Consider the following 288,358-nt stretch of genomic DNA (forward strand, 5'->3'; position numbering starts at 1 on the left):
TCATTATAATTAAATCCCGGGCCCTCCCAACTACGTCCATGCAACTTCACCGCACGATAGCCCTCCAATCTCCCACCTCCAAATCCAACGGCACATATCCATATTGCGGAGTTTCATCATCCGAAAGTTAAAAGTCCAAAAGCATGCGAGATTCGAGGTTTTCACTGAGCACTATTTGGCTATGTGGCAGCACCAGGTTATATCGTGTGCTCGCAAAAAATACCACTCCCCACCCGAAAGCGATATGATATGGCACAAAACCTCCTCCCCGCGTAAAAGAAAAACTCCCCACTGTTCATTTACTAAATCTCACTCCAAAATCTAACCGTTATTGGTTAAAAGGCCAAAAAACCCCCTTTTTCTCTTTTCACTCATTTTCGCTGCAAACCTCTGTTAACCAATTTCGAAACTTTAAACCTCTGTGCAACCTTTTTAGCCACATTTTGCAACTAGAAGATGCTGTAGACACCAAATTGAAGCAACAATTAGACAATTGAAGCCTCAGAAACCTATGCTTCCATCACTGAACCCTGTTTGCACACCAAATCATCAATTTCTAGGTATTCTTGAAAGAACCAGAACGACCCTATAAATTTGAGCTAGGCACTATAATTATTAAAAGGTTAATTAATTAAATTAATTAAAAAACCTTACTAAATTGAAGAAAAAATTACTGTGCATCCAAACCCCTTTTCTACAGACTGTAATTACCCTCCCTACTTCTCCAGACCTTCTGACCTTACTCATAAAGCCACAGAAAGAGTAATTCAATTAAATAAACTAAATTATGTCTTCCCAAAGCTCTCTGGATGTAAGACCCCTGCAAACCCCTCACCTGGATATGGACCACCTCCCATTAGTCGACAAAGAATTTCAAATTAAAGATACTCCTCCCCTATCTACCTACTGAAACTCCACTGTCGGAGTAAAGATAAGTTCCTGAACTAGAATGATGACATTCACCTATGGGAGTCAAATTTTCCCGAGTACTTTTTCTCATAGGTACACCTATTCCTAGAAATCATCCACTTCTTTCAAGCTTGTTATGTGCCAACTCAAAGAGCCATATGCTCCCCTAACCAACAAGTTTTATTCACTATTACTAGGGAGTCAATAAATCAAATGTTGCAGATCCAACCAAGCCCAAATGAGACCCCCCATCCATTGAAGCTTTACTTGAACTCTATAGAAAGCTAGACCTTCCCACGAAAGCTCAAATATTTTAGACTTTCATCATAGAAGAGTCTCATACTCCTACAGATAGTCCTCCATATATTGTCCCCATTTTCTCTAAGAGAGGAAAAAAAATTATAAGCATGCTCTCTTGCATTCTAGGATACACCACTGATAAGCGAGCAGATGAGGTTATTCTTGCTTTCCTTTCTATCTTCTGCCCAGGCAAGCCTCCAATTACAATTTACAACTTTGCTCAGTTCTTGGCAGACAGAATCCAAGAATAGTTTACCAGATTGCTAAATGAGAGAGTATTCAAATACTCATTTGTATTCTTTCACATGTTCCTATATTTTCAATTAGAAAAATTTCCAGTTAGCATCCAAAAGTTAGACACTAAGGGCCATCCAAGATCTGTCATCTTTTGGACACCATTGATCCAAAGATATTCCACTATTTTTAGTTATAAAGAGTTCATTGATTCATTTGTTCATCTAGTTATAAACATGCTAACTAGTAGCTATCAGCCCAGGATCAATGACGAGATTAAGAGAGTTTTACAGTTGGCTAAGAACAGTAGAGTGGGAGACCGGTATCTATACCAGGACCACACAAAAGTCAGGATATATGGATGCCAACTCAATCCCTACAAGCTACCCAAATACCTCCCCATGCGAATATTTGCGTTAGAGTATTTCAGGCAGACCATAAACTCTAATGAGGTTAATTTTTTGTCATCTAGGAAAAAACCTTAGTTTAAGACCAAAACCCAATTGGGCCCTTTTATTTGTAATAATAGAGAAGCTAGACAAGAGGTAGAGAAAATCTTACAACAAATGAACTTCAAAAGCAGCTTCATGTGGTAGTATGACCCTAATGGAGTCATAAACAAACTAAGGCTCAAATTCAAGTTAAATCCTTTCATACATGAGCCCAGGCCAAACATTGAAAGATATGCCAACCAATAAGAATGGTTGGAGAATACTTTGATAGTTGTGGAGAATACTTTAATAGAGGTGGAAAAGCAGATTGATACTAGTTCTTTTCTGCATGTTCCATCCCTACAGGAACAGATAGGTATTACTCCCATTCTACAGACTCCAGCCAACGAGGAAAGAAATGTAAAAAGAGCTAGGGAAGAAGGTTCTAGCTCTAGGATGGACACTACAGATGACAGTTTTGAGATCAGTTAAAGGAAGAGGCCGAAGCTTAATCCTGTAACTGAGCAAGAAGAGACCATTGAGACAGTTGAATCACTTACTGACACAATGGTTGGAAGGAGTAAAGGTCCATCAGTTTTAGAGGAAACTCATCAGCATTCTACCTCAAACACTTAACTTATTAAGAAACAGCTTAGCATTGAAGTCTCTTCATCCAGCAAACTAGTGGATAAAGGGAAAGATATAAAAGAAAAGTACAAGGAAATCAAGTTGAGGAATGAGGCATTAAAGTCTGAAAATTATGCCTAGTACTTCAAACAAACACGTGCCAATCAAAATAGATTAATGTCAGCCTTTGACATTAAGAATGGTAAGATGAAAATGACCTTTATGCAGCCTACGGTCTAGCAGCCAAAGCATCATCAGACTACAGGAAAATATATTTTACAGTTTTTGCTAGGGATGTTCACCCTATTGACAAAATTGAGTTCCATAAACAGGCCGGTGAAATGATTTATTCTACCATGACTAACAAAGAAATGACTATGTAGAAACTTCATAGCTCATTGGATAACATCACAACATAGCTTAAGCTAGAAAAGGCATCCTCACAGGCCAAGGATAACAAAATCAAGTCACTAGAAGACTTGGTGATTGAGATCATATATAATCCAAGTGACATCAAGGCAACATAAAAACTAATAAAGAATAAAAATGAGGATATTGCTGCTTTGAAGAAGCAACTGAAGCTGCCTCATTCAAAACATCCATAGACCAAGGAGGTCATAGAGAAACAAACCCACCAGGAGGAAATGATGGATCTCATTCTTCAAATAAATGCTGAAGTGAAAGAAATGGGGAATTAATTGGATAGTTTAATCCAGCTGAAACAAGCCAACCTTGAGATAGCTATTGCCACTACTATCCCTACAATTACTACATCATTTCCTTCAACTTTGGCAGCTTCATTGGCCCCAACACCTCCACTAGCCACAACACTTCCAGCTGCAACAACAACTACATCAGTAACATGTTCAACAACAACATCAACTCAGCCAAGTGATGAGGCAAGTAAACTGATCACATCCACAGAGGACATGTCCATTCACACCACTGAAATAAATAGACTCAAAGAACAGATAAGGACTTTAGAGGACGAGAAGAAACTGGCCCAAATTATGCACAAAAATGAAGTACAGAAGTAAAACAGGTTGACTGAGAGGACGAAGAATTTGGAAAAAGAGTTAACATTGAAGGAGCCACTTGCCCAAGCTAAAGAACAACTATGGGCCAATACCAGTGGCTCTGTCAATGACATTTGGCCATCTATACAAGTGATATTTGAACAAAATGATTTAGTAAACGAGACTACTAAAGAAATTCATAGAGTTAAGGCAGAACTTGGAGACATGCTAGAAGAAGCCTCAAGAATAATCCAATTCCTTAACTCCAAGAAGAAATATGAATTGTGGGAGCTGGACATAGCTGACAGGACTGGCACTATATTAGAGGTGAAGAAAGTACTCACCAAGAGGAACTTAATGATGCAGCTTTAGGACAAATGTGAAACCATGGAGCTGGCTATAGGCAGTTTCATGGTTAAATTTGATGCTTTGAGGCAGAAAGGTCTGCCAAATCCATTGGTGATAAATGACAAGCTGATGCCACATGAAAACCATAACAGGAAAATCAGAGAAGTGGCAAGAGAACGGACCAATAGTTCATCTATGAAAGGGATGCCTACAGGAAAGGTTCTATAACAGACATTTTAGAACCTCTTTTACCTCCAACATGAGGTAAAACACCTTTTTGTAAACAACACCACCTTTGCAAAATACACAGAAGAAGATGAAGTCCACAGAAGAATGGTAAATATTAAATTAACAGATACAGAGACTTGGGAAAAATTAAATTATCTACTATAAAGATGCAAGGTAAATAGTAAATTAGAGCAGTGAAAGGAAAGCAACAGATCAACTAGTCAAAGAGTATCAGATGAAAAAGTATCAGCCAAAGGGAAAAGTAAAAAGATAGCCAGCATGGAAGAAAAACAGCAAATGAGAGAAGGCAACAAAAGATTTGACAACAGAGCCTAATAAACAGGGACAGCTTGCAGTACTTACATATCTGTCTCTATCTTCTTGCATGAAGATTTTTCTATTTCCTTGAATAGTTCCCAAAAGAGTTTGGGATATTTTGTAATATGTTTTGTATAAATACTTGATAATTCGAAGTGTAGGGTGTGGATTGCTTGAAATTTCTATAGTTGTATTGATCTAAAACCTAAGGGTTCAATGTATGATTTTTCAAGTCAGCAGACTGCACTAAGTAATAAAGACATTGCATTACAGGATTCATGTGTTGGGCCACTTCAGTGAAGTATTTTCTATTTGTCAAATTGTTATTTTCTTAAGTGTTTCGCAAACTTGCATGTTATCTAAATTGAATAAAATAACTGGAAATTTATTACAGAATTTGTTTAAGTACACTCTGTCTTGAACAATTAATCATTGTAATGTTTTCTTCTGATATCCAGAGTAGGGAATGCTTCATTGCTGCCTAGTTTCGATTTACCACTACCATTTCCATCATTATCCGGTTTGAGGAATCCCTAACTGCTCCTTGACCTCGAACGGAAACCACTTCACCATCCAGCGTAAAAGATCTGAATTTACTCAACTACCTTGCCCTGTAAACACTATCTTTAGAACTTCATTTAGTCCTGTTTTCTTAACATTTGACCCCATATCACAATGGTAATATACATCCCTCTATCCATCTAAGTCAGTGATTCCAGCATCAAACCAAAATCAAAACCCAATCAAAGCTTAAATAACTAGCCTAAAATCAATTAATTAAACAAATTTAAATCATAAAGAGAGAGCCCTCTCTGAGCATTAGGAAGGCTAGATCCTGATCTCAAAAGTAGGCTTGTGGTTACCTCTATGATTTCTTTCATAACAACTCTAGGGAAATTTTAGAGTGATAACATATTGATGACCATACTCGGGACCAGTCCTCAGTTTAATAAAACTTTAAGGAAATCTTAAATCTCATCTTTTTCATCTTAAGGTCATTTTAGAGTTGTTAAAAAAGTTTCATTAAACAATTAAAAAATTAAAATTCTGGCTTCCAAAAGAACACACTATACTAGGACACATCCAGATCCAAACCCTGCTACAATAGTTGATGATCTTGACAGAATTTTAAGAAAATAAGAAAATGTAGAAACTCAAGGAAGTAGTAGTTAGTTAATTAAAGCAAATTCACTCCCTAAGGAGATATAAAGTTTAGAGGATATTCAATTTGATCTATCATTTGAGGTTTCTTTGTTTAGAACTAAATCTGAAAATTCATTTCATGATATTGTAATAGACCCCAATTTTATTCAATTTATTGAATCAAAAATGTTTCCTATAAATCCTGATTTAGATCAAGATGTTTTAGATACTTTTGATAAAATAGAAGCTTTAACCTATACTTTGATAAGGCATATAGACAAAGCCTATCTTCAACAATCAGTTGAATTATCCGCCCTCACTGCTGCTACCACTAAAATTTCTACAGAGTCTTTTAAAATTGTAAATACACCTTCATTTACTACCACCTCACCTATAATATCCACCACAGTTCACTCCCAAAAACTATTCATACCTTAGCATCCTCCCCAACCAAACATCTCAAGTTCATCTAGTTCACCTACAACCATCTCAAGTTCTTCTCCAAGCACCACTACTTTACCTCCCAGTCTGTTAGTGTTGGTATCTTCATCCCTCCATCAGTGATCAAAATTCTCTTTTTGCATGCATTTTTAGGTGTCTCATCTGATCAGTTGCATTCCATTAGGATCATGGATCATCTGATGGTAGTGGCATATTATCACATTTCCCTCATGATCTTTACCTGCTGGCCTATTTTCACAAGTTCAGGTCATTTATAGTCATCTTTTGTCTGTACATTTGCAAAAGCCATTTTTAGGGTTTTAGGTCTCATTAGGTCTAGGGTTTGCAGCATTTTGTGGTATTCTTGTGGCCAGGTGATTTAGTATTGTTTTTCCTTCTGTGATTCAAGTTTACATGTGTTTATGTGTGCCATCATCTCTCTCTTTTTAGCTTAACTAAATGAATCAAGTATAAAGGTGGAATTCATTGATGTTGCAGTGCTCTACCTTAGGGTTTATTTGGTTTTATATGTTTTCAACAGTTTGAAGAGGATTCCTGATACTTTCATTCCCTCTCCAACTCTTCACCAGTATTAATACTTTCCATTTCACTTAATTCAAAGTACTAAAGCATTTGCCCACCCCGCCCCACAGAAACCTCTGCAAAACTAAGTCCATTCCCCAGACCCAAAATGGCCTTTCACTTTTGATCTAGCAATCAACCATAAAACTCAATCAACCTCCTCTGAGCATATACCTAGCCTAAAATTATTCTTTACATCGGTTATTTCAAGCCTCACTTTCTATATTTTCCTGAGATTGAAAAGCAGAGAGCCCTCTCCTAACCTGGTAGGGCTAGCTACCAGGTTAAGCGTGGTTTGATGTTACTATAGACCTGCCTTCCTTCAGCCTGAGGTAGATTTAGGCCAATAACACAATCAAACCAGAATCTCAACCATGGTAGACGGATATGCACCCTTCATCTTTCCAGCTCAACTACATGCCATGCCCTAAGACTACCAAAGTAAAATCTTTCTGTTTGATGCTACTAATCAGTATACTGCCCAACAACATGTGAATAAAATGGATAATTACTTTGAGTTACATGAGATTAATGAGTCTGATGTGAAAATGAGGTTATTTTCCCAAACATTAGTACGGGATGTTAAAAAATGGTTCAAAGGTTTACTTGCTAATCATATTGCTGATTTAGCTGCTTTCCATAGATTGTTTATTGATAGATGGGAAAGAAAGAAAAACCCTTTACAAATAATGTATGAATATGAAAACATTAGAAGAGATCCTAATGAATTTTTTCAGGACTATTGTACTAGGTTCAATAGTATCTATAATGCAATCCCTGCAAATATCAAACCTCCACTAGATTTAACACTAATCAAATTTCCTGATGGTTTTGACACTAATATGTCTTACCAATTGAGAGAAATAAACCCTGAAACATTGGAACGGACGCAAAGTAATGTTGTTAGTGTAGATGCCAATTTATTAGCTAAGAAAGCTAGGATGAGAAATGAGAATATAGTTACCATTAAAGAGGAACCATCCACTTCATATGGTAAGATAGATAGTTTAGCAAAAGGTGTATAAAGGTTAATGGACAGATTAGAAAATATGGAAAGAAAAACTCAGTGGGAAAATCAACAAGGACCCCCAATAAGAAACCCTAACTTTAGGAAAAATCCTAATACTGGAAAAACAAGAGATGTTATCCCTAATCAACAGGTTAGACCACCTTTCCAGGAAAATTATGCTGAAGGTTCACAAAACCATAAAGAAGAGGAGGACACCCAGATAAACCTATTAGGGATTAAAAATGAAGATGCTATTTTTCTTACTCAGGAAGAACATGAATTGTACATGTTACAAAAATTACAATTGGAATTTGGAGAGTCCTTTGACTACAAACAAGGCTATGAATCTACTATATATGAAGTTGACAAGCAGTATAGCCTTAGAAGCAAAAAGAATACTTAAATTCCCATTAAAAAATTAGTCCAAACCCAAACTAAAAAAAAAACAAAATCTCTTGTGACCAAAGTTCTACAAATTCTCCCTAGAGGAACTCAAGAGACTTCCAACCCAAAAATTGTAGATATAACTTCAGCTGAAACTCAAACTTCAACTGTTACTCAGACTATTCGGAATAAGATAATTCAAAACAAAACTGCTCATACACAAACTGAGTTGCCTAGTGTTGATAAGGAAGATAAAAGTACACAAACCACAATCGCTAAAGAAGATCTCATACAATTAGGCAAAACTCAATTATCATTCAACATTAAGACTGAGATAGCCAAATTGAAAATATCAATTCCTTTGATAGAGCTAGTGACAAATGAATCATACAAAGCACAAATCACTAAAACACTAAACATAGGTGAAGGCGAAGATGTTGTAAACCTTAATGATGATCAACCTGAGTTATTATTTGGTGCAGAAGTAAATGGAAAACATCAACAAGGGGGCATCCCTCCAATCTACATTAGCTTAAATGTTCATGATAAAATCTTACATAATGTTATGTTAGATTCAGGTGCATCCCATAACCTAATTCCTAAAGCAATCATGGAAATATTGAATTTAGATATCACCAGACCCTATAAGGACCTATTTTCCTTTGATTCTAGTCAAGTCAATTGCCTTGGCCTGATTAAAGATTTGTGTGTGACTCTAGTCTAGTGCCCAGTAAAGATTATTGTTATGGACATAACAGTTGTTGATATCCCACCCAAGTATGGAAGGCTATTATCTCGCTCATAGGGAGAAAAATTGCAGGGATCTCTACAGTTAGACATGTCATATTCCACCATCTCTATATTTGGTCAGCAAAGAAAGCTTTACATAGAAACATTGATGAAATACATGGTAAGTAGTTCAAAAAAACCATAGAGTTACCCTATATACTCCATGCATTCTCATATGGACTCATTTATCTTGTATAATTTAGACAATGGAAAAAATGAGATCACAGCTGTAGATGAAAAATACAAAGCACTTGATAGTGAAAACATATTTCATGAGTCTATATGGCATTTAGATTTTGATGGCTTCGTAAAAAGATTAGGAGTAGGTGCAGGAGTTTGGATTCATAACATGGAAAATAATCATTCTAAAGGTCATTCCTTTAGATTAAAATTTAAATGCACAAACAACATGGAAAAATATGAAGCTTTAACCTTAGGACTGTAAATTGTAAGAAAACTTGGAGCCAAGAGAGTTTATATCATGGGAGACTCAGAATTGATCATAAAACAAATTAAAAGATAATATTCTGTCAATAATCCCATACTTAGACAATACAGAGAGATTGTTCTAGATCTGATTAAGGAACTTCTTGAAACTGATTTTGCTGCTATTCCTAGGAAATAAAACATGCAAGCTCACAGTTTGGCCACTTTTGCTAGAACTTGTAAATTACCTTTTCATCCCAACCACCAATACAATGTTGAATTAAGACACAGACCTGTAATACCTGATAATAGGAAATATTGGCAATTTTTTTCACAAGATTCTCAAATCTATGATTTCATGAACGCTGAGGGAGAATTTCAAAATTGTAACATAGATACTAATTGTACAGTAGATAACATCATAAATAGTGAGATAGATATAAATGCTTTAGATGTAGATAAACCCACTAAATTCACTAAAGTAGAAGTGGATAACTTAGAAAAGGTAGAATTAGTAGAAATAATCAATGATGATTCTGTGACTTTAGACCTTAAAAATAACTTTCTGCCTAAAGGATTAGTCCCATTAGAAGATTTGTTTTATTCAAATTATATAGCCAGGAAACCAAAACTGGAGCCTTTAAGAGCAAACATAGAAGAATGTAACATAGGAACAGAAGAAAAACCCAAGCTTATCAAAATATCCATACCATTACCTCCAGATGAAAAGCTGAAATACATAAGTCTGTTCAAAGAGTTTCAAGATGTCTTTGCCTAGAGTTATGAAGAACTTAAGCTTATGATACCAGCATTATTCAACATCAGATACCCATCAAAGAAGATTAGAAACCATTTAAACAAAATCTTAGGAGAATTAATCCAGTTCTTATGCCATTAATTGAAAAAGAAGTAAAAAGGATGTATGATGCAAAAATCATAACACCAATTATATATTCAGACTGGGTCTCTAATTTAGTCACTACTAGAAATAAAACAAGAGAAATCAGATTCTATGTTGATGTCAAGAACTTGAACAAAGTATCACTAAAAGATAACTATCCCCTCCCTAAAATGGACCACATTCTCCAAAGGGTTGTAGGGTCATATAGAATTTAATTTCTTGATGGATTCTCTGGATACAACCAAATCTTAGTACAACTAGAGGATCAAGCAAAGACTACATTTACCACTCCCTAGGGTACTTTCATGTATTTAAAGATGCCTTTTGGATTAATGAATGTTGGAGCAACATTCCAAAGAGCAATGGACATAGCTTTTGCAAAAGAAATCCATCACTTTCTAGTGGTTTACCAAGATGACATCATAGTGTTTTCCAAATCCAATAATGAACATCTAGATCACATAAGAAGAGTTTTTATTAAATGTAGAAAATTTGGTATTTCCTTGAATCCCAAAAAGACACTCTTTGGGCTAGAAGAAGGTAAACTCTTGGGACACATAATATCAAAAGATAGAATTAGAATAGATCCAGCTAGAATAGAGGCAATCCTAAACATCACTCATCCTAGAAACATCAAAGAATTACAATCCTTCTTAGGTAAAATAAATTTTCTTAGAAGATTCATTTCTAACTTGACAGAATTAATTAGAGAATTAAATAACATGTTAAAGAAAGATTCAGTACTTAAGTGGACAGTAGAGGCTAAATGGTCCTTTGAGGCAATTAAAGAAGACTTTACTAAAACACCAGTCCTCATAAGTCCTCATTTCAAAAAATATTTTATAATTTTTTCTTTTGCTTCAGAACATATTATTGCAGTAGTCTTGTTGCAAAAGAATGATCAAGGCTATGAGCAGCATATTGCATTTTTCAGCAAATATTTGAGAGATGCTACACTAAAGTACAACATAATGGAAAAGCAAGCACTTGCTTTAGTGAAAGCTATTAAAGATTTCAAAGTGTACACCTTATACTCACACATCATTTCATATGTTCTAAATTAAGTAGTAAAGGACATTTTAACACAGAATGGGCCTGAAGGAAAGAGAGGCAAATGGATTGCAATCATTTTGGAATATGACATAAAGATAAAGCCTACAAAACTTATCAAAGGCGAAGGTTTAGCTAAACACATGGCTGAATCGAACTGTCAAGCCTTAGATATAAATTTCATTGGTGCCCTAGATGATCAGGAAGAGATGACAACTCCACAGACTAGTGAAGCTTTCATAGATTCACCTTGGTATGCAGATATCATATTTGTTTTACTAAACCTACAAGCTCCTCCTGGTTTATCTAGAACTAAGGGTAGATTTCTGACAATGAAATCAATGAAATATTGTATCATAGACAATGCTTTATTTTGGAAAGATAATGGTGGCATTTTATTGAATTGTTTATTAAATGATGAAGCTCACAAAGTTATGCAAGAATTTCATGCAAGAGATTGTGGATGACACCTATACTAGAAAACAACTGCTGATAAGATTTTAAGGGCAGGTTTTGACTGGCCCGCACTTTTTGTAGATGTCAAAAAATAAGTGACCTACTATCATGAGTGCCAAATATTTGAAGGCAAAAAGAAAACTCTTACCATTACCTCTCAAACCCATCTCCACAGAAATGCCTTTTCAACAATGGGGTTTGGACTTCATTGGGGAAATTCACCCATCCTTCTCAGCCCAGCATAAATGGATTTTGATAGCCACTGATTAATTTAGTAAATGGATAGAATCCATCCCTTCTAGATAAGCCACAGAATCTGCCATCATTTCATTCCTTGAGAACAACATCCTTTCTAGATTTGGATGCCCCCTAAAGCTCATTACTGATAATGCAGCTGCTTTCAAATCCAAGAAAATGGTAGACTTTTGTAACAGATATCACATTACCCTTGGCCATTCCATTGCCTATTACCCTCAAGGTAATGGACTTGCAAAATTCTAAAACAAAAGCCTTGTTAATATCATCAAGAAACTAGTGGAAGACAATAAGAAGACCTCGAACAAAAATTTGGTTAATGCCTTATGGGCAGACAAAATAACTACCAAAAAATCCATTGGTACATCTCCTTATCAGCTAGTATATGGAATGGATGCTATTTTTCCATCCTCTTTAGAAGTTCCAATGATGAAAATGATTCAATAGTTGCAAGTAGAACAAAATGATATCCAAAGGTGGATAATTTAGACAATACATTTGCAACAAACCAGAGAACAAGTATATGTCAAATCACAAGTGATCCAAGATAAAATCAAAAATATTTTTGATAAGAAAACCAAAGCTGATGATTTTTACATAGGTGACGAAGTACTCAAATGGGATTCTAGAAGAGAAGAAAAGGGTAAACATGGTAAATTTGAGTTCAAATGGCAAGGCCCTTATATCATTTATAGTTACAGAGGTAACAATGCATTTTTCTTGAGGCAGTTAGATGGAACAGATCTGCCAGGAGGACTAGTCAATGGTAGAATGTTGAAGCATTACCTATCCACAGATTAACATTAATTCATTTTTTTACTTTGCTCATTGTATATAACATTGCAAAATTTAGATTGGATTGGATGGTAATCTTTTGAGGTTGAAGCTCGAAGAGAAGGCCCTGAGCTTCGAAAGGTGTACCATCATATGTATGAATAAAGCAGATTACGAAGGACTAGTTACAAGGAAACCATAGTCAAAGTTTCAAATGCTACTGATCTTAAAGTTCTTGAAATTTCACCAGGAAATGCCATCCCCATGTGGAGCCATTGTTAGGGTGCTATAATAATAGGATTCATAATTTTGAATTGGCTATGGTTAGTCTAGTAATATTATACATACGTTTTCTTTCTGCAAAATGTTTTCCCATATTAAAATAAAAAAGTAAAGAGGGTAAGTCCTAAAAGAATAATCAAAGGACTAAAAGAAAGAAAAAGATAAAAAAAGGTATAAAATATGAACCCCACAAAAAGAGATAAGAACAAATCATGAAAGTGTGCAAATTTAAATGCCACTACTTTTACTTTATTTTGCAAAATAATATTGTGTGCAGCTTGTCAAAATTGCCACAAACGATGATGGTCAAATGGTTTAATCTTGATTCATTCATGCTTCAAATTTCATGTTGATAGATAGAGAATAAAGATCTAGCCAAACTGTGTAATCTTCGCAGATTAGTAATTAGGTAGAGAATAATAATGAGCTCATCAGTTTAATCTGAGCCATTGGAAGTTATAAGGTTAGAATTAGATAGTTTCTTTGTCAAAGAAAAAGAAATGAAGGGTCAGCAAGCTGAAATGCATCCAATGAATGAAGAGAAAATGCTAGCATAAATAAAGGGTAGGTAGAAGAAGTTTTGCAAGTGCACAAGGTTGCTAAGTCAAAAAGCACTTTCATCATGCTTAATCCTATGTTTCATGTGCAAGAAGAATTGTCAAAAGGAAAGAACATTCACTAAATCTTATTTACTAATTTCCCCTCATCTCACTAGACCCCCCTCATTACCCCTTCATTACATGTAAAAACCCTTTCCCTTCATTTTGACCTTCTTCCTCTTGGTTTCACACATTTCCCTAGACATTGCCCTTAAAAAGTCATTCCCCCTTCCCAAAACCCCTTTCCATAGTGTGAAACCCATTCCCCCCTTATTAATTTCCCTTTTCCATTAAAAACCCACTAAACCCCTTTATCCTAAGTTAATTCCTAAACTATACCCCTGCATTATGTAATTAAAGTCCCCCATGTTATAATTCCTGAGACCCTTTTAACTCACCTAACCTTGGTGTATAGTTAAAACCTCTGCCATATATCCCATGGTTGCCACCTTTTATTAACCCATTTCTTATATTAAAATCCCGTGATTACTTTTTAATTAATCACATTTCATTATAATTAAATCATGGGCCCCGCCAAGCACATCCCAACTCTTTTCATGCAACTTCACCACGTGATAGCCCTCCAATCTCCCACCTTTAGATCCAATGACGCATATCCATATTGCGTAGTTTCATCATCCAACAATTAACAATCCAAAAGCATGCAAGATTCATGGATTTGGCCGAGCACTATTTGGCCAAGTGGTGGCACCAGGTTATATCACGTGCTTGCAAAAAATATCGCTCCCCACCCAAAAGCAGTGTGAGATGGCACAAAACTGCCTCCCCACGTAAAAGAAAAACTGCCCACTGTTCATTCACTAAATATCGCGCCAAAATCTAATCATTATTGGTTAAAAGGCTGAAAAAACCCCTTTTTGCTCTTTTCACTCATTTTCATTGCAAACCTCTGTTAACCAATTCCGAAACTTTGAACCTCTATGAAACCTTTTTAGCCACTTTTTGCAACCAGAAGACGTTGCAGACACCAAATTGAAGCAGCAATCAAACAATTGAAGCCTCAGAGACCTCTACTACCACCTCTACCACTCACCTGGATATTGACCACCTCCCATTAGACGACAAAGAATTTCAAATTAAAGACACTGCTTTCTCTATCTACCTATTGAACCTCCACTGCTGGAGTAAAGATAAGTTCCTAAACCAGAATGATGACATTCACCTATGGGAGTCAAATTTTCCCAAGTACTTGTTCCCACAGGTACACCTATTCCCAGAAATCATCCACTTCTATCAATCTTGTTATGTCCCAAGTCAAAGAGCCATAGTCTCCCCTCACCAACAATTTTTATTCACTATTACTGTAGAGTTGATAAATCAAATGCTGTAGATCCAACCAAGCCCAAATGAGACCCCCCTTCCCATTGAAGCTTTACTTGAACTCTACACAAAGCTAGACCTTCCCAAGAAAGCTCAAATCTTTCAAACTTTCATCATAGAAGAGTCTCATACTCCTACAGATAGTCCTCCATATGCTACCACCATTTTCTTTGAGAGAGGTAGACAAATTATAACCATGCTCTCTTGAATTCTAGGATACACCACTGATGAGTATTTGGATGAGGTTATTCTTGCTTTCCTTTCTATCTTTTACCTAGGCAAGCCTCCAGTGACAGTTTACAACTTTGCTCAGTTCTTGGCATATAGAATCCATGAACAATTTATCAGATTACCAAATGAGAGAGTATTCAAATACTCATGTGTATTGTTTCACATGTTCCTATATGTTCAGTCAGACAAATTTCCATTCAGCATCCAAAAGTTAGACACTAAGGGCCATCCAAGATCTGTCATCTTTTGGACACCATTGATCCAAAGATATTCCCCTATTTTTAGTTATAAAGAGTTCATTGATTCATTTGTTCATCCAGTTATAAACATGCTAACCCATAGCTATCATCCCAGGATCAATGAGGAGATTAAGGGAGTTTTACAGTTGGCAAAGAACAATAGAGTGCGAGACTGGTATCTATACCAGGACCACACAGAAATTAGGATATATGGATGCCACCTCACTCCCTACAAGCTGCCCAAATACCTCCCCATGAGGATATTTGCATTAGAGTATTTCAGGCAGATCATAAACTCTGATGAGGTTAATTTTTTGTCATCTAGGAAGAAAACTTAGTTTAAGATCAAAAACCAATTGGGCCCTTTTATTTGTAATAATAGAGAAGCTTGACAAGAGGCAGAGAAAATTTTACAACAAATGAACTTCAAAAGCAGTGTCATGTGGAAGTATGACCCTAATGGAGTCATAAACAAACTAAGGCTCAAATTCAAGTTAAATCCTTTCATAAATGAGCCCAGGCTAGACATTGAAAGATATGCCAACCAGTCAGAATGGTTGGAGAATACTTTGATAAATGTGGAGAATACTTTAATAGATGTGTAAAAGCAAATTGATACTATTTCCTTTCTGTAGGTTCCAACCCTACCAGAATAGATGGGTATTGCTCCCATTCTATAGACTTTAGCCAACGAGGAAAGAAATGTAAAAGGAACCAAGGAAGAAGGTTCTAGATTTGGGATGGACACTACAAATGACAGGTTTGAGATCAATTACAGGAAGAGGCTAAGGCTTAATCTTGTAACTGAGCAAGAAGACACCATTGAGATAGTTGAAATCACTCATACTGACACAATGGTTGGATGGAGTAAAGGGCCAACAGTTTCAAAGGAAACTCATCAGCCTTCTACCTCAAACACTCAACTTATTGAAAAACATCTTAGCATTGAAGTCTCTTCATCCAACAAACCAGTGGATAAAGAGAAAGATATAAAAGAAAAGTACAAGGAAATCAAGTTGAGGAATGAAGCATTAAAGGATAAAATTTATGCCCAATACTTCAAACAAACACTTGCCAATAAAAATAGATTAATGTCAGCCTTTGACATTAAGACTGGAAAGATGCAAATTAACTTTATGCAGCCTACAGTCCAGCAACCTAGATCATCAACAGACTATGAAAACAGATTTTGAATTTTTGGCTAGGGATGTTCACCCTATTGACCAAATTGAGTTCCATAAACAGGCCGGTGAAATTATTTATTCCACCATGAAAAACAAAGCAATGACTGTGCAGAAACTTCAAAGCTCACTGGAGAACATCACAACACAACATAAGCTGGAAAAGGCATCCTCACAGGCCAAGGATAACATAATCAAGTCACTGGAAGACTTGGTGATTGAGATTGAATATAATCCAAGTGACATCAAGGTAGCAGAAAAACTAATAAAGAAGAAAAATGATGATATTGCTGCTTTGAAGAAGCAATTGAAGCTACCTCATTCAAAACATCCACAAACCAAGGAGGTCCTAGAGAGCCAAACCCAGTAGGAGGAAATGATGGATCTCATTCTTCAACTAAATTCTCAAATGAAAGAAATGAAGAATGAATTGGACAGTTTAATCCAGTTGAAACAAGCCAGCCTTGAGACAGCTACTGCCACTGCTATCCCTACAGTTACTACAGCAGTTCCTTCAACTTTGGCAACTTCATTGGCCCCAATAGCTCCACTAGCCACAACAATTCCAGCTGGAACAATAACTACATCAACAACAGGTTCAACAACAGTAGGAGCTCGGCCAATTGATGAGGCAAGTAAACTAGTCAAAGCCATGGAGGACATGTCCATTTAGACCACTGAAATAAATAGACTCAAACAATAGATAAGGAGTCTAGAGGATGAGAAGGAACTAGCCCAAATTATGCACAAAAATGAAGTACAAAAGTCAAACAGGTTGACTGAGAGGATGAAGAATTTGGAAAAAGAGTTAACATTGAAGGAGCCACTTGCCCAAGCTAAACAATATCTATGGGCCAATATCATTGACTCTGTCAATGATATTTGGCCATCTATACAAGTCATCTTTGAACAAAATGATTTAATCAAAGAGGCTATTGAAGCAATTTAGACAATTAAGGCCAAACTTGGAGACATGCCAGAAGAAGCCTCAAGAATAATCCAATTCCTTAACTCCAAGGAGCTGGACATAGCTGATAGGACTAGCACTATACTAGAGGTGAAGAAAGTAGTCACCAAGAGGAACTTAATGATGTAGCTTGAGGACAAATGCCAAACCATGGAGTTGGCTATAGGCAGGTTCATGGTTAAATTTGATGCTTTGAGGTAGAAATGTCTGCCAAATCCATTGGTGATAAATGGCAGGTTGATGCCACATGAAGACTATAACAGGAAAATCAGAGAAGTGGCAAGACTACAGGCCAATAGTTCATCTATGAAAGGGATGCCTACAGGAAAGGTTTTGTACTAGACATTTGAGAACCTATTTTACCTTAAGCATGAGGTAAAACACATTTTTGTAAACAAGCCCACCTTTGCAAAATACACAGAAGTAGATGAAGTCTACAGAAGAATGGTAAATATTAAATTACCAGATACAAAGACTTGGGAAAAATTAAAAGATCTACCGTAAAGATGCAAGGTAAATAGTAAATATAGAGAAGTGAAAGAAAAGCAACAGATCAGCTAGTCAAAGAGTATCAGATGAAAGAGTATCAGTCAAAGGGAAAAGTAAAATGACAGCTAGTGTAGAAGACAAACAATAAATGAGAAAAGGCAGCAAAAGATCTGATAGAAGAGCCTAATAAACAGGGACAACTTGCTGTAGTTACATATCTGTCTCTATCTTCTTGCATGAAGATTTTTTTGTTTCCTTGAATAATTCCCAAAACAATTTGGGATATTTTGTAATAAGTTTTGAATAAATACTTCATAATTAGAAGTGTAGGGTGTGGATTGCTTGACATTTCTATAGTTGTATTGATCTAAATCCTAAGGGTTCATTGTACCATTTTTCAAGTCAGCAGACTAGATTGAGTAATAAAGACATTGCATTATAGGATTCATGTGTTGGCACACTTCAATGAAGTATTTTCTCTTTTTCAAATTGTTATTTTCTTAAGTGTTTCGCAAACTTGCATGTTATCTAAATTGAATGAAATAAGTAGAAATTTATTACAAAATTTGTTTAAGTACACTCTGTCTTGAACAGTTAATCATTTTAGTGTTTTCTTCTGATATCGAGAGCAGGGAATCTTTCATTGCTCCCTAGTTTCAATTGACCCCTACCATTTCCCTCATTATCTGGTTTGAGGAACCCTTAACTGCTCCTTGACCCCAATTGAAAACCACTTCACCATCTAGCCTAAAAGATCTGAATTTACTTAGCTACCTTGCCTTGTAAACACTATCTTTAGAACTTGATTCAGTCCTGTTTTCTTGACATGTGAGCCCATAGCCCAATAGTAAAATACATCCCTCTATCCATCTAAGTCAGTGATTCTAGCACCAAATCAAAATCAAAACCCAATCAAAGCTTAAATAACTAGCCTAAAATCAATTAATTAAACAAAGTTAAATCATAAAGAGAGAGCCATCTCTGAGCATTAGGAAGGCTAGATCCTGATCTCAAAAGTAGGCTTGTGGTTACCTCTATTATTTCTTCCATAACAACTCTAGAGAAATTTTAGAGTGATAACAAGACCTATATAAGGCATACAACAATGTGGAATGGGATTTTCTCCACTTGATTCTACACAAAATAGGTCTCTCTACTAACGTGGTTGAATGGATCATGTCATGTGTTACCTTCGTAAGTTACATTGTTCACATCAATGACATTCTGATGTAGGATCATTCAGCTCAAGGAAGTTGGCATAGGGGGTCTTGTGTTTCAAGGAAGTTGGTTTCCTAAGTATTGAATTAATGTAATTACTAAGAGTTTTGAGTGATTTTAATGAGAGAAGCTAGAATAGGATTTAATTGAATATGGTGAGGCATAATTGTAAATATTCTCAAATGTAGGAGAATATGAGAGATTTAGGATAGTTGAGAGAACTGAGGGATTTGAGAATTGATTGTAAAATCTAGATTAGGAGTTAGTTCATGATTTTGTGGATTTGAGAGAATCCTTAGGGATGAGAAAGAGATTTTAGGATTTTGTTGAGAAGCTTATGGATCTAAACTAGGAATTGGTTTTAGAATCCCTTTTTGTATAAATGTAAGCCTAAAAGGCATAGACACGAGAGAGAGATAGAGAGAGAGAGAGAGTTAAATAATTAGATAGATAGAGGTGTTTGTAAGCCTACGGGTAGATGATGTAATAGAGGCCATTAATTAGAAGATCAGGCCAAGGAGAGACAGAGAGTCTCATTATGTAATTGTTTGTTGATATATATATGCACAGAGATTCAAATTCCAATTTGTATAAGTGTGTTATTGAATATTGAATGATGAATGAATGAATTAGCATATTCTATGTAACAGAGAGTTGCAGGCGAAGTTCGATGATTACACAAAGAAATACATGAAGAGGAGGATCATAATGGATCATTGAATCCATTAGAAAGATCAAAGCCAAAGCTCAGGAGGAAGTGTGCAGTGAAACGGCCAAGGGATTAGAACCTTGAAGAAATTTGGAACCATAGAAATGCTGAAGAAATAGTGTAAAATCATAAGAAAACAGAATAGCGTAGGAGTAAAGTGTCAATGCACAACAACTATTAGATCTCATAGATCAATGGCTAGGATTAAATTGCAAGAGTGGAAAAATCTGGATCGCATCGCAATCTTTCAAAGGGAGGAAGCGAAGTCGATTGTGACATGCGATGCATAGCTGGACCCGAAACCTTATCGAATGTAACCTAGAACCCCATCGGGTCCAAAATACATGTTGGATCAGAGTTTTAAAGTGGAAGAGTCAAGTGCAAGGATCAACCAATAGCCGATAACGATAGATCGGAGATCGGAGGAGGAGTAGCGTAGCGGAAGGTTTAATATGGAGGGGCAAACCCGATGATAAATATGAATTTGGGTGTGTAGATTTTGTGATCCTCTTATATGTTTTGGAGCGAGATTTCGTGTATTTCCTTTGTATTGTGTTAAAGGGGGGCCCAGGTCTTTTAAGGCTTAAACTTTATTTAAATGCTTTCGATAGTTGCATATTGGAGTCGGAGGGGTGATAAGAGCATATATGTGGTATGACCATGGTAAACTGTGATGAGTGATTGCGATAAAGGCAATTCTTGGGTAATGTGCAAAGGCTGAGGAAAGGCGGAAAAAGGTATGTTATGCATGTTTTTAGCGTATTCTCTTATAAGAGAATTATAATGGATTAAAGTGCTGATAGAAGGGTTTTAATGGTTTTCCAATTATAACCCAAAGTTATAAAGTAGGGTTTGGATATATGTGCGGCCATAGGAATTAATAAAGGTTTATGAGGATGTATTAAGTCCCAATAGAAAGGATTGGAAGGGCTAGACTATGTGGTTAATAAATAAATCATTCCACATGAATTCTAATTAAGGGGGCCTTAACCCATTGTTCAGTTATAATGAATCTTTGACTGGATGGTCATATAAATTCTTGGGCAGAAAATGGTTTATGCATAGGTCTATATGCATACTGTGGGTAAAGTAGGGATAACCTTGCATCATTTGGTATCAGAGCTGAACAAAGAAATTATGTGTGAAAGTTTCTTTGGAAGAATTTAGAACAGAGATATGTGGAAAGATGTGTATGCGGGCAAGGGAGACTAGATTCTAATCTGACAATTAAGTGACCAGAGTTAAGCTAGGAGATTGAAACATAAAGAATCCACAATGATGTTTTGAAGAATGGAGATTCACTCGAATGTGAAGAGTGGATGGAGACTGCTTGTGAAATCATGTAGGTATTATTTTATTTAACTCTGATTTGAGTTTTGTTGGATAAAGAGATAGATTGAAGATTGATAGCTATAGCTAATGAAGTATCTCAGCAAAAGAGGATCAAGTCTTCAGAAGTAGTAATGAAAGAAATTGGTAAGGATTTCTGAGTGGAAGAAAACTCAGCAAAGGAAAAATTGTTGCTGATAGTTAAGCTTTACTGAGATAAATCCAGAAGATTGGAAGAAAGAATCAAATTCTAAATCTAATTGAGAGTAGCTGAATATTGAGAATTTGTGCAATGGAAGCATAAAGATTTGCTGAAACAGATTTGAAGAAATGGTGAGATCTTGAAGGTAGGTGATGATATGCGAATTTGTCTAATGATTAGCAGATGTTGAATGAGTGAAGTTTTAGAGCAGGATTATAGTAGTTAAATTGTAATAGGGACTTTGTAAGTTCTTAAAGTAACAGAGTTTGAAGATACAGCTAAAGGCTAGTGAAAAGAACAATCCATTCAAAAGTGCAGGTGAATGGGAGGACAAGATCAGACAAAGATATTAAAGGTGAGGAGATATGTTCTTATTTTAATTTGAATGGAAAATTGGGGAGTTGTGGTTTTTATATTGATGCACAGGTAGCAACAGAGGAAGGTGAGAAGATTGCAGCAACCTAGAGCGAGGAGTGCTCAATTGGTTCCAAAGGAAAGAACCAGAGAAATGCCAACAGACTGAGCTCAGAAGAGAGAAGCTTAGTGAGGCATATGTAGCAAGGAGGAGACTTGTTACTGCAGAGGTATTGTTGTAGATCACAAAGGCAATTCCACAAAGGATGTGGGTAGAATTGCTAAGGAATGAAGGAAAAATGGTAAGACTTTCTAATTGAAAGAAGAAGTGATCAGAACCAAGTATTTCATGCTGATTGAAATACAAGAGGACAGTTTTGTTCCTGAGAGGTGCAAATGTGTTGAAGCCTAGAAGAAGCAGAGAAGAGTGCTCAAAGGAGGTTCCAGAGATAGAAAACCAATTTCTTTCCAAAAGACCGAGTACAGAGGAAAGCTTGGTGAGGTAGGAGGTAGCAGAGCAGACTCGCTGTTATAGAGGCTTTAATGCAGCACATAGTGAGTAAGTGAGGAACTCATAGAGATAAAGAGGATGATGACTAGTGATAGTCATAACAGAGGTTCTGAAAGAAACCACAGCGAAGGACAAAAGAAAAGAGATGCCAAGGAAAATGGCATATAGAGACAGTTAAGTAAAGAGGAATATGAGAGGGAGAATGCTGAGATAGCAGTTCATCTAAAGTATTAATGGAAATGTTGCAGAGAAATGAGATGGACCAAAAATATGGTTATGTCATGAGAAAGAAAGTGAAGTGACAGAGGCTACAAGGGAAGAGGGAACAACAGGTGAATTTTCAGATAATAAAAGAGCTAAGGGAACTTAAACAGATTATAGATGCCAAATTGAAGATAGATAAGCTTGAAGGAGCTGAGCTAGAGAAAAAGGGAGATGTTGAAGAAGATGTTGAAGTTTCGATATGTGAACTAGAATGTGGACCATTACTTTTTGAAAGTGATGAAGAGCCAGAGGAGTTGGATCATACGAATGATTCAAAGTAGCCAGAAGACTTGATGACTGAAGCATCAAGTGAGACCAGAAGGTCTTGTATTTTTAAAATTAATGATTTTTGTATGATTGCAGGTTTGGAAGAAGATAGGCAGTCTTTTAAAGTTGTCAAAAACATGAAAGAATACCTTCCAGAAGATGAAAGTTTTGAAGCAAAATATGACAAGGAGACTGGAAAAGAATTAGTTTGCTACAGTGGAGAAGTGTTCAAAGACATCGATTGAAACAGATGATGAGAAGGAGAGACTAGCTGACATTCTCAAGAGTTCTGTTAGAGTCGGTCTAGTTATCCCTCCATCAGAGATCAAAGCTCTTTTGCATTTCATGATTAGGTGTCCCATCAGTTTTGATCGGTTGCATTTCGTTAGGCATGCCATAACTCTGATGGAGTGGTTTGTGTCATTCATTCCCCTCGTGCTTGGCATTGCTGGTTCAGGCCTGTTTATTAAATAAGTCTTCAAAGGTCATTTACAATTATGTTTTAAATTTTGAGGTCTTAGGTCTAGGGTTGAGTCAATTTTGTCTTGAAAAGTCTTAGAAGACCAGCAGGCCAGAGGGATGTTTTTGATAGATCATCACTTCAATAATTTTCATCATTGTATAGATGAATTAGGACTTCTCTTCAAAACTCTGTTTTGAAGATAAGTTGCCATCTCATTTTTGTAAAAATTGTCAAAATTTTCAGTTCTTCAATCGTTCAAGTGCAGCCTTGGTCTCCTTTGCCAGAGCATATCAGAGCTATCCCTGCAAAAAATTATCAGAGAAAATCATTATTTCAACCAATTTTAAAGGGGAAACCAAAAAGGTCAAAGCCTATTAATTTTGAAAAAGTGTCAACAACCAAACATAAGAAAAGGGGTTTTTGGTTAAGCAAAAATCAACAAGGAGTCTATATGAAGATATTTCTCTTCATTTGCAACCCATTCCGCATTCCAAGAGCAAAGAGCATTGTTCTCAGGCGATTTTGTGAGTTTGTGAGCAAATTGGGTCGTTTCCAGGGCGCGCGACGCATCAGGTTGGGCGCGCGACGCATCAGTGGTGCGCGGCGCATCAGGCGACAAATTTCAGTGCTATCTTACACGCGTGAGGCGCATCAGGAGCGCGCGGCGCATTGGGTGAGGTGCGCGACGCATTGAAGTTTATGCCCAGACTTTGTCCAAAACACACTCAAACACCTCTTCTCACGCATCAAATCACAGGTAGGCTTTAATCCACGGCTCATTCTTGGTTTTGAAAGGTTTATGTAAAGAAATTATGCTATATTTGCCATGAAAAACCAAGTGTAAAAACCCTCCCTTTCCATTAGTTTGTTGCAAGGATTTAAATGCCAAGATTGCTGTAGGGTTTTCAAAAATAAATGTTGCCAAGGTTTTCCTATTTCCTTTGTTTCCCACCCCCTATATTCACCAATATTTTCCCCGATAATTCCTCATAAAACCCTACACTATCTTCCCTCAAATCCTAACCCCTCCCTTCTACTACGAACATATTTTCCCTACCCTACCTCATCCCAAACCCTAAAACTTCAAGATTTCCATGCCCCTTCCCTTCCCTAAATTCCTTGTTTTATTTCCATTTTCCCCATTTCCCTAATGTTTTCCCTTTCTTAACAATTCCCTTGTATATTTGTGTCCCCTTGGTCACAACATTTTGAGAAAAAGAAAAAAGTCTACAGTCAATTTTGCACACAGTTGTATATCAGCATATATATATTCGAGCTACCTTGTTTTTAAAGAACATGTCAGAGACCGAGTCAGCTTATGAGCAGGATTATGATAGTGATTCTACACCAGAGGTAAATATGCCAAGGAGGTATCACAAAGGTGGCAAAGGTGGTCAGCATGTCAGGGAGGAGCCTACTTCTTTGGCTCAATTGCAAGCTTGTCCACTTGCAATGGACTGTTTTCGGTATCAATCATGTTTTGAATACTGTGAGCGGATTTCACAAATCCAGCATCATCGGGAACTAGTCCGTTTATTTGTTCTGCATTTTTAGGATGGTAATGTAAACCTTGCCAGAGTGAATTTCACCTTGTCACCCGAGACTATTGTTCAGGCCACTGGGATACCAAATGTAGGGGAGGAATGGAGTAAATGCCAGCAGTTAGACAGATTCTACTATGAGCCATATATCAAGCCCGAGTATATAAGACACTTGACTGCAGTTTTTCCTTTCAGATTCCTAAGGGATGAGTATGCACCATTGATGAAACTCATCATTCAATATTTCAGTTGCGAGGGCAGATTCTCACGTCTCTATGCGTACCATGTCCGTTTGTTGATGCATTTTACAAGGGTACATATGATGAACATTCCATTTTTCATGTGTCGCAACATAGAGAGGATGGTGCCTTTAGTACAAAGGAAGAGCCCAGCACATCAGCATAAGAGCATCTATCATTATGCATTGATTAAAATTGTAGTGATGCATCAGTTGGCACAGCAGGGCATTACTTGGGAAGATTTCATCTCCTGTGATTACTTTGCGCCATTACAGCCACCTCTCGAGATAGTTCATGATGAGGGAGGACCTTCACACCAGCCAGACATTCCCGAGACTGAGCATATAAGTGCTCCTCCATATGTGACATACCAGCGAGGTCACAGGGCATTATTTGCATCTACACGACGAGTACTATCTCCACCCGGGGTGGAAGGGGTCTCATTGACTTCATCAGCACAGCGAGTGTTATCTCCACCTCGTGTGGAAGGGGCCTCGCTTTCGACAGCAGCACCGCAGGTACAGGATAAGGGCAAGAAGCCCAAGCATGAGGAGGGGCCTTCAGGTGAGCCATCCGGTTTTGTTACTATTCATGATGAGACAACTTCAGAATCAGAGAAGACCCAATATATCAGGTATCTAGAGCAGCGGAATAAATAGCTTGAGGACCAGCACATGATCATAGAGCTACAGAACATCCGTGAGAATCGCCAAGCTACCCAACATAGAGAAATTGAGTTCACCTCTCTAGAGCAACAGGTAAATGAGGATCGAGAGGCTAATCTCGAGAGGGTCAACATCTACTTGGAGGAACGGCTGAAAAGGGCCAATAGAGACCATGCATTATTGAAACACATAGTTATGCATTACAAGTTCCGGAACCTGGTTTGCAAGGCGTGAATTAGGAGTCTTAAGGCAAAATTGAGGAAAATGGTCAAGAAGCAGAAAAGACAAAAGGAGCTTGATCGTCTTCGGATTTTGGCCAAAGCCTCTTTGACTGAGCATAGTACTTGATTGGGGACCCCCGGCCCAAATTTCAACAAGTTTGGGGAAAATTTTGTCAATTTTGAAATTTTTGTGTAAAAAACAGGTTTTTTGGCTCAACGCGTAGTGCACCGCGCGCTACCCATAAGATTGGGAGGTCCAAATCACAAATGGTTTGCATTTTTGGATTTTTCATGATGAAATACACCTGCTCAGCTATTGCCAAGGCATTTCATCAAGGTTTGGGTCCCCAAAAGGTCAAAAAACATGCAAAAAATGACCTCACTGCCCCTTTTTGGACACACAGGAAGCAGCCTTGGGAGAATGCACTTTTGGAGGGGCAAATGGACATCAAATTGGAAAATTCCACTTGGGTTGGAAAGTAGACATCCAGGGCTTTCCAACAAGCCAACCTAAGCTCAATTTGGATGCCAGGAAGTGCCCCAAAAGCAGGTGGAAAGGCGTGCGGCGCATAGGGCTCAGGCACGCGGCACATCAGGGTTTTTGGCGTAATTTTCTTCTTTAGCTCAGGAAACGAAGCCAGTTTGACTAGTTTTGACTTGTGATGGGACTTTTCACCCTTCTTGATGTAATTAATGGAACTTTATGTTGACTTGACACTTATTTACCTATTTTAGATGATTCATTCATAAAATAGCAAAAATTTAATGAATGAATTGCTTTCCTAGCTTATAGAGGCAAGTTGTTTTGACTGCCTAGATTGTAGTGCTTTGTTTAGAATTGGTTGAAACAGCTCCTAGGATGATGAGCTCGACCCCTAGAGGCAAGGGAATGTGTTAGCTTTCCTATATTATGTATTTTCTTAGTCATTTTCAGGGTTGGACTCTTGGGAATAGCTTGATACACTATTGTACATATTTTACCTGCAATTTTGGCAAAGGATAGACCAGGGTTTTGCAGCACTATTTGGGATTCATGTGGCCTTATGTGTTGATGGTGTGTTTCTCTCAATACTTTTAAGTTGTGTATGTGTACCACTTTCCTTATTTACTCTTCTGCAATTAAATAAATGAAGTGTTAAGGTAGAATCCATAAATTTTCTATGCTTTGCCTTTAAGTTTGTTTAATTTTCCATGTTTTCTTCAGTTTAAGGAGAATCCTTGAGACTTCCTTGCTCTCCTTAGCTCCTCACCTGTCAGGTCTATTCATTCAATCACTTTAAAGGCATCAAAACAATCGCCTATCTTGCCCCAAGTAGACCTCTGCAAAAGCTGTGCCTCATCCCCGCACCCAAAATTGCCTTTCCCTTGAATTCAACAAAACTTCAAAAAATAAATTCCATAGTCCTTGTACTTCATACCTAGCCTAAAATTAGTCATCAATTCAGTCATCTCGAGCCTCTTTGATTACCTTTTTCCGAGATTGACCAGAGAGAGCCCTCTCCTGTCCTCGTAGGGCTAACTACGAGGCTGAGCTTGGTTTGATGTTGCCTCGAGTTTTGCCTTCCTCAGCCTGAGGCAAATTCGAACGCTAATGAGGAAATGAATGAGATTTAACCATTGGGACAGCTGAGAATCCCAAGTGAGTAAAGCTATCAAAGTCATTGTTACCAAAGGTGAAAGCAGACTATGTGAAATTGTTGTCTTTATGTTCTGATGTTTTTGCATGGGATTACTCAGATCTAAAAACATATGACACAAATATCATTCAGCATACTATTCCTATTAAGCCAAATCAGAAGCCTTTTCGTCAAAAGTTGAGAAGAATCAATTCGAAGTTGCTGCCATCAATTGAAAAAGAGGTAAATAGATTGTATAAGTCAGGAATCATTGAGTGACTATGTTAACGCTCGAATCTGCCTCAGGCTGAGGAAGGCAAAACTCGAGGCCATATCAAACCACGCTCAGCCTCGTAGCTAGCCCTACGAGGACAGGAGAGGGCTCTCTCCGGGTCTATCTCGACAGACAAGTTTTCAAAAGGGGCTGAGATAACTGATAAAGAATATTGATTTTAGGCTAGTAAAGAGATATGAAAAGGGGTTTTAATGAATGATTGGGTTTTCTAGGCTGCATGGGGCAAAGAACAGCTTGAATAGGGAAATGTAATAAAAAACACAGATTATCTCCTGAGGCAAGGTAGGCAAGAAATTTAATAATTAAATTGAGATAAACGGAATGGAAAGACTGCTGAGAAGTCGACAAGGGCATAGAAGATGGATCCTTGTCAAACAGAAGAAAACATTAAATATGAACATTTCCTCAAGACAGAGCAAATAAATTGAATTCTCCCTTTCTCACTTAAAAGTATTCAACAGAAATGGTTATGAAATGAAACAGTAAACATAACAAGGAACGTATGAGACAAAGAAGCAACATATGTCAAATGTCATACCACAGGAATCTTAGGAGTCAGAGCTGTATTTTTTTTTTATTCAATCCCTGTCAAAACTGTACAATGAAACTATGTTTTTCTCCATGCACCACTCTCAGAACTCTCTCCCCAAAGTACAAAGTATTGCTTAACTACAAATTACATGCTCAAGCTGTTACTAGCTTCTAGGAATAGAAAACTAACTTCTAGGAATTAAAACTAATTAAAATTCCAAAAAATAAACCAAATCTGGATCAGATTGCAAAATGTCTCGAGTTGTGAAGGTTGCTGGTCAAAACTCTTTTGAAATAGGAATCTTCAAAGCTGCCATTTGTCATAGACTGCCACCTGCTTTCGAATGCAAGGACGGTGGCTTTAATTCTGGAAATAATCCCCAACTGTCTGTCTAAATATTTGGAATTTTATTGCCGACCGTGTACTATCTCCCTGAAGATCTGCAATTTGATTTTCGGTTGCTGAATTTGTGCCTGGGAGTTGGATCTAAATCATGTAGCATTGCCCCAATTGCTCCAGCATGTCCTTCATGTCGTAAGAATATTGCCTTAATCAGGCCTTTGGACCCGGGTGTCTTATATACCCAGGCTTGATAACAGATTCTAAATTTCCAAATTTGAAGGGGATGGTAGCTCCTTGGAGATGCCAAGAATCGCAGATCTTTGTAAGAGCTAGACAGTGCCTTCATCCATTGGGTGATGGAGTCATTATTCCGACACAAAATCTTGAGAATTTGACTGAAAAACCAAAAACCGCTTTGACCAAACTAGACTCAAAACTAAAAGATTTAGACACTGACTTGACAAACTTAGACTAACTAACCTTCATTTTCAGAATTATAGCCTTCCCCTCGGGCCCCAGACTGAAGATGATATGTTAGTTTACATGTGCAATAGAATAAAAGTAAAATGATATGTACACTGATGATGAAATGAGCAGAAAATACTCAGAAGTAGTATCTCTTTAACAGCCTACCATTAATCGGCCCTTCAGGACATTCATCTCCATTCATTTCTTTGAGGAGGAAAGCGTTTTGGCCACGATATGCTGCAATCTTGTAAGGACCCTTCCATAAATTTTCAAATTTGCCATGCTTTCCCTTATCTTCATGTCGAGCATCCCATCTCAAAACTACTTCATCTAGCTGAAATGTGTCTGCCTTTGCTTTCTGGTCATAAATCATTTTGATGCGCTCCTGCAACTTGCAAGTGTTTTGAAATACCTCCTCCCGTGTCTACTGTAAATGAATCATCTGATTAATCCTTCTCTGCATAGGATCTTCCTCACTACCCACTTCTTGAAGCAATTTGACTACCGGGACAGCAAGCGAAGTTGGAAAAACCGTGTCTGTTCCGTACACCAACTCGAAAGGAGACATGCCAATAGACTTTTTCTGACTCACCCTATCAGCCCATAGTGCATTTATCAACTTCTTGTGCCAGCCCTTTTTACTGATTTCCAACAATTTCTTAATGATATTGACCAAAGATTTATTAGATGACTCTGCCAATCCATTTCCTTGAGGATGGTATGCAGTTGAATGTCCCAAGCTGATATTGTACTTATAACAAAACTCAACCATCCTTTTTGACTTAAATGCTGCTGCATTATCTGTGATTAACTTACTTGGGCATCCAAAACGTGACAAAATATTGGTTTCAAGAAAAGAGATAATTACCGCATCCGTGGCTTGTCGAGTAGGAATTGCTTCAATCCATTTTGTGAAGTAGTCTGTGGCTGTCAATATCCATCGATGCTGTCCTGATGATGCCGGATGAATTTCCCCGATGAAATCCAATCCCCACTGCTGAAAAGGTGCACTGACTTCAATTGGTTTGAGAGGCAAAGGCTGTAGTTTCTGCTTCCCTTCGAAAATTTGGCATTCATGACAATTCTTAACAGCCTTATATACATCTGAAAATAATGAAGGCCAATAATAACTTGCCCTTAGAATCTTGTTCGCTGTGGTTTTCCAAAACAGATGACCTCCACAGTCACCTCTATGAAAGTCTTCCACAACTCTTTTGGCTTCCTCCTCTACCAAACAATTCAATAACATTCCACCAGGATCTTTCCAATACAATGCAGAATTTTGCAGCTTTCAATTTCAATGTTCTACTTTTGTTTCTAGGCATTCCGGGAGGTGAAGACAAATGCTGAAGTACATATAAAATGTCAGCATACCAAGGAGAAGAAAGAAACATTTCAGATACCTGAACGGATGAATTCTCCTCATCTTCATCGGACATAACAGCAATCAAATTTATGTCTAGAACTTGCAAATTTGTTTCAGCCATTAACTTGGTGACTCCTTGACCTTTGATCAGCTGGGTTGGTTTAATCTCCACATCATACTCTAATAACGCAGCACTCCACTTACCCTGCCTGCCTTCTGGATCTGCCTGTACTAAAATATCTTTAACTGCTGCATTAGGAACATAAGCTAGAATATGGGAATGCAATATATACACACGGAAATCTTTCAAGGCCTTTACAAGCGCAAGCGCTTGCTTCTCAATGATGTTATATTTCAATGCTCCATCTCTTATAATCCGACTGAAAAAAGCAATGGGCTTTTCAACACCTTCCCTCTTCTGCATTAATACAGCTGCCAAAGTGTGCTCAGAAGCAAATGAGAACAAAATAAAATCCTGAGTGTAGTCTGGGCTGATCAAAATAGGAGCTGAAGAAAGAGCTAACTTCACGAAATTAAATGATTTCAACGCCTCTTCGGTCCACTTTACTTGACTGTCCTTTTTTAGCATGCTCGTGATTTCTCTAAGATGCTCTGCTAGATTTGGAATGAAGCAACGCAGAAAATTCAGTTTACCATTGAAGGACTGTATTTCTTTCTTGTTCCGGGGCTGTTCAATTTGCTGAATGGCTTCAACACGTGCAGGGTCAATACAGATGCCATCTTTAGATATGATGTGGCCAAGAAGTTTGCCCTCATCCATGGCAAAAAGACTCTTTTTCGGATTCAACGAAATGCCATATTTTCTGCACTTTTGGAAAGCAATTTTCAAATGATACAAATGTTCCTCATCAGAATTTGAAAACACGGTTAAGTCATCAAGATAAACAACTAAAAATACATCTTTCTCATTGGCGAAAGCCATGTCCATTGTGTGCTAAAAGGTGGCTCCTGCATTTTTCAAACCAAACGGCATCTTTGCATAATGAAATGTTCCCCATGGAGTGGTGAATGTTGTCTTGTCACGGTCATCTTCATGTAATAAAATCTGATTGTATCCTAAATAGCCGTTGAGTAGTGACATTCTTGATGCTCCAACTAATCGCTGCAATATATGGTCCATTTTGGGCAGCGGATAATTGTCTTTTAAGGACACCTTATTCAAATTTCTGAAGTCAATACATAAACGGATCTCACCTGTTTTCTTCCTTACTGGTACCAAGTTTGATATCCAATCTGAAAATTGGATAGGCACAATGATTCCTGACTTATACAATCTGTTTACCTCTTTTTCAATTGATGGCAGCAGCTTCGGATTGATTCTTCTCAACTTTTGACGAAAAGGCTTCTGATTTGGCTTAATAGGAATAGTATGCTGAATGATATTTGTGTCATATGTTTTTAGATCTGAGTAATCCCATGCAAAAACATCAGAACATAAAGACAACAATTTCACATAGTCTGCTTTCAACTTTGGTAACAATGACTTTGATAGCTTTACTCGCTTGGGATTCTCAGCTGTCCCAATGGTTAAATCTCATTCATGTCCTTAGCCTGAGGCAAATTCAAGTTGGATCATACGAATGATTCAAAGCAGCCAGAAGACTTGATGACTGAAGCATCAAGTGAGACCAGAAGGTCTTGTATTTTTATAATTAATGATTTTTGTATGATTGCAGGTTTGGAAGAAGATAGGCAGTCTTTTAAATTTGTCAAAAACATGAAAGAATACCTTCCAGAAGATGAAAGTTTTGAAGCAGAATATGACAAGGAGACTAGAAAAGAATTAGTTTTCTACAGTGGACGAGTGTTCAAAGACATCAATTGAAACAGATGATGAGAAGGAGAGACTAGCTGACATTCTCAAGAGTTCTTTGAGTTCGAATCAGGATACTGATATGTTGATAGAAGAAGAGAGATCATAACAACATACTGAAGTGTTTCCAAAGGAAGAAGAGGTACATAGGCCTTATATTTTTTATTATGATGATTGTCTTATAATTGAAGATTTTGTTGTAGAAACTGGAACATATTTGGCACAGGTGGACAACCAAATCAAGGAAGAAGAGGAAGAACATCTACTGAATGATGTTAATAAAGATTTAGTAGAGGAAGAAGGACCATATGATGATGGACCAATAACAAATGAAGAAATGGGAGATTGTGTAAAATTTCCAAAGTTCACTCCAAGTAAAATCATTGAGTTATATAGAGAATTAGACTTTCAAAGGAGGAAGTTAGAAGAGCAGAGGATAAATGTTTAGGATAAATTGTTGAAGAAGGATGACAAAGAAGTTGTCATAAATAATAATCAAGAAGAAGTTAACAAGTAAAGAAAACAGAAGAAGGAAATTGTTCTGAAAGCCAATATAGTAGCAGCTGAAAAGGTGCAAGATAACAGTAAAGAAGAGGGTAAGGATGAAAAGGAGGCAATCAAAATAAGTGAAGAACAAGAAAAAAGGAGAGTTCATCAATCAAGAGATGAAAACAATCAGCAAACTAAGGATATACTGGATAGAGAAATTGAATTGATAAGAAGGTTAATGATGAAAGTGTCTGAGAAGAAGACAATAGTAAGAAAAGAGAGGAGTAAGAACAAGAGGAAGACAACAACAGACTATGAAAGTAGGGCAAGTGGAGCATTGCAGCATAAGGTATGGAAACCTAGAGAGCAGCAATAGACAATAGTTGCAATAGAACAATGGACAAGAAAAGACAAGTTACAAAATAAAGTCTGGGACCTAGGAGGAATCAATTATCTAGACTTATGACCAGGAGGTCATAAATTTTCTTACTTGGGGAGTCTGATGTAGGAGCATTCAAATCAACATCATTATTGCATTCTAGTAGACATAGGGGGTCTTGTGTTTCAAGGAAGTTGGTTTCCTAAGTATTGAATTAATTTAATTACTAAAAGTTTTGAGTGATTTTAATGAGAGAAGCTAGAATAGGATTTAATTGAATATGGTGAGGCATAACTGTAAATATTATCGAATGTAGGAGAATATGAGAGATTTAGGATAGTTGAGAGAACTGAGGGATTTGAAAATTGATTGTAAACTCCAGATTAGGAGTTAGTTCATGATTTTGTGGATTTGAGAGAATCCTTAGGGATGAGAAAGAGATTTTAGGATTTTGTTGAGAAGCTTATGGATCTAAACCAGGAATTGGTTTTAGAATTCATTTTTGTATAAATGTAAGCCTAAAATGCATTGATAGGAGAGAGAACAGAGAGAGAAAGTTAAATAATTATATATATAGAGGTGTTTGTAAGCCTATGGGAAGATGATGTAATAGAGGCCATTAATTAGAAGATCAGGCCAAGGAGAGACAAAGAGTCTCATTATGTAATTGTTTGTTGATATATATATATATATATATATATATATATATATATATGCACAAAGATTCAAATTCCAATTTGTATAAGTGTGTTATCAAATATTGAATGATGAATGAATGAATTAGCATATTCTGTGTAACAGAGAGTTGCAGGCGAAGTTTGGTGATTACACAGAGAAATACATGAAGAGGAGGATCATAATGGATCGTTGAATCCATTAGAAAGATCAAAGCCAAAGCTCAAGAGGAAGTACGCAGTGAAACAACCAAGGGATCAGAACCTTGAAGAAACCCGAAACCACAGAAACGCTGAAGAAATAGTGTAAAATCATAAGCAAACATAATAGTGGAGGAGTAAAGTGTCAATGTACAGCAACCGTTAGATCTCATAGATCAACGGCTAGGATTAAATCACAAGAGTGGAAAAATCGGGATTGCATTGCAATATTTCAAAGGGAGGAAGCGAAGTGCAATTGTGACATGCAATGCATAGTCGGACTTGAAACCTTATTGAATGTAACCTAGAACCCCATCGGGTCTGAAATACATGTTAGATTAGAGTTTTAAAGTGGAAGAGTCAAGTGAAAGGATCAACTGATAGCCGATAATGATAGATCAGAGGAGGAGGAGGAGTAGCGTAGCGGAAGGTTTAATATAGAGGGGTGGACCTGACGATAAATATGAATGCGGGTGTATAGATTTTTAGATCCGATTATGTGTTTTGGAGTGGGATTTGATGTATTTCCTTTTTATTATGCTAAAGTGTTGTGCTCGGGTCCTTTAAGGCTTAAACGTTATTTAAACACTTCTAATAGTCGCATATCAGAGTCGGAGGGGTGATAAGAGCATATATGTGGTATGACCATGGTAAACTGCGATGAGAGATTGCGATAAAGGCAATTCTTGGGAAATGTGCAAAGGCTAATGAAAGGCAAAAAAAGGTATGTTATGCATGTTTTTACGTGTATTCTCTTATAGGAGAATTATAATGGATTAAAGCACCGATAGAAGGGTTTTAATGGTTTTCCAATTATAACCCAAAGTTATAAAGTGGGGTTTGGATATATGTGCGGCCATAGGAATTAATAAAGGTTTATGAGGATGTATTAAGTCCCGATAGAAAGGATTGGAAGGGCTAGACTATGTGGTTAATAAATAAATCATTCCACATGAATTCTAATTAAGGGGGCCTTAACCCATTGTTCAGTTATAATGAATCTTTGACCGGATGGTCATATAAATTCCTAGGTAGAAAATGGTTTATGCATAGGTCTATATGCATACTGTGGGTAAAGCAGGGATAACCCTGTGTTACATTCCTTTGAATTTTTTCTCGACAAAAATGGGTTTGCACCAGGGATGTTCCATTTCACCTCTTTTATTTTTGTTGGTCATTAATGGGTTGAGTCGACTCATAAATAGGGCGCAGGTGGATGATGTTTTTTTGGGATTAAAGATCTCTAGAAACATTGCAGTCTCATATCTACTATTGAAAGATGATGTCCTCCTTATTGGGCTGGTATCAATTGACAATGACGCAAACTCTTTCACATTATCTAGAAATTTGGTGATATGTCAAGGTTGATCATGAATAAAACAAAATCTCTGATTATCTTTTCCTCCATGGATCAATCACAAATTTTAAATATTGTTGAAATATTTGGAACCGATATAACTCCTTTGGATCATGGATTCAAATATCGTGGATTCTTCCTGAGGTAAAACATATATTTAGTCAAGGAATGGTTGTGGATTGTCAAGAAATTGAGGGCAGATTGACCTCTTAGTTGCACAGGTGGTTAACAAGTGACAACATGTTCATTCTCACTCAAGTAGTTCTAAAAAATACTATAGTTTATTGAATCCATTGATTTTCTTTGCCTCATATTATAATTAGGATAATTAGGTACACCATCATTTCAAACTTTATTTTGTCAAGATCAAGGGGAAATCAGAAATTTCATCTGGCTAGTTTGGATGAAATGTTATGAGAAAATTTTGATAGAGCAAGCTGATTACTTTTAACCTAGTAGATAAGAGAATGATCTACCCATATTTGTGTGTGATCATCAAAAATATCAAAGAGTTAAACCCTAATTCTTTGCTATGCAAACAAATACATTCCACACTTGCACATGATAATATGGATATGAGAAGCTGCAACCTGGTATGCTCGCAAATCGGTGAAGTCTCTTGTGTTTGATGTAGAGGAGGCACACTTACACTTGAAGATAGTGTTACACCTGTAATAAAATAAGACCTTACACATAAAACCACTGAATAAGCAAATAATGGCCTTTCTGCAGACAACCTATTAGCTTAAAACCAACATATGCAAGCATAAAAAATATTCAAAACATGGACATAGAAGAGGTCTATTAATCCAAAATGAAATTAAATAAAATGTATACCTTCTAGCAAAGGTGATCCTCTACTCAGGCTTGTAGTATGGTCTCCTCTCCCAATACAATAGAGCTCTCGTGTTATAGTGTGGATACTAGATCTAGCCCCCTTTCCTCTTGGTGAGATTATATAGGCTCATTCTATCCTTTGTGAGAATGTATCAAGACACTTAGGGGCTTGTGAAGTTAGGAAACTTCTACAATAATGGATCCCTAGCCAACTCATACACAAGTGGGTCAAGTTGACCTCCTTGGGAATGGAAAACTCTAGAAACATTTATCGTAATTATGAGCTTTTTTCTCAATCATGAAATAATTATTATCTCATAATTATAATATTTTGGCAAATTATTTAAGAAAAATTGTTGAATTATGTAATTTCACCCTTTTAACATGGGATAAATATCACATTAGTAAAAGAAAAGGTGAAAAGGGGATGCATTTTAGCCAAACAAATGGGGTAAGTTGATAGTGGGTTCCTCTCACTACAATGGAGAGGAAAATAGGATTATAACGTGAAATATTCCAATGGAAGGAATGGGGGGGATGGGGCTTGATGCATCTAGACAAATTCATATGGCCTTTATTAATCAAGAGGTTGTGGCATGCCATTTGTGGGAGAGGAATTTGGAAACAAATCATAGTGGATAAATATTTAAAAAATCAGAATCCCATATCATGGATTTGGGAGGGAGGCCTTTCTCCAAACAGTATTTCAATCATTTGGTCAGGATTCACAAAAATTAAGGTATGGTTCTTCGGCAATTTACAATGGTACATGTGTTGAGATTGGTCTAGATCCAATTTGTGGTTTTTTAGGAGTCCATACCTTGCCTGCTGAAATCGTAGGTTGGCTACATGATATGGGAATCAAACATATGTATCATATTTCAAATATTCTTTCTTCTCATTAGTATTGTAAACTTGCTTCGATCCTGGTTTTGGAGGGTAACTGGGTGACTATCTGGGAGGACTATATTAACAATCTATATTTGGGCAGTATTTAGATTCATGCAATTCCCATCTCCCTTCAATGGGATGGTTGATCCATTCATTCCAAGATTTTGGTCAAAGAAATATATAATTACATCTCGTTATGTCCAACTTTATCACAGTCAACATGTCTTTACAGGTCATTCTGGAAGTGGAACATGCCACTCAAATTTAATATCTTCTATTGGCTCGTTTTGAAGGAGAAAATTCTTTCTTGTGACAATCTTCGTAGAAGAGGATTCCACGAACCAGGTAGGTGTTGTCTTTGTGGGAATTCTAGAGATACTTATCACCTTTTCATCACATGCCCAATCTCTAGGGATATATGATATAAGGTCACTCTTCATTTCTCCATTTAATCAATTTTGGATTTTATCCTTCTATTGAATCATGCATCATCCAATGGCAGTCCAATTATAGATCTCTTAGAATAATCCTCTTTTTCATATTGTAGGCTATTTGGTGCTCTCACAACACTACTATATTTGAGGACTAGCCATCTGATATTGATTACTTGTTTTTCAATATTTGTTCACATTTCGCGGAGTATGATCAATCATCAGACAAACCTCGTTGTAGGGTGCATAAGCATATTTCTCATAATTTTTGTTTTACTGCAGGTTATTTTGATGGAGAAAAAATGCCTTGGGCAGTGGATGTGGGCGCACATTATCCTACGGGGAAACATACAATTATATTTAAATTGTTCTTATGGCCTGGGATCCAACTCATGGGCTAAGATCATTGCTCTGTGGGTTTTATTACACTCTGCCAAAAAGATTGGGATACTTGCTAGTTGTGATAGAATGGATTAATGAGCACTCCAATTTCACCCCTCTACAGCTTTGCAGTCAGATGTGTTGAGTCAAACAATTGAATTCTAGGTTCAAAGAGATTAGCTTCTCTCATATGTACAGGTCTCAAAATATTGTGGCAAATGAACTCTCCAAGCAGTTCCTACTTTGTATAGTTGGTATCATGCATTTTCGAGTAATGGTATGAGACACATTTCATAGCTCCAACACCTTTTCCATCTTCTAATTTCAATTGTTATGCCTGAAATTTCTTGTTCCTTCAAATTTATTGTAGACTTCCTATTTTGTCTTTCTTAACATTATACTATTTTCTCTTTAGTGAACTTTCCCCTAATATTCAGTCATATTATATGTTTTTGAGCAGCGGTGATATATATAGTGAACTAGCTACATATAGTTATTTTTATTCATTTTTAGATGTTATATTTTGGCAAATGTAATCAATTTTTGTTTAATAGAATATTGGTCATGTTTTTTCTTCTCTAGAAAAAGTAACCCATTGAAAATTTCCATGTAACTAGTTTGATTTTTAATATAATTTAACCAATTCCCATGAGGCATAAAAGGTATTTATTTGAATGTTTTCAAATTAACATATTTAATTTTTAATCACAAAAATAATATAAAGGATTCATTTATTATATTAATAAAATATTATCATTAATTATGTAGATGTGTTAATTTCAAAATAGGTCTTCCACAATCTTAATTTAATTATCTGTAATTATTAGGTGGATGGTAGAAATTTAACTTCCATGAAATATGTTGGAATATTTATAGTAGTATTCATAATCAAGGGTTAAGACTTATCTCCAAGATAATTATGTTCCTTTAATTAATTTATCTCATTTTTATTTTTTGTAAATTAAGGATTTTGTAATACTAGAAAAAACATAGATAAATATTTTTTCTAGATTACTCCCTTAGGATTTTTGTTCTCCTTGACACACATCGACTGATAAGACTTAAATTGGAAAGTCCACATTCAATCCCAAGTACAAAAGAACCCAGACATAGTTGTGCAACCAAGCCAAAGACAAAATCATTAGCATAGGACATCACATTGCTAGCAAATAAAATTATCAAAAAGGACCCACATATTTGCCATAGCTGACACCTTGCTAATAATAACACAAAGCACTTAGGTTGGCGATATAATGCTTAACCCACAAAACACTACATTTCTACCAAAATATAATTATGAAAATAGACCCATGTAAAATCTATAGTTGGTACAATAATAAATAAGTCACAGAAAAATACACCAAGACAAGCAAGAAAAACAAGCAAAAGTCAAGACCTTCAAAATATTAAACATTCACCCTGTTGTTGGGTGTGTTTTATATTCTTTCCATTACTAGTCACATGCGTGGGGGGGTGACAACCCCTCCTATTCATTGTGCCACGTACAAAGGGGGGTCAAAGAGGGGGTGTATCCCTCCCTGTCCAGGGGTTTTAGGCGGGCAGTAGCCCCCTTGTAGAGGGTCTGGCACCCCACGAATTTTTTTTGGATCCCCAATTAGGTGGGAGTACCTACCTATGGTTTTGTGCATGAGTTTAGCATATGGTTTTAGGCATGATGGTTTTCTTCCCATGGTATTTTGTAGATCCGGTTAAGGGAACTACGATTATGTTCTAATCCAGGGTTAATGGATTGGGGTTTATGAATGCTTCAATGTGTATATATATGTATTGTAACATTGAAAGGAATATAATGAAAAATCAATCTAGTAGTCCTAGTTTTGGGATCCGTGGGAAAATCTCTATGTATTTGTTTTGTGTTTCTAGCCATTGTATATTTTCTATTTTTTAAGAATTTGTTTGCGAGTAATTTATGCACAAGGTTAAAACCTACACTTGCTACTCGAGATGCATGTAGAAGCATAATCCACCAAACTTCTAAGCCACCTTTCTTGTTCATTGATCATTGTCAAATCAGGAGATTGTTGCAAGGACGCTCATACTAGAGCCGAAAGGGTCCATTAAATCACCACTATTTGATTCACAAACAATATGGCCTTCCACATGCACCTAATGGGAGTCAATCTTGTCTAGGAAGAAACATTGGTTTCTAAGCATCCTTTTGATGTCTTCTAACGAGGATAAGACATTATACTGCTCTGCTTGCTTATCTTTCAAGACCAGAACCAAGAGGTCTTCATCTACCAATGAAAATCCATATAATTCAAGTATTGATTCTTCTTACCTCTTGTGTGCCCAGGGTCAGGAATCCATGCTAATATATCCTCAATGATCTCAAAATCCAAATGAGACAGCCATTCAATCCCTACTTGAGTTTCAAGCTTTCAAATTTATTTCCTATTTTATGGTGGAACTGAATTGAAATAGGTGGAAACTGAGTCATGAGAGAAGAGTCTCATTGCTCTCTAATCTTGAGGAGCACTACCACCTCCCCACCCCCCGCCCACCACCCCATCTACATCACATTCTTTTCCTCGATGACATAGTTATAACTTCAGGGGTACACCTGGAAAAACTGCTATGAATTCCTCTCCATACAAATAAATAAGAAAATAAACGAGATCCACCAGTAACAATACCAAGATGCCACCCTAATATATCATCCCCAAAGCCTCAAAACATAAACCTAAAACTTGGCATAAACTCCATCATGAAAGGCAAAGGGCTCAGAAGCCTTTACAAAGGAATCAAACCTGACACCATTAAACATAGGAAGAGAAACAAATGTAGCCTGTAGCACCAATAGCCTATTTGATGCATCAAAACCCCTAAACAACACCCACTGAGGTCTTTCCAACATCACTATAAGCTTAACATAGTAATGCCCTAAATCCATGCAATAAGAGACTCCCTAGAATTTGACCAATTCTAGGCTTCAGACACAAATACAAATACTTTAAGACCTCAAACCTAGACACGACACTACAAATAAAAAAAATAACTAGAATAACCAAGTAATGAAAGAAAACAACCTGAGATTCCATGAAGGAAGGGGAAAATTGAAATCAACACTAACCCACTAGACTTCAAAGTTCCCAACAACAATACACAGACCAAAATGCCAAAGAATCTTCATCATTTCTTCCACCACCCTTGTAGGCCAATAATGCCTCACCTCTCTCTGCCACAATTCTTGACTTAAGTTTCAATGCCAAGCTCTTCACTAACACAGATAAAACAAAATACATGCAACATGAGGCTGAAGACCAAACCTTGCCTCCAGTCGAACCCTAAAGAACATATATTATACCCTCCATGCAACCTCAATAAATAGTAGATGCCAATTAGAACGTTTCATGTCGATGGAAAACTGCATCCTCATCTCTTAATTACCCATCACATCTTGTGGGGTAGTAGACACTGCCTCCAAAGCCCCTTGCTTCCACCTTGTTAACACCACTATCAAGGATCTCAAATTAATTAATTAAAAAAATGTCATATCAACATTTAACTAGGAATGAATCTCCATGATTAAGAATATTGTTACATATTTTTAAAAATATATACATCTTTAAGTAATATAAGCCTCTTCAATATCTCATCTCTTCTTTACCTGTTCTGTCTTGAAAGCCTTCTGGCAAAGGATCCTCACTTCACTATATCTACATATTGATTGGTCAGGACAAATATTGAAGAGGCTTGGCAAAGATGGTGGATAAAAGCCAACTCTCAGAAAACTAGATGCCTTCCACTGCTAATTTGCTGGGGAATTTGGCTTAACAGGAACAAATCCATTTTCAAGAATGCCAAAATAGATTGGGACTCCTCAAGTATTTCACTGTTGGCTTTATAAAATTCGCTCCCAAAGGACCAGGACATCCGACCCCCTTGGATCATTACCCAGGAATCCATAGACATAAACTCCCCCTGGGGTTATTTTGATGGCTCAGCAGAAGCTGAAGGCTATGGTGGAGGGGAGGTGCTGCCTATGGATAATATAGTGTCTCATAGAATCAATGTCGGCCTTCGTAGAGGCACCAAAAACTATGCTGAATTGAGCAGTCTAAAATACCTTCTCCTTTTTGTAAAAGAACAAAATTTCCAACAACTTCAGATACTCGGAGACTCACAACTCATAATTAACTGGACAAATGAAGTTAATCATTGTCACTTGCACACACTTAGAGATATTCTGACTGATATCCTTTCTCTAAAGTCCTAATTTGATTCATTTTCATGCTCACATATATACAAGGAAAGGAATGAGATCGCTGATCGTTTATCCAAAGAGGCAACAACGCTAAACAGAGGTCAATGGCAGATACAAGAATACAGGGGCGACAGTTTCTACAGTTACTATCATCGTCCTTTTATGGACATGATTAGTTCCTATCAGAATGATTGCTAGATCATTCAACAACTTTTCTTTTACTTTCTCCTTCTATGTATATAACTTACTAGCTTTCAGTATATTTTTGGACAAAACTCATAATCTTAGAAACTTACTAGACTTCCCAGAATTTTATTATCAGTAAGCATCATAATAGTTTTTTTAAAGTTTATAATAGCTCTAAATAGTACTCCCTTTTTTCTAACAACATTTCATATCTGTAGTATCATACAACATGTAATTTTCTTATCTTTTTAATGAAAATTACGCTCTTTCCAAGGAAAAAAATATTACTGTCTTTATAATTAATAATAATAATAATAATTTAAAATAAAGTTATAAATTTGTTAACTTTTATATATTTGTTAATTTAGGCAATGCAAGATGTATAATAAAATAAGTATTTTGATGCTTATCATGAATTGATACCTATCAGTGTTTAGCAATTATTTAATTTACTAAGATCAATGTGGTCTATCCAACTTCAAGAAAAGAGAGTCTAATTATTATTTTTCAAAGTCGTATTTCTGTGATAAAAAACAAGAAAAAAAAAAACGTTCCAAAATCACTATAATTAAATTAACTTAATAAAAACATCCCTTGTGTATTCAGATGCGGAAACAAGATAACACTCTTTTATATTAATTCAAAAATGGATTACAATTTGCTCAATCCTGAGATAGACTGTGTTTGAATTTACTAGACTTTTGCTACTCAACTAGGAGATAGCTTACTGGAGGCTACCTAGCAAGATCACAGACTCAGTCTTTAAACAATCAACACTTAACACTCATATAGACAGACTCTCTAAAGACCTGGCCACTTTAGGTTCTCACCTGTGCCAAACACATAGATGTGCAGGCTTCTCAGACCACCTAAGACTTTGAGATCTCTTTGTGATGCAAGCAAATCAGACCGAAGTCTGCAGCTGTAGAGCAAGAAAATTTCTCGAATCTTGAACACAACCAAAAAGATCAAGACCCAACTCTGAAATCCTTGAATGAGCCTTACCCATTTCTTATATAGGAAAAGGAGGGGACAATCATCTGACACTCGGACAGACAAGCTCAGTACTAAATATTCTATCATTCTATGAGATGTAGAACAAAGCACACCAAAATTTGGAGAAGTGCTCTGAGTCTTGTGATTGAAGAATCTTCATACTATATTTACATAGTGGAGATTACAGTGAATCCTCATAAAAGAATATAATTTACAAAGTGGATACTTTTTGAACAGTGAAGCCCATGAGAACACTGGTCACATTCAATCTGTGATTGGACATCATAATTACATTGTGGATACTTTATGGGAAAAGCCCACGAGAACCAATTATGTAATGGGAATACCAAGAGGGGTAATACCTGGAAAGCAGATTCTAGGATATATCATCCCATCCCATGCTTTAGTATAGATTCATTTGACAATCATGGGTTTATTGAGTACATATTGGTGTTTTATTTTAGTCAGGACTATCCATTCATCATGTCTAGCCATGAATTGTTGTAAAGTTGCATGGTCAAGATATTGAAATAAATCTCTGACCTTTTTACATGGTATACGGAAACATTCTAAAATATTTCTTTCTCGGCATTTGTCACACTACATTTGGAAGTAACTTTCATAGAAAACTGGATCAATTGTAGTTCTATTTACTCCATAATCTTTCCACTAGTATCTTAGTCGTTCTACTTGCTGATTTCTTTGCATGCTTCCTGTGGATCCAAATTTAAGCTTTGTGAAATGAATTTCATCTTTTCCATCAACATTTAAAATATCCCACCATAATTTCTTGTAACTTGAAAAATTATAAATGGTATCTGGAAAAATGAGATTTGGATAATTTTTTAGCCAGAGTGCAGCATTATTTCTCATGATTGGCCAATATGTATTTCTGGTTCTGTTGATTGAGAAAAATCGATGAAAGATTTTTCTTCTATCTCCTCCTTCTAACCATACCATTGCAGTGTCATGGAAGACACAATGTAATGCTTCTTCAGCTTGGTGGGCTGTGGCCATACTACTGTTGTACACCATATCATGTATCCACCAATTTCCTTTCAGAAATACTCTTCTTTCAGGAACAAGGTGTAGGATGTCAGTATGAGGCTGCAAGTCTGCATCTAAGATCTTGTTAGAAATAATACTGAGAGGGGGGGTGAATCAGTATTATCAAATTCTTTTCAATATGCCTTCAAGATTTATACTTTAATTAATTTGTATGTCAGTGTCATATAAAAATGAACAAGAAAAGAAAATCACACCAAAGAACACCAGATATAAGGTGGAAACCCAATGTGGGGAAACCACCTGCTGCAATATGTCTCTATCTTCTTTCAATTAGAAACTTCTTTTACAAGGATTTTGTACTAGTGCAGTCCTTTACCAATATGCAGGCTGCAACCTGCAGAGAGCTACAACTCTCTCTCGTTTTCCAGTCTCTCCTGGAAGGGAGCTACAACCCCCTTTGCTCTTCTACTTCTTTAAGGACCACATTTCATTAATTTTCAGATTCGATCCAAGAAGATCAAATAATCATCAAGTACATGCAAATCACCCAATCTCCTTATACAATCAACCAATGAATCACCCAACTTCTCAGAATGTTGTAAACAGAAAAGAAATACCAGAAATCTAAACCCAGAACTCTGCAGCAATAGATAAAAGACAGTCAACAAATGTTTCAAGACAGGTCCGCAACTTCACCGATATAAACCTGCAGATATCCGTAGTCTTTCTGTGCCTGAACTGCGCAGATCCACACAGTATCCTTCTGCTGCTCTACGTACCACCGCACTTTCTCCTTCTGCTGAACTGCGTACCTCAACTCAGATACGCACTGTACTCTCTGTCTGACTGCGTACCTCCGCACTGTTCCTTCTGTGCCTCTGCGTATCTCTGCACCTTGTTTTCTTCTGCGCTGCGTAACTCACACTGCGCCTTTTGTTGTGTTGTGTACCCCCGCACTGCGTCTTCTCTTGCACTGCGTACCCCCACAATTACGCAGTGGATCGCCTGTGAACCTCTGATTAGGGCCAAATTAACAGTCCTCCAATGTGCCACAGTTAGTTAGATCCACAGATCTGATCATGCGCCCGAGAGATCACGATTTATCAATAGATTTGCCTTAAATTTTCTCCTTGATTTAGATCTAGCTTTTAAAACCAATCACTCAAATATTCAGATCTTAAGATATTCAAATTTCACAAGTGTCTAGCTAAGTGCTCTCCTTCCCCTTTTTATAGTCAAACCCTTATCCACACCATGGGACAAAACCATCGAAAACCAATACAAGGGATCAAAACCGGGGTTCAATAAATTAGATCCTATACCACGGGCCAAAACCATAGGATCATGAATCGACGGGCTAAATACCAAGGGCCAAACATAAGAAACCCCACGTGAGCCCGATTCTCTGCATTGGAGTGAGTGAACTGGGGGACCACACCTTATGAACGGAGAACCTGCGGGTATGTCTGCACTTCCTGAACGGCGAACCTGCAGGTCTGCACCTTTTGAACGATGCACCAACGAACCTCTTATTTTCCATCATTTTGAGAGCTAGAACAGAATTTTGCCACCTGAGTGAGTTGCCATCAAGTAAAACACCTGCATCATAGAGACAAACCAGAATAGAATTTTTCCACTTGAGTGAGTTTCCATCAAGTACAACACCTGTATCATAGAGCCAAACCAGAATCATAATGCCAAGAATCTCCCCCTTTGGACTTGATGGCAACCTCAAGGTCCTCAGCATCATTCTCCCCCTTTGACATCAAGGGCAAAGGGTTATGCTCCCCCTGAGAAAATGCTCCCCTTGACTATAAACCAGATTTGAAAAAGGAAAGAAATTTCTTTAAGAAGGACCATAATCCACCATAATTGACCATGAAAGAGATAGAGACATATTGCAGCACTATTCAGATCAGCATCCATGATCTCCTTCTGTACTTCCTCCAAGATCTTATACCATAATGCCAACAATACATTATATGCTCCCCCTGAACCTGTGCCATTCGATCTTCGACCAATCCACAACCCAGCAAATGTACACGTATACCCCATATGAAACTTGCGTACAACCAACAATCTCTGAAACATATGAGATTCAACAAAAAGATGATGCATCAACAACCCCTAGCTTTTGCCTGAGGTATTCAAAGGTCTCCCTGGGCAATGGTTTGGTAAGTATATCAGCAACTTGTTCCTTAGAAGGAACATACTCCAACTTGACCTTTTGTTCAAGCACTTGTTCCCTGAGAAAGTGATACTTGATCGGTATATGCTTGGTCTTTGAATGCATGACTGGGTTCTTTGAAATGCTGATTACACTTGTATTATCACATAAGATGGAGAGAGGTGGAGTACAAGTGATTTGAAAATCTTGCAAGGTCTGCATCATACAAAGGAGTTGAGTGCAACAAGATGTAGTAGCCACATATTCTGCTTCAGTTGTAGATAAAGCAATCGAACTCTGTTTCTTGCTGAACCAAGATACTAATCTGGAACCCATAAAGAATGCACCACCACTTGTGCTCTTCCTGTCATCCACGCTTCCGGCCCAATCTGCATTTGTATAAGCATGAAGTGTGAGATCTGTATCTCTAGGATACCATAAGCCATAGTTTTGAGTTCCTTGAAGGTACTTGAAAATTCTCTTCACTGCCTGAAGATGAGTTTCCTTTGGATTTGCCTGAAATCTTCCAACTATTCCCACAGCATGCATGATGTCTGGTTGGGTACCTGTTAAATAAAGTAGACTTTCAATCATAGATCTGTAGGTTGGTTGATGCATTGCTATTGATTCATCATTTGCATTGAGGCTACGTCCTGTTACCATGGGGTTGCATACTGGTTTTGCATCTTCCATGCCATATTTCTTCAAAATCTGCTTGAGATACTTGGTTTGAGACAAAAAGATCCTGCCTTCATTTTGTTGGATTTGCAATCCAAGAAAATATGTCAGTTCTCCAAGCAAAGACATTTCAAATTCTTTTTGCATCACCAAGGCAAAGCTTTGACTCATAGCTTCTGCATTGCTGCCAAAGGTAATATCATCTACATACACAACAAGTATTAGTAATTTGTCATTTTCAATTTTTATGTAAAGATTGCTATCTGCTAATCCCTGTGAAAAACCTTGTTGATGAAGATATTTGTCTAAACAGTAGTACCAAGCCCTTGGAGCCTATTTAAGACCATAGAGAGCCTTCTTTAGTTTGCATACAAGATTTGGATCATTCCCAAGGATGAACCCATCTGGTTGCTCAATGTACACTTCTTCTTCTAAGTCCCCATTCAGAAAGGTTGATTTCACGTCCATTTGAAAAACTTTAAACTTCTGAAAGATTGAGAGAGCAAGGAACATTCGGATGGCCTCAAGTCTAGCAATGGGAGCAAAAGTTTCTTCGAAGTCTATTCCTTCTTGTTGAGCATACCATTTACACACAAGTTTGGCCTTGTTTCTAATTACTTCTCCATTTTCATTCAACTTATTTTTGAAGATCCATTTTGTCCCTATGACATTCTTATCTTTTGGTCTAGGAACCAACTACCAAGTGTTGTTCTTTTCGATCTGCTCAAGTTCTTCATCCATCGCCTTGACCCAGCATTCATCTTTGCATGCATCTCTTACTTTTTGTGGTTCAGTGGAGGAGAGAAATGCCAAATATCTTGAGGCTTCTGCAATTGTTCTTCTTGTTTGTACACTTGCTTCTTTCTGCCCCAAAATTTGAGATTCTGGATGATTCTTTTGAACGTACTTGGATGGAGTCTTCTCTTCTATCCTTATTTTCTCCTCAGGTGCCTCTTGAGGTTCTTCTTCATCATTTGTCTGATTTGGAGAGTAGTCTTCATCCTCTTCGATATTTTCATGATTTACTTGCCTAGGGATGTATCCTTTTTCATCAACCACTACATCAATGCTGTCAACAATTCTTCCAAGTCTTTTATTGTAACACTTATATGCTTTGTTGTGGGGAGAATAACCAAGGAGAATGCCTTCATCTACTCTAGGTTCAAGTTTTCCAAGCTGTTCATTAGTGTTCTTGATATAGCATTTTCTCCCAAAAATTTTGAAATGCTTTACCGAAGGAGTCTCACCATACCAGAGCTCATGAGGAGTTTGAGTGTTGTTCACTCGGACATTTGTTTTGTTGAGAATAAAACCCGCAGCAAATGCAACTTCACCCCAGAAGGTTGCGGGAGTCCCAGATTCATCAAGCATAGCACGAGCCATTTGTTGGACTGTTCTGTTCATCCTTTCCACCACTCCATTTTGCTGAGGAGTCCTAGCTGTAGAGAATTCCCTTCTTATTCCATGTTCCTCACAGAAATCAAAAACTAAATTTGAGGTAAACTCCCCACCTCTGTCGGATCTGAGGCACTTAATTTTGTGATCTGATTCGTTTTCAACCAAGGCTTTGAAAGATTTGAATTTTTCGAATGCTTCATCCTTGTGTTTCATAAGTCCCAACCAAACCATCCTGGAGAAGTCGTCAATGAATAATATAAAGTATTCTTCTCCTCGAGGTGACCTTGTCATAAATGGACCACATACATCTATATGGACTAGTTCAAGAGGCCTGCTGATTGATCCTTCCTTCTTAGGGAAGTTAGTTCTGGTTTGCTTACCAAACTGACATGATTTACATATGGTGTTGTCTGGAATTTTAATATCTGGAAGACCACGAACTGCCTGGTATTTGCATGCTTTCCTTATTTGTGAAAAGCTTATATGCCCCAACCTCCAGTGCCATAACCAATGTTCATCATCCTTGCTCAAATAGCATTGTTGTTGTTCTTCTTCAAATATGTATAGATTATTTGGAGTTCTTCTGCCTTTGATCACTGTTTTTCCTGTATCAAGATCACGAACGCTACATCCATTTGATCGAAATATTACCTCGGTTCCTTGATTGCACATCTGACTGACACTTAGTAGATTATGCTTCAAACCAACAACATACAAAACATTTCCAGCTTTGACCTTTTCTTTCAAATGAGCAGTGCCTTTTCCTTTTATGGCTGCAGGTGTATCATTTCCAAAAGAAACTTTCTTACCCTTTTCTAAAGTAGTATATGATTCAAGTTTTTCTTTATCACCTGTCATATGCTTCGAACATCCACTGTCGATGTACCATAGATTTTCCTGTCCTTCTACATAAAAAGCTATCCCACATCTTTCTGGTTGTGGTTCCTTTATTCTCCATGTTCTGGTGCTTGAGGCTTGTTCCTTTGTCTACCGAAACCTGCTCCTGCATTCAGAATCTTCATGACCGAATTTATTACAAATAGAACATTCAATTTCATTTTCAAGTGCCGAAAAGTTGTTATAGGTCCTTTTCGTAATCCCAGTCATAATTCTTTGTTTTTGAGCTTCTCTAGTCATGATTGTCTTATAAGCAACACATTGAGCTGCTTTGTGACCGAAGTTATGGCAAAAGAAACATTGGCCATTGAAGAAGCTTTTGCGATTATCAAATCTACCAGCCATATGATTGTAATTTCTATTCTCATCCATTCTTGAAGCAAATTGAGAAGTTTTTACCTGTGGCTGGTTGTAGCTTTTGTTCACCCTTAAGATGGATTACCCTTGGTTTACCTGGTAGTCTTTGTTTGTTCTTGATGTAATTCGTCCCTGCCTTACCTAGTGATCTCCATTGGGCTTTTGCTCATTCCTCCTTGCTGCATCAAGATAGCTCTTTGAGGTGGATGCTTGAGATATTTCTCCATTATAACCCAGACCTGTCTTGATTAGTGGAGAACGCTGTACATTGATAATCTCATCCAGAGTTTTAGATCCTTTAACAAACTTAAGATTAAGAACCTTTGTTTTCTCAATTTCTTTTCTAAGGTCAACAATTTCACATTCTAACTTCTCAAGAGATTTTTCCTTTTCATCAAGTTGGAATTGTAGAGTATCAATGGTCATATCTTTTTCTTCTAAACATATTTTGAGTCGAGAAATCTCTTCATAAAAACCATCTACATCTATAGCATCCATGTAATCATCATCTTCAAAGGCCATTAAAAGTTTATAATCATTACCTCGTTCATCTTCGTCACTATTTGATAGACCATCACTGTCTTCATGAGTGTAGTAAATTTTCTTAGTTGCAGTCTGTTTCTTGTTCCATCTAACAGGTTCCTTCCCTTTGTCGATCTTATCCTTGTGGGGACATTTGGCAGCATAGTGACCGACTCTTCCACAAGCAAAGCATTTGAAAGGTAACTTACCTTGGAAACGACCAGTACCCTGTTGAGGATTTCTGACAAAATTTGGTTCTTCTTCCTCCTCTGACACGTGTCCTGACTCATAGTACTCTCCTTTGCCTGAAGCCTTGAAGTCAGCTTCTCTCCTGTCTGATGGACCTCCTTTCCTCATTTCATAAGCAGTTAGAATTCCGTGCGGCTGTGACATTTTAAGGCTTTGTAGATTCTCCTTTTCTTCTATTGCAGAAACTTTAGATTCAAACCTAGGGGAAAAAGATCTTAGAACTTTTTCAACCACAACTGCCTCTTTTATTTCTTCACCCAAAATTTTCATACAATTAACAATCTCATCTACATGAAGAAAATAGTTAGCCACACTTTCATCATTATACATCCTGAGATTTTCATACTGAATTCTGAGGGTTTGAAGTTTTGCTCATTTTACCTGATCATCTCCTTCATAGCTCAGAACAATCTTGTCCCATATCTCTTTTGCGGATTTAAACTGCATTACCTTAACAAATTCTGATTGAGATAGGCATCCTAATAGAGTATTAACCACCTTTACATTTGTTTCATATTTCTTCTTCTCAGTCGGATCTGTAGGAGTTGCTGATGGAAAAGTATACCTTGTATCTATGATATCCCAGACTTCTGTACCAAGAGATCGAAGATAAGCAGTAACTCATACCTTCCAATAAACGAAGTTTGTACCATCAAAAATCGGTGGCTTGATTGATGCTTCCCTCTCGTAGTTGCTCATGATGAAATATCTTTCTTCAAGCGATCAAGCTTCTTCTGAAGAACCCACTCTGATACCAATTGTTGGAAATAATACTGAGAGGGGGGGTGAATCAGTATTATCAAATTCTTTTCAATATGCCTTCCAGATTTATACTTTAATTAATTTGTATGTCAGTGTCATATATAAATGAACAAGAACAAGAAAAGCACACCAAAGAAGACCAGATATAAGGTGGAAACCCATTGTGGGTGAAAACCACCTACTGCAATATGTCTCTATCTTCTTTCAATTAGAAACTTCTCTTACAAGGATTTTGTACTGGTGCAGTCCTTTACCAGTACGTAGGCTACAACCTGCAGAGAGATACAACTCTCTCTCGTTTTCCAGTCTCTCCTAGAAGTGAGATACAACCCCCTTTTCTCTTCTACGTCTTTAAGGACTGTGTTTCATTAATTTTCAGACTGGATCCAAGAAGATCAAATAATCATCAAGTACATGCAAATCACCCAATCTCCTTATACAATCAACCAATGAATCACCCAACTTCTCAGAATGTTGTAAACAGAAAAGAAATACCAGAAATCTAAACCCAGAACTCTGCAGCAATAGATAAAAGACAGTCAACAAATGTTTCAAGACAGGTCTGCAACTTCACCGATATAAACCTGCGGATACCTGCAGTCTTTCTGTGCCTGAACTGCGTAGATCCGCACCGTATCCTTTTGATGCTCTGCATACCACCGCACTTTCTCCTTCTGTTGAACTGCGTACCTCAACTCAGATACGCACTGTACTCTCTGTCTGACTGCGTACCTCCGCACTGTTCCTTCTGTGCCTCTGCGTATCTCCGCACCTTGTTTTCTTCTGCGCTGCGTACCTCGCATTGCGCCTTCTGTTGCGCTGCGTACCCCCACATTGCGTCTTCTCCTACACCGCGTACCCCCGCAATTACACAATGGATCACCTGCGAACCTCTGATTAGGGCCAAATTAACAGTCTTCCAATGTTCCACAGTCAGTCAGATCCACAGATCTGATCATGCACCTAAGAGATCACGATTTATCGATAGATTCGCCTTAAATTTTCTCCTTGATTTAGATCTAGCTTTTAAAACCAATCACCCAAATATTTAGATCTTAAGATATTCAAATTTCACAAGTGTCTAGCCAAGTGCTCTGCTTCCCCTTTTTATAGTCAAACCCTTATCCACACCATGGGACAAAACCATCGAAACCCAATACAAGGGATCCAAACCGGGGTTCAATAAATTAGATCCTATACCATGGACCAAAACCATAGGATCATGAATTGACGGGCTAAATACCAAGGGCCAAACATAATAAACCCCATGTGAGCGCGCTTCTTTGCATTGGAATGAGTGAACTGGGGGACCGCACCTTATGAATGGAGAACCTGCGGGTATGTCCGCACTTCCTGAATGGCGAACCTGCGGGTCCGTACCTTTTGAACGATGCACCAGCGAACCTCTTATTTTCCATCATTTTGAGAGTCAGAACAGAATTTTTCCACTTGAGTGAGTTGCCATCAAGTACAACACCTGTATCATAGAGCGAAACCAGAACAGAATTTTGCCACTTGAGTGAGTTGCCATCAAGTACAACACCTGTATCATAGAGCCAAACCAGAATCATAATGCCAATAGACCTTTGTATTTCTGAGCTACCATGTAGGTTTCCAATTATTTTTGTATTCATCCCAACTCTGATATTCATTGATTTTTCTCAATAATTCTTGTTGTTGAGCTGGGTCCCATTCTATCACAATGATCATTACATGTTCTTGATGTTGGTTCTGGATATGCTCTGTACTGAGAAAATATGGAAGATAATTTTCATCTCCTTTTATATGCTCAACTTCAACATCGAAGTTAGCAAAGAGAGCTTGCCATCTTGAAAATTTTTCTTCTCTTGGCTTTTTTATGTCTTTGGTTAAGACTTTTTTGAGAGTTGATGCATCTGTTTTGAGGAGAAATGGCTTGTTGACAAGATGTATTTCAAATCTATCTATATAGTTCCATGCTACCTTAACTTCTATTTCTATAGTAGAGTAGTTTCTTTCAATAGTATTCCATGTACCTGAAACAAATTGTACAATTTTCTCTTCATCATTCTTCTTTTGCTTCAGGATTCCTCCCCATCCGATGTCACTGGCGTCATATTCAACTATCTTGTATGCTTCATCATCAGAGATGTGCAAAATGGGAAGGGATTTAACCTTGTCCTTCATATTTTTAACTGCTTTGGTGTGTGCGCCAGTCCAAGGTTTTGGATTCTTCCTGAGATGCTAATTCAACAAACTTCCATCTTTAGCACAATCTTTATAGAAGTTTCTAAAATAGTTTAGGCATCCAATAAATCTTTGGAGTTGTGTCTTATCTGAAATAACATCTGGAAATTTGCTGGAAAATTCCAGAGCATGTTTTTACAGAGAGATGTGGCCATTAAAAACTGAATGGCCAAGAAACTACATTCAAGTTTGAAAGACTTTAATTTTATTTTTGCTGAGAACAAGACCATTTCTTTTAATTGTATTTACAAAAATCTGTATGTGTCGAAAATGGTCTTGGACATTCTTGGAAAAATTAAGAATATCATCAATATATACAATTATCCAATCAAAGAAAGGTTTAAAAATGGAATCCATCACCTTTTGAAATTTGGATGGTGCATGTTTGAGACCAAAAGGCATCACATTCCAGTCATAGTGCCCTGTTGGCACACTGAAGGTAGTCTTGAATTTATTTTCTTTTGAAATTGCAACTTGCCAAAACCTTGACTTCAAATAAATCTTGGAGAATACTTTAGCACCTACGATTCTTCTAATAAGATCTCCTTTATGAGGGATCGATAGGTATTGTCAGCTAAAACAGAGTTTAGAGGTTTGTAATTAATTACCAATCTTGGGATGTATCTGATCTGTTCAGCTCTTTTATTTACATAGAATCCATAGCAGTTCCGAGGGCTATTTGATTCTCTAATTAGCTTCTTCTCCAACAGTCTCTGTATTTCTTTCTCATAGATATCACAATACTACTTATTCATAGCTATGGCTTTGCTTTTACATGGCCTCCCTGTATATTCTGCTTTATATGGTAGTTCTACTGAATACTTCTTTTGATGCCAGAAACCATTTGGTTCTTCAGCACAACATTCTTCTTCAATCTACTTGTTGATTGCAGCAATCTTCTTCTAGTTGTCTAGATGTTTTAGCTGTTGTGAAACTTGAATAGTGGATTTTAGATCTTTAAGATCTAGAAATTTTAATTCATCTTTGTTCAACTCTTTCATGGATTGTACCATTGTTGAGACTTTGGGATTTGAGATGTAAGGCATCTCGATCCTTTTAGGAATGCCACTGGAAGTTGGAAGTGTAATGAAATATCTACCTTTGTTTTTCTTCAACCTGATTGACCCATGAGGCTCTACTGCTGCTAGAAAGATATTACCTAAAATGCAATCTACTGGGATGTCACCAACTGCAAATTTTAACTTTATACAATGATTATCAAAACAAATTGAAGCCTTGGGGACTTCATAGTTAAGTGTTTTGTTGCCCAAACCAATCACTTTTCTTTGTGCAGACATCCAATACTTAGCTGGTATTACTTTGGTGCTTAGGATATTGACATCTGCTCCTGAATCAATGACAGCAGTTAGACAAAACACTTCTCCTTGAATGCATATGTTTACCTGCACATGGTGTTGTTGATACTCTATTGCAAGTATCCTCATTTCTTTAAAACCTGCAGAAGGATCCTTTTTGCCTTCAAATATCTGAATATTTGATCCATGGAATTCTAGTGGATCATATTCTTCAAATGGATTTGTTGTAGCATTTTGTTTTCCCTTTTCTAACCTTTCAACTTAAATTTTTAATGTAGAAATTTCAGATTTAAGGTTATGAATTTCTTTACTTACCTCCCCCAAGGTAAGTGTACGAACCTTGTCTTGTTATTTTTTTCTTTGAAAGGATTTTGCATTGCGTTCAAATGAGGTGTCAATGAACAGGAGCTTCTTTGAAGCTCCTTTACTATGGTTGGAAGATTTAAGCTCGTCCATGAATGCTTCAGTAAGACAATTTTTCATCTCACCATCTTCCATTGCTCTTATTTGTGACAGGATTTTCATTTCATCCTCCTTTATTGCGGCCATTAATACTTTTTCTCTTTGCAGCTTGTCTTTTGGTTCATCATCAGAAGAGTCATAAAAAGAGTCAGAATCTGTGTTTAAAAAATTAAATTGACATTCTTCATAATCTGAACAATTATAGGCCTGAGCATGAAGATTTAATTCCTCATATTCTTCTTCTGATGTGTAGACAGAACTAGAACTAGAATTTTCAGCAGAAGAATAAAGTAGTTGTTGCTACTGAATCTGAGGATGATCTCTGAACACTACATTTGGACAGTGATCTATTTTATGTGTTCTAGACCCACATTTCATGCAAAACATTGGGGTCTCTATTTTTTCTATTTTTACAAGCTTTTTCTGTGATAGAGGTTGAGACTTTGTACCTCTATTTTTCTTGGACTCTTCTCCTACTGGACATCTATTTGCAATGTGTCTAGTTTTACCACAAAGCCAACATGTTAATTTGTTCCATTGTTCTTGCTTAGCACTATGCAAATGGATATCTGATGGCTTGTAGTAGTGAGTCTTAGGGACATACCTATAATATCCCTTTCTTTGTTGCTTCTTAGGCCTGGCAGTTAGGCCTTTTCTCCCATAGTGGTTGTTGGCTATATTCTTTATTTCTTTTTTAGCTCTTCCCTTGATAATCCATATTTACTGCAAATAGATTTACTGTTTAGGAGCTTGGACAGTTTCTCAAGAGATTTGTTAACTTTTGAGCTAGTGCATAGGCCAAGCAAAACTTTTGTTATATTAGAATAAATCTGTCCCCATGTATAAGACTCAAATGGCATTTGAAAAACTTCTTGCAGGTGAATGTAATCAAAAAACCTTGAAGGTAAGGCTGCTAGATATACCTTCTTCTAGAGAAGATTCTTTGAATCTTTTACCTCATATATGCGTTGCATCCAATCTCGATGGAAAACTTCAAACTAGGACATCTTATTGCATTTTAAGTTTATTAAGATGACTTCATGTTTATCAGCCATCTCTACTTCTCAGCCACACCAATGCTCTACAATCATGGAGGTCAATGATCCAATCATGTTATTATGAACATTCCCATCAATATTGTGTATAATATTTCCTCGCTCATCTTTGAGCAATTGTTCTTCCATCTTGGCTACTAAGTCTGGAGAAAACTTAGTTTCCCACCACCTTAATAGTGTTCCTGTGAAACATTGGATTATTGTTTTACAAGCTTCTATTTCATTTTTCCCTCTTAAGCACATGAGCTTATACTCAGTGAACATCATGTCCACAATCTGCTTTATTTGACCAACATTGAGGTTGTCAATGTTTCACTCTTTATGATAATCTGCAAAGAATGTGTGGGAATCTGGGATTTTGCCTTTGCCTCTTAGATCTAGAGCAGAGTATCTATTGTACTGGCTTTCTAAGGGCTCATATATTGGAAGTACTTCTGCTTCTTTTTCTTCTTCTTTGAATAGATATGACAAGGAAATAATTTCTTTCGAAGTAAAGGATTCATTTTTCTCTTTCAGTGTAGGTGCAACTTCTTTGGGAAAAAGATGGGGAAACCTGTCAACGGGTTTGACAAGATCTTGTATTTTTACACTTCTTTTGTACAAAAAGGAGGATGGAACTAGTTTATGTTCTTTTGATAAAGACATTTTATCAACTTTTCCTACCAGTTCATTTATTTTTGCTAAAGTGGAATCAATATGTTCTACAAATTTTTCTTCCACATTTTCTAGTTTTATCAGGGTCTAAACACATTTGTTCTAGCCACTATCTGAGATTTGACCCATAACAAATATATTGATTCATTGATAGGTGGGATAGTAGCTCCTCTATCTAATGACCTGTTTATTTCGATTGTTATCCTAATTTCTCTGTATATGTTTTCGATGAAACAATTGAAAGAATTCTTTAGTTACAAATCCAAACAATTGGGTTTGACATGGCCAAAAAGAGACACAATATTGCTATGCAAACTAGAGGTTGCTTCTGTCATACCAACACCCTCTATCCTGCACTGTTACATGCCCCCAGTAAATATTCAAAAGCAAGTGTAGTGGTGTTAACAGATTCCAGAAATCAAAAGATTGAACACTAAACTATAAGATGGGAAGATCTTACTTTCCCTGAACACTAGGTGGTATATAATCCCAAGCCTCCAGCTATAAAGAAAATTACTTCTGCTGATATTAGAGAAGAACCTTCTTCTGCTATTCTTTCTTTCCCTCAAAGATCAACTATTGATAGAAGAAGAATAAACTAGATATGCAGAAGTTCATCATTGTACAGAAACCCTGAGCTTGTAGATATAGCCTGCTCTAGCTCTAGTTCAAATTCTTGTAAACATGTTTCATTATTTGAGTTTGCACAAATAGTAAATTTTTCTTCACTTGAAGTAAAATGTCCAAAATGCCATTTCTCTGTAAATCTTAGCCATCTTGTTGAAATGGTCATGCATGAGAATCATCATCCTAGGATAGGAGAAGCTCCATCGTATACTTCTGTAAATCCTTTTCCAAATCCTAAGTGTTTAGATATTCCATTTCCCCATGAGTTTGAGCATATTCTAATGATGCATGAGATAACTTCTTTAGAAAATGAAGATCCAAGGTTAACAACAATCTATAGCACATTGAGGCCAACAAAGCCTAGATATGGTCTAGGATACTTAGAGCAAGCCAATGGCTTAATTCCAGATTCAAAGTCTATTTCTTTCTATGAAATAGAAGAGAAAGAATCATATGTTCATGATAATCCCCTTAGGGATATGTTTGCATCAGCATCTAGCCATGTTTTAAATTCTATTAAACTAGAATATGAAGAAATGCAGCCCTCTGCTAGATGGCAGCTACCTAGAATAAATGCATCTGAAGTTTACTCAGACCTATCTGCTTTTCATTTGAAAGCCGCAACTAGAATTTCTATTAAGGAATCTATAAGTCAAATCCAAGAAAATTTCGACTGTGTACAATCCATTCCTCTTTTAAATTCCAAACAACTCCAGACCTAGGAAAAAAGATTAAAAACTCAGTATCTTCATTTTGGATGCATACGCATTGGTATTCATGCTCTAATGCATCAGGGTCTAAACACATTTGTTCTAGCCACTTTCTGAGATTTGACCCATAACAAATATACGGATTCATTGATAGGTGGGATAGTAGCTCCTGTATCTAATGGCCCTATTTATTTCAATTGTTATCCTAATTTCTTTGTATATGTTTTCGATGAAACAATTGAAAGCATTCTTCAATTACAAATCTAGACAACTGGGTTTGACATGGCCAAAAAGAGACACAATATTGCTATTCAAATTAAAGGTTGCTTTTATCATACCAACACCCTCTATCCTGCAGTATTACATGCCCCCAGCAAAGATTCAAAAGCAAGTGTAGTGGTGTTAACAGATTCCAGAAATCAAAATATTGAACACCAAACTATAAGATGGGAAGATCTTACTTTCCCTGAACACTGGGTGGTATCTAATCCCAAGCCTCCAGCTATAAAGAAAATTACTTTTGCTGATATTAGAGAAGAACCTTCTTCTGCTATTCTTTCTTTCCCTCAAAGATCAACTATTGATAGAAGAAGAATAGACCAGATGTGCAGAAGTTCATCATTGTACAGAAACCCTGAGCTTGTAGATACAACCTGCTCTAGCTCCAGTTCAAATTCTTGTAAACATATTTCATTATTTGAGTTTTCACAAATAGTAAATTTTTCTTCACTTGAAGTAAAATGTCCAGAATGCCATTGCTCTGTAAATCTTAGCCATCTTGCTAAAATGGTCATGCATGAGAATCATCATCCTAGGATAGGAGAAGCTTCACCGTCTACTTCTATAAATCCTTGTCCAAATCCTAAGTGTTCAAATATTCTATTTCCCCATGAGTCTAAGCATATTCTAATTATGCATGAGATAACTTCTTTGGAAAATTAAGATCCAAGGTTAACAACAATATTTAGCACATTGAGGCCAGCAAAGCCTAGATATGGGCTAGGATACTTAGAGCAAGCCAATGGCTTAATTCTAGATTCAATATTTGGCAAAATACCAGATGACTGTAAGAAGCCTACAGTCATGGAAATGCAGAAATTCTTTACCTTAATGGATGGATGTCCAAAGCACAAGATTAGTGCTAAATGGATGAAGGTTATGCTCAATTGGGACATATTTACCCATCCAAGGGCTGAAGAATTTGGTCTAAGTCACTCTATTGAAGATAAGATCAGGCTGTCTCAATAATGGAAACAGCTCATGGAAGACACCACTACCTGGATTTAATTCTATTCATGGATGCAGAAGAAACAATCAGAAATAATCATGATAACTGATTCTGAAGCAACTACATCATCCAAACACTTCTGGTCAGCACTAAATGGTGACAAGGTTGAAACTCCAACCACATTCCCTCCTTACAAAGGAATAGTCCTAGGAGAAGGCCAGAATTCTGCTAAAGCCATTCCACTAGTATTAAAAGATGACAATGCTCTAGGCATTGATGGCAGAATACAAAAAGCCAGTGAACAGCTAAACTAGACTAACACAGCTATCACATGGCTAGAGATGAATGTAGCCAAATCTGCAGAAGTAAAAGAACAGTTCAATACTATTCAAGTTTTTATTAACGATATAAATAAATCTTTGAATGATGTATAGTATTCCACAACAGTGGTCAGAGGTTATGTCAGAGAATCTCTAATGAAACTAGAAAATGAGGAAGAAAAATTTGTAGAACATATTGATTCCACTTCAGGAAAAATAAATGAACTGGTAGGAAAAGTTGATAAAGTGTCTTTATCAAAAGAAGATAAACCAGTTCCATCCTTCTTTTTGTACAAAAGAAGTGTAAAAATACCAGATCCTGTGAAACCTGTTGACAGGTTTCCCCATCATTTTCCCAAAGAAGTTTCACCTACACAGAAAAAGAAAACTTAAGCCTCTACTTCGGAAGAACCTATTTCCTTGGCATCTCTATTCAAAGAAGAAAAAAAGGAAGCAAAAGTACTTCCAATATATGAGCCCTTAGAAAGCTAGTACAACAGATACTTTGCTCCAAATCTAAGAGCCAAAGGCAAACTCCCAGATTCCCACACATTCTTTGCAGATTCTCATAAAGAGTGGAACATTGACAACCTCAATGTTGGTCAAATCAGGCAAATGGTGTACATGATTTTCACTAAGTATAAGATCATGTGGTTAAGAGGGAAAAATGAAATAAAAGCTAGTAAAACAATAATCCAATGTTTCATAGGAACACCATTAAGGTGGTGGGAAACTGAGTGTTCTCCAGACTTAGTAGCCAAGATGGAAGAACAAATGCTCAAAGACGAGTAAGGAAATATTATACACAACACTGATGGGATTGGTCAGAATAACATGATTGGAACATTGACCTCCATGATTGTAGAGCATTGGTGTGGCTCCGAAGCAGAGATGGTTGATAAACATGAAGTCATCTTAATGAACTTGAAATGCAATAAGATGTCCCAGTTTGAAGATTTCCATCGATGTTGGATGCAACGCATATATGAGGTAAAAGATTCAAAGAATCTTCTCTAGAAGCAGGTATATCTAGTAGCCTTACCTTCAAGTTTTGTTGATTACATTCACCTACAAGAAGTTTTTCAAATGCCATTTGAGTCTTATACATGGGGATAGATTTATTCTAATATAACAAAAGCTTTGCTTGGCCTATGCACTAGCTCAAAAGTTAACAAATCTCTTGAGAAACTGTTTAAGCTCCCAGACAGTAAATCTATTTGCAATAAATATGGATTATCTATTGATGACCCATTGGTCAGAAGAAGAAAGATCAAGAGAAGAGCTAAAAAAGAAATAAAGAATACAACCAAGCACCACTACAGGAGAAAAGGCCTAACTTCCAGGCCTAAGAAGCAACAAAGAAAGGGATATTACAGGTATGTCCCTAAGACTCACTACTACAAGCCATCAGATATCCATTTGCATAGTGCTAAGCAAGAACAATGGAACAAATTAACATGCTGGCTTTGTGGTAAAACTGGACACACTGCAAATAGATGTCTAGTAGGAAAAGAGTTTAAGAAAAATAGAGGTACAAAGTCTCAACCTCTGTCATAGAAAAAGCCTATAAAAGCAGAAAAAATAGAGACCCCAATGTTTTGCATGAAATGTGGGTCTAGAATACATAAAACAGATCATTGTCCAAATGTAGTGATCAGAGATCATCCTCAGATTCAACAACAACAACTACTTTATTCTTTTGCTGAAAATTCTAGTTCCAGTTCTGTCTACACATCAGAAGAAGAATATGAGGAATTAAATCTTCATGCTCAGGCCTATAATTGTTCATATTTTGAAGAATGTCAATGTAATTTTTCAAACACATATTTTGACTCTTTTGATGACTCTTTTGATGATGAACCAGAAGACAAGCCACAAAAAGAAAAATTATTAATGGCCACGATAGAAAAGGATGAAATGAAAATCTTGTCACAAATAAGAGTAATGGAAGATGGTGAGATGAAAACTCATCTTGCTTAAGCATTCATGGACCAGCTTAAATCTTCCACCCATAGTAAAGGAGCTTCAAAGAAGCCCCTCTTCATTGACGCCTCATTTGAATGCAATGCAAAATCCTTTCAAAGGCAAAAACAACAAGACAAGGTTCGTGCACTTACCTTGGGGGAGGTAAGTAAAGAAATTCATAACCTTAAATCTGAAATTTCTGCATTAAAAATTCAGGTTGAAAGGTTAGAAAAGGGAAAACAAAATATTGCAACAAATCCATTTGAAGAATATGATCCACCAGAATTCCATGGATCAAATATTCAGATATTTGAAGGAAAAAAGGATCCTTCTGTGGGTTTTCAAGAAATGAGGATACTTGCAATAGAGTATCAACAACACCATGTGCAGGTAAACATATGCATCCAAGGAGAAATGTTTTGTCTAACTGTTGTCATTGATTTAGGAGAAGATGTCAATATCCTAAGCACCAAAGTAATAACAGCTAAGTATTGGATGTCTACACAAAGAAAAGTGATTGGTTTGGGCAACAAAACACTTAACTATGAAGTCCCCAAGGCTTCAATTTGTTTTGATAATCATTGTATAAAGTTAAAATTTGTAGTTGGTGACATCCCAGTAGATTTCACTTTAGGTAATATCTTTCTAGCAGCAGTAGAGCCTCATGGGTCAATCAGGTTGAAGAAAAACAGAGGCATATATTTCATTACACTTCCAACTTCCAGTGGCATTCCTAAAAGGATCGAGATGCCTTACATCTCAAATCCCAGACTCTCAACAATGGTACATGCCATGAAAGAGTTGGACAAAGCTGAATCAAAATTACTAGATCTTAAAGATCTAAAATCCACTATTCAAGTTTCACAATAGCTAAAACATCCAAACAACCAGAAGAAGATTGTTGCAATCAAAAAGCAGATTGAAGAAGAATGTTGTGCTGAAGAACAAAATTCTTTTTCGCATCGAAAACAGTATTCAGTAGAACTACCATATAAATCAAAGTATACAGGGAGGCCATGTAAAATCAAAGCCATACCTATGAATAAGGAGTATCGTGATCTCTGTGAGAAAGAAATACAGAGACTGTTGGAGAAGAAGCTAATCAGAGAATCAAATAGCCCTTGGAACTGCTATGGGTTCTATGCAAATAAAAGAGCCAAACAGATGAGAGGCATCCCAAGATTGGTAATTAATTACAAACCTCTAAACTCTATTTTAGTTGAAAATACCTATCTGATCCCTTATAAGTGAGATATCTTAGGTGCTAAAGTATTCTCCATGTTTGATTTGAAGTCAGGGTTTTGGCAAGTTGCAATTTCAGAAGAAGTTAAATTCAAGACTGCCTTTAGTGTGCCAGTAGGGCACTATGAGTGGAATGTGATGCCTTTTGGTCTTAAACATGCACCATCCAAATTTAAAAAGGTGATGGATTTCATTTTTAAACCTTTCTTTGATTGGTTAATTGTATATATTGATGATATTCTTATTTTTTCCAAGAATGTCCAAGACCATTTTCGACACATACAGATTTTTGTAAATACCATTAAAAGAAATGGTCTTGTTCTCAGCAAAAAGAAAATTGAAGTCTTTCAAACTTCAATTCAGTTTCTTGGCCATTCAGTTTTTAATGGCCAGATCTCTCTGCAAAAACATGCTTTGAAATTTTCCAGCAAATTTCCAGATGTTATTTCAGATAAGATGCAGCTCCAAAAATTCCTTGGATACCTAAACTATGTTAGCAACTTCTATAAATACTGTTCTAAATATAGAAGTTTGTTGAATCAATGTCTTAGGAAGAATCCAAAACCTTGGACTGACACACACACCAGAGCAGTTAAAAATATAAAGGTCAAGGTTAAATCCCCTCCCATTTTTGCACATCTTCAATGATGAAGAATATAAGATAGTTAAATCTAACGTCAGTGACATCGGATGGGGAGGAATCCTAAAGCAAAGGAAGAATGATGAAGAGCAAATTGTACAATTTGTTTCAGGTACATGGAATACTGTTGAAAGAAACTACTCTACTATAGAAAAAGAAGTTAAGGCAGTATGGAAATGTATAGATAAATTTGAAATACATCTTGTCAATAAGCCATTTCTCCTCAAAAAAGATGCATCAGCTCTAAGAAAAGTCTTAACCAAAGACATCAAAAATCCAAGAGATGAAAAATTTGCAAGATGGCAAGCTCTCTTTGCTAACTTCGACTTTGAAGTTGAGCATATAAAAGGAGATGAAAATTGTCTGCCAAATTTTCTTAGTAGATAACATATCCAAAACTAGCATCAAGAACATGTAATGATCATTGTGATAGAATGGGACCCAGCTTTGCAACAAGAAGTATTGAGAACAATCAATGAAGATCAAAGTTGGGATGAATACAAAAATAATTGGAAACCTACATGTCAGCTCAAAAATACAAAGGTCTTAGATGTAGACTTGCAACCTCATACTGACATCCTACACCTTGTTCCTGAAAGAAGAGTATTTCCGAAAGGAAATCGGTGGATACATGATATGGTGTACAACAACAGTATGGTCATAGCCCACTAGGCTGAAGAAGCATTATAGTATGCCTTCCATGACATTGCAATGGTATGGTCAGAAGGAGGAGACAAAAGAAAAATCTTTCATCGATTTTTCTCGATTAACAAAACCAAAAATACAAATTGGCCAATCATGAGAAATAATGCTGCACTCTGGCCAAAAAATGATCCAAATCTCATTTTTCCAAATACCATTTATAATTTTTCCAGTTACAAGAAATTATGGTGGGATATTTTAAATGTCGATGGAAAAGATGAAATTCATTTCACAAAGCTTAAATTTGGATCCACAGGAAGCATGCAAAGAAATCAGCAAGCAGAATGGCTAAGAGACTGGTGGAAAGATTATGGAGTAAATAGAACTGCAATTGATCCAGTTTTCTATGAAAGTTACTTCCAAATGCAGTGTGACAAATGCTGAGAAAGAAATATTGTAGAATGTTTCCATATACCATGTAAAAAGGTCAGAGATTTATTTCAATATCCTGACCATGCAACTTTACAAAAATTCATGGCTAGACATAATGAATGGCTAGTCATGACTAAAATAAAACACCAATTTCTACTCAATAAACCCATGATTGTCAGAAGAATCTATATCAAAGCATGGGATGGGATGATATATCCTAGAATCCACTTTCTAGGAATTACCCCTCTTGGTATTCCCATTACATAATTGGTTCTCATGGGCTTTTCCCATAAAGTATCCACAATGTAATTATGATGTCCAGTCACGAACTGAATGTGACCAGTGTTCTTGTGGGCTTCAGTGTTCAAAAAGTATTCGCTTCGTAAAATATATGCTTTTCTGAGGATTCACTGTAATCTCCACTGTGTCAATATAGTACGAAGATTCTTCAGTCACGAGACTCGGAGCACTTCTCCGACTTTTGGTGTGATTTGAGCCACATCTCATAGAATGATAGAATATTTAGTACTGAGCTTGTCTGTCCAAGTGTCGAATGATTTTTCCCTCCTTTTACTATATAAGAAAGGGGTAAGGCTCATTCAAGGATTTCGGAGTTGGGATTTGATCTTTTTGGTTGTGTTCAAGAGTTGAGAAATTTTCCTGCTCTACAACTGTAGACTTCGATCTGATCTACTTGCATTACGAATAGATCTCAAAGTCGTAGGTGATCTGAGAAGCCTGCACATCTGTGTGTTCGGCACAGGTGAGAACCTAAAGTGGCAAGATCTTTAGAGAGTTTGTCTATATGAGTGTTAAGTGTTGATTGTTTAAAGATTGAGTCTATGATCTCGCCAGGTGGCCTCCAGTAAGCTATCTCCTAGTTGAATAGCAAAAGTCTGGTAAATGTGAACATAGTCGATCTCAGGATTGAACATATTGTAATCCATTTCTGAATTAATATAAAAGAGTGTTATCTTGTTTCCGTGTTTGAGTACTTGTGCTTTATCAATGATCTGTTGAGGTAGTATCTACTTGAGTTACTCCATATTGAAGTTCACCAGAAGTTCGCCAGAGGTTCACCAACGCACAGAAGGGACACCAGACCGTGTAAGGCAAGGAAGCCATTGGAGAAGGTCGATAGAGCGAGAAATGTGCTAGTAGGTTCGTTTATGGGTTCATGTTTTTGCAGAGAGATCTGGCCATTAAAAACTAAATGGCCAAGAAACTAAATTGAAGTTTGAAAGACTTCAATTTTATTTTTGCTGAGAACAAGACCATTTATTTTAATGGTATTTACAAAAATATGTATGTGTCGTAGAATATCATCAAGATATACAATTAACTAATCAAAGAAAGGTATAAAATGGAATCCATCACCTTTTGAAATTTGGATGGTGCTTGTTTGAGACCAAAAGGCATCACATTCCACTCATAGTGCCCTGCTGGCACACTGAAAGAAGTGTTGAATTTATCTTCTTTTGAAATTGCAACTTGCCAAAACCCTGACTTCAAATCAAACTTGGAGAATACTTTAGCACCTGCGATTCTTCTGATAAGATCTCCTTTATGAGGGATCAGATAAGTATTGTCAGCTAAAACAGAGTTTAGAGGTTTGTAATTAATTACCAATCTTGGGATGCCTCTGATTTGTTCGGCTCTTTTATTTACATAGAACCCATAGCAGTTCCAAGGGCTATTTGATTCTTTGATTAGCTTCTTCTCCAACAACCTCTGTATTTCTTTCTCACAGAGATCATGATACTCCTTATTCATAGGTATGGCTTTGCTTTTACATGGCCGCCCTGTATATTCTGCTTTATATGGTAGTTCTACTGAATACTGCTTTCGATGCCAAAAAGCATTTGGTTCTTCAGCACAACATTCTTCTTCAATCTGCTTTTTGATTGCAACAATCTTCTTCTAGTTATCTGGATGTTTTAGCTATTGTGAAACTTGAATAATGGATTTTAGATCTTTAAGATCTAGCAATTTTGATTAAGCTTTGTCCAACTCTTTCATGTCTTGTACCATTGTTGAGACTTTGGGATTTGAGATGTAAGGCATCTCAATCCTTTTAGGAATGCCACTAGAAGTTGGAAGTGTAATGAAATATCCACCTCTGTTTTTCTTCAACCTGATTGACCGATGAGGCTCCACTGCTGCTAGAAAGATATTACCTAAAATGCAATCTACTGGGATGTCACCAACTAAAAATTTTAACTTTATACAATGATTATCAAAACAAATTGAAGCCTTGGGGACTTCATAGTTAAGTGTTTTGTTGCACAAACCAATCACTTTTCTTTGTGCAAACATCCAATACTTAGCTGGTATTACTTTGGTGCTTAGGATATTGACATTTTCTCTTGAATCAATGGCAGCAATTAGACAAAACATTTCTCCTTGGATGCATATGTTTACCTGCACATGGTGTTGTTGATACTCTATTGCAAGTATCCTCATTTCTTGAAAACCCACAGAAGGATCCTTTTTGCCTTCAAGTATCTAAATATTTGATCCATGGAATTCTAGTGGATCATATTCTTCAAATGGATTCACTGCAGTATTTTGTTTTCCCTTCTCTAACCTTTCAACCTGAATTTTTAATGCAAAAATTTCAGATTTAAGATTATGAATTTCTTTGCAAAGACAACATCGCGACCTCACTGCTTAAAAATTGAGTTGGAAACAACATCCTCTCCTCTCCAAAGTCAAAATAAACAAGTTCTGGTACTAAAAAATTATTAAAGTCATAAATCTAAAACCAATTTTTTTGGTGGGCCAACTCATGTCAAATAATTTCCTTAATCTAATACTAGACCTATTTTCGTCACATGCTAATTATCTAATCTAACTTCTTATTAAGAGAAACAATTATCTCCCTTTCAAAATGTTAATGTTCATAAACAGAAATGCTTTAGCATGTTTTTATTTATTTTATTATATCATTAGTTCAATTGAGGCTTCTGTGATCCATATCAAGTTTATGAGAGATTTTTCGGCGTAAATCACATGATATTTCATTTGTCGATGCGTTTCGAACCAACCATTGTGGTTCATTGTCAGGACAAGTTGAAGAATCAGATCTAGCTATGCATATTAAATAGTCAAAGCTGAATAACCAACGACTATATTTCTTTATGAGGTAATGGCTATATTGACTAACGGCTAAATTTGACCAGGAAAATGGCTAGTTGGACAGGATTAGGGGCATAACCTCTATTTAATTAAATAAATTCAATTGATTATTAAATTGATAGTTAGTTATATTCTTAGTAAAGGGACCATTTTATAAACTCATAATTATAAATAAATTAATTAATTTAAATTAATAGTTAGTTATAAAAGTTATTAATTATATAAATATTAGAGTAATATATAACTAGTTAGTTATATTCTTATTAAAATATAAGTTAAAGGGACTATCTTATAAACTTATATTTATAAATATATATTAAAATAAATTAATGATAAAATAAATTAATTTAAAATGAACAATTCGTTATTAAATATATAAATATTAGAGCAATTTAAGGGTTAGAACGAATATTTTAATGTTTAAAATTAATTAATCGTTTATTTATGGGTTAAGATTAGTATATTATCATAGATTAATTACAAGATTATTCTTCTTTTTAAAAATTATTAAAATTAATAGCATAACATGCTATTAAAATACCTCAAACTATCACACCTCAAAGAACTAAGGCCACAGGATATGAGAAACAAGGGGAAATCAAGCTAAACCTAGGGTGGGGAAGAAAAGAAGAAAATGACTAGGAAGAGATGGTTGGGACCTAGCAACTACTGATCTTCCAACCATCCTCTCTATTGAGATTGTTCGGCCTTCTTTCAATCTCAAGGGCTTCCCTAAATTTCTGGTGATGGAATTGCGAAACTCTAGCAATAACACTAGCCTCCTCGATACAGACATGATGATGGGTTTTCTCCACATGCTCTGCTAAAGCAGAAAACTTGGCTCTCCTATGCTTAAGGTCAGTTGTGTGCTCACTAATACTTTGATTAATGGAGCAACCAGTCTCACCAATATAAGGGGTCCCAGAACAAGGAATAATATATACCCCTTTCATGTCCTTAGGGTCGATAGGATCCCTCACTGATCTGAGGGACTTACGAATGGTGTTAAAGGGTGTAAAGGTCGAGGGGACATTATGATTCTTAAGAATCCTCATTATCCTATTAGTGGTCCCCTGAACAAATGGAAGATGGACACCTAGAATCTATTCCTTTGGTGTTCTTCTAGTTAACGAATTCTTGGCCACTTTGAGGAAAGCCTTCTGACTGATGTATTTACTGTAACCGTTCTTAACAAAGACATTAAGGAGATGGGATTTTTCCTCTTCGAAGCTCTTTTTATCAGAGATCCTTACGGCACGAGTATCAAGGGTGTTGAGAACTCCCAACTTCTAAGTCGGGAAATGGTGGGAATTAGCATGAAGATATTGCTCCGTATGAGTTTTCTTACGAAACACTCAGTGGGAGAGGGAACCATCACTATTCTTAGAGATAAGATTATCAAGGAAAGGGTGGAAACCATTGTCTTCTTGTTCCTTGGTGAACTTAATGGCTGAGCATTGACTATTGAGATGATCCGAATGGAAAATGGCATCAATCCATGGTACTCATCCACCCATATTATTCATCGACCCATGGAATTTACCCATGGTATTGTAAATGGCATCCGCCCGTGGTATTGTAAAATCCACCCATATTATTCATCGACTCATGGAATTTACCCATGGTATTGTAAATGGCATCCGCCCGTGGTATTGTAAAATCCATCCATGGTATTCATTCACCCATGGAATTGACCCGTGGTATTGTAACTGAAAAATACTATAAGTAACAAGTCACATTTTGTAAAAGGATAGATTGTCCACCACAATGTAGCCCTTACAGTTCAGAGGCATGTAGCTGCCACATCTATTCTCAGAGATAAGCTACCATCGTCCTAGCTGGTTTATTTTCATTACTATTTTAAATAAAAGTTTCTTTGTGGTTTTGTTTATTGGTTTTGTATTTGATTTGAATTAGTAGCTTTTCAAGTGTCGAAAGCAGCTTTCAATTCAAAATAGAAAAGTTTCGTCATTATCTTCCTTTCGTTTTTGAAGAGAAATTTGTTAGTACTGTCGCTTTGAAAAGATAATTCAGATTTGTACTTAGAATTCTTCTTGTCATTCACAAATTAAGAAAGCTGAAAACAAATACATGCATGTGCATTTTCATTTAGACTGCTTGTTGGTTTGATTTAGGACAGTGCATCTAGTGTGTGCTCTCAGCTCTATGTTGAAAGAATATCATCTCTCTTTCTTTAGTAGCTAGGATTTTCATTGCAAAAAGAAGATTAAACATTTGTTTATCATCTTAGATTGCATTTTAGGAATTGTATATCTACATCACGCGGTGAACCTGAAAGGAAAATTTCTTAGGAAAGATCAGCTGTAAAATAAATTTAATGGACCTAAAAACGCTTTGGAACCTAATGTACAACATCTAGAAGTCTAGGCTAGAGATGTATTCCGGCGTCGTAAAGCCTGGTAACTGTCACTTTCACTGTTGGTTGGGTGATTCCTCCTCTTTGAGATGACAAGTGCCAGTACAAACTTGTTCTCCCACGTACGGTCGAGTATATATTGGGAGACCACAATAGGCTATATCCTTTATCCATAGGAAGCCGTGTCTGCCGCCCTATCGATTGCAATGCACTGAACACAACATTCAGGAGGATTGACTGTTGTACTGTAAAAAGTATTATACAGTTTTCTGATTGGTTTGGTAATCCCTCTGTCTAGATTTCCAGAGTAGTCTCTTTCGTTCCTTTTCAGACTCCTTAAAAGGAAAAGGTCCATCTGAGCACTTGTCACTTCAGGCTCATTAAAAATCGAAGGCAACTAGATTCATCTTTTGTTTTTTCTCGACTCTTAAAAATTGAAAAAACAAGTTGTGTCAAAGCATCTAAAATTTATTTTAATCGAAATAATATCACCATTCCTGCATTGGTCCTAGGTTGAGAAAAATGGAGTCTACCAACCAAAGATTTCCCCTTGGAGGAAATCCTAGTCCTTTCTCCTCTTGGGGAGATGTTGATGCACCTCATATGGCCACATTGTTACTTCTAGGATTGATGATTGGCCTGCCAATATGGCTCTTCTCGACCTCTGTCGTTCAGAACACCGTGATTCCTGAACAATCGAGTCAGCAACTGGATGATACTAAAGTTACCCCCCAACCTTCTAATCCGTCCGATTCTCCCTCTCCTCCTTCCTCTTCACTTGATAAAGCTGGTAAAGCCAAAAATCAAGTAACTAAGAAGGAGAAGAAGGGGAAGGAGAAGAAAGAGAAGAAGAAGAAGGAGCCAAAGGCGAAAAGGGGTAACTGAGCATCGTCTAGTGAAAATCCACACACTGCACCATCCAAGCCTAAATCTCCATGTGTCATTTGCACAGGAGACCACTATCATCGAGATTGTCCTTGCATCCCTCGGATCTTAAGGTACTGGTCTCCTCGTTTGCACAATCTGGTGTCATCGACCTTTGAAGATCATGTTGAAAGTACACCATCAACTAGTGAAAGTGAAGCATTTGGACAGAAAAGGAAATGTAAATTTCCTTGTAAACTATGTGAAGGCGATCATGTTTTCCACCATTGTCCCTTCCTTGACGAAGCTAAAAGAGTTTTGGATAACCGTCTGGCTTCACCGCTACGGCTTCCTCCTGGATATAAGAAACTCTTGCTGAGTTCGTCACCAATTGAAAATCCGACTGACACGCCATTGTGGTCAGTAGAAGCATCTGTCATTGAAGATAAACCCACTGAATCCATACCAGATGAATGTCAAAAGGTTGAGGCAGTAGTCAACCCGGTCTTGTCTTCGGAAGGTCCATCTTCAGATGACACAATCACCGAAGAGAATGAGAACGACACTGTTCAAATTATTTTCGTAAACACAGACTCTTATGAACATGGGGGCAGTCTACCCGTTCCTTTACCACAGGAAGGAAGTTTGTCAGATTCATATCCAGCCGTCTATTCGGTCCCACCTCCAAGCAACGTAGTTGTTTCCTTCGATTGGAATCTACTAGGTAGACCTCGGGTATCGCCTAATGTACCATTCCAAATCATTGTACAAGCTTACAAAATGATCATGGTCGGTACCATCATAAATGAAGGGGCTTCTGTGATTATCCTTTCCTCAACTGCTTGGGAAGCACTTGGCTCGCCATCGCTTCTGCCTGAGATGAGAAATCTGACAAGCTTCGACAAAGGAACCAGTCGACTGTTAGGGATCCTTCCCAATGTGCCCATAACATTGAGGAGGAAAACTATTTACATTAACGTAATGGTAGTCCAAGGACCTCTAGATTATAATCTACTCCTTGGACGTGACTATATTTATAGCATGGGAGCCATTTTCTCCTCACTCTTTAGAGTAATGTGTTTTCCGCATGAAGGCCAAGTGGTCAAGCTCGTAGACCAGCTTTCGTTCCCTGGCTCACACATAGCTAATAGTCAAATGCCTTCCCTAAATGGTCTTTTCATGCAAGGAATGTCTCATCAATATCCAGTCCGTCCACCTGAAGAGCGCAAGTGATTCGGGAGGACATGACTAAAACCCAAGGGGCATGCACCCTGGTCTGCGTCGGCAGGAAAACCTTGGCTATAGGGTAGGTTTCCGTGGAGGATATATGACTAGTTTGACTCACCCGTCTATTTAGGAAAATGGGATTAGACTGGAATAATATTCCTTCGTCAAAGTTATGTGAGTGGAGGCGACTGCACCACTCACCTTTTTCTATTTCGGTAGACATTGCCAATGAAGTGTTTTGTCTGCAACGTGGATGGAGCAATCCTATGGTAACCTGGAAACTCTACTTCGCTATACCTGGGGGCATGCAAACCTTTTTGACTAAAAGTAAAGAGCGACCATTTATTTTCTTAGTTTGTAGTTTCTCAACCCTTTAAACTCATAGGATTGGTCGTTCCTAGCTTGCATAATGAAAGGATATAGAGCAAAGTTTCAAATGGTGCAAGCTCCCTAAAAATTGAACATATCGATAAGAAATCCTTATTATACGACTGGCACGAGTAGTTTTTATGCGAAGTTCAAGCTTGTTAAAAATTAAACCTTGGTAATGAGAAAATGTTTCCCCCAGAATTTAAGCTCATTAAAAAATGAACCAATTTCTGGTAAATAACCATTGTGAATGCATTATCATCAGCTTTTGAGCCTTGGTCATGTTCTTACCATCACCTCCACTCTGTTTTAGCCGATCATTCACCTCCATTTGATTGTTTACCCCTTTTGAGGAACAGCTGTGATGAGTGACCCCATTAGCCATCCTTGTGACACTGCCGTGATTGGAAAATTCCAAACCTTACCTGGAATCAGCTGCTACCTGGAATTACCGCTCGTTCCTCAAAAGACGAGTCTCCTTTAAGCTCTTTTCATCTGACTCGTAAAATATGAAAATATTGTCGAGCAATTGGCCTCTCCAGCTTGTTAAAGTGACCGGAAGTGCTATCCCTCCTCTAGATTTTAATCTTTTTGGACCTGAGGGATTATTACATATTAAGATCGAGCGCTTGTTTTGTTCGGCTTGTTAAAATTACCGAAAATTCATCCCTTTCGTATTCTTTTGTACTTTTTCAGACTTAAGGGATTATATGACGAAAAAGGATTATTGGAGTTTCCTTTACGTCCCTTTCAGACTCTCTAAAATTGAAAAGGAACGATTTATCTTTGTCGTTAAACTCGTTAAAAACCAAATAGTGACAAACTTGTCCATTCAGACAAGAACAAGTTTCACTGTCGCTAGGCTTGTTAAAACATAGCGACGGGTTTTCTCGAAGGGGAAATTATAGAACAAGCATATGTTATCCTCCTCAAGCTTGATAAAAATAAAGAGGTATTGGTCAGCAATGACTGGGGAAAATTTGGGAAGAAAACTTGAAGAAACTTTATTGGTAGCAAGTCGCTCTTGAACATGACACTTTCACTCTGCATCCGAGTCGGGTTGGGTTGTTCCATTCATTGGTCATATCACCATTGGTCCACTGCACGATCCATATTTGGGGTTAACACTACCAATCCATGTAAATGTCGCCAGTATGTTCAAGAGAAGTCGCTCAGAGAATTCACCTGTGTCTCATCCACTGCAATACATTCACGCTCCATTCTTTCATGACCGCCACTCTGAACCCTGTATCATCAGATCGTTTTCACCTCCAAAATCATTTACTCTATTTCATGTCATAGATGTGGGATTCATTAAGGCCCTACTAAGATGGGTCACTTCTTGTCGACATCAGCTCATTATCCAAGAAGTCGACTTAGGAACAACCCTTTCAGTACTTTGAAGCTTGCATGCCTCAATGGCAAGTTTCTCACTTCCGGCGACAGGTTTACATCAATGGCCTTCGATCGAAAGATTTTGCGTGGTGTTCGACATCAAGTCCCTTTTCACACCATGTGAATTGTACTGTAGTACCTTGAGGGTCATCATCATTATCGGTGATTCCTCTCGCGCCTGTTAACAACTTACATCATTGGCTGGTAATCAGGCGATGTCTTTCCATGTTCGACTCCAGAACATCTTTCACAGGGATCGACTTGTACTCCGAGTGAAGATTGAACGAGTTTGAAGACCCTCGATCTAGTTTCATCCATCCAGGCTGCGATATTTTTAGGAAAATAAAAACATCAAATGTACATTGTTTTTACACAGATGATCATCTAAACCAAAGGATGATGACTCTATCAGAATCATCAGTCTACCACACAGACGGTTGTTTGTCTTATGTACATGAAAATGAATTTATAAAGCTGAGCATGGGAATGCCCGCCTCAGCTAGATCATGAAAAATATTATGATGATAATGTATTGTATTGTATCTTATTATAGGTCACCTTCCAGCTCGAAAAAACTTCAAATCCTCATGATAAAGCATTTCACCCGACATCAAAAGATTAACGACCTCATGCTTTAGGGGGCAACTGCTATAGACATTTTTGGGCACTGCAACCCCAATAAAACATGTCCATAAACCAAGGGATCCTAAGTCCCTAAAAGTGTTGCTTCACACCCTAAAAGAACAAGGTCATCTGATTACATCATGTCCCAGAAGTTCTCCACAGAAAACTGCTCAGAACTGGTCAAAGCTGGACCATACATACTGCCCAATGCAAAGGGTGCGATGCATCTCACCTGCCCAGTGAAAAGGGTGTGATGCATACTGGAAAACCCTTCTGTAGGGTGTGATGGGCGAGAGTAGACAAATGGCAGAGACAGTTTACAAGGCAGATTGTCATGGAATCTTCCAGAAACTTCTCCTGTGACACTTGCCTCTCTGAATTCGCCCAGGGATGAGTAAGAGATCATCAATCTCCAAGTGGAATCAATAACTATCAGAGAGAGGACACTAATAAAAATCCCAGAAGCTGACTCACCCCCCTGTAATCATCTATATATGGATCCCTCATCCCAGAGATTGAGAGGCTGGAATTTTGTATCTTGTAAGGAAGTGTTGTTGGTTTCTTGGTGGAATATCATAGTGTTGGGTGATCTAAGCTTTTCATGAGGTGAAGAAGGGCTTTCATGCTGAGAGGATGACGCTGGATCAGAACAATTGGTTGTAATCCTCTTTGCTATTCTTGATATTAATAAAGTTATTCAAGTTTTCCTCCACAATCTTGTATGTTTGATGATATATGCATTTGTGTGGTCAATATATATCTGGTCTTATATTTTTTATGATTATAGATCTCTGTTCTTCGATAGTATTATGCTACTTTGATTCCACAGGTGCTCTTTGAAGCTGTGTAGATGAAGGAAAAGAGGCAGGGATCTGTCAGAAGAGAGAGGAACCAAGCAAGGAACTAAGCGCAAGACTGAGGTTGGTGTCCTTTGTTCCCCTCTTATCTACTTCTCATAAAGGAAAGCGAAAGTAGTTTTAGTTTGTTTGTTTCTAAGATAGCTAACAGTCTTAGTGGGACTAGAAGCTTCGAGTGGACACTAGATTTCCTGATAACACACAGGGGTTCATATTGGGGGATATATATTGAGGAGAAAATGACACAATATATTGATCATATAATAGGGGGTAAACAGTTTTAATATTGGTAAGTATAAAAATCGAAGCTCAAAGTTAATGTAAAAATATAAAAGGGTATAAACAATTATAATGAAAAAATGGAAACCTACAATACCTAGTGAAAGTAGGGTTTTTTTCAATTGGGAAGGTGTATTGGGTTTGTATTGGTAGGGGGTTAAATAATGTGATTTTTAGAGGTATTTTACAATATGTAGTCAAATTAAGGGTATTGCTTAATATGCCATGAAAGCACATGCTATGTCAGATGTTCATTGAGTGAAGCCCTCATGGTTTTATATTGTATGACATATGTGCTTACGACTTACATGATTCTCTAGGCTTAGGAGTTTTCTCTAGTAAATTACATTTTTATTAATTTATTTATAAATGTAACAATATTTTTTCCTATATTAATTTAATTCACTACAATTGTTCTAATCTTCATGGTCACAAACATGTCGACCTGTATACCATAATTTTGTATCTCTTGTAACAAAAGGGTATCATGGATGTAAATGTTGTGTAACTTCACTCAAGGATAGGTGGTTCGACCACCTACGAAACCTAGTGTATGATTTCTCCATGATATTCCTCCCAGAAAAACACCCTTACAGAAGAGAAACCTTTTCTTTCAATGGTAAACCAAAGAGAACCCAAAGGCCTGCAATAATGACACCAGTTAAATGGATTAGATCATATGAGAGAGAGAAGGAGAAGGATTTTGCATAAATGTTTGATTCAAATGGGGATACTATGTTTGATGATCCAAACATCTTAAAAATATATGTTCTGAAATTTCCTATTAGGATGAAAAGGAAAATTTTCTTTTATGAGCTCCCATATTGGGAGCATATTAATATTTCCCACCTATTAGATCTCACGCATATATTTAAAAATGTTTCATCTTCTTTATGGAGGCACATATCATAAAAATAAAGTGATACATTAGCTATTAGGAGAGATCGTATTTATTCAAAAAATAGAAAGAGACATTGGCCAAGATAAGAAACTAGAGAGGTTATTCCCTCTTGGTATTTCAAAGAAGGTGATGTCCCATGGATTTTAAAGAAAGATGATATTTCTTTGGCAAAGGAAGTTATAATGAATGTGAGGGTGACTTCTTTATATGGGTCTTCACTATGGAAGATTGTTTGTTGGGGTTGAAATCACATGACCATTTGAACCTTCTAAGAGTACGTATGTCAAAAATATGATTTTAATTTTTTTTAATTTTTATGTAATGGGATATTTTATAATTAATTTTTGTATAATGTACTATTTACTATCTAGTGTCATTATTTTCTAATCTTGTGTTGGTGTGTGAACCATGCCTCCCCCAAGACCTACAACCTACCATATGTAAATTATCTACATTTGTACGTTGGAACCCATAAAAGAAGATTCATATGGCTATAATTTCATGATGGCATTAAGAGATAGCTAATATTGTTTGTATGTTTGAGAAGGAACTACCGACAAGTTTCATGGAATTCTAGGTTCATCTTCTAATTCACTTAGTAGATGAGGTTGAATTAGTTGGGTTCATTTCTTGTCGTTAGATGTTCTTCTTAGACAAGTACATGAAGAAATTGAAAGGGTTTGTTTGACAAAGGGAAAAACCCGAGGGGTCTATAACAGAGGGGTATATATCAAATGAGTCTTTCTATTATGCCAGTGAGTACATAAAGCAGATTGAGAACACACTAGGTGTGATGATTTAGGACTATGAAAGGGATGAAGAAAAAAGAGAAAGGGAGCTTCTCGAAATGAATGGAAAGAGACGTGTGATAAAGAGTAAATGCAGGCTTACGATTTGTCAAATTATTACACACTAACTATCCACAGTAAACTTCATATTAATGCATATTTTAATCTCATATGTACTATATATATATATATATATATATATATATATATATATATATATATATATATATATATATATATATATATATATATATATATATATATATTGATTTGATTTCATCAATGAATTCAGAAATATAAGCCATCAATAAATTCATTCTTTACAATATGGAAGCAATGAAACCATGGGTCACATTGTATGAGTAGAAGAGGAGGAAATGGAACAATGGCATGCCCTAATAGTTGGGTTGTTGATCAAGTCAGAGAGAAATACGGTGCATCACGGTCGTTACCCATGTGCTGAAGAGGATGCGCTAAACATAGGGATTGAGTGTAGAAAATCAGTAATTATAATCTCATTCTATACAATTTTAACTTCATACTACACCTTTAAATTGTAACATCTATTATATTTTATATTTTTCATTATGTTTGGGTTATTAGACACATGCCACTAATTTTTTCACTTTTCTATAGGTGCATTTTCTCCCATCTATGTGGCATATGGACATCATTTTCACATAGATGATGTCGATGATGGATGCATGACACAAGACAATTGAGTGGAAGTCGAGTTTGACTAATCTATTCGTGCTAGCCACAATGATCCAAACCTAAAATAGGGGACATTGGGTTACATTGGAAAGACATAAGAGATCATTCAAGTGGACTTCTCTTCTTCCCAATGTGTTGTTTTTAGGTGCAAGTGATGGGACACCTTTGATCATAATAATGTAAAGGAAGATCACTATAATGGGCTGGTATCTATCAACTCTAGAAAGATGTGGCATGAAGCTAGGGAGCCTTATGTTTTCCCAAAACATTGCAACATAGTGTTTTTTTACCTAGATATGTTGGATAGGTATTGGTGGTTCGTATTAAGACACGATTGTAGATCAAAACATATTTTTTAGAACAACAATGTTATCATGCCAAGCGAGGAAGATAATCTGAGTGATGACAATGGATAGTGATATGTACATGTGTTATTACATCATTTATATTATTGTTGTATGTTTTTATTTTCTTGATTTATATAATTATATTACTTTTTAATTCATTTTGTTGGCATTTTATAATATAATTTGTAAGATTCACAAACATTTTTACACATTTTTTTGTAGTGGAAACAATTTTACAGTTAAAACTAAGTATTTCCAACTATGTACAATGTCTACGATGATAAGGATTCAAGGTCACAACCCTTATCAAATAGTAAAATGAGAACAAAATAGTGAATTTAGAAATAATATTGAAGATTTAGTCTTGATTTAGATATTTATTTGTTTATTAACCAGTTCACATATTTTTTCTTCTTGTTTAGGTCAAAATCAATATAAATCATCATGTAGTGATAACTCTATGAGGAATTTAACAATGAAATAAGTATTTATCAATATGAAAGATTAAATTCTTGACATGAGAGGTAAATTTATGTTTACTATACTTAAATTACAGTTCTTACAACATTATGTAAACTAAAAGGAGGTCCTATGCATGTATAAAATGTTGATTACATATTTTTATGGACCATAAGAGAAATAAATGGGCTTACATGGATGCATGAGATGTTTTAATATTTTCTTCATAGATAATGGAACAATTTTGACTTTTCTTTTCAATGGTAATTATAAATAAAGGTTGAATTAATAAATATTTTATGGCTAAGAATTAAATGATAAATAATTTGATGGTGATTAAGAGGCATTTTTTTTACTTTCAAATAAACTCGGTGATGCATTTTTCTTTCCTATTTAGATTATGTAAAATAAATGTCTACTTTTATGTATTTATAAGTAAATTATTTAAAGTAGACATGTCTTCATCATTGTGAACATGATGTCATATTACTTAGGAGAAATGTGAAAATGTGAATTTTAGTGACTATCTCGTGATAATTATGTGGAATTTTTTTTATTTTTTTTTTAAGTTGCTCATTAAGAAATAATCAAATAAATTATTTGTCAAAAGTTTAAATCTAATATAGTATCATTTTTACATTATTTAACTAATTTATTATTAAAAAAAGTTAAATTTAAACCAGTACAATAGCAAATAAATAATCAAAATAGCACCAAAATGTTATATCTTTATTACTAGAAAAAAGTTCACTTGCCTCTTTAATGGAGAACTTCCAATAAAGCAAATCCACAAGTACAAGTAATTTCACAAGCCTTATTTTACATTTCTTGATCCCCATCTTTAGAGAGAGAAATTTCTAATTTAAGTTGGTAAGAGTTGTTATAAATATTAAATTTAAATTGTTTGAAAATCTCATAACTTTAGTAATAAATTAAATTTTATAAAAGTGTAATTTTTTAAGTTATATTAAATTTTAATTAATTATAATAAATTCCGACTTAAGTTTTTTAAATTTAATAATAGTTTCAATTTTATAAACCAATATTGAATTGGTTAAATTATATTTTTGATTAATTTGTTATTATTAATATTTTCTATTAAAAATTGAATGAGTTACACATTTTCGTCTTATTAAGAACTAACTAAATTATTTTACCTTTAATTATTTATTTCTAGTGAGTATTGCAATATTTTACTAATTAAGTTATATTGAATATGAATGAATTATCTAAGCAATAGAAAAATATTTATTGTAATTTTACAGTCATAGTTTCAACCATTCTAAACTTTGTAATTTATATATCTTTGCATTTTTTTAAGTAAGTCGTTTTGCATGCAATTTCATATATAAAAGTTTGATATAAGTTTGCCAACACATAATCTATAATAAATGTTATTTAATAAAAATAAACATCATGATGATAATCATCTAACAAACATAAACATCACCTAAGATACACATTCGAAATCACTTGATGCAAGAGGCTGATGAAACTAAGGTGGTAGTCTTAAAATAGACTAATGGTTACTTTATAACCAATCAGATGAGTTCAAGTAGATTCTGTATGTGGCTTACTTTACACTGAGGGTCTCAGTTTTTCTCCTAAACACGTCGGTCCCACATTGACTTCCCTTTATAAACATACGCTTCACTCTACGCTGTTGATAACCTCTCTCCATATCTAATGGTCATCATTCAGCCCGATCAAAAAAATATCTGTTGATCCTACACCATTGATCAAAGTGCTTCTGATCCAACGGTTAATAGCGATATTGGATGAGCCACTTGCATGGGGATTACCTGCCCGATAAAGCGGTTTTCTCTCTCCACTCGAGTGCTACATGTCACTTGGTTAATGGAATCGGGTGACTACCTCGAATTACCACTTACCACTTTTCCTTCGCCCAATAACCACTTTCGCTGATAAAACCCACTTTTCCAATACAACCACATGTATTAAATCAAACTTAAATAAAATACTTAATAGATGTTTTAACACTTAATTCCAAGATTACCTCTTAACACTAAATGACCGTGATTTAATGAAAAACACATAAACACTAAGATTTACCATTAAAATGTGAAAATAGAGAAAATACTCGGTTACGTTTTAGAATGTGGATACACAGATGTAAACGAGAGTCTACACCAAGATTAACACATAGTTGCACACTAAATCAATTTATTCAATATAATAGTGGTTACAGAGTCTTGGCCCTCTCAGCTCAATTACAATAATTTACTTGACCTCTGTCTGAATCTCAAACCCCTATCTATCACTCAAACTCTTGCCTCTCACTCAATTCTCAATCATCTCAGCTAATCCCTTTCCATTACATTTTCTTCTCTTTTATGAGCCAAATCCTATTCTAACTGCACTAACAACTCGATCTCTATTTTAATCAAGCTAACAATCAAATCTCTATTTCTAAGCTTTATTACACACCTATGCTAACAACTTATCCCTTAGTCTAAAATAATACAATTTTCTAATTATTACAATAATGAGGTAAAGATCATTTTCGAAAGATCCAACCCTCTCTACCAAAATTAACTTTTGACCACTTAAGTCAATGAAATTCAACTCATTTAGCCACAACATGTCAACAAACCATCACATTGCTGGCTAAGTCCAGATGCTTCTACATCAGACTCCTGGGGAATAAAAGAGTCATCCCTCAGACTTTCAGGGTTTACTCCATACTTATGTAACTCTTCTGCTGTCAACCAACTAGGATCCTCCATTGGCTGTCCTTTCCATTTGATTAGATATTGAAAATAAACTTGTCCTATGGTTTTTTTGGATACTCTTTTCTCCAGAACAGCTTCCACCTCTTTATTAACTGTCTTTGGCGTTTGTTCTTCCCAGTTCAAAGTTTGAACTTCATCTTCTGTAGTTTCCTCATGTAGCTCTATCACTGTCTCTTTGTATGGATACAAATCTACAACATTGAAGATAGGTGATATTCCAATCCCTTCTGGCAATTCAATTTCATAAGCATTAGTTGAAAACTTTCTTACAATTCTACATGGTCCTATCTTTTTCATTTTTAGTTTATTGTAAGTCTTAGTAGGAAATATTTATTTTCTCAAATACACCATCACTAAATCTTCCACTTGGAATTCTCTCGCTCTTCTTTTTGTATCTACTCTATGTTTGTATTTTCCACTGCTTTCCTGCAATCTGCCTTTGACATCTTCTTGTAGTCTTTGCATCTGCTCTACAAACTCTTCAGCTTTTGCACTTCTTGTCTCTTGTTTACCCAAATTTCTAAGTTCATGCACACCTCTTGGATTCATCCCAAAAACAATCTGAAATGGACTCATTCCAGTACTTCGTTTTGGAGTGTCATTATAAGCAAACTTAGCCTGGGCTAGTGCTAAATCCCACTGCTTAGGATTTTGATACACTAAACTTTTCAATATGTTCCCCAAGCTTCTGTTTACCACTTTAGTCTGTCCATCTGTTTGAGGATGGTATGCTAAAGTAAAACTGAGGTTAGCCCCTAGTTTCTTCTAAAGAGTTCTCCAAAAATTGCCCTACAAACTTCGTATCTCTATCAAACACAATACTTACAGGCAATCCATGTAATCTTACAATTTCTGAAAAAATAGATTAGCAATATGTGTTGCATCACTAGTATTCTTACATGCAATGAAATGTGCCATATTAAAATATATATCTACCACAACATAATGGAATCATTCCCCCTTTCAGTTTTAGGTAACCCCAAAACGAATTCCATGCTAACTACATCCAATGGTTGGTCTGGTATTGGCAATGGCTAGTACAATCTTTTATTTTGGCTTCTCCCTTTAGCATGCTGACATATCCTGCACTTGTCAAAAAATGTCTTAACATTAGTCTGCATCTTTGGCCAATAGTAAAAAGCATTTACCTGAGCAAAGGTTTTTTCTTGTCCAAAGTGACCAGATAATTCTCCACTGTGTTTATCCTTTATTATGTTTTCCCTCATAGAACATTTGGAAATGCAAAACTTGTTTCCTTTAAACAATAAACCTCCTTGGATAAGATAATCTAACCACTGACTTCTGTTATGAACTATTGGATTTTGTATTGCTATATAAATATCTTTGAAATCTGCATCATCTTTATACATTTCAACCATTTCTTCAAAATTTCCTACAACACCAACTTTTAATTCTTGTACAATGAAATTTACCCTGCTTAAAGCATCAACAACTTTGTTCAACTTACCACTTCTGTGTTTTATCACAAAAGTAAAGCTCTGCAAAAAATCTGCCCACTTGGCTTGTTTCTGGTTCAATTTTGGCTGGTTGTTTATGAACTATAATGCATGATTGTTGGAATACAATATAAACTCCTTTGGTAACAAATAATGTATCCATTTTTTAAGGCTTTTAAAATAGCATAAAATTCTTTATCATAAGAAGAATACTTCTTCTTAGCTTCATTTAATTTCTCACTGAATTATGTTATTGGTCTTTGTTCCTGACTCAAAACGGCTCCAATTGCAACTCCACTAGCATCTGTTTCAACTTGATATACTTTTTCAAAATCAAGTAAAGCTAAATCTCTTTCCTCTGTGATTTTCCTCTTTAGCAACTTAAAATTCCTGTCTGTTGCTTCTGTCCACTTGAATGGTTGATTAGCCTCCTTGATTGTTTCAAGAATTGGTGCACAAATCTGACTAAAACCTCTAATAAATTTCCTATAAAAACTTGCAAGGTCATGAAAACTTCTTACCTCAAATATATTCCTTGGAATAGGCTAGTTCCAAATTGCTTGGACTTTCTCTGCATCCATTTTCAACCCTTCTTTAGAAAATACAAATCCAAAGTAAATTAATTCTTCTTTCATGAAACTACATTTCTTCAAATTTATCAGTAGTTGCTCTTTTCACAGAGTTCTTAAAACCAATTTAAGATGCCCTAGATGTTCTTATTTAATTCTACTAAAAACTAGAATATCATCAAGATAAACAATAACAAACTTTCCTGCATATTTCTTCAAGACTTCATTCATCAATCTCATGAATGTGCTAGGTGCATTAGTGAGTCCAAAAGGCATCACTAACCACTCATTCAACCCACTATTTGTTTTAAATGCAGCCTTCCATTCATCTCCTTCTCTAATTCTTATTTGATGATATCCACTCTTCAGATCTATTTTAGTAAAATACTTTGACCCACTCAAACAATCCATCAAATCATCCATGAGTGGTAAAGGAAATCTATACCTGATAGTGATCTTGTTTATGGCTCTGAAATCTATACACATATGCCATTCACATCCTTTCTTTGGGCTGAGTATTGTTGGTATAGCACATGGACTAAGACACTCTCTGATTAGTCCCTTATCCATCAGTTCTTGCACTTGTTTTCCAACTTCTGTATTCTCTTGAGGATTTAATCTGTATATTGCTTTGTTTGGCAAAATTGCTCCTGGTATTAGATCAATATGATGACTAATACTCCTAATTGGTGGAAATGCATTTGGAAACTCATCCACAATAATATCAACAAAATCGTTCAACAAAGTTTTGATTTCTTCAAGTAAATCATCTAATTTTGTGGAAGTCAAAATTACCTTAGGTCTCCCTTTGACAACAAAATGAATTTCTTCACCTTCTCCAACCTCTTGCAACAGCTCCTTTCCACTCATTAGCATAACATTGTTTCCAGGTGCTCCTTTGTCAGCTTCATCCTTCAATGGCAGCAGTGTATGTTTATTTCCATCCTTCTCCAGAGTATAAGTATATTTCCTCCCATCAAAAATATTTTTCCAATCAAACTGCCAAAGTCTTCCCAGCAATACATGGCATACATCCATTGGAATTATATCACACAATATCACATCTTTATAAGTACCAATTTGTATATCTACCTTGCATTGTTTTGTCACAATAATCTGATGTCCTTTCTACAACCATGACACTTTATAAGGAGTAGGGTGTACTATCTTCACTAATCCTAGCTTCTCCACCATCTCTATAGAAACAAGGTTATCAATGCTTCTACTGTCAATTATCACTTTACAACATTTACCTTTGGATTTGCATGTAGTTCTGAATAAACTCTTCCTCTAAGCTGGTTCTCCAGTCTCTTTCTCTACCTTAAGCAATGCCCTTTTCAACAACAGGGATTCTCCTACTTCAGGGGATTCTTCCTTGTCTGTAATTTTAGGTTTTTCTTCCTTTTCCTCAGCCACATTCACATTCCTATGACTTCTTGTCTTATTATGAGGATAGTCCCATGGTCCATGTCCCCATTCTCCACATGTGTAACACCGAATATCTCTTCCTCGACCTCTTCCTCTGGGTGCAAATCTTCCTCTATTAAAATCTCCCCTCTATGGTTGTCTACTACTTGAACCTTCTGCTCCACTATGATGTTACTGTAATGTTGGTTTGGTAGTTCCTTTACCTCTTACTAAAATTTTCTTTCTATTACTCTGATTTTGTTTTCTCAACATCTTCTCTTCTGCCTTCAAACCTGCTTGATAGGCATCTTCAATGGTCTTCAGACTCAACAAATCGATCTCATGCTATATGTCATATCTTAAGCAATTGATATATCTATCTACCTTCTCCATGTCATCCTCTGCATGTCTTGCTCTAATACTCAATCTATAAAACTCTTATGTATATTCTTTAACAAACATTCCTTTTTTCCTTAAATTCCGTAACCGTTTGAAAAGCTTTAACTGATAATATTTTGGCATAAATTTATCTTTTATTTTACTCACCATTTTGTCCCATTGCTTGATCTTCGACTTTCCTTTTCTTGTTCTGGATGTTTGTAGTTCATCCCACCAAATAACTGCATGACCCTTCAATTTGGTAACTGCAAATTTCACCTTCTTTTTGTCGTCTACCTCCTTCATATGCATGAATTTCCACCTTTGGTTTTCCACCTACTTTAGCCAACATCTTGATAACTTTGGTAGTTTCATTTTCCTCCTCTTCTTCTTCCTCAAAAGATTCTCCTGTAGTACTGTCAACTCCTTCATCAGGTGTTCTCCTCTGAGCAATCTCCATTGTGTCCATTGTTGTACGCAGAATCTAGATCTCTTCCAGCAGAATTGCATTTGCTTCAGGTCTTCCTTGACCTATGCCAGCTCCTCTCCTCGGTGGCATGTTTACTGCAGTCAAACTCAATCTCTATGCTCCAATACCAAAATGACGCAGGAGGCTGACGAAACTAAGGTGGTAGTCTTAAAATAGACTATTGGTTACTTTATAACCAATCAGATGAGTTCAAGCAGATTCTGTACGTGGCTTACTTTACATTGAGGGTCCCGCTTTTTCTCCTAAACATGTTGGTCACATGTTGACTTCCATTTTTAAATAGGCGCTTCACTCTATGTCATTGATCTCCTCTCTCTAGATCTAATGGTCATCATTCACCCCGATCAACAAAACAATCCGTTGATCCTCCACCATTGATCAAAGTGCTCCTGATCCAATGGTTAATAGTGATATCGGGTGAGCCACTTGCACGGGGATTACCTGCCTGATAAAGCAGTTTTCTCTCTCCACCCAAGTGCTATGTGTCGCTTGGTTAATGGAATCAGGTGACTACCCCGAATTACCACTTACTACTTTTCCTTCGCCCGATAACCACCTTTGCTGATAAAACTCATTTTCCAATACAACCACGTGCATTAAATCAAACTTAAATAAAGCGCTTAATATATATTTTTAACGCTTAATTCCAATATTACCTCTTAACACTAAATGACCGTGATTTAATGAAAAACACATAAACACTAAGATTTACCATTAAACTGTGAAAACAGAGAAAATACCCGGTTACGTTTCAGAATGAGGATACACAGAGGTAAATGAGAGTCTACACCAGGATTAACACACAGTTTCACACTAAATCAATTTATTCAATATAATAGCGGTTACAGAGTCTTGGCCCTCTTGGCTCAATTACAATGATTTATTTGACGTTTGCCTCAATCTCAAACCCCTATCTATCACTCAAAATCTCGCCTCACTTAATTCTCAATCATCTGAGCTAATCCCTTTCCATTACATTTTCTTCTCTTTTATGAGTCAAATCCTATTCTAATTACACTAACAACTCGATCACTATTTTAATCAATCTACCAATCAAATCGCTATTTTTAAGTTCTATTACACACTTATGCTAACAACTTATCCCTTAGTCTAAAATAATACAATTTTCTAATTATTATTTTTTTTTCGACAGTAACGGGTAATTTTATTTAGGGCGGCAAACAAGCTGCCGCGTGCTCTTACAATGCTGCGGAGTCAGAGACAGAGTTCTGAGGAAAGCTGATTGGGTTTGGATTTGTTCGCCCCTAATCCGGAAATTTACCAGTCCGCCCGATGTTCTGAATCCGAGATTTGAACTTCGTCGACTTTGACCTGAGTTCTCTCAATGCTGGCTGTTGGAAAAGGTGGAACATCGCACAGTGCCAGAGGACTTCCTTGGGTGGATCCTGATCTTGCTGTTCATAAGAGCATCGATGCTATTGATTGGCGGAGAAACCTGATTGTCCACGTTTGCTTTGGAGAGATTGCTTCTGCAGCGGGGAGCTCCATCGCAATTTTTGCGTCGCACAGAGGATGCTGCTTTTCGGAAATGAGAAGCTCTGGTTATGTTGATCACGGCCTTCAGGTTTGATAGTAAAGTGAAGATCAAAACTGGAACTGAGTTGCCCCCTTGGGGATCCTTTGTGGGCTCTTGAAAAGCAGGTACTCGACAGGAAACAGAGGCCATTGAAAGGAAGACTGAGATCAGGCCTGAGACCACCGTTTTACTTAGATTGAAGATACTTTGAGATGAGGTCCCGTAGAGCAGGGTAATGAGGAGAAAAGAGATAGCCCTTAGATTAAATAGGGTAGGAGATTCGGTCAGCAGATACATTAAGGAATGGAGCATGAATATTCAGTCGAGTTGACCACCAGGGATCTCCGAGTACAGAGGGAGCCTAGATTGGCCTCCGTATCAGCTTGAGAATTGAGATTTCTTAAAATATGAAAGAAGGAAATTTTATTGAACTTGGGCAGTAATAGCCGGATTTTTCTGATAATAGTGGCTAAATGAACCTGATGGGAGGTCTTAGGGTAGAGCAATGCCTGGATGATAAGTCTAGAATCTCCAAAGACAGAGAGAGAAAGGATATTTCTGTTAATCGCCAGGGTCAACCCCTGCCACAGTGCAAGAGCCTACAATAATGAGGTAAAGATAATTTTTGAGAGATCCAACCCTCTCTACCAAAACTGACTTTTAACCACTCAAGTCAATGAAATTCAACTCATTTAGCCACAACATGTGAACAAAACCATCACATTGCTGTCTAAGTCCAAATGCTCCTGCATCATCACTAGTATCATCTAATTATATACACCTCTAGCAAATATAAATGTCATTAGCTAGCACACAAATCTAATCATCTAATTGGGAACCATCATCATATATATATATATATATATATATATATATATATATATATATATATATATATATATATATATATTTCGACTAAAGTTTTTTAGATATAATAATAGTTTGAATTTTATAAACCAATATTGAATTGGTTAAATTATATTTTTGATTAATTTATTATTATTAATATTTTATATTAAAAATTGAATGAGTTACACATTTTCGTCTTATTAAAAACTAACTAAATTATTTTACATTTAATTATTTTTTCTTGTGAGCATTGCAATATTTTACTAATTAAGTTAGATTGAATATGAATGAACTATCTAAGCAATAGAAAAATATTTATTGTAATTTTACAATCATATTTTCAACGATACTAGGCTTTGTAAATTTATATATCTTTGCATTATTTAAAGTAAGTCATTTTTCATACAATTTCATATATAAAAGTTTGATATAAGTTTGTCAACACATAATCTATAATAAATGCTAATTAATAAAAATAAACATCATGATGATAACCATCTGACAAACATAAACATCATCTAAGATACACATTCGAATTCATTACTATCATTTAATTATATACACCTCTAGCACATATAAACGTCATTAGCTAGCACACAAATCTAATCATCTAATAGGGCATCATTATCATGATATATATATATATATATATATATATATATATATATATATATATATATATATATATATCTATATCTATATATATATATATATATATATATATATATATAGATAGATAGATAGATAGATAGATAGATAGATAGATAGATAGATAGATATATATATATATATATATATATATATATATATATATATATATATATATATATATATATATATAGATATACAACTTGAGATTTTTAAATTTAATAATAGTTTTAATTTTATAAACCAATATTGAATTGGTTAAATTATAATTTTTATTATCAATATTTTATATTAAAAATTGAATGAGTTACACATTTTCCTCTTATTAAGAACCAACTAAATTATTTACCTTTAATTATTTTTTTTCTTTTGAGTATTGCAATATTTTACTAATTAAGTTAGATTGAATATGAATGAACTATCTAAGAAATAGAAAAATGTTTATTGTAATTTTATAATCATAGTTTCAACCATACTAAACTTTGTAATTTATATATCTTCATATTTTTTTATAAAGTAAGTCGTTTTGCATGAAATTTCATATATAAAAGTTTGATATAAGTTCGTCAACACATAATCTATAATAAATTTTATTTAATAAAAATAAACATCATGATGATAACCATCTATCAAACATAAACATCATCTAAGATACACATTCGAATTCACTACTATCATCTAATTATATACACCTCTAGTGCATATAAATGCCATTCGCTAGCACACAAATCTAATAATCTAATAGGGCATTATCATCATGATATATATATATATATATATAAGTCAAATAACTGCAATCAAATATTTGATACTACAAACGTAGCAGTGCTAGCCTGATATGCAATAGAAGACGATGGATGGTCAACTCTACCTCAATGTCTGTCAAACTCTGAGGTGGAGGAGGACGTGGTTGGTCTGATATGGTAGGAGAAACATAAGGCACATCCTCTAGCTCCGGCATCTCATCATCTCATCATCAAGAGAATTGAGGAGGTGTACTACCAGATGAGTCACAAACATTCTAACGGCCATGATCTGATGGGGTAGTACTACCAAAAGCATCATGATCACCATCATCATGATCATGATCATGATCGCCACTCTTATTATCTTGATCATGACCACCACCCTCATCTGATGTATCTATCATTGCATGCCCTGTATCCCTCGTCTTTGCTAGTAGCCTATTGACTTTGATGATATGATGCATAAGAGACATCATATTGCGTGAAAAACCCCTGTAGAGATCCACAAACCTCAGATCACAAGGGCTTCACTTGGGGAGCAATACCATACCACGTGGGTTCATATTGGGGGATATTTATTGACGAGAAACTGACATAATATATTAGGGGTTATATAGGGGGTAGAGGGTTTTTATATTGGCAGGTATAAAAAATGGAGCCTGAAGTTAATGGAAAAATATATAGGGGTATAAAAAATGTTAATGAATAAATGGATACCTACAATATCTAGTGAAAGTAGGGATTTTCTAATTGCGAAGGTGTATTGGGTCTGTATTGGTAGGGGGTTAAATAATGTGATTTTTAGAGGTATTTTGCAATATGTAGTCAAATTAAGGGTATTGTTTAATATGCCATGAACGCACGTGATATGTCATAGGTTCATTGAGTGAAGCCCCCGTGCCTCATATCTATGCTGATATCTCAAGCCCTCACAGGGTAGACTCCCTCAACCAAAAATCTAGCCAATATTTTGTACTAGTCCATCCAAAATCATAGACCAGCCCTACGGGCCCAGACACCCACACTACCTTGAGGATATGCCTCATCCTCTTGGGCCTCTCTCATCTCGTCATCTCCTCCATTCAGTGGGTGAATAGGAATGTCCCCATTGAACATGTCGAAGTCTACAAAATATATAGTACACAAAAATAATTAGGCAATTTCATTAAACAATTTAGTAAAACAAGTTAAATAACATGATAGAATAATTTTTATTTTAATAAAATGAAACTAGATTAATTTAAAGAAAATACTAATATTACCTCTATCATCTGGAGGCTCAGTCGGCGTGAACAGGATGTTGGGACATTGTCACCAATCAATCACTATGTACATAAGTGTCAATGCAACAAAAACATGGTCATCTCACTAGTCAGTAGCGCTAGTGCTTCGGCGAAAATCTTGGCTAAATACTCCAAAAGTCCCATCTTGGGTATCATCAGCCCCCACATGTGCATCGAGACCTCAGTGATCAACCTAGGAGGGTGATGGTCAAATGTAGGCCTTGCCTCTAGAAACCTCTCAAAAAATAAACAAAAAATATTTGAAGTGAAAGGGAAGGTCACCCTCCCATGTTTCAATGCATGACATCTATCTAAAGCCATTCAAAACTACCTCAAAAAAAAGGCAGACCATCTGATAATATGTGGCACCGAAATAAAAGAATCAACATAATAGAAAAGAGAGAAACTAATGTGTTTCCCATCATTAATAAAGTGTGCAATTTTGGTTACTAATAACGAGAGGTACCTAACCTCCCGCGTAGCAAAAGAAGAAATCCATAGTTGTCCACCATAAACTTGAAAATATGCTAGACGAACTGTATGAGGCCCAACATATCTCTGAGTGTAGGTAAGCTAAATCTCAGTTGCAATCCCATGGGGGACATTAGTGGACTGGGGAAAATCCTCCCCTATCCTAGAGAGGTCAGTGATAAAGTATATATCCTACTTAGAGGGTCTATACGACGCCCCAAGACCAACACGGAAACCCTGCTTCTCGGCACTCCATCGTTGGATTAGATGCATCAATAAGATAGAGTGTGACTTTTAGGATGTATCCTCCTCATAGTACTTGAAGAGGCCTACATTCGTTAGGATCACTCAGGTCATTGGAGTAATAGGGCGAGGGTATAAATCCATCTCCCTCTCTCTAGCTTCCCATGGTTGGACCATATTGTATGGTTCTGTCATTTGCTCTTTCTCTTGTTGCTTCCTCTTCTTACATCTTTCATACATGATTAACATATAAAATAAGTTAACGTCATACATTAAATATATATAATTTTTATTAAATGAAAAATGTATTTATAAATATGGAAACATAACAATCTTTCACCAACTGCGGTGGGCTGTCAAACACAACTACACTGGCATCAATGTGCATATACGTATGACACATCGTTGTTGTTTCACAAATTTAAATTTTCATCGTGGCATGTCATACTTATGCACCAATGCACATGTGTATTATTTTCGCACCGGTATGGAACGTTCAGGTTATCGAATGCATTGAGTTATCGCTATATTTTTAAATATTAATTTTGTGGTGTGTTTGGTAAATATAAACACACCAAGCGTAACCTAAAAGTTATACGCAACGACATACAATTTATTGTTTTCCCGATGCTTTTTCATTTATGAAATGCACCGCAACAATTGTGGTGCGTTATGTTCATGCACCAAACTATGGTGCACCTTGTAAATTTACAGGGTGTACTATTATTGATGCAAGCCGAACATATCGGGCACACTATGTAGGGATTTTTTAATTTTTTTTCAAAAAAAATGAAAACTTTAAGCTAATTAACAATTCTAATCTCTTAAAAATTTAAATTAGAGAGAAACATAAACATTACCTGGACATTTTCTCATAGGGGAGGCACTGTTGACACGTAATGGAGAATAATTTTTTTTACCATGGTTTAAAAATATTGGAAAGTGGGTGATGGAGGAGCATTCAACCCAAGAGAAAATCATTGTATTTTAGTAGACATATGGGGGGTCATGGTTTTTAATGAAGTTGGATTCCTAAGTGTTGAATTAATGTAATATTTAGGCTTTTGAGTGAGTAGGATAGGAATTAATTAGATAATATGAGGAGGTTTGTAAATGCTCTCGAGTTAAGGAGAACATGAGTGGTTAATAATGACAATAGAGTTAGAAGTCAATTATAACTCTTAAGGTAGTTTCATGATTTGAGGAAGTAGAGAGGACATTTAGGAGTCAGTTAAGTAGATTAAGGGTTTGAACCAGAATTAGTTCAACAGAACCTTTTTGGTATAAATGTAAGCCTACGGGCAGAATGAGGGGAAGGAGGCCACTGATATCAAATCAGGCCAGTGAGAGACTGAGAGTCTCAATATGTAATCATTTTTTATACTTATATATATACAGAGGTTTATTTCCTAATTGTGTAAGTGTGTGAAATGATTATTTAATGAATGAATTACATGTAAGTTGTGAATTTGTAGGTTATATAATAGAGGTTACACGCAGAGTTCTATAGAACTACGCAGAGGAGAGAATGATTAAGAGGAAACATAATGTGTATTTGAATCCAATTGGAGAATTAGAGTGGAGCTCTAGAGATGTAGTGAAGTGAGAATTCACAGAGAAGTTAAGCTTAGAGAAATTTGAGCAGTGGAAGCAAAAGGTCGAAACCCTGTAGAAAACCCCAAACCCATAGGAAAAACACTGAGGAATGAATTAAAGTCAACGCAAAGGAATGAATGAAGAGGTGAGTCATCGATACATAGGAAACATTGGATCTTGAAGATCGATAGCATAGGTGACAAAGAATGAGAACAATCAATCTCATAGATCAATGGTCATCGCACGATGAAAGAGCACAAAATATAGTCAGTGAAAAGGCAGATTTATATACAGAAGTGGTATTTCAGGCGAGGTGTAAATGGTAAGTGGTATGGAAGGGTGAGCGCCCGATTCCACTCACCATTCGACACATAGCACAAAGGTGGTGAGGGGAAACCACTTTATCAGGCGGTTAATCCCCGTGCTCGTTGTCTACTCAAAACCAATATCAATCATCAGATATGATGGAGGAAGATTGATTGTGAAGGGTCGTTGTTCTGTTTTGTTGATCGGGTGAAAGTCCTACCGTCAGATCGAGTCTAGATCGACGGCCATAATTTTATCGTTGATCGGAGTTTGAATGGAGATCACAATGGAAAGGTGATGGATGAGTGCAGACCCAATATGGTTATAAGCACAGTTTTATATGATTTGAAATCCGAAAGGAAGGTTAATTGCATATCAAATGCAGAGGAGGTGTGTTAATGTGACTGTGGAGAGCCTGATTGTGATCAGCAATAAAGGGGAAACCTTGGAAACTATGCAAGGCTTTATAAAAAGGTGGAAAGGTAAGTTATGCATGTTTATATGTATTTCTATTTATAATAGAAATAAAGAGACGATAGGGGTTTTATGGGTTAAGTCCACATTAACTAAATTTTAAAGAGGGGTTTGTTATATATATGCGGCAACAATGTTATGAAGGCCTAATGCGTGGCTTATGGGTTTAAACTAAGGTCATTAAGGGTGGATAGAGTTTTGATAGAAAGAAATGAAAGACTGGCTATTGTAATGAATGGTTCTGTTGAGTTAATAAGGGGGCCTTAACCATTGATGGTTGAAGATTTTGACTCCTTAGAGAGTTAATTTCCTGGAACTGATGTGCTTATGCATTGTATACGCATACTATGGGTGTAAGCGGGGGTAACTCTGTGTCGTTTGTGGTATCAGAGCAGAATTGTAATCAGAGCGGGGAAAGATCTCCTATGAGAAGGATTTTGCACATAGAAGAAGGTAATGTGCATAAGTTAAGTGAATGAATGGTAGAGACTACAACAAAAGATTGTAAGAGGAACTTTTAAGGTTCCTGGGAGATTGTAGTAGTTCCAACAGAGGCTTGGAGTAGATAGGAACAGAGGATTCCTTGAAGAAAAGTCAAAGAAAGATTGCTTAGTACAAGTTCTGAAGGAAAGAGGACTTGGAGACCAAACAAAGGACAATCCATTCAAAGTGCAGAAGAATGGGAGAATAATATCATACATAGATATTGGAGGTAAGATAGTGTGTTCTATTTCAAATTTAAATTGAATATTGTGGTTGTAGATGAAACATATCAGCAAAAGACAGCAAGAGAAGCTGTGAGAGGAGAACTAGATGTGTTCTTGAAGGCAGAGTAAGGAAAACACTCTGAAGGAGAAGTGGTAGTGAATCTAAAGAATCCAACAAGGGGTTGGATAGAGAGGACAGTTGAAGTGTTCTCAAGAGAGAGTGAGAGATTACAGAAGCCTAGAAGGAGAAAAGATGTTGCTCAAGGGGAGGTTCCAGATAGAGGACCCGTGCTTACCAAAAGACTGAGTGAGGAGAGCTATGTGAGGTAAGGTTGCAGCAAGGAGGCGGCTGCGACCTTTGGGGAGCCCCCCCCTGGCAAGGGGTTTCAGGGGCAGCATCCCCGAAGCTAAGAATAGATGTACAATTGCCTTGTAAAAGTATAGTAATTTCTAGTCAATCTGGGTCGTTCATTAGGCAGAGATCTGACAATAGAAGTTATGTTTAATTTACGGTTTTTTGCCCTAGAAGGCAACCCCTCACTATATATGAGGGAATTGTATTGCATCTATGTAGATCTGTATTCTGAGTGAGAAAGAGAGAGGAGATGGAGAGCGAAGACGGTGTTACAGCAGATCTGCTGTAGTTTGTATCTCTTCAGTTTGCTGGATAATATAAAAGGAACGATTGTTTGTTTCTCTGTGGATGTAGCCCAAACTGGGTGAACCACGTATATCTATGTCTCTCTTGTTTTATGCATTTTTTGTGTTTATATTTCTGCAATATTTTATGTGTTCCATTGCTCCATAATGTATAATTTTCTAACAATTGGTATCAGAGTCAAAGGTCTATTTGGATGATAAACTCACAGGAAAGAAGGGTTCCTCATTCGAGTGGGAGAAATGGCGGAAGATGGTAAGTTTAGGGTCGAAAAATTTAACGGCCAAAACTTCTCACTGTGGAAGATGCAGATGGAAGATTATATGTATCAGAAAGATGTATACCTACCATTGGGTGGAAAAGAAAAGATGCCGACGAGTATGACAGATGAAGAATGGAACCTTCTTGATAGAAAGGCACTCAGAACAGTATGGTTGTGCCTCACAGCATCGGTCGCCTTCAACATTTTGAAGGAAACAAGAACAGAGGGTTTGATTAAGGTGTTGGTGAAACTATATGAAAAACCCTCGGCCTCAAACAAGGTATTTGTTATGAAACATTATTTAATATGAAGATGTCGGAAGGTGGATCTGATGCAAACCATTTAAAAGATTTTAATACTATTACAAGTCTGTTAAGTTCTATAGGGGTAAACTTTGATGATGAAGTTAGAGCTCTGTTATTCTTGTGCTCATTGCCAGAAAGTTGGAATGGTTTAGTAATGGCCATTAGTAACTCTATTTCTGGATCTAGTACTATAAAGTTTGATGATATTGTCGGTGCTATCCTTAGCGAGGAAATGCGATGGAAAAGCTCGAGTGAGACATCAGGTAATGCTTTGAGTGCAGAGTCTAGGGGAAGAAAAATGGAAAGAGGAAAGAGCTCAGGATATTACAGTAAATCAAGGAAAGGTAGATCCAAGTCTAGATCAAGGATAGTCTGCTGGAAATGCGAAAGGAAAGGACACCTAAAGAAGGACTATAGATCTCGGAAGGGGTTACAAGATGCTTTGATTCTTTCCTTCAAAACTATTACTAATTCCTGGGTGATAGATTCAGGGGCCTCATTCCATGCCACACCTGATAAGAAATATTTTTATGACTATGTTCAAGGAGATTTTAGACAAGTCCATTTGGGTGATGACAAACCCTGTAAAATTGTTGGAATGGGTAAGGTTCTTGTAAAACAGCAGAATGGAAACCAATGGCTACTAAAGGAGGTAAGGCATGTTCCAGATTTGAAGAAAAATCTGATTTCAATAGGGTAGTTAGGCAGTGAAGGTATAGCAAAAGGCGAAAAGGTTGGTACATTGTATTTATGCAATGGTATTTCTAACTCTGTTAATGCTTTAACTTCCAAAGGAGTAGATGAAGCGTTATGGCATCATAGGCTCGGACACATGAGTGAGAAGGCGATGAAGATCCTTCACTCAAGGAATTTGTTTCTGGGTTTGAAGAATGTTGATTTGGACTTCTCTAAGAATTGCATTTATGGAAAATAGAAGAGAGTCAGATTTCTCAGAGTTGGGAAAGAAAAGAAGAGCAGAAAATTAGAGCTTGTGCATACAAATGTATGGGGACCTACTCAAGTATCATCTCTTGGTGGCTCTCATTATTATGTTACATTTATTAATGATGCAACTAGAAAAACTTGGATTTATTGTATTAAGAATAAATATGATGTATTTGATACTTTCAAGAAATGGAAAGCTTTGGTTGAGATTGAGATAGGAAAGAAATTGAAGTGTCTCAGATCAAACAATGGAGGTGAATATTGCAGCAACGAGTTTGGTAGGTACTGTTCAGAGCATGGAATTCACAGAGAGAAGACAGTTCCAAGAAAACCACAAGAAAATGGTGTGTCAGAAAGGATGAACAGAACAATTATGGAGCGTGCAAGGTGTATGAGATTGCATGCAGGATTGCCTTTACAATTTTGGGCAGATGCTATAGATACTGTTGTTTATCTAATAAACAAAGGGCCTTCAAGTTCCTTGGATGGTGGTGTTCCAGAGGAAGAATGGACAGATAAAAAGGTAAACTACTCATTTTTAAATCCTTTTGGTTGTGAGGCCTTTGTCCATATTAATAAGGAAAATAGAACAAAGCTTGAGGCAAAATCAAAAAAATGTAACTTTTTTGGATACGGTGTTAATGATTTTGGTTATCGCTTATATGATTATGAAAATCACAAAATCATTAGGAGCATAGATGTAATATTCAATGGAAAGGTCTTGTATAAGAATTAGTTGTAGGAAAAAAAACAAGAAAAACAAAACAAGGAATACACAGTTCTTGATGAGATCATTGAAAAAGTAAAGGTGCCTAAAAATAATAATAATCAACAACCACAACAGCAACGACCACCACAATAGAAACAGGTACCCCAAACACCTGAAAGTGGTGTTAGAAGATCTACCAGGATAAGTAGACCCCCTGAACGATACTCTCCTTCATTATATTATTTATTGTCAACTGATTCTAGTGAACCCGAATGTTATGAAGAAGCAATGCAGGTTGAAAGTAGGAAGAAGTGGGACCTAGCCATGGAAGAAGAGATGGACTCCTTAACACATAGCCAGACTTGGGACTTAGTCAGGTTACCTGCAGGTAAAACTACATTGCAGAATAAATGGGTTTATAGGTTGAAGGAAGAAGATGGAGGAAAACAGGGGTACAAAGCTAGACTTGTGGTGAAGGGGTTTGCATAGAAGAAAGGTATTGATTTTGATGAAATATTTTCTCATATTGTTAAAATGACTTCAATCAGAACTATTCTAAGTCTAGTAGCAACTAAAGATTTGCATCTTGAGCAATTAGATGTAAAGACAACCTTTCCCCATGGGGATTTGGAGGAAGATATATATATGCAACAACCACAAGGATATGAGGTAAAAGGGAAGGAAAAACTAGTGTGCAGGTTGAAGAAGAGCTTGTATGGAGTAAAATAGGCTCCAATGCAGTGGTATATAAAATTTGACAAGTTTATGTTTGAAGAAGGTTATACTAGATGTCACTCTGATCATTATGTTTATCTGAAAAAGAAAAATGATGGTAGCTATATTATATTGTTATTGTATGTGGATGACATGCTTGTTGTAGGGTCTAACATGCAAGAAATAAATGTGCTCAAAAGAAAATTGGCAAATTCATTTGCAATGAAGGATTTGGGAGCTGCAAAACAAATCCTTGGTATGAGAATAACTAGAGACAAAAAAAATCACAAATTAACATTGTCTCAGAATGAGTACGTACAAATGGTAATGAAAGGATTTAATATGCACAATGCAAAACCAGTCAATGCACCTTTTGCTGCCATTTTAAACTTAGTAAGGAAATGTGCCCAAAGACTCAAGAAGACATGCATTATATGTCTAAAGTTCCATATGCATCAGCAGTTGGAAGCTTAATGTATGCAATGGTTTGCACAAGGCCTGATATTGCACATGCAGTGGGAGTTGTAAGCAGGTACATGAACAATCCAGTAAAGGAACACTGGATGGTAGTGAAATGGATTCTCAGATATTTGAAAGGTACCACAAATCAAGCATTATGCTTTGGTGGTTCAAACATTTCTCTATAAGGATATGTTGATGCAGATATGGCAGGTGATAGAGATAATAGGAGGAGCACTATAGGATATGTATTTACTGTAGGTGGAACAACTGTCAGTTGGGTTTCAAAAATCCAAAGTGTTGTTGCACTTTCAACAACAGAAGTAGAGTATGTTGCTGCTACAGAGGCTAGTAAACAAATGATTTGGTTACAAAGGTTAATCGGTGAATTGGTTAAGGAGCATGATATGGGCACATTATGTAGTGATAGCCAAAGTGCCATTCATCTTGCAAAGAACTCAGCATTTCATTCTAGGACTAAACACATATAGCTCAAGTACCATTTCATATGATCAGTGTTGGAAGATGGAGAGTTGAAGTTGGAAAAGATACACACTAGCCAAAATCCTGCAGATATGCTAACAAAAGTTGTAACCAGGAAGAAACTGAGAATATGCTCAATTTCAATTGGTCTTCAGGTATGATGAAGAAGATGAGAAACAGTTAGGTCCAAAGAGGAGTCATTGTCCAGCAAATCAAGCAGCAATGGAGTTGCTATAATCAATCTCCAAGTGGGATATTGTTGGGTGTGGAGCCTGATTATCTTCTATATTCAAAGGTATCGCCACATTGGACCCCAGTTCAAAATGGGGTGGCAATGCTGCCCATAAAATATTCGCCGCAGGGGGGTCTAGGGGGGTGGCTGCAACCTTTGGGGACCCCCCCTGGCAGGGGGTTTTGGGGGCAACACCCTCGAAGCTAAGAATAGATGTACAATTGCCTTGTAAAAGTATAGTAGTTTCTAGTCAATCTGGGTCGTTCATTAGAAGGAGATTTGACAGTAGAAGTTATGTTTAATTTAGGTTTTTTTTTCCCTAGAAGGAAACCCCTCACTATATATGATGGAATTGTGTTTCATCTATGTAGATATATATTCTAAGTGAGAAAGAGAGAGGAGATTGAAATCGAAGAGGGTGTTACAGCGGATCTGCTGTAGGTTGTATCTCTTTAGTTTGTTGGATAATATAAAAGGAAGGACTGTTTTTTTCTCTGTGGACGTATCCCAAACTCGGTGAACCACGTATATCTATGTCTCTCTTGTTTTATGCATTTTCTGTGTTTATATTTCTGCAATATTTTATGTGTTCCATTTCTCTGTAATATATAATTTTCTAACAAGAGTAGCAAGGAAATGGGATGACTAAAGAGTCGAGTAAGACCACTAGGTCTTATGATTTTAAAATTAATAATTTGTGGATAATTGCAGGTACATCACAGGAGGATGAACAAACTTTAGAGTTTGTCAGAGAGAAGGATCAGAATCTGAAATCTGTTGAGATCAAGACTAAGATGGCAAGATCTCAAAACCAGAAGGAGACAAAAGAGTCACCTAGGAGTAGGCAGTAGAATGTTAGAGCTGTCATAGAGGAGGAAGATGGAAGTCTTATTCCAATGAAGACTGAAGAAATGTTGTCCCAAAGAAATGATCCAATGAATGTCATTGGGGAAGGACAAAGATTGTTTGAAGATGATATGGGGGTTCTCTAGAACAAGAAGGTAAGGATGAAAGGGAGGCAGTAAGAATCAAACAATTTCAAAGAAGAGTTAACCAACAGTAAGCTAAGGAAGAAGAAGTTCACTACTATGAACAAAAGCAGGGAGGCATCATTGAAACAGATGATGTGGAGGAGAGGCTAATTGACAGTCTCATGAATTCTTTTGAGAATTCAAAACAACATATTGATGTGCTGATAGAGGTGAAAGAAACAGAGCAGCAAATTGAATTGTTTCCAAAGAAAAATAGGGCATAGAAGCCTTATGTTTCTGATTTTAACAATTGTTTTGTGAGTACAGGTTTAGTTGCAGATGTTGGAGGAAATTTGGCACAGGTGAGAAGCCAAATAAAAATGGAAGAAGAAGATTCTTTGGAAGTATTTAATCCATGGAACAGAAATGTTCAATTGCTGGAGAGAATGCCGGAAAGTTGTAATTCAATGCAGAAATTAGATGTTACAGAGGGAGATATCCTTAAATATATTTAGGAAGTTTGGCTGGAAGTAATTTCTACAGTGGTACCTAAAGGAGTAACTGCAACAATGTCTATGGCAGAAAAAGTTGGAACAAGAGAAAAAGTAGAAGAAAAATTAAACCAACAACTACAAAGTGAAAGTAACCAACAACAATTTGAAGAGTTAGTGGAAAACAACAACAACTTGAAGCAGAGAGAAAGAGGTAATAGTGAATGGTAGAATATGGACCAGCCCAAAGATATTCTAGAGATGGAGATTGAAGAGTTATGGAAGTTAACGATGAAGCAATCCATATGGAGGAAAATGATAGCAACAAGAAGGATGATCAATCAGAACTTGAACCTGATTGACAAGAAGGGGAAGTTGAAACAGAAAATAGCAGACATACAGTAACAACAAAGGTGCAGAGCTTTCAGACTGTTACACACTAAAGTTTGGGACCCTGGAGGTTTTCTAATAACATATGAAGACACATGATCAGGAGATCATGAATATTTTCTACTTTGGGAGTCTAATGCAGGAGCATTCAACCCAAGAGAAAATCATTGTATTTTAGTAGAAATATGGTGGTCATGTGTTTTAAGGAAGTTGGATTCCTAAGTGTTGAATTAATGTAATATTTAGGCTTTTGAGTGAGTATGATAGGAATTAATTAGATAATATGAGGAGGTTTGTAAATGCTCTCGAATTAAGGAGAACATGAGTGGTTAATAATGACAAGAGAGTTAGAAGTTAGTTATAACTCTTAATGTAGTTTCATGATTCGAGGAACTAGAGAGGACATTTAGGAGTCAGTTCAGTAGATCAAGGGTTTGAACCAGAATTAGTTCAACAGAACCTTTTTGGTATAAATGTAAGCCTACGGGCAGAGTGAGGGGAAGGAGGCCACCGATATCAGAGATCAGGCCTGTGAGAGACAAACAGTCTCAATATGTAATCATTTGTTTATACTTCTGTATATAGAGGTTTATTTCCTAACTGTGTAAGTGTGTGAAATGGGTATTTAATGAATTAATTACATGTAAGGTGTGAATTTGTAGGTTCTGTAACAGAGATTGTAGGCAGAGTTCTATAGAACTACACAAAGGAGAGAATGATTCAGAGGAATCATAACGCATCTTTGAATCCAATTGGAGAATCAAATTGGAGCTCTAGAGAGGTAGTGAAGTGATAATTCACAAAGAAGTTAAGCTCAGAGAAAGTTGAGCAGTGGAAGCGGAAGGTCAAAACCCTGAAGAAAACCCTGAACCCATAAGAAAAACACTAAGGCATGAATTAAAGAGGCGAGTCGTCAACACATAGGAATCATTGGATCTCGAAGATCAATGGGGTAGGTGACAAAGAACAAGAACCATCGATCTCATAGATCAACGGTCATCGCACGGTGAAAGAGCGTGGAAGATAGTCGGTGAAAATGTGGATTTATATATAGAAGTGGTATTTCAGGCAAGGTCTAAATGGTAAGTGGTATGGAAGGGTGAGCACCCGATTCCACTCACCATTCGACACGTAGCACAAAGGTGGTGAGGGGAAACCACTTTATCGGGCAGTTAATCCCTGTGCTTGTTGTCTACCCGAAACCAATATTAATCGTCAGATATGGTGGAGGAAGATCGACGGTGAAGGATCGCCATTCCGTGTTTTTGATCGGGTGAAAGTCCTACCATCGGATCGAGTCTAGGTCGGCGACCATAATTTGATCGCTGATCGGAGTTTGAATGGAGAGCACAATGGAAAGGCGATGGATGAGTGCGGACCTAATATGGTTATAAGCATAGTTTTGTATGATTTGAAATCCGAAAGGAAGGTTCATATCATATCGGATGCAGAGGAGGTGTGTTAATGTGACCACGGAGAGCCTGATTGTGATCAGCGATAAAGGGGAAACCTTGGAAACTATGCAAGGCTTTAAAAAAAGGTAGAAAGGTAAGTTATGCATGTTTATATGTATTTCTATTTATAACAGAAATAAAGTGCCGATAGGGGTTTTATGGGTTAAGTCCACATTAACCAAAGTTTAAAGAGGGGTTTGTTATATATATGCAACAACAATTTTATGAAGGCCTAATGTGCGGCTTATGGGTTTAAACTAAGGTTATTAGGGTGGATAGAGTTCTGATAGAAAGAAACGAAAGACTGGGATATTGTAATGAATGGTTCTGTTGAGTTAATAAGGGAGCCTTAACCATTGATGGTTGAAGATTTTGACTCCTTAGAGAGTTAATGTCCTAGAGTTGATGTGCTTATGCATTGTATATGCATACTGTGGGTGTAAGCAGGGGTAACCCTGCATCAGTGGGGCAGTGATCATAGTACAAAAGGGTTGTTAGAAAGAGAAGCACCAACGTCAAAGCACTTGCATGAGGAAAGAGCGGCACTGGCGCTTCAGATTTATCCAACACTATGATGGAAAAAATGAAATTTACGGCTGAGAGATTTTTTTTTTATTTAACCCTCCTTTGGTGCGTTACTATAACCTCATCAATGCAGAAGACATCCAAGAGCACTTTGTTTTTTTTTAATTAAAAAATATATAACGAGGCGTTGTAATATAGCTACCACATTGGTGCTCTATTTGACTATAGCACCACTCTATTTGAAAAAATTAAAACCTACCTAGTAGTGCTCTTTAGAAGATGCCCTGGGGAGTTTCAATACATTTATAGCACTAATGTGCCAATGGAAAATAACATCACATTTTTTACTATGTGAAGGGCACCGATGCTTTAGGTGTATATAGCACGAATTTTTTTTAAAATTTAACATTTTTTTGGTGCTATCAATGATTCAAGAACCAGTGCATTGTGTTATTTAGTGCACCATGTTTTTTATTTTATAAAAATAAATTTTTGACAGTGCACCATGATCGATGTGACACCAGTGCTTCTATGGATAGTAAAACAATGGTGTGTTTGTATATTGTAGATGCACCATTAGAAAAAGATTTGCTAAAACTTCCACCCGCCCACCTCTACTAGTGACCTCTGCTACAAATGGATTTTTAGGCTATTTTTATATGGGTTTCCACAAAATCCTCCACTAGAAGGGCGTTTCTCTGTAGTGCTCCCTTCAGAGAGGAAAAAGAGGCTCCAATATGGGATGGATATTTTCTTGGGACATATTGTTCATATGGAATCCCATGTCCCTAAAGCCTTCCATCATCTAGGAGAGGGTGGCCATGCAGCTCAGCACCTAAATAATGGCAATGGACAAGGGTGTGCATGGGATGTATTTTGTTAATTGATGAGTTTAGTCCATTTTGGGAATTGATGTGTGGTCTCATAGTTTTTTGTTATTTTTATTTGTATCCTTTTATTTGTATCTGATGGCCAACAAATATGGTCAGAGAGAGGCCCTAGCTCTTTTGGAAAATAACTCTTCTAGATGTAATCTCTTTATCTCTTTGTGAATTAATATATCGGTTGAATAAATAAATAAATATATATATATATATATATATATATATATATATAGAGAGAGAGAGAGAGAGAGAGAGAGAGTTAAAATATTTAATCAATAGGGAGGAGGATAATTAGAGTGATGGTGAGGTTTCCTAGGGTTTTGCATTGTTGCAGGATCGAGGGATGTGTTGCCATCAATATTTTTCGTTTAATCAACAGGGAGGAGGATAATTAGAGTGATGGTGAGGTTTCCTAGGGTTTTGCATTATTGCAGGATCAAGGGATGAGTTGCCATCAATATTTTTCGTTCCCTAGAATATTTGTTCATTGGGGTTTAGAACAGTATGCTCATGCCCATCTCTACACTAATCTAGGGTTAGGTAACACAAGGAAATTTGAATGGCGCATTGAGGCTTTCCCCATGTTGTGATGCACTAAAATTAGTGGGTGAAAATTTTGGATCTTGTTCTTGATAGTCTTCCTCTATTAGAGCTTCTTATATAATTGTTATGTATGCCCAAAATGATGGAAATCCAACCATATGCTCATTTTATCTAACATGGTCATGACAGGGGGGGTCTCTATTTCAAAAGCCTGAACACTATTTATTTTTATTGCCAGTTTTCACCAAAACACTACTTATTTATTTTTGTTACCCTATATGTAGACATTACAATAGGTTGGTTTATAAACATTTAGCGAATGCCAAAGTCTCCTCTTGGTTTTCAATGGACATCATTATGGGTGTGCCAAAGCTGATGATAGATGATTGTCCTGGCCACTATAGGGCTATTAACCCACATAAAATGGAAACATATATGTTTTGGATAATTCCTATTGTTCCTCTGTCTCTGGGGGAATTTTTTTCTTCCTAGGTTTTCATTAAACAAATTCATGGGAAAACATCTATATTTTGGATAAACACTACAAACACCATTCATGACCTAAAACAAAGTATCAAGAATAAGTTTTATATTCCTTTTGATCAGCAAAAACTCATATATGCGAGGATTTTACTCCAAAACTACACTTAGATAAATGGAAATGGTATCTATAGGAAACCACCCATTGTATTGAATCTAGAATTACACAGTCGACCTTTGGGATCATGACTTAAAATGGATCATTTTCATACAAGAATCTAGACAAGGGAAAGTCTTCCCTTGCTACCAGTCCACCACAAAAAATCACTGGACCTCAAGTCCAAAATAATATTGGCCCCTACATCATTGAACAAATGTAGAATGCTCCCGACATGGATGTAAATCTTTCAGAGGTAAATACTCTCTTTTCTCCTCTCAAACCAAAGGATGTCATTTTTATATTTAAAGGTTTTTTTTCCCAAGCCTGAGGCCCTACACCAATGGATATTAACCCTTTGGATGCCAAAATGTGACATTTACTTATTCTCCAAACAAAAATTATTGTACAATTTGACACATAAAAATAAATGGATAATGTGCTAATGCGAGCCTTTTCATTATGCCATGGTTCCTAGAATTTGATGCCACAACTATGGTAGTATCTACTATGTTGGTTTGGGTGAGAATTCCAAACCTTCCCTTCCATTATGGCAACCCAGGGTCATAGAGGACATCAGAAATACACTTGGGAAATTCAAGAAAATGGGTAATGAAAGGATTGGAAAAGGTACCTTTATATTCACCAAAAATTGTGTAGAGATTGGCCATAGTAAAGGCCTTGATGGCCATATACAATTGAAACATAAAAACTTTAGCTGGACCCAAGCTTTAGATTATGAGAATATGACATTTCGATGTCAAGAATGTTCTCAAACTGACCATTTTCAGAACTCATGTCCTTAGGCCAAAAATAACGAAGAAAAGAAGAAGAGTTAAATAACAAAAGGCTTGGAAGTATACATATCCTCATATATTATTTCATAAGGGGGAGGATAATATGTAAAACCAACCAGTACAATTAGAAGGTGATACGCAGATTCATCATGGATTTCATACAACTAGGGGTGCGGTGCCTCATGAGGATCCTTCTCCTAAACATAACATGGTAGATACCAAAACTCTCACGGTTCCTAAACAACGAAGTACTTAGACACACATGAAGGATGCTTTAGTGGGCACAAAACATGTTTATGTTTCTAAAAGCTTGGATTCAGACAAGGATCATCCTTCAAATATATCTGAGGTTTCCTTGGCTTTGGTTTTTGTTGGCACCAGTCTAGGGGTTTCGCAGTAGGTCCAATAAAAGAAAGGAAATAAGGGGAAGATCAATGCCACTACTTTATCTTCCCCAATGTTTTCACTTATTTGTTGTTTTATATTCTCTTCTTTGTATGTATTGTTATGGGACTTTTGGTCTTTATTTCATATGCTTTTGACTCATATAAGCCAGTCATGGATTTGGGTAGATCCAAGGAGAATGCACATGTATATTGTGTAATTACAAAATGTTTTTTCTATCTATTATTGAATGGAAGTATGGATTTATTTTTGTAGGACAAAAAAATAATTAATCATTGGAATATGGAGCCTTGTGGACCTTCTCCACCATGACTAGGTTTTCTTAACCAATTGTCACAATGATTCTCTACTTTGTTGAGATCTATTTTAGTGAATTGTGTGGCTATTTGAATTTTTTTAAGTCTATTCGGTCTTTCATCTCATTTAAAGTAATGTCCAAGCCCCTTTGGAATTCATCAGTACCTTCGTTCTCAGGCCACCATGACATCGTAGATTTGAGATCCTATTGAAGAAATATTGTCACCTTTAGCATGAAACGTCCCTGGGTCATGAAGTCATATTTTTAGCTGGTGGAGAATATTTTTCATGGATAGTCCTTAAGAGATTTCAATAGGATTTTTGTTTTCCTTATGGTTTAATACATATACAATAACTCCTCTAAACAATTTTGTAAATAATGCAAAATCAATCCCTTCTTTGGACCTAAGGTTCTCCACCTTAATAAAAAGGAATGTGAAAATCTTGAAGGAAAGAGAATTATTGGGAATGTTTAGTGGCATGTGGTGAATCTATGAAGCTCTTGAAGATTTGGTTTTTGAAATTTGGGAAAATCATGTACCTCAACACATTCTAAATTGTGGAAATGGGCACTATGCATTTCTTTTTGAACCAGGAAGATAGAGACCAGATAAATAAATTGAGTCCAAGTTATTTCATTAGGACCATAGGTCTATTTATCACTCATTGGTCTCTGGAATTTAATCCCATGATGGAAAATTTATCTATACCTATGTGGATTAGATTTCCTTTCACCCCTCTTATTTTTTAGGGTGAAGGAATATTTAAGGCTATAGGAGATAATCTAGGTAGATCTGTTTCCAATGATACATAAAATGGGAATATTTTTTGTCTGCTAGAATTTTTGTGGAAATGGATTTCTCAAAACAACTCCCAAAGACAATTCAACTAAATCTGGATCAATGGTCTCACCACCAGGCTTTAGAATATGAACGAATTCCTTTTAAATGAAATATGTATCATGATATGAACACTTTACGAAAAGTTGTTTGAATGCTTGAGTCTCTTGAAGCTCCCATAACCCATCGCCTCCATAAAATCAACGTGAAAATAAGCAAGGATTCACTCTAGTTAAAAGGAAACACAATAATCATGGAAATAAGAAGTAGAAACCATATAAGGTTGAATATTAGCAACAACTCCCTTTTAGAAATAGATTTTAAGTTATGAATGTTCCTAAGGAAGAAATAATAACTTCATAGGAAGAAGGTGAGAATCCTAATGTCGAAGTGAATATACCTAATAATCCTATTCCAAAGGCCCCCTCCCAATTCAATTGATGAAGAAGAATTAGATCAGGACCATCCAAGGAAAACTCTGGTGGTGGGAAAATTTTCTCCAATGGTCTTTCCTACATTAAAAGATAAAGAAGCTAGTAAGGTGGTTGAGAAGAAGTCCAACTCTTGTCCCCCTTGCTATTCATATGTGTCTAAAAAACAGTGATTCTCCCCACTAATAACAAGAAGTAAGAAATATCATAGTCAAAAGAAATTCTCTCCAAAATCCCATGGGCCAAGTAGTGGGGCATCTTCTAGCAATCTATTGACATGTTATGTTTTTTCATTTAATTGTGCAAGCACTTTGTTAAATTTACCCCTGCTCTCTTGAAGCAGGAGTAAAAATCAGAAGTCTTAGTTTTGGAACTTTTCCCTCAAGTTTCTCTTATTAGAAGGAGGATGGTCTCTTAGTTTTTTTCTAGCGAAAGGGGCTCATAAGAAGGATAACATATTGTAATTCATTTCCTGAGTAATTGCTACGAACGAGCGGAAATTTTAATATAAACTCTTCTCATTTTTGTGTAGAAAAACAATTTTAATATAGATTTTTTAATTAATATTAATTAATTAACATATTAAGGATGATTAACACTCATTGAGACCAGAATTGATTTATCAGATTTTAAGAAAGTTATTATTTTTATTTCTCTAAAATTTGTTTATGTACTCAAAGTATTAAGTGAAGTGTTTGAAGATCACCACATTTTTTATGGCTTAAAAGGTTAGGAAGCTCACCATTGTGACATATGTTTTGAAATTGTGATTCAATTTGGGTATACATAAGACACTCTAGAAATGAATTTTCATATTCAACCATCTTAATGTTACAAACATTATAGACCTTTTCATCCCAAGGTGTTTTGGGAATTCTCCAATTCTAACTTCACTATGAAACTCATGAAATTTTATTCCTAGGAATGTTGATTTTCTTCTGTATGCTAGTCAAAACAAAGTGATACTTTTAAACATCTAAATTAAGGTTGAAACCTTCCTTATATATCTTATTCATCTAATATCTTATAATTTGTTATTACACCATATATTATCTTTAAATTTAAATGTAATAATATTTTTAGTATTTTCTTCTTCTTTATTCTCCAATGATTTAGCGAAGACTTGGCATATTTATACCATCCCTACTTGGCACATAACTGACTTTGGCTAGAGTTTGAAGCAATTTTGGGAAGACTTTTTCCATACATGTTCTTTATATTGTTGTTGTACATTAAGTACTTAATCACAACCATGTTCTCAATGCCAAAAATGTTGGATTCAATGAGGAGGATATGATAACGTGTATTGTGATATAAATTATTTTGGATTTTCTCTACCTTTCTCCAGGATTCTCTAGTTATATTCGATCCCCAAACTTCACATCCATATAAAATAAAAAGTGTGATGAGACTCTTAAAGATGAGTTTAATTTCTTATCCCATAGCCAAAATTCCACTAATTTGCAATTATTTTCAAAGCCATAATAAACTTTTCACCCTCCATTTTTCCCTCTCTCAATGTTATCTAGTTCCAATTGAGCCTGTGATAAATATCAAATTCGAGATAATTGTATCAATACTCTTTCTCCAAAATTTTGTTGTCATGTTTTATAGCTGACCTTTTCGGATTAAATTATCATTATATTAATCTTTCATGTGTTTGTGGTCATGCTTGTACTAGATTCGAAGTCGTTTATGATTATAGTTGGTTATCACATTCATAAGGACTCCTTGACATAAGAACAATATTATTGACATAAAGAAGAAGGATGATGATCATACTAGCAAGAATTTGGCTGAAACAACATGCATTTTCTAACGAATTTTCTAAATTATTAATATGTATGTCAAAAAGGGTAAGGGGAAAACCTTGCTTGATTAAGATATTATAGTTAATTCCTTTCTAATAACCCTTAGTGTCGCTAAAATTGGTAATAAAATTATTGTAGAACCTTACCACAATATCTCTTAACTTGAAAGGGACTTTATCTCTTCTAACATATTTCAAAGGTTAGTCCTTAGCATTATGTCAAAAAATTTCAAAGTCAACAAAGAAAAAAAGAATATTGACTTTATTATTCTAACAATCCTCCACAATGATCCTAGGCATAACAAGGTGGTCCATGGTTAAATGATAACTACTAAATATGGCCTAGCCAACTCATTTTATATGGCTTTCTAGTCATATGCCAATTTTGTTTTCCAAAATACTTCCATATAATTATGCTAAAATGGAGATAATCATAATGTTATGGAAAATTTTGACCTAAATTTTTTTTCTTATAAAAGGTAGAAGTGGTAGGCATGGAATAACAAATTACTATATAAATATTCTTAGCATTAAAACACAAAATCTCCATCCATATGTTCATTTTTATGTAACAAGCTATGGGTCCAACCCCTCTACAAGAGGATTCTTTATTCCATACCAACTACAATATAAATCCTTCCATGTGAGGGACCTTAGGTACTTCATTCTCTCAAGTTTTAACCAAAAGAATAATATAATTTTCACTTAAGGTGCAACTTAATATAAACACTTTGTAGCCCACGGGGCTTTGGATTGACGGTGAATGGGTGCGCTGTTAAGGCACTCCTTGCGATAGGTCACCGGTTCAAATCCCCCGTGGGTACTTAGGTTAGTCTTAACTAGAAAAAAAAAAATATAAACACTTTGTATCATGGAAAGCCACATCTCTTTCAAGAGAGGAACCAAAGTGTCCCAAATTTCTATTTATTATTATTTTTAGTTTTTATCCTTAATAATATGTTTTCAATTTCTAATTATTGTCCATTTTTTCTCCATATTGGCTTCTCATTTGAACTTTCTTCTTTAATTTAGCTTGATATTCTAGAATGAGGCTGGTCTTCTAGATTGCGTTCTTCATTTATAAATATTCTCAAACATTTTAAGCTCAAATATTTTCTAAGTATGGGCCATATTTATGTTCATTGGAGCTTTCTTTAACATGAATCAACCTATATTTATGTTTGAACACTTTTTCTGGCATATTTTCTTCTATGAGAAATTTGTTTCAATTTGTGGTATAATTTTACATTCTTCCTTAAATATTCATAACATCTCTTCCTAACATCTCCTAATCTATATTCTCTTTTATATCAAAAGTATAAGATTAAGAACACTTTTTTACACTGATGGTATAACTCTATGAACTTATTGATTTCATTTTTGATGGATTTGATATCCAATATATGTTCTAAACTATCTATGGAATAATTTGTAGTCACCTTTTCTTTTGGTTTTCTTATCTTGTCCCTATTATTATGATTTTGTATGACATATTCTTGGATTTGTTGTGTCTTTTCTTTGCTTTATTTTTCTATGTCTTCCAATCAAACTATTCTTTTACACTTAGATCTCGTTAGTGCTATTTGTTTCAAAAGGCCATGTTTTGTATGGAGACTCAGGTTCGAGACTCCATAGTAGCTAGGAGACACCTAAAATCTAGCTATTTTTAGGGTTGTTGTGGCTTGGACTAGGTGCAATCATAGATAATTTTAAAAAATAAAATTCTATTTTTTACATCTAAATCTCTAGTTGTTATAAAAGTAAATTATAATATAATTTTTAAATGATTTTTTTATTTGATTAATTTTAGTATTTTATAATATATATAACACTAAATAGTACGTATTATTAGTAAAATCTATGGTTTATGAATAGAAATATTAAATTCTAAATTTAAAAATGTTAGTTTTCCTAGTTGTCCTCCAAGTAGACATTACATGGAACATCCTTATCATATGGACTAGATTGAATTTTTTTATACATGATAGTTGGGGCCTTGAAAGTGTAAATGTAGAAGAATACCTACATGATTAAACAAAATTTAGAACTCAAAACATAATTACATAATTTATAATCCTTAGACGACTTTGAGTTATACTAAGTTTTCCAAAGAAGGGATTGCAACATTTAAATTGAACAAAGAAACAAGCAAAGGAAAATCCAAATTCATAAAGTAGGTGGGGAATTGAATGACCAATATGGAAGTTGCATCCCATTTTTTACAAATACCGTCATTTTTTTCCTCCATGCACTAGATCAATTACTTATAGTCAATCAAGATCTCCATAGTGGAGGCCAATTACACACATTACTGGTTTGGATGGATCTAGAGAAAGATCACCTGATCTAACAAAGCTAGGGGATTGAAATCATCATAAACAAGAATGGTCCAAAATGGGATATTTAGAGAAGCCATGTCTACAATAGTTCTATTGGCGTAGTTTTCTTTTGCATTTCACTAGGTGCAACCAAAAAATCCACTTAATGTTAAGGGATAAAGTCCCCTAGGGCTTTGGGTCAGAACCCTAGCAGAGTAGGAGTAATCTACAGCAAGAATCAAGAAAATAACTCAAGGAAAATGTTTAAATGAGAAAACTATATGAGGATGTACATACACGGGGGTCCTTCGTTCGGGTAGTTCCAGCCAGGGTTCAAACCCTCTACAACTCCTCATGATCTTTGAACCTGCAAAACAACAAATTCAAAGATGCACAGTAGCGTGTAGATAAAGCATTATAGTGAAATCAACTTTATAACATATAAGTATATGGTTAGTTATACATTGAAATAGTCATTCATACATAAACCATAACAACAACATCAGATGCATGAACAAAGTTGATATCAGGAACAAGACAATGTTTCTTTTATTGCAGATAACTATAGTCAAAACATAGAAAGGGTTCACCTGAGTCTTCCTCTTCCGGCTCCAAGCGGAACCATCCTCCAGGTCCGTCTAGTCTTAGTCTTCAAAGGCTCCTTCCATAACTAACACAAGGATATCTCCCACAAGTGAAAGGATATCAAATCTCAAGGAAACAAGGGTTTCCTGAACTTGAGGAAGTGCTTGAAGCACAAGGATCTTCAGACTTGATCAGGGGATAATGTCAGTAGAGTAATTCTCTATTTTTTCTCCTCCAAAGGCCTTCCCATTGAAGTCTTTTTATACTTCTCCCAAAGTAGTTTTTTAGTTGGGAAACAGTTGGGAACAGTTGGGCCACGGGCACTAATAGGTAATCAACAGGTAAAACCTGTGATCTCCACCCATAATTAAGGAAATTTAATTTTTTTAAGTGTTTTAAGACATATATGTGGGTTGGGTATATACTAACCCGCATGTACATGCGTTTAATACAGGGCAAAGTCACGTACATGGAGTAAAACACTGTTTTTTTAATATTTGGACCAAGTCTGGAAGGAGGGGTTGCCCTAGGCCATAAACCAAGCATCACAAATACATATGGTGATATTTGGAGCCATAACAGATGTCCCCTAATATATGACGTTAGAAGGGGAACATGATGGCCGAAATGTATTAAATATATGGAAAGGAAACTTGTCAAAAACTGAGATGGACTTCGCCAAATTTCTTCTTGCCAAGCCAGTAAAAAACGATCAGAAAGAAACAACTGTCTGAGACGAGCATACCCATGCTCAAAGAAATTAAAGCATGTTTGCATTTCAAGTACAAGTGAATCCACTGTGTATACAAGTATAAGGAACTGAAAGTACATAATGGATCGTCTAACCACGATCGAACAAGTACATGTCTGAATATCACATATAAGAAGACGATCAATGAGGCTGAAAGATGGAGCCGATCATTGATGTCAAAAATTGATCCCAATAGTACCAAATGAATATGATGGAATAGGGTGTCGCTGTGAAGTACTGCAACATATAAGGTGGAATGGTATCAAATAGCAGCAACAGGAGCAACTGACAAGTGAACCAAAGAATGTTAATGCAACCCGAGGTCTTCACCAACCATCGTGGTACATTTCTACACAATGGGAAGAAATGATCTGAATTCGACCATGTGAGAAATCGTTTGATTACTGGTCATTGATGTATACCATTAACAAATGCGAGACTAATCACCGATAATGATAATGAGAGTCAAGGTACCCAGTAAAATCTAACAAGTGCGAATAGATGAGATGAAGTCAAACACCTGTAAGAATCTATCAACCATGAGACAATGATGGTTTCCTACTGTCAATAGCGAAGGATCTGCCACTGATGACTGCAAACCCCAAGGTACTGGCAAATGGACTCTAGACCTTTGCCCCAGAGCAATGAGTTGTAGTCCATAGGGAAAGATCCACTAGAAGGAAGGCATTAAGGCATCCTTCATCAATCTAGTGTGAGTGTAACCCATAGGCCAATAATGTGGAAGGAATTAGACGAAAAAAAATGTAGTAACTTGACCGAAGCATGTTTTCGGCGTACATAAGATGTAGCTAGCGCACGATAGAAACCCTCTGAACCAACCAATAATGAAGGCTGACACAAAGGCGATGAATCCACCAATAAGGTCAAATGGAAACCAAGGCACTACACGAATCCCAATGTGTGATAATGAAAGCTGATGCCGAACACGAGGGAAACCACTTAGTCAAAGAACCATGATACTAATCAATGTTGAGCACATGGTGACCTATCAATAATGAAAATAAGGCCAGGGTGCAGCTCTAGGCCTATCCTCAGAGCAAGATGTTGTCTTCGGTAAGGACAAGACCCGCCAGCAAGAAGTCAATGGAGACCTTCTCAAACTGGCATGAGTAAAGGACCAATATAACTGATGTGATGATAGACAAGACACTGAAAACTAGGGATGGCCAACTGAAAAATAGGTCAAGAGACACCGCAAAGAGGCCGACTCAGGCTTACTTCCCTTGAACAAAAGCATGACTCAATGATGACCACGTGGTAGCATATGATTACTCTGTATAAGTTCGTCATGCAGAAGGAATGAATGAACTCTCCATATGATTGGAAGGGATAACCAATTGGAGGAGAATTGACTCAGTAACAAGGTTAAGGCATACCTAAGTCAAGCTAAATCCCACCCAAATGGAGGAGATGCTTCATTTGAGTGCTTTGTTCAAGGGCGACACGACTGACTCTAGCTACCAACAATAAATGGAAATGTTATCCCATTCCTACTCTTTTTAGAATATGTAATTTTTTTGTATTTTTCTTTAAGCTGGAAAAAGAATAAAAGAATGTTATAGTACAGTGGAAAGAACGAGTGTCAGTGAAACATATGATCTAGTTCATGGAATGGGAACATTCCTATGCTCAATGCAGGGAGGTAAAGCTGGTCAGGGACGCTCAAAGGGATGTTCCTTCCACAGGTCTAAGGGTGTGTCAAGTTGCAAAAGCTAAGGGATTGAAAGTTTGATTTTGCAGATGTCATGGTCAAAAAATTGGCTTAAACACGAGTCCAAATGAAGCCGGCTCAAGGCCAGAAAGGTGCAAATGGTCAAAATGCAATGCAGTAGTACAACTCAACGCAAAGGAGCCTCTAGGGTATAAGACCAAAATGAAGCAAAGAAGCAAAGAGAAATGAGTCTTCAATGCCCAAGTCATGGAGGGACTAGAGAGGACTCCCGAGCCTACTCAATGAAGCAGCATGGGCAACCAATGTCATTGAGGTGCTAACTACGATGCCCATGAAAAGGATGGTTCTACCATTGTGTCATGATTTAAAAAGTCAGCGAGTGAAGATGGTTTACGAACCATAACATGATGGGATCAACCCTATGGCAAGTGTATTGACAAATGGAGGCTAGTATGCAAAATGCAATGGAAAAATGGCTTCCCTAACCTATATGCCAGTGAGTAAATGATACCTGCCATGATGGGTCAGCAGTCATGGAACCGACATGAAATTTCCAAAAAAGTGTCCAAAATGTCCTGAAAAACAACCTATCCTCGACAATCCAAGCTCCCAAGTTAAAAGATTCATGAGATGAAACAAAATCAAGTTTTGAAAAAATTTGACATTTTCAAAGCTTATAAAAAGATTTTTTGACTCACCATTGTTACCATTTGTGCTGAGAGAAAAAGCTATGGAGAAAAAGAAGCAATCTTGCCCCCCAAAGAATTTGACCATTCAAATTGGCTCAAAATCACTAGGTAACCCCCAAATCTAGCTTGCATCAATTTGTGAATGTTTTTACAAATTTTAATTGAGGTTTCACCGTTAGAAATTATGTTAAAAATCTCAACGCAGCATATACGTAGGTTGGTTATGAGAAACCCACATATATGTAGGCCCTACACATGACTGTGTATGAAATGGACCTGTGTATACACAGTTTGAAATTAAAACATAAAAATCTAATGGTTAAACTTGATTTTCTTTCAGGATGACAATCACCTAGAGGGAAAGGGAGCATGCTACTATTGATGATGAGGTTATGAATGATCAACAAGCCTTGGATGCATTGAGGGGATGCAGTTTATTAAAATTTTTCAAAATGCCAAATATGAAGGCAAACACTCACTTGCTTGAATTATTAATCTGCTATTGGAGTATCAAAGATGATGCGTTCATTATTGATCAAATGCTTTTAAGGATAGATATAGAAGATATTTACTTTATCATTGGACTCTCTCGGAGAGGAGAAGTGGTGCATTTGACTGGACGATCATGAGGTAGTCTTTCAATGGAAGACTACGTGCATATATACTGTCCGGGGCATTCGGAGAAGGTTGGAAGCCAAATTCCAATCAAACATGTAGAGAGTTTGTCCTTGAGGATCATATTGTTCACCATAGCCAGGGTAGATAGATCAACCTCATTGCACCAAGTGTCATGACTATCCATGAGCTTGGCCGTAGATTGTCTCATTATGGTGTTTGACTGGTGTACACCTCTTCTAGCCAATATGAAGAGTCATCTATCCTCCATTCAGAAAGGACAGACCAAGAACTTCATATATGGGACCATTTTGTGCTCCTTCTTCTTCGAGAAGGTTCCAGGGTTATGTCCCAGAGTATCAATTCCTATTAGTAGCCCCCAAGATCCTCGGATGGGTAGGTGGGCCGACCTGATGAAATGCCTTGGAGGCGGAGACGTACCGAGGATTGTTTTTGACGATGATTTCTTCTCCTGGTGGGAGCAGAAAATCATCGTTGTGGATGACTATTCCTATGCTGGTATTGATTTCACGGGAGATTCAGATTTGGTGCTACCACTAGATGCAACATGGGGAGAGATAGGTAACCATTTTTTAAAGTTTTGTCAATTTTTATGATTTTTTATGCTTTTCAAATATGAAAATGAACTTAAAGATATGTTTTATGGGATTAAATGACTTATATAATGATCATGTTCCAGATGTGCGTCCAGTACGAATAGACAGATTTCCATGGCATAGGCATTGTGGAAAAGGTGTCAAAGAGGCGGCTACGGAGACTAAGAGAGTCTTATACACAGTCCAGTGAAACTTGGTCAGATTGACTCACCGAGTACCAATGGAGGCCGTAGAAGATCTACCAGAGGATATGCAGCGCCACGTGGTAGGATTGCCATGTGACTGGGTTTGCCTTTTTCGGCGTGTGGCCAAAACAGTGGTCACCTACTTAGCCGCTCATCCTAAGCTGGGTCATTATATGTACTAGAAATGATTATGGGCATTTTAGTCCCGATTTTGTATATTATTTTTGAAACACTTTATGTACACATGGGCGAATATCTATATATATATATATATATATATATATATATATATATATATATATATATATATATATATATATATATATATATATATATATATATATATATATATATATATATATATATATATATATAGATATATTCCAGATTTTCGATGTTTGATTTTATCTTGATGGATGAATGATATGCCGATCTAAAGCTTGATTAGCGATAGAATCTAATAATGAATTATCAGATCGTGGAATGTGAAAATAAGTAATATAAACAAATGATCTTTGCAACACCCTCACTCTCAAATATTGGTGATATAAATAAGGATCCCGAACCCGATAAATGTTATTCAATTGTGACACTACCAGTTGTGAATCAAGATAGACTACCAATGAATCGATTCCATAAGAAATAGCTTCGGATAGTAAATTAATGACGGTAGTATACTTGGCCATATTATTTGATGCAGGACCAATACATACTCCCCTTGATACCATCAACTAAATAGTTGGATAATATATCACCCAAGATGCAGAAGCAAGGTTCCGAGTGTGCCGACTAGCACCATCAGTGAATTCGAACTATACCAATCCATCCATCAACACCTGTCAAACTAGATAAAAAAAGTGTCGATATCACAAAAATTCCTGATAAGATATGTACAAAAATACAAAATATGCAAAGAAGCCATTGCTCGGTCATAACCTAAGCAAAGTACTTCTTGAGGTAGAGCCCATTAGAGGGCTTCACCAGCTTGCTCCTAGAGATGTTTATAAGTACAGTCATTGAGCCAATCAATATATTACCTTCAGCAGAAAACTGTGTTGGAGCCAAAGGAACCATACAAACATCACTGGTAGGCAGATTGGAGGACCTAGACTCGACTTCATGCAAAGGCAGATAGAAAAATGAACGATGATGTAAATCTTCCAATGGTTGATCTATAGCCGTCATTGTTTCGAATATTGCTTCGTCAAATGGAAAAACTGTATCTAAGCAATCCAAAGTAGAAATGGCTTCAAGGGTCCAAGTAGGAGCCACATCGCCATCTAACTCCTTTTCCAAAGAAGGAGTGGGATGGTCGTCTGTAGATTTATCGATAGATTCATATCTAAGCTCTGCTGCAGACACATGAGATTCTATTCCACCCACCTTCCCTTCATCTGATGTGGTTACAAATGAAGGTAAGGTCCCAGGATCTGAAAAATAGTGAGTTCGAATAAACTCTTTCCGTAAGGGCTCCTTGGAGGATGAAATTGTATCTATTCTAGCTGTAGGAGGGGGAAGATCAAATACACCCATCAAGGAAGAGTACATCCCGACTCCTAGATTCTCGATAGGTTGATGAGGATTATCTACCAAGGGAATGGTAGAATCTGAAGCTGCTCGATGATCACCAGGAGAATAATCCAATTGACTTTAACAATTCTCCCCTCATGGGGAAAAAAAAGGACACGAAACAGAGTCAAAACTATGGCTTCCATTTCATAAATCCAATTCCACCCTAAAAGGAGATTGTAATCGAGATTGGCATCAACAACTTCTACTTCGATATTAACGACCTTTCCTCCAACACATATAGGAAAGGTCGGGATAATCCCGTGTGGCCTATGAGAATGACTGTCAAATGCTGTCAAGAGAGTGGGTGAAGGAACAGCCGAAGGCGATCCAATCACCTTCCAACATGACATAGAAATGAAACATGTGGAAGCTCCCTCATCTATAACTGTCTGAAAAATATTGGTTTTTTGGTAAGTATACTCTATCTGGAAAGCCATATGATGAGGAAGTCTCTTTTTGACATTATACATATCAAAAGTGAGAGCCAAAGAATTATTTGGATCCACTGCTCCCATTGTCGAAAGCAAAGCACTTCTTTGAGCAGGACACGACTAGAGTACCTCTAAAGCAGACATCGCGCAAGGAATTTGAGCCAGATCTTCTACAATGGAGTAGTTCTAGGCTGCCCTAGAATTCAGGTTAATAGTAGCATGCTTGGCAGAACCTTTCAGTATCCGAGGTATATAGTCAACAGAGGGTCGCTCAATATGAAGTGGGTCCATAGTTCTGGGAACAGATTTATCTTTGGATGTTTCTTCTTCACCATAATCCCATGACCGTGTGGCCACATTGACGTGAGAACCCATCATGAAAACATTTGAGGAATTGTCACCCTCCTGGTTTCCCCCTGCAGAGGTACCAGGGTTTGAATTCGTGCCAGCAAGCAATTGCTGCCCTTGGGGGAAAGGGTTAGTTAAGACAGCTTGGGAGCTAGAAGACCCTTGTTGCATTAACAAGCACTGAGCATCTTGAATTTTTGGGTAGAGATGAGTTAAATGGTCTCCACTGCATAGCTTGCATGGAAATTTAACTTTATTCTTAGACTCATTTCCACCCTCACCAGCACCATTGTCGGGATTTTTCGCATTACCCTTCCCATCCAGATTCTTCTTTTTACCTTGTCCCTTCCTCTTCCAATCAGAATTTTGATTTCCTTTTGGGGTTAGAAGCCTGAACGGTGTTTACAGAAGAAGGTTGAGAAGGTGGAGTAGTAGACGGTGCAACCTGATTGGAAGAAGCAGTTTGTATAGACAACTGCTGCAATTGGCTCAGAAGGTTCAATGCATTCGCATCAATTGATCCAACAATACCATCAGCATGCGGACTTGACTTTGGTTTGGCTATATCAACCATGGATCTAGGAGCATCAGGCAAGATTTTATGAAGAGTCCTAGACTGAGAATATATCAGGTCTAATTGTTGGGTGCAAAAGATAGCCTACTCTTCTGAATACACCCTGAACATAGAAACATCCTTGGACATCTTGGGTTGTAATGATTTTAAAAACCATTCGAGTAGGAATTTAGGTGGAATTTTGGCTTTGATGAGCCTCTTTCTCTATCTCCATTCCTGAATATGATCAAAAATGTGAGTAGCTGTGTCCTGATGAAAATTGGCCAGAAGTTCAGTTCTGGCTTCGTAACGGATAGGCAACTGAAAATGGTTTAAGAAAATGTTAGCCAAATCAGTGAAAGATGTAAAGGTGCCCCCTAGCAACTCTATATACCACTTAGCCACATTTCTAGTTAAGGTGCATTGAAATAGTCTCAACCTAATTGAATCATTGATGAGGGATTTCGATGATCACCATAAATGGAATGTGGTTACAAGGTCGCCTGGGTCTTCCCCACACTTCCCTTCGAATTTTGGGATATCCGATGGAAGTTTGGTTGGGATCGAAGGCCAATCCGGATTGTATCTGATTGGATCATTCGTTAACTTAGTCAAGTCTAGAAGATTGAGCTTGGCCAGAAAAGGAAGTCTCGGAGGACCTTGGGGATTCCACCCAGATTGGACGAGGTTCCTGAAATTCGAAAAAGAATGACCTAGATTTTGAAAGGCACCAAGTTCCCCAAAGTAACTGGTAGAACCTGCTAAACCAAAAGGTGACCCTTGTGGTCCAGCAAAACTCAGATTTTGACCAACTCTAGCCAAAACACCTCCGTAACCGGCAAAGTTTCCCCCTAACGAATTATTATACGGAGTGGATGACCCTTGGTGAGGGTTCCAAGCATTAGCTAAGGGTGGAAAACTTTGAAATGAATTGACCGAGGAGTACGACACATTCCCTTGTTGGCCGAAAAACAGATTCCCAATTCCGATCCCACTAACTGTAGGGTTAGTCCAACTCTGAAAAGGATTAGTACCTTGACCTGTGAAAGGAAAAGGCATAGACCCCACCATCGGATTGGAATGTGGTATATGACCACTTCCAAAAGGAAAACCCTGAAAAGATGTTGATCCACTCATCATGGACGTGGAGGTAGTTAATGGTACACTTAATGGAACTGAAGGAATACCTTGAGAGGGCATTCCAAAAGGGAAGAATCCAAAACTGGATGCATGCGCTTGGGAACTTCCACTCGTTGATGGAATGGAAGTAGACCCAAACAAGGATGTGCTGGTAGTAGATCCAAATAATGATGTAGAAGGGATGGAAATAGTTCCTCCCCCTTGTACTGATATAGGAGTCTGCATACTCATAGCACTCATGGTGGATGCCATGCTTCCAGTAGTGGTCATCGAAGGGATGTTTGTGTGTGGACCTGGGCTTGAAGGCTTGTGTGTCGAAGTTCCGACGTATAACAATACATCCAGATGATCAAAAGGGAGAGGAGAATTTGGAGCTGCAACCGACTCTGAGAGCTCTTCTACCTCAATATTATCTTCCGACTGGAAGAGTACCCGAGAAAGAACTGGTGTGTTCCTCTCTAGCTCTGTGGTAGTACCAGGTCTACCTTGTACACTGATGCCCCCAAGCGAAGGATCAATCTCTGATGCGCCAGCTGCCACTGGTTGAAAACCACTGGTAGAATCGCTCCTAGACCTTCTAGGAGAAGGCTCTGGACTCGCAGGTGAAAGCCCGTGAAGTCTACAGGACCATCTAAGTGATTGGTCAGCCACTTTGAATTATTTAATAAGATCTACTTAAAGACTCAAGAAATTTGAAAGCTAGGCTAACTAGGAGCACAGAACACACACTAAAAATGTCGCTAAAGAATTCAGCAGTTAAACAACTTTCAAGTATTTTTGCTCTGGACGATTAGGACCAAACACCAAAATACAAGAAAGTGAATAATAAGGGCCTTCCGAAAATAAACTGGGGTAATTACGCCCCAGGGCTACTAGCGAAGGTATCAGAGGAAGTTATGCTGACCTCCAAACAATAACCTCTGCTGATGCAAACCCCCAAGCTTCGCAAGGGTGCCCTCTAGAAGTACCGTTGAAAGTGATGCAATGTCGACCTCAGGTGCCACGAGATTCCCCTCCATAGCCACCTGTGTAGCTCCATAGGATAGGCAACTAAAGATACCAACTCATTTTAGAAGCCTAGCGGAACAGTCGTGAGGTAAGATCTGACAAGTAAGAGAGGGGGTATCTCTTGTCATTATCTTCAAAAACCCTCATGATTAAATCCCAGTCACAAAGCTTTCCCGGTCTCCCTAACACTATTGGATTTTCACTCTTTATTTAGACTTCTACGTTTGACAATTTAGAGTGACCTTGGAGATTTTACTTTCCTCTTGCCTAATCCAAGGCCCTAAATAACCTAAAACTTGTTGGTGTACTTATTGACAATATAAAAAGTTCTAGTTTATTTTATTAGCACTTGATTTTAAGTGGTTGTTCTTTTTAATTCAAAGGGACAATACAGAAGTGAAACTGATGGTGTTCGTTGACGCAAAAGAAATTAATGAAAAACTAACTTATATGCAATGCACTTGTTTTTTCTTCGATGAAAAGTAACTTCTACTTAGGTTCTAAGAAACTTCTATTAAAGAAATAAACCTTTTCCTTTTCTTTTCTTGTAAGAGACTTCACACTCACATAAACTAAAAAACTACTAATGCTCTAATGATGTGAAACTACCCTAATGCAAAGTGTACATGATGATGCAAAAATTATAGATTACTCTAAAAAGAAAATGAAAGTAATTTGTTTTATAATCCAACTTAAGTGTTTTGAAAGGAATAAGAATTTTGAACACAAAATCTTTCCCAAAACCAGAAGGACTAAACACAAAAATCCCAAATCACTCTCAAAAACCAAAAGAAACCAAACACAAATTTGGCAAAGAAAGAAAAAATAATGTTTTTGAAGGACTTTTATTTTTTCAAAAAAGCAATAAAAGAATCTTTTCAAAAGTACTCAAAATTCTACCAAAGACTCAATGACCAAAAGCAAATCACAAGGAAACTTTGCAAGTTGTCAATTCAACACGAATGAAAACTTAACAAAATAAATGTTTCAAGATGCACTAAACGATCCAAAAGTAGAAAAAAGAGTTTTACGACACTGATGAAGAAATCAGGAAAGGCACGCTTTCAAACTTGTCAACAAAATCTATTGAAAAGCAAGAAGAAGTGAATGGCCACAAACTTAATGGGAAGCAAAGCAAGCAAACCATAAAAATGAAGTTTGACATAAAGATTGCAAGCAATATTCTGTTCCAAAAAACTAGAACAATCAAGAGCCTCTACAAGAAGCCTTGTGTGTTCAAATAGAAATGATAACACTCATTGTAAAGCAAACTAGGACGAAAAACTCTTCAAAGCAGGAGAGAACTCAAAATAGTAGGCTCACTGAAAAACTAAAATCTGAAAACAGAAACTGACCACTCAGGAAGCACACAGGCCAAGAAACAAATCTTTCCAGATAAAAAGACTTGAAAAAATCATGCAAAACAAATATATACATGATGTGTCTCTACACAGGTGCGTGTACATATGTTTCAGTCAAAAGAAACCCGCATATACACAGTTTACTTTCAGAGAAACTAGCGTGTATATGCTTCTGTAACCCGACAAAGGTGTGTATATAAAGGTTTACAAGAAAAAACAAAATATGAGGCCAGATGACAAGGATCAGACTTGAAGTCTGAGTTCCTACAAAAGCAGATAGTACAATCACAGCAAGCAAACTGAAAGCTGAGTCCTGATTGGCACTAAATAACCCAAACTAGGAACAACAAGATTGTTGTCCCCAGCAGAGTCGCCAATTCTGTTAAGGGATAAAGTCCCCTAGGGCTTTGGGTCAAAACCTTAGTAGAGCAGGAGTAATCTGCAGCAAGAAACAAGCAAATAACTCAGGAAAAATTCTTAAACGAGCAAACTATGCGAGGATGTACATACCTAGGGGTCCTTCATTCGAGTAGTTCCAGCTAGGGTTCAAACCCTCTACAACTCCTCACGATCTTTGAACCTGCAAAACAACCAATTCAAAGATGCACAGTAGCATATAGATAAAGAATTATAGTGAAATCAACTTTATAACATATAAGTAGATGGTTAGTTATACATTGAAATAGTCATTCATACATAAACAATAACAACAACATCAGATGCATGAATAAAGTTAATATCAGGAACAAGACAATGTTTCCTTTATTGCAGATAACTATAATCAAGACATAGAAAGAGTTCACCAGAGTCTTCCTCTTCTGGCTCCAAGTAGAAACGTCCTCCAGGTCTGTCCAATCCCGGTCTTCAAAAGGCTCCTTCCATAACCAACACAAGGATATCTCCCACAAGTGAAAGGATATCAACTCTCAAGGAAACAATGGTTTCCTGAACTTGGGGAAGTGCTTGAAGCACAGGGATCTTCAGACTTGATCAGCGGATAATCTCAGCAGAGTAATTCTCTATTTTTTCTCCTCCAAAGGCCTTCCCATTGAAGTCTTTTTATACTTATCCCAAAGTAGTTTTTTAGTTGGGAACAGTTGGGCCACAGGCATTAATAGGTAATCAATAGGTAAAACTTGTGATCCTTGCCCATAATTAAGGAAGTTTAATTTTTTTAAGTGTTTTAAGACATATACATGGGTTGGGTATATACTGACCGGCATGTACACGCATTTAATACAGCGCAAAGTCATGTACAAGGAGTAAAACACTATTTTTTTTTAATATTTGGACCAATTCAGGAATGAGGGGTTGCCCTAGGCCATAAACCAAGCATCACAAATACATAAGGTGATATTTGGAGCTATAACACTTAAAACCAAACTAATATTGTGTTATTCCGAATCCACATAAAATTAAAAAGGATAGCACATGCCATTGAAATAATGGGCCCCATGTGAGGATACATGAGAATCATGGTACAAATTAACTCCCACCTCAAATGATTTAGTGCTACATATAGTTCCAAGCCTTCTACATAAGTGAGGTTAACAACCTAATTGATTTCATGATGAACCAAATTTATGTACTTATCATGAAGTGCATTATAGAGATTGAAAACATGATTCATCAAGCTTATACTTGTTTGTGATTAACAGAGTCAGATGTCATGGAGGAGGTAGTTAAGGGATAATGTGGAAATGGACTACTCGATTCACTCTCAGGGTTCTGATGACTCTACCTAATGAAAGGGTTTCAACTTGAGTGTAAGATTTGTAACACATGGTATGAATTAGTTTCCTATATGGAGGTAAACCCAAACACAATTAATTTTTATAGGGATTTTCAATTCTAAAGGAAGGTTCCCAAATTCAAGTGCCATATATTGTTGCTAGAGTTGCCAATAATAACCAATTTTCAAGTGATCATAGGTTTGACCAAATTAATTCCTTTTAGAAAGGTGTAAATATCCACTTAGTTGTTGAAGATTAGACCTAAACTTTAAAAATAATGTATTTCTTCCTTTTCTTCTAAGAAATAAATTACTTTTCTATAACCATCATCTTTGAATTTTTTTTTTAAATATATAATTTTATATAAAATAAAAACTACTAGATTATAATTGTTATTAAATTATAGCATAGTAAATTATCCATCCATTTTATTTATACACCTCATCGTTAAATATATACTATAATAGTAATGTGTTAATATCCATTTTGAAGAAGGTGCATATATGGAGCACAAAGTTCGATGAAGGCTGGACAAGAGCTTGCCAATGTGATGGGATGGTCACATGGTGATGTTGGGAGAGATTTTAAATGTTTTGTAGATATTTGCATTAGGATGTGAGTTTTATTTTTAGAATAATTTGGAGGAAATATTTCCTAATGTAAATGTAATTTTCAGTTTCCCTTATTTTGTGAGAATGGGAAACAAACCATCGCCTGTGACTCTTGGTTACCCATGTTAGCTTTCTTTATAAAGAAATGAGTCTTTGAGAAGAAGTGTGTGTGCAATAGAGAAGAGGTGCAGTAGAAGAAGAGAGGAGGAACTCTAGAACTAGGGGAAGAGGTAGAGGATGAGAGGCCTGAGTTGCACATGCCCACATTGTAGATATGGCCAATTTAATGTATGTTTAATTTGATTAATGAGAAAATGTGTTTATGTGCCTCTGTGTTTGTATTTTCCTCTATATATCTATTATTAATGAGGTTGTTTGTTTTCACTTATTAATAATTTGTGTATGGTGTGAAATGTGGTAGATGTATGCCTTAGGGACAAGATCGATCCCCTGTTCAAGTGTAGTTGGGGTTGAATATATTTTCCTATGCATATGAAGTTGTAACTTCATATTGTTATGTAGTTGTGGCTTATGTGTTTAGAAGATACGATGTTGGTTTGAATATTGGGGTGTGTTTTTCACTGCTGGTATATTGTGTTGTCAGATAGGTGCTATAAATGCATTTTGTTGTTGGTATACAATATTTGAGACCCTACAATCTGATGAACAAAAATTGATGTTAAGAGCTTATGACTTAATTGTTGTGTGCTTTAGTTGTGCACCTTAGGATTTTGTTATAGTTGTTTCCAAACTTGAGATGGAGTGTTTGTTGTGCGATTGTGTGTAAGTTGATTTTTGTTAAGGAAAAATAGAGTACCTACATTAATACCTCATTGACTGGTTCAATTGGTGAAATGTATGGTGAGGTTTCCCATTTTCCTTTGTGAGATTCTTATATAAAGTCCGTAGAAGAATTATGTGAATAGTGGCTATGTTATGATCTAGCGAGTAGAAAACATGGCTACCAGTAGACAAACCTCAAGCAATTATATAGTAAGCATATAAAGATACGATAACAGAGTAATGGAGAGATAGCCAAGTCAAACACAAATATATTCTTATTATGTATCAAAGAAAGTCATTAAATTTCTATCCATACACATATATATAGAATAGAAGAACAGTTACACAGGTCTACCTGTCTGATTTATTATGTTTCTTAAGATACCATTAGTTAATCTTACATTACAGTGTAGACTATCAACTTGACTGGAGCTAGTTGGCAGGGTCGACTAGCCTTTTTTCTATCTGACTAGTCAATCAAGTCGAATGGCTACTCCAGCATCTCCCTCACCCTCAAAGACTTCTTTGTCTTGAAGAAGAGGAGATTTGGGATGAGAAAAATTACAAAAGAAAAAATGACTTTTTATATATTTAGAAGACAGTTTAAAAAAAAATAGTTCAATAAAGAAAAAGCATGGTAAGATAATTATTGGATTTGTTCCCTATGCCTTTGTTGTTGTGGTAGTGTTCTCTAAAGTTGGTTGAGATGACTAGTTGATTACTAGGTTGAATTCCTCTTCATGATAATGTTGTTATGAAATAGTAGCAACCATTGAAACACTAGATTCATAAAAATGATGGGTAGGTCATTGGGGATATGGTGAAGCGGAACGAGCTCGTGGTAGTGGAATTCAAACTAGGAAAGTAGTCGGATAAAGAACTGAAGAAAGCTTCTGCAAGCTCTCATCAAGTATTGACAATTCTTTGACTGTGACTTTTGCCTTCACACTAGAATCTAGAAGATCAGTAAGATGTTTCAAATTTTCCTCTACAGACGATTCATCTGCAATCTATTGACTGAAAGGTTTGGTTCCTTCAATGCTCACAACTTGTTGAAGGATCTATCGTAGGAATTCACATGCATTTGGTTCTTCTTGTTGAAACTTATTTCCATCACAAAACCATTTATGATATTGATGTAGGATCTGGGAGTGGGTTTCCCTTTATTGTTCTACTTGAGTATGAATGGTCTATTGGACTCTAATATCTGAGGAATGCTTAGATGATAAATCTCTAGTGAGTATCTCCTAAGCTCTTATCTTTGAATCAATAAAGGCTATATAGGTGGGCCACTTGTTTAGTATCATAGTAATGGCAACTCCTCTATTCAGTGTGCCTTCTAAAGTTTGTTTTTCTACTAAAAACTCATCATGAGCTTTTTCTAGATCTTGTGTGAAGCTAGGATTTGTAACCACTGTAGTTTGTTTCTGCAACTCAAACACTTGTCCTTGAAGCTTGACACTCTCGCCGATGAGCTAGTGTTCCATTTGATGAAAAACAACTAGATGATCTTCAATCTTGGCTAGTGTTGGTATGTTCACTTTTTCTACTGCCTAGCTCTGACAAGCCAGCCAATTCTCCCTTTCTCGTTCCTGTAGGAATTGAATATTTTTGGTATCCTTCTTCCTCTTCTGCAACTTCTTTTTGGAATCTTTTACATTTTGATTAATGGCTTGGAAAAGCTACTTGTCACTAGAGAGTTTCATGTTGGAATATTTTGTAGTGATACCAATGGGATTATTTTTGTCTTTAGTTGTTAGAGTGGATGTTGAAGATGGTTCTTTTATTGTTTGAACAATCTGGACATATTTAGTACCTGGGTTGTCTACAACTATTCTCTTAACAACAGAAACTTCATTTGTTTCTTCTTCCTGGTGATTAGTTTTAGTTCCAGTAGATTGTTGATTGTAATTTATGATGATGTCATTAGATTGGGTCCTCTCGGATGAGTTATCTTTGGAGTTAATCTTTGAATTATTATGGATATTGATTGATTCAATATTGACTAATTATATTCCACTAGGTGTGCTCTTACTCGTTTTGTTCCGATTAGTGTCCCACGACTTATTTCGACTGCTCTTTATCCATATGCTCCTTTGCTGACTATTATTTGTCCGACTACTCTTTATTCGAGTTTTCTCTATTGGATCGTTCTTCTTCTAAGTGCTCAATCCCAGACTGTTGATGGTTTAACTGGTTGTTTTCTTTTAGGACTTAGGTTAGAGAGTAGATGGGAGAATCAACTGTTAAGTCAATCCCTACGATTGTAGTAGACCATCATGTTTGACTTTGTTATTGGTCTATAGTATCATTAATTTGGTGCATTTGTGAAGAAGAACCATTATCATGCTTATTTTTTTTATGTACCTCATCCATTTTTTGCTAGATGCATTCAAGAGTATGCTTTTGGCATTCTCTAAGCTATCACAGATTTATGTTTTCATAAATGGATCCCTAGGCTTATGATGCTTATTTGCTGACACCTCTTCAGGCTGCAATTGCTTGAAAACTTCTTCTAACTGTTGCTACTACTCTGGGTTGTTCAATTTGATGGATTTAAGAAATTTTGTCCACTAGGATGACTTGGACTTTCAGTTGGTGGATTCTCTATGAGTAGACTTGTGGGAAGACTTAGGCATGGGTGTGGAAAGAACAATTTTGAAGGGTTGTAGGTATAGGGTGGCTTGGAATTCTTCTTGGACTTCACCATTGCGTAAAGAAGTGATAATTTCATGAGAATGTTCAAAGGATGTGGTTGGAATAATTTAGATGGTGTTCGATTGACGATGTAATTCATCAAATATTTGGCCGATAGTAGGCTGATAGAAAAACTCCTAGGGATTAATCTGGGTGAATTGTTGTACCAGTCTTTGGTGTAATTGAAATAGAGTTGAATATGAGAATAGGGAGGAAGGGATCAACGAAATTGTTGGGGCACTCTCCACTTATTAGAAATATTTGCAATGTTAAATAACCAGTTCCTAAAAAATTCAAAGGGTCCTAGGGACTAGGGTTTCCTTGACCAATTGATGGGAAATATTTTAAAATTATTCATCAATGATATGTATTTCCTAGTGAAGTTTGCTTCCTTAGCTAATTGTTTTTCCTTCATGGAAATCCATATTAATAGAGAGGGAAAATGAATAACCTTACCTTATATCTAAAAACCATGGTAGTTGGATTTGATGAGATCAACTACATGGTCAACCCAATTGTATTGAATTCCAGATTTTAAAATTTCACCAATACCTGTAAGCACGGAAAGCTTGACATTTGAGGCTCGACCTACCGATGTAAGAAACATAGAAAAAATTTTGCGTACCCATCTAGCCAATGAGTCTTGGAATTGGCCAATGAAAAAACCATGGGAATTCTTTCCTTGAGCACCTATGGCAATCTTCATAAGCCAATAATTTACATCAATAGTGGTCGGCACCTTGGTTCTTTTGTAATGAATCTCGATTATGAAATGGATGGTAGTGCCAAAAATAAAATGTGGCTGGTCTAGCCAAATCTTACCATAGTGGTACCTATTGATGAGTTACTTAGTTGCTTCCTCTTCCATCCCTAAATATTTGAAAATAGAGGGGTGCTAAGAATGTCATGAATTCTGACTTTCTCTAAGTGGTCTATGCAATAATTCCACTAGTTTCGCGTTTTGGCCCACTTGAGGTAGGCTTCAAAGTGCTTCTCCCATGTAGGATTGTAAACTTTTGCATGCCTGATATTGTGCATGTGTATCTCTAGCTTCATTTTACCAAAAATATGAAAACAAGATTTAGTCCTGGGCTCTACTATAATTTCTTATTCATTTGTTTTGTTTATCCTCTTTGCCATGGAGAAGTCATCTAGAACTTCTTCTGTGTGGAGGAAACCTAAGAGCTATGAGTAAAAAATAATGGGACTGGGGATATTTGAAATGTCCTCAAGGTCACAAGCGATATCATTGGGAAGTTCAAGCAATCTTTTTAACAAACCTAACCACTCCTTGATTTTTATAGATGTGGAATTAAATATGCCATCATTGTCAATTGATTGTTTTCCTTTAGAATGTCTCTTCAGCTTTTGATGGATTTTCTGATTGTAAAATCGATTGTGCATGTCATCGGTTTGCAACCTTTCATGTGGAGTGGGTAATAAATGAGGATTAACTTGAAATGAATTTTGGTAATTAACTGATGGCGGTGGAATGTGTGAAGTGTACGATGTGTTAGGAGAAGGTGGTAATACTTTATTTCTCTGGCTTCCAGGACCCTCTTTTTGTTTTTTATGCAAAGCTCTATTAGGGTCACATGCAAGATAATTTTGTGCGGCTGGAATTTCCAAACTGCTTCCCGATAAATATACATCATTTTCTTTTGGCTCCACCACTCTATGAAATCATACTCTAGGTGAAGGTTCTATCAAATGTTGTTTTATAAGGAAACTTCTCCCTCAATTTTTTGTTCCTTGATCATCTTTGTGTTGTCATTGCTCAGAGCCCTGTTTTTCTCTGAGAAGGTTGTGTAAGTCAAATCTCTTCTCCATAACGATACTCTTTCTTGTCACCAAATGTATTCCTGAAAATTGTTTTTATTGATGTGCTGACTATTATGTCAGTTATTTTTATAACTACTTTTTGATTATTTTATTAATTTTAATTTTAAATAGAAAAAGAGAAAAGTTCATAATATATTAATAAATTTTCTTTTTATTTATTATTTTTATTATTAAGAAATTAATATTTTACATGTTAGTCAGTTAGATTTTCTATTAAAATACTTACAACTAACCTATAGTAATTATTGTTATGGAATGTATTTTTTTAAACAGGCACCATTAACAAGAGACTTGAAAAGGTGACCCTGTAATGTCTTTAGTTGGACTGCTCCTGATGGTTAGATATCTTCAATAACAAATGGACCAAGCCATGTGACTTCAAGTTTCTTTGGTTTGCCTTTGATTCAACCATCATACAGTAAGACTAAGTTTTTGGCTTGAAAATGTTTATCTTGAATATTTTGATCATGCCATGATTTTTTTTTTATTTGTTAAATTTTTTATGATATAATGCAAAAATTCGATCTTCCTCTAATTGATGTAGTTGTGTGATGTGTTGTTCTTGTAACTTTGTGTTATACTTTAGTATAGTCGACACAACTTGTGCATTTGTTGAGAAATGAAATGACACAACTGCTTCTAGTCCATAGAAAAACTTAAATGGTGTTGATCTCGTCGACTATTTGTATGTTATATGATATGCCCATAATATTGCAATAATTTTTTCATCCCAATCATTTTTTTCTATGTTACAAACTTTCAAATGTACTTTATGAAAAGTTTTATTGAACGATTCGACTACACTTTTCTTGAGGGTGATATGTTGTAGTCTTTATGTGTTCCTAATCATAAAATTCCTTTTTAATGCTTCAATTGTGCCATTAACAATATGTGTGCCCCTATCACTGACAAGGTCCAAGCGGTAGCCAAAATGTGTCACTTTTCGTATATGAATATAGTAGCTAATTATTTAGTAAATGATGCTATAGCTTCTACATTTTCCCATTTTCTTACATACTTGATTGTAGTTATGATGTAGTTTGCACCTGTCCTTTTAGCTCTTTTAGGAAACAGGCCACTGAAGTCGATAGCCCATATTTCAAATGGTAATTATTGAACTATGGAATGTAGCAAAATTTGATTGATTGGTAGAGGCCAACCGGTTCTTTGACATATATCACATCTTTGCACCCATTGTCAACAATCATAGAACACTATCGACCACTAGAGACCAACTTGCATTATTTTCTGAGAATTCATGTATCCTTGATAATGGCCTCTATATCCCCCTTTGTGGGCTTCATCAATATTCACTTCTCTTTCATGTTCCAGGACACATATTCGAAGTAATTCATCAATTCCTAGTTTATATAGTTGGCCATTTATCAATGTATATGGTGTTGATTTGATTGCTGATATCTTTTTCTTTTTTCTTGATAGTCCTTCTGGTTCTTTTCCTTTATGTAAAAATTCTTCTATTTCGACAAGTTCAACTAACACTGCTTCAATTCGAAATAAATATGTGTCTTGTAGATCATAATTAATTTCCATCGACTTATTTTATGATTCGAGTTAGGATAGATGATTAGGATCAACATTTCTTTTACTAGGTTAGATGAAAACTTCAAATTCAAACTCCTGAAATGAAAGTAGCCATCCACAAATTCTTCCCTAATGAATTAGTTTATTTACAAGGTATTTTAATGCTTGATGGTCTATGTAAAATATGAAGGGGTTTGCTAAAAGGTAGTGCTGAAATTTATGCAAGGTGAATATCATTGCTAAAGCTTCATGCTATGTCATTGAGTAGTTTTGTTCTATTTTATTGACCTTCCAAATGGCATAAGAATCTGGATGGTCTATTAATTCATCACCGGGTTGAGCTAAGACTGCTTTGACTACAACATTGGATGCATTGACATGAACATGAAACTATTTGGACTAGTCTAGAAATTTAAGGATTGGTGCCTCAACCAATTTATTTTTTAATAGTTGGAATGACTCATCACATTTTTCATACCAGGTAAAAGGAACATATTTCTTTAAAATTTCGTTGATTGGAAATTTTATGTTGGAGTAATGCCTGATAAATATTATATAATATCTTGTATGTCCTAAGAATATTTTAATTTTCTTTTGATTTACTGGAGGTTTTAGATCTAAAATTACCTTGATTTTTTCCATATCGACTTTAATTCTGTCCTTTGAAACAACATGGCCCAACAATATTCCAATTGGTGTTGCAAATATACATTTTTAAATATTCATATATAGTCATATCTATTTGCATCTTTCCATCATTAGTCTTAGCCATTAAATATGATCTTTTAATAATGTGTATATTGTCTAGTCGTCAAAGTATACAACCATGGTTTTATAGATATACTCCTGAAATGCTTTAACAACAATTCTTGAAAATACTGCAAGTTCATTTTTTAATCCAAATGGCATCATTCTGATTGCGAAAGAACCAAACTCAATAATTAAATTCATTTTTTATCGATCCTATTTCTCTATGGGTACTTGGTTGTATCCTGAGAACCCATCTGTAAAAGAGTGACATTCGTGTCCTGCAACATCACTGATAATATCATTGGTGAAAGGGGTCAGGAATAGATAAGTAGCTATTAATTTATTCAATCCCCAGTGGTCAACACAAATGTGTAGCCTCATCATATCATGCTTCTTTGATTGAATGAACATAGGACTCGCCCATTCTAATGTTTCTATGGGGTATATAATACCAACGGCAATCATCCATTCTATTTCTTTCTATACCATGGGTTTGCATTTATGCGCTAACGTGTATGGTCGCTTCTTTAATGGTTTAGCTCCAAGAATGTGTTGGCATTATGATGCATGTGTTGTACTTGATGGAAACCCTCTCATAGAAGAATATCTCACTTATGTATAACTGGGTGAATCTTCAGAAGAGATATCAGATGTGACTGATGAAGGACAGCAGCAAGGAATTGATGATCAGACTATAAGAAGAAGAGAAAGTTCATACACGCAGGTTCGTTAAGCCCAAGTCGCGTGTACACGCAGGTTGGATTCATTAAAAGCGCGTGTATGTGGAAAACTCATTTTGGTCCATGGCGGTTAGTCCTTGGAAGTTGTGCCTATGGTTTTGGACCTTGGTGTCTCGACGGACGTGTTGATCCCTAGTTTTAAAGTTGATGGTATTGGATTTCTATGGTTGTGGCCCTTGGTATTGAACAAGGCCTAAGGCTATATAAGGAGAAGGAAATCATTAGGCAAAGAGCATCTGAAATGTCTTGAATATCTGATGAAGCATTAGATCCAGTATACAGGGTTATGGGTTGATGATGCATTGCTTGATCTGAGCTAAGGAGAGATCTCACCGGTTGATGGAGAACTAGATCTAAGGAGAGATCGGGATCAAATGGTTGAAATGAACTATCTTTATGATGCTTATTCTAGATCTACATACTGACGCATGTATTGTTCTATAAGTACTATGAGTATGATTGATGTCTGGTACAGCTGCAAGTTATGAGAAATTATTTTTAGATCTGTACGCGGGTTGGCTTTGATAAAAGCGCGTATACACGCGGGTCTGATTCATCGAAGTAGCGTATACATTGTAAATCTTAATATTTGAAGTTGCAGATGGATCTGATGGTTATTACAGAGTTCTGTGTCTACTCTGTGATCTGGTGACTGTTGTTAACAGGGTTTCAGTGATTCAGGGTTTGATGATTGTTTTGAGCTTCAATGATAGTTATGGGTCCAGTATGAAAATTGGATGAAAAGTGGCCTTACAGATTATGTGTTGTGCTTCAGTGTATCCAGTCTGAAAATTGATGAAACGTGGTACCTGGAGGTGAGAAGATTGTAGGCAAGCACCTACGTACTAGTATCTAAGCTAGTACAAAAGCTAAAGGAGATCTTTGGAGCATTGTAGCAGGTAGCAGCCTGCGTACTAGTAAATGGATCAGCTAGTACAAGAGCAAAGGGGGTTGTAGCTCCCGTACTGGTATAAGACTGCACCAGTACAAATATTGTAAAAGGATTTTCTTATTAAGAAGAAGATTGAGATGACTTGCAGCAGGTGGTTTTCACCCACATTGGGTTTCCACCTTATATCTTTGTGTTCATGTGTGTGGCTCTTGTGTGATGTTCTGTTATGTTATTCTGCACCTGTTTACTGTTAATATGCTTAATAATGATCTGATGCATTTACTGAAGATTAAGCTAACTGAATTATAAGATCTCTGGATATACGCGAGTTTCATTAGACATAGTAGCGTGTACACGCGGGTTCACTTAATTGAAGTAGCGTATATGTTTCTGAGTATGAAATTGAAAAGTTTGATTGATCTGATAATACTGATTCACCCCCCCTCTCAGTATTATTTCCAACAATTGGTATCAGAGCAGGTCCTTTGGTAGAAGCTTGATCGCTTGAAGGAGATCCGTGGAACAATGGGAAAGAAGCTTAAGAAGAAAGCTCATAAGAAGAAGAAGACATCTCAGAAGGACTATGACAGTGGGAGAGTCGATTGGGGATTAGGTATAAGAAGCTCTTCAGATTCAGAATCAGATTCAGAATCATTATCAGGTATGAATGTGTTATCCTCTGATATTCCTGCTATATTTCCTTGTGAAAGTGATGGAAGTGATAGTGAAACTACTGAAAATGCTTTTATGGGTGAGCAAGAAAAGTGTCAAATAGAGGCAGTGTTTAGAAGGCTTGCAGACAAAGTTAAAGATCAACAAGATCTATTGAACAAAAGGGAATGTGCTTTCAAAGAAGAAGTTACCAAACTAAAGGCCCAAATAGAAGAAGGAAACAAGGTAAGAAAGCTACTCAAGGACAAGGAAGACCAATGTCAAAAATTGCAGCATGAAGTGGCATCATTAAGAAAAGAAGTCAACGAAAGAAGCACAACCATCAAGAAACTCAAAGATAGATCCAGCTACTATGAAAATCTTGAAGCTACAATCCTCTCACTAAAAGGAGATCTTGAAGAATCAAAGAAGCAGAATATAGATCTACTCCAAGCTATTGCAAAACAAGAAAACGAAGTCACCAGCTTAAAATCTCAACTGGAATGTGCCTTCCGAGTTCATCAAATGCAGCAGGATCTGTATGAAGAACAAGAAAAAGAAATTCTCAAACTAAGGGAACAAATGGAAGAAGGAAGGAAAGCTGAAGAAGTTTTGAAAAAGAAATCTCTTGAAAAGGAAGAACAGCTTCAGGTTGAGGTAAATATCTTGAAAGGTAAACTAGAAGAAAAGGATAAGCTTTTACGATTTCAAGATAGCTCTAAAGTATTGGATGATATTCTTAGTAATCAAAGGTCCCCTGCTATAAAGACTGGTCTTGGTTTCCATGAATCTGTTGAAGGTGAATCTAGTTCACAAGGTGAGGCAAGAAACTCTAAAAGGAAATCTAAAGTGATCAACGAAGAAGTGAAAGATCAATCTCATCATCAACCAAGGAAAGAGATTCCTCAAAGAAAATCCTTTACTCCTCCTATGAATAATGTTGAATGTTATGTATGTCATAATCTTGGACATATTGCAGCTAGATGTAGAAGAAGAAGAGTTCAAGACTATTATGCGGACAGGTCATCTCAATCAAGGTACTTTAATGGATATTGCTTTGCTTGCAATATGTATGGTCACAAAGCTGCTGATTGCTACAGAAGGAACATGAAACATGTTAGATGTTATGCATGTAACAAGCTTGGACATATAGAAAAGGAATGCAGGAACAAAGGATGGACATCACACCAAAAGGAGAAAACCTCATCACACTTGAAGATATGGAGGAAGAAGGAAGTACAGTCAGCACAATGTACTGAGACACAGCACAGCACAGACATATCAGACTCAGGGGGAGCTGAAAGTGTAAACCTTCAGTGTCCTGAATCTCATACGCAAGTTCCTTAAATGGAAGTCGCGTATATGTCAGTCTGAGGAAAAGCAGTGGGGACAGGCTCAGAAAAGGGATCTGATATGATTCAGTCCATTATTTGCTCTATTGGTTAATAGTTACAATCGGCTGAGGATGTGTGAAAAATGTTTTGATACTTGTAAGATGTCTAGAAGTGTTTTGATCCTAACTTGATGATGATGATGATGATGATGTCTTGATGCTTACTGCTGATATATGCATGATCAAATCTAACAGATGGCACAGGTTGAGGGGGAGCATATGCCTTTAGTAATTCATTGTTGGCATTATGGCTTATAATTCTTGGTGATGATTCTTATATGGCTAAATGATATATCTTGCTATGATGTGGTTGTGAGTTGTCTATGATAAAATCTCATATGATTCTTGAGGTTACATAGTTGATGATCAGATCAGGTTTATGGTTGATTCTTTGATGATGCATATATGGTGCTTACATGGTGATCTTCATAAGAACAAGGAGAAGTACAAAGCTTGAATATACATCTTCACTTGATGATGGGTCACTCATATACTGCTGTTGTCATATGCATAAAAATCATACAGTTATGATGCAGGCACTCTTGTGGATAAGGATTGTTGCTGTTGATGATATCAAGAAGTTTTGTCAAATGAGCTTGAGCTCAAGATACATAGTGCTGACACATGGATGACTACTCAAAGTTGCTTTATTGGAGACATGGTGATGAGTTCTTATCTATATGATGATAGGTTGATACTTACATATGATGATTGATGCAGATGTTCCCAAGAAATGATACTTGGAGCTTGTAGATCTTGACGTTGATGTAATGGCTATGGTGGTTTCACATGTAATGTGAATGATTTCATGATGATGTTTAAAAGGAGGAGTTGACATCTATGTTCAGACATACCTTGCTGCAGGACATTTACAGGATGTTGATATGGAAATTTGTGTACGCGTGCTGTTTAAAGGATATTCGCATACGCGGTTTTACAAGAGGATAGTCGCGTATATGGTATACGCGTGTTGCGTAAGGGATATCCGTGTATATACGCTTGTTTATGTGTATACAGACGCGTATATGTAGATTTGAAGGAAATCAGCAGGGATAGATGTTGGTTGCAGAAAGTCTGATATAGGTCTGACAGAGATCATCTGGCACAGGTTCAGGGGGAGCAGATAATCTTCCAATGATGCATTGTTGGCATTATCTTTTGGTTCTAGTTCACATTTGGTGTTGATTTCAGGAGGAACAAAGGCGAAAGGAGAAAAGAAGGATCTCTTGGTTGCTGATCTGAATGGTGATTATCAGATGCTGCTAGTGACTTTCATAAGTCTTGGTCTAGTTATTTCGTCTCTATGTCATATATCTCTCTTGTGATATCTCTTTCATGGTGTCAAGGTCATGTAACGGCCTATTTTGGTTTCCCCACTATGCCTGGGATGATTGATGCAATGTGTTTGGTTGTCAGATGTAAATTTTTGATGTATCCCCACTTGGTTGGGTGGATGAGTCATTTTCTTGTTTATCCTCACTTAGTTGAGAGATGGATGTATGTATGAGTCCTAAGTGATAGGAAGGTCTTTTATGATGTATAGAGTCATGTTCTTCTTGAAGAACATCTTTTGTAGACCTTGCTTACAGTCAGGGAGAGCATGATCAGCACACTTCAGCAAGAACAGAGATTCAGCATGTACTCAGAGGGAGCATTGACAGATTGGTACACCTTGGCATATACAAAGGGGGAGATTATTCAGAGATTTCAGCAGGTACTCAGGGGGAGTATGGACAGTGGAATGATTCAGCAAAGAAAGAGAATATCTTGGTCCACCCTTTGCCCTTGATGTCAAAGGGGGAGAGTGATTTGGTGTTGTTGCCATAAAGTCCAAAGGGGGAGATTGTTGGCATTATGATGCATGTGTTGTACTTGATGGCAACCCTCTCATAGAAGAATATCTCACTTATGTATAACTGGGTGAATCTTCAGAAGAGATATCAGATGTGACTAATGAAGGACAGCAGCAAGGAATTGATGATCAAACTATAAGAAGAAGAGAAAGTTCATACACGCAGGTTCGTTAAGCCCAAGTCGCGTGTACACGCAGGTTGGATTCATTAAAAGCGCGTGTATGTGGAAAACTCATTTTGGTCCATGGCGGTTAGTCCTTGGAAGTTGTGCCTATGGTTTTGGACCTTGGTGTCTCGACGGACATGTTGATCCCTAGTTTTAAAGTTGATGGTATTGGATTTCTATGGTTGTGGCCCTTGGTATTGAACAAGGCCTAAGGCTATATAAGGAGAAGGAAATCATTAGGCAAAGAGCATCTGAAATGTCTTGAATATCTGATGAAGCATTAGATCCAGTATACAGGGTTATGGGTTGATGATGCATTGCTTGATCTGAGCTAAGGAGAGATCTCACCGGTTGATGGAGAACTAGATCTAAGGAGAGATCGGGATCAAATGGTTGAAATGAACTATCTTTATGATGCTTATTCTAGATCTACATACTGACGCATGTATTGTTCTATAAGTACTATGAGTATGATTGATGTCTGGTACAGCTGCAAGTTATGAGAAATTATTTTTAGATCTGTACGCGGGTTGGCTTTGATAAAAGCGCGTATACACGCGGGTCTGATTCATCGAAGTAGCGTATACATTGTAAATCTTAATATTTGAAGTTGCAGATGGATCTGATGGTTATTACAAAGTTCTGTGTCTACTCTGTGATCTGGTGACTGTTGTTAACAGGGTTTCAGTGATTCAGGGTTTGATGATTGTTTTGAGCTTCAATGATAGTTATGGGTCCAGTATGAAAATTGGATGAAAAGTGGCCTTACAGATTATGTGTTGTGCTTCAGTGTATCCAGTCTGAAAATTGATGAAACGTGGTACCTGGAGGTGAGAAGATTGTAGGCAAGCACCTACGTACTAGTATCTAAGCTAGTACAAAAGCTAAAGGAGATCTTTGGAGCATTGTAGCAGGTAGCAGCCTGCGTACTAGTAAATGGATCAGCTAGTACAAGAGCAAAGGGGGTTGTAGCTCCCGTACTGGTATAAGACTGCACCAGTACAAATATTGTAAAAGGATTTTCTTATTAAGAAGAAGATTGAGATGACTTGCAGCAGGTGGTTTTCACCCACATTGGGTTTCCACCTTATATCTTTGTGTTCATGTGTGTGGCTCTTGTGTGATGTTCTGTTCTGTTATTCTGCACCTGTTTACTGTTAATATGCTTAATAATGATCTGATGCATTTACTAAAGATTAAGCTAACTGAATTATAAGATCTCTGGATATACGCGAGTTTCATTAGACACAGTAGCGTGTACACGCGGGTTCACTTAATTGAAGTAGCGTATATGTTTCTGAGTATGAAATTGAAAAGTTTGATTGATCTGATAATACTGATTCACCCCCCCTCTCAGTATTATTTCCAACAGAATGAGGTTGATCTTAATTTCTCCCATTTCCTTGACTAACCCTTTTAATTATTTGTAGTATCAATAAGATACATCTTGATACTCGTTAAGTAAATTGAAAAATTCTCTGATTTGTTTCTCCAACCAATAATCGTCAAGTCAAGCAATTTTCAGTCGATCGTCATTTGATATGTTTACTTCACGTATTTTGATTTCTGCATCCATCCAGATGGGTTCTTTTGATTCATCAAGTGGATGTTCCTCAAATTTTACTTCTTGGCATGTTGGAAGAAAGTGTAACTTATTTTATTTTTCAATATCTTGTTTAGCAACTTTGTATACTAATTGAATTTTATTGTGATTTTCAAGATGATTCTTATTTAAGAGAAAACTTTGACCCTCAATGGGAATTTATTCCATTTATAAGTGACTAGAAATTTTTTGATTTCAAGTGTAGATTATATAGTTACAAGTTACAAAATCATTAAGTAAATTTTGATGATCATTTGGTTTCTCTTTGATGAATTCTTTAATTTTTTGAACTGCGTCTTTCAAATTTTCTTCCTTTAGTTTGAATTCAAAGTATTTAATGAAGTTTTATTTTAGTTCTTTCCATTGAAGTGATTGGCCCCTTGCTTCCTCTAACTTATACCATTTATTTGGTAAATCATATAAGGTATTTGGGAACATATGCGGCCAAACATGTTCATCTTTATAGCCAATTCTTCACCATTTTGATTTGCAATTTTTGATATGTTCAACAGGATCTTGACCAGCACTAAAAGTGGGTATATTTTCCTACACAGATAAATTTTCCCTCTAAACCATTCAATAAAATAGGTTCTCATGGTTTTCCATGTCCGAATTTAGGATGAATGGGTGTCCCACCATCTCGCTGCCTAACTGATAAAAGTTTGAACTAAACTTTGCATTCACCCTTGTTAACCAATACTTTTTGTTACTTTCTCTATGTGATTGACAGGGGAGGCTGTTGGGTCCCTATAATACTAGTGATTACCCCATTACTATTGTAGTTATACCCCTTATTTATATTGTTGTGCCCCTATTACCCCCATATTGTTATTTCTGTGCCCCATAGAATCCCTCTATTGTTATTTTTGTGGCTTTATATTATTATTGTTAGGTCGGCTGGATTATATTGTGACTCCTTAGACTCCTATATATAGAAAGGAGGTTTTGTCATTTGTATCATCCAAGAATTGTTCATTTATGTAATGTAAAGGAGGTTGCCCCCTCGAAGAGGCTGAATTCTAAGGCGTTGATCTCTCTTTTCTATCTTTTCTTGAGCTGGTTTCATAACATTTGGTATCAGAGCTTTGGATTCTAGGGTTTCGCTGCTCCAAACAGGTCATCGTGGAATTTTCTCTATAATTATTTTTCTGTGACGTTTCAAAAGTCACAAAAAAAACCCATTTGAAAAGAAATCACACTGAACCTTGGGTCCGAATTTCAGACCTTTTCGCGTGATATTTGCGGAGATATGATCTGAGGAAGTTGGTCTTTTTGCAGACTCCTGAATTACATTCAAAACAGGTGACCTAGGGAAAATCCTTATAACTTTCTCTCTGAAGATCGGATTGAAATTTCGTAAGAAGGTACAGAAAGAGGACGGACTTTAGTTTCTTTTGTGTGTGTTTCAGATTCAAAGGTTGAAACAGTGACTCGTGGCATGTCGTACAAATTCGCTCTACTGAACCAGTCTAAAAACAGGTCACTGTGGGAGATTTCACATAACTCTTCCTTGGAGAATCCAATTTGGCTCAGACTTGTGGCATTGGAAAGAGGACGCAGAAGGCTACTACAGGTAGCAATTTCAGAATTGGATGATCTGAAATTACAGAGATACATCAGATTCAATATCAGGCTTCTATAAAGTGAAAAAAGGTGTGTAGTTTTTTTTTTTAATTTTTGTGTAAGCTTGGTTTAACGGAATTCAAAGGGCATAGTAAAGCATTATTATTGGTAACTGATGCCCCGAGGAAAGAAAATGCAAACACCTAGTAAGGAACCTGAAAGCTCTAGCATGACTCATGAAGAAGAGGAAGAAATGCTACATGATATATCAAAATTACAAGAACAAGTGCAACAAATGTTGCGCTCACAAAAGCTAACAGAAGCTAAGATAAGTGGCATGGAATCTAAGATAAATGGCATGGAATCTAAGATAGATGGCGTGGAAGCTAATATGAATGGCATGGAAGCTAAGATGGACAATTTGAAGATAGATTTGAACACAAATTTGAAGACAGGCATGGCAGATTTGAAGACAGATTTGACTAATTTTCTACAAGAAATACTTACTAATGGTGAAAAGGTAGTAAAGGAAACTCATGATGAGAACAAAAGAAATGTTAATCATGATTCCATAGACGCTAATGTTGGATCGAAGAATCACCACATTCCAAAAATCGATATGAGGAAGTTTGATGGCAAGGATCCCGCCACATGGATATTACAGATGGAGCAATTCTTCGATCTCAATAATGTGCAAAACACACAAAAGGTACGTATGGCAACTTTATATTTGGAACCAAATCAGTTTGTATGGTATCAATGGCTTTGTTCTCGTAAACAATTTATCACTTGGGCAATTTTTACGAAAGAATTGATAGCACATTATGAGGATACAAAAAGCAACACTTTTTTTAGCCAATTGATAAGTCTCAAACAAAAGGGTTCAATAATGGAGCACATTGAGGAGTTCCAAAAATTGAACATAAGGGTAAAAGATATTCCAGAGGAGCATAGGATTGATGTGTTCATAGGGTCTTTAAAGGATAATATCCAACATGATGTGCGCCTTTGGGAACCTGATTCATTAGAGAAGGCATTCAGGTTAGCAAGAAAAATGGAAAGCAAAATTATGGCAACTAGGAAGCATACCATTCACAACTATAAAGACGGAAGTGTTGTTGCCATAGTCTTCCACAACCTACAAGGTTGACACCACAACAATTGGAAGAAAAAAGAGCAAAAGGGCTTTGTTACAATTGTGATAGCAAATACACAAAAGGTCATAAGTGTGCTGAGAAGAAATTATTCTACATAGATTGTGAAGAGGAAGAAGAAAAGGAGCAAGAAAGGTCAAAAGAAGAGGATATATTCCAGGAACAAAGCCTAGATGAAGAACAAATAAATCCGACCATATCTTGTAATGCATTGGCGGGAATTACCACTCCTCAAACCATCAAGATAGAAGGACAAATCAAGAAGAAAAAGGTAATAGTGTTGATTGATTCAGGAAGCACCCACAATTTTATTCATTGTAGGGTAGCAAAAGAATTGAATTGCTTCCTATATCCAGCACCAGAGTGTCAAGTGATGATTGCAAATGGAGGAACAATAAATTGTTCTGGAAAGTGCCATAATATCAAGCTATCCATGGGAGAATATGTATTGACTAGCCCAATGCTTTCCATTCCAATGGGAGGTGCTGATGTTGTACTAGGAGTCCAATGGCTACAATCCTTGGGTACAATAGCTTTTAATTTTCAAGAACTTTTCATGAAATTTTCTGTGGAAGGAAAGGAAGTTGAATTAAGGGGTATTGCAGGGAAACCAGGAAAGATAATCAGCTCTAATGGCATGACAAAGCTTCTAAAAAAGGAGCAAAGAGGTGTAATTGCACAATTATGTTCGCTAGATGTTTCCACATTGGAATCATCTATTTCTCCAGATCTCCAAAAAGTCCTGGACAATCATTCCAAGGTATTTGAGACTCCCAAAGGTCTCCCACCTATGCGTGATCATGATCATGCTATTCATCTGATTCCAGGAAGTGTTCCTCCAAACATCAGGCCGTACAGATATCCCTATGTCCAAAAAAGTGAAATTGAACGTATGGTTGCAGAAATGCTAGAGGCTGGTATAATTCAACCGAGTCAAAGTTCTTTCTCAGCTCCAGTAGTATTGGTGCACAAGAAGGATGGATCATGGCGCATGTGTCCAGATTATAGGGAGCTCAACAAGCTCACTATTAAAGATAAGTTCCCCATTCCTGTCATTGATGAATTACTGGATGAATTGCATGGATCAATTTACTTCACCAAGTTGGATCTTCGTTCGGGATATCATCAAATCAGAATGAAGATTGAAGACATTCCGAAAACGGCATTTAGAACTCATGAGGGTCATTATGAATTTTTGGTCATGCCTTTTGGCCTTACCAATGCACCTTCAACATTTCAAGGTTTGATGAATTCAATTTTCAAACCATTCCTTAGAAAATTTGTGTTAGTATTTTTTGATGATATACTAATCTACAGCAAGTCTTGGAAGGATCATGTTGAACATGTTGACAAGGTGCTACAACTATTGGAGGAGAAACAATTATATGCAAAAAGATCCAAATGTTTCTTTGGAGTCCAGGAGGTGGAATATTTGGGTCATATTGTATCTCATGAAGGAGTTAAGGTAGACCCTAGCAAAATTAAAGCCATTAAGGAATGGAAAATCCCCACATCCATAAAGCATCTGCGAGGATTTCTTGGGTTGACAGGGTATTATCGCAAGTTTGTTAAGAATTATGGGAGAATAGCAGCACCTCTAACAACATTATTGAAGAAAGATTCATTTTCATGGACTCCGGAAGCAACAAAGGCCTTTGAACATCTTAAAGAGGCAATGTGCCAAGCACCGGTCTTAGCTACACCGGACTTCACAAAAACCTTTATTGTGGAATGTGATGCTTCAGGAAATGGAATTGGTGTTGTTCTAATGCAAGATGAAAGACCCATTGCTTTTGAAAGTCGTCCAATCAAGGGAAAGTTTTTAAGCAAAGCTATTTATGAGAAGGAAATGTTGGCAATACTCCATGCACTTAAGAAATGGCGACCCTACCTAATGGGAAGACACTTCAAGGTAAAAACGGATCATGATAGCCTTAAATACTTTTTAGAACAAAGATTATCCTCTGAAGAGCAACAAAAGTGGGTCACAAAGATGTTGGGTTATGACTTTGAAATCATCTACAAAAAAGGGAAGCAAAATGTGGTGGCAGATGCACTCTCAAGAAAGGATGAGGATGTGGAAGCATTGTTGTGTGCCATTTCTATTATCCAACCAGATTGGATAAACGAAGCAAAGGAGGAATGGAAGAATGACGAAGAAGTGTGGGCACTTATTCGAAAGCTACAACAAGATTCCAGTACTTCTGATACATTTAGCTGGAAAAATGATTCGTTATGGTACAAAGATCGCTTATACCTCTGTAAGAATTCCCAGCTAAAACAAAAGATTCTTATGGAATTGCACACTTCTCCCTTAGGAGGGCACTCAGGATTTTTAAAAACTTACCACAGGGTTAAGAAGGAATTTTTTTGGGATGGCCTTAAATCAGATATTCAAAAGTTTGTGGCGGAATGTTTGGTTTGCCAACAAAATAAAGTTGAAACAATTAAGACACCGGGTCTATTACAACCTTTATCCATTCCAAGCCAACGTTGGGAGGAGGTTTCAATGGATTTTATCACAGGTTTACCCAAGTCTGAGGGAAAGAGTGTCATCATGGTGGTAGTTGACAGACTTACCAAGTATGCACACTTTTGTGCATTATCACATCCATTTAAAGCCAGTACAGTTTCTACTGCATTTATGGAAACATTTCAAAAGCTACATGGAAACCCAAAGATTATTGTAAGTGACAGAGATCCCATTTTCACTGGAAATTTTTGGACAGAATTATTTTCTTGTCTTGGTACTCAGTTAGCTCATAGCTCATCTTATCATCCTCAATCTGATGGGCAAACTGAGATAGTAAACAAATGTTTGGAAGGATATCTTCGTTGCTTTGTATCTGATAAACAGACACAATGGGTCAAATGGTTGCCTCTGGCTGAATGGTGGTATAACACTTCCTTCCATACAGCAACAAAAATGACCCCATTTATGGCACTTTATGGGTATCAACCACCATCCATCACATCATATTTAAGAGAAAATTCTAAGGTTCAGGCAGTGGAACATCACATCGAACATCAACAACAAGTCCTCCAACTCTTAAAGGATAACCTCGTGTTGGCACAAAATAGAATGAAACAACAGGCAGATCAACATCGCAGTGAAAGAAGTTTTGATGTAGGTGATTGGGTATTCCTACGGCTACAACCATATAAGCAAATGTCCCTAAAGCAAGCTAAGAAGGATAATAAATTATCACCAAAGTATTATGGTCCGTACAAGGTGTTGGAAAAGATTGGTACTATGGCATACAAATTGGAGCTTCCTGCAGCTTCTCGATTGCACCCAGTTTTCCATGTTTCATGTTTAAAGAAGGTTATAGGCGACAAGCTCCCAGTTCAAACAATATTGCCAGAACTTGACGAGGAAGGAAAAATTATATTGGAACCAGAAGCAGTCACAGAAACAAGAACTCGACAGCTACGAAATCGATCAATTTCAGAGTATCTTATCAAGTGGAAGAACTTATCCGCTGAAGATTCCACATGGGAGGATGAGAATTTTATGCAGAAGTATCCAGAACTGCTCAAGCGTTGAGGACAAAATTTTTTGAAGGAGAGGGGCATGTTGGGTCCCTATAATACTAGTGATTACCCCATTACTATTGTAGTTATACCCCTTATTTATATTGTTGTGCCCCTATTACCCCCATATTGTTATTTCTGTGCCCCATAGAATCCCTCTATTGTTATTTTTGTGGCTTTATATTATTATTGTTAGGTCGGCTGGATTATATTGTGACTCCTTAGACTCCTATATATAGAAAGGAGGTTTTGTCATTTGTATCATCCAAGAATTGTTCATTTATTAATGTAAAGGAGGTTGCCCCCTCGAAGAGGCTGAATTCTAAGGCGTTGATCTCTCTTTTCTATCTTTTCTTGAGCTGGTTTCATAACAGAGGCTCTTTCTTTAAAATGGAGATTTTTACTAGAGTCATTCATTAGATCTGTCAAGAGTAAAGAGGGCATCTCTTTATAATTTTTTTCTCGTATAATTGGCATTACCTTAATATAATAGCACATACAGAGCTTTGATGTCGAGATGGCCTGGGTTGTCCAACACTCTTTTGATTTTGATTCAAAGTTTTCGATGTAACATTCGTTTAGGTCGACATCTAAATTATATTCTATTGATAGAGGTGATCCAATTAGAATTTCACTAGAAGCATTTGGTTCAACATTATCACATTCATCATGTAAGACTTGGTAGAGTTTTCTTATTTCAACTTCTTCATATGAGGGTTCTACACACAGTTTAACTTCTTGTGGATCTAAGGAAATGATGATATTTTAAGCGTTTCCTATTAATTTGATTCTATCTTTTTCTAATGATATGGTCTCTTTCATTCTTTATCCCCAAGGTCGACTGACTATTGCTGGATACGCATGAATTTCATCGACTAGGTCGCTGACTTCGAAATCGACTGTCATCAAAATGCCCATTATAGATGTCTGAAATTGTCATAATGTACCAATTGGTTCGATAAATATTTTTTCATCTAGCTTAAGGTAGTTAGATGTCCTGTGAAAGTTTGGTTGTCCCATATTAAGCCAGGTTTTCTTGGGAGAATATTTACCTACTATCTGAAATCAACACATTATTTGACCATAAGCCCATGTATTTTCAGATCCACCTGTGGGTCATGATCTTCTATCTGATTCTCTTGCAATAGTTTTCTAACATTCCTCCCTCTTTCTCAATTTCTATTAGATTTTTTCAACATATTTAACATGTTGACAAGACAAGAGACATAGTATTCCTCTTTTAGAAGTTCAATGAATTCTTCTAAGAGTAGATCATTAGACAGACATTAACCTTCATTTTCTTTCATAAAAAAAACAACAATTTTTTCTATTGAATCATTGTGATCCTACTTGTCAAGATATTTCATCATATCTTTTATTGGACGAATTACTTGATGGTCTTGGTTGGTCGTATTCTTCCCTGCGCCAGATTTCATGACTATATGAAGATTTTTAGTATTTAGAATCTCATGCTTTGAAACAATTTGTAGTAAATTGAAAGAGATTTTGTTGTATTTTTTAATGATTTTAGGACAATCTTCTAATGAGTGGTCACCCATACCACACATATTATAGAAACATAAGTCGGTCTTATCTTTTAGGGGGAATTTAGCCAAAATATGTCCCTCTTTCCAATAGGTATAATAATAAAATATTCCTCGCCTCATCCACGACCACAACCTCTACCATTATGACCACCTTAGCATCCTCCATAACCTTCATGACCTCATCCTCTTCCATTGTATGGTTATGATTCTAGTATTTCATTAGTATCTTGAGTATGATAAACAATGTGGTAGTTAGGTTTAGTTTTCCCATTCAGTGGACATTCCTAAGTGGAATGTACATTGTCTTCACAGATTGCACACCACTTTGGTTTGGAATTCTGTAAATTATAATGACATTCTTTAGTAGTATGACTAGAAGCAGTTTGAAAAATATCACAGTATAATTTAGTTTGTATTCTTCTAACATCTTGATCAAAATATTGTATAAACTTACAGGTGTCTTTTGTGTGACCTTCCATATGAAAATTGGTACACCATAGGTGATTCTTCTAAATTGATAGTTGCATTAAATAATTTTGTAATTGAACTATAGTTTATTTTCAATCTTATTGTTCGTTGGTCCGATAATGGATTGACCTTTGTCATCTTATTCAATTCGTTGAGCTACTTTAAGGTCTTCCTCAGATGTTTTAACTTCATGCAATCGTATCAGTTTACATATTTTCTGTAGCAGGCCCATTGCATACTATTGTAATAGAAGATTCTCATAGATAGTATACAAGATCTAACTTAGTAAGTCTTTGAATCATTAATCATAATCTCAAAGAGATTCATTTGGCCTCTGCTTGATTTACTTTTGTTTTGTGTTACTAAGTGTTTAACATCTTGTGCCTTGAATAATGTGAGGAAGCTAGACTTGATCTCATCTTTTGTTTTATTTTGTTTTTCAGTTAGGTTCATGAACCATGTTAGAGTGTGTTTCCGTATAGATACAACAAACTGGTCTATTTTCTTATCTTCATCGTTGATGTTATTCATAGTCCAAAATTTTCACAGCTAAACCAATGTATTTTCGGGTCTTCATCCCCCTCATAGATGGGTATATGATTGAGGCCCATGTTGAACGTATAGGGTATCATTAGACGAAATGATCATTTTGATGAGTTTCTTCATCATCAATTGTGTCTTCTTCTTCACTATCAATGATATTTTGGTATACTCTATCATCAGTCTAATAAGCCCTATCTATATATTCTATGTACTGAATTACTTGTGGTTGTGACTCTTGGTCGACCGATTCCAAACTTTTGGTTTCTTCAATGGATACGAGCTGCAAAAAGGGGGTATGATTATGATATTATTCATTTGGAGAAGTATTTGTTCTAATCCATTGTTATTATTTGATTTCTCTTGGTTAAAAGTTTCATTTTCTTGAAGGTTTCTTGGTTGTTTTTTGGTCTGCTAGACTGCAGGTATTTCAGAATAATTTTGTGACGCAAGAAATTCTCAAACATTGGGACTTGACATAGATCTAATTGGAGTGTTTCTTACTAATTGAACAGAGTTGTAAACTTCCATATATTCTACTTGTTCTCTCATATTTATCAATATACCTTCGTTCTCTATTGGTGCAGGCAGTGCTATGCCTCTCAAAACATCTAAGGGGTCTTGTGCATCTTCACTCTTAGGCTCCCAATTCTTCATTCCTTTCATCTGGTATTCTTGTTATCTAATTTTCTCTCATCTTTGTTGTCTCTTATCCCTTTCTATTTTTTGTATGTAAGTCAATTGTTGGTATTGTCATTCACTACTTGCTCTATTATTTTATTATTGTTGTTTCCTAGCAGACTACTTCCTTCCTTCCATATTTATCAATTATACGTATTTCTCCACTTCATATTTTGTTTTCATTATCTTTATTTACTTCTCACAATTTGTTACCCCCCCCATGCCGACCTGACTAGTGTTAGTTTGCAAGGGAGTACCTATTAGCCATACTTATTTGCTTAAAAAGTAATCCTACGCTTCTTTCGTATATTTGCAGCGATTATCAAGAAATTTCCACCAATTTTCTTGTTCCTTCCTCTAGTCAATATTGGCCGACAACCCTAATGGTGGTCATTACTCAAAGATATATCCCACACCTTTGTTAAGAATAAACTTGTGTAATAGGGTTGGAATTGTGCAGAAAAAATTGTTGTGTAAATCATTGTAAAATCTAGTTTTTATATGTTTGATAGAATTCTAGTCTCCTATGGCTTGTTCTTTGCAGTAGTCTTCTAGAATTGACTCAAGACACTCATGTAGGTTCGTTTCAGCACCATTTTATAATTTCAACAATATTCGTGCATCTGTTGCATTTTCATGGTTTTCATGGTCAATGTTGTCGAGAAATGTTTTGATTTCTACTGGAGCACCTTCTATAAAGCACTCATGTGATTCTGTAAAGAAATTACTTCTTTCTTCTATAATAGAGAAATGATTTCTTTATGCATAGTTCTTGAAATAATTATTAATCTTTGCTTCCCACCATAATTGTATCTCGTCTAAGGTTATCATTTATGCTTGCACCATATATGACTTGAGATCTGACTACTTGTAATGGAACAAATTTTGTAATATAGCAAATAAAGAACATCATTACTGTTAGGGCATGGATCTACCTCAGGCTAAAAGAAGGTAGGTGTAGGGTAACATCAAACCACGCTTAACCTAGTAGCTAGCCCTACCAGGTTGGGAGAGGGCTCTTTCCTTGTTAATCTCAATTAGGATATTGGCAATTAGGGCTTGAGATGACTGAATCAAATATGGATTTTAGGCTAGATATAGTAGCTCAGGGTTTTTGGTTTGATTTTTAGTTTTTGGGTCGAAACAGCAAGAGAAAGGATGATTTGGATTATGGCATCAATGTCAGTTTCTGTCGGCAAACCCGGGCAAATTAAGTGCCATGTTCAACCAAGTAAAGATTGAAAATGTGAGAAGTATAAGGGAGAAAGCCCATTTCCCTGCAAGAATCAAACAAAGGATAGATCTGCAGCAGAAACTTTAGATGAAAGAGAATAACGAAGTTGCTCAACAGAGCATCTAACAACGAATGAATTCTGCTAAAACTACCATTACAACTAACAACGAAATTATCATGAAAGGAGCATCATTATGGATAAATTCCCAACATATCACTTAGATAATGCTGAAACAAATGAGAAAAACATAATGTGTAAATGAATTACAGGAGAAAAAACATACTGAACATTTAAGCACTGTGATGAATCCCATGCCTAAAGGGCAAAAACTACTTTATTATGATATTCAATAAAACTTTACACAGTCCAAATGCTTCTTTTTTGCCAAAATCAAACCTCTACACTATGAAATTCATAAAATATATACATTTTCTCATCCTTGTATTAAGGGAATTGAGCTCAACCATCTTCTTCAAAATAGAATCAGTTACATTAAACTTGGATCGAATTTATGAAAATAGGTGTTGAAGATGAACTCGTATCTCCTAAACCATAGCACCTATTACAAAACTAAAAGAGGTTTTTGTAGATATGCTCATGTTGGAGAAAAAACTCTCTCAAATTTTGGAAATTTGTTTCCAGTTGCTCGGAATCTGTGCCACAAAATCATCTCTAAAACAGAAAATTATTAAAAATTTAAATCTGTGAAAATGAGCTGTAAAGATCTAGTCACATATCCAAATTCACAACCCTTTTGAATAAACTGAAAGAGGTTTTTGTTATATGACTCACTATTAACAAAACCCTCCTTGGTGTTTTCAAAATTACTTTCCATCTGTTGTAAAATGGAACCACACTAAAATGACTAAAACAGTAAAATAAATGAAAATTTTTCTTTGTTTTAATGCAGGCTCCAAATATCACTGCATATCTCCCACATAGTAGCACCTGTGCATAAACTGAAGGAGGTTTTTGTTATTTGGTATGTGATAGAAAAAATAATCTTTCACTTTTGTAAAATTCCTATCCAAACTGATTTCATAGTAAACTTGTCCCTGTGTGTAGCAACTGGCCTCAAAACATGCATAACCAAGAATCAATCATTCATTTTGATCATATCTTCTAATCCGGGAGCTGGTTATGGGAGTGTGATATACCGTTGGAAATATTTTTTCGAGCTTCTTCTGATGGAAATACTTGTGACATGTTTTGTGTTGAATATCATGTGCAAAACATCTAACCAAACCAAACCTAGTAAGAGCTCATGTTGATCCCTAGTGATAGGTTGCGAAGACTGGAACTAACATCGGCCTTATTGGGGATGGCAGCTCCTTGGAGGTGTCAAGAACACCATAGACCAAGTGCTTCATCCATTGGGTAATATGGTCAAACAGCTGCAAACCCAAAACAACTTATACCAATCCATAAAACATACACACACTACTGCAACCTGTACATAAATAAATACCGAAAACTAAAATGTTGCCTCAGGCAGCTTATTTATGTACAAATCTAACCTACTTTGCTGCAAAATTGATAGATCAAGTAATGCTATAATGCCGGATCAACCAATCAAGTAATTGTGATAAGGATGCTACTTGGAAGTGCTCGAACCAAGACACAATTGGAAATGTTGACAACCATCCATGCACAAACTGAATTTGGCTGTGTGAAAGACAATCTAACTTATCATTCAAACTGAAAAATACTCCATATATGTGACAACAGGATCAAAGAAACTAGACTCTGTTTGCTGCCATCACTCCTCAACACAGACCTCCAACTGCAAACTGTCAATGCAAGCATCCACGGGCAGCTCTATTGTTTCTTGTTTTGAAGGAGGGAGAGTTTCCAAGAACTTTTTAGGGTCTTGGAATTCAAGTGACTTAATTTGAACATCCAAAAGTTCAATTTCATTTTCCAATATTTCAACAACTAAGCCAAGAAAACAATATTTATTCTCAGGTGTGAGTCAGCTAGATTTCAAGCTAAGAAGCAATGATGTTAAAAAACTCTGATCAATCTGAAATTTTGCTAACTCATCCCTTAAAATCAATAACATTTCACTAGATAACGGATTTGACACATACCCTATCATCGGTGATTACCATCAATGTTCTGAAAACTGGATTCTTTGGTAGTGAAGTCAAAGCTTAGGATCTTGAACATTGGAGTGATGAGGTAGATGATTTCAACCTTCATATGTGTTTGATTGTTGTCCACCATCAATAATCAGATTTGTAACTTGAATGATCTTTCCTAGAGAAGATCTGTCACCTCTTCCCCAGTATGGTCGCCACTATGTTAGAGCCTAAATCTACCTCAGGCTAAAAGAATGCAGGTCTAGGGTAATAGTAAACCACGCTTAACCTGGTAGCTAGCCCTACCAGGTCGTGAGAGGGCTCTCTCCTTGTCAATCTCAATTAGGATATTGGCAATTAGGGCTTGAGATGACTGAATCAAATATGGATTTTAGGCTAGGTATAGTAGCTCAAGGTTTCTAGTTTGATTTTTAGTTTTAGGGTCGAAACAACAAGAGAAAGGATGATTTGGATTATGGCATCAATGTCAGTTTCTGCTGGCAAACCTGGGGCAAATTAAGTGCCATGTTTAGCCACGTGAAGATTGTAAATGTGAGAAGTATAAGGGAGAAGCCCACTACCCTACAGGAATTAAACAAAGGATGGATTTGCAGCAGCAACTTTAGATGAAAGAGAATAACGAGGTTGCTCAACAAAGCATCTAACAATGGATGAATTCTGCTAAAACTACCATTACAACTAACAGAAAAATTATCATGAAAGGAGCATCATTATGGATGAATTCCTAACCTATCACTTAGATAATGCTGAAACAAAGGAGAAAAACATAATTTGTAAATGAATTACAGGAAAAAAACATACTGAACATTTAAGCACCGTGATGAATCCCAGGCCTAAAGGGAAAAAACGGCTTTATTATGATATTCAATAAAACTTTACACAATCCAAATGCTTCTTTGCTGCCAAAATAAAACCTCTAAACTATGAAATTCATAAAATATATACATTTTCTCGTCCCTATATTAATGGAATTGAGCTCAACCATCTTCTTCAAAATAGAATCAGTTACATTAAACTTGGACCGAATTTCTGAAAATAGGTGTTGAAGATGAACTCGTATCGCCTAAACCATTGAAACTATTACAAAAATGAAAGACATTTTTGTAGATAGGGTCATGTTGGAGAAAAACCTCTCTCAAATTTTGGAAATTTGTTTCCAGTTTCTCAGAATTTGTGCCACAAAATCATCTCTAAAACAAAAAATCATTAAAAATTTAAATTTGTGAAAATGAGCTATAAAGATCTAGTCACATATCCAAATTCACGATACCTATGAATAAACTAAAAGAGGTTTTTGTTGTATGGCTCATGATTAACAGAAACCTCCTTGGGTTTTTCAAAATTACTTTCCATATTTTGTAAAATGGCACCGAACTAAAATGGCTAAAAAAGTAAAATAAATGAAAAATTTGCTTTGTTTTAATGGAGGCTCCAAATATCATTGCATATCTCCCACATAGTAGCACCTGTGCATAAACTGAAGGAGTTTTTTGTTATTTGGTATGTGATAGACAAAAGCCTCTTTTACTTTTGTAAAATTCCTATCCAAACTAATTTTATAGTAAACTTGTCCCTGTGTGCAGCAACTGACCTCAAAACATGCATAACCAAGAATCAATCATTCATTTTGATCATATCTTCTAATCCTGAAGCTGGTTACGGGAGTGTGATATACCATTGGAAATATTTTCCCGAGCTTCTTCTAATGGAAACACTTGTGACATGTTTTTTGTTGAATATCATGTGCAAAACATCTAACGAAATGAAACCTAGTAAGAGCTCATGTTGATCCCTGGTGATAGGCTGCAAAGACTAGAACTAGCAGTTACCAATAGACAGACTTCAAGAAATTATACAGTAAGAATATAAAGATATGAGAACACAGTAATGGAGAGATATCCAAGTCGAACACAAATATATTCTTATTGTGTATCAAAGATAGTCAGTACATTGCTATACAAAGACATATCTATAAACTAGCAGAACAGTTACACAGGTCTAACTATTCAATTGATTATGTTGCGTAAATTGCCATTAGTTAATCTTACATTACAATGCAAACTACTGACTTGACTGGGGCTAGTCGGCAGGGACAACTAGCCCTTTTTCTATCTGAATAGTCCATCAAGTTGAATGACTCCTCCAATAGGTTGTGTGTTTTTGTTGGTAATCAATGTGTTGTTACAACATAAAACCAGAGAACCCTATTTTGAATGCAGTCAAGACCATTTCATATTTTTTATGTCTATTTAGTTTGAGTGAGAGTGTAATATTGGCAAAGAAGGTGTGTGAATTTGTGTGGAATGTTGGGAGATAGGTTAAGACCATTTAGGAGTGATTAGGAACCAACTCGAGTCATTTCACCTCCCCGAAAGTTGGAAATACACTTTTCTAGAAGCGCTATGAAAATATTTTGCAGCGCATACACAACTTTTATAGCACTGCAAAAATATTTCGCAACGCGTACAACCAACATTTTCCAGGACCGTTAGTTTGGGATTTTGAATCCGGATTGGCCTAACCATTATATATTTTGTTCGATGGAAACCCTTGTGATTTGGATGAGGTGAGAAAAAGGATTGGAAGGCATGAGAGAGATCTCTCATAACATTTGTGAAGTAAATCTCCATTCTCTATTGTGACTTCATACTTAGAATTAATTTCTGAATTTCCAGATTGAGTTTAAAAACATAGTTGTCGGTGTTTGTGTGGAGTATCCTGGATTATGGGCTGTCAGGGTAACCTGACCTGTCCACATCAAGTGGTATCAGAGCTCAATTTCTTTCTTTGGATAACATCATAACATTAAAATGACATGTTCACTCTTTGGTGATGAGCATGTACACTCTTTAGTGGTTGGAATTAAAGTTTAGATGTTGATTGTGTATGAAGGCCTTTTGAATGGGTTTTTGTGAAACTATTTGAATGGAATTGTGAGAAAAAAATTCTTTGAAATTTTTTTTAAATTGATAGGTGAGAGGATACTTTGATGCATTTTGAGGTAAGGTTATGCAATTTATTAGGAGAAGACTTGGACATAATAGAACAAAGTGGTTTTTCAAAAGGAAATGGACTTTTAACCATTTTTATGTGGAAAGTGGAAATAGCTCTAGAAGAAAAATGAAGAGGTTGGAAAAATATCCATGTGATGGATATGGCATAGAGGTCAAGGAAGATTTGTGTACAAATGGAAATATCCAGGTCTGAAGACAGCTTCAAAGTGAAAAGAGGTTGAAAAGAAAAATAACCTCACATGTGTAAGTGAGTTGATTGCAAGGAAGTGAAGAGTTGATATGCTCTTGGTTGGAGAGGAATTGGTTCAGCGAGTAGATCCCAGAAAGATTGTGGAATATGAGAAATTGTGATAGATCTTATAAATATTGAATATGATGTTTATGCTAATTTGGGTCATTAAAATAATTTTGTTTGTAGGACTGAATTGGTAGAAGTGACCATAGCAAGTAAGTTATGTTAGAGGAGGAGCAAGAAAATCACTTGGATGAATAAATGGTGACAAAACTCAATAGAAAAACTAGGAAGAGTGAGAGGTTGAAGATGCAACAGTTCTCAAGAAGAAGTTCTACTGCAAAGAACCTAGAGAAGAGAAGATACAAAGAGGATGACTTGGTATGGGTGACAAGTCACAAACTTGTTACAACAAGGGATTGTTGCAACTCACTAGTAGACAAGGAGAATTCAGAAAGAGGAATAGATGAAGATGATTGTTATTAGTCATAGCATGGGTTGAGAGGAAAGTCATATGTGGAAGAAGAAAAGTACAAAAGAAGTTGGACTCGAAGGAAGGAGTGATGAAGGATTTGGGGAGGAGATGGTTGGGTTGAGGATAGACTCAATCATGTGAAATAGTTGCTACAAGAGAGTCAAGATGACTAGATTTATGTGTAGGAAGAATGGTGCTAAACAGGAAGGTCCACAACAACAAAGGGATAAAAGTAGTAAGAATATTTTTGCAATAGTATTTATGTGGTCAAGTGAATCTTGAACAAGGAGGTAAAGGTATTTTTGTTTTCCAGCTAATTGTGGATTGATTTTTTATTACAACTAGCAATGATGAATATTTCTAGTTGAGGATAATGGCAAGGAACTTTGTAGTAGAAAGCGAGAATTAAAACAAAGTTCTCTGATGAAGAAGGTAAGTAAATTGCATGCAGAAGAAAAAAGAGAAGAGAGTTCTTAGATGAAGATTCTAGAGGAAGGATTCAGCGTAAATATCGGGAGAAGACTAGGCTTGGAAGAGCTTAGTACAGTGTTTACAAATAATTTGATGGATTCAACTTGTTCCAGTGTCTTATGTTCAATTTATAGTGAGTAGGGAGAAGAGCATAGAAGAAGGATATTTTTTACTATTGAAAGTCATATTAAAGGTTCAAAGAGAAGCCATAGTAGATCAAGTGAACCCAAACTTAATTGAGAAGTAGCTGAAATCAAATTACAACTACAGATCATGAGAGGACTGTCACAGAAAGATGAGGAAGACCAAGGATACAGATGAATTCTTCGGAATAAATTAAAAGAAAAATGAAATTTTTTATAAGTGAGGCTGAGATAGAGATTAAATGTTTGGTTGGAGGAAATTTCAAAGGAGTTGAGTTGCATCCATGGAAGAACAAACTAGGGGTGATGAACACATGTGATGAAGCAGATGAAGATTTGATAAGAAACCTAAAAACAATAAATTTCAGCCAAAGATTGAGTTAGATGATGAAATTGACAAAAGGAAGCAGGAAGGTATAGTTGGTTGGATGAAGAGACAACCTATGATGTACTAGAAATCTAGCAAAATTCAGAAACAAGTAAAAGTTTAGAGTTCGTAGCAGAAGTGGTAGAAGAAGGTACACGTTGATTAAGGATCTAGTAAGAGATCTGTTTCAATGTGAAGGTGATAGTAGAGAAAATTTAGGATATTTCCAGCAAACTACAGCAAGGAGTGTTCACAAGGTTCCAGAGAAGAGAACCAAGAAGATGCCAAAATCCCAAACTCAGGAGAAAGTTTGGTGATGTATCATGTAGCAAGGTGGAGGCATTTTACTTCAAATGCATGTTATAACTCACGAGAAGACCATATGCATATAAATATAAGGTCATACATTTATGTACCTTGGGAGTCTAATGTAGGTACATAAATGGAGCACAAAGTTTAATGAAGACTGGACCAAATATTTCTAATGTGATGGGATGGTCACATGGTAATGTTGGGAGAGATTTTAAATGTTTTGTAGATATTTGGATTAGGATTTGAGTTTTGTTTTTAGAATAATTTGTATGAAATATTTCATAATGTAAATGTAATTTTTAGTTTCCCTTATTTTGTGAGAAGGGGAAACAAACCATCACTTGTGACCCTTGGTTACCCATGTTATATTTATTTATAAAGAAATGAGTGTTTGAGAAGAATTGTGTGTGTAAAATAGAATAGGGGTAGTAGAAGAAGAGAGGAGAAGCTCCAACACTAGGAGAAGAGGCAAAGGATGAGAGGCCTGGGCTACACATGCCCACATTGTAGATATGGCCTGTTTAATGTATCTTGAATTTGATTAATGAGAAAATGTGTTTGTGTGTCGAGTTTGTGTTTGTATTTTCCTCTGTCTCCCTATTATTAACGAGGATGTTTGTCTACACTTACTAAGAATTTGAGTATGTTGTGAAATGTGATAGTTATACGCCTTAGGGACAAGATTGATTCATTGTTCAAGTGTAGTTGGGGCTGAATATATTTTCTTGTGCGTATGAAGTTGTAAATTCATATTGTTATGCAATTATGACTGATGTATTTATAAGATACGATGTTGGCATGAATATTCATGTGTGTTTTTCACTGTTAGTATATCACACTGTCAAATAGGTGTTGTAAATGCATTGTGTTGTTGATATACAGTCTTTGAGACCCTGCAATCTGATGAATTGATTGATGTTAAGATTTGATGACTTAACTATTGCTTTCTTTTTAGTCAAGCGCCTTGGGATTTCATTGTAGTTGTTTCCAAAACCATGATAGAGTGGTTGTTGTGTGACTGTGTGTAAGTTGAGTGTTGTTAGAGAAAAATAGAGTACTTGTGTTAATACCTCTTTGACTAGTTCGATTGGTGAAGTGTATGGTGAGGTTTCCCATTTCCTTTGTGGGATTCTTATAGTAAATTTCATAGAAGAATTGTGTGAATAGTGGTTGTGTGTTTATGTTGGTAATCAATGTGTTTTTACAAAAGAAAACTAGAGAACCCTGTTTTGAATGCAGTCAATAACATTTCTTATTTGTTTTCTTCTGGTTAGTTTGAGTGAGAGTGTAATCCAGGCAAAGAAAGGCATGTGAAGTCATGTGGAATGTTGAGAGACAAGTTAAGACCATGTAGAAGTTATTAGGAACCAATACCCCACATTGTTTCATCTCCTCAGAAGTCAGAAAGACACTTTTATGGAAGCGTATGAAAATATTTTGAAACACCTACAAATTTTTTACTATGCTTTGGATATTTTTGCAGTGCCTACAACCAATGTTTTCCAAGATTACTAGTTTGGGATTTTGAAGCTTGATTGACCTACCCATTGAATATTTCCTTGGATGGAATCCCTTGTGGGATGGATGAGGTGAGAAAAAGGATTTGAAGGCATGAGAGAAATTTGTCATATCGTTTGTGAAGGAAACTCCCATTCTCTATTGTGACTGCATACTTAGAATTAATTTCTAAATTTCTAGATTGAGTTTATAAGAAAAGTTGTGCATGTTTGTGTGGAGTATCCTGAGTTATCGACAACCAGGATAACCCCACCTATCCACATCACATTTGATTTTTACACATCATATTTTAATACAATATACTTATACTATGTTATATAATTATTTTATTTAACCTCTATCCTATTTAGATTTGAAAAATATATTACATACAACCATACATAAAATCTCAACATAAGATTCACTTAAATACACTCTCATACTCTGATAGCTATGTAAATAAAATCTCATTAAAATAATATTTATAATTATACATTTTATATCTCATTTCATTTCGAATCACTTGCACTCGATAAATTTAAGTTGTTTCTTTCAAACGGAATGTTACTCTCTATTATTATTATTATTATTAATTATTATTATTGAATATCATATTGAATATTAATAATAATAAAATAAGAATAGATTAATTTAAGAATTTCATTTTATAACATTTGTAATTTTTAATTTTTAAATACATGTAATTTTTTTAAGTTTAATATTTTGTATTAATTTAAATAAGGATAACATAGATCAAAAATTTTCTCTTACTAGTCTACTCAAAGGGAATTAGACCAATAAAATTTCTAATACCTTATCTACTTAAAGAATCTTGTATATAGAAACTTATAAAAACATGTTGGCTGTTCCCTACTTTGACATACATTTATATCAGAAGACAAAAAATACTACTAGTGCTACAATAAAAAAAACTAGTGAGTCATAATAACTATTGGCAGAATCTCCAACATCCATCTGGCTGGTCACTACCCTTATCCTAGGAGAAGGAGATGTTTGTTGATCTGCTAGCTAGAATGGTCACTTTTCCATCAATATTATCAATTTTTCTGTTCAACTCTACCAATCTAATAGAATTCTCCTATTGATCCTCATGTATCTCGATATGCCACCTGCAATATTCAAATGACATTTATCCTTGTGCCAGTTTTGTGTCATGATTTATGAAGTGACCCATATGCAATCCCCTAAGTCTAGTAAGAGTTGCAACCCATTTTGTGTGAACTTTCATCAAACACACACTCCTCTTGAAGTGAAATAAGCACTTTCAAATTAATTAATTAACTTAACTACCTAAATTATTTATAATAAACTTCCTCATTCAAACTAGAAAATAATATGTTATTAAAAGTGGGATTGTTTGTGTCCCCTTTCCCCCACACAATTGTTTTGTTTGACTCTTCTGGCCTATTGGGCAAACTTGTCGCACTATGGGATCCTAGATGGGCTGGACAACCTATAAATTTTTTGCAGGAATATTTTTGTCTGGGCACTTACGTGGGTACTCTCCCTGTATTCATCTTCTTAATTTATATTCCCCTTGTAGATATAGGCTATTATTTTGGGATCGTTTGGATGCCTATGGGCTATTAAGAATTTCCTCCCTTATAATCACAGGTGACTTAAACACAACTTTATCAAAGGAAGAGTATTGGGGGGTGGGGATTGATGCAAAATGGACCCCTTGTCTAGGTGACTTGCTGAAATTGTTGTTAACAATCATTTGGTGGATATATTTCCTACTCGCCTTTTTCCTACATGGAACAATGACAGGTCGAGAGAAGAAAACATTGGTAAAATACTGGACCACTACCTTGCTCATGAAAATATTATGGAAGCCCTGGGACATATTTTTTCCTAGGTGGTTAGGTATTAAATATCATACTGCATACTAATTCTTCTACAATGGAAACAGGAGGAGATTTGTCAGGGGATCCCATTTAATTTAAATCATGCTTGGTTGGAGGATGCAGATTTTAATTATCTGGTTAATTATATCTAGAGTTTTCTTCAATGAGAGCCTAAAATTACAACAATTTCTTTGATTTCTAAGAAACTACAAACCTTGAAGAGTCAGGTTCGGATTTGGGAACACTATGAAAACTATCATCTGAAAAGGGAATTACAAGATATTATTGAGGAAATTGAAAGACTAGGCATGGCTCTTGAAAATACTAGCCGCACTCCATCAGACTTAATACTACTTAAATAACTAGAGGAAAAGAAGCGAAATATTTTAAAGATACAGGAGAGAACATGGAACCTTAAGAGCAGGGCTAATTGGTTAAAGGAAGGTGACCAAAACACTCACTTCTTTCATCAATATGCAAACCATGAGAGGAATTTGAATGTGATTTGGGACCTTAAGTTTGAATGTGGAGAGACTGTATAATCCACAGCTAAGATTTAGAAGGAGGTGGTAAAATATTTTGAGAATTTTCTCTCTTCCCAGAATGTTTTTAAAATAGAAGAATTGTTGTGGGGATTTAGGAGTACCCCATCATGTTCACAGAAGCTAATAATTAAGCCATATATTTCTTAGTTTCTTTGGAGGAAATTCAAATGGTCTTGAAATCCTTCTCGAAGAATAAATGCCTAGGACTAGATGGGGGGGTCAATGCAAAATGGACCCCTTGGCTAGGTGACTTGTTGAAATTTTTGTTAACAATCATTTGGTGGATATATTTCCTACTCGCCTTTTTCCTACATGGAACAATGACAGGCCGAGAGAAGAAAACATTGGTAAAATACTGGACCACTACCTTGTTCATGAAAATATTATGGAAGCCCTGGGACATATTTGTTCCTGGGTGGTTAGGTATTAAATATCATACTGCATACTAATTCTTCTACAATTGAAACATGAGGAGATTCGTCAGGGGGTCCCATTTAATTTCAATCATTCTTGGTTGGAGGATGCAGATTTTAATTATCTGGTTAATTCTATTTGGAGTTTTCTTCAATGAGAGCCTGAAATTACAACAATTTCTTTGATTTCTAAGAAACTACAAACCTTGAAGAGTCAGGTTCAGATTTGGGAACACTATGAAAACTATCATCTGAAAAGGGAATTACAAGAGATTAATGAGGAAATTGAAAGACTAGGCATGGCTCTTGAAAATACCATCTGCACTTCATCAGACTTAATACTACTTAAATTACTAGATGAAAAGAAGCGAAATATTTTAAAGATACAGGAGACAACATGGCACCTTAAGAGCAAGGCTATTTGGTTAAAGGAAGGTGACCAAAACACACACTTCTTTCATCAATATGCGAACCATGAGAGGAATTTGAATGTGATTTGGGACCTTAAGTTTGAATGTGGAGAGACTGTATTATCCACAGCTAAGATTTATAAGGAGGTGGTAAAATATTTTGAGAATTTTCTCTCTGCCCAAAATGTTGTTAAAATAGAAGAATTGTTGTGGGGATTTAGGAGTACCCCATCATGTTCACAAAAGCTAATAATTAAGCCATATATTTCTCGGTTTCTTTGGAGGAAATTCAAATGGTCTTGAAATCCTTCTCGAAGGATAAATGCCTAGAACTAGACAATTATTGTGGAGTTGTTTATTCATTTCTTTGACTTGATGAGCCAAAATATTTTGTACATGTGAAGGAATCTCGCATATCTAGCCATATCGATGGTTCCATGTACTTTGCATTTATTTCTTTTATCTCTAAATCCTACCATCCCTCTTCCTTTCTAGACTTCAGACCCATCTCACTATGTAACATCTCCTATAAATTGATCTCTGAAGTGATTGTCAGGTGCATCAAGGCTAAACTCTTGGAAGATATCACCCATGGACATTTTTTTTCTTGTCAAATAGGTTGATTCATGATGCCATTGCCACTCCTTGGAATTTTTTACATTCCATTCACACCAAAAGGATGGAAGTGATGATATTGAAATTAGATCTACAAAACACTTATGATTATGTTGAATGGACTTTTCTTCGCCTCATTATTACTAAGGTGGGTTTTTTCATTCGCATAGTAGATTGGATCATGGTCTCCATCTCCTTGACAATCTTTTTGTCTTAATATATGTCTTTCCATCGAATTTATTCCAAGCTAGTTGAGGATTAAGATAAGGTTGCTCTCTTTCACCTCTACTCTTCATTATTGTCATGAATGGCATAAGCCTAAATTTCATGAAGTCTAGAAGTCTCAGCTCATTCAGAGGTATTAATATGGCAAACAATGAGGATGTTTCTCATCTATTCTTTGTAAATGATGCACTCACCTTTGGGCATGTTTTAAGAGCCCAATGGAATACATTTCATTCTATTATAAATAGGTTTGGGGATGCTTCGGGTCAAATTTCTAATGGTAGCAAATCATTTCTTTTGTATTAAAATGGGGAGGATTGGGAGATAGAATACATTTATAATTTATTTTGGTTTGTGATAAATAAGATGGAGGACATTCTGAATTATTTGGGATATCATCTAAAAAGGAACAATTACAAGATCAGAGATTGGTCATGGCTCTTGGACAATTTTTAAAATAGGATAGACAGATGGACTCACAGGTGGCTCACTTTGGGAGGAAGATATACACTGATCTAATCGTTCCTACAATAATTATCAGTGTATTAATCTCATTTATTTTTCCTTTCGATGACTATTATAAATAATATTTGATCCATTGCTGCATGCTTCCTATGGTCTAGTACTAGAGGGAGAAATAAATACCACTTAGTATGATGGGAAACAATTTCTAGACCAAAGGAATTTAGAGGTTGGGTATTATTGAATATGAAGGGTTTTGGATGGGAACTCCTTATTAAATCTCTTTGGAGAGCACAATTTAGTAGTAGGATTTGCCAGGATGTCATTAAATATTACTACCTGAGGAAGTTGGCTTTCGAAGATTGGTTCAGAAGAGGTAGTATGGGAATTAAAAATGGATCCCTCATATGGAAAAGTTTTCACAAGATAAAAGGGTGGTTTTTTCAACTTCTCAAATGGTCCTTTGGGTTCAAATCTAGGTTTTAATTGGCATCTACCAAATCGTTGGTGTAAGACCATCAATTGAACTTTTAGATGAATATATAAATGCGCTTCACTCTAGGGAACTCATATTTCTCAATAAGATTATCAAGAGGTGGGACAGTAAATACATGATTTAGAAGGAAGTTGTTGACATTGGACTGTGTAGACGATGATGGACCCACCAACATGTTAGGGGATCTCCCCAGTAAGAAGTCCCAACTAGATGTCAGACCATTTGGAGTAGGAGTCCCAGTTGTGAATAGTACAATAGAGCCTTGACTGTGGTAGCACGCAAAGGTAAGTATGATAACTTTGTTGGAAGAAAGTGTGTGACCTTGCAGCGAGTCAACTGAGATGCATGGGGGTTCTAACACATAGAGGGGAAAAGGAAGTGTGTCCCTTAGAAACATATAATAGTACACAGCCTGAAAGGAACACACGAGAAGAGTGACATCACAGGCTGGAAGCAGAATAGTCCATTTTCCATAGTGACAAGTTAATACAACAAGACATATTCAACAAGATTCATACAATTGCATACAAAATAGTTCATACACAAATGCATAAGTTAAATAACATACACTACTAAAGTAACTAGAATAGTCAAACTACAATAACAACATGTGCATGAAAATGTGTTGGCTCAGTTATATTATTGAGTGAAAGTTCAATCCATACATACACCATTGACAACCACTAGCCCCAATAGTGGAGGCTTATAATCAACACCACCTACTCCTCCAAAGAGATGTAATCACTCTACGCTGTAGAGAATCCAAGGCTCATCACAATACTCTCCAGGCATTTTCTAAGCAATTCCTGGCCAAAATCCTCTACTATGAGTTATGAGGTTCTATATATAGAAAAGGGTGGGGTGACCCTTGACATTCCCCTTTGACTCGTGGACGACCCTCATGACTCTTCACATTACATAGTGACTGTTCACATACCACTAGTGAAACTTGGAATTTAACTTACAACATATTTACAATAATATAATGTCCACATATAGCCATGTGGGACAAAATAGGCTTGAGTCAGCCTAACAAGAAAAAAAACATCACTCAAGGTCTTAGGGAAATAAAAACTCAGTAACCTCCTCGTGGTGGTCTTTGGTGATGAAATGATACCAAGCTTGGTACTACGCTATCGTGTCCTCATACTATTTGGTGATGTATTTATTGAAGCGGACTCTCACCTCCATGGCTTTCAGGAATATGGTTCTAAAACCTCTTTCCATCTTATCTTGAAACATGTGCAACACTGTCCTGAGTGTTACTAGACCATCGATGTACGTCTCCATGTTCTCTACACTCAACTGCAATTCATTATTGGTGGCTTCATGCATCAACTACTTTATTTACTTTTTGACCTCCATCATGACTTGGTTCTTCCTCATGGCTTGAGTGAGGGTTCTAATGGAAGCGATCTTGTGTGTCCTCACTATGACATCTAAACTCTTATACAGCCGCGCATCAAAAGCCTCAATGTTGGTGATGAGCGGAGGGCACTGCTCATATTTCTTGATCAACATCTAAATATGTGCTTTGTCTAGCTCTGCCTGCATCTTCATCGTCTTGTGCAAATAAAGAGGGGCCCCCTTGTACCTCAATGTCCATTTAAGTACATGTGCAATGACAACGTGTATGTCTTTGAGAGTTTGGGTTGTCTTCAAACATTGCTACTGAAAATTGTATAGAAGGACAATTGCTTTATGCACAGTGACAAATATTATATACAATGTCTGCATGGTGGTCACCAAATTTGATATATCCACAAGAATTTCTTTCTTCACTTCTTCCATAATGGATCATGTATACTGCTCTGTTCTTTGCCTGGCTTCTTGCAAGTCCTTCACCATCTGATCATTCTCTGCTATTAAGAACTTGACTGTCGAACTCGTGGCTTTTTCATAAGCCTTAGAAGGTTCAGCCATTGAAGTTGGATGTCTTCTAACATCTGATGCAATCACCCTTTATTCTATGTGTGTGGGTGATGTGTGATCATCTGGTAGCTTCTTTCTATGTGCCTGTAAAATTCCATGTTGTGACTTGACGAATTATAGATTATACACATCCATCTCTGGATCATCATCAATGGGAACAACCTTTCCTTGCTTGCTCAGGACCGGTTGTGATTCTAGAGGTGGTGAAGATTGTAATGTGACCTTGGATACTCTCGACATGAGATCGGTGTCTTGGTCCTATGGATCATGTTCTGTCTCCATGTCAGTTGCCTCAACCATCTGCTCAACCTACTGAGAAAATTCTCAAACCTACACTTGCTCACCCTCTTCTTCATTTTTTGGCTACTCTGCTGTCTCAACCTGTATAGGCACAATTTTCTTTGTCAGTGTGCCTTGCCTTTCATCATGTTCTTGTTTCTACTTTTCTTCCCTTTCTCTCCTCCTGAGATCTTTCTCTACTTTCATCTTCTCTTCCGATTCCTACAACTTCCTCTCTGCATCTTCCAACCTTTTCTTATCTCATCTCCTCCATTTCACTCTCCTTTCACGTTGTTGCTTGTTCGTCTCTATCTCCAAAGCTACCTTCTCAACAAGAGTATCTTCTTTGAACTTGTAGTTTTTCTCAAGCTCTGCGCTCTTGAAAATAATCCTTTTGCCTTTGTCTTGTGTCTGTTTGCTGCTCACTGTTGTTGATGTTGTTGTTGCTTCTTATTGTGCTGCTACCTGTAGTGCTGCTTTTCATTCTACAGCCATGCTGATAGGTTCATTAAGCCTAGAGGAGTTGTAGAAATACCTCTAGGGATCTTCCTCTGGTCAATGACATGCCCCATGGATCCATGGGTAATACACCTTCGCACATTGGTTCTTTCATATGCATTGGGGATCATTGAGATTGAAACTATTTGTGTCGAACACAATATTTTTCAATTCCTCTGCCTCGGCATTCATATCCTTCAAGATATGGATCTCATACAACCAAATCCATAAAGGAAGAGTAGGTCATGGTGCCTTCTTCCTCCTATGTAGTCCTGCTGATAACCCTGTGGAGATGTGGTTTGCAAGCTCTTGCATGACTAGCTTGTCCGTGGCAAACATCGGTAGCTCATAACGAGCATTCTCCATGCAAAACATCCTAATGAAGGTGCCACTGAGTGAGGCATACCAATCTAAAATGTTAAGCAATGCCTGGATTCTTCTTGGGACATGCAAGGTGGATCCTATTCGAATATCATCCATTACAACGGGGTGATGAAGTGGTCACACAACCTCTTCAAGACTCCTCAGTAGCTGCACTGAAAGAGAAGCTTGCAATCGATATTCACAACATCCTCTGATGGTGTCCATGTCCAACCCATGTGAGTGAATTGTTGTTGGGCACATATTTCATCAAGCAGGTACGCAGACATAAAGAATCTTTCTTTCTCATCCTTAGGTTGACTCTAGGCATTAGACACATTCACTTTACACTATAGAGCCAACATGTCAAACTAGTTGAATGACCTTCCTTCATTTTCCAACTGCTCCAACATAACCACCCAACTCTACGGAATGTCTCCATGCTCTCTTGACCATACAAGTGGCATGCAAAGATAACCAAGAGTTGGCAAGCCTTCCTGAGTGACTTCATCTTGTAGACCTGGTTGGGTGTCACCCTAAAACTCAATGACTCTTTTACCCAATGCTACATCATGTCTCTAGTGTTCACATTTTTGTTGGGAGAGTAGAACAGTGCATCAATGTAGTTCACTGGTTGCAGAAAGTGACACATCTAATGGTAGTTTTTCATGCTAAATGTGGAAAGTTGTGTTCCACTACTACTGCTCAGTGTCATCATCACGAGATTGGTATATAACACAATCCAGAGAATGATATCAGTGCATGAGAAGGCAAGGTACCTGCATGCAACCGAGTACAAGCCTGACTTGTGAATGTTGACAGAGACCTGTCGATCTTCCAAAGATTCCTTGAAGCTACCTACAAATATGTCCTTTATTTCTTACCATGTAATCTTCATGTCCTTCTCTATGAATAACTACATGTTTGCAGAATATCAGCAAGTTCATTGGCACCTATTCAACTACATCTCCAGTGTTTCTATCTAGAGTATCCTTTGATCAAACTCTCTTGGAAACAATGCTACATGTACTGTTGAGAATATTCTCAATAACTCATGTACCTTGAGATAGAGCAGACACTCACGGAAAGAAAATGTAAGCTTAAAAATGAAAAACACTTCAAGGATTGATCATACAAAAAACTGGGCAATTGTTGGGCAAGATTGAGGAGTTGTGACTCTCAGAGGTGAGGGACTATCAGCTATATTTGCCCATTGTGTAGTCCCAACTTCCAGTGAGAGGTACTAATGACTAGAACTACGTAGAGTGTAGTCTAGTGTGGCTTGTTGTGGACTGGAACTAGCTCGATGCTGCCTGCAACTGCACATTTCGCAACCCCAGTGGGAAAGACTAGGGACTATCTCTTGAAACTGCATAGTGAATAACTAGAGCCAGACACTAGTAGCCTTTGCACAGTTCCTAGAGCCAAGGCAGACCCTTGAATTCCATAAATGTGCATTGCATGCTAGGAGGAGCTATATTTGAGCCAAGGTAGCCCAGATCTTCCCAAGGGAAACTTGAAAATGAGTAGATATTAATGCATGAGTGAAGGATGGTGTAGATCTGAGTGAATGGTCATGCATGCAATCAAAGAAAGTGCAGAAATTAGTCACATGGATGAACAATGAAAACGGTGGGGAGAGTCATCGCAACGACGATTGTTAGTGCAAAAACATGGTTATGCATGCAATACTTAAGAAAAGAAATGCAAAACTTGAAACAACACTTCTACAAGTTACTACAAACTAAAACACTAGCAGTCATTCAATAAAACATGCAAAATATCACTCACACAACCCAAGGAAACAAAAGTGATAGAAAAAGTAGGAAAAGACTTGAAAAGCAAAACTTACCCAGAAAAGTTGTGTCGATCATGCTAAAGTTTCCTAGATGCCTCGGGAACGCTAGATATCCAAGATCGAATGTGAAAATGAGTGCCGATAGCATACATTAAATAGATTTCATTGATTTAGGGTTTATGAAGCAAAGGCCAAAAATCTAGGAAAATGAAACAAGTGGCAAAAATTTCTAAAATTAGCTCAAGTGTAACTCTTAATGCTAAAAACAGATCCCTATTTTCTAGGGATGTTTTTTCCTTTTTTACTTTTCCAGGAAAGGTTGCCATGCATGCATGGAGAAATTGTGCAATTCTAGGGAGAACAAGGCAACTTACCCACACATGCATTGAATAACAGCTGAGGGAATGCTTCTGCAAAATTCTAGGGTTGATTGGCTCTGACTGCCTTTCATGCTTTGTGCAATTTCCCAGGTCAAGAAAATTTGTCAGCTAGGTCTGTGTATTTTTTGAGCCAAATCTTACTGATGGGCTAATCTATGCAATTCTTGAGAGTAAGGCTCACTACTAGGCTTCTCTACACAATTCTTAAGAGTAAGGTTGGTTGTCCTCTAGGACTACGTTGTTTTCCAAGGCAATGCAAGAACCAGATGCAACTAAGTCATAGGGGGTTAGCTTCTGGTTAGATAGCAAAGCAATTAAGTGACACGAGATGTAAAGCGAAAGATAAATTCTAATGAAAGCATAAGTACCTAAGCAGCGCAAGGCAAGCTCCTAACATTTAAGGAGGGAGGATCCAAAATGAGACGAAGGAAAAATTTTGAAGGGTGGTTGTAGTCGCTACAACATTGGCAACACACTGGTAGAACTCCATCTCTCTGTATGGACCTTGTCTCATGTAAAGTGAGTCTAATTGCTCTAGAAGTATTGTTCGATTCTTTGATCGTCATGGCTTCCTCACTAGCTTGAGTTAAAGATATAGTCCTTCCCATTCTCTTGATCAGTCAACGCACATACCAAGCCAAGTCAACTAAGTTGTTTCAATTGGGGATGAGGGGTATATTTATGAAAAATTAATATATATTGTCAGAGTATTAGTTACATCTTTGGTGTTGCTCTATTGCCAACAGCCCTGGACGGTACCCCAGTGGAGTCACTTCAGGAGCACAATCATCGCTTCACTACCAGCGAGCCTAAACAGTATCCTAATAGAGTTGATTGCTTCACCTCTTTTCATAGGAAGCCTTTCTCTTCTTTTACCTTACTTTATTTTTTCATTTTCATTTTTTAGAGAACTGTGCATAGGCACTTATTTATTTCATGAGATAAAAGAGGGATAATGACATATTGAGAGCAGAAGAGGTTGTCCCTTCAGAGAAGTATGTTATATATACATCTAACATACTTGTTAAGGTTTTCCCCCTCACCTTACTCTACTTGAGTGAGTTGACAAGGATTAACCAAATATAGAAAAACTGATTGAGAGTAGGCGATACTAGTTAAAAGTGCAAGCGTTGTCTTTTCACCAAGACTCACTCTGAACATAATGTATTTTCCATTAGTGTATCATCGCTTGAAGAATGCAATCTCTTCATGTTGGCATTATGATGTATGTGTTGTACTTGATGGCAACCCACTTGTAGTAGAACAACTCACTTGTATATGGTAACTAGATGAATCCACAGAAGAGATATCAGATGTGACAGAATGCATGATAGTAGTGTTTACAGATGTGATGAAATGCAGGGCAACTTCAAGGAATCAGTTCAGAAGGAAACTCACTCAGATGAAAGATCATAGTATAGCAGGGAAACAACCAAGAATTACAGATCAATTTTCACAGAATGAAGAAAGAGAGGTATACGCAGGTTCACCATTGACCAAGCTACGTATAAATGTAGGTTCACTATATACAAGTCGCTTATACGTACACATGCACTTTCACAGAAGTAAAAGCACGTATACCTTGGAAAACTAAATTTTTGGTTTGAAGTATTTGGTCCATGGTATTGGTGCAAGGTATCTGGTCCGAGGTATTGACCCTGGGTATTTGGTCCAAGGTATTGGTCCTAAGTGGTTTTGGTCCATGGCATTGAGAAAGGCCTAAAACTATAAAAGGAGGAGAAGATCATTAGGCCAAGGTGTGAAAGTATCGAATATTTGATGAAGTGTGAGATCTAGTATGCAAGTTATTGGCTTATGGTGTTGTGCTTGATCTGAACCAAGGATGAACCTTAGCGTTTGACGAAGGATAATATCTAATGATGTATCAGGATCTTAAGGCTTGAAGTGAATTATCTTTATGTGGTTTGATCATGTATCTAAATAACTGGTGCATGTTGTAATCTGTAAATATGATGATCTAGGTATAAATAAAGTTTGGAATTGTTGTAATGTTTAAATCATCATTTACAGATCTATACGTAGGTTCACATTAGAAAATAAGTGTATACACACTAGTTCTGCATATCAAAGCAGCATATACATCATAAATTTGATTTGTAGATCTGTACATTGGTTCAATTTGAGGAAAGCGCATATGCATGCAGGTTCGACACATGGAAGTAGCTTATATGTTATAAACTATGTTTTAGTTACTTCTATTTGTTGTTGTAGTGTTCTGGGTTATGCCTTAGGTTCTGGTTATTATATTCTAGTGACAGCATTCTGAATGATCAAATTGATGGGTTGTGAAAGTGATTGATCGACTCGGTTATGTTTGGTTCAAAAGTAGATTGGTTGATGCAGAGATATTTGATGACTGAATGATTTTGTTGATGGATCCAGTCTGAAAAGTTATGAAACATGGTCCCTGGAAGAAAACAAAAGGTTGTAGCCTTCTATAGGCTGGTACCTACGTACTAGTAAACATATCAGCTAGTAAAAAATCTAGGGGGTTGTAGCTCCCTTCTAGTAGAAGCTGGAGAATGAGAGAAGGTTGTAGCCTTTTGCAGGTAGAAGCCTGCGTACTGGTATAAGACTGCACCAGTGCAAAAATTGTAAACATAGTTTTCTTATTATTAAAGAAAGACAGAGACAATAGCAGCAGGTGGTTTTCACCCACATTGGGTTTCCATCTTATATCGTGGTGTTCATGTGTGTTGCGTATGTGTGATTCTTTATTCTGTTTTCACTGCACTGTATAATGAATTCCTGATATACTGGTTAAAGTTCAATGCATGACAATTTGGGTAAATCAAAAGATATTTGCATGTATGCTGGTTACATTAAGTACAGTTGTGTATACACGCTAGTTCCCTAAGCTAAAGTAGCGTATACAAATCAGCTTTGAAAATTAAATTATTGATCTGATAATACTAATTCACCCCCCTCCTTCTCAGTATTATTTCCAACAATTGGTATCAGAACAGGTCCTTCAGAATAATTTTGATTGCTTGAAGGAAGATCCATCATCATGAGTAATCAAGAAAGCGAGGAATCCATCAGACCGCCAATCTTTGATGGAAGAAACTTTGTTTATTGGAAGGTAAGAACCACAACCTATCTTCAATCTCTTGGAACAGATGTCTAGGAAATCGTGGAAGGAGGATATACATTTCCATCAGCAATTCCTACAAATACGGCACGTAAAAAGTAATATGAAAACAATGCCAAGGCTGTCAATACATTATTGGGAAGTCTGTCACAATTATAGTTTGTCAAAGTTATGCAGCTCAAATCAGCCAAAGAAATATGGGACAAAATCGTTCCAAGCTACGAAGGAGACTCTCAGGTAAAACATGCTAAACTGCAATCTCTTAGAATTCAATATGAAACTCTCAAGATGCACAATGATGAAAGTATATCTAGTTACTTCTTACGTATAGATGAGGTTGTTAATTGCATGAAGAATCTGGGTGAAGAGATAAAGGAAGTTACCTTAGTTGAAATTTTTTTAAGATCCTTATCTGCTAAATTTGAATCAAAAGTATCTGCCATAGAAGAAAAGCAGGATCTACAGACTATTACTATGACACAGCTTAATGGAATCTTAACTGCCTTTGAGATGAGAAAAGGAGGTCCATCATATATGAGAGAAGCTGCATTCAAAGCTTCAGCGAAAGGGAAAGAAGAACTCAATGAATCAGTACATATTTCAGAAGAAGAGGAAGTAAACTTTGTCAAGAAGCCTCAACGGGGTTCTGGAAGATTCAGAGGTAAACTACCTTTCAAATGTTTTTCCTGTGGTAGAGTCAGTCATTATGCTACCAAAGGTCCTCATAAAGATAAATATGATAAAGGGAATGAATCTCCAAAATGGAATAGAAAACAAAGTGTAAGTAAAAAGAGCTATTATACTCATGAAGATAGTGATAGTTTATCAAATAGTGATGAAGATGAAAATAGTAAAGACTATAGACTTCTGATGGCTTACGAAGATGATAATTTTTTGGATGCTTTAGATGAAGATGAAATTTACGAAGAAATCTCTAAACTCAAAATTTGTTTAGAAGAAAATAATATGATTATAGATACCTTGACATACCAACTTGCTGAAAGAGAAAAACACAATGAAAAACTAGAATGTGAAATTGTGGGTCTAAGAAAGGATCTTGAGAAAATAAAAGCTCTCAATCTTAGATTTACTAAAGGATCAAAAACCTTAAATGAAATTATCAAAGTGCAGCATTCTCCTCTGATAATGATAGGTCTTGGATATATTGAAGAAGCATCTCAATCACAGAAGCTTTCAACCTCCACTAAAAGTTATCTTGATGCAACAAAGAGCAGTCAACAGTTTGATAATTGTCAGAAAAGGCATAAAGCAGATCACTAGGTAAATCAGGTTCAATTTACTTCAAGGATGAATAGAAACCACAACAAACCTTAGGTAAATCGTACTCAGTTTGCTTCAAATATGAATATTAATTGAAACTACAATTACCAGGCCAGTAGATTCGATAATCGCAGGAACATCTTTAATGGGCTGTTAGAAATTTATATATTACGGAGCAATGGAACACATAAAATATTGCAGAAAAATATAAACACAGAGAATGCATAAAACAAGAGAGACACAGATATACGTGGTTCACCCAGTTTGGGCTACGTCCACATCGAACAGCCAGTCCTTCGTTTCTATTATCCAGCAAAATGAAGAGACACAACCTACAGCAAATCCGTTGTAATATCCTCTGTCAGCAAAGGCATAAAGCAGATCACTAGGTAAATTAGGCTCAATTTACTTCAAGGATGAATAGAAACCACAACAAACCTTAGGTAAATCATACTCAGTTTGCTTCAAATATGAATATCAATCGAAACTACAATCACCAGGCCAGTCGATTCGATAATCGCAGGAACATCTTTAATGGGTTGTCAGAAATTTATATATTACGGAGCAATGGAACACATAAAATATTGCAGAAAAATATAAACACAGAGAACGCATAAAACAAGAGAGACATAGATATACGTGGTTCACCCATTTTGGGCTACGTCCACACCGAACAGACAGTCCTTCCTTTCTATTATCCAGGAAAATGAAGAGACACAACCTACAGCAAATCCGTTGTAATACCCTCTGTTTTCTCTCACAGTCTCACCTCTCAGTTTCTCGCTCACAGAATACACATATATATCTTAGCCTCCAATACAATGCCCTCATACAAAGAGAGGGGTTGCCTTCTAGGGCAAAAAACCCTAAACTAAACATAAGTTCTACCGTCAGATCATCTGCCTAATGAACGACCTAGATTGACTAGAAATTACTATACTTTTACAAGGCAATTTTACATTTGTTTTTAGCTTCAGGGGCGCTGCCCCCGAGCCCCCGCCGGGGGACCGCTGGCCCCCGGACCCCCCAGCCAAGGGGGATCGGCCCCCCTGGACCCCCGCGGGGGGGACAAGTCCCCGCCGCACCCCCCCGCCCGCGTGGAGGGGTGTACAAACTTCCTGGGGTATATATCCGGCTGAAACAAAAGACCTCTGAACAATCATGCTCCACACACAACAATCTCCCACTTGGAGAATGATTGTAGAAACTCCACCGCTGCTTCATTTTCTAGACAATGACTCCTCTTTGGACCTGGTTGTTTCTCATCTTCATTGTCATCCTTGAAGACCAATTGAAACTGAGCATATTCTCAGTTTCTCCTAGGTTACAACTTTTGTTAGCATATCTGCAGGATTCTGGCTAGTGTGTATCTTTTCCAGCTTCAACTCTCCATCTTCCAACACTGATCGTATGAAATGGTACTTGAGTTGTATGTGTTTAGTCCTAGAATGAAATGCTGAGTTCTTTGCAAGATGAATGGAACTTTGGCTATCACTGTATAACGTGCCCATATCATGCTCCTTACCCAATTCACCCATAAATATTTGTAACCAAATCATTTCTTTACTAGCCTCTGTAGCAGCAACATACTCTGCTTCTGTTGTTGAAAGTGCAACAACACTTTGGATTTTTGAAACCCAACTGACAGCTGTTCCTCCAACAGTAAATACATATTTTGTAGTGCTCCTCCTGTTATCTCTGTCACCTGCCATATCTGCATCAACATATCCTTGTAAGAGGATGTTTGAACCACCAAAGCATAATGCTTGATTTGTGGTACCTTTCAAATATCTGAGAATCCATTTCACTACCATCCAATGTTCCTTTCCTGGATTGTTCATGTACCTGCTTACAACTCCCACTGCATGTGCAATATCAGGCCTTGTGTAGACCATTTCATACATTAAGCTTCCAACTGCTGATGCATATGGAACTTTAGACATATAATCCATGTCTTCTTGGGTCTTTGGGCACATTTCCTTGCTAAGTTTGAAATGGATAGCAAAAGGTGTACTAACTGGTTTTGCATTGTGCATGTTAAATCTTTTCAACACCTTTTGTATGTACTCATTATGAGACAATGTTAATTTACGATTTTCCTGTCTCTAGTTATTCTCATACCAAGGATTTGTTTTGCACCTCCCAAATCCTTCATTGCAAATTAATTTTCCAATTTTCTTTTGAGCATATTTATTTCCTGCATGTTATATCCTATAACAAGCATGTCATCTACATACAATAACAATATAATATCGCTGCCATCATTTTGCTTTTTCAAATAAACATAATGATCAGAGTGACATCTAGTATAACCTTGTTGAGACATAAACTTGTCAAATTTTAGATACCATTGCCTTGGAGCCTGTTTTAAGCCATACAAGCTCTTCTTCAACCTGCACACTAGTTTCTCCTTCCCTTTCACCTCATATCCTTGTGGCTGTTGCATATGTATCTCTTCCTCCAAATCCCCATGGAGAAAGGCTGTCTTTACATCTAACTGCTCAAGATGCAAATCTTCAACTGCTACAAGACTTAAAATAGTTCTGACTGAAGTCATTTTAACAATAGGAGAAAATATTTCATCAAAATCAATACCTTTCTTCTGTGCAAACCCCTTCACCACAAGTCTAGATTTATACCTCTGTTTTCCTCCATCTTCTTCCTTCAGCCTCTAAACGCATTTATTCTTCAATGTAGTTTTTCCTACAAGAAACCTAACTAAATCCCAAGTCTGGTTAGGCCTTAAGGAATCCATCTCTTCTTTCATGGCTACCTCCCACTTCTTCCTGCTTTCAACCTGCATTGCTTCTTCATAACATTCGGGTTCACCAGAATCAGTCAACAATAAATAATATAATGAAGGAGAGTATCGTTCAGGGGATCTACTTATCCTGGTAGATCTTCTAACACCACTTTCAGGTGTTTGGAGTGCCTGTTGTTGTTGTGGTTGTTGATTATTATTATTTTCAGGCACCTTTACTTTTTCAGTGATTTCATCAAGAACTGTGTATTCCTTGTTTTCCTTTTCCTGTTTCTTTTCCTGCAACTAATTCTTATACAAGACCTTTTCATTGAATATTACATCTCTGCTCCTAATGATTTTGTGATTTTCGTAATCATATAAGCGATAACCAAAATCATTAACACCATATCCAATAAAGGTACATTTCTTTGACTTTGCCTCAAGCTTTGTTCTATTTTCTTTATCAATATGGACAAAGGCCTCACAACCAAAAGGCTTTAAAATAGAGTAGTTTACCTTTTTACCTGTCCATGCTTCCTCTGGAACACCACCATCCAAGGAAATTGAAGGCCCTCTATTTATTAGATAAACAACAGTATCTACAGCATCTGCCCAAAACTGTAAAGGTAATCCTGCATGCAATCTCATGCGCCTTGCACGCTCCATGATTGTTCTGTTCATCCTTTCTGACACACCATTTTCTTGTGGTGTTCTTGGAACTGTCTTCTCTCTGTGAATTCCATGCTCTGAACAGTACCTATCAAACTCTTTGCTGCAATATTCACCTCCATTGTCTGATCTAAGACACTTCAATTTCTTTCCTGTCTCAATCTCAATCAAAGCTTTCCATTTCTTGAAAGTATCAAATACATAAGATTTATTCTTAATACAATAAATCCAAGTTTTTCTAGTTGCATCATCAATAAAAGTAACATAATAACGAGAGCCACCGAGAGATGATACCTGAGCAGTTCCCCATACATCTGTATGCACAAGCTCTAATTTTTCATTCTTCTTTTCTTTCCCAACTCTGAGAAATCTGACTCTCTTCTGGTTTCCATAAATGCAATTCTCACAGAAGTCCAAATCAACATTCTTCAAACCTGGCAACAAATTCCTTGAGTGAAGAATCTTCATCCCCTTTTCACTCATGTGACCAAGCCTATGATGCCAAAATGCTGCATCTTCTCCTTTGGAAGTTAAAGAATTAATAGAGTTAGAAATACCATTGCATAAATACAATGTACCAACCTTTTCGCCTTTTTCTATTACCAGGGCTCCTTTGGTGACCTTCCAAGCTTTATCTTTGAAAGTTGTTATACAACCTTCACCGCCTAACTGCCCTGTTGAAATCAGATTTTTCTTTAGATCTGGAACATGCCTTACCTCCTTTAATAGCCATTGGTTTCCATTCTGCTGTTTTACAAGAACCTTACCCATTCCAACGATTTTACAGGGTTTATCATCACCCAGACGAACTTGTCCAAAATAGTCATGAAAGTATTTCTTATCAGGTGTGGCATGGAATGAAGCCCCTGAATCTACCACCCAGGAATCAGTAATATTTTCGAAAGAAAGAATCAAAGCATCTTGTAACACCTCACCTGTCACATTTGCTTCATGATTGTTTTCTTGCTGTGCATCTCCTTCTTTTCCCTTTCATGATCTACAGTCTTTGTTTAGGTGTCCTTTCTTTCCACATTTCCAGCACACTATCCCAGATCTGGACTTGGATCAGCCTTTCCTTGATTTACTGTGATATCCTGAGCTCTTTCCTCTTTCCATTTTTCTTCCTCTAAACTCTGCACTCAAAGAATTTCCCGATGTCTCACCAGAGCTTTTCCGTCGCATTTCCTCGCTAAGGATAGCACCGACAACATCATCAAACTTTAAGGTACTAGATCCAGAAACGGAGTTACTAATGGCCATTACCAAACCATTCCAACTTTCTGGTAATGAGCAAAAGAATAACAGAGCTCTAACTTCATCATCAAAGTTTACCCCTACAGAACTTAACTAACTTTTAACTGTATTAAAATCATTTAAATGGTTTGCAACAGATCCACCTTCTAACATCTTCATATTAAATAACTGTTTCATAAGAAATACCTTGTTTGAGGCCGAGGGTTTTTCATATAGTTTTGACAGCATCTGAATCAAACCCTCTGTCGTGGTTTCCTTCGAAATGTTGAAGGTGACTGATGCAACGAGGCACAACCGTATTGTTCCGAGTGCCTTTCTATCGAGAAGGTTCCATTCTTCATCTGTCATACCCATCGACATCTTTGTTTTTCCGCCCAATGGTAGGTACAGATCTTTCTGATACAGATAATCTTCCATCTGCATCTTCCACAGTGAGAAGTTTTGGCAGTTAAATTTCTCGACCCTAAACTTACCATCTTCCGCCATTGCTCCCACTCGAACCAGGAACCCTTCTTTCCTGCGAGTTTATCAGCCAAATAGACCTTCGGCTCTGATACCAGTTGTTAGAAATTTATATATTACGGAGGAATGGAACACATAAAATATTGCAGAAAAATATAAACACAGAGAACGCATAAAACAAGAGAGACACAGACATACGTGGTTCGCACAGTTTGGGCTATGTCCACACCGAACAGCCAGTCCTTGCTTTCTATTATCCAACAAAATGAAGAGACACAACCTACAACAAATCTGTTGTAATATCCTCTGTTTTCTCTCACAGTCTCACCTCTTAGTTTCTTGCTCACAGAATACACATCTATATCTCAGCCTCCAATACAATGCCCTCATACAAAGACAGGGGTTGACTTCTAGGGCAAAAAACCCTAAACTAAACATAAGTTCTACCGTCAGATCATCTGCCTAATGAACGGCCCAGATTGACTAGAAATTACTATACTTTTACAAGGCAATTTTACATTTGTTTTTAGCTTCAGGGGCGCTGCCCCCGAGCCCTCGCCGGCGGACCGCTAGCCCGTGGACCCCCCAGCCGGGTGGGGATCTGCCCCCGTGGACCCCCGCAGGGGGGACGAGTCCCCCCCCACACCCCCCCCTGCGTGGAGGGGTGTACAAACTTCTTGGGGTATACATCTGGCTGAAACAAAGACCTATGAACAATCATGCTCCACACACAACAATCTCCCACTTGGAGAATGATTGTAGAAACTCCACCGCTACTTCATTTGCTGGACAATGACTCCTCTTTGGACCTGGTTGTTTCTCATCTTCATCGTCATCCTTGAAGACCAATTGAAACTGAGCATATTCTCAGTTTCTCCCTGGTTACAACTTTTGTTAGCATATCTGTAGGATTCTGGCTAGTGTGTATCTTTTCCAGCTTCAACTCTCCATCTTCCAACACTGATCGTATGAAATGGTACCTGAGCTGTATGTGTTTAGTCCTAGAATGAAATGTTGAGTTCTTTGCAAGATGAATGGCACTTTGGCTATCACTGTATAACGTGCCCATATCATGCTCCTTACCCAATTCACCCATAAACCTTTGTAACCAAATCATTTCTTTACTAGCCTCTGTAGCAACAACATACTCTGCTTCTGTTGTTGAAAGTGCAACAACACTTTGGATTTTTGAAACTCAACTGACAGTTGTTCCTCCAATAGTAAATACATATCCTGTAGTGCTCCTCATGTTATCTCTGTCACCTGCCATATCTGCATCAACATATCCTTGTAGGAGGATGTTTGAACCACCAAAGCATAATGCTTGATTTGTGGTACCTTTCAAATATCTGAGAATCCATTTCACTGCCATCCAATGTTCCTTTCCTGGATTGTTCATGTACCTGCTTACAACTCCCACTGCATGTGCAATATCAGGCCTTGTGCAGACCATTGCATACATTAAGCTTCCAACTGCTGATGCATATGGAACTTTAGACATATAATCCATGTCTTCTTGGGTCTTTGGTCACATTTCCTTGCTAAGTTTGAAATGGCTAGCAAAAGGTGTACTAATTGGTTTTGCATTGTGCATGTTAAATCTTTTCAAAACCTTTTGTATGTACTCATTCTGAGACAATGTTAATTTACGATTTTTCGTGTCTCTAGTTATTCTCATACCAAGGATTTGTTTTGCAGCTCCCAAATCCTTCATTGCAAATGAATTTGCCAATTTTCCTTTGAGCACATTTATTTCCTGCATGTTAGATCCTGCAACAAGCATGTCATCTACATACAATAAAAATATAATATAGCTGCCAACATTTTGCTTTTTCAAATAAACACAATGATCAGAGTGACATCTAGTATAACCTTGTTCAGACATAAACTTGTAAAATTTTAGATACCACTACCTTGGAGCCTATTTTAAGCCATACAAGCTCTTCTTCAACCTACACACTAGTTTCTCCTTCCCTTTCACCTCATATCCTTGTGGCTGCTGCATATATATCTCTTCCTCCAAATCCCCATGGAGAAAGGTTGTCTTTACATCTAACTACTCAAGATGCAAATCTTCAGCTGCTACAAGAATTAAAATAGTTATGATTGAAGTCATTTTAACAACAGGAGAAAATATTTCATCAAAATCAATACCTTTCTTCTGTGCAAACCCCTTCACCACAACTCTAGCTTTATACCTCTGTTTTCCTCCATCTTCTTCCTTCAGCCTGTAAACCCATTTATTCTTCAATGTAGTTTTTCCTACAGGCAACCTGACTAAATCCCAAGTCTGGTTATGCATTAAGGAGTCCATCTCTTCTTCCATGGCTACCTCCCACTTCTTCTTGCTTCCAACCTGCATTGCTTCTTCATAACATTCGAGTTCATCGGAATCAGTAAACAATAAATAATATAATGAAGGAGAGTATCGTTCAGGGGTCTACTTATCCTGGTAGATCTTCTAACACCACTTTCAGGTGTTTGGAGTGCCTGTTGTTGTTGTGGTGGTTGCTGTTGTTGTGGTTGTTGATTATTATTATTTTCAGGCACCTTTACTTTTTCAGTGATTTCATCAAGAACTGCATATTCCTTGTTTTCCTTTTCCTGTTTCTTTTCCTGCAACTGATTCTTATACAAGACCTTTTCATTGAATATTACATCTCTGCTCCTAATGATTTTGTGATTTTCATAATCATATAAGCGATAACCAAAATCATTAACACCATATCCAATAAAGGTACATTTCTTTGACTTTGCCTCAAGCTTTGTTCTATTTTCTTTATCAATATGGACAAAGGCCTCACAACCAAAAGGCTTTAAAATATAGTAATTTACCTTTTTACCGGTCCATGCTTCCTCTGGAACACCACCATCCAAGGAACTTGAAGGCCCTCTGTTTATTAGATAAACAGTAGTATCTACAGCATCTGCCCAAAACTGTAAAGGTAATCCTACATGCAATCTCATGCACCTTGCACGCTCCATGATGGTCCTGTTCATCCTTTCTGACACACCATTTTCTTGTGGTGTTCTTGTAACTGTCTTCTCTCTGTGAATTCCATGCTCTGAACAATACCTATCAAACTCTTTGCTGCAATATTCACCTCCATTGTTTGATCTAAGACACTTCAATTTCTTTCCTGTCTCAATCTCAACCAAAGCTTTCCATTTCTTGAAAGTATCAAATACATCAGATTTATTCTTAATACAATAAATCCAAGTTTTTCTAGTTGCATCATCAATAAAAGTAACATAATAACGAGAGCCACCGAGAGATGATACCTGAGCAGGTCCCCATACATCTGTATGCACAAGCTCTAATTTTTCATTCTTCTTTTCTTTCCCAACTCTGAGAAATCTGACTCTCTTCTGTTTTCCATAAATGAAATTCTCACAGAAGTCCAAATCAACATTCTTCAAACCTGGCAACAAATTCCTTCAGTGAAGAATCTTCATCCCCTTTTCACTCATGTGTCCGAGCCTATGATGCCATAATGCTGCATCTGCTCCTTTGGAAGTTAAAGAATTAACAGAGTTAGAAATACCATTGCATAAAGACAATGTACCAACCTTTTCGCCTTTTGCTATTACCAGGGCTCCTTTGGTGACCTTCCAAGCTTTATCTGTGAAAGTTGTCACACAACCTTCACCGCCTAACTGCCTTATTGAAATCATATTTTTCTTTAGATCTGGAACATGCCTTACCTCCTTTAATAGCCATTGGTTTCCATTCTGCTGTTTTACAAGAACCTTACCCATTCCAACGATTTTATAGGGTTTATCATCACCTAGACGAACTTGTCCAAAATCTCCTTGAACATAGTCATGAAATTATTTCTTATCAGGTGTGGCATGGAATGAAGCCCTTGAATCTACCACCCAGGAATCAGTAATATTTTCGAAAGAAAGAATCAAAGCATCTTGTAACACCTCACCTGTCACATTGGCTTCATGATTGTTTTCTTGCTGTGCATCTCCTTATTTTCCCTTTCGTGATCTACAGTATTTCTTTAGGTGTCCTTTCTTTCCACATTTCCAGCACACTATCCCTGATCTGGACTTGGATCAGCCTTTCCTTGATTTACTGCGATATCCTGAGCTCTTTCCTCTTTCCATTTTTCTTCCTCTAGACTCTGCACTCAAAGCATTTCCCGATGCCTCACTGGAGCTTTTCCGTCGCATTTCCTCGCTAAGGATATCACCGACAACATCATCAAACTTTAAGGTACTAGATACAGAAACAGAGTTACTAATGGCCATTACCAAACCATTCCAACTTTCTGGTAATGAGCACAAGAATAACAGAGCTCTAACTTCATCATCAAAGTTTACCCCTATAGAACTTAACTGACTTGTAATTGTATTAAAATCATTTAAATGGTCTACAACAGATCCACCTTCCAACATCTTCATATTAAATAACCGTTTCATAAGAAATACCTTGTTTGAGGCTGAGGGTTTTTCATATAGTTTCGACAGCGTCTGAATCAAACCCTCTGTCGTGGTTTCCTTCAAAATGTTGAAGGTGACTGATGCAGCGAGGCACAACCGTATTGTTCCGAGTGCCTTTCTATCGAGAAGGTTCCATTCTTCATCTGTCATACCCGTCGGCATCTTTGTTTTTCCGCCCAATGGTAGGTACAGATCTTTTTGATACAGATAATCTTCCATCTGCATCTTCCACAGCGAGATGTTTTGGCCGTTAAATTTCTCGACCCTAAACTTACCATCTTTCGCCATTGCTCCCACTCGAACCAAGAACCCTTCTTTCTTGCAAGTTTATCAGCCAAATAGACCTTCGGCTCTGATACCAGTTGTTAGAAATTTATATATTATGGAGTAATGGAACACATAAAATATTGCAGAAAAATATAAACACAGAGAATGCATAAAACAAGAGAGACACAGATATACGTGGTTCACCCAGTTTGGGCTACGTCCACACCAAATAGCCAGTCCTTCCTTTCTATTATCCAGTAAAATGAAGAGACACAACCTACAGCAAATCTGCTGTAATATCCTCTGTTTTCTCTCACAGTCTCACCTCTCAGTTTCTCACTCACAGAATACACATCTATATCTCAGCCTCCAATACAATGCCCTCATACAAAGAGATGGGTGTTGTGGAGGTAAATCCCCTCTGCGGACAGAGGCGATCCCTACTAGCCCAGACCGGGTCTAGCAACAATCAAACAATGCTATCACGCAAGTTCCTAATTGCAAATTAAAGGTGGATGATGAGAACCTACTTGGATTCCAGCGCTAATATTCATAGAAGAGACGTCGCTCTCGTTCCTTTGCTTCAGCCGGTCACGATCCCCACGATCTCCGTGATTGGACACCTGCACATGCAAAGAACAACACAAAAATCCAAGAGATGCAATTATATATCAGTCAGAAAAGATATAACTCAACATCAATCATTACAAAAAACAATGAGAGTGGAACCGTAATGATAGTCATCTATTATTGATAAACAACAAAGAAGAATACAACCATAGTTCTGACGTCAAATCCTCCTTTGGCTGAGTGATCAGCTACACAAGTCTTGCAAAGCTTGTTGGGATGGGAAACAAGCCTCTCTCTCCTTGGTGACAAGAATATCCTTACTCAGATTTGGCCTTATGGATGCAAAGAAGGCTCTTGCAACTTCAATCTCTTGAACTCCTGGAATTCTCACTATCACTAGCACTAGCACTATGCTGGAACTAGCTTGCTCAAGGCAAAAGAACAAGCTTTTATAGATAGAGGGGAAGGAGATAGGATCAACCACAATTTCCATGGGATTGGCTTTATCACTTAGAAGCTTCCATGAAAGGTGGCAAACCACTTCCCTTCTATGGAGATTCGAAACCAAACCATCCTATCTCAACATGGATTTAGTTGGTGAATGGGTTAAGGAGAACCTTCGGAAGTTCGTTCGTTAAAAACTTTACCCAACTGGGTTGGCCCGAGTGCGAATCTGAGACAGAGCACCAACTCGCGCGCCCTCTTTAGAGGATTTCCCCCATTGGCGCGGGAAGTACACTGTGGACCCGCGCTAATGCAAAAAGGGTTGTTTTTATGGGTATACTGCAGGAGATGTCTTCAGGGCATATGAAGCTCACACTTAGAGGAATATAATGCAAGTGATTTCAGGTCATGCCACTTCTCACAGGTCCCGGAATGAGTCCTCCAGAGTGCGGGAGAGGGGTAACAGGGACAGTGACAAACGATGACAAATTACTGTGTAACAGATGCCCCCTAAAGCATGAGGTCCGAGAGAGAGAGAGGGGTGAAATGCTTTTACAAGAACATGTGTAACTGAAAACACTGCCGCCGGAGAACCTACGTAAAGAAGTACAACTGATATCTCAAGTACATGATATATGTGGTATGGGCGCAGCCATCCATAACAGAGCACACAAGAAGCTAGATCCAAGGTATGGGCGCAGCCATCCAGTGAGGATCGATAAAGAGACTCAGGCATGGTCGCAGCCATCCAGTGAGGATCGATAAAGAGACTCAGTCATGGTCGCAGCCATCCAGTGAATGAATCATGTAATGATCATAATAAGCCACAAATCGCAGCCTGGATTCCAACAAACAAAATCCAGGGTCTTGCACTCCATCTCGACCCAAACAAGTTCAGGCATGCGAATACATGAGTTGGAGTTGAACATGCATGAACATCGTCTGATTACCAGCCAAGAGTGAAAATTGTTAACAGACGCAAGACGTACACCAATAATGACAATGGCCCTCAAGGTACTATAGGTACAATCTACGGTGTGTGAATGAGTGAGCTGGCATCGAACACCCGTAGAGTCATTTGATCGGAGGACAATGATGAAAACCTCTCGTCGAACATGAAGAACCTGCCATTGAGGCATGCAGGCTCCATGGCACTGGAAGGGAGTCTCTAGATCAGCTTCCTGGATAATGAGCTGAAGTCGACAGGAAGTGACCTTGATCAAAGGTGGGCCATAGTGTTTCCCACATCATTGACACGAGACAGAGGAAGAATGTTGTGGTGAATTAGAATTATGTGAGGTATCAGAGGGAGGTTGTAATTCTGCAGAGGTCAACTTCTCTTGAACATATCAGCGGCACGACAGTGGACTTGGTAGTATTTGACATTAAATGATCAAGGGTCATGGTGACAAGGCAATGAGCAGATGAGAGGTCAAATAGGATAACCCAAACCCACGGAGGCTAGTGTAAAACAAGATGAGAGGTTCCCACCCAAACATGAATGTAGACAAGTGCCATGTTCAAGAGTGACATACTGCCGACATGACAATAATTATGGTTCCATTTTCCCCACCATTTCTGGCGAGTACCCCAGTTATTTTTAACAAGCTTGATGGGGATAGCATATGCTTGTGAGGCGTCATTCCGATGGGATCCGATGTCATCAGGTTTTAACGAGCCTGACAAAGGAAGAACTCGGCGTCTTTTCATGTTTAGAGAGTTTGAAAAGACAGCAGAAAAGTGAACTCCAGGGGGGTCCTTTTTCGTAAATTTGTGTCTCTCGAGCCCGAAAAAGTATAAAATAATGCTCGAAAGAACCGCCCGACCATTACGATCAAGGAGTACTTTTCATATGTAGTGACATCGACATGAAAAAGTAAAAAAGCAATCGATATCATGTCATTTCGTAACCGTTAATGAGCCTGAAACAACAAGGGTCCGACGATCTTTTCATTTTTACACGGTCGGAAAAGAGTTTAAAGACGACCGCCTCTTATTTATGTTTAACGCGTCAAGAGGAAAAAATCGGCAATCTTTTCATCTTTAAACGATCAGAAAAGAGCTGAAAGCAGAGCTCCATTTTTATTCTATTTAACGAGTCAAAAAGGGAAAATACTCGGCAATCTTTTCATATTTTACGAGTCAGAAAAGAGCTTAAAGGTGACTCATCCTAGAGGAACAAGTGGTATAAACGGTAGCAACTGGTTCCGGCAATGGTGGAACTACTCAAAACATGTAATGGTCAAGAGGCTGGCTAATAAAACCACTCATCGCTGCGGTTCCTCAGGAAAGGAAAAACAACCAAGTGAAAGCATATGATCTGCCAAAGAGATGGCGGCGATGGAATGAAAACAACCAAGGCTCAACTAGCAGAATTTAGCGGATAAAAATGGCAATCACAAGATGTAAATCGGGTATGGGTTAATTTTTACACAAGCTTGAACCATGGAGAACTTTGCTTGGATTCGGTTTCATGTTTACACAAGCTTGAAACGAAAAACTATGCTTGTTATGAGTTCGCATGCCCCCAGCATAATGATGCAAAACGAGGTACATATGTTACACAGTAATTTGTCACCGTTTGTCATCTTCCCTGTTACCCCTCTCGCGCACGCTGGAGGACTCATTCCGGGACCTGTGAGAGGTGGCATGACCTGAAATCACTTGCATTATATTCCTCTAAGTGTGAGCTTCATATGCCCTGAAGACATCTCCTGCAGTATACCCATAAAAACATCCCTTTTTGCATTAGCGCGGGTCCGCAGTGTACTTCCCATGCCAATGGGGGAAATCCTCTAAAGAGGGCGCGCCAGTTGGCGCTCTATCTCAGAGTCGCACTTGCGCCAACCCAGTTGAGTAAAGTTTTTAACGAACGAACTTCCGAAGGTTCTCCTTAACCCATTCACCAACTAAATCCATGTTGAGATAGGATGGTTTGGCTTCGAATCTCCATAGAAGGGAAGTGGTTTGCCACCTTTCATGGAAGCTTCTAAGTGATAAAGCCAATCCCATGGAAATTGTGGTTGATCCTATCTCCTTCTCCTCTATCTATAAAAGCTTGTTCTTTTGCCTTGAGCAGCTAGTTCCAGCATAGTGCTAGTGCTAGTGATAGTGAGAATTCCAGGAGTTCAAGAGATTGAAGTTGCAAGAGCCTTCTTTGCATCCATAAGGCCAAATCTAAGTAAGGAGATCCTTGTCACCAAGGAGAGAGAGGCTTATTTCCCATCCCAACAAGCTTTGCAAGACTTGTGTAGCTGATCACCCAGCCAATGGAGGATTTGACGTCAAAACTATGGTTGTATTCTTCTTTGTTGTTTATCAATAATAGATGACTATCATTACGGTTCCACTCTCATTGTCTTTTGTAATGATTGATGTTGAGTTATATCTTTTCTGACTGATATATAATTGCATCTATTGGATTTTACGGTTGTATTTGTGTTGTTCTTTGCATGTGCAGGTGTCCAATCACGGAGATCGTGGGGATCGTGACCGGCTGAAGCAAAGGAACAAGAGCGATGTCTCTTCTACGAATATTAGCGCTGGAATCCAAGTAGGTTCTCATCATCCACCTTTAATTTGCAATTAGGAACTTGCGTGATAGCATTGTTTGATTGTTGCTAGACCTGGTCTGGGCTAGTAGGGATCGCCTTTGTCCGTAGAGGGGATTTACCTCCACAACAAGGGGTTGCCTTCTAGGGCAAAAAACCCTAAACTAAACATAAGTTCTACCGTCAGATCATCTGCCTAATGAACAACCTAGATTGACTAGAAATTACTATACTTTTACAAGGCAATTTTACATTTGTTTTTAGCTTCATGGGCGCTGCCCCTGAGCTCCCGCCGGGGGACCGCTGGCCCCCGGACCCCCCAGCCAGGGGGGATCGGCCCCCCTAGACCCCCGCGGGGGGGACAAGTCCCCCCTGCACCCCCCCGCATGGAGGGGTGTACAAACTTCCTGGGGTATACATCCGGCTGAAACAAAGACCTCTGAACAATCATGCTCCACACACAACAATCTCCCACTTGGAGAATGATTGTAGAAACTCCACCACTGCATCATTTGCCGGACAATGACTCCTCTTTGGACCTGGCTGTTTCTCATCTTCATCGTCATCCTTGAAGACCAATTGAAACTGAGCATATTCTCAATTTCTCCCTGGTTACAACTTTTGTTAGCATATCTGCAGGATTCTGGCTAGTGTGTATCTTTTCCAGCTTCAACTCTCCATCTTCCAACACTGATCATATGAAATGGTACTTGAGCTGTATGTGTTTAGTCCTAGAATGAAATGCTGAGTTCTTTGCAAGATGAATGGCACTTTGGCTATCACTGTATAACGTGCCCATATCATGCTCCTTACCTAATTCACCCATAAACCTTTGTAACCAAATCATTTCTTTACTAGCCTCTGTAGCAGCAACATACTCTGCTTCTGTTGTTGAAAGTGCAACAACACTTTGGATTTTTGAAACCCAACTGACAGTTGTTCCTCGAACAGTAAATACATATCCTGTAGTCCTCCTATTATCTCTGTCACCTGCCATATCTGCATCAACATATCCTTGTAGGAGGATGTTTGAACCACCAAAGCATAATGCTTGATTTGTGGTACCTTTCAAATATCTGAGAATCCATTTCACTTCCATCCAATGTTCCTTTCCTGGATTGTTCATGTACCTGCTTACAACTCCCACTGCATGTGCAATATCAGGCCTTGTGCAGACCATTACATACATTAAGCTTCCAACGTCTTCTTGGGTCTTTGGGCACATTTCCTTGCTAAGTTTGAAATGGCTAGCAAAAGGTGTACTAACTGGTTTTGCATTGTGCATGTTAAATCTTTTCAACACCTTTTGTATGTACTCATTCTAAGACAATGTTAATTTACGATTTTTCCTCTCTCTAGTTATTCTCATACCAAGGATTTGTTTTGCAGCTCCCAAATCCTTCACTGCAAATGAATTTGCCAATTTTCTTTCCAACACATTTATTTCCTGCATGTTAGATCCTGCAACAAGCATGTCATCTACATACAATAACAATATAATATAGCTCCCATCATTTTTCTTTTTCAAATAAACACAATGATCAGAGTGACATCTAGTATAACCTTGTACAGAAATAAACTTGTCAAATTTTAGATACCACTGCCTTGGAGCCTGTTTTAAGCCATACAAGCTCTTCTTCAACCTGCACACTAGTTTCTCCTTCCCTTTCACCTCATATCCTTGTGGCTGCTGCATATATATCTCTTCCTCCAAATCCCCATGGAGAAAGGTTGTCTTTACATCTAACTGCTCAAGATGAAAATCTTCAGCTACTACAAGACTTAAAATAGTTCTGATTGAAGTCATTTTAACAACAGGAGAAAATATTTCATCAAAATCAATACCTTTCTTCTGTGCAAACCCCTTCACCACAAGTCTAGCTTTATACCTCTGTTTTCCTACATCTTCTTCCTTCAGCCTATAAACCCATTTATTCTTCAATTTAGTTTTTCCTACAGGCAACCTGACTAAATCCCAAGTTTGGTTATGCATTAAGGAGTCCATCTCTTCTTCCATGGCTACGTCCCACTTCTTCCTGCTTTCAACCTGCATTGCTTCTTCATAACATTCGGGTTCACCGGAATCAGTCAACAATAAATAATATAATGAAGGAGAGTATCGTTCAGGGGGTCTACTTATCCTGGTAGATCTTCTAACACCACTTTCAAGTGTTTGGAGTGCCTGTTGTTGTTGTGGCTGTCGATTATTATTATTTTCAGGCACCTTTACTTTTTCAGTGATTTCATCAAGAACTACGTATTCTTTGTTTTCATTTTCCTGTTTCTTTTCCTGCAACTGATTCTTATACAAGACCTTTTCATTGAATATTACATCTCTGCTCCTAATGATTTTGTGATTTTCGTAATCATATAAGCGATAACCAAAATCATTAACACCATATCCAATAAAGGTACATTTCTTTGACTTTGCCTCAAGCTTTGTTCTATTTTCTTTATCAATATGGACAAAGGCCTCACAACCAAAAGGCTTTAAAATAGAGTAGTTTACCTTTTTACCTGTCCATGCTTCCTCTGGAACAACACCATCCAAGGAACTTGAAGGCACTTTGTTTATTAGATAAACAACAGTATCTACAACATCTGCCCAAAACTGTAAAGGCAATCCTGCATGCAATCTCATGCACCTTGCACACTCCATGATTGTTCTGTTCATCCTTTCTGACACACCATTTTCTTGTGGTGTTCTTGTAACTGTCTTCTCTCTGTGAATTCCATGCTCTGAACAATACCTATCAAACTCTTTGCTGCAATATTCACCTCCATTGTTTGATCTAAGACACTTCAATTTCTTTCCTGTCTCAATCTCAACCAAAGCTTTCCATTTCTTGAAAGTATCAAATACATCAGATTTATTCTTAATACAATAAATCCAAGTTTTTCTAGTTGCATCATCAATAAAAGTAACATAATAACGAGAGCCACCGAGAGATGATACCTGAGCAGGTCCCCATACATCTGTATGCACAAGCTCTAATTTTTCATTCTTCTTTTCTTTCCCAACTCTGAGAAATCTAACTCTCTTCTGTTTTCCATAAATGCAATTCTCACAGAAGTCCAAATCAACATTCTTCAAACCTGGCAACAAATTCCTTGAGTGAAGAATCTTCATCCCCTTTTCACTCATGTGTCTGAGCCTATGATGCCATAATGCTGCATCTACTCCTTTGGAAGTTAAAGCATTAACAGAGTTAGAAATACCATTGCATAAATACAATGTACCAACCTTTTCGCCTTTTGCTATTACCAAGGCTCCTTCGGTGACCTTCCAAGATTTATCTGTGAAAGTTGTCACACAAACTTCACCGCCTAACTGCCCTATTGAAATCAGATTTTTCTTTAGATCTGGAACATGCCTTACCTCCTTTAATAGCCATTGGTTTCCATTCTACTATTTTACAACAACGTTACCCATTCCAACGATTTTACAGGGTTTATCATCACCCAAATGAACTTGTCCAAAATCTCCTTGAACATAGTCATGAAAGTATTTCTTATCAGGTGTGGCATGGAGTGAATCCCCTGAATCTACCACCCAGGAATCAGTAATATTTTCGAAAGAAAGAATCAAAGCATCTTGTAACACCTCACCTGCCACATTTGCTTCATGATTGTTTTCCTGCTGTGCATCTCCTTCTTTTCCCTTTCGAGATCTACAGTCTTTCTTTAGGTGTCCTTTCTTTCCACATTTCCAGCACACTATCCCTGATCTGGACTTGGATCTGCCTTTCCTTGATTTATTGTGATATCCTGAGCTCTTTCCTCTTTCCATTTTTCTTCCTCTAGACTCTGCGCTCAAAGCATTTCCCGATGCCTCACCGGAGCTTTTCCGTCGCATTTCCTCGCTAAGGATAGCACTGACAACATCATCAAAATTTAAGGTACTAGATCCAGAAACGGAGTTACTAATGGCCATTACTAAACCATTCCAACTTTCTGGTAATGAGCACAAGAATAACAGAGCTCTAACTTTATCATCAAAGTTTACCCCTACAGAACTTAACTGACTTGTAACTGTATTAAAATCATTTAAATGGTCTACAACAGATCCACCTTCCGACATCTTCATATTAAATAACTTTTTCATAAGAAATACCTTGTTTGAGGCCGAGGGTTTTTCATATAGTTTCGACAGTGTCTGAATCAAACCCTCTGTCGTGGTTTCCTTCGAAATGTTGAAGGCGATTGATGCAGTGAGGCACAACCGTATTGTTCCGAGTGCCTTTCTATCGAGAAGGTTCCATTCTTCATCTATCATAGCCGTCGGCAACTTTGTTTTTCCGCCCAATGGTAGGTACAGATCTTTCTGATACAGATAATCTTCCATCTGCATCTTCCACAGCGAGATGTTTTGGCCGTTAAATTTCTCGACCCTAAACTTACCATCTTCCGCCATTGCTCCCACTCGAACCAAGAACCCTTCTTTCCTGCGAGTTTATCAGCCAGATAGACCTTCGGCTCTAATACCAGTTGTTAGAAATTTATATATTACGGAGCAATGGAACACATAAAATATTGCAGAAAAATATAAACATAGAGAACGCATAAAACAAGAGAGACACAGATATACTTGTTTCACCCAGTTTGGGCTACGTCCACACCGAACAGCTAGTCCTTCCTTTCTATTATCCAGCAAAATGAAGAGACACAACCTACAGAAAATCCGCTGTAATATCCTCTGTTTTCTCTCACAGTCTCACCTCTTAGTTTCTCGCTCACAGAATACACATCTATATCTCATTCTCCAATACAATGCCCTCATACAAAGAGAGGGGTTGCCTTCTAGGGCAAAAAACCCTAAACTAAACATAAGTTCTACCGTCAGATCATCTACCTAATGAACGGCCCAGATTGACTAGAAATTACTATACTTTTACAAGGCAATTTTACATTTGTTTTTAGCTTCAGGGGCGCTGCCCCCGAGCCCCCACCGGGGGACTGCTAGCCCCCAGACCCCCCAGCCAGGGGGGATTGGCCCCCTTGGACCCCTGCGGGGGGGACAAGTCCCCCCGTACCCCCCCCTACGTGGAGGGGTGTACAAACTTCCTGGGGTATACATCCGGCTGAAACAAAGACCTCTGAACAATCATGCTCCACACACAACATGGGCAATGTTTCTCATGTCATAATTTTGGACACAAAGCTACTCAATGTGTTTCTTACAAAACCATCATGACTAGAGAAGTATGAAATCAAAGGAATGCGACAACGGTCAAGAAAAGTTCCTATAATAACTTTTCTCTTCTTGAAAATGAAATAGAATGCTCAATCTGTAACAACTTTGGCCATGAAGAATCTAAATGCAAGAGTAAATTTCGGCAAATATCTCAAAAGGAGCAAACTCCATTAAATCCCAAAATATGGAGAAAGAAAGATTTGCAAACATAAAGATGTGGTATAACCTTGTATGCAGAAGGACTAGAAAACAAGTGGTACATCGACAGTGGATGCTCAAAACACATGACAGGTGACAAAGAAAAGCTAATATCATATAATGCCTTAGAAAAGGAAAAGAGTGTCCCATATGGAAACAACACTCCTGCTATCATAAAAGGTAAAGGCTCTGTTTTCTTGAAATAAAAAGTTAAAGCTGGGAATGTTATGTATGTTGATGGCTTAAAGCATAACCTATTGAGTGTGAGTCAAACGTGTGATCAAGGAAATGAAGTAGTGTTTCGATCAAATGGATGTGTTGTTCGTGAGCTTGATACACGAGAAACCATGATCAAAGGTACAAGAACTCCAAACAACCTATACATACTCAAGGGATGACAACAACAGTGTTATCTAAGAAAAAATGATGAAAACTGGCTATGGCATAGAAGATTGGGACATCTAAGCTTTTCTCAAATAAGAAAAGCATGCAGATTCCAGGCTATTCATGATCTTCCAAATATCAACATTCCTGGAAATACTATATGAAAATCATGTCAATTCGGTAAGCAAACTAGATCTCACTTCATCGAAAAGGAAGGGTCAGCTAGTAAGCCTCTTGAACTTGTTCATACTGATTTATGTGGACCATCAAGGAAAAAGTCACCTCGTGGAGAAGAATATTTTATATTGTTCATTGATTATTTTTCCAGAATGTGTTGGAAAGGTCTTCTAAAGCATAAAGATGAAGCATTTGAAAAGTTCAAAGCCTTCAAAGATTTGGTTGAAAATGAATCAGACTGCAAAATTAAATGCCTCAGATCTGATCGAGGAGGGGAATTTACCTTGGTTGAATTCTTTGACTTTTGTGAACAACATGGAATAAAAAGGCAGTTCTCCACCACAAGGACTCCTCAGCAAAATAGAGTGGTAGAAAAGATGAACCAAACTATTCAACAAATGGCTCGTGCTATGCTAGATGAATTTGGAACTCCTACAACCTTCTCGGGTGAAGCTGCATTCGCCGTTGTCACTACTCTCAACCAAGAAAATGTTTGGGTAAACAACATTCAAACTCTACATGAACTTTGGTATGGTAAGACTCCTACTATAAAATACTTCAAAGGTTTTGGAAGCAAATGTTACATCAAAAGGACTAATGAAAAACTTGGTAGGTTTGAACCCAGAGCATGTGAAGGTATTATTCTTGGCTACTCTTCCTGAAGTAAAGGATATAAATGTTATAATAAAAGACTTGGGAAAATTATTGAAAGTATTGATGTTGTGGTTGATGAAGCATGCAAAAATCCAAAACAGATAAAAACCAAAGATTATGAAAATGAAGAAGACGAGGGTCATTTTCCCACGTCAAATCACACTGATTCTAAAGAAGAAACCAATGAAGCACCAGAAGGAGCGATAACGATAGAAGAAAAGACTTCGTCCAGGTATGTTTAGAAAAATCATCCAGAAACTCAAATTTTAGGGGAAAAAGGGGCAGGTGTGCAAACAAGAAGAACCATTGCCAAAGCATCAAGCTATCTAGCATTACTATCTTCCACTGAACCTCAAAATGTAAATGAAGCATGCAGAGATGAATGTTGGGTCAAGGCCATTAATGAAGAACTTAAGTAAATTGAAAAGAATGATACTTGGGAATTAGTTCCTAGACCTCATGATAAGAATATCATAGGAACCAAATGGATATTAAAAAATGAGCTGAACGAAAATGGAGAAGTTATTAGAAGAAAGGCCAGACTTTTTTGTAAAGGATATGCTCAACAAGAAGGTATAGATTTTGAAGAAACTTTTGCACCTGTTGCTAGACTTGGAGCCATAAGAATGTTTCTTGCTCTTTCTAGTGTTCAGAAATTCAAAGTATACCAAATAGATGTAGAATTTGCCTTTCTTAATGGAGACTTAGAAGAAGAAGTCTATATTGAACAACTAGAAGGATTCATTCTTGGAAATGATGAAAAACTTGTATGCAAACTCAAAAAAGCTCTATATGGTCTAAAACAGGCTCCAAGGGCATGGTATTACCGTCTTGACAAATATCTCCACCAATAATGTTTTTCAAAGGGGTCCGCAAATAGCAATCTACATACAAATATGGACACTAATAAATTGCTAATAATTGTTGTGTATGTTGATGATATCATTTTTGGTAGCAATGAAGAATCCATGAGTTAGAATTTTGCTTCAGTAATGTAGCAAGAATTTGAAATTTCCTTGCTTGGTGAGCTTACCTATTTTCTTGGTCTACAAGTTCAACAAAATAAAGATGGTATTTTTCTCTCACAAACCAAATATCCCAAACAGATCTTGAAAAAGTACGACATGGAATATTCTAAACTAGTATGTACCCCAATGGTAACAGGATGCAATCTTAGCTCAAATGATGAATCAACAGCAATACACAACCAACGTACAGATCCATGATTAGCAGTGTGCTTTATCTGACAGGTACCCAACCGAACATGAGCATGCAGTGGGAATAGTTGGAAGATTCCAAGCAAATCCAAAGGAATCACACCTTCAGGCAGTCAAAAGGATTTTGAAATATCTTCAAGGAACACAGAACTTTGCTTTATGGTATCCTAGAGATACAGATCTTACACTTCATGCATTTACAGATGCAGATTGGGTAGGAAGTGTTGATGATAGAAAAAGCACTAGTGGTGGTGCATTCTATATGGGTTCCAGGTTAGTGTCTTGGTTCAGCAAGAAACAAAGTTCAATTGCATTATCTATAGCTGAAGCAGAATATGTGGTTGTTGCATCTTGCTGCAAACAACTACTTTGGATGATGCAAACCTTGCAAGACATTCAGATCACATGTACTCCACCCATCTCCATTCTATGTGATAATACAAGTGCAATCAATATTTCAAAGAATCCAGTCATGGACTACAAGACCAAGCACATACCCATCAAATATCATTTTCTACGTGAACAAGTGCTTGAACAAAAGGTCAAATTGGAGTATGTTCCCTCCAAAGAATAGGTTGTTGATATATTCACTAAACCACTACCCAGAGAGACATTTGAATAGCTCAGGAAAAAGTTGGGAGTAGTTGCTACATCATCCTACTGTTAAAACCTATTTTCTTTAGAGAAAGGTGGTTATACATGAGTTTCATAAAGTCTAGTCACATACATACATGGGTTTTTTTGGGCACAGCCACATATATGTTGGTTTAAAGAAAGGTAGTGGGCTAGACTAAAAAAAATGGTCTGCTATGGTTCTGTCAATTATCTGCTATTTCATGATGGTTTCAATCTGTTGATAACATGTGTAAATATATTGGTCCTCATAAAGTTGTTGACAACTTGATGTATGTCTGATTGATGATGATGCTTTGATATCTCTCACTAACATATGAAATGATCAGATCTAACAGTGAACAGATGGAACAGGTTCAGCGAGAGAACATGGTTGATGATATTTTGGGAACTAAAGATGGACATATACAGGTTTCTGGTCTGGATGCTGTTGACAGATACTACTGCTGGTGCAGATCATATGATAGTTGCTGATGACTATCATGGTCTTGTTTAAGATATTTGGTCTCTGTTATATATGTCATGTATATCATTTTGTAATGGTCATGAAAAGACCTAATTTTTAACCCCACTACGCATGGGATGCATGATGTAATGTTTTTTTGTTTTTGACATGTATAAACAATTGATATATCCCCACTTGGTTGGCTAGATGAGTCAAATTTGGTATATCCCCACTTGGTTGGGAGATGGATGTATGTATGAGTAATTGGTGATAGGAAGGACGTTTGTGATGTATGTATAGAGTCATGTTCTTCTTTTAGAACATCATTTTGCAGACTTTTCTTATGCTCAGGGGGAGCATGGACTCGATTATGGAAGCTCAATCAGCACACTTCAGCATATCGGAGAATTTAGCATGCACTCAAGGGGAGCATGTGCCTTTGCCCTTGATGTCAAAGGGGGAGAGTGATTTGGTGTGGTTATTGCATCAAATCCAAAGGGGAAGATTGTTGGAATTATGATGTATGTGTTGTACTTGATGGCAAACCACTTGTAGCAAAACAACTCACTTGTATATGGTAACTAGATGAATCTATAGAAGAGATATCAGATGTGATAGAATGCATGATAGTAGTGTTTACAGATGTGATGAAATGCAGGGCAACTTCAAGGAATCAGTTTAGAAGGCAACTCACTCAGATGAAATATCACAGTATAGCAGGTAAACAACAAAGAATTACAAATCAGTATCCATAGAATGAAGAAATAGAGGTATACGCAGGTTCACCTTTGACCAAGCTAGGTATACACGCAGGTTCACTATATACAAGTCACGTATACATATACACGCACTTTCACAGAAGTAAAAGTGTGTATACCTTGGAAAACTAAATTTTTGGTCCGAAGTATTTTGTCCATGGTATTGGTCCAAGGTATCTGGTCCGAGGTATTGACCCTAGGTATTTGGTCCAAGGTATTGGTCTTAAGTGGTTATGGTCCATGGTATTGAGAAAGGCCTAAAACTATAAAAGGAGGAGAAGATGATTAGGCCAAGGTGTACAAGTATCGAATATCTGATGAAGTGTGAGATTTAATATGTAGGTTATTGGCTTATGGTGTTGTGCTTGATCTGAACCAAGGATGAACCTTAGCATTTGATGAAGGATAAGATCTAATGATGTATCGGGATCTTAAGGCTTGAAGTGAATTATCTTTATGTGGTTTGATCATGTATCTGAATAAATGACGCATGTTGTAGTCTGTAAATATGATGATCTGGGTATAACTAAAGTCTGGAATTGTTGTAATGTTTAAATCATCATTTATAGATCTGCATGCAGGTTCACTTTAGAAAAGAAGCGTATACACACTAGTTCTGCATATCAAAGCAATGTATACATCATAAATTTCATTTGCAGATCTGTACGCTGGTTCGATTTGAGGAAAGCACGTATGCACGCAGGTTTAACACATGGAAGTAGTGTATACCTTATAAAATATGTTTTAGCTACTTCTATTTGCTATTGCAGTGTTCTGGGTTCTGCCTTGGGTTCTGTTTACTATATTCTGGTGACAGCATTCTAAATGATCAGATTGATGGGTTCTTAAAGTGATTGATCGATTCGATTGTGGTTGGTTCAAAAGGAGATTGGTTGATGCATATATATTTGATGATTGCATGATGTTGTTGATGGATCCAGTTGAAAATTTATGAAACATGATCCCTAGAGGAAAAGAGAAGGTTGTAGCCTTCTGTAGGCCGACACCTACATACTAGTAAACATATTAGCTAGTACAAGAACTAGGGGGTTGTAGCTCCCTTCTAGTAGAAGCTGGAGAATGAGAGAAGGTTGTAGCCTTCTGTAGGTAGAATCCTGCGTACTAGTATAAGACTGCATTAGTACAAAAATTGTAAACAGAATTTTCTTATTATTAAAAGAAGACAAAGATGACAGCAGCAAGTCATTTTCACCCACATTGGGTTTCCACCTTATATCTTGGTGTTCATGTGTGTTTCTTATGTGTGATGCTTTATTCTGTTTTTACTGCACTGTATAATGAATTCTTGATATACTGGTTAAAGTTTAATGCATGATAATTTGGGTAAATCAAAAGATCTCTACATATACATTGGTTACATTAAGTACAGTTGTGTATACATGCTAGTTCACTAAGCTGAAGTAGCGTATACAAATCAGTTTTGAAAATTAAATTATTGATCTGATAATACTGATTCACCCCCCCCCCCCCCCCTCTTAGTATTTTTTCCTACAATACTATGCATAGGCACTTATTTATTTCATGAGGCAGAAGAGGGATCACATCATATTGAGAGTAGAAGAGGTTGTCCCTTCAGAGATGTTATATATACCTCTAACATAATTGTTAAGGTTTTCCCCCTCACCTTACTCTACTTGAGTGAGTTGACAAGGATTAACCAAATATAGAAAAACTGATTGAGAGTAGGCGGTACTAGTTAAAAGTGCAAGCATTGTGTTTTCACCAAGACTCACTCTGAAGAGAATGCATTTTCCATTAGTGTATCATTGCCTGAAGAACGCAATATCTTCATAAAGAGAGGGGATAATAGATAACCAAATGTTAATTGTTGCACAAGTCTTCTTGTACTTCACCCTGTTTGTCTCAAGAGCCAAACACAGTTTCATGTGAAACTAAACCTACGGGTGCAAAACAAGAAAATAAACAAGAAAGAAAAAGGAAAAGTAAAAAGAAAACAAAGCAAGTAAGAAAAGAAAACATGAAAGCAAAGAAAACACTACTCCTACTCCTAAGCTAAACAATGCATGGGCCTACTCATGTGAAGTGATATTTCCAATGTAGCCACCTGCGAATTGGTTCGCCCATGTTGGTGAAGGAATGGTCGACAAGAAAGATATTTAGGTAAACCAACATGCAAGAAAGATAAAAAAAATGAAAACCAAAACACTTGAAGTTTGGATGCATCCATAGAAAAGAAAAAAGTGAAAGAACATGACAGACACTGCCGATGTACCATGGTGTGGCAGCGCACTATCAGCAGACAATAAGCATGTACAAACTTTTGACCTTGACATACGAGAAAACATGCATATAGAAGAAAACTTGCATTTTGCAACATGACTTGCTACGTATGAATCCTCCAATGCGTGATTGATAGGATTGTGAGATTTTGGTGGAGGATGTAAGATGTGTAGATCTGGTTGATTTTCAATGTGTGCAAGAGAGTAATGAGGAGCCTGGGGTGTTTCAAGATATTTCTGATTTGGAGCAGAACTGACCTCAAGACAGTGAGAACTTGACATAACCATTAGCTCAGGCTGAAGTGCCTTGACAGCTTGAGGGGTTTCTACTTCGTCAGCAAGTAGATCATCAAATATTGGTGGTTTGGAAAGATCAAAAACAAGTGAATCAGAATCGTGATTGAATGGAGTAAAGAGATCACTACAACCATGATCAGAAATTTGAGATGTACATTGAAATCCTCACGATATGACGAATCATACAGAGGGGTTGATGAGAAACATAAATTTTCACCCTTTGAATTTTCAGAAATGAAAGATGACAGATTGAGTGGATTCAGAAATAAATATTTTTCCTCACTACAATCCAATGACGGATTGACATACTGTGCGTCCTATGAATGATTGGAAATAGAAACATCTGGGAATGAATTTTTAGAAGACAAATAAGAAACGGCAGGATCACAAAAGATCTCAAGATAGAGTGGACGAGGTGTGGATAGAAGGAGGTGATCCTACAACGTAGGTTCTTCTTCAGATTCCCACACATACTCATAAAAGATGACAACACAGGTTGGCTACTCAACACCAACTCTATCAACAACTTGATCCTCGTGAAAATCACATGCGAAGTCTAGAATGGACGAACACAAGACACCAAAATATAGAGGATCAATAGAATGATAGGATGGAGGTTGTGAAACCGAGTCCACATTACAACCAACAAGCTCGTAGTCCACATCTACATAGAAATCTAGAGCATGTAGGGTGGGAGGAGGTGATGATTCAATAGATAGGTTCACAGCTTCTCCTAGCTCATCATGTAGAGCTTGAGTTGTTTGATGAGGAGTATATGGCAAGTCACCTGTGACAACAACCTTGTCCATTTTAGATTTGGTAGCTCTAACACCAAAGTATGTTGGGAGGGGTTTGAATGATTCTAACACGTCAGGATTTTCAAATATGTGAAAAAGATACTGAAATCGTTCCGTGAGAAATTTCTAATCAATTTCATCTTCAGGGATTTGAAAAGAAATTTTCAAGAAGCACACCCAAAATTACGCAAGGGATTCATTAGGCACTTTCCATAATTTTATTTCTTAGTGCTTTACGATCATAATGATAGAAATAACTAAATAACTCATTGAGCATGTGATCATAAGAGTGAATGGATGTTGCGGGAAATGTGCAACACCACTGGTCAACATTCCCATCAAGCGTGTAAGTGAACAACCCACAAGAAATGTCATCTGAGGGGATTTCATTCCTGTGACAAAAGCCTGCGAAGGGAACTCCGTGCCTTAGCATGGTTGCTTTGCCTTCACCATCATACTTAAATTGTGACAAGTCATCAATGACGTCCTCCAACACTTCGAAGTCATGTGCATGAGAAAAACATGCCAGAGTTGAGATTATAATGTAAGTCGTGAATGATGTGAAAAGATTCAAAACAAACTTGGAGGACTCATCTTGTCATCTGGCCCTCCTTCTAGTGCTAGAAATGTTGACGATACTGGACCCGCCAACATGTCAGGGAATATCCCCGGTAAGAAGTCCCAACTATACCTTAGACCCTTTGGAGTAGGAGTCCCAGTGGTGGGTAGTACAATAGCGCCTTGACTACGGTAGCGCACAGAGCTAAATATGATAACTTTTTTAGAAGCAAGTGCATGACGTTGCTGCGAGTTAAGTGAGATGCATGGGGGTTCTAACACACAGAGGGGAAAAGGAAGTGTGTCCCTTAGAATCCTCTAATAGTACACAACTTGAAAGGAACACACGAGTGGAATGACATCGGATGGTGGAAGCAGAATAGTCCACAATCCACAGTGACAGGTTAATACAACAACACATCTTCAACAAGATTCATACAATTGCATACAAAATAGTTCATACACAAATGCGTAATTTAAATAACATACATTGCTAAACTAACCAAAATAGTCAAATTACAATAACAACATATGTATGAAAACGTTTTGGCTCAGTTATATTATTAAGTAAAAGTTCTATCCATACATACACCATTGACAACCACTATCCGTAATAGTGGAACATTACAGTCAACACCACCTGCACCTCCAAAGAGATGTACTCGCTCTACACTATGGAGAAGCCAAGGCTCGTCACAATACTATCCAAGCCTTTTCTAAGCAATGCTTAGACAAAATATTGGCTCCCAATAGCCTCTACTATGAGCTATGAGGTTCTATAGATAGCAAAGGGTGGGGTGACCCTTGACATTCCCCTTTGACTCTTGGACTACCCTCATGACTCTTCACATTACATAGTGACTATTCACATTCCAATAGTGACACTTGGAATTTCACTTACAACATATTTACAATAATGCAATTTCCACATATACCCATGTGGGAAAAAATAGGCTTGTGTCAGTCTCACAAGACAAACAACATCACTCGGGGTCTTGGGGAAAGACCAACACGGTAACCTCCTCTTGGTGGTCCTTGGTCACGAATTGATACCAAGCTTGGTAATTCACTATCATATCCCCATACTGTTTGGTGATGTCTTTATCGAAGTGGACTCTCACCTCCATGGCTTATGGGTATATGGTTCTGAAATGTCTGTCCATCTCATCCTGAATCCCGCGTAGCACTATCCTAAGTGTGGTTGGGCCACTGATGTGATTATGCATGTTCTTTGTGCTCATCTGCAAGTCATCACTGGTGGCTTCATGCATCAACTTTCCTATGTACCCATCAACCGCCAGCATGACTTAGGTCTTCCTCATGGCTTGAGTGAGGGTTCTAATGCAAGGAATCACGTGTGTCCTCACTATGGCATCCAGACTCCTATACAACAGTGCATAGGAAGCCTCAATGTTGGTGATGAGCATAGGGAGATGCTCATAATTCTAGATCAATAGCTAAATCCGTGCTATGTCTAGCTATGCCTGTGGATTCATCATCTTGTGCAAGTGAAGCGGTCCACCCTTGTACCTCATTATCCATTAAACATGTACATGTGCAATGGCAGCATGGATGTCTTTGAGAGTTTGGGTTGTCTTCTTTCACTTTTGTTGAAAACCATATAGATGGACAACCACTTTGTGCACAATGACAAATATTCTATACAATGTCCACATGGTGGTCTCCAAAGTTGATATCTCTGCAAGTATTGATTTCTTCATTTTATCCATAGTGGATTTGGCGGACTGCTTTGTTCTCTGTCTAGCCTCTTGCAAGTCCTTCACCATCCAATAATTCTCTGCTATCGAGAACTTGATTGTTGAACTCGTGGCTTTTCCATAAGCCTTAGAAGCTTCAACCATGACAGTTGGACGTCTTCTAACATTTGATACAATAACCCTTTCTTCTATGTGCACAGGTGATGTGTGATCATCCAGGAGACACTTTCTATGTGCCTGTACAATCATGTGCTGCGACTTGTCGAATAAAAGATTGTACACATCCATATCTGGATCATCAGCAAGGAGAACAACCTCTCCTTACTCGCTCAGGGCCAGTTTTGATTCTGGAGGTGGTGGAGATTGTAGTGCGACGTTAAATACTCTTGGAATGAGACTAGTCTTGGTCTTGTGGCTCCTGTTCCATCTCCATGTCTATTTCCTCAACCATCTGCTCAACTTGTTGATAAAATTCCCAAACCTGCACCTACTCACCCTCTTCTTCATCTGTTGGCTACTCTATTGTCTCAACCTGTATAGGTGCAGTTTTCCCTATCAGTGCACCTTGCCTTTCCTCCTGTGCTTGTTACTACTTTTCTTCCCTTTCTATGCTCCTCAGCCCTTTCTCTGCTTTCATCTATTGTACAACTTCCTCTCTGCATCTTCTAACCTTTTATTATCTCTCTTCCTCCGTTTGACTCTCCTTTCACGTTGTCGCCTCTTCACCTCTATCTCCAAAGCTACCTTCTAAAAAAGAGTATCTTCTTTGAACTTGTATCTTTTCTCAGCCTCTGCGTTCATGGAAACCTTCCTCTTTCCTTTTTCTTGCGCTAGTTTGTTGCTCACTACTGTTATTGTTGTTGCTTCATATGGTACTACTTCCTGTAGTGCTGCTTTCAATTCTACAACCATGTTGACCGGTTCATTAATCCTAGAGGAGTTGTAGCAATACCTCCAAGGATCTTCCTCTGGCCAATGACATGCCCCGTGGATCCATTGGTAGTACACCTTCACACATTGGTTCTTGCATATGCAGTGGGGATCATATTGATTGAAACTCTTTGTGTCAAAACCAAACTTCTTCAAGTCCTCAACCTCAGCATCTACATCCTTCAAGGTATAGATCTCATACAACCCAATGTACAAAGGAAGAGTAGGCCATGGTGCCTTGTTCCTCCTATGCAGTCCTTCTGATAACCCTGTGGAGATGTGGTATGAAACCTCTTGCATGACCAGCTTGTCTATGGAAAACCTCGGTAGCTCATGCAGAGCCTTCTCTGCACAAAATATCCCGATGAAGGTGCCACTAGGTGATTCATACCAATCTGCAATGTTAAGCAATGTATGCATTGCTACTTGGGAAATGAAAGGTGGATCATGTCCGAATATCATCCTGTACAATGGTGTGATGAAGTGGTCAGACAACCTCACCGTAACTCCACGGTAGCTAAACTCCAAGAGCAACTTGCAATAGATATTCACAACATCATTGATGGTGTCCATTTCCAACCCATGTTAGTGAATTGTTGTTGGGCACATATTGCATCAAGCAGGTGCATGGACATAAAGGATCTTGTTTTCTCATCCTTAGGCGGACTTTGGGCATTAGACACATGCAATTTTAGTTGAAGAGCCAACATGTCAGACCAATTGAATTGCCTTCCTTCATTTGCCAACTACTCCAACATAACCACCCAACTATGCGGGAAGGTCTCTGTGCTCTCTTGACCATACAAGCGGCATGCAAAGATGACCAAGAATTGGTAAGCCTTCATGAGTGAATTCATCTTGTAGACCTAGTTGGGTGTCTCTCTGAACTTCAATGGATCCTTTGCCCAATGCTTCATCATGTCTCTAGTGTTTACATTGTTGTTGGGAATGTGGAATAGTGCATCCATGTAGTTCACCGACTATGACAAGTGATACATCTGATGGTATTTTTCCATCCTAAAGGTGGCAATCTATGTTCCACTAGTACTACTCAGTGTCATCTCCTTGGGATTGGTATGTGAGACAATCCAGTGAATGATATCTATGCACGAGAATATGGGGTACCTACATGCAACCATGTACAAGCCTGACTTGTGAATGTTGACATAGACATGTTGATTTTCCAACTCTTCCTTGAATCTACCTACAAATATGTCCTTTATTTCTTGCCATGTAATCCTCATGTCCTTCTCTACGAACACTTGCGTCTCTACATTGATGGGAAAGTTCATTGGCACCTCTTCAACTACATCTCTAGTGTTGCTCTCTAGAGTATCCTTTGATCCAACTCTCTTGGAAACCATGTTGCCTATAGTGTTGAGAATCTTCTCAACAATTGATGTAGCTAGAGACAGAGCGGACACTCATGACAAGAAAATGCTAGCTTAAAAACAAAAAGCACTTCAAGGATTGATCATGCATCAAACTGGGCAACTGCTCAGCAAGATTGCAGAGTTGTGACTCTCAGAGGTGAGGGGTTGTTAGCTCGATCTGTGCATTGCGTAGTCCCAACTACGAGTGAGAGGTATTAATGACTGGAATTGTGTAGATTGTAGTCGAGTGTGGTTTGTTTTGGACTGGAACTGCGCAATGCGTAGTTCACTTTGGTTTGATGTTAGTCGAGACTCCGCAATGTGTAGTTCACTTTGGCTGGATGTTAGCTGGAACTGCGCATTGTGCAATCCTAGTGGGTACGACTGGGGACTGTCTCTTAGAATTGCACAGAGTATAACTGGAGCTAGTCACTAGAAGACTCTGCACAATTCTTGGAGCCAAGGTAAAGCCTTGAGTTCCAGAAATGCACAGTGCATGTTAGGAGGAGCTAGATATGAGCCAAGGCAGCCTATATCTACCCAAGGGAAACTTGAAAATGAGTAGATCCAAATGCATGAGTGAAGGACGGTGTAGATTTGAGTGAATGGTCATGCATGCAATCAAAGCAAGTGCAGAAATCAATCACACAGACCAACAACGAAGCTGGTGAGGAGAGTTGTCGCAACAATCACTATTAGTGAAAAAACAAGGTTGTGCATGCGACGCTTAAGAAAGACAATGAAAAACTTGAAACAACACTTCTACAAGTTAAAAAAACTAAAACACCATTGATCATTCAATAAAACATGAAAAGCAATATTCACACAAGCCAAGGAAACAAAAGCAACAGAAAAAGCAGCAAAAGATTTGAAAAGCAAAACTTACCCGGAAAAGTTGTGGCAATCGTGTCAAAGGTTCGAAGATGCCTCTTGAATGTGAGAGCTCCAAGATTGAATGTGAAAATGAGCTCTCTCAGTATCCATTAAATAGATTTTATCGTATTAGGGTTTATGAGGTGAAGGCCAAAAATATAGGAAAGAGCTACATGTGGCGGCAGTTTCTAAAATTAGCTCAAGTGTAACTCCTACTGCTAAAAATAGATCCCTATTTTTTAGGGATGTTTTTTTGTTTTCTTTCTTTTTTCGGGAAAGGCTACCATGCATGCATGGAGAAATTGCACAATTCTGGGGAGAACCGGGCAACTTACCAACAGATGCATTGGAAAACAATTGAGGGAATGCTTCTGCGCAATTCCTTGACTGAGTGGCTATGATTTCCTCTCATGCTCTATGCAATTTCCCAGCTGAAGACAAGCTATCAGCTGGGTCTATGCATTTATGGAGCCGAAGCTCACTGCTGGGTTGATCTGTGTAATTCTTGAGAGCAAGGCTCATTAGTGGGTTGCTCTACGCAATTCCTAAGAGCATGGTTGGCTCATCTCTAGGACTACGCAGTTTTACAAGGCAGTGCAAGAACTGGATGCAACCAAGTCATGGGGGGTCAGCTTATGGTTAGACAACAAAGCAAGTAAGCGACACAAGTTGTAAAGTGAAAGATAAATTCAAATGAAAGCACAAGTACCTAAGTAGTAAAAGACAAGCTGCTAAGATTCAGGGAGGGAGGATCCAAAACAAAGCAAAGGCAAAATTTTGGAGGGTGGTTATAGCCACTACAATAGACTGATTGCTTCGCAAGCATTTTTTTGGCAAGATTATATGATGCAACTATGACAAGCAGGTTTATACAAGAACGAGAGGGAAGATGAACTCGCATGGTTTGGTAAAATACAATGTGACTGGGTTGTGGTAGAGGAGGTCTAGAGGTATATTATCTTTTCCTATTTTTCATTATCTAACATTTTGCTGGTTTACAAATGCCTGGAAAGAGCTAGTTCCTATAAAGACTATCCTCTTCATATGGTCGATATGGAACAATAAGATTATGATGTGGGCTAATCTGAACAAAAGAGGCCACGAGGGTCGTCATTGGCGTCCTCTCTATATAAGTTTGTAGAATATGTCCTTCACCTATTTCTTGAGTGTTTGTTATCTTTGCAGGTTTGGAGCTATGTCCTTTGGATGTTAAAAGTCCCATTTAGAAGCTTCAACACAATGGAACAGTGCCTCAATTGGTGGATCTCGAGAAAGGGACCAAATAAGAGCATTCCCTTTTATATATTATGGGAGCTTAGAATCATTGGGTTTTTAATGATACTCAAGTCAATATCGCTCACATATGCTCCAAGGTTCTGGCATGGGTTGATGCATAGGTGGATAAGGCCCAGATGGACCAAAGGACTAGGTTGCAGGTACCTCATACCTAAATACTTTTTCGAGCTAACATGTTTGATGGGGTTGCACAACTGGAAAGTGTGGTTGCGGAGCTTGGATTAGGTTTTCTCTTAGTTCCTATTACAAACTTTTATGGAAGGGTGGCAATGGAACCAACACTATAGGTGAAGTTTTGGCTCCCATTCACGAGAATAAAACAAATGCAACATATCCATATATATGATGACTCAAAGTTGCTCATTGATGGCATCCAGGTATTTTCTAATTTTGCACCATCTCACCTCAAATTCTGGGTGGATTGTATATTGATGCTTAAATGGGAATTTCAGACTATATCATTTCAGCATGTATATCAAGAGGTGAACATGGTAGCTGATGGCCTATTTAAACAAGGACTCCATGCTCCTATAGGTTTCATACACTTTAGCTTAGTGAGGATGGCTTGGTGAGGGAAGAAGGTACTATACTCCTTAAGAGAGTATATTAATTATGCCTGTTCTCTTTATTGTCATTTTTTGCCTAATATATTTTGAAGTATAATGTCATTATATACTATTTGGGAAGATGATATAGTTAATTTTTGCTTTTATTATGAAACATATACTGATTTCTATATTTTCCAAGTTCTTTGGAAAAAAACACCAACCAACCAATACCGATGGAGTCCGAAGCTCGAGAACGAAGAAGGGGCATCTGAACCCATTCCCTAAATCAACTGAGTTGACTACACTCCCTTAACCATTTCCATGAAAGTTAAACGATGTCATGCCAACTGAAAGGGATAAGTATGGTAAAACTACACTCATTGAGATCTGCGACTTTGAAAACCGCAGCCGAGCACTAAGCGAGTCTGCCACTAAGCCGACAGAATATGGATCATGTTCTTTTCAAGTCTTCGTATTATAATATGGATTCTGCTTTTTTCGGGTCTTCATATTATAACAGTATTAGGTCAACAGCAACGCTGCTAGGGCACGGTGTCCAACAGTGAAAACCTATTATTCTACAGCTCGTCGGGATATTATTCAAAATCGGCAGAAATTTGAATGCGTTAATGGAGTCCCATACATTCTCAAAGTTGAAATGAATCCCAAGAAACTCAGACTGTCATGTATCACGACTGCCTGAGGATAATTAACATTTTGTCTCTGTCCGAATTCCAAATTTGAGGTTTCTGAACCGTGATTTGTCGTTAGGGTTAGGGTTAGGGTTGCATTTTTAACGATCTGGAAAAGCTGTTAAGTTGCATTTTTGGCATGGGAGAAACTGCATTTTCCAGATTCCAGCCAAAAACATGAAAATATCCCACACGAGGAAACATAATGTTATATGTAGTCGTGTGCTGGATTTGATACATAACAGTATATTATTAAATATTCTAAAACGGTTTATAAAATATATATGGTTGGATATGAAGCACTTCAGATTTAACAATATACCATATTTATCACTCTGTAATCTCCAAACCAGTTAACAACAGAAGGTACCATATTTATTACTCTGTAATCTCCGAACCAGCTAACAATAAAAGCCAAAAGTTGGAAGACTTTTGTACCACGCAAAGTTTGTTTCTAGGGTTGGATCTGTAAACAACTGTGTTTGAGATATCTAAATTAACAAACTCTGTGCAGGCTAGTCTATTGGTACGGTCTATCAAAGGAGATTCAGGAAGCAGAGTTTAAAATGCGTTTTAATATTCTTGAGAGTTTAAAATACATTTTTATATTTTTAAAAAATATAAATAACACTTAAAAAGTACAGGTTGATCAATTATAAGGCATTGCCCAATATTCCTTGATTTCAATAAGATTTTATCTTAATCTTTGTGCACATAATACAAATAAAACAAAAATTAAACCATACTATAAATGAAATTTTATCCTATTCTAGTGTACATGTTTGACCATTATACTAGGTTAAACAATGTAAGATAAAATAAAATATAATTCTTTGATTTCTATTTTATTTAAAATTTTTGTATGGAGGAGAATGGAATGTCAAAAGGTTGAATTTTTGGGGTGTAATTTTGTTATAATCTGTTATTAAATGTTCATGTCTTACTTGTTTATACGTAATATGTAATATGGTATTTATCTTATTCTTATTTTTATTTGAAAATGGTTTTAGTTTTTATCTATTTATTTTAGTTTGGGTTAAAGAGTATTTAAATTAATCTCATTTTTATTTATATTTATATTTGAAATTGATTTATATTTATTTATTTTTAGATAAAAAATAATATATAATTTTTTTATTATTAAATTTATTGTTTTTTTTTCATGTTTTAATGGTTAGGTGATGAATTTAATCTTTTATCTTTATAAGCTATATTTTTGTTAAAATAATATTGTTTTGACTGATTAATAATTAGATTGATTTTATATTAATGGAGTTTTATTTTTTCACTAAAATCTTGTCAATTTTTTTATTATAATAATTTATCAAGTTTTAAACAAGTAATAACTTTTTAATGGGAATCACAATTGGCATAATTATTCTTTTGGAAATGAAAACACAACAACCTCATTTTTACCAACATCATAGAGTACCAGGTTCATAATTGAACTCTTAGTTCTTTCTATAAGCACATGATTTGAACTTTTAGCATTGAAGGCTTTGACCATAGAACACAACAGTACAAAACTATTATATTTATTAGAGGAGCTTCCTAAAATTCAACTTCACATCTCACTTTGTTTGCATTATTTTACACAAAATATAGAAATTCCATACATTATGGTAAACATTTTTATAAGTTTGTGTTGCAATTATAATTAGAATCAAAGTCAAGGCAATTTTATTACCTTGACAGAGGAACTAATTCCAATTTGCATCAATGAATATCATGATTGTATCTCAATGTCAAATAACTTTGTTTTTTAAATATTAACTGGGGAAATTAAAAAATGGTTGCAAAAATTTAGGAGGTCAAGGTATTATTGTAAAATATCTTTGTGCTTTGTTAATCACACAACATTATTTACATAAATAATTATGCATATGCCTCTTCCCTATACTTCTACATCTAATTTTCTAACTCAATTATAAATAGTTTAAACAATATTAATAAGACAAAATATTATTTTTAACACCATTCTCTTTGCTAATTTTGTTTTTTAATTTTTTAAATCATTTATAAATACTATTCATTTTACAAAACTTTTTCATATAAACATTTTTTAATTTAATTCATTAATTTTATTAATTTATTTTCAAAATTTTATATAAAAAATATATTAATAAAAAAATTAACCATATCTACCCACAAAAATAATCAATATTACCATTCCTTTATGCTTAAATAAAACTGGGTAGAAACCACTTAAGAAGAAGTTCTAATATCTCTAAAATGGTTATCAAATAACTTGAAAATTAATAAAATATGGTTCTATTGTTCTTCCATATGGTTTATATTATCAGTTACATAAAAAGATATCACTTTGCTGATTCATTCAACTTTTGATTAAAAGTATCTCTCGGGAACACACATACAAATCTAAATCTAATTTGTTTATGCCATTTTAACTTTATCGACACTTTCTATAGCATTTCAACTATTAAAAATCATATTTCCACCTGGAAAATGAATAAATACTTAAATTCATTTCCAAGAAACCCATGTTAAAATTCTTTCCATTAATTCTCTTACTATTATATGTTCATCCATTTTAATTGATAGCAAATAAGTAAATAGATAAGACTATGATGAACCGATACAGCTATCACAAAAGTAAATACAAAGCGAGAGGAATTCAAACCAAAGCATATGAAAACACACCACCAAAACCAGACATTGTCCTACTATCGTATCGAGTATCGAGTATCGACTATTTATTAATTTATTTATGCATGTTTAGTTCATGAATGGGGCGGGTTAATATTATATCATTTAAGCGTGGTTGCTGCATGCTTCACGCATATATCCTTGGAAATGAGCGAAGAGCACAAGTAATATCATGGTCAAAGCATCGAGCATCCCTTAATGTATATGGAATTAAGAATATATGAAGCTGTGATAGGTCAAAATTTTCCATGACCCTTTTTCATGGTTAAAGTTATTAATATTTGTGGATAAGGTTATTTAGTTGAAATTTTTAAAATAGGAGGGTTTATTTTAATTTTTCATAAATATAAGTTTTTGAGTATAAATTTGGTAATAAAGTAAGGTTTTTTTAGGTTTTAAACATGGAATTTTATTATATTTATTTTTGAAAGTGGGGATAAAAGTATCTTCTCTAATTATACAATTATTGTGATTAGCTACATTTTAGTCAATTTGTATGGACTTATTTTGAGTAAGAAGATTAGCCTAGGGCTAAAAAACCATGATTAAAGAGTTAAAGGCCAAGTTGTGTTTAAGAGATAGCATTTAAGTGTGGATTACCTAGTTATTCTTAGGATCATGGAAAGGAAGTGTCACAATAATAAACACTAATTTCTTATGTTGTTTATTTCACTTTAGAAAAGCTTTTAACATCGTTCCTAGGGCAAACTTGTGGAAGAGGCTAGAAGATATAATGGTTCCTCTCAAGATGAGGGTAATTGTGACAAGGTTGTATGAGAATGTTATGCCAAGTTTAGGACCATTGAGGGTTGGTCACTAGAAATTAACTACAATATCAAATTCAAGAAAGGTTGTCACTTGTCTCATACTCCTTTTGGCATATACATTGATAAGTTAGAAGAATTTTTGGAAGGTGAGGATTGTTTTAGCTCCATGCCCACTAGTATAGTCACAACTCTTCCCTTTTAAGTTGAGAATATTGTTATGCTAGAAAGGAATGATTATGATCTTGGCAATCAACTAAGATTCCTCCAAGAGTTTTGTTCCAATATAGGTATGATTATTACTACTTACAAAACAAAAGTCATAATAATCAAATCTAGAAATATCACATAAGATACTTTCATATATGACAACAAAAGCTTGGAGGAAGTTCCTTCATCCAAATATCTTGGAATCTATATTCATCACAACCTCATCTAGAATTATAGCATTGACAAAAGGATAAATGGAGAATGAAAAACTTATTGTGGCATGAATATAATTGTAAGGTGGATCTTTGGATTTGGGATAAAAAGAAACTCCTCTTTGAAACTCTCATCACTCATACTATTTTATATGGAAGTGAGGTTTGGGGTTGCAATATCTCACGATAATCATGAAGGAAGATAGAATAGATCCAAAAATAGTTTATAACCTACAATCTCAAAATTAAAGGAAATGCATCCTATCCTACCCTCCTGATTAAGTATTTTCCCTATTGAAAGCATGACCATGACTAGGTAGTTTAAGTATATGAAGAAATTAAACAACAAAGAAGACGAGATGTTTCCTAAAATTGCTGCTAACTCTAACCAAAACCACCATATTTGGCTCAAGTGTAGATGGGATAAGAATGTTAATATTGACTAGACCATTTGGGGATAAAGGAGGAGACCATTTTGAAAAATAAGGATAGTACTAAAAATATTATCACATCAAATTTAAGGAGAAACTAAGAAAAAAATTAAAGAATTATAAGGAAAAAGAAAACTAAGATATTATAAGTAGCTGATTAACCCAAATCTCAAAACTAAAAAATATCTCTCTATCTTGACTAGTGCAAAGAAGAAAATAAACATTGCTAAAATAAGAAAAGCTTCTCATGACCTTCATAGTGAAATTAGGCATTTGTCAATTCCCAAAGAACTAAAGGATGAAAAAATTTATAACCTTTGTGAAACTAAGAGGGTTGAAGATTACAAATATTTTCTCTTAGAATGTCCCATATATATATATATATATATATATATATATATATATAATTTGATGATCCAAAATAGGCTCAAAAATGAAATTTCTCAGAATCTCCCGAAACTAGTGTCAAATCATAGTGTTCGTCATCCTAATTCCAATGACACTTGAATCACCTCAATCTAATGTCGTATGAAGAAGTTATGGCATTCTAAAGTTTTTGACTAAGCAAAAAAATTGTAGATTAATTGACTAGGTTGCTGACTGAGCAGTCCATACTGCTGACATCATGGTGATATCAGCATGCCAACTGGGCATATGGAGGGCCAATCAGACCCTACCATGTGTTTCTCCATACACGGATGAGTTGGAACTATTTCATTGGGTTGTTAATTTGAGGTGGTCCAATAGAAGGCCACCACGTGGCCCAACCAAAGGCCACCATGTGGCGCCTCGTTATTGGTTAAAAAGTTTGTATAGAGCCCAAAGGCCTAAGCGGGGTTCGACCGCATGACCTTCCATGTACAAACTCATTCCTCCACCAACATGCCATACATTTGGTTCTTAACCCATAAGGGTGTTGTATCTATTTAAGGTTGATTTGTTTATGCATTGGGGAGAGGGGACAGGCATTAGCCCTGGCCCCTGGTCATCTCACATTGCACGAGACCCTGGTGGAGGAGCAACATCATAGGGGCGATGACCAGCCCTAGCCCCTGGCCACCGGCTCTCATGACCATGCACAAGAATAGTAGGCGCTACCAGAGTGGGGGTAGGGATTTAGCCCCAACCTTACTGCTATGGACGCCATGTGACCTAGCATGGAGCCAAGTATGACAAGGGTGACAATTAAGGCATGACCCTCAGTCAAAATGACTCAATGTAATTAACGACCAAAAGTTGGGAGTTATGCTCGAGGACATAGGAAGTTAACCCTGACCCTCAGCCACGTCGCTTCCACGTGACTGTAGCACAATGGAAATGGAGCTAGTGTGGGCGAGGGAAGATGGCTAGCCCCAACCCTTAGCCTCATGCATGCCATGTGGTGCTATTATTGCACATACAGGTTATTGGGAATTTTAATGAGGTGACAAATTACACCTTTTGAGGGTGAAATTGTCACTTTCCGAACTGTGAAAAGGGTGAAAATGTCACACAGTTAGCAGGTTTGGCCAATTGTAAGATAGATAGCAGAGATTGGCTTGGAGAAGCATAACTTACTTAATTTTCAACCTTTTTGAGCTCAAGAAGAGCCTAGATGGGGGTTTTTGAGTGTCCTAGATTCAATGGAAACCTTAGTTGTTTTATTTGAGTAACTCGTGATATAATTTTTGTAGGATTGAGTTTTTTAGTGCTAAAGACAATCAGGGCTTATGAAACAGTTTTGGAGGCATTTTGAGCATGTAAATTACCTTGTAGGGTTTTTCCAGCCTTCTTATTTCATCTGAAGTATTTGTGACTTATGTAGTGCAGCCCTTTTTAGTATTTTCTCATTATGTTTTCATGAGATAAGCTCTTTTCAATACTTCAATGTGGAGTTGTTGTACATTTTTATGCTTGGCTTTTAGGTGGAGTACAAGGAACTGATGTGTGATTCCTTCTTATGTTGACCTTTTTATGACTTGTTGTCGGGAGTCATATTTTTGGAGTGAGAATTCTTTGTAGGAGAATGTTTCCTTTGAGGGGAAACAAGCCACTCATTTGTCAAAAACTTGTATGTACTCATTTTCCATGGAAATCAATAGAGCGGTCTAGATGTTGGAGCAGGTCCAGAGACATAGCCCAAGAGGGGTGAAATCTGTCATGAAATGTTGTTTTCTTCTCATAATGTTTTTTCTTTTTGAGTTTCATGTGAATTTATTACCTTTTAAAAGTTCAAGTGAAAACTAACTCACCACCTTTAAGATATTATAAAACTTGTTACCATTTAAAGACCCATTTTTTTTACTTGCAAAGCGTCAGAGGATGGTCAGTTTTTGTGAGGAGAAGTTCTCCTCAGCTTTTCAAATCAGTTGGTATCAGAGCAGATTCTGACAAAATTGTAGGTATGGGCAAGAAGTTGAAGCGTGAAAGACTCCAAGAGTTAGAGGAGATTAATTTGTCTCTTCAAATGGAGAATGTTGAGCTGAGGAGATTGCTTGAAGTTGTTGAGGAGGAGAAGAGGCAAATGTACCTTTAGTTGCAACATGTACTGGAGGAATAGGTTGGTGAGAGTTCCATTCCAGAAGTAGCAAAGAATCCCTCCAAGATGAAGCCAATTTGTGGGCATGGTCCAAACATAGGATATGGACCCTATGTTGAGAATGATGCTTGTGAGTTTTGTCAACATCTAAAAGATTCTCCTTATGTGCCTGTTGGTAAAAGTGGGTGGTTTCAGTCATCATCTACTTCGTCATTAGCATCTGGAACAAAAAAGTTGGGTGAAAAATCAGAGGAGGTAATTAGCATCTCTATTTCTACTCCTTCAGCTAATGTTGATAACACATCTTTTGCAGCCTTTGAAAAGCATACTAAAGGTATTGGTATAAATGTTTTAACTCAGATGGGTTATGAAGGAAGAGGCCTTGGAATCACTTGCCAAGGTATCACTAATCCTATCGAGGTGAAGGAGGGACCACGATGTGAAGGATTGGGATATGGTCATGGATAATTTGGAGAATGATATAAATTTATTGAGGCAAAGAAATCATCAAGTGATGATGTGTCACACCATGATAGTAGTGATATTGGAAATTTGTCTCGCAAGAGAGATGAATGTTTCAAAGTACATGCAAAGTTTAATCTTCATTGTCAAATTCACATCCCAAAGGACAGGTGGTGGGCTCCAGTATTGTAGCAATAATGCTACAACTCCTGGGACTCCCTTATTTAATCTTATCAACCCGGTAGTTCGTAACAAACTTGGAAGCGACGGTGCTGTATGCACAAGTACTAGCTCTTGCCGCAGCTGTCACTTGGTCAGCTGGCACAAGTCCGCTAGGAGCTTAAGCCAGCTTCTATGAGCTCTAGAAGAAGCTTTTTAATTGATGGATGAAAGCTAACTCGAAGGAACCTAATCTAATTGCAAAAAGGAAACTGAAAGTCAAAAAGAAACGCAAACCCTAGCAAACCCTAATTCTACCAGCTAGTCCTACTGACGCAAAGGAGAGCATTCAAACTACTAAAAGAGATGCCATTACTTTTATGAAGGTAAAATACATGTGTCTAGACTACCTCTATCTGAAGAAAATGTCTTTTTGTATTTTTGATTAAGTTGTTGGGATTATCATGCACGTGCTTTTAACTATTTTTTACTGTGCAGAGGTGGATCAAGGAGGAAAAAGGATTGGAAAAGGTTAGGAAGGTTCAGAGGGGGTCTAAGGAGTCCCTAACACCCTTCCAGAGAGTTTCACAAAGTTTGTATATCAAGAAACCTCATTTTTGAGCTTCTATAGGAAGTCTGCAGGGGTTCTACACGATGTTTCAGAATTTCTACAGGATGTTCAGAAATTCCTACAGGATGTCCTACGATTGGATTTTGGGTGATGGATGAGTGGAAGAGGATGCATGGATAGATAGGGAGGTAGGATAGGGGTTTGTAATGACTTAGTGACAAAGAGATGAAGTGATGAGAGAGTGTGGAAAGCTAGCATGTCTTAAAGAGGGCAGAGGAAATGGAAGGCCAAGAAGGTAGGGTGACGTGGGCAAAAGAGTAGTTGTGAGACGAGGGATCTAATTTGGAGATGAGCAGTTGGCCTGGATGAAGCTTAGATGTACGAGAGAGTGATAGAGATGCACCGCACAGTGTAAACTTAACCAAATCATCCACGTCCTGCACATAATCAAAATATTAACTAATCTATCCTAACTGTTAATGAAACCAATGAACAACAACGTTATTTCTAAAGAGAACCATGTACAGTACTGAAGCAAAGAAACATTCCAAGAGGTCTGAATGCATGAATAACTCTTACAAATGAAAACATTGCACCAAAGATTGCATGAGTAAGCAAACTAGTGTTTTTGTTGGGTAGCATTGTCTGCAATTCCAGCCCCTAGAAAGAGGTGAAAATGAGAGTGTAGGCAACCCTTTTCTGGAACTCTTATCAATTCTTATCTCATTACTCTATTCTAGACATCTGAAACAACTCTATCTTTCAACAATGACCTACTCAACCACACAACGAAATCTAACTCAACAAACTGCGTTTCAAATGCATGTAAAGAAAATCATAATGCTGAAAGGAAAGATATCAATACAAAGAAGGAGGCCCTAGGCTCTCAGGTTGGGCCCAACCCCGAGAGCTATGGCTCCTCTAGAAACTCAGAGCTGAGATCAAGTCTGACTGCTTCTCATTAAAAAATAATAATCATAAGACAAAAGGTATGCCAATTATGGCTACAAAAGAGCAAAAACAGAGCTGGCAGCTCGTAGCGCAGAATGTGCAACAGTTTTTCAAAAAGTCCTTTTCGAAGGCTGAAGCCTTATCATTTATACATCACGAGGCCCAAGCTGGCCTCCTAAATCTATGGGACTTGGCTGACCAAACTGGGAGTGAATAGCTGCTTCCACAAAATCTGTTTGGCTGCCTTCTAGATCTGGTTTTGGTGGCTTTTGGAGCTCGGAGTTGGGGGTGAAGATCCCGAGGAAGGCTATTTAATGCCGTGGACAACCCCCCTACGAATCCTCAACCCCATCTTGGCTGTCTCCTAGCCCTTGTCTGCTCGGTTTTGCTCCAACATGTGTCAAAAAACCTGAAATGAGCACGTGTTAGCCACCTAGGAATAGTGACTACCCTTATTTGTACAAATGACATAAACATACTAGAAAATGATGCATAAGTTATGAAAATGAAGGATTGAGCAAGGGTAGTTAGGCCAAATGAGCCCAAAACGTTACCAAATTTGGGGCTCATCATCACCCCCCAGCTAAAATGATTGCTCATCCCTGAGCAACTAATCCAGCTCCTCGTCCTTCATTGCTTTCACTGCCACTCTCACATCCCAGGCTTCTGAAGTAGTATCCTCCTCACTGGCATGGAACCCAGCCTTCCTTTCCACCTCTTCCCACTGCTTATGCTCTTCTTTTTCTGTGCTGCCTTCCATCAATCCTAAAAGCAAAGGTGGGCTTAGCTTGAGGCCAATCCAGCTGGCTTGGAGGTTCTGTATGGACTTCTTGTAGAGGGGCACCCATACTAGAGCTTCCCTCATTCGAGTTGGAGTGTGATATTCCCTGATTTTGAGGCTGTGGGACAATGTGTTCCATCGGCGGGTGCAAGCATGAACACAATTGTCCCCTAATAGTCGCTCCATATCCTCGAAATGTGCTATAGCCGTAGCCTGCTGATCCATGTATTTCAATAAATCTTGAGAGTTGGTTGCTAAGTGTTGGTGGGCCGATATCAATGCAGTGGGGTCCCCTGGCTCTGCTCTAATCAGCAGTGGCTCATGTAACTCTCGGTTCATGACCTCTTTGACCTCTGCTGCTCTCTTTTCTTCATGGTTCAACCATGAGGCAAATGCCATCAACTGCATATCTCCTACGACTGTGTTGGGATCCCATGAAGTTACATTAGGAAGGGCCAAATTATGGAGATAGAACTCCGATAGCTTGGCCTTGTCCTCTGATGAACTGTTATTGCATAACTCTGTGAACTGCTGGGGGTCTTGGATTTGGGAGATACCCCTCTGTGCTAATGCATTAATTTGGAATTGCAGCCACTGCTCCCGTAGGTATAGGCCATAAGATTTGGCCGGTTGTCTACATTGTATAGCATCCATGGCCCAACTAGCCATGCAGGCCAGTTGTGCCTCTTTTTGTTGTAACTGTTGTTTGAGAGCTTGTATCTCGATTTGTGCTTGCAATTCCCTTTCCTGTAGGTGCTAGTTTAGCTCCCCAAGACCAACTTGCAATCCTTCTTTGCCTTGAGGTTCTGCTGTAGTGTCCCCTGATGTTGTGCCCCTTTCTTTCCTCTGTTCCTGTAGCTGCAGTTTGAGTTTCTCATTCTCTTCCTGTAGGAATACCCGCTGGCAGTTTCCCACGTGTTTGGCCATAGCTAATTCTCTTCGTGCCTCCTTGAGTTGTTCCTCCAAGGGGCCTATATCTGCCACTCCTTTAGATTTAGCTATCTTCATCCACGTGTGGGTTCTCACTCTTTCTTCCTCCAACGCAAAGAAAAGTGGCACTGTGAATTTCTGTGGAATAATTTTTCCAGCCTCCAAAAAGTTATAATACGAGCTCAAGCTTGGCTGGGGACTAGGTTCCGGAATATGCTCTACCTCTTCTTCCCTCGGTGGCTCTACTCTGTCTTCCCTTGGTGGTGATGTGGCTGCCTCTCCCTCCATTCTTTCGGTCTCCTTGAGCCTGGCCAATGTTTCCTGTAGAACGGCCTCAGCATCCTGTAGTGGGGTTTTTGAAGCCAACCTGTCCATTCTCTCCTTCCATGCAGTTGTCTTCGGGCTCCCCCGCTCATAAGTGACTGATATTTTTGAGGGGGACCTCTCCCTTGGTGAGGTAGGGGTGTCTTCTATGGTAATTGGGCTGCTGGATGAAGGTTGGGGCCTGCCTGTTTTGATTCTCACACTTCTCCTTGCTTTGAAATACAGAGGGATCTCCCTCTTTCGTTTTTCCTTCGGCTTGGGAGGGGTACTAAGGGTGGCCAGCACAGCTGCTGCCTCCCTTGCAAGGATTTCGGCTGTCTTCCCCTTCTGTTTTCCTTTCTCAGGACTTCCTGTAGAAAGCCCTGTAGTGGCTGATTTCTGGCTTCCTGTAGAAGCCGTTTTTTATTTTCCTATAGAAACAGGTGGCACCGTTTTAGCCTGTTTGGCTGAGGGTGCTTTGTCTTTTGACTTTGTTGAGGCTGCCTTAGAGGTGCCTTCACTGACGTGGACTTGTTCAATCCTTTCCACCCTGCTCTGTAACCTTTTCTCCCTGGGTGTTAATGTGGGTTTGTCATCCTCTGTTTTGGCAACCTGGTGTTTCTCTTGTTTCCCCTTTTTTTCTTTCTTTGGTGCTTTGGCCATGGTTTCTTGGCCTTTTCCTTTCTTCTCTGTTTGAATTGGTTCCTTCTCCTCGCTGCTGGAGGAGGTGAGCTCCTCAGCCAACATTTTGATGTCACCATCCTTAGTCAAATTTCGAAAGGCTTCCCACGAGAGAGGGACGGTGTATGTGTGGAGTGCATCCTCCACGAGGAGCTTAATGAGCCCGTGATGGGCTACCTGGTCTGGCATTCCCTCTCGTAATTTGGTGGCACATTCAGTCATGGACTGAAGGAGGAAGTAAGGAATACTTAACTTGTTTTCCGAGGGTAGGTCCATTTGGTGCCTAAGTTCTGTGAGCAGCCGGAAATGGTACCCATACACGATGCTGAATCGTCCCTCGCACATGATATATTTCATAATTTGGAGGCTGACCTCACTCCATAGTGGCTGTAGGCTAGCTCTTCGAACTCCGTTCTTGTCCTCTGAGAATTGCTCCTCTGGCAGAAAGAACTCCTTCTTAGCCTTCTGGCCTAGTTTTCTCTCCTCCTTATCCCACGGTACCCCCATCGGGAGATCAGTGACTCTACTGATGAACTGTGGGGTGAGTCTAAGATTCAAACCTCTGAAATTGACAACGGCCAGCGTTTTTGATTTTGGCTTCAAAGCTCGCAGGAATTCCTCTGCCACCTCGTCATTGTAACCTTGAAGCTTGTCGCAGAACGACATCCACCGTGCACGAGAAAACAGGTCTACCACCTCAGGGTTTTCTCGTAGCTTCTTTGAGTCTGTCGATTCTTTCCTAATGAACCCACCCGGCATGGTGAAAGCTTGCTGTGTTAGCCGGAGCTGGCTGGCGCATATCAAAATATGGACCTTTGGGATTTCCTTAGACAGAGCACAGAATTATGCCTCTGTCAAGCACACAGTTTGTGAATTCACGGCTATCTACAGGTGAGCCTTGACAGTGGCTCAATTATGAACCAAATCCTATAGAAAACCCCGCATATACACTACGACAACAATTCTCATGGAGAAGTAAGATGACGCTTGCAAATTCATGCGCAGACTCTAGCTCTACTTTTTTAGGACGTCGACTTCGCCACCCTTCGAACCAATTGCATGGGAGGACTAGGTTCAGGCTTACCTCATTCCAACTTGCCACCTTTGACGTGAATAGATTAATTTCCTCCGTAGCGGTGAGCTTCCTGTAGCGCAGCTTCCTGTAGAAGTCGCGCACGGGTTCTGGAGAGCGCGTCAGTGGTTCTGGGCCTTCTGTGCAGCCACCAAACGTTTGAACAAGCTGAGGACTCGGAGTAACAGTCTTCAGGGAATTTCGGACGCTTACTCGACTGCAAAGCGGTTGATGATAAATGAGTGGAGTGCCATATGCGATCTAGCCGGTGGATTTGAATCCCTGCGGAACTCGTGGCGCAGGGGTGAGCTATCCCTGCCGGACCGTTGGACAACGTCACCTGTTATCATTCCACTGTAAGTCTGCCTCACCGCCGAATCATTCCCTGCATATCTACCACCACCATTTCTGTTAGATCGCCGCTTCTCCCCGACTAGACGCTTCCCACGTGTCCATTTCCTGTCTTGTTTGACACAACCAACACTTTCCGAATCGGACGAGACCATCAGACTGGTCGTGGTGGCCAGTTGAATGGCTACCCGACTGGATCAAGCCATTCATTTCCATACTCGCACACATTTTAGAGCATTTTTCATGTAATTTGACGAAAAAGGGTGAGGCACTTACCTGTGCGGCCGCGACGTTATTTTCAGGCTTCAGGACGAGGGTGACGGATCCGCTTTCTGCTGCTTCATGCACAGGCACGGGAGTTCCTTCTTGCCGACTGCTGCTGGTTACGAGACCGGTTACCTGGCTGCAGATGGTGCATGTGCCCGCTCTATGAGTTGCAGGTGCCTTCATGGTGTATGCTCTAGCCGGATCAACTGCTACAGGATTCCTGTAGGATATCCTGTAGCCGTTTCTCCTCCTAGGGTGCATGCCGAAATGGTGGAATCACGGTCACGGTCGCAGGGTCCTCGGATGGCTTTGATAAGTAGCGCATGGGGCCTCTGCATACTTTATTCCATTTGAGAATTGTTTCTTCTGAGAATCCAACGTTCTGATTTGACTGTGCAGGTATTTCCATTGCATGGCAACAGGGGTGGTAGAAGGAGGCGACAGCAGTGGGTGATGGAGAAAAACATTGGTTTGCATGCCTCCGTATTGGACTTCGGGCTTCCAATTCTTCCACACAGTCGGTCCTGGGCCATCCAAAGACTCTACAAGAAGTTTCCTGTAGAAATACAGAACTTCTTGTAGAAAGTCTTGTAGCTTCCTGTAGAAGGCTAAACTGTGATCAAATCGTGCCGAGACCTTGGAAGAGATGAGTGTTTCTAGAGGGAGTGCTGGTGAGGTCACCTGGTAGCATAGTAGGGACCCTTGTCCTTGAGTTGAGAGACCTCTTTTTCTACATGGAATACCTGCAACCCTCATGAATTGTCAAATCTTGAGCCTGTTTTCCTCTTTCTTTGTTTGTTTTTTCTTCCTTTCCTTTTTTTCTCTTTTTTTTTTTTTGAAAGACAGCAGGGGCGCCTCCGTGAGGTTTTCACCCTTACCATCTGCCTTGAGCGCCTCAGAGAGGTTTTCACCCAAGGGTCTTTTTTTTTATTCAAAAATTTTCAGAAAGACAGCAGGGGCGCCTCAATGAGGTTTTCACCCCTACCATCTGCCTTGGGAGCCTCAGAAAGGTTTTCACCCAAGGATCTTTATTATATATATATATATATATATATATTTTTTTTTTTTTTTTTTTTTTGATGTTCAGGGTATGCCCAAAACAGAGGCAGAACCCTTCTCTATGACCAGCACTGCGTTTTCCACAGTTTTGATGAATTCTTGCCTTGAAAGAGGTTTTCTGTAGATCTTTAGTCGATGCCCATTGACGAGCATGGGGATGGCTTCCTCATCAATGGTCCGAATAAGAACAGACCCATTGTCATTACACTTTTCCACTGCATATGGTCCCAACCATCTTGTTCTCAGCTTCCCCTTGAAATCCTTATGTCTGGAATCGTACAACAGCGCCCAATATCTCGGCTGGAATTGCTTGTCATTGAGGTGTTGGTCATGCCATACCTTCCTCTGAAGTTGAACCACTTCTGAGTGGAGAAGGGCCTGCATTCGGTGCTCGTCCAACCCATTCAGCTGCAATAACCTTTCTTGTTGGGCATGGCTGAGATCTAGGTCCAACTGAGCTGCCATCCTCAAGGTGTTGTACTCGAACTCAATTGACAGCAAAGATCTCTTCCCATAGACTAGCTCATAAGGTGTGAAGCCGGTTGTGGTCTTCCAAGTGGTGTTGTAAGCCCAAGTGGCCTCAACCAGGCGATCTTCCCAATATTTTCTACTGCTGCTCACCACCTTAGTCAAGATCCCTTCCAATGCTCTATTGGTGACTTCCACCTGCCCATTTGCTTGAGGATGATAGGGGGTGGAAGTCCTATGCTTGATTTTGTGATGAGCGAGTAGGTCTTCAATTAAGTTGGAGGTGAACTGGCTTCCTTGATCGGTGACTAGCTCTCTTGGGTAGCCAAATTTGTAGAAGATGTTTTCTCTTAAGAACTCGGCCACCTTTTCTTCTATCACTGCTTTGATTGCCTTGGTTTCTACCCACTTTTTCAAGTAGTCTGTGCACACAATGATGTAAGACCTTTGCCTTGAAGGAGGATTGATTGGACCCACAAAATCCATACCCCACTTCTCAAATGGCTCAAGAGTCACTTGAGGTTGGAGAGGCATTTCGTCCCTTGGAGTCGGTTTCCCCACCCTTTGGCATCGGTCACATTGGCTGATATACCTTCTAACATCTTGATGAAGCGTGGGCCAATAGTAGCCTGCCTATAGGATTTTGAAGGCAGTCCTTTTGGCTGCAAAATGTCCTCCACAAGGCCCGTCATGACAGGTTAGGAGGATATCAAAGACTTCCTCCTCCCTTACACAATGCCTTAAGATCTGATCGGGGCCAAGCTTGAACAGGTTGCCCCCGATCCAAGTGAATGAGGCACTCTTCCTTACGATTCTGCTCTTCTCTCTTGAGGATAGGTGCAGAGGGAACTGTGCTAAGACAAGGTAGTTTGCTATATCAGCAAACCATGGAGAGAGTACTGAGATAGCAAACAGATGTTCATCTGACATCTGGTCATCCACTGTTCCATCCTCACCTGCAGGTAAATCCAATCTAGACTAGAAGTCAGCAACAAAATTTTCTTTACCTGGTTTGTCAACGATAGTCAAATCAAACTGCTGCAACAAAAGTAACCATCTAATAATACGAGCATTCACATCTGGTTTATTCATTAAATATCTAATTGTAGCATGATCAGTATGTACAAATGTTTGATAGCCAGTGATATAATGTCGGAACTTGTTCAGTGCATGGACCACGACCAAGAATTCTTTCTCAGTTACAGTATAATTCAGTTCTGCCTTGGATAAGTTTTTGCTGACAAAGTATATGGCATATGGAAGTTTTTGTTCAACTTGTCCTAAGGTTGCCCCTATGGCTTTGTTCGAGGCATCAGTGTGGATGTGGAAAGGTAGGGCCCAATTTGGACCTCTCAAGATTGGGGCAGACACCAACTTATCCTTTAATTCATTCAGAGCCTTCTGACAATCGTCAGTCCATTTAAACTCAACATCTTTTGCCAAGAGGCCCAACAATGGCGAGGCTAGCTTACTGAAGTCTTTAATGAATCTCCTATAATACCCTGCTAAACCTAAGAAACTTCGAACATCTCTTACCTTCTGAGGAGGTGGAACCTTCTTGATGAGAGCAATTTTGTTAGGATCCACCTGTAACCCTTGGCCAGAAATGGTATGTCCTAGCACGGTCCCTTCAGTCATCAAGAATTCACACTTTTCAGGACTAAGGGACAGGTTCATCTCAATGCACTTGGTTAGGACTTTTCCCAGATTGGACAATGCTTCCTGGAAGTTGGACCCATAAGGAGTGAAGTCATCCATATAGATTTCCACCGAATCATGGACCAGCTCAGAAAAGATGCTCAAGACGGCTCTCTGGAAGGTGGCAGGAGCGTTGCATAGTCCAAAGGGAAGAACTCGGTAAGCAAAGGTACCCCAAGGACAAGTGAAGGTGGTCTTATCTTGGTCTTCCAGGCTGATTTGGATCTGATTATACCCGCTAAACCCATCTAGGAAAGAGAAAAACTTCTTTCCCGCCAGTCCATCCAATACTTGATCTATGAAGGGTAGAGGAAAGTGGTCTTTCTTGGTGGCTTTGTTCAGTTCTCTGTAGTCCACACAGATTCTCCACTTCCCGTTTTTCTTGGGAACCAACACCAGAGGGGACACCCACTCACTATCCGAGATGGGGTAAATGAATCCTACATCCAACAATTTTTGCAATTCTTCCTTGACGATGTCCTTAGGGGCTGGATTCATTCTCCTTTGGGGTTGCCTAACCGGCTTACAATCTTCTTGGATGTAGATGTGATGGGTACAGACCGAAGGATGGACTCCTTTCATCTCCTTATAGCTCCAAGAAAAAGCATCTAGATGACTGGCCAACAGACTACACAGCTCCTTTTCCTGGGAAGGAGATAGGGAGGAGCTAATCTTTAACGTTCTCTTGGGGCCAAACTCCACATTTTTGACTCTGGGAGTGACTGGATTGGTCACACAATGGTCCACTAAGGTGCTGGCTTGGGCATCCTCCACCAATTTCTCTAAGGACAATGCACTGGGAGGTGGATTCTGAATCAAGGTCTCAATCAAATCATCCTCGGTTGGGGGACCTCCCCTAGTGGTGTCTAGGGTGCACAAGGGTGCAGAGTACACCTCATCCTCTTCTCCTTCCTCCAACCAAAGTGGTAAGTCATGCTCTAATAAGGGTTGGGCAGGAGGGTATAGGACTAGCTGCTTGGACATAGGACCGTTTTTTATGGTCATGTTTCCTACACGGCAGCTTATGTAAGCATCCGCAGTGGCTAACCAAGGCCTTCCCAAAATAAGGGGGTATCCAGTAAGCTTTGCCTTTGGTTGCAGAACCAAGAAGTCTGCAGGGTACTCCCAAGAGTCAACAGAGACCAAGACATCCTCTACAATCCCTTCGGGAGTCACGGTGGAGCGATCTGCTAGTTGCAGGACTGTCGAGGTCTTTCTCAAGGAACCCTGAAGGTTGAGTTTGAGCATGGTATCTTTGGTCATCACATTAATGGCAGCCCCCAGATCAATCAATGTGTGTGGTATGATGGTGCCATTGATATGGACATCAACTACAGGACTCCCAGGATCCAAATACTTTGGGCAGATTACTTGCCCCAACATAAGATCAGACAGTTGTCCTATGGCGTTGATGGTTGAGGCTTCTCTTTTTCGCCTGCCTGGGTGTCTGAAACACTTTTCCTTAACCAATTTTTTGTATATCGGTACATCTTTGATGGCTTGGAGAAGTGGTATTCTCACACACAACTGTTTGAGTTCTCCCAGAAGCTCATCCTCCTCTGGGTTGGGTTGTGTGGTTGCTGTTAGTCTCTCAGGAAAGGGTGGAATGGCTTTTGGTTCACTTTCCTGTTTATCTTCCTCGTCCTCTGGGGGAGGAGGTTGGCGATCCGGAAGAGTCTTCCCAGATCGTAGGTTGATCTCCTGGATCTCCACAGCATAGGTAGGGCATGTTGTTTCCCCAGTATATACCTGCTGGGCCTATCGGTTGTTGGGATTCGGGTTCGGTTGAGCAGGCATTTGGGGTTGTCTTGGAGGAGCAGGAGGTAATGGTTGTGGTTGAGCTGGTTATGGAGGCAAAATGGCGGGAGGAGTGTTGTACTGGGGCCTCCACCCCGGTTGAGGTGCATTCCACTGAGGTTGTGGCTAGGCATGTGAGTGAAACGAATGGGTTGAGTATGGTACTGAGGTGGGTAAGACCATGGGGGAGGCACAGACCAGGAAGGATGACCAGGGGGACCCCAGGAAGGCATAGGAGTAGATTGGTTGGGGCTATAATAAGCTTGGGATGTCCCTTGCATCCCCTGCTGGTAAGGTCTCAGTCCATGTGGCCTCCTTTAGTTGAGGAAATAGAGAGGTTCGGTGGGCACTTCCGTCCCTTGGTACATGGCTTTAAGCCCAGGTAAGGTTGGACATTGGTTTGTGGGGTGGTCCTCCTCACAAACGAAACATACCTCTACCGAATGTAATGGGCACTCGTTCTTAGGGTGCTTCCTTGTACACCTAGGGCAGAAGATAGCCAAAGCCCTCTCAGCTTCCTCTTTCTTCTACTGGATTCGGAATGTATCAAGTTGCATGGCAATGGTCTGTCTCACCTCACTCTTGAGGTCCTCTAATTGATTTGCAAACTCATGTTTGGAGAAAGGAATACTAGCTGAGAGGAGGTTTCCTCTACCTCTTTTCCGGGCTGCCCTAGACTAGTTCCTAAACACAGTCTTTATATCCTCATAAGGTAGTTGGTAAATATCTCCTCCAGCTAGCATGTGAAGGGTATCTAAAAGGTCTTCAGGGACTCCTCGGAGCAGGACCAACTTGAGAGATTCAGGGTCAAGTGTGCACCTGGCCCGTTTATAGCTAAGTTGGAACCTTTCCTCGTAATCTTCTAAAGACTCATCATTCCCCATGGTCATCCGAAAGATTTCTCCCTTGGCTTCCTTGGACCTACAGTAGTCTTGGTATTTGGTATTGAAAGCTTGCTGCATCTGAGCCCAAGTGGTGATACTGTTCCCAGGTAAGCCCATGAACCAGCGTAATGCTGCATCCTTAAGGGTAGAGGGGAAGAGTTTCAGTTTTTGCTCATCTTCGGTATAGTCATAGGTTCGACAAAGGACAGCAAACTCAAACAGGAAGGTATCAGGGTCTTCAATAGTCAGTCCATGGAAGTGAGGTAAAGCGGAGGGGCTTATGTTTTTCATTTTCATGTCTCCATTGGTCTCTCGGATGGGGAAGGCACCTTCTATTCTCTCATCTTCTCTCCCATTGTCAGCCATGGCTTCAGATGGAGTGTTTTCTAACTCTTCTTCTGTTATAGGATCTTCGTATATCTCAGGAGGCTCGTCTATAGGTTCTTCTGGATCACTGTCACCAAAGAAGAGAGAAGGGTGACTCAGTGACATGGTGGGGGTGTTGGGTAAGAATTTGCCTGTTTTATCTCGATTTCTACGAGGCATGAAATGGAAAGACTTTTGATTGCTTTTGTTCTTTTTTCTGATACCTGCAAAACTAAAATAGGTTGAACTGCAACTAACTATCTTGCTGAAATGGAAATACGGAATTGAAATGAAAGCATGAAAGAACTAATCTATTTTGCTCAAATGAAATTGCAGGAATGAAATGCTAGGCTACGCTTGCGGAATTGAAATGCTAATCTATGCTTACAGAAATGAAATTGTGGAATTGAAATGCTAATCTATGAAAGCAGGAAATGTCTATGCTACTTTTGCGGAAAGGAAATTGCAGAATGGAAATGAAATAAACTACTTAGCAGAAAGCGAGAGTAGGAAAATAGAAGAAAAGCAACAATCACCAATACTCTGACGCTTCCCCGGCAACGGCGCCAAAAAGATGGTGGGCTCCAATATTGTAGCAATAATGCTACAACTCCTGGGACTCCCTTCTTTAATCTTATCAACCCGGTAGTTCGTAACAAACTTGGAAGCGACGGTGCTGTATGCACAAGTACTATCTCTTTCCGCAGCTGTCACTTGGTCAGCTGGCACAAGTCTGCTAGGAGCTTAAGCCAACTTCTATGAGCTCTAGAAGAAGCTTTTTAATTGATGGATGAAAGCTAACTCGAAGGAAGCTAATCTAATTGCAAAAAGGAAACTGAAAGTCAAAAAGAAACGCAAACCCTAGCAAACCCTAATTCTACCAGCTAGTCCTACTGACGCAAAGGAGAGCATGCAAACTACTGAAAGAGATGCCATTACTTCTATGAAGGTAAAATACATGTGTCTAGACTACCTCTATCTGAAGAAAATGTCTTTTTGTATTTTTGATTAAGTTGTTGGGATTATCATGCATGTGCTTTTAACTATTTTTGACTGTGCAGAGGTGGATCAAGGAGGAAAAAGGCTTGGAAAAGGTTAGGAAGGTTTAGAGGGGGTCTAAGGAGTCCCTAACACCCTTCCAGAGAGTTTCACAAAGTTTGGATATCAAGAAACCTCATTTGTGAGCTTCTACAGGAAGTCTGCAGGGGTTCTACAGGATGTTTCAAAATTTCTACAGGATGTTCAGAAATTCCAACAGGATGTCCTACGATTGGATTTTGGGTGATGGATGAGTGGAAGAGGATGCATGAATGGATAGGGAGGTAGGATAGGGGTTTGTAATGACTTAGTGACAAAGAGATGAAGTGATGAGAGGGTGTGGAAAGCTAGCTTGTCTTAAAGAGGGCAGAGGAAATGGAAGGCCAAGAAGGTAGGGTGACGTGGGCAAAAGAGTAGTTGTGAGACAAGGGATCTAATTTGGAGATGAGCAGTTGGCATGTATGAAGCTTAGATGGACGAGAGAGTGATGGAGATGCACCGCACAGTGTAAACTTACCCAAATCATCCATGTCCTGCACATAATCAAAATATTAACTAATCTATCCTAACTGTTAATGAAACCAATGAACAGCAACGTTATTTCTAAAGAGAACCATGTACAGTACTGAAGCAAAGAAACATTCTAAGAGGTATGAACGCATGAATAACTCTTACAAATGAAAACATTGCACCAAAGATTGCATGAGTAAGCAAACTAGTGTTTTTGTTGGGTAGCACTGTCTGCAATTCCAGCCCCTAGAAAGAGGTGAAAATGAGAGTGCGGGCAACCCTTTTCTTGAACTCTTATCAATTCTTATCTCATTACTCTATTCTAGACGTCTGAAGAAACTCTATCTTTCAACAATGACCTACTTAACCACACAACGAAATCTAACTCAACAAACCACGTTTCAAATGCATGTAAAGAAAATCATAATGCTGAAAGGAAAGATATCAATACAAAGAAGGAGGCCCTAGGCTCTCAGGTTGGGGCCAACCCCGAGAGCTATGGCTCCTCTAGAAACTCAGAGCTAAGATCAAATCTGACTGCTTCTCATTAAAAAATAATAATCATAAGTCAAGAGGTATGCCAATGATGGCTACCAAAGAGCAAAAACAGAGCTGGCAGCTCGTAGTGCAGAATGTGCAACAGTTTTTCAAAAAGTCCTTTTCAAAGGCTGAAGCCTTATCATTTATACATCACGAGGCCCAAGCTGGCCTCCTAAATCTATGGGACTTAGCTGACCAAACTGGGAGTGAACAGCTGCTTCCACAAAATCTATTTGGTTGCCTTCTAGATCCGGTTTTGGTGGCTTTTGGAGCTCCGAGTTGGGGGTGAAGATCCCGAGGAAGGCTATTTAATGCCATGGACAACCCCCTTACGAATCCTCAACCCCATCTTGGCTGTCTCCTAGCCCTTGTCTGCTCGGTTTTGCTCCAACATGTGTCAAAAAACCTGAAATGAGCACGTGTTAGCCACCTAGGAATAATGACTACCCTTATTCGTACAAATGACATAAACATACTAAAAAATGATGCATAAGTTATGAAAAATGAAGGATTGAGCAAGGGTAGTTAGGCCAAATGAGCCCAAAATGTTACCAAATTTGGGGCTCATCAGTTGCCCCCTCGAAGAGGCAAGTGAACATTGGTTGTCTTTCTGAATAATAAAATACATGCTATTATTTCTTATTGTTCTGTGTTCTGGGTATATTTCTTCGCATATTTGGTATTCTGGTGTCTTCTTGCAGGTCAAGAGCATAACAATAACGAATCATTTTTCCATATAAATGTATCAGATGTACTAGGATCTTGTTGTAACTTTTGAATGAGTTCCCACACATATTCATCATTATTCCATTCATCCCTTGCTTCGTTTATCCAATCTGGTTGGATAATAGAAATGGCACAAAGCAATGCTTCCAAATCCTCATCCTTTCTTGAGAGTGCATCTCCCACAACATTTCGCTTCCCTTTTTGTAGATGATTTCAAAGTCATAACCCAACATCTTTGTGACCTATTTTTTCTTCTCTTCTTAAGATAATCTTTGTTCTAAAAATTATTTAAGACTATCATGATCCATTTTTACCTTGAAGTGTCTTCCCATTAGGTAGGGTCGCCATTTCTTAAGTGCATGTAGTATTGCCAACATTTCCTTCCCATAAATAGCTTTGTGTAAATACTTTCCTTTGATTGGATGACTTTGAAAGAAATGGGTCTTTCTTCTTGCATTAAAAGAACTGAGGCATCACATTTCACAATAAAGGTTTTTGTGAAGTCCAGCGTAACTAAGACCAGTGTTTGGCACATTGCCTCTTTAAGATGTTCAAAGGCCTTCATTGCTTCTAGAGTCCATGAAAATGCATATTTCTTCAATAATTTTGTTAGAGGTGTTGTTATTCTCCCATAATTCTTAACAAACTTGCGATATTACCTTGTCAACCTGAGAAATCCTCACAGATGCTTTATGGATGTGGGGATTTTCCATTCCTTAATGGATTTAATTTTTCTAGGGTCTACCTTAACACCTTCATGAGATACAATATGACCCAGATATTCCACCTCTTGTACTCCAAAGAAACATTTGGAGATTTTTTCATATAATTGTTTCTCCTCCAATAGTTTGAGCACCCTGTCAACATGTTGAACATAATCCTTCCAAGACTTGATGTAGATTAGTATATCATCAAAAAATACTAACAAAAAATTTCTAAGGAAGGGTTTGAAAATGGAATTCATCAAACCTTTAAATGTAGAAGGTGCATTTGTAAGGCCAAAAGGCATGACCAAAAATTCATAATGACCCTCATGAGTTCTAAATGTTGTTTTTGGAATGTCTTCAGTCTTCATTCTGATTTGATGATATCCTGAACGAAGATCTAACTTGGTGAACTAAATTGATCCATGAAATTGATCCAATAATTCATCAATGATAGGAATGGGAAATTTATCTGTTGAAAATGCAACAAGATGATGGAGCTTAGTGAAAAGAAGTCACCTTCACTAAGTGGGCTCACAGGCTATTTTTGGCACACAGTCTATTTTTAGACTATGTCTATTTTTAGACTATGTCTATTTTTAGACATATGGATCATGGTCTATGAGTTGCAGGATGCTATTTGTGGATGATTGGTCATGTTGGTAAAAATAGATGGACTTATATTTTAGACATATGGGCGGTTTCTATTTTTAGACTGCCAGGCTAAAAATAGAACAGTCGAATATTATTAGCTCATAATAGTATTTGGACTATAAACATTATCTTGTCCTCTTGGAGCACTTCAGTTTGAGGTACGGATGTGGCACATGCAACTGCCAGAAGGAAATACGCATTTCTTATGGGTTAGTTGAGCTATTGCATGATGGAATTCAGTTAGAACTCAAGTGATTGAGTTTGGTGGAGTTGATTGAGGAGTTGATGGAGTTGTGTTCAGTTTGACTTAGTTGAACTAGTTGTATTTAGTCTAACTACAGAATACACTAGTGATGAGTGATGTGAATTAATTATTAATTAATTCACTAATTATTAACTCATAAAATAACTAAAGAATAAATCATTTAACTCAGTGCATGGACAGTTCAGTGGAGACAAGTGTTAGAGGTGAGTGAAAGGGTAAGACAGCTGTCAGTTGTGACTATAGTTGTGCATGAGATTTGCACAATCAATGGATTAAGTATTGCCAATGAGGATTGCGTGGTTCAGCCAAGTGAAATACAAGTTTGGATCAGCCATTCTCATCTATTCTCATGCAGGATTGCACAGTGGAGGCAGGCAAACAGTGGAGGAGATTTGAGGCATCAAATCTGAGCTAGTTTGTGTGTAACATGTGGAGATAGTACTGAGTACTTGTGAGGAGTTTGTATTATGTATTGTTACATGTTCTCAATCATTATAATATACAGATAGTGTGGGGTTTTCAGCTGTATGCTTTTTCCCGGGTTACATACTATGTTAATGTGCGCATGCGATTGATGTTTCATTGTTTTTAATTCTGCTAAATTCATTATCAACACCTCTGATACCATTGATCATCAATTTGCAGTATTCAGAAAGTGTTTACATTTTATTTCTTCAGGCAGAGTCTGTAATCGGGCCAGGTAGCCTTTGGATTCATCCTTCTTTTGGAAGGTGAGATATTCGGTAAAAACCCATACAGTCAATCTCTGTACGAGAAATACTTTGTTCTCACGAATTTTAGATCAGAAGCAGTTGAGTTTTGAGCTGGTGGAATTCGAATTTGCAGCAGTGTTTTCTTGGTGTCAAAGTTGAAATGTCTTTCAGCGGATTGCGATTGGAGTATTCTCTTGAAGCCAGCTCAAACTATATTGCATGGAAAGACAGGATGGAGGCGGTGTTAGATGACAATGGGCTGAAGGAGTTCATAGATACTAAGGTCCCAAAGCCTACTGATGCTGCTCACGTTGAGGCTTGGCAAAAGAAGACAACAAAGTGTCGAAGGATTCTGTTGGAGGGCGTGAAGGATCACATTGTATCTAGCCTACATGGAAAGGCTTCTCCATACTTGATGTGGAAAGCATTGACAGATCTATTCCAAAGCAAGAGCGACCAGAGGAAGTTGGCGCTCAAGGATAAACTTAGAAACATTAAGTGTGAGAATGGAGACAGTATTCCCAAGTATCTCACAAAGTTCACCCAATGTCGGGATGAGCTGGGAAGTGTGGGGGTGATTGTCAATGATGAGGACTTGGTGAGCTTGGCTCTCCTTGGTCTTCCAAAGAGTTGGCATTCCTATCAGGACTTTGTCAATGGTCGGGAGAAATTGCCAGGATGGGAGAGACTTTGGTCGGATCTTGTGCAAGAGGAGATTTGACAGAGCAGCAGAGATAGTTCTTCATGCATGCATGATGAGGAGAATTGTGCCTTAGCGAGTAAGGCAAAGAAGGTGAAGGAGAAGGTTTCTCTTTCCGAATCCAGTTCTTCCAATTATGGGAAGAAGGTTGAAAAATTGAAAGTGAGATGCTTTCATCGTCATGAGGTGGGCCATTATGCTGTAAATTGTCCACGAAGGAAATCCAAGAAGGGATCCAGGGAAGGATCTGAAGGTGAGGCACTTGCTTCACAGTTTGAGTTGGATTTCACACTCTTTGCATGCATGGTTTCATCCATGGTGGGAAGTGGTTGGTTTCTTGACAGTGGAGCTTCTTTCCACATGACCGATGACAAGAGTTTGTTCAGTACTTTGGAGGAGAAAGATATCCAGATACTCATAGCGATGGGTAATGATGAGAAGTATAATGTCTCAGGTGTAGGCACGGTTATTTTTCAGAGGGAGCATGGAGCTCACCTTACCTTGACCGATGTCAAGTATGTACCAGGACTGAAGAGAAACTTGGAGTCGATAGCGATGCTGGAAGATAGAGGCTGTGATGTAGTCTTCAGTAAGGGAAAGGTTTTCCTTAGACACATCATCAATAGACAGGTGAAGCAGATTGGTTCACAGGTCAAGAACCTGTATGCTCTTGAGGTTCAAGATGCATGCAAAGCCTTGGTGGTTGAGAGGGAGCATATATTACCTCTCAACATGCAGAGCCAGAAGAAGTCTTAGACGTTTGTGGAGGAGCCACGATTGGTGCAGCAGCTTCAAGAGGTTGTGGAGTAGCCACAACAAGGGAAGCTGAGAGGAGATCGAATAGAGACATCTACTCATGTAGAGACCTCCAGTAGGGGAAAACTTTGAGCTAGGTGGGCTGAGGGATCGCATGCAGCCATACCTCCGGGTAGGAGGTGGGGTGATGTGGATTGATCGTCCCAAGGAGGAGGGGCAGGATCCTTGAGGTACCCAACCTCTTGGATGAGACTTTGCTACGGGAGCCCCGATGTGGAGTAGCAGGAACTGACTGATTGGGTAGAGACAGATTCAGATGGAGCAGCAGAGAGAGCGACAGTGTAGGGAATCCCAGGACAGCGCATAGCTAGCAGGCTGCAACAATGCGAGAGGCACAAGTGTTTTGCACAGTGCTAGGTGGCACAGAGAGGTGTGCAATGGTGCGAGATGCATGGAGATGTTGCAGTAGCGCAGATTTCAGAGAGGGAGCACTTTTTAGCAGCAGGTAGAGCTTCAGCATCAGAGTATGTTCCTAGCCCAACAGAGTGGTCAGTTGGGAGTGTTTTTTGTTCCAAGTGTTGTTGGAGCAAGTGGACCGGGAAAATGTGTTGCATGCAGAACATTCCAGAGTTGCAAGATAAGGGTTGCAAATAATCCATGTCTTGTTGAGAGGGAGCGTTGAAAATGCAACAAGATGATGGACCTTAGTAAAAATAAGTCGCCTTCACTAAGTGGGCCCACAGGCTATTTTTGGCGCACAATCTATTTTTAGACTATGTCTATTTTTAGACATATGGATCATGGTCTATGAGTTGCAGGATGCTATTTTTGGATGATTGGTCATGTTGGTAAAAATAGATGGACTTCTATTTTTAGACATATGGGCGGTTTCTGTTTTTAGACTGCAAGGCTAAAAATAGAACAGTCGAATATTATTAGCTCATAATAATATTTGGACTATAAACATTATCTTATCCTCTTGGAGCACTTTAGTTCAAGCTACGGATGTGGCACATGCAACTGCCAGAAGGAAATACGCCTTTCTTATGGGTTAGTTGAGCTATTGCATGATGGACTTCAGTTAGAACTCAAGTGATTGAGTTTGGTGGAGTTGATTGAGGAGTTGAAGGAGTTGTGTTCAGTTTGACTTAGTTGAACTAGTTGTATTTAGTCTAACTGCAGAATACACTAGTGATGAGTGATGTGAATTAATTATTAATTAATTCACTAATTATTAACTCATAAAGCAACTAAATAATACACCAGTTAACTCAGTGCATGGACAGTTCAGTGGAGACAAGTGTTAGAGGTGAGTGAAAGGGCAAGGCAGCTGTCAGTTGTGACTATAGTTGTGCATGAGATTTGCACAATCAGTGGATTGAGTATTGCCAATGAGGATTGCGTGGTTCAGCCAAGTGAAATACGAGTTTGAATCAGCCATTCTCATCTATTCTCATGCAGGATTGCGCAGTGGAGACAGGCAAACAGTGGAGGAGATTTGAGGCATAAAATCTGAGCTAGTTTGTGTGTAATAGGTGGAGATAGTACTGAGTACATGTGAGGAGTATTGTACTATGTATTGTTACATGTTCTCAATCATTATAATATATAGATAGTGTGGGGTTTTCAGCTGTATGCTTTCCCCGAGTTACATACTGTGTTAATGTGCGCATGCGATTGATGTTTCGTTGTTTTTAATTCTGCTAAATTGATGATCAACATAGAGGAGGTTATGTATTGTGCATGTATTCCGCAATAGTGTATAATCGGGATAATCTCTGTGAATAAGTGTCATATTATTCAAAATTTCTACATTATCTTTAATAGTGATCTTGTTGATCTCCCTATAATCCGGACACATGTGCCATGATCCATCATTCTTATGCACCAATACTACTAGAGCAGAAAAAGAACTTTGACTAGGTTGAATTATACCAGCCTCTACTATTTCTGCAACCATACATTCAATTTCACTCTTTTGGGCATAGGTATATCTGTAAGGCCTAATATTTGGAGGAACACTTCCTGGAATAAAATGAATGGCATGATCATGATTACGAATAGGTGGGAGGCCTTTGGGAGTCTCAATTACCTTGGAATGATTGTCCAAGACTTTTTGGAGATACGAAGAAATAGATATTTAGATGTGGGAACCTATAGTGAACATAATTATGCAATTACGCATTGTTGTTCTTTCTTTAGAAGGTTTTTCATTCTATTAGAGATGATTATCTTTCTCAGTTTCCCTGTGATACCCTTAATTCAACTTCCTTTCCTTCCGAAAAGAATTTCATGAAAAGTTCTTGAAAATTAAAAGTTATCGTACCCAAAGATTGTAGCCATTGGACTCCTAGTACAACATCAACACCACCCATTGGAATGGAAAGAATTGGGTTATTCAATACATATTCTCCCATGTATAGCTTGATATTATGGCACTTTCCAGAGCACTTTATGGTTCCTCCACTTGCAATCATCACTTGACACACTGATGTTGGATATAGGAAGAAATTCACTTCCTTGGTTATCTTACAATGAATAAAACTATGGGTATTGCCCGAATCAATCAACACTATTACCTTTTTCTTCTTGATATGACCTTCTATCTTGATAGTTTGAGGAGTAGTAATTCCAGCCAATGCATTACAAGATATGGTCGAATTCATTTCTTCTTTCTCTAGGGTTTGTTCCTCATGTATATCCTCTTCTTTTGATGTTTCTTGTTCCTTTCCTTCCTCCTCTTCACAATCTATATAAAATAATTTTTTCTCGGCACACTTATGACCTTTAGTGTATTTTCTATCACAACTATAACAATGACCTTTAGTTTATTTTCTATCACAACTATAACAAAGCCCTTTTTCTCTTTTTTCTTCCAATTTTTGTGGTGTCAACCTTGTAGGTTGTGGAAGGCTAGGGGCCACAACACTTCCATCTTTATAGTTGTGAGTGGTAGGCTTCCTTGTTGCCATAATTTTTCTTTCCATTTTTCTTTATTCAGGGCATCAATTAATGATAATCATGCCTCACTATGCCCTTTGAATCACTTCAAACTAATTTTTCGACCCAAACTTATGCAAAATTTAAAAAAAAGAAACTACACACTTTTTTTTTTCATTTTGTAGGAGCTTGATATTGAATCTGTTGTATCTTTGTAATATAGGATCTCCAAGTTCTGAAATTGTGTCCTATGGTAGCCCTTTGAGTCCTATTTCTAATCATACCAGTCTGATCAATATTGGATTCTTCAAGAAAGACTTATGCCAAATCTCCTACGATGACCGAATCATAGACTAGTTCAGTAGAGAAAACTTGTGCGACCTTCCACGTATCACTGTTTCGACCTTCGGACATGAAGACACTACAAAGAAAACTACAGTCTGTCCTCTTTCTATAACTTCTGATGAAATTTCAATCCAATGCTCAGAGAAATCTATGACGATTTTCCCAAGGTCACTTGTTTGGGATATAATTCGGGAGCCTGCAAAAACCCTAACTTCCTTGTATCATATCTCAGAACATATAGAGATAATAGATCTTACATTCGGACTCGAGGTTCATCACGATTTCTTAACAAATGGATTTTAATTTCATCTTCTGAAACTTTGTAGAAAACTATTTATGGCGAAAATAGCATGATGACCTATTTGGAGCAGCGAAACCCTAGAATCCAAAGCTTTGATACCAAATGTGATGCAACCAGCTCACAAAATAGAAGAAAAGATAGATCAACAACTTCAAAATCATCCTCTTTGAGGGGGAAACCTCCTTTACATTACACAAATGAACAAAGCTTGGATGATACAAATGAGAAAACCTCCTTTCTATATATAGGAGTCTAAGGGGTCACAATATAATCAAAGTCGACATAATAATAATAATATAACGACACAACAATAACAATAGTGGGCTTTTATGGGGCACAATAATAACAATATGGGGATAATAGGGGCACAACAATAACAATAAGAGCTATAATGACAACAGTAATGGGGGAATCACTAGTATTATAGGGACCTAACATAATTTATTCACATATGTCAACATCCTTGCTCCCTTTCATTCACCTGTAAGCAAACAACGCGGATCACACATATTTATAGAAAAAGTAATACCTTAAAAATAATGAATTAATTGAAAGAAAAACCATTAATTTGGACCCCTATATAGTCTTTTTTTTTGTGACACAATGTTGTTCATGCATGAGGTCTCTACAAGGTCCTCCCAGGCATCTAAAATATTCACTGTAAACCCCAAAGGAAAAAACATTAATAACAATGTTTTTATTTTAGCCTAGGCATTCACATTTTTTTTCAGAGCCATTCCCTTTAACTAAGCCATATATCCATTAACTGTTTAATCCCAAATAACCCTTTGAAATTTTTGTCGTATAATAAGTACTCCATCAAGTGATGCTTTATGTAAATGTCCAGGTCTTTGTCATCATTCTAGATAAAATATTGAATGCAATTTCATTGTTCTAAAGTGTTGAAAGGCATGAAGTTTCACTTGTTTTGGGACCTAGAACTTTACATTAATGTGGCCCACTTCCTAAAATCTTCACTATCTCGAGTAAAGGACAACTTAACCAAGGAAAGTGATCTCGCTTTCATTCCTCCCATGATTCCAGTTACAATATGAGGCTATTAATTCCCAAGAAAACATCTAAATAAATTCTGGGGGCATCCTTCACGTTTTTCAAGCACTACTCTAGACCCTTTAGCCTCTAGTGTTTTCCTTCTTTAAAACTCTTGAGGGTTTTTCCATGCGATGTAGGTTGTTTCATTTCACATTTTCCTTTAAGAGAGAAAGGTCACATTTCTAGGTTGAATTGATTGGTGATCTAAACAAGTTGTGAAACTGGACTTCAAAAGAAAATCACAGGCCCTAATTGTGATTTTGGGACCAAGGATGCGACTGAGCAAGTCACATAGTTGTAGTGGAGGTCAAGTCACATATTTGACTACATGGTTGGAGCATAAAATTGTGATCATGCAACCATGAGAGAGGTCACATGGTCACACCATTTTGGACTGTGGTTCTATGGACTACAGATGCAAATTGAGGAAAGGTCACGAATGAAAAATGTGACTTGTGTGATATTAAAGACAACATCAATTTTCAATGGAAATATACTGGGATGTCAAAGTATCAATGCCCCTGACATCTGATCTAAGCATATGATGCTTACTATGGAAATATCGACAGCCCCAAAATTCCTTAAGAAGATAGTCTCCATAATTAAAAAGGTTGCACCACACCTCAAATGTCCTCCAAACTCCTACGATGTTCATACCTTTTATATTAGCCAACAAAGGTCTTCCCTACATTATGCATATCATTAAGTCAAAAACCATTAGCTTATATACATGCTCTTTTGACCCTTCAGGGCCACGATATCCTCAATGGGGCTTCAATATCCTCCTTTTGATTCACGTATGCATTCTCTCCATGTGCATTATATGTCCACTTTGCAGGCAATTTTGATATTACTTCTTTCCATTCCTTGCATCAAGTGGGATTTCTAGCATGATGCTTCACATCATCCATAACCAAATAACTCCTCAATCCTTCATCACAGTTAGCAGAGAATATACCTTACTGCAATTCGTAACTAGGCCAAGAATCATTCCCAATAGCAATTTGCATTGCAACTTGAGGGTGATTGTAAGGGGAATTGTATCCCTGGGAGGAATTGCGACCTTTAGATGAAACACAACTTCTAGACGGAATCGCGAACGATGTTTTTCACATGTTCCCTGAGCATAAGGGCCGTATTTCTAACTCAAATTTTAACATATCACAACAATGGAGGTCGCATTTCCATGTCACGATGTTGGTCGCATCTTCTGGCTGCTCCCTCGAGGCATAAATGATGTGGTTGTTGTTACACTAAAAATGTCACCATGACTATTTACAGTTAGTATGGCTCAATCAACAGTCATGCTATCCTCTTAGGCAAGTCTTATGCCTCTGCTCTCCATGTCAAACTCCAAAAAGAGAGAAAGTCTTTTATAAATGTATTTATCTCTGGGGACGCAGGTTCTCTCAACCTTACCTGCGAGGACGCACCCAATGTTCACAAAAGCTGCGTCTTTGGACACTCTGTATGTAAAGGGGCAGGTGCGTCCCCCTGTAAAGGTTAAAATGCACAAGTTTCATCTTTAAAAAGTCACTTGTGGTCATTTCTAGAGCATTCTAGAAGGTTGTTCGACGTGTATTGAGCGCCTCCAGATGGTTCATGCACTCCTACCAAAGAGGAACTTATCCCATCAATGAGGGAGCTATCCCATCCAAAGAGGGGATTATCCCATTGATGGTGGACCTGATTAACTTCCTCTTGAGCACTATAAATACAGGCATTGGGCCAGAAGGAGGAGAGGTTGGAAGTTATACATTTCTAAGGGTAAATGCTGCAGGAATTAGGACTCCCATTTAGAAGCTTGTGAGGAGAGATTGCCATCTTTGCTTGTTCTATTTGGAAGTGGGTGAGCTTTGTAAAAGTAAAGGAGAACTCTTGATGGACCCTGGGAGGGACTTGCACAACACCAAGGCTCAGGTTGTATTTGTTCCTTTTGTTACCTATTAATGCAAATGAGTCCATTCTTCTCAATAACTTGTTATTTATGAGTTGTTTCATGTACTCCTTGGTCTATGTGTTAAATATGTTTTATTCTATGAGATTATCAAGTGCTATTTAATCGTTTGATTGTTAGTGTATGCAGGTTTCAAAGTGAAGGAGGAGCTCATCCGGATCAGCGGAGCTAGACTGCTACAACAGCGTTGGATTATAGGTAGGATCTAAACACTTGATTTCTTATATAGTAAATGCATGTTTAGAGAAGGATTGCTCTTGTTTGTCTTGTTTGTCACTAGAGAGTCTTAGGCTCTTAGGGAGGTTGGTTGTGTCCGCACAATCGACTCTTTCCGCCTGACAAATTGGCGACTCCATTGGGGAATCCATTAATGTGAAAGTATTTTCCTTTGTATGAACTTTGCTCTGAGAAAATTGGTTTATTTTTCTAGTTTTTGGCTCTGTGACTTTGTTTTTGGGTGGGTTAGCTTAGAGTTAGATTCCTTTTAGTTTTTCTTGAATTTTCCAGTAGGATGCACCCTCTGAGCATTGCACAGTGCGTCCCTGGACGCACTGTCACTGTGTACAGAGAGCGGGCCCGCACCTGTTCTAACGGGTTGCCTGCGTCCCCTGCTAAAATTTGAGAAAATTCCATTTTTTGCATTTTTTCTCTTAGATTTTGCTTTTTCTTAGTTTTTACTACCCAGATTCATTAGTCTCTTGTCAAAGATCTTCACCTGAACTGGTTTCGATAGCATTGAGTGTTTTAGTGGATTTCATAGAAGTTTAAGCCCTAGGGTTTGATTTTTGAGTAGGTCTTGTAGTGACTTTGGCGGTAGAAGTTGTCAAGCCTTAGATCTCTCTGGTTTTGTCAACATTCTTAGAAGTCAGACCTGTCATAAAGTCTACCTGTGTGAGCAACTTACCATTGAGTTGTCTCTTTCGCAAATTTCGAAGTGCTTTTTGATTAAGTCTTGAATTCCATTTTACAAAAAGAACAAAAAGATTTGAGTTTTGTTTTGACTAGTCTTTTGATTTTGCATTAGCTGGTCCTTGATTTGATTTTGGTCAAGTAAAACAACCTAGAATCATCTTTGTGAGCTTTTGCCTTGTTAGGTTTTCTTAGAGTAATTTCCTTTTTGATTTGCTTGTGAGTCAAGTTTTCATAGTTTTTATAGCTTTTAAGATTGATTTTCGTTACAATAGATTTATATGCTTTATTAAAAAGAGAAAATACAAAAACATCTCCTTTGAAAAGTTTTGTTTCAAGTAGCTTTGAAAAGTTTTGAAAGAAAAAGAGTTTTTCGTGCACGTAAGGAGTGGTCATGTTTGTATGCTTGAAAAGATAAAGAGAATTGTTTCTTTGATTGTCTTTATTAAGAAAGTTGTTTTCTCTAAAATTTGCATTCTCTCAACTCTCTTAGTTAAGAATTTCATTGAAAAAAGGAAAAGTAGCGTAAATCATCTTAGGTGCATCTTTGTAGTGGTTTGAGTCGAGTCTACACACCATTGGTTTCACTTCCGCTACCTTTTGTCTTTAAGAAAAACCATAAAATTAACGCTTAAAGTAAAATCGACGTAGTAATTTTTATTTACTAGGGCTCTGAAACACCAATTTAGATCAGGCTAGTGTCTTGGAGTAGGTGAGTAATTAACTCTCCAAGACAACAAAACCAAACAATTAGCTTATCTTGTGATAGAATAAATCCAATTGTCTCATTTGTACTCTAGGAAAGCTCCTCTTAAAGGAGAAGCACGAGCTCGTGTCCGAACCAGTGAGGGGATCAATCCCCCCTTGTTGGGAACGACGCCAGACACGCACGTATTACAAACGGTAAACCTCGGATTAACCATTGTCGAGGAGCCAGGGGTCACTTGTCGGTAAACCTTGGATTATTGTCAAGGAGCCGGCAAGGGGATTGAGCTTGATACTCTGCCCTTGCGTGCTGTCGGAGTTTAGACTGTTCCCCCAGGTGCATTTGTTGCGGTTGGCAACCTTAGTGACCATTATCTTTAGGATTCTACCGAGGTGACGGTGGAGGGAAGATCCCACTGTACCTGGAGCAGACGTCGGCTAGACTCACTTGGATTTTCTGGGGGGTTCACTTCACTCGAGACGGTTAAAGTGGAGGAACTTGGTCCAGTCTATTCATTAAGCAGGTTGCCAGGGTAACTGTTCCACCCGCCACTTCTGTATTGAATCCGGCGATGTTGGGTTTCATCACCAACTAGCGCTTTCGGTCTGGAAGGCTACTGTTTGTGCTTGGTTTGACGCCCTAGATTCTTTAGGCGTGTGATTCAAATTTGTTTGGCTCTTTAGAGACTTTAGGTGGTTTGATTTGAAATTTTATTTTGTTTTCGTGTGTAGTAGTTAAAAGTTTTTAGCTGTGGCGGAATTACCGAGACAGTCCCGTAGACTTCGGGGCAAGTCTCCTGAGATTGTTACCGGAACAGATTTGTTAAGAAAACTCTGTAGATCGCGGGGTGGATCTCCTGAAGACATTCCGGGTCAGTACGAAGGGTTGAAGGTCCTTGTAACTCCTCCTAGTGGCAGTAGAGTAGGTTCACCTGAAGAAGGAGAATCTTCCTTGGTAGTCCATCCAGATTACCAAAGTTTAGAGACAGGTTATAATCCCGAAGCTGTTACAGTTTCTGAGCTTGTTGGTAGTTTTTCGTCTACTAGTGATACAGGCGAAGAACCTGAAATATCTGAACCTGTTACTCCGACTTCTAGTGTTCCAGATTCACCGAGAATAGAAAGAATTATCACCGAAAATCTTCCTACTGGTTTGATTGCTATAGAAGAACTTGCTCCAGAGGAAGAAATAGGTGTCTCTAACCTTGAAGGTCAACTTACTATTGATCTAAGGGAGCGTGAATCCATCTTTTACAGTCCTCCTAGAAGTACTACTTGGTACCTTTCGTTAACCAATTATTTAGACAACTCACGGGTAGGTTTTTCTACACCTCGTACTCCTTTTCCACCTGGAGGTATTTATACTCCTGCAAATATGTCTGGTCAGTCGTCCGTGTTTACTCAAAGTCCTGAATCTTTCTTACATGGCGGTCCTTCTGTTCCCACCGGGTATCAATCACTTTCTGGTACCTTTGCGGGGGCATCTCCTCAACCCGTTGATCATGGTTTCTTAGCTGGAAACAGTGGTAATATACCATTGGGTGTAGGAGACATTTACATGATGTCAGGTTTAGTTCCCGTTTCCCAACCTCAAGGTGGCCAATTACCGCCTGGGGGGCAGCCTCAGTTAACGCCTGGGGGGCAACCTCAAGGTACACAAATCGTGTCTGGGGGGCAACCTCAAGGTCAATATGCACCTATGGTGCAATACATGCCTCAAGGTCAACCCCAGCCTCAATATGTACCCCAGGGTCAACCTCAAGGATGGCAACCTCAAGGATGGCAACCTCAAGGGTATCAACCCCAAGGGTATCAACCTCAAGGGTATCAACCCCAAGGGTATCAACCTCAAGGGTACCAACCTCAAGGTCAAGGTCAACCCCAGTATCAGTATTTACCTCAAGGTTATCAACCTCAAGGTCAATACTCGAGTCAAGGTTATCAACCGCCTCAAGGTCAGTCATATGTTCCAAGTATAGGAACTGCACCTTACAATTATCAATCCTATCCTCAATCCGGTTATGGATCTCAGTATCCTCAACCTGTTACGGGTCAATACCCTGGAATGTTAGTGTGGGATCCATCACAGGGTCAACAGGTGTTGCAGCCAAGTATACAGTCGGTACCTCAAGCTGGACAACCCGTAGTTTCTGGTCCACCCCAGCAACCGCAACCTGTCCAGTCAAATGTTCAAACTTCTGTAACTTTGGTAGTTACTCAGCCGCCAATCGCACCTAGTACTCCATCTCAAACGGCTGCTGCAACTACCGCCACATCTACCATACTTACTTCTGGAGTATCGACGGCTCCAGTTTCTACTGTCCCTGTGACCACTCCTCAGACATCTTTACCGTTGTCTGGATCTACGATTCAAACCACGGTCCAGATGCCTATAGGTCAGCCTGGTATAAGTACAGTTGTCACTACTCAACCTCAATTTGTTCAACCTCCGTACCAGGGACAGTACCAACATGGGCAAGCTGTCCAACAGCCGGTTTACCAGTATCAACCGTATCCTGGGTACACTTATCAACAACCTCAACCACCCCAGTACGGTCCGGTTAATCCTGGTTTTCCAGGAGGATATAATATCCCAAATGCGACTCCTGTTCCTAGTTATCCTGGATATCCTCCTCCTGGGGCTGGTATTGTGACCCAGAGTTTTAGAGATCCTAACCGGCAGTTACCGTTTATTGCAACTTTGGATTTACCAGACTTGACGCGCCTAACGAACGATCCAATTCAATATCTTCAGTTCTGGCCGCCAATGCCAAATAAGTTGCCCAGTGATATACCCAAGTTCGAAGGTAAGTCTGGAGAGGATCCGTCCAATCACGTGATGACTTACCACCTCTGGTGTGCTTCAAATTCTATCTCGGATGATTCGATCCGCTTACGTATTTTCCAGCGTACACTCATTGGTCTCGCGGCCAAGTGGTACATTGAGTTACCACGGGCCTCTTTTTACAATTTTAGCCAGTTAGCTACCTCGTTCTTAACTCACTTTCAGTTGCCGGTCAGATACGATAACGGCACGGAGTTATTAACTTCACTAAAACAATCGACGTCCACGTATATTTCTGATCACATTCATGAGTGGAGACGTCGAAGAAGGCTAGTGAAAGTCTTTATCCCGGACCAAATCTTAGCTGAATGGTTTGTTAAATCATTATTACCGAAGATTACTGAAGATGTAGCTAAGGCCGGAGTAGTTACTGAGGAGCAAGTTATTGCTCAGGCGCAATACCTTGACTTAGTTTATACTCAGTCGGGTACGTTACACGAGAAGATTCCGGATCTTCCAAAATCGAATCAAATTGCTGCTGCTCCTTCGGGATCTCATGCCGTCGATGGTATGATTGGTATCGTGAATACAAAGAGCAAGAAGAAGTCTTCCAAGGCTTCAACTACTCCTATTATCACTTTGCCTGATTCCCCGACAGGAGAGTCTTCTCCTGAACTTACCGCCGATATTCACACTGTAGAGACATCTACGGCCAAATCAAAAAACGGTGGAAAGAAGAAAGGAAAGAAGAAGGCTAAAGCAGACAAGGCTCCAAAGGAGAAAACGGAAAAGTCGGAAACCAATGACGAAAAGCGCAAACCTCGATATCCTTGTCTTATTTGTGAAGAGGATCATTTTACGAGAGATTGCCCTCATCGGGCCGAGGTTGTGAAAATAGTCAAAGGTTCTCCCACTCCTGCTGTGTTAAAAAATCCATTCCCGGAGCAGGAGAATAAGATGATAGGTTCTTCCTCGAATGCCAGTGAAGAACCCATTTTGATGATGTCTCATGTGAGGATTGCGACTCGATCGCAAGATTATGGTAGTAAGGCTCCTGTTGATGGTAAGGAAGCAGAATCTTCTCACTCTAACCCATCAACCTCAGCTCCTGGTTCCGATCCACTACAGATCGAAAAACCTAACCCGGACTTAGTAATTAAACCGCCCGCCAAGGGTGTACTTCGAAGGTCTGCTTTCAATCCACATGCGAGAGCAGCCCAGAATTACAACATTGTTGAGGACTTAGCTGTTTCACCCTCAGCAATGTCGGCGTTAGAAGTGCTGCAATCATGCCCAGCACAACGAAAATTACTTTTGTCGGCTATCAGAGCTGTTGATGTTCAGGACCCGAACCTGATAATCTTCGATCTAGAAAATAGTACACCACGTCTCCCCCATCAAATGGCTTTCCAAATTCCAGTGATAGTCAAAAACAGGCCTATTCATCGGACTGTGATTGATGAGGGAGCCTCTACGTGTATTATGTCGATTCAATGTTGGAGATCTCTTGGTTCTCCTTCGTTGAACCAATCCCCCACCATCCTTAAGGCCTTTGATGGCCGTGGGTTCCGTCCGTTTGGTATTCTCCAGGAATTGCCTATAGGGGTAGAAGGTAAAACCGTTAGTCTGGATGTGGAAGTGGTTGATGCCCCTCTAGACTACAACCTTCTTTTGGGTCGAAGTTGGTCATATGCTATGACAGCGGTCGTTTCATCGGTCTTCAGAATAATTAAGTTTCCACATAACGGTAAGATCGTGACTATTGATCAGCTGACATACTTTTCATCCAACCTAGCCTCTTCAGAGAGTATCCAGGATGTCGGTAAGACGACAATCCCTTATAGGGACGTTGGCGTAGGTTTAGTTAAAGATTCCGGTTTACTGGGAACTTTTCCTTTCCCTCCAATCAACGCAGACCCTTCATTTGCATCAATTCATATGATTACATCAGAAAACATTATTTATGATGATCCTTGGATTGTCCCATCTGAATCTGAGATAGACTCATTCGGTGATGCTATGCCTTTGAGTCCATATGAAATTGCTTATGAAGCTGTCATGTCTTTTACCGACTCGCGTTCAACACAAATCGACCAAATGAATGTGGTCAGTGAAGAATCAATTTTCACCTCAACCTTAGAACAGATAGCGTTTCCCGAAGTCGTGTCATCTCACGAACAACTTCGCGAAATCCTAAGTGTAGACGATCTACCATGGGAAGATCTCCATCACAGATCTTCATTTTTACCTAAGGATGATGCATTTGAAAATGATTTTTCATCTATTTTTACCGCTGAATATGTCAAAGACGCTCAGGATCCAACGAAACATTCTGATTCAGAGTTGAATTTAGGGAATATTTCTCGCACTATTCCCATTGATATTTCAGTGAAGCCCGGAATTGAGGAGAACATTCATATAGGTGCCGCATGTACAGAAGATGAAATCCAAACTTACAAGGCCCTATTCCAAGAATTCCGCGACGTGTTTGCCTGGTCTTACGAGGAAATGCCGGGAATCGATCCTGCCATTGTTGTTCATGAAATAAAGACCTACCCGGATGCTAAACCCGTCCGGCAACGGTTGCGTCAAATTCACCCTCGAAAAGCGGCTGCGATTAAAGCAGAAGTCGAAAATCTGTTGAAAGCAAGTTTCATTTATCCGATCCCGTTAACGGATTGGGTATCGAATATTGTTCCGGTCAACAAGAAACAAGGAACAATAAGAATCTGTATCGACTATAGGGATATAAATCGAGCTTGTCCAAAAGACAACTATCCTACGCCCTATATCGATCAAATTATTGATGATTGTGCCGGAAGTGAAATGTTTTCCTTTATGGATGGTTTTTCGCACTATAATCAAATCAATATTCTACCTGCCGACCAACCAAAAACGACATTCATTTGTCCATATGGGGGACATTTGCTTATTGCAAATTACCTTTTGGGCTCAAGAAATCCGGGGCCACTTTTCAACGGGCGATGTCTTACGCATTTCATGACATCAAGCACATTTTGCAACCGTATCTCGATGATTTGCCTGCTCATTCTTTACGTCGAGCTGATCACCTTGTCCACTTACGAGCAATCTTTATGAGGTGTAGGCATTATCGAATTCGGTTGAATCCCCACAAGTGTGTTTTCTGTATAGAAACAGGTCGATTGCTGGGATTTGTTGTTTCAAAAGCTGGCATTCGCGTCGATCCCTCGAAGGTCGAAGCTATCATCAAATTGCCTCCTCCTTCGAGTTTGCGCCAACTCCAAAGTTTGCAAGGGAAAGCGAACTTTTTACGCCGATGTCACTAAAGGTTTTACACGGTTGTTGAAACAGAATGCTCAATTCTTTTGGGACGAGATTGCCCAATAATCTTTTGATGCACTTAAACACGCGTTGACCCATGCACCGTTGTTGCATCCTCCCAACTACAACCAGGACTACTTCTTATACCTCGCAGCTTCGCATTCCACCATTGGAATGGTGTTAGTTCAAGAAGATGAATTCGGAGCGGAACATGTGATATATTATCTTAGTAGGACCTTAAATCCCACTGAGCTAAAATATTCGCATGTGGAGAAATTGGCCCTGGCAGCCGTTCAAGCTGTCCAGCGTTTTCGTCACTACATTCTTCTCCGTAAAACTATAGTTATTTCGGATTGCAACCCTATGATTTACATTTTGACAAAACAACTGCTAGGGGGCAAGTACTCTAAATGGATCGTTATCCTACAAGAGTTCGACTTGGAGTTCGAGAAGTCCAAGTCTAAGAAATCCTTAGTTTTTGCGGAATTGATGTGTGATTTCCCGTGTGCTGACACAGAAACTGTGGCAGAGGAGTCCATTGCGGACGAATCTTTGTTTCTTATCAGCACTGTAGATCCGTGGTACGGAGATATAATCATCTATCTCCAAACCCAAACCTTTCAGCCTGAAGCTTCAAAGGCGGAACGTCGAAAAATTCGGTTTCAATCCCAGCAATACAAAATTATTGGAGATACACTTTATCGTCGGGGGGCAGACTTAGTTTTTCGACGTTGTTTAACTCACGAAGAGGCTGAGAGGGTTTTGAATGATTGTCACTCTGGAGCATGTGGCGGTCATATGTCTGGGTATGCCACAGCTCAGAAGGTGTTGCGCGCTGGCTATTTCTGGCCGTCTATGTTTAAAGATTGTATCATTGCAGTCTGGAAGTGCCACAACTGTCAAGTGTTTGATCGCAAGATGCGCGCACCACCTGCTCCTCTCCACCCTATAATTGTCGTTGGTCCATTCGCCAAATGGGGTATCGACTTTATTACTTGTAACCCTCACTCGGCCGGGGGGCATGCGTATATCATCCTCGCGGTTGATTATTTTACTAAATGGGCCGAGGCGATGCCTACATTCGACGCAAGCGGCAAAACAGCTGCAGTTTTCGTATTCAATCATATTATAACTAGGTTTGGTGTCCCACAAGCAATCATTACTGACCATGGGAGCCATTTTCAAAACATCATGATGACTGAGCTTACAAGCCAGCTTGGTTTGTGCCACGATAGCTCTACTCCTTATTATCCGCAAGCCAACGGTTTGGTTGAGTCTATCAACAAAGTTCTGGTTATCATGATCCGACGAACCATTGGTGTTCATCGGTCGAATTGGCACAACATGTTATTTTCAGCGCTATGGGCATACCGAACCTCAGTGAAAAATTCAACAGGGTTCACTCCTTTCCAGCTTGTTTATGGCTTGGAAGCTGTGTTACCCATTGAATGCGAAATCCCATCACTTCAAATGGCTGTCGAATTACTTCCAGCTACTTCCGAAGAGGAGAAACGTTTATTGTACTTAGCTAAATTAGATGAGACTCGACGTGACGCTACATTGGCAATCGAGACTCACGCGAAGCGAATGAAAGCTCAGTATGATAGAAATGTGACCCCTCGAAGTTTTTTGGAGGGAGACCTAGTGCTATTATATGATCAAGCTAACGATAAGCTAGGTGCTGGAAAATTCGTTCCTATGTGGCATGGACCCTACATTGTAAAGCGAAAGCTAGCAAAAGGGGCTTATGAGCTGGTTGATTTTGATGGGGACTCTTTGGGTAAACCCAGAAATGGACTTTACCTAAAGAGGTATTATGCTTAAATGGTGGGTATGGAGAATTTTTAGTTAGATTAGGTTTTCTTTCTAGCTAGTATGTTTGTTAGTTAGTCAGTGTGCTTAGCTTAGAGAGTGTGTTTTTCGTCGTTATTCTGGCTTATCTTGGTTTTACTCTTGATATTGCAGATGTCGACGCCTCTCCAAACATACATTGGATTTGCTGATGGTGCTTGTCGTAGTACACGGAATATCTCTTCCGCAGCTTGGGTTATCTATTCGCCCTCTGACGAGTTAGTTTCTATGCATGGGGTAAGCCTCGGTCAAACAACGAACAACATTGCAGAATACAGTGCAGTGGTTGAATTATTATCCGAATCTATTTCATTTGGAATTCGACGTTTGATAGTGAGGTTAGATTCTGAACTTGTTGTATTACAGCTTAATAGAGTATATGCCATTAGAAATCCTGTGTTATTAAGGTTGTTTTTGAGAGTGTGTCTCTTGGAACGTGAATTTGATTACATTGAATATCAGCAGATTCCAAGGTCTTTAAATACATTAGCAGATGCAATTGCTTCTCGAATGTTGGACAGACATTTACGATAATCATGCAAGTAAATTTAAAAACATTTCATCACATATGTTAAACAAGATAAGCCGGTAATAGTGATATATATATAGATAGGAGTGTGTCAAAAAATATACATCGTCTTCAATCATAGGTTGAAAAACACCTTATGATCGGCAAAATGATAAGTACAAAAAGCCAAAAATGTCATATGTGTCTACAAAAGTGACTAGTCAATCACTGGTGGTGCTCCCTATACGACACCACTGCACGGGCTACCTTACACAAAAACCTCCTAAACGGTCCAGGGACTGCGACTACATAGCGCTGAAGTCTGATAGGAATATCATCTATGGTAGTCTCAGGCATATCCGCCGTCAGACGCTCTAGATCCTGCTCCAACTCAGCTAGTGACTCTGCAGCCGCGTCCTGTGGGGCCGGTACCGGTGCAACTGGATGTCTCCTCTCAAAAGGCCGGAGGTTGGCTGGGCGCTGTGGACCAACATCTGCATTTTAAAAAAAAATTACTGTCAGTTTTGAGACGATATATATAAAAAACAAAAAAATACATAATTTGAAAACTTGTGAAAAATAAAGTACCTCTGTCATCCCATTGTTCTCCCTGTGGAAGAACCATGTCCGGATCATGTCGAAAATCTACTCCGGCATACGGAAAGTCCTGGATCGAAAAAACCTGGTCCTCTAACCAGTGAAAATAACTATCAGAGAATCGAACAACCGCCGCGCCCTCGTCAGGATGCCGGGCCATCACCGTAACCCATCGTATCAGCTTTGGCTCCCGAGGACCCAAGATATCAACAGTGAGTTGCTGAGGGATCAGCATCGGAACTCTCTCTAAGGCAAAGCTCACGACTAGAGGCCCATATCCAAAGGTCTTCAGTCGTCCGTTCTTTGCCCTAGTCAGTTAGATCTTCATATTAGCCGACACCGCATCACACCAGTTGAAAATGGTGCCTTGGTAACAGTCAATCGCCATCCGCATTTGGAACCCGGAAGCAATATGTAAAGCGGCTGCGCCGCAAATTCTGGTAACCGTGAAAGCTATAACTTTGAGTTCACGCAGAGAGATGTGTTTGATTTCCACGCCTTTCGCATGGTGTGCATTGGGTGTGCACCAATCTGCCCGGAGACTAGCAAGGGATTGGCCACCCGGCCTAGTCCCGGCTAGATTGAGTTGCTCACCTCTATTCGGCAAGCCAGTGAGAAAGTATATATCAGAGGGCTCTATCTCGAGCTGGTGCCCTCCGATGTAAAAGCATTGTTCTTGAACGTTCCATCTCTCAACCAGCCATTCTAAGAATCTTACCTGAGCCCTCATGCCAGGTATGGCCCAGTATTTATATAACCCGCATGCTTTTAGGGCATCAATGGAAGGTTGATGTTCAATTGCGGCTAAATCAACGTCCTCGTGCTCTCTTTCTCTCCAATCCAACATGGTGAGTGCCCTACACACCAAGAAACAGAGATTAGAATTAATTTGGGAAATTTTTAATGGTTGATTTTGGAGTTTGGGGTTTCAAATTCCGCGTTTTGCGGAGGACGCACCCCGCGTTTAGAACACAGGGCGTCGGGACGCAGCTGGCCTGAAGGTGGGCTGCGTCCCCCGACCTTTTTCCTGTACAGGAAAAAGTCAGGGGACGCAGGTCACCCGAAGGGCACCTGCGTCCACCGCAGAGCGCGCTTTGAAACCCAAAACCCCCCAAAAATCAAAACTAAAACCTAAAATACAATTTTAATCGGATGAAATTGAAGAGTAGGATGTTGTAAAATACCTGGAAGAGACGGCGTTCGATTCTGACGGTCGGATTTTCCGCAGCGACCACGGGAAGTTTCTTGCCAAAAGCCCTTTTTTCAACCTCAACAGTAAAATGGTAAAAATGACATGGTAAAAAGTCTTTTTATAGGTTTTTTGGATGAATTTGTTCATTTTTCACCATGGAAGGATGTTTTTCGATGTATTTTTACCTATCTTAAACAGGTATGAGTAATGTGTCGTTTTTGTGCAGGACAAAGGGATTTAGAGGGAAAATTGTCGTTTTTCACAAACCAAAATATCAGAGTCATCTTTTAAGCCCTTTTCTGACTCCTAAAAAATTAAAAGATTGCCGAGCGTTTCTTTTACACTCGTTAAAACGGAATTAAAAGACGGTCCCCTTATAGCTCTTTTCTGACCGTAAAATCAGGAAAAGATTGCCGGGTTTTTGTCGTTTCAAACTCGATACGGAAATAAAACGACGTGCCCTTGATCGCTTTTTACTTTTCAGGTCAGTGGCACTAATTATGAAAGTACTCCTTGGTCGCAAGATCAAGCGGTTCCCCCAGGTATTATTTTATACTTTTTTGGGCTTGAGGGACACAAATCTACGAAAAAGTTCAACTTGGAGCCTTCTTAAGTTTTTCAGACTCTCTAAAATTGAAAAACGCCGAGTTTCTCCTATACTGGACTCGTTAAACATTTCACAGTAAAGGACCTGTTCAATTACAAACGGGAACGAACCACTCCTTCCTAGGGTTCGAATCAAAACTAGGTTGGACTCATCCGAAGGATGAGCTTATAATCAAGCATATGTTATCCTCCTCGAGCTTGTTAAAAATAAAGAGGTACTTGCTAGAAATGCTGGGGGAAAAGAGAGAAGAATGAACCTGTTTGTTATCTTTTGTCTCAGAAGAAACTTTATTACCACTCTTGAACACGACACTTTTCATTCACCTGGGTTGGGAAATCCTTTACCTCACAGTTGATCAAACCACTTTGAAAGTCTTTAACCGGGTTCCGGGGATTAACTTTGAGTTATTCATCACCAAGCCATCTTCGTGTCGTTATGTGTTCAAGAGGTCTGCAAGCAAAACTTTCATCTGCAAAATACTTGTCATCCGTTTGACCATCCCTGAGTCAGTCCTTACAGCAACATTTCTTCAACTTGAACAATGATTTCGTGTTGCAGGCTTGCCTGCAACGGGTCGCTTTCTATCGACATCAGCACATTATCTAGAGAGATGACTTAGAAATCGTCAGTACCTTGAAGTCTGCATGCATCAATGGCAGGTTTCTCGCCTTTGACGTCAGTTTACATCATTGACTTTCGATCGAAGGATTCCGTGAAATGTTCGACATCAACTCATGCATTCACATCTCATGGATTGTACTGGGTACTTTGAGAACCATTGACATTACTGGTGGTCTCTCTCACGCTTGTTAACAGTTTACATCATCGACTGGTAATCAAGTGGTTTCTACCATGTTCGACATCAACTCATTTATTCGCATGGCTAGAATCGTACCAATTCGGGAAGTAGAAATGAAGACCCTGGATCTAGTTTCCACCATCCAGGCTGCGAGGAATTTTGTATTCATTATCTAAGTAGACTCATCATAAACAGATGGCTGCACCCATACTGTGTCTACAAAAGTCTATGATTATGATGTACTGCAAAATCATTCCTGTATCAGAGTAGTTAGTCTGTTAGTTAAAGTTTTAATCTGAGTATGGGAATGCCTACCTCAGTGATGATATAATCTTATACATGTATTTTGTGTTGAAAATTGCAGGTTCTGACCAGGCTCTCCATGAGATAATCCTTGAAATGATAAAGCGCTTCACCCTTCCTAGATAATACAAAACCCTAATCTATTACAGACTTCGCACTTTAGGGGGCAATCTGTTACACTAAAAATGTCACCATGACTATTTACAGTTAGTATGGCTCAATCAACAGTCATGCTATCCTCTTAGGCAAGTCTTATGCCTCTGCTCTCCATGTCAAACTCCAAAAAGAGAGAAAGTCTTTTATAAATGTATTTATCTCTGGGGACGCAGGTTCTCTCAACCTTACCTGCGGGGACACACCCAATGTTCACAAAAGCTGCGTCTTTGGACGCTCTGTATGTAAAGGGGCAGGTGCGTCCCCCTGTAAAGGTTAAAATGCGCAAGTTTCATCTTTAAAAAGTCACTTGTGGTCATTTCTAGAGCATTCTAGAAGGTTGTTCGACGTGTATTGAGCGCCTCCAGATGGTTCATGCACTCCTACCAAAGAGGAACTTATCCCATCAATGAGGGAGCTATCCCATCCAAAGAGGGGATTATCCCATTGATGGTGGACCTGATTAACTTCCTCTTGAGCACTATAAATACAGGCATTGGGCCAGAAGGAGGAGAGGTTGGAAGCTATACATTTCTAAGGGTAAATGCTGCAGGAATTAGGACTCCCATTTAGAAGCTTGTGAGGAGAGATTGCCATCTTTTCTTGTTCTATTTGGAAGTGGGTGAGCTTTGTCAAAGTAAAGGAGAACTCTTGATGGACCCTGGGAGGGACTTGCACAACACCAACGCTCAGGTTGTATTTGTTCCTTTTGTTACCTATTAATGAAAATGAGTCCATTCTTCTCAATAACTTGTTATTTATGAGTTGTTTCATGTACTCCTTGGTCTATGTGTTAAATATGTTTTATTCTATGAGATTATCAAGTGCTATTTAATCGTTTGATTGTTAGTGTATGCAGGTTTCAAAGTGAAGGAGGAGCTCATCCGGATCAGCGGAGCTGGACTGCTACAACAGCGTTGGATTATAGGTAGGATCTAAACACTTGATTTCTTATATAGTAAATGCATGTTTAGAGAAGGATTGCTCTTGTTTGTCTTGTTTGTCACTAGAGAGTCTTAGGCTCCTAGGGAGGTTGGTTGTGTCCGCACAATCGACTCTTTCCGCCTGACAGTTGTGTAACCTCGGTGGAAGTGAAACTTATGGAGGTCACACAATCACGTCTTGAATATGTTGCACTCCCTGGATGCACATCTAAGGAAAGGAATGTGACTATGCGAACAGTGAGGGAGGTTGTGACTTGTGGGGATCAAAGAGAGGAACTGTGGCTGGTAAAAGTTGGATGGTAACCATTTAGATGAGTTTCTTCCTCCAGAAACTTCCTTGAGGCTCCAAAATGTGACCTTGGGACTCATAAGGAGGTTGCATGGTTACGCTCCATGCAGGTTGCACTATGGAGCTACTTCCCGACTCATATGTCCCATACCATTATTCAATTCATTAGCATTGGCTAGCTTGAGAATCGAAGGTTGACTATTGCATGTCTTCTGAAATAAACTAATTTCACAAAACCCTTTGGCTCAGCAAATTTTAAACCTTTGTTTATAACCATAACGTGTAATCTGCAAATGCTTCACTGCTAGTGTGCATGGGAAGGTTTCATCATTGTATCGAATGCATGGACCATCACCTAATATTTCAAGAGAATCTTCTTTGTTATCAATAATTAGTGTGATTATGTGTATAGGGCTCATCCTTTGCTATAGCACATCCCATCTCGAATTCACAACCTACAAAAATTGTCGATCCCCATATGCATTAGTGAAATTTTGGCATCATGTTCTCCTCATATGGGGAACACATTTTCTTTCCCATTTTGGATTTCTGGACACTTGTTGGATAAACCTTTCTCCTTTCAAACACAAGCCTTTATACCACCTTGATTTAGTGAATTCCAATTCAAACTCAATTCTTGGTGTGTGATGATAATGTTAACATGATCCCTTAACCCCTTGGACTATGCCCTCATCATTGCCTTTTGTGTGCATTGTTGACACCTGGGAATTATGTGGAGAGCTTCTGTGCATATGGGCATATGTCTCCTCCTCTATGGTGCCTTGATGCATTTTTTAACAAAAGATCCCCCCCCCCCACACCCCCAAAATACCCTTAAATGTATTTCCTCGTAGTAAATTTCATGTTTTACTATCTCTTGGAATGTGTCTCTCATGACATTCTTGCCTCATAAATATAGAATGACACAATGTACCAGGTGAAGCTAGGCATCTTTCTTTCCCCTTCCACTTAATGTGATGATGTTATTGCACTAGGGTCATGTGGATAATTCATGCAAGCCTTGAGTGATCATATGATTTCCATAGACACGTTGTTGCTGAGTGGAATTTAATCATAACAATGTTGAACTTTAGAGTGTGATAATGTTATATGTGCAACATAACTCCTAAATCATTCCTCGTTGCACTCATCCATAGTGTTCATGTTGGTTGTTTCATCATACTATAAATGCACCCTACATTTTCATATTTGCTTAGCGACATTCTCTTTTAATTAGTGTGTGTTAGTCTCACATTTAATTTCCATTTGATAGGACCATGCCACAGTATCAATACATTGGCTAAAAATAATAATTAATGGGGACACTAGTGGTGTGCTCCCTTTTCTTTCCCTACATGCCAAAATACCACATGGATTAGTGGGGTCATTAACATGCATTTCAACTATGCAACCTTAATAACAAACAAGGAAATTAAAGGCTAATCTAAGTGAGTTTTACAAGGTTCCAGAAAGTTTCACCTCATTAATGTGAAGATCTAAAATATCACATATGTTCTTTTAAGTGAAGTACATAGGACACATTAGTTTAGAATATACAAGTAAATTCCTCAATAACCAGTTCGCCGCCATTAAATTCACGATGGAAAGAGAAGTTAATGGTTGTCTTCCGTTCTTGGATGTTCTCATCTCTAAGAAGGCAGATGGTTCCTTTTCTCATTATGTGTTTAGGAAGAAGATGCATACTGAGCAATACTTGCATGCGTCTTCGCATCATTTCCCAGCTCAGAAGTTAGGGGTTCTTAGCACGCTTGCCACCAGTGCTGTTAGAATTTCGGATGAGGAGAACCTGGAAGCGGAGAAGGCCCATCTCCTGGATGTCTTTGAGAAGAATGGTTACAATAGGCACCTGGGTCGGAAAGCCTTCCTCAAGGCCAGGAAGGAGCCTTCAACCCGAAGGGTTCCTAAAGATCATATCTCGGGTGTGAACCTCCCTTACATCCAAGGTACCACGGACAGGATTGCAAGGATTCTGAGGAAGTACGATGTGCCTGCTACTTTTAGGCCTCTCAACACTATTCGTGGCTCCCTCAGGTCTGTGAAAGGCCCTATCGATCCTAAGGACATGAAGGGCGTCTATGTCATTCCTTGTTCCTGTGGGACCCCTTATATTGGTGAGACTGGTCGCTCTATCAAACAACGGATTAGTGAGCATTCGGCGGACTTAAGGCATGGTAGGACCAAGTCCTCAGCCCTGGCTGAGCATGCGGGGAAGACTATGCATCATGTATGTATAGAAGAGGCTCAAGTCATTGCCAAAGTAGTGCAGTTTCACCATCGCAAGTTTAGAGAGGCCCTGGAGATTGAGAAAAGGCCGAACAATCTTAATAGGGATGATGGCTGGAAGATTAGCAGTTGCTGGGTCCCAGCCTTGTCTTCCTAGCCTCCTCATCCCCCTTTTGTTAGGTCTTAGGGTCTCTGTCTTCCATCTCCGTAGGTGTGTTTTTGGCGGATTAATCCTATTATTAAGGAATGTATGGATTATTAATTAGTTTCTAAGCAATTTCGGGCTTATCCCATTTAATTCTAAGGGGTATTTTCCTTTAGATTAGATTCTTTATCTCTATTTTTTATGCATTTTTATTTATTTCTCCCTTTCCTTTAGAATTTCCCTTTAACTAATTGTTTATATATTTGACTATTAGTAATAATCTATTTACCTAATTGGCATAGATATCTTTTTAGTGAATTAATATTACTTATGAATTATAGAAAGTGATATAGTTGAAAAATGACCTTTATGTCAAATAATATATAAGAAATTATTATATTTTTACATATAATAATTTGATATTTTATATACCTATAATAGTGAGTGAGTTTGAGTTAGTTATATTTGTTGGATATTCTATTATTAATAAACATATTCTTTAAGTATGGTATTTACCTAATGTAACTATTTAATAAAGATTTAACAAGAATACTAAATTAAAAATATTGGAATTATACATTATATAGATTATTTAATAAACATAAATTATTATTTTTATTTTCGAATGGGCCATTTTGATTAATTAAAATAATTTATTAGAGTTTACCTTTGGACCATTAGCTTTAAACAATTAATATTAAATTAATCCACAATTTACCTATATTCTATTATTAATAAACATACTTTAATTATGTATTTACCTAATGTAACTTAATAATAAAGATTTAACAAGAATACTATTTTAGAAATATTGGAATTATAAATTATATAGATTATTTAATAAACATAAATTATTTTCGAATGGGCCAATTTGATATAATTAATTAAAATAATATATTAGAGTTTACCTTTGGACCATTAGATTTAAACAATTAATATTAAATTAATACACATTTTACTTATATTCTATTATTAATAAACGTATACTTTGATTATGTATTTACCTAATGTAACTAAATAATAAAGATTTAACAAGAATACTAATTTAAAAAACATTGGAATTATATATTATATAGATCTTTTAATAAACATAGATTATTTTTGGGCCAATTTGATATAATTAATTAAAATAATATAATAAGGGTTACCTTTGGACCATTAGCTTTAAACAATTAATATTGAATTAATACACAATTTAACTATATTCTATTATTAATAAACATATTCTTTAATTATGTATTTACCTATTGTAACTAAATATTAAAGATTTAACAAGAATACTAATTTAATAATATTGGAATTATCAATTATATAGATGATTTAATTATTATTTTTACTTTCGATTGGGCCTTTTGATATAATTAATTAAAATAATATATTAGAGTTTACCTCTGTACTTCTAGCTTTAAACAATTATTATTAAATTAATACACAATTTACCTAATGTAACAATATTTTTTAGAATAAGAATAATTTAATACTAAATAACATTGGAATGATATTATATTATTCATACTCAAAAATAACAAAGGAACTCCCTTAGTATATAAACTATTATAAATAAATTATATGTTTTAGCGGTTTCTAAGATTATTAATAATATAATTAGTGGTTTGACTAAGACCTTTGGTCAAAATTAGCCGTTGGAATCTCTGCATACTATATTTAAACCAGCTTAACCAGATTAGTCTTCAACTTGTCCTGACGATGAACCACACTGGTTGGTTCGAAACGCGTCGACAAAAGATTGATTATGTGATTTTGCCGAAGATTATCTAACAACCTAAACCTTGAAAAGGGCATTAGAGGCACTCATGATGGCGTAGGGTTTCAAAAGATACAACAATTACCTCAAACCCTAATGCACACACTGAGATGGGGAACCAAGGATGAGCTTAGGGTAACATGAAATTCAAAGATCCTTACCAGAATTCCACATAATGCCAATGAGTATGTGCCCCTATGGCCATACCAGTAAGGTTAAATCATGAGGGGAAACTCTTATTTTGACAATCTAGGGTTTCTCCAAAACCCTAATATGGTCAACATAAGGGGGAACCAAATGAAATCTTGCTCGCCCACACACAATTCCTCTACTGATTGCAATGCATATTATGGAATGATAAGTTTCAAAGTCATGGGATACTCTTCACACATCAATGAAGTGACAAACCTTCAAAACCCTAATGCAATCATAAGGTCAGTATTTGAGACAACACATGATGTGTGGGTACATCATGTAATGCGTGAGTGGGCACAAAATCAGGATTTGATAGGAATGGTAGCGAGGAGACTAACCATTTTAAAGCCTAATCAAAACTCTAATGGGTTGTGCGAGCAGAGGGGGGAACCAAAATTTTGGATATGCTCAAAAATTTTGGGTGTTGTTGTAGTGGCTACACCATGTCCAATAGATAATTTCAGTCTTATTTGACATTAATAATTGTCGTCGTTATCGTCATCAATAAATACAATGTAGTTGATCTTCAATGGCCATATTTAAATGGTTGTCATAGAATTTTAATATTTATAACATTGTACTAGATTTAAACTTGGGTTGATTGGGAAGCAATCTAAGTGAATTTTTGTCATTTTTGGTAGATTTTGCTCCAAATCTAATTAAAATTAACAATAAAATAACTTAAAAGAAGAAGAATAAGAAGTTTTTAAGTCCCCGCAATTAGAGTGTTCCATAGATTTTCCAAATCATGAATACATGGTTTACATTTTAAAATACAATTTAAATGATGAAACATAGGGATTTCACCAAAACTCATGTTACTTAATTTCAAAAAAAAATTACTAAACCATTTATTGAAAGATGGAATTAAAATGTGCAAGGGAAAAATCACTCTTTCAAACCACTGTCTTTCTAAATTGGACAAATTTAACTTAATTTTGTATGTATATTTTGTTGAAAAGTGTAACTAGGTTCAGTCTTCATAATGACATGTGTAATTGTGATTTTATGTAATTGATGTAAAGAAGAAAATAAAAATATTTTTGTAATATTTGAATTGTGGGTTTCATGATCAAGGAATTTTATTTTTAGTTGAAGCTCCCATTGTGAGCTATTAGGTTTGGTCATCAAGTCATAAATTCTAGTAAAGTCAATGTCAAGGATTGAAGACCCATTTGGGCATGTAATTCATTGTAAAATAAATTTCTTTAACCCTCCAAGACCTTGTCACAAGCTTCCCTTGAAGTCAGCCTAAGGAGAAATCTAGAAAGGCATGATAGCCTTGTCAAAGGGAATTCAGCTTATTTTGGATGCACATACCACTATATATAGGGCAACTTGACCTTCATTTGAGGACAAAATTTCAATCAAGAATGAAAGACAAGAAATAAGTGTCAATTTCACAAGGAAATACGCCTATAGCCAAGCGAAGGAAGGAGGACCATAACCAAGATTATTTCATATATGTTTTGGGTCAATTCACTCCACACGTGCAAAGTATAGGAGTTGTCTACTAGAGAAGGAGTTGAGGTATTGCAGTCACACTTGAAGGTCAAGACAAGGAAAAAGTTAGGCTAGGGATCAAGCTGAATTACCAAAGAAGAAGCCTCCACCTAGAGCGAAGGAAATCAAGTTACCAAAAACTAGGGTTTCTAAAGTAAGGCTGGGAGCTACAGGTCTAATCTCAGGGACCAAAATCTAAAGGATAGTCAAGCTTGTGGGAGAAGGAAGAAGTTTGACCAAGGAAGAAGAAGTTGACTCAAGAAGGCTTGTGACTTGATCTTGGAGAGCTTTTGGTGTCAAGGGTCTTGGTCATGGTCTTGGTATTTTTTAATTGAAGTCTCTATAAGAATAAGAATTTATTTTCGGTTTTTCCCTCAGATTGGAGAGGTTTTGGCCCTAGTTGATTTCCTATATGTTGTGTCTCTTGTATCTATATTTTGTAAGCTTTGGTAACTATTTGATGAATAAGAAATCTATAATAGTCTAGGTAAAGAGAATATCCTAATCTAAAGAAGTAAAAATCATTCACAAGTAGTTATCATCAAAGAGAAATCTCCTAATCCTAATGCCTTAGATTTCTCAACATGGAATTAGAGCTAAGGTGACAAATCAAGGAAAGGGAATCTCATCAAGGGATACACAACAACTCAATGATAAAATATCAAAGGATGTCAAAGCACGGTCAAGATCTACAAAGAAGTGTCAAAACTCTAGATCAACAAAGAAGTATACACCAGAAGAAGTCTTGGGATCCTCAAAAGACCACAAAGAACCTACTCAAGTTGAAGGGAACTAAAAATCAAAGTATGTTGAAGACTATTCATTCAAAATAAGCAAGATCAAGGACGTTTTCATCATCTTCAAAAGGTTCTAAGGAAATCTCCCTCTCATTGAAGAAAGGTAACCATTGAACAAGATCATCCAAGAAGCATAAAGACATCATTAAGAAGTCATCATTGATCATCATCAACAAGGACATCACCATCAAAGCATATAAAGCGATCTTCCTCTTTGTGGAGTCAAGGATCACTCTTGAAGATAACTATTTTCATCAAGGAGAAGTCCTCTATTATCTATATCATCATAAAATTCGAGGCAACAAGTGGAAAAAATATCTTGATAAGTAAGTATATTTATCTGAATCTTTCAAAATTTTGTTTTGCAAGGAAATCAACACATTGGTTGGGGCTTCAAACTTTCTTGCATGGAATAAGAGGATAGATATGAATCTCACTAAAACTAATGTCATGGAACATGTGAAAGTCTCAATCACCAAACCATCAAAAGAATTGTTACACTAAAAAATGTCACCATGACTATTTGCAGTTAAGTATGGCTCCATCCACTGTCATACTATCCTCCTTGGCAAGTCTCATGCCTCTTCTCTTCATGTCAAACTTCAAGAAAAAGAGAAAAGTCATTAAAAGTCAATTATCTCTGGTACGCAGTTTCTCTTAGCCTTACCTGCGTGTACGAAATCCAAGTTCGCAATACCTGCGTACTTGCATGCTCTGTATGTAAAGCAATGGGTGCGTACTCCTGTAAAGGTCAAAAGGCGCAAGTTTCACTCCAAAAAAGTTACTTGTGGTCATTTCTAGAGTCTTCTAGAAGCTTGTTTGACGTGTATGAAGTGCCTCCAGATGGTTCATGTACCCCTACCAAAGAGGAACTTATCCCATCAAGAGGGGAGCTATCCCATCCAAAGAGGGGCTTATCCCATTGATGGTGGACCTGAATAACTTCCTCTAGAACACTATAAATACAGGCATTGGGCCAAAGGGTGGGGAGGTTGAAAGCTGAACATTCCTAAGGGTAGATGCTGCTGGAATTAGGACTTCCTTGTAGAAGCTTGTGAGGAGAGATTACCATCTTTACTTGTTTCCATTGGGAGGTGGGTGAGCTGATCAGAGTAAGGGAGAACTCTTGTGGACCCTGGGAGGAGCTTGCACAACACCAAAGCTCAGGTTGTAATGGTTCCTTTTGTTACCTTTTAATACAAATTAGTCCATTCTTCTCAACAATTTGTTATTTATGAGTTGTTTCATATACTCCTTGGTCTATATGTTAAATATGTTTTATTTTATGTGATATTCAGGTGCTATTTAATCGTTTGATTGTTGGTGAATGCAGTTTTCGAAGGGAAGGAGGAGCTCATCCGGATCAACGAAGCTGGACTACTACAACTGCGTTGGATTACAGGTAGGATCTAAACACTTGATTTCTCATATTGTAAAAGCATATTTAGGGAAGGATTGCTCTTATTTGTCTTGTTTGTCATTAGAAAGTCTTAGGCTTCTAGGAAGGTCGGTTGTGTTCGCACTAACGACTCTTTCCGCGTGACAAAATGGCGACTCCACTGGGGAATCCATGAATGTGTTTGAGTTCTTTTTGATTTGATATTTTGGTCTGAGAAAAATCGCTTGTTTTCTGATTTTTGGCTGTCTAACTGTGTATTTGGGTGGGTTAGCTTAGAGTCAATTTAGATTTTTATTTTTCTTAGCTTTGCCAGTAGTACGCAGTTTCTGAGTTTGACACAGTGCGTACTTGTACGCACTGCGTCTTTGTGCACAGGGCGTACCCCCGCCTGTGTCAACAGATCACCTGCGTACCTCTGTCAAATTTGAGAAAATTTCATTTTTCCTCTTTTTGCTCTTTAGATTTTGTTTTTAAATTTTTTTTACTGCCCAGATCCATTAGTTTACTGTCAGAGATCTTCACCTGAACTTGTCCCGTTAGTGTCGAGGGTTTTGGTGGAATTCATAGGGATTTTGCCTTAGGGTTTGATTTTTAAACTGGTCCTGTAGTGACTTTGGCGTTAGAGGTTGTCAAACTTTGGATCTCCTTGGTTTTGATCAGTCCTCTTAGGAGTCGGGCCTGTCATAGAAGTCACCTTTGTGAGAGACCTACCTTTGTGTCTTCTCTTTGCGAATCTCGAAAAGTTTGTTTGTTAAAGCCTTGAATTCCATTCTTGAGAAAAAAGAACAAAAAGATTTTGATTTTGTTTTTTGGTTAGTTTATGATTCTGCATGAACTGATCCTTAGTTGCATTTTGACTGAGTAAAACATCCGGGAATTATCCTTGTAGGCTTTTGTCCTCATTATTTTTTGCTTTTAGGTAAATTTACTTTTGATTTGCTTTTGAGTGAATTTGATTTGATAAAATAGTTTTACATGCTTTATTAATCTAGAAAAAAAACACAAAAATTCTTTTGGAAAAAGTTTGCTTTGGTAGCATTTGTAGACTTTTGGGAGAAAAAGGAAATTTCGTAGAATAATTAGTGGTCATGAGTTGTGTGTTTTGAAAAGATAAAGAGAGTTGTTTCTTTGATTGTCTTTACTAAGAAAGTTGTTTTCTATAAAATTTGCATTTTCCAACTCTCTTAGTTAGGAGATTCATTGAAAAAAGAAAAGTAGTGTAAATCATCTTAGGTGCATCTTTGTAGTGGTTGCGAGTCGAGTCTACACACCACCAGTTTCATCTCCACTACCTTTTGTCTTTAAGAAAAACCATAAAATTAACGCTTAAAGTAAAATCAACTTAGTAACTTTTATTTACTAGGGCTCTGAAACACCAATTTAGATCAGGCTAGTGTCTTGGAGTCGGAGAGTAATTAACTCTCCAAGACAACAAAACCAAACAAGTAGCTTATCTTGTGATAGAATAAATCCAATTGTTTCATTTGTACTCTGCGAAAGCTCCTCTTAAAGGAGAAGCACGAGCTCGTGTCTGAACCAGTGAGGGGATCAATCCTCCCTCGTTGGGAACGACGCCAGACACGCACGTATTACAAACGGTAGACCTCGGATTAACCATTGTCGAGGAGCCATGCGTCACTTGTCGGTAAACCATGGATTGTTGTCAAGGAGCCGGCAAGGGGATTGAGCTTGATACTCTGCCCTTGCGTGCTGTCGGAGTGTAGACTGTTCCCCCAGGTGCATTTGTTACGGTTGGTAACCTTAGTGACCATTATCTTTAGGATTCTACCGAGGTGACGGTGGAGGGAAGATCCCACTGTACCTGGAGCAGACGTCGGCTAGACTCACTTGGATTTTCCGGGGGGTTCACTTCACTCGAGACGGTTAAAGTGGAGGAACTTGTGCCGGTCTATTCATTAAGCAGGTTGCCGGGGTAACTGTTCCACCCACCACTTCTGTACTGAATCCGGCGATGTTGGGTTTCATCTCCAACTAGCGTTTTCGGTCTGGAAGGTTACTGTTTGTGCTTGGTTTGACGCCCTAGATTCTTTAGGCGTATGATTCAAATTTGTTTGGTTCTTTAGAGACTTTAGGTGGTTTGCTTTGAGATTTTACTTTGTTTGCTTGTACAGTAGTTAAAAGTTTTTAACTGTGGCGGAATTACCGAGACAGTCCCGTAGACTTCGGGGCAAGTCTCTTGAGGTTGTTTCTGTGGCCGAATTGTTGAGGAAATCCTGTAGACTTCGGGGTGAACCTCCCGAGTCATCACGAAGGTTTAAAGGTCCTTGTAACTCCTCCTAGTGGCAGTAGAGTAGGTTCACCTCAAGAAGGAGAGTCTTCGTTGGTAGTCCATCAAGATTACCAAAGTCTAGAGACATGTTATAATCCTGAAGCAGTTGCAGTTTCTGAGCTTGCTGGTAGTTTTTCATCTACTAGTGATATAGGCGAAGAACCTGAAATATCTGAACCTGTTACTCCAACTTCTAGTGTACCAGATTCACCTAGGGTAGAAAGAGTCATCACCGAAAATCTTCCTACTGGTTTGATAGCTATTGAAGAACTTGCTCCAGAGGAAGAATTAGGCGTATCTATCTTTAAAGATCAACCTACTATTGATCTAAGGGAGCGTGAATCTATTTTTTACAGTCCTCCTAGAAGTACTACTTGGTACCTTTCGTTAACCAATTATTTAGACAACTCAGGGGTAGGTTTTTCTCCACCTCGTACTCCTTTCCCACCTGGAGGTATTTATACTCCTGTAAATATGTCTGGTCAGTCGTCCGTGTTCACTCAATCTCCTGAATCTTTCTTACACGGCGGTCCTTCTGTTCCCACCGGGTATCAATCACTTTCTGGTACCTTTGCAGGGGCATCTCCTCAACCCATTGATCATGGGTTATTAGCTGGAAACAATGGTAATAAACCGTTGGGTGTAGGGGAAATTTACATGATGTCAGGTTCAGTTCCCGTTTCTCAACCTCAAGGTGGCCAATTACCGCCTGGGGGGCAGCCTCAATTAACGCCTGGGGGGCAACCTCAAGGTACACAAATTGTGTCTGGGGGGCAACCTCAAGGCCAGTATGTACCCATAGTACAATACATGCCTCAAGGTCAACCCCAGCCTCAATATGTACCCCAGGGTCAACCTCAGTATCAATATTTACCTCAAGGGTATCAACCCCAAGGGTATCAACCTCAAGGGTATCAACCTCAAGGTCAAGGTCAACCCCAGTATCAGTATTTACCCCAAGGTTATCAACCTCAAGGTCAATACTCGAGTCAAGGTTATCAACCACCTCAAGGTCAGTCATATGTTCAAGGTATGGGAACTGTACCTTTCAGTTATCAATCCTATCCTCAATCTGGTTATGGATCTCAGTATCCTCAACCTGTTACGGGTCAATACCCCGGAATGATAGTGTGGGATCCATCACAAGGTCAACAGGTGTTGCAGCCAAGTATACAGTTGTTACCTCAAACTGGACAACCTGTAGTTTCTGGTTCACCCCAGCAACCACAACCTGTCCAGTCAAATGTTCAAACTTCTGTAACTTCGGTAGTTACTCAGCCGCCAATTGCACCTAGTACTCCATCTCAAACGGCTGCTGCAACTACCGCAACATCTACCGCACTTACTTCTGGAGTATCGACAGCTCCGGTTTCTACTGTCTCTGCAACCACTCCTCAGACATCTTTACCGTTGTCCGGATCTACGATTCAAACCACGGTCCAGATGCCTGTAGGGTAGCCTGGTTTAAGTACTGTTGTAACAAGTCAACCTCAATTTACCTACCAACAGTACCAGGGACAGTACCAATTCGGTCCTGCTGTCCAACAACCGGTTTACCAGTATCAACCGTATCCTGGGTACACTTATCAACAACCTCAACAACCCCAGTACGGTCCAGTTAATCCTGGTTTTCCAGGAGGATATAATATCCCGAATGCGATTCCTGTTCCAAGTTATCCTGGATATCCTCCTCCTGGGACTGGTCTTGTGACCCAGAGTTTTAGAGATCCTAACCGGCAGTTACCGTTTATCGCAACTTTGGATTTACCAGACTTGACGCGCCTAACGAACGATCCAATTCAATATCTTCCGTTCTGGCCGCCAATGCCAAATAAGTTGCCCAGTGATATACCCAAGTTCGAAGGTAAGTCTGGAGAGGATCCGTCCAATCACGTGATGACTTACCACCTCTGGTGTGCTTCAAATTCTATCTCGGATGATTCGATCCGCTTACGTCTTTTCCAACGTACGCTCATTGGTCTCGTGGCCAAGTGGTACATTGAGTTACCACGGGCCTCTTTTTACAATTTTAGCCAATTAGCTACCTCGTTCCTAACTCATTTTCAGTTGCCGGTCAGATACGATAATGGTACTGAGTATTAACTTCATTAAAACAATCGACGTCCACTTATATTTCCGATCATATCCATGAATGGAGACGTCGAAGACATTTAGTGAAAGTTTTTATCCCGGACCAAATCTTAGCTGAATGGTTTGTAAAATCATTATTACCGAAGATTACTGAGGATGTGGCTAAGGCCGGAGTAGTTACTGAGGAGCAAGTCATTGCTCAAGCCCAGTACCTTGACTTAGTTTACACTCAGTCGGGTACGTTGCACGAGAAGATCCCAGATCTTCCTAAGTCGAATCAAATTGTTGCTGCTCCTTCAGGGTCTCATGCTGCTGATGGCATGATTGGTACGGTGAATACGAAAAGTAAGAAGAAATCCTCAAAGAATTCTTCTCCAATAATAACCTTACTAGACTCCCCGACAGGAGAGTCTTCTCCTGAAATTACCGCCGACATTCATTCTGTAGAGACATCTATGACTAAATCAAAAAACGGTGGTAAGAAGAAAGGTAAGAAGAAGGATAAAGCAGACAAGGCTCCAAAGGAGAAAAAAGAGAAGTCAGAATCTAATGAAGAAAAGCGCAAACCTCGCTATCCTTGTTTAATTTGTGAAGAAGATCATTTCACAAGAGATTGCCCTCATCGGGCAGAGGTTGTGAAAATCGTTAAGGGTTCCCCAACTCCTGCTGTTTTGAAAGATCCATTTCCAAAGCAGGAGAGTAAAATGATAGGTTCTTCCTCGAGTGCCAGTGAAGAACCCATATTGATGATGTCTCATATACGGATTGCGACTCGATCGCAAGATTATGGTAGTAAGAATCCTGTTCATGGCAAAGAAGCAGAATCTTCTCATTCTAATCCATCAACCTCAGCTCCCGGTTCCGATCCACTACAGATCGAGAAACCTAACCCAGACTTGGTAATCAAACCGCCCGCCAAGGGTATACTTCAAAAGTCTGCTTTCAATCCACATGCGAGAGCAGCTCAGAATTATAACATTGTTGAGGATTTAGCTGTTTCACCCTCAGCAATGTCGGCTTTGGAAGTGCTGCAATCATGCCCAGCACAGCGAAAATTACTCTTGTCGGCTATAGGAGATGTTGATATTCAGGACCCGAACCTGATAATCTTTGATCTAGAAAATAGTACACCGCGCCTCCCTCATCAGATGGCTTTCCAGATTCCAGTGATAGTAAAAAACAGGCCTATTCATCGGACTGTAATTGATGAAGGAGCTTCTACGTGTATTATGTCGATTCAGTGTTGGAGATCGCTTGGTTCTCCTTCATTGAACCAATCCCCGACGATTCTTAAGGCTTTTGATGGCCGTGGGTTCCATCCGTTTGGAATTCTACAGGATTTGCCTATAGGGGTTGAAGGAAAAACCGTTAGTCTGGATGTGGAGGTGGTTGATGCCCCTCTAGACTACAACCTTCTTTTGGGTTGCAGTTGGTCTTATGCTATGACAGCGGTCGTGTCATCGGTCTTCAGAGTTATAAAGTTTCCACACAATGGTAAGATCGTAACGATAGACCAGCTGGCTTACTTTTCATCCGACCCAGCCTCTTCAGAGAGTATCCAGCATGTCGGTAAAACGACTATCCCTTACAAGGATGTTGGTGTAGGATTAGTTAAAGATTCCGGTTTACTGGGAACTTTTCCTTTTCCTTCGATCAATGCAGACCCTTCATTCGCATCCATTCATATGATTACTTCAGGCACTATTATTTACGATGATCCTTGGATTGTCCCATCTGAATCTAGATAGACTCATTCGGTGATGCCATGCCTTTGAGTCCATATGAAATTGCTTATGAAGCCGTGCAGTCTTTTACCGACTCGCGTCCAACCCAAATCGACCAAATGAATGTGGTCCGTGAGGAATCACTCTTCACATCAACCTCAGAACGGATAATGTTTCCTGAATTCGTGTCATCTGACGAACAACTTCGCGAAATCCTAAGTGTAGACGATCTACCATGGGAAGATCTTCATCATAGATCTTCGTTTTTACCTGAGGGTGATGACTTTCAAAATGATTTTTCATCAATTTTTACAGCTGAATATGTCAAGGACGCTCAGAATCCCATGAAACATCCTGATTCAGAGTTGAATTTGGGAAACATCTCCCAAACTATTGCCATTGACATTTCAGTCAAAACCGGAGTTATTGAAAACATTCATATAGGTGCCTCGTGTACAGATAACGAAATTCAAACATACAAGGTCCTATTTCAAGAATTCCGCGACGTGTTTGCCTGGTCCTATGAGGAAATGCCAGGAATTGATCCCTCCATTGTTGTTCATGAAATCAAGACCTACCCGGACGCTAAACCCGTTCGGCAATGTCTGCGTCAGATACACCCTAGGAAAGCGGCTGCGATTAAAGCAGAAGTCGAGAAGCTGTTGAAAGCAGGTTTCATTTATCCGATCCCGTTAACGGATTGGGTATCGAATATTGTTCCGATTAACAAGAAACAAGGAACAATAAGAATATGTATTGATTATAGGGATATAAATCGTGCTTGTCCAAAAGACAACTATCCCACGCCCTATATCGATCAAATAATTGATGATTGTGTCGGCAGTGAAATATTTTCCTTTATGGACGGTTTTTCCGGTTACAACCAAATCAATATTCTACCTGCCAATCAACCAAAAACGGCTTTCATTTGTCCTTGGGGGACATTTGCTTACTGCAAATTACCTTTTGGACTTAAGAATGCTGGAGCCACTTTCCAACGGGCAATGTCTTACGCGTTTCACGACATCAAGCACATTGTGCAACCGTATCTCGATGATTTGCCTGCTCATTCTTTACATCGAGCTGATCACCTTGTCCACTTACGCGCTATTTTTCTGAGGTGTAGGCATTATCGAATTCGGTTGAACCCACACAAATGTGTCTTCTGCATAGAAGTGGGACGATTGCTAGGATTTGTCGTTTCAAAAGCCGGTATCCGCGTCGATCCCTCGAAGGTCGAAGCCATCATCAAATTGCCTCCTCCTTCGAGTTTGCGCCAACTCCAAAGTTTGCAGGGGAAAGCAAACTTTTTACGTTGATTCATTCCTAACTACGCCGAGGTTACAAAGGGTTTCACCCGGTTGTTGAAACAAAACGCTCAATTTTCTTGGGATGAGATAGCTCAGAAATCTTTTGATGTGCTTAAGCACGCGTTGACCCATGCACCGTTGCTGCATCCTCCCAACTACAACCAGGACTACTTTTTGTATCTCGCCGCCTCCCACTCCACCATTGGAATGGTCTTAGTTCAGGAAGACGAATTTGGAACGGAACATGTGATATATTATCTTAGTAGGACGTTAAATCCCACTGAGCTAAAATATTCACATGTGGAGAAATTGTCCCTGGCAACTGTTCAGGCTGTCCAGCGTTTTCGTCATTACATTCTCCTCCATAAAACTACAGTGATTTCGGATTGCAACCCTATGATCTATATTTTGACTAAAAAATTGCTAGGGGGCAAGTACTCCAAATGGATTGTTATCCTGCAGGAGTTCGATTTGGAGTTCGAAAAGTCCAAGTCTAAGAAATCCTTAGTTTTTGCGGAATTGATGTGTGACTTCCCGCGTGCTGACACGGAAACTGTGGCAGAGGAACCCATTGCGGATGAATCTCTGTTTCTTATCAGCACTTTAGATCCGTGGTATGGGGATATAATTGTCTATCTCCAAACCCAATCCTTTTGGCCCGAAGCTTCAAAGTCGGAACGCCAGAAAATTTGATTCCAGTCCCAACAATATAGAATTATTGGAGATACTCTTTATCGTCGTGGGGCGGACTTGGTTTTTCGTCGTTGCTTAACTTATGAAGAGGCAGAAAGGGTTCTGAATGATTGTCACTCTGAAGCATGTGGCGGTCATATATCTGGGTATGCCACAGCTCAGAAGGTGTTGCGTGCTGGCTATTTCTGGCCGTCCATGTTTAAAGATTGTATCATTGCGGTTCGGAAATGCCACAACTGTCAAGTGTTTGATCGCAAGATGCGAGCACCACCTGTTCCTCTACACCCTATAATTGCCGTTGGTCCTTTTGCTAAATGGGGTATCGATTTTATTACATGTAACCCTCACTCGGCCAGGGGGCATGCGTATATCATCCTTGCGGTTGATTATTTTACTAAGTGGTCCGAGGCGATGCCTACATTCGAGGCAAGCAGCAAGACAGCAGCGATTTTCGTATTCAATCATATTATTGCTAGGTTTGGTGTCCCACAAGCGATAATCACTGACCATGGGCGCCATTTTCAAAACATTATGATGACAGAACTTACAAGCCAGCTTGGTTTACGTCATGATAGTTCTACTCCTTATTATCCTCAAGCAAACGGTTTGGTTGAATCCATCAACAAAGTTCTAGTTATCATGATCCGACGAATCATTGGTATTCATCGGTCGAATTGACATAACATGTTATTTTCAGCGCTTTGGGCGTATCGAACCTCAGTAAAAACATCAACAAGGTTCACTCCTTTCCAACTAGTTTATGGTTTGGAAGCAGTGTTGCCCATTGAATACGAAATCCCATCACTTCAAATGGTTATCGAATTACTCCCAGCTACTTCCGAAGAGGAGAAGCGTCTGTTATACTTAGCTAAATTAGATGAGACTCGATGTGACGCTTCTTTAGCAATCGAGACTCACGCAAAAAGGATGAAAGCTCAGTATGATCGTAACGTAACCCCTCGTAATTTTTCAGAAGGAGACCTAGTGCTATTATATGATCAAGCTAACGATAAATTAGGTGCTGGAAAATTCGTTCCCATGTGGCATGGGCCCTACATTGTCAAGCGAAAGCTAGCAAAAGGGGCCTATGAGCTGGTAGATTTTGATGGGGACTCTTTGGGTAAGCCCAGAAATGGACTTTACCTAAAGAGATATTATGCTTAAATGGTGGGTATGGAGATTCAGTTAGTTTTAGTTAGGTTAATTTTTCTTTCTAGCTGGTATGTTTGCTTAGTTTAGACAGTGTGCTTAGCTTAGAGAGTGTGTTTTTCGTCGTTATTATGGCTTATCTTGGTTTTACTCTTGATATTTCAGATGTCGACGCCTCTCCAAACGTACATTGGATTTGCTGATGGTGCTTGTCGTAGTACACGGAATATCTCTTCCGCAGCTTGGGTTATCTATTCGCCCTCTGACGAGTTAGTTTCTATGCATGGGGTGAGCCTCGGTCAAACAACAAACAACATTGTAGAATACATTGCAGTGATTGAACTATTATCTGAATCTATTTCATTTGGGATTCGGAGTTTGATAGTGAGGTTAGATTCTGAACTCGTTGTATTACAGCTTAATAGAGTTTATGCCATTAGAAATCCGGTGTTATTAAGATTGTTTTTGAGGGTGCGTCTCTTGGAACGTGAATTTGATTACATTGAATATCAGCATATTCCAAGGTCTTTAAATACATTAGCAGATGCAATGGCGTCTCGAATGTTAAATAGACATTTGTAACAATCATAAATGTAAATTTATAAACATTTCATCACACATGTTTAACAAAATAAGCCGGTAATAATGATATATATAGATAGGAGTGTGTCAAAAATATACATCGTCTTCGATCATAGGTTGAAAAACACCTTATGATCGGCAAAAATGATAAGTACAAAAAACCAAAAATGTCGCATGTGTCTACAAAAGTGACTAGCCAATCACTGGTGGTGCTCTCTATACGAGACCACTGCCCGTGCTACCCTACACAGGAACCTCCTGAAAGGTCCTGGGACTGCGACCACATAGCGCTGAAGTCGGATAGGAATGTCATCTATAGTGGTCTCTGGTATACCCGCCGTCAGACGCTCTAGATCCTGCTCCAGCTCGGCTAAGGTCTCTGCGGCCGCATCATATGGGGCCGGTGCTGGTACAGCTGGTACTCTTCTCTCAAAAGCCCGGAGATTGGCCGGACGCCGTGGACCTACATCTGCATTTTGAAAATTTGTCACTGTCAGTTTTGAGACGATATATAAAAAACAACAAAAAAAATAGATAATTTAAAAAACTTGTGAAAAATGAAATACCTCTGTCATCCCATTGTTCTCCCTGTGGAAGAACCATGTCCGGATCATTGCGAAAATCTATTCCGGCATAAGGAAAATCCTGAATCGCAAAGACCTAGCCCTCCAGCCAGTGAAAGTAACCATCAAGAAATCGAACAACTGCTGCTCCCTCATCAGGATTTCGGGCCATTACCGCAACCCATCTCGTCAACTTAGGCTCCCGAGGAGGCCCAACTGGAACTGTAAGATGCTGGGGGATCAGCATTGGAACTCTCTCTAGGGCAAAGCTCACAACTAAAGGCCCATATCCAAAGGTCTTCAGTTGTCCGTTCTTTGCCCTGGTTAGTTGGCCCTTCATATTGGCCAACACAGCATTGCACCAGTTGAAAATGGTGCCTTGGAAGCAATCTATAGCCATCCGCATTTGGGAACCAGTGGCTATGTGCAAGGCGGCAGCGCCGCAAAGTCTGGTAACTGTAAAGGCAATTACCATAAGTTCAGGTCGGGATATGTATTTGATTTCTATCCCCTTATCCTGGTTTTGATTGTTGCACCACTCTAGCCGGAGACTAGCAAGGGATTGGCCACCCGGCCTAGTCCCAAATAGAGAGAGTTGCTCGCCCCTGTTAGGCAAGCCAGTGAGAAAGTATATGTCGGAGGAATCTATCTCGAGCTGGTGTTCTCCGATATAAAAACATTGATCCTGAATGTTCCACCTTTCAACCAGCCACTCTAAGAATGGCACCTGGGCCCTCATGCCAGGTATGGCCCAGTACTTGTAGAGACCGCATGCCTTTAAAGCATCAATGGAAGGTTGATGACCTATTGCGGCCAAATCGACATCTTCGTGTTCTCTTTCATGCCAATCTAGCATGGTGGGTAGTCTACACACCAAAAAACATTGATTAGAATTCATAAAATAAAAATTTGATGGTTGATTTTTGTGTTTGGGGTTTGAAAATCCGCTTTACGCGGAGTACGCACCCCGCATTCAGAAAACAGAGCGGCGGGACGCAGCTGTCCTGAAGGTGGGCCGCGTACTCCGACCTTTTTTCCATATACGAAAAAGTCGGGGTACGCAGGTCGCCCATGGGGCACCTGCGTCCCCCGAGAAGCGGACCCTAAAACCCAAAACCCTCTAAAAAATCAAACTAAAACTTGAAATGAAATTCTAAACGGATGAAATTGAAGAGGAAGATGTTGTGAAATACCTGAAAGAGACGGCACTCGATTCTGATGGTCGGATTCTCCGCAAAGTCCACGGGAAGTTTCTTGTCAAAAGCCCTTTTCTCAACCTCAACAGTAAAATGGTAAAAATGACATGGTAAAAAGTCTTTTTATAGGTTTTTTGGATGAATGAATGCTAAGTTTGTTTATTTTTCACCATGAAAGGATATTTTTCAATGTATTTTTTCCCATCTTAAACAGGTATGAGTAATGTGTTTTTTTTGTGCAGGACAAAAGGACTTTAGGGTAAAATCATCATTTTTTACGAACCAAGACATCAGAGTCATCTTTTAAGCCCTTTTCTGACTCCTAAAACATGAAAAGAATGCCGAGCGTTTCTTTTACACTCGTTAAAATGGAATTAAAAGACGGTCCCCTTATAGCCCTTTTCTGACCGTAAAAACAGGAAAAGATTGCCGGGTTTTTGTCGTTTCAAACTCAATATTGGAAATAAAACGACGTGTCCTTGATCGCTTTTTACTTTTCAGGTCAGAGACACTAATGATGAAAGTACTCCTTGGTCGTAAAAGATCAAGCGGTTCTCTCAGGTATTATTTTATACTTTTTCGGGCTTGGGAGACACAAACTGAAGAAAAAGTTCCCCTTGGAGTCTTCTTTAGTTTTTTCAGACTCTCTAAAATTGAAAAACACCGAGTTTCTCCTATACTGGACTCGTTAAAATTTCACAGTAAAGGACCTGTTCGATTACAAACAGGAACGGACCACTCCTTAGGGTCCGAATCTAAACTAAGTTGGACTCATCCGAAGGATGAGCTTATAATCAAGCATATGTTATCCTCCTCAAGCTTGTAAAAAATAAAGAGGTACTTGCCAGAAATGGTGGGGGAAAAGAGAGAAGAATGAACCTATTTGTCATCCTTTGTTACAGAAGAACCTTATCACCGCTCTTGAACACGACACTTTTCATTCACCTGTGTTGGGAAATCCTTTGCCTTAAGGTTGGTCAAACCACTTTGAAAGTCTTCAATCGTTTCCGGGTATTAACTTTGGGTCAATCGTCACCAAGCCATCTGTCGTGTCGTTATGTGTTCAAGAGGTCTCTGCAAATAAACCATTCATATGCAAAATACTTGTCATCCATTTGACCATCCCTGAGTCAGTCCTTACAGCAACATTTCTTCAACTTGAACAATGATTTCGTGTTGTGGGCTTGCCGGCAACGGGTCGCTTTCTATCGACATCAGCACATTATCTAGAAAGATGACTTAGAAATCGTCAGTACCTTGAAGTCTGCATACATCAATGGCAGGTTTCTCGCCTTTGACGACAGTTTACATCATTGACTTTCGATCAAAGGATTCCGTGACGTGTTCGACATCAACTCATTCATTCACATCTCATGGATTGTACTGGGTACTTTGAGAACCATTGACATTACTGGTGGTCTCTCTCACACTTGTTAACAGTTTACATCATCGACTGGTAATCAAGTGGTTTCTACCATGTTCGAATTCAACTCATTTATTCGCATGGATAGAATCGTACCAATTCAGGAAGTAAAGATGAAGACCCTGGATCTAGTTTCCACCATCCAGGCTGCGAGGAGTTTTGTATTCATTATACAGTAGACTAATCATAAATAGATGGCTGCGTCCATACTGTGTCTACAAAAGTCTATGATTGTGATGTACTACAAAATCATTCTTGTACCAGAGCAGTAGTTACATTGTTAGTTAAAGTTTTCAATTTGAGTATGGGAATGCCTACCTCAGCGATGATATCATCTTATATATGTATTTTGTGTTGAATATTTGCAGGTTCTGACCGGGTCCTCTCCAAGATACTCCTTGAAATGATAAAGTACTTCACCCTTCCTAGATCATATAAAACCCTAATCTACTACAGGCTTCGCACTTTAGGGGGCAATTTGTTACACTAAAAAATGTCACCATGACTATTTGCAGTTAAGTATGGCTCCATCCACTGTCATACTATCCTCCTTGGCAAGTCTCATGCCTCTTCTCTTCATGTCAAACTTCAAGAAAAAGAGAAAAGTCATTAAAAGTCAATTATCTCTGGTACGTAGTTTCTCTTATCCTTACCTGCGTGTACGCAACCCAAGTTCGCAATACCTGCGTACTTGCACGCTCTGTATGTAAAGAAATTGTGTACTCCTGTAAAGGTCAAAAGGCACAAGTTTCACTCCAAAAAAGTTACTTGTGGTCATTTCTAGAGTCTTCTAGAAGCTTGTTTGACGTGTATGAAGCGCCTCCAGATGGTTCATGTACCCCTACCAAAGAGGAACTTATCCCATCAAGAGGGGAGCTATCCCATCCAAAGAGGGGCTTATCCCATTGATGGTGGACCTGAATAACTTCCTCTAGAACACTATAAATACAGGCATTGGGCCAAAGGGAGGGGAGGTTGAAAGCTGAACATTCCTAAGGGTAGATGCTGCTGGAATTAGGACTTCCTTGTAGAAGCTTGTGAGGAGAGATTACCATCTTTACTTGTTTCCATTGGGAGGTGGGTGAGCTTATCAGAGTAAGGGAGAACTCTTGTGGACCCTGGGAGGAGCTTGCACAACACCAAGGCTCAGGTTGTAATGGTTCCTTTTGTTACCTTTTAATACAAATTAGTCCATTCTTCTCAACAATTTGTTATTTATGAGTTGTTTCATATACTCCTTGGTCTATATGTTAAATAAGTTTTATTTTATGTGATATTCAGGTGCTATTTAGTCGTTTGATTGTTGGTGAATGCAGGTTTCGAAGGGAAGGAGGAGCTCATCCGGATCAACGAAGCTGGACTACTACAACAGCGTTGGATTACAGGTAGGATCTAAACACTTGATTTCTCATATTGTAAAAGCATATTTAGGGAAGGATTGCTCTTATTTGTCTTGTTTGTCATTAGAAAGTCGTAGGCTTCTAGGAAGGTCGGTTGTGTCTGCACTAACGACTCTTTCCGCGTGACAAGAATATTCTCAAGCACTTGAAAATTTTAAGAAAGGAAAAGTAAGGGCTCAAAGGATTATCATAGAATCCATCAAGGATCCCCTCATCCCATATGTATCTAAACTCGAAACTTCAAATGAAATATATGACAAACTAGTAGAGTTGGTTTTTTTAATCACTATAGGAGAAGTTATATAATTAAGGAAAGAAATATACAAGCTATGGATATCAAAAGAGGAAGGAATAGCCTCATACATTATGAGGATATCTGAAATAAGGGATCAACTTCAAGATCTAGGATAAATAATGTTTGACAAGGAGATGACCACCGTAGTAGTAAATGCACTACCAAAGGAGTGGGGTAACTTTAATTCAAGTATTTATGGGAATAAATAAGCTACTCCATTCTAGGATCTATTGTCACTGTGAAATATTGAAGAAACCAGGCTAAATGCAAAAATTGATGTAGGATCAAATGAGAAAAATCACGCATATGCTTCTATGGAAAATAAAAAAGGAAAGTTTGGGAAATTTGGTCCTCAAAAAAAGAAGAATAACATGGCTAAGATTCAATTCTATGATGTCAAGAATATAAGAATTACAAGAGAGATTGTCCTAGGCTAAATAAGGACCATAACAAAATAGGTAGAGAAGAATCCCATATCATCGATGAAGTGGAGGAAGCCGAAAAGAATAAGTCAAGAAAGAGGAAGTAAAAGATCTCTACTATGATTGAGATAGTCTTCCTCGCCTATTTATTTTCAGTTTTCTTTTTTTTAAGTTTTCTATTGTAAGATATGGCCATCATGAGTCACTAAGGAGCATAATAGGATGCATCATGGCATCATATAAGAATTGAAAGCAAGAGCTTTTGAAATCATCATAGAGAAGCATGGAATATAGAAGTCTATGGAAATCACCTATGGATGGATATAGCTCTTGGTAACCTCATTAGAATTATAAATGGTACTTATGAGAAAAGGAAAAATTCATCTTGTACAAAGCACATCATACATCAATCAAAAGGAAAACATTTCCTAAATGAGGATACTCAAGATCCCCTGTTGGAATCTTCATTGGAAGGTTCACCGACAAAAAGGAAGAAAGTGTTTCATCAAGAATTCCAACCTGTGGGAATTCATGGGATGGTGGAATGAAGTCAAAAGAAGTGAAGAAGATCAAGGAATTGAAGGTCTTTTGTTTGACCAATTCAATGTCCTTGAATTGTGAATCATAAATTATCAACCGGGGCAGGTAAACTAATGAAGAACGGGTGCACTATATGTGCTAGAAGTTATTTGGATGTCATTATGTTCTTGTTAAGATCTAAACTTGAAATTAGTATGGAGATGGTATCATTAATTCTACTAGTGTCTTAATCCCTAAACTGGTCAGTTGATTTCCTAGGAGTTATTATCAATTTATGGGTGATATGAAAGAGATTCTAGATTTACTTGTGTTAGACTGTTTTGGATTTTTGTCTTGAATTTTTACGCTGCAGCCAAATCTGATTTACTATGTGTAGGAGAAATCTATTCTATCAAACTATAAATGAATATTGTCTGAATTTAATTGCTAAGGAGAATACTCTCACTCTTTTACTTATTCAATTTCATTCAAACAAGACATTCTGAACAACAGCTATGCTATGAAATAAAAAAATTGGACTACAGTAAATAAAAAGAAAATGAAATTGACCACACTGTACCAGATAAAAAGAAAATCAAATGGCAGAGTTAAACTAGGTATAAAGCAAAGGAAATTTCTTCTACATACAACTATTCAATGGTGAATTCATCATACTGTATTTATTCACACAAAATAGAGTATTTAAGTAATTAAAGAGATATAAGTGCAATCGGTTAAAGACATGTTACTGGTCGCAGGGGCCCTCCACAAGTCAGTCAACTATCTCCAATCAACACAGTGTATACAAACATAAAACCAAGTCTATTACTTGCAAAACGAATCTTAACAAACTGTTCTGAAAAATTACATAATCCAACATGCCCCTAAAACACAGAATGGCCATAGTTTTTATAATAATTCTTCAACATAACAGTATGAGTATTTCAAGCCTAAATATCTTTATTTAGATCGAATATATCGCTAAACAATCAATTTGCTATTCAGAAAGCAAATCGATTAGATTTCATTGAAACTTGGATTTTGTCCCGACGATAATCTTGTAGTTGACATGGGGGGGTTGATGGTGATATCCTGCGGCCTTCTTGATTAATTGGTTCGAGGTAATAGGAAATAATCCACGATGGGACTATTCCTTATCCATCCGTATCTTTATTTGCTAAGCTGGAGCTTCTGAACCCTATGAACAATGGAGGCAGCTGCAGAAATCCAGATTAGCTGCAGAAATAGACCAATTCCGTAGCCGAATGCATACTTTAACAAAGCAATAAGGTATATAATCAAACATGAATAATAAGACATGTAAATTCTTACCTTTAACAAAACCTTGTGTCTATTGCATTATTTAGGTGATAAATATAAGAAAAAAGGAAGAAATATAGGCAAAAAGGGATGTCAAGTTAAGACAGTCCTTGCACTCTACATCTTTCAATCAAGGAAGTTGTTGAAGGGAGTATAGATGACCTAAAGGAAAAATAAGGTATGTATGCTTGTATTTGATAAAATATAATCATGTCATATGGTTATAGGTAACATGAATGGATGATCTACCTCAAGAGCATGATAAAAAAGGAAGTATATCTTCCTTTGAAAGGATGCACAAAGGCATGGGTCACACATCGACTAGATGAAATCAACATAATATGTCCTCATATGAAATATGAGGTGGTTGCCAAAAATTGGCGGAATTTTGATTGGAAGTTCACAGAAAAGAAATGTGTTAAGAAAGAAAGGAAGAGATAATGAAATATTCAACTATGGAAGAGGCAATTAACATCCAAGGACTGAAAATTTTGACTATGATATCTCCATGTAATATATGAAGACCCTAATGAAGTCTAGAAAAAGAAATGACCCTTGAAAATATATATCTTTTGGAGATGTGTCAATGTATATGTCAGATGTTGATGCAAATTGAAAGATGTCATGATGAAATGCCATCACAAAGGTAATTTTGATTTAATTATTATGTTTAAATGATATCTAGATGGGCTTATGCAGGGTTTCTAAGGGAAGAACTATGGAAGTCTTCTAAAACAAAAAATCATGTGGTGGGATGAAAGGTCCTATTAGGGCCTAAATCTACCTCAAGCTGAGAAAGGCAGGATCTAGGGTAACATCAAACCACGCTTAACCTGGTAGCTAGCCCAACCAAGTTGGGAGAGGGCTCTCTCCTTGTCAATCTCAAGAAAATATGATCAATGAGGTTTGAGATGACTGATGTAAAGACTAATTTTAGGCTAGGTATGTGTAGAGAGATGTTTGATTGAATTTGAGATGGATTTGCTAGCTCAACTGTGAAAGGAAAATTTGGGTCCAGGGAATGGACACAGTGTTGCAGAGATCTCTATGGGGCGAGGTAGGAAAATGGTTTAGCACTTAAAATTGAATGAGATGGAGATATTTTAGAGTGGTGAGGAGTTGGAGAGGGCATGAAAGTCTCGGGGATCCTCTTCAAATAGCTGAACACATAGATAACTAAACAAACCCTAGGTAGAGCACTGCAATTTCAAAGTATTCTACCTTTATCCTTGTTTGATTTAGTTAAGATGAAGCAAAGAGAGATGATGGCATACATAAAACACATATAAACTTGCAATTATAGAAGGAAACACAATACCAAATCAAGATGCCACAAGAATCCCATAAAGTGTTGCAAACCCTGGTCAATTCCTTTGCCAAACTGCTGAAAATGAATGTACAATAATGCTCAAAGCATTCACAAGAGTCCAACCTTTCTCAATGACTGAAAAACTACTAGATATAGGCATCAAACAACTCATGCTAGGCTTTAGGGGTCGATTTCATGAGTTTAGGAGCTGTTTCAACAAGATCTAAACTAAGAACTGAAAAGTAGGCAGTGGAACAACATGCCTCTAAAACCTAGGAAACTGATTCATTCAGTTGCAAACTACTTTTTCATGATGAATCTACCTCTATGAGTGAAAAATTAGCATAATTAAATCAAAATACATAAAGTCACATTAAATTACATCATGAGTTTGACTATTAAAAAGAGAAAAGTCAAACTGTGAAGAAACTAGGCGAAAAACAGAGTTTTTTGGCCAAAATGAGCAAATTTTTCCCTATGTGCCGCGCTGATTTCCCTATGTGTAGTGCTTTTTTGCAACTGATTTTGGAGGCCTTCCCGTGCACCAAATTTGCTCCAAGTGGGCTTGTTAGAAAGGTCTACCTATCTACTTTCCAAGACAAGTAGAATTTTTTAATTTTTCCTCTATCTTCCCATCCAAAATTGAGTTCTCCCAACACTGCTTCTTGTGTGTCCAAAAAGGGGCAGAAAGGTCATTTTTAGGGTGTGTTTGACCTTTTTGGAAGCTCAAAACCTGTCAAAATTTCTTGCCGTTCTAAGGGCATTCATATTTTTCCATGAAAAATCCAAAAATGCAAGCCATTTTGCAAAATTCTTAGCCAACTCAATGCGCAGTGCAGGTGGCGCAGCACATTGGGCAGAAAAACCTGCTTTTAGGCCAAAAATTTCCCAAATTTCTTGAAATTTGGGCTAAGTGTTCCTCATCAGGTTCTGTGTTGGGCTAAGTAAGCCTCAACCAAGATCTGGAGTCAATTTTTCTCTTTTCGCTTCCTCATGGCTTTCTTCAATTTGGCCTTCAAATTCTTGATTCTTGCTTTGCACACCATATTTCTTGGCAAGTAGTGGTATGCCATGTCCCTCAACATGTTTTTCTTGTTGTTGGCCTTCTCTAGCATCCTTTCTATGTGCATGTTTGTCCTCTCAAGCCAAGATTCACTATCAACTTGAATTTCTTGCTCAAGTGTGGTCAATTTGATTTTCCTCCTCTTGACAGCTCACCGGTTTGCCCTTATTTTTTGGAGCTCCATGATGGTTTGAGGATATTCTAGTTATTTGTTCCTCTACTCCAAATAATTAATGATCCACTTGGCTCTTTCTAGGTTGAGAGACAAATGTTGAATGTCAACTTGCTACTCCTGAATGATCTCTTTAAGTTTTGAGCTTTGTGAGCCCAAATCAGTGTCCTCATCCTGAATGAGGATGAAATCTGTCTCATGACCTCTTGAAGGTCCCTCATCATGCAAGGGCTACTTACCCTTGTCCTATACCTACTCTGCTAATGGAGGAAACGAGACCCATTCCACCCCAGGTGGAGATAGTACTCGTTTTGCTGCTGCAAACAACCTTCTAGTGCCCTTTTGATATGTGACAAACACTAGCACACTAGTAGTTTGTGGCTCATGAATCTCCTGTTGATGTGAAGGCCCTCTCGCCTCATGAAAAACTACTGGGGGTACTTGAGGACCTGTAAATACCTCATGTACAATGAAATCCTCCCATGAGATGTTCAGTAAACCAAGTTGATGCAAGACCACAATTTTGATTAGTGCAAAATGATATATGTTGTTATACAACTGTTGAGGAGGCTTCTTTTGCACTAAGGTGGTCATCTTCTCAATGTTCTGGCAAATTAAATAAGGGAGGTTCATCATCCTCACCCTAGTAAAGTGCATCAACAATCTGATATGATAGGCATATAGACGAGAAAATTTGCCCTCACAGCTGAAATATTTAATTATGAGTTTCATCAAGGGAGTATATGTGTCCTGAAGATACTTGAAAGGAAAAACTCTACTGATATGTCTCTGAAAACCAGCCTTGATGTAAGGCTCATAATGATCTCTGTCTATTAGCTACCTCTTATTCCATTGCTCACCTACATTTGGAATGCCGGTTGCTTGAGCAATAGTCTCAGGTGTCAAGGTGAATGTCACACTTGCCAAAGTCACTTGGCCATTATGAAGATGGAGCACAAATAATCTAGCCAGCTCATGGTGATACTTGACTCTCTCCACCATCTCACAGAATTGATAACAATATTGGTGTTGAAAGCATGTGACAGCAAGAGGACAGGCCAACAGCTCGGCAAGTGAAGTAGGCTCCTCTCTGCCCTTGTGAGGCATCCTTGGTGCATGCATTTCTTTAGAAAAATCACTGACTGTCTCCTCATCTCTATCATAGGAAGAATCTGATTCCATGTTTGCCAATGTTTGAGGTTTCTTAGATGAGTATGAAGAGATTTTATGGTGTCTTTAGGTTTTTTCCTACCAAGGATATGAATGTATGAGGGACTATGGAGGGAGTGTGTGTGAGGGATTTAGGAATGTTGCTGACAGGTTTCTTAGGAATAGAAAGGTTTAAGGGATTATTTTTAGAGTTTGGGAATAGCAATTAGGGTTTGGGATAATGGGATTAGTGATTTAGGGTTCATTATTTAGGGATATGAAAAATATGGAATGGGTAGATGAGAATGTAAAGAGAGGGAGAAAATGAATGAGGGAATGAAGGAGTGAGGGAGTGAGAAATGGCTAGGAGTGGAATTAGTAGCAAGAAATACAATTTATAAACCCTATGCAATTGTTTTTGACAAGAAATGCAAGGAGGTAGGGTTTTAATTTTTTCCCATTAAATCACCATAAGCACCAAAATAAACTCACTCATTGGTCATGTAGGGATGTTAACTTACTTGAACAAGTGAGGATTTAGCAAATTTGAAGTTTTGGATGAAGCTGCAAATGAAATCGACCTTGTAACCCAGTGTGCCGCACCCTCTCAATGTGTCATGCCCGTTTAAGATTTACACTGCAGAGCACTGCCCAATGCGCCGCGCCCACGACCCAATCCGTCGCGCCACTGAAAATATCAAACTAGCTGCGATTTTTGCCTCCTTTTATTCAACACACCTTTTCAATTGCTCACTCTTTCTCCTTTGGATACAAATGAACTCTTTAAACATGAAAAATGGTTTATATACATATAGTTTTGATTTTTCATTTACAAAACCCATTCTTCTAATGTTTGCC

Source organism: Pinus tabuliformis, chromosome Q, assembly GCF_031772625.1.
Source record: "Pinus tabuliformis cultivar Carrire ecotype Pingquan chromosome Q, CPIR1, whole genome shotgun sequence".
Classification (NCBI taxonomy): domain Eukaryota; kingdom Viridiplantae; phylum Streptophyta; class Pinopsida; order Pinales; family Pinaceae; genus Pinus; species Pinus tabuliformis.